The sequence below is a fragment of the Paroedura picta genome, chromosome 14 (assembly GCF_049243985.1).
Source record: "Paroedura picta isolate Pp20150507F chromosome 14, Ppicta_v3.0, whole genome shotgun sequence".
NCBI classification, from domain to species: Eukaryota; Metazoa; Chordata; class Lepidosauria; order Squamata; family Gekkonidae; genus Paroedura; species Paroedura picta.
The window spans coordinates 13,571,071-13,858,097 of NC_135382.1; the positions used below are offsets into that span (position 1 = coordinate 13,571,071).

The window sequence follows — 287,027 nt, forward strand, 5'->3', positions numbered from 1 at the left end:
GTCTGGACAATAAAACGGTCTGAACATCCAAGTTCGGGGGTGGAGGACTGATGGTGCGTGGGCAGGATCCAGCCCCATGCGCGACTTCATCTGACCCCAGCTGGCCCGAACAAATGTTGCTCAGCTTCTGCTTTATAAACGACTACTTGCCGTTCTGTTGGGAACAAAACTTGGAATTGTCAGATGCTTTGATCCCCGTGAATAAGGAGCCAGTGACTTGCACAGCCTTTAATGTCTGGGGGATACTTTTCCTGAAGGCATCAAATTCAGCTTTTGATGCAGCTTGGACTGGATGCAGCTTGGACTGATCCCCTAGCTTTACAGCTTCTCTGCAGATAACAGAGATCAGCTCCCCTGGAGGAAATGGTTGCTTTGCTGGGTGGGCTTCATAGAATTACACTCCACTGAAGTTCCTTCCCATTCCAGATCCCACCCACTCCTGGCTCCACCCTTAGAGGCTCCAGGTATTTCCCTACCCAGAGCTGGCAACCCTGTGAACACCAGAGAGATGACAGGTATGAACTGGCTGGAGATGAAGCTCTGTGGGGTAGAAAGGCATCCTCTGAGAATCTGCTGGACTGATCACTGTTCTGCTAGAATGCCTGTTTACTTCCAATGCTGTTCATTCCTCCACCCAGACCCATCTCAAGTGAAATAAACCTTGTAGAACCGGCCTCTTTGAACCTCTCACAGCTCAGGATAATATGAAGCGTTTACCAGTATTTCATTTCCCATGTAGTCCATGGGAATTGTAGTCCATGAACATCTGGAGGACCACAGGTTGACTACCCCTGACCTAGAGTACAGGGCATCACTGTCCCAGACAGAGTATTCCATCTATAAGAACATAAGAGAAGCTATTTTGGATCAGGCCAATGGCCCATCCAATTGCACTATGGCCCAAACTCAGGGGCCATCAGGAGGTTCAACAGCAGGGTCAGAACTCCAGAAGCCCTCCCACTGTTGCCCCCCCCCCAGCACCAAATATACGACCTCAGACAGAATGTTCCCTCTATACCTTGTGGCTAAGAGCCACCAATGGGCCTCTGTTCCAGACGTTTCTCCCTCTTGAAGCTGTGAATGCTTGTAGCCCCCTCCATTTCCTGCATCAGTGAATTCCACATGTTAAATCCTCTTTGGGTGAAGAAGAACTTCCTTTTATCTGTTCTAAGCTTACTGCTCATTGAGCAAGGCAAGTATAAATAACAAATAAGTCAATAATTTATCATGCAAGACAAAATCAAGACAAAGCTATCATTACTGAGAATAAGCCTAGCGTGACGGTTAGAGTGCTCTGCACCTGGATCTGGAAGTCTTGCGTTTGAATGCCTGATCTGCCATGGAAATTTGCTAGATGACTTTGGACCAATGGCACATTCAGATTAATGTACATCACAGGGTTGTTCTGATGATAAATTAGAGGAGGGGAAGACAATACAAGTGATGTTGGATCCCCGCTAGGGAGAAAGGTTGTGTGCGAACAAAGTAAATCAAAGAAATGTCACCAATATCAATACAAAATAGCAAAACAGGTGATTTTCATTTACAAAATAATTACAAAAGCCTAAATAATCTATGCCTCCTCACATTCATTTTGTAGCAATTGATTATAAATCTCAAAGGATTCTGGAATAGTTGAAATGTTTCTTTAGAGATTCTGTTCTTTCATTGTATTATGAGTAAGTCTCACCATCTTGGCAATCTTCCACATTTTCATTATCTACTTTTCCTCTTAACTAGAAGATTAAGAGCATTCACATTATGGGAGGGGGAGAGCTTCATTTTATTTCTAACTGCTTATACCTCTTTACTGAAGTCATTAAAGAGATGAATGAAACATCCTAAACTTTTTGCTAAAATGGAATTCCTGGGTATGGCCACCTGAAAAGAAAAGCTTGAATTTGAAGATGAAACTTCAGTAGCTAGAACATAGTTGGAGTTCAATGGGGACACCGGAATCAACCCATTCTATAGCTTCAGGTCAACCTGGCTGCCCACCTGAATTGAACTTCTGTAGATAGTGAATGGTCAGTTTGAAATGACTCCTTAAAAAATTAAAAATGTGAAATCAACTGATTTATCCTCAAGGTGTTTTTTTTTTTTTTTAGTCTTTGAGACATCCAGTTCATTCTAAGAGATCCAAGTCTAGTATTTGGTCAGTGGATAATGATTAACTTTTGGTTCTGTCTCAAAGTGTACTTGAAGGGGAATCTCCTTTCACGTGGTAGAATTGTATTGTGTTTTTATTGTTACACACTGTTTTATATTGGGTTTATTGACTATTTCTATGATTGTAAACTTCCATGAGCTGGCTAGTCCGGGAGTGGCGGTATATAAAACTAATAATTAATTAATTAATTAATTAATTAATTAATTAATGACATATGCTTGGGAAAATTCTAAGACCTTTATTCTGTCTTAAAGCTAGGAGAGAAATTAGCCATACATTTAATTATTTTTCTTTCTATTTCCATTAATGTCTCTTTGGAATAGGATATATAGAGGTCAACTAAAATATCACTGTTCACTATTTTAGAATGTGCAATTACCGAATGTATGCAGTAAGCGTCATCAGTCTTGGTGCTGTCTGATTCAGATCCTAATAATGAGACAAATAAGTCATTCAAATAGGAGATTAAGTGATTTCCTTCTGCCTTTTTTACAATCCCTCTTATTTTATTTCTATTTTTTTCTGTTTCTATTGTCCAATAGTCCAATACTTCCTTCCAGTCCTTCTAATTTGTTTCCATTAATGGTTCCTACCGCCTGACTTAATTTTAAATTGAACTGTAAATCATCAACTTTCCTATTTATCTCATTCTATTCCAACTTAATTTCATTAGGTCTGTATCCTGAATTAGTTGTTCTTTAATACCTTCAATATCTTTACATCCATTTTTTATTTAATCTAATATTAATTTCAAATTTAAACTCATCAAATTGTTTATCCATCTTAGGTTCAAAGGCCTTACATTTTTCATTAAGCAAATGCAGTTTGGGCAAAAATATTCCCCATTGGTTGGATCCAGCACAAAGATGACACAAGGATTTTGTAAGGACTACAGAACTCTCCAACTTCCCATCCCTCTCCAGCAGTCATTTTTTTACTCTAGGAAAATCTCTTTCCAGGGGTCCAGGACCTGCATGGAGCCAGAATGTAGCACTGCCAGGAGAGTTGGAGATGGTTACCAGGAAGGGGTGTGACATTGACCACACAGCTATGTGACTGCTGGGGGAAATTAGAAAGTGATGTCACCCTAGAAGCCCCCAGAAACCAAATAATAGAGTTTCTGGGGATTGCTAGCGCTATGCTATGTCACTTGGGGGCCTTCCCTAAGGAGTTACATAGCAATGTAACCAACATTGCTCATAGCAGCAGCAGATTACTGTGGCTATAATGCCTTAGAGGGAAGCCTGACAGCCTGACAGTGGGGAGGGGGTATAGGGTTGCCAATGTCAAGTTGCACCCTAGAGTTTCCTGAAGTTACAACTGATCTCCAGATGACAGAGAGGAAATGGCAGATTTTTCAAGAGACTCTCAAGGCATGACATCTCCATTTAACCACTTCCCTTCCCCAAATTCCACCTTCTCCCTGTACCAGCAGCAGAATTCCAGGAACTTCCTTCACTAGAGTTGGCAACAATTCTACAGGAGGAAATCAGACTTTCACCAGTGGAGCTTTGTTCATGGAAGAGGCTAAAGGAAGCCATTGACTGCACCCTTTTGGTCATCCTCTCCGCAACCTCTCAACATATGTGGCTATTTCACCATACATGTCCTGCAGCTGGGATTGGAAAACACTGCTTGGTGGGAGAGGAGGTGGGAAGCAACACACTCAGTTTGTGGCTCGGGGGTACCTGCTCCTTATCTCTGCCAATATGGGCTAAACACAATCAGGCAAGACCTGTCTCAGGTCTTCCGTTCTGCTAGTAGTCTCACACACCAGAGCAAAACGGCCAAGAGGCAACTGAAAACGTGCCCAGACAAGCTACCAATTAGCAGTGTGTTTTTCTCCGCAATACAACCGATGGGCAAGGGGCCTCAATGCATCCAAAATCAAACCATCAGCCTCCATTAATCAAAGTGCCTCTGTTCTATTATAATTAAATAGCCCTGTTTTTACAAAGCACAAGCCCATCGTTTTCCATCCAGAGGAGAACTTCATCGAACAATATGCAATACATCAGGGGTAGTCAAACTGCGGCCCTCCAGATGTCCATGGACTACAATTCCCAGGAGCCCCCTGCCAGCGAATGCTGGCAGGGGGCTCCTGGGAATTGTAGTCCATGGACATCTGGAGGGCCGCAGTTTGACTACCCCTGCAATACATCAATAGACCCAAAATAAAGAGAAGAAGAAGAAGAGCTGGTTCTTATATGCCGCTTTTCCCTACCCGAAGGAGGCTCAAAGCGGCTTACAGTCACCTTCCCATTCTTCTCAAGTGCCTCTGCAAAAAAAGCTCTGCAAGAGCTGAAGTGCCTCTGCAAAAAAACGTCCCAAAGAGATCCAAGGTAGCAGCAAAATGGTGAATGTATAATTGGATATACGGCAATTTAGGGTGGCAGCAAAGATCCCACACAAGATATAACAAATACTATGCCAGGGTAAGCCTAGTGCTGATGCTGAGGACAGAAATCAATGGCGCAAGGAGCGTCTTAGGAAAGGAGCAGGATTTAGCACACTAAATTCTTTTTCACTGTTGTTCTCCCTTCAGATACCTCCCTAGTATCCACTGGGGGTAGGGCTGCCAACCTCCAAGTTGGACCGGGGTATCCCAAAGAATTACAGCTCAACTTCCCCAGGAGAAAGTGGATGCTTTGGAGGGTGGACTCCATAGCATTACACCCCGCTGTGTTCCCACCGCAAAAAATAGGGATGCCAGCCTCCACTGGGAATAGGGATGCCAGCTTCCAGGTAGGACCTGGGAATCCCTTGCCTTCAGACAGGCAAAATCAGCTCCCCTGGAGAGAACGGATGCTTTAGAGCAGGGGTGAGCAAACTGTGCCCCTCCAGATGTTCATGGGCTACAATTCCCACGAGCCCCTGCCAGCATTCGCTCGTGGGAATTGTAGTCCATGGACTTCTGGAGGGCCACAGTTTGCTCACCCCTGCTTTGGAGGGTGGACTCTCTACAGAAGTCCCTGGCCTCCCCAGGCTCCACTCCCAAATCTCCAAATATTTCCCACCCTGGTTCTGGCAACCCTCCCTACCCCACGTGCCCTGTGAGTGGCCAGGCAGGACCAGAGCAGCGTAGGTGCCTGTGCTCTGGTATTCCTCAAAACTCTCTCGCAGACAATTGGCAATTACTCATCCAGCTCCAAACCATATTTCAGATCCCGCTATGACATCTCCTAGCAGGCCATCATTTATGGGACGCCTCCTGCTCCGACCATCCCAGTAACTACAGCAACTTTCCTCCAGCCACACTTGTGGGCCAGCCCTGACCTCCAGCCCCGTCTCCCGGGCTGCCATTTCTCTTGCGCGCACTGCGAGCGAGCCGTGAGCCTCCCCATCTGGCCGGTAGTACTGAGTGGGCTAAAGTGTGCTTCACACTCCGCTTGCGGCTCTGAAGGAGTCTCGCATTTTTGGGTGCTGCTTGTCAGCGTCATGCCAGCGAGGAGTGGGAGGAGGAGTGTGGATTCCTAACCTCCCCCCCATCGCCCGTTTCATCTCCGAGCACTGGCAGCAGCGGTGGTGCGGCTGGGATCGTGGGCGCTTTGAAACTGCTTTGAACGCATTTCCAATTCCTGCTTATCGCTGCAGCCTGTCGGGAGCTTGTCTCCCTGGCCCTGCTCCCTGTCTCCCTCTGGGCTCTGCCCTCCTTACAGGAGGCTTTCTGCCGGCTTCACTTCTGTGGCTGTTTCTCGAAAATCTTCTTACAGCCATCCTCCTGCCCCCAGCTGTTCCCCCGCCCTTTTCTTGCTGCTGAGATGGCAGAAATATTGCAAGGCCCGAATGCTGCTCTGCTGAGCTGGCCCTCCGTCCGCCTGTCCATTCACCTCCTCACTCACCTGGCTACATTAAGGGAATGGCAACACCTGACAGGTGCTTCTCCTCTGCCCTGGGATCCCAGTGGAGATGCAAAAGGCAGCTAGGCACATCCGGTAACTAGAGCAGCCATAGGCAAGGTCACAGCAGTGAGAAGCAGGCTGGCCAAGCTCAAGACGGGGCCTGGAGTTCTCCTGGAATTATCATGGGAGCTTCGGAGGGAAGACGCTATGGCACAGGTGGCCAAATTGTGGCCAATTGGACAATTATTCATGGGAATTGTAGACTATGGACAGTTTAGCCACCCCTGCTCTGTGGCATCTCATCCCTGGTGGGCAAAAACACATTTGTGAGCCATGAAGCAGCCAAAATGAATGATGACCCAGCTGGTGCCCATCTCTAAAACGTATCTCCCTCTACTGCACCCTCCCTAGTTACTATCAACGAATCTGCACTATGGGAATTTCCCAAGCCAGAAATTGCAACTTTACTAGGTTTGGATACCACTAAAGGTAAAGGTATCCCCTGTGCAAGCACCGAGTCATGTCTGACCCTTGGGGTGGCACCCTCTAGCGTTTTCATGGCAGACTCAATACGGGGTGGCCTTGCTAGTGCCTTCCCCAGTCATTACCATTTACCCCCCAGCAAGCTGAGTACTCATTTTACTGACCTTGGAAGGATGGAAGGCTGAGTCAACCTTGAACCGGCTGCTGGGATCGAACTCCCAGCCTCATGGGCAGAGCTTTCAGACTGCATGTCTGCTGCCTTTCCACTCTGTGCCACAAGAGGCTCATTTGGATACCACCACTCAAGCCTAAAGGTTGGGAAAGGGATGTTGTTCGTTTTGGACTCAGAATATCTCCTGTGTTCACAAATGCATGTAGTTTGAGTCAGATATTTTTCTATTTCCAACTGCCTATTTCTACTGTTTTTTAAAAAATGAAATGTCAGTGGTTATGCCAATAGACAGGCAGACATATGGATGGATGGATGGATGGATGGATGGATGGATGGATGGATGGATGGATGGATGGATGGATGGATGGATGGATGGACAGACAGGTGGATAGATGGATAGATCGGGGGGGGGGAGAGAGAGATGATGGATGTATGGATAGGTGGATAGGTGGATCAGTGGATGGGTGGATAGATGGATGGATGGCTGAATGGGTGGAAAGATGGATGGATGAGAGAGAGAGATGGAGGATGGATATATGGATGGGTGGTTGGGTGGACAGATGGATGAGTGGGTGGATGGGTGGACAGATGGATGGATGGGTGTTTGAGTGGATGCATGGATAAGTAACCTAAGATTTTGTTGCTCTGACCTGAATGGCCCAGGCGATCCCAGAAGTGAAGCAGGGTGGGCCCTTGTCCCTATTTGGATGGGGATCCTCCAAGGAAATCCAGGGTCTCAACCCAGCAAGACGCCTTTGAATGTCTTCTGCCTTGAAAACCCCACCGCGTTGCCATCAATCATCTGTGACTTGACGGCAAAAAAAAAAGGGGGGGGGAGGTTTTCTTACTCACTCTTCTTAACAATCTTTCCCTCTTCTTCTCTGTGTTCCAATATTCCTTTTCATCCTCGAGCGCACATCTCCGAGGGCCCAACTAAGCAGGCCCGGTAGTCCTGTGCAACAATCCATTCCCAACCTGAGAGTAAAGCCAGCCAGGCGAAGCTGGTTTAGAGTGGAGAACCACCTGAGTGCCTTTCCTTCCCACCAGCGCCTCTGCTCCAAGTCCCTCCCCACCCTCCCCACCCGGAAGCCCCTTCCCCTCTGCAGGATTCCAAACATCTGCTCCTCCTTGTAAACATGTGTTGGCAACCTGCACGGCTGCGAGCAGCGGAGGGAAGGGGGATTCGGAGCAGAGGAAAGTCAGCAGGGACAGGATGAAGTGCTGTTCTCTCTGCTGCTTCCTTGTATTCTTTGTTTGCTAAAACTAAAGTTGGCCGTCGGGGTCTCGTTGCACAGTTTGTCATATAACACTTAATGAGACTCTTGACATTTATTTGAGCACGGAATTCTTCCTTCACGCGAGATGCAGACATATTTTCCCGCGTATTATGAGAGGGGCTCTGAAATATGAGCGCTCCGTACAAATTACGAATGGGGTGGCTTTCTGACTTCGGCGTCGTGCATTTTTCTCCTTCCGCGATGCAGGCGGTGGCTGTCGAGGAGGGCCCCTGTCCTTTGGACTCAGAAATAATCGGTAAACGGAGCTGGCCTGACCTATTACAGATGCCCCGGAAGCCCAGGAGAGGTTGGCGTTCATGCATATGTATTTTATTTATTTATTCAGATTTCCTCTCCTGCTTGGTCCCAGGGGCTGAGGGCAGGTGTACAAAACACCCCGTTCTGATTCCCTTCCCAGAACATCCATGTGAGGTCCATTAAGCTGAGCGAATGATTCGCCCAAGGCTAGGCAGAGCATTTCATGGCCAAGGAGGGATTTTGCTCAGCATGTTATGCTAGTGGGGCTTCCACTGGCTGGGGGCTATCACCAGCCACAGAATTAGAAGATACCGTACATTATATATGAATTGCTCACATTTCTAATGTTGCCAATGTAAATAAATGAGTAGGTTTGGCTTTTTATTAGTTACCTAATCTAGGATTGCATTACAAAGGGATGGGGAACGGCGGCAACTCTAAGCAAGGAACATTACTGGAAACTGTATGATTCGGGTAGTTCGGTCTTAAAGCGGCAGGGTACCGGCAGTGGGGTGGGCCTAACAGAGCTAGCCAGAATCCTGTGTTCCCATGGCAGAAATAGGGGTGCCAGCCTCCAGGTGGCACCTGGGGATCTCCTATCACAGTTCCACAGAGCCTGCAAGTCGTAGTTCTTCTGCCAGGCATTTGGTCGAGGCTTGGGTTGGGAGACCCTGGGCATTTTCTTCCCCCCTCTCTTTCTCTCTCCATGTCAGACTATTCAGTGCCTTACATTGGCACAGGGTCTGCCATGGGGGAGGTTGCAGAGTTAGAGAGAAATGTGGTTAATCTCCCCTGCTATCTGATTGGGCACGCTTTAACTAAAACTTTTTAGAGTTTTAGCAATTTTAAATTGCATGTTGTATTTTTGACTTGATAGTAAACTTCCACGAGCCAGCTTGCCTGGGAGCAGAGAGCAAAAAATCCAAACATGCATACATACAATATGGCTCATCCTCACACTCCTGAGATCATTTCTTCTGGGGATTATGGCTGCTTTGGAGGGTAGACGCCAAGGCACAGAACCCCACTGTGGTCCTTCTTCTCCCCAGACTCCAACCACAGCTCTGCAGGTGTTTCTCAGCCTGGGTCTGGCAGCCCTCTCTTCCATCTCCCACTGGTGACCAGAAGACCAGGCAACCCTGAGCAGAAAAAAATGTGGCAACAAAGAATAACCCCAGGAAACAGGGAGGAGTATTTAAAAAAGACAGCACCCACCTGTCTAGGGTTTCCAGGTGCCCCCTGGCCACCAGTGGGGAGTGGGCAGGGTTGCCAGCTCCAGGTTAGGAAACTCCTGGAGGTTTGGGGATGAAGCCTAGAAGACAGGGAACTCAGTGAGGTCCAATGCCCTAGAGCAGGAGTAGTCAACCTGTGGTCCTCCAGATGTTCATGGACTACAATTCCCATGAGCCTTTGCCAGTGAACGCTGGCAGGGGCTCGTGGGAATTGTAGTCCATGAACGTCTGGAGGACCACAGGTTGACTACCCCTGCCTTAGAGTCCACCCTCCAAAGTTTCCATTTATCCAGGGGAGCTGATCTCACTAGAGAGCCAGCTTGGTGTAGCGGTTTGGAGTCCAGATCACGGGAGGGGATGGTACCGCTTTACTCTGCTCTGGTTCAGCCTCCTTTGGAGTCCTGTGTTCAGTTTTGGGCACCCCAGTTGAAGAGGGATGTAGACAAACTGCAGCGTGTACAGAGGAGGGCAATAAAGATGGTGAGGGGTTTGGAGACCAAGACATATGAGCAAAGGTTGGGGGAGCTTGGCCTGTTTAGCCTGGAGAGAAGACGACTGAATTTGATAACCATCTTCAAATATTTAAAAGGCTGACATATAGCAGAGTTGTTCTCTCTTGCCCTGGAGGGACGGACCAGAACCAATGGGATGAAATTAATTCAAAAGAAATTCCGTCTAAACATCCAGAAGAAGTTCCTGACAGTTAGAGCGGTTTCTCAGTGGAACAGGCTTCCTCGGGAGGTGGTGGGTTCTCCATCTTTGGAAATCCTTAAACAGAGGCTGGGTAGCCATCTGATGGAGAGGCTGATTCTGTGCTCAAGGGGGTGGCAGGTCATAGTGGATAAGCGATAGGGTTGTGAGTGTCCTGCATAGTGCAGGGGGTTGGACTAGATGACCAATGATTCTATGATTCAATGATTCTATGATTCTATGGAGATGAGCTGTAATTCTGTGAGATCCCCAGACATCCCTACACCTGTTGCCTCAAAGCCTCCATCCCAGCCCTCTATGGAACCGGCCCATGAATGCGTGGCAGTGCTGCTATGCCTTCCTGATATGCCCACCCCTCAGAACACAAGCATGGAGAAGGCAAGAAGGCACCACCATGCCCTCTGCTCAATTAGCACTGCCAACCTCCAGAATGAATGCCCACAAGAGAACAGTAAGCCTTTAATCTTCACTTTGGATTCTGTGCCCACCTCATGCACCATTCTTTCTACTCTGGTACATTTATTCTGCAGCTACAATTTTTTTTAATGCATTTTTTCCAAATAGGGGTGGAATGTCACTTGGGACATATGCATGTGTATGGGGGGGGGGGGTGTCTAAAGGTTTTTTTTTTAAATGCAATTCCCCAATTGCAGCTGTGCAGTGCAAATGCCTTCCATTTAAATCCCTGTGGTTCATGTTTGGCACATGCATTTTAGTGTTAGTTTGTTAGCGAGTAGGCAAAGGGGGAAAACTCAAAGCTGAGATTGGCGCGACTATTTTTTGTTGTGTTTTTTTTAAACTGTCATGCTTCTGTGAAGCCCCGTTTTCCATATTGTGATGCACCAGGGGATTCTCAGCTGTGTTATCAACCGCTGTGAAAAATGGGAAAGAGTCACCCGATCTCATAATATGGAGCAGGGGTAGTCAAACTGCGGCCCTCCAGATGTCCATGGACTACAATTCCCAGGAGCCCCTGCCAGCTTTCGCCAGCTTTCGCTGGCAGGGGCTCCTGGGAATTGTAGTCCATGGACATCTGGAGGGCCGCAGTTTGACTACCCCTGAGGAGGAACAGGTTGAGTGTACAGAATGCACAGTAGAACCCACCGACCCCGGCATTGCAAGCTGCGATCATCGACAATGTGTGCTTGTGTGTATGAGTGTGTGTGCTTGTGCAAGGTTGGCTGCAACTCCACCACATTTTGCATCGGGCTGCAATTTTAATGTGAGTGGAAGTCCTCTGGTAGAAGCTCTGGAGAGCTTTTCTTGTGCTGCTAAACTGGAAAAAGATCGGGGGAGGGGGTTATTTTTGCTGATGCCCTAGCACAGCTGCGTAGTAATGCCAATTACCGGCCCTTCCTTGTAGATTTGTGTGGTTTTCTCATTGTGATTGTCTGATCTGATCCTGCACCCTGGTTGTGACTTTGGCAGTTTTTAAAAAGCCTGTGTGGTTTGCACTCTTTCTCCCAGTGGAATGATCCCAAGCCATTCTTAAATTTGGCAGTTCACAGAAGTTCCATGTTGCTCAGCAATGTTAGGCTTCCAGATACTGCCAAAATGTCCCCCCCCCCAAAACCTTTGTTCATTAAAGCATTAAATGGGGACAAAATTTCAAAGCTTTAGGCTCCCCTTCCCCGGGTCTAGCGCTTTCTCTTTACATCTCATGTCAATTTCATTCTCTGTTGATGATCCCCCCTCCCTTTTTAATTTTGTTTGCATGAAGCGGTGGAATCTCATCTTGCTCTTTGGCACTGCGGAAGCTGCCTTGTGGCTCCTTTCTGACCCCCCTTTCCATAACATCAGGGGACTGAACCTTGCAGAGCTCCTTTAAAAATTTCCTCCCATTATTTATTTATTTTTAATGTGGTGATCTGAGACTAGTGATACTCATATCGCTGGACTCATGCCACTTGTCAAAAAAAAAAATCAAAAATTATCTGAAGGATCGGCCAGAGTTTCTCAATTGGATATTAGCTGTCGGGCTTTTGCAACGTTTTCTGCAGAGAAAATCTTGCCGCTCTGCCGAGACCTTTCCACTGGATTGGATGCTCTTTAGCCATCTCAGGGTCCTATTCCGGACCACTTCAGTCTGCTCTCCTTGGCCAACATGGACAAGCAGGTGTCCAGCCAACCATGCGTCCTCATGGCTGGTGAAAGCCAGCAGTAAGATTTGAGTCCCTCTCCAGGATATTATCTACTTATTCCTGGAATCAGGGATATTCCCAGAGAGATTAAGAGACCAGTTTTTTGGGGGGAAAGGAAAGAAAAAAAAAAGCAGTGACTGGATCCTTCCAACCCAGCCAGTTACTTCCCGGTTTCACATTTAGTGTATCCCGAGCAAAGTGAATGAACAGGACGGCTGCAGGGATTCTTGGAAGAAATGTTGGAACTTGACCCATTTCAGGCTCGTTTCGGGCTTGGCTGCGGGGGGAGATGGCTCTGGTTGCCCTGACAGACAGCCTCTAGAAAAAAAACTGCATCTCGGTGGGTCAGCACTACTGTTTTTATTAGAGCTGACAGCACCATTCAATTCAATTGATTATGAGCTTCTGACTTACCACCTGGCCGCTACAGGAATACGTGGCACAGCCCTTATGTGGCTGCAACCCTTCCTTCACGGTTGGGGGCAGAGGGCAGCATTGGGGAGAACACCTCCCAGTATCAGGCCCACATGTGTGGGGTTCCTCAGGGAGTAATACCCTCCCTGATGCTGTTTAACATCTACATGCACCCCCTTGCTCCGTTGATCTAGAGCAGTGGTCCCCAACCCCCGGTCCGGGGACCGGTGCCAGTCCGTGGCTCGGTCAGTACCGGGCCGCTGCTCCTCCACGTCCTCCTCCCCAGCTGCTGCTCACCTTTGATGCTGTCCGGCAGCCACCATGGCTGAGGCTCTCCCTCGGCATGGCACTGCGCAGCTGCTGCTGGCAAGAGCCCCCCAGTGGGCGACGGGAAGTCAGGGTCGCCAGCGGGAAAGCAAGTGGAGCAGGGGCTCAGGCGGTGGCAGCAACGTCCCTCGGCAAAAGACTACCCCCCCCGGGCCTCAGTAAAATTTTCAAGCGTTGACCAGTCCCTGGTGATAAAAAGGTTGGGGACCACTGATCTAGAGGTTTGGGCTGGGTTGTCACCAATATGCGGATGCTACCCAGCTATTTATATTAATGGATGACCATCCATTGACACTGTCAGATTGCCTGGCCAGATGCCTGGAGGTCATGGTGGACTGGCTTTAGCAGAGTGGGCTGAAGTTAAATCCAGCCAAGACGGAGGTCCTCTGGCAGAGCTGCCGGGTGGAGAGACAACTGGCATGCCTCCCAGCTCTAGACAGAACCCAACTAACACCGGTGTCTTCTGTCAGGAGTCTGGACATGATTCTGGAAACCTCACGCTCAGTGGAGGCCCAGATTACAAACATTGCTTGCCCGGCATTCTTCTACCTGTACCAGGCAGAACAACTGGTGCCCTACCTCTCCACATCAGACCTAACCAGGGTGATCCCCGCAATTGTCACCTCTAGATTAGACTTCTGCCACTTGCTCTTTGCAGGGCTTCCCTTAAGACTGCTCTGGAAGTGCCAACTGGTTCAAAATGTGGCGGCATGCATCCTTTCGGGGACTCAGTGGGGGGTGCATATGACACCAGTGCTCTCCCAGCTGCATCAGCTCCAGATTACTGAAGACTCCCAGTCCAAAGGAAGTGAGCCTGGCCTTAACCAGGCCCAGGGTCTTTTCAGTCTTGACCCCAGTCTGCTGGAATGCTCTGCCAAGAGAGATCAGGGCCCAACAGGATCCTAACCAGTTCCACATTGCACCCCCCCCCAAAAAAACAACAACTACTGGCCTCACCACTGGAAACTGGGAGAAGAGGTGTCCTTCAAGGAGCTGCCCCCAAAAAAACTAAAGCTCAGAATCTTATATTAGTGGGGGCTAATCTAACTAAAGGCTTTACTGTTATATTATGTGCTTTTATATTTTATGTCTCTTGTGCTATTACCTGCCTTGTCTAGGAAGGGCAGATTATAAGAATAAATATTTATTATTATTTGTTTAAAATGGAACTTATAGACTGGTCAAGGGGAGGATGGGGGGAGTGGGCAAAGGCACCCTTTCCGGGAAGGAAAATTAGCGGGGGAATTCCGAGGGAATCGAACGCTTTTGAATGACCTTCAGTTTGGAAGCGAAACAAAGGGGAAATTGTCACAAAAGCACCTGCAGAAAACCTGGGGGGGGGGAAGGGGGAGGGACAGCAACCAGAAACCAAACTTAATGCTGAAGGGAGCCCAATCAACGCAGAAGCACAAAGAAAATCCGATGGGCATGCACGATGAAAGCGAGGGGGAACACTTGTGCATAATAGGCCTACGAATGATCTCGAGGCTTTGACCAAAGGGCTACGGTGAGCAGTCGCAGCCTACCCCTCTTTCAAATCCATTACCAATGCAGTAAAAGAAATCTTAGGGTTTGCTCTGCTGTGCGTCTGTGTGGAGGGGGGGGGGTTTGCTGGGCCAGAGATAGATTTTGATCCCTACAGCCTTGTCTTCAGTCCAGCTCAATAGACTGGCAAGAACCAATATAGGAAGGGGGGGGGCAACAGCATCACACAATGTTAATGACAACAGCCCAGCAACATTCTCATTGGGTCCTTGCTTCAGCCAGTGCAACAAAGAGGTACGGGGTTTCTGGAGGGGGCGATGGCAGCAGGAAGTGACGTGGGCGCAGGGCTTCAGGATGTCCTCCTCATGTGCAGGGGTAGTCAACCTGTGGTCCTCCAGAAGTTCATGGAGGCTGGCAAGGGCTCGTGGGAATTGTAGTCCATGAACATCTGGAGGACCACAGGTTGACTGTGTGTCCTCTCCCCCATTCGGGGCTGCTTGCATAGCTGTTGTTGGAAAGGGCTATCAGGTCACTAGCTGACTTGCGCTGACCTCGTGGGGCTTTCCAGCTCTGGACTTCCTTGGTGACCCACCCAAGTCCTAGCCAGGCCTGCCCCTGCTTAAGTTCCAAGATCCAGTGAGGTCAGGCCAGGGTCCAGCCAGGGCAGGGCTTGCAAAGTGGCAGCAGCTTTTCCTGCCCCTGAGAGTTGGAATCAGCCCTGTCCCAAATGAAACAGAAGCAAATGAACTCAAGGAAAAAGAAGCAAATGCTTTCCTTTCTTACCCCAGTGTGCTGTGAAAACCATTTTTGCTGCCAATAACAAATTTATAACCAGTTTCAAGTCTGAACCGTTAAAAACCCTTGCAGCAGTGTGGTGATGGTGGGGTATGAAAACCTGTCATCTCACTGCTCGATCAAAGACTCTGAAACCAAAACAGAGGGCCAGCTTGGCAGAGTGGTTAAGAACAGCAGCCTTTCATTTAGAGAACTCGGCTTGATTCCCCACTCTTCCACACGCAGCCAGCTTGGTGACCTTGGGCAGTCACAGTTCTCCCAGAGCTACCTCAGCCCCACTTACCTCAGAGGGTGTCTGCTGTGGGAAGAGGGAGGGAAGGTGATTGTAAGCCGCTTTGAGACACACTAGACCTGCTGGGTGACTTTGGGCCAGTCTCAGTTCTCTCAGAGCTCTCTCAGACCCAGCTACCTCACAGGGTGCCTGTTGTTGGGAGAGGAAGGGAAGGTGATTGTCAGCCTCTCTGTGACTCCTTTGAGTAGTAAAAAGTGGGGTATGGAAAAACAGCTCTTCTTCTTCTTCTTCAAAACAGAAGACCAGACTGGAACAGATCTGCAACAACTTAATATCATCCCCCAGCGATGATGAATGGGACCATATAGATGCTCATCAACCTGCGTGCGATTTGAGATATCATCGTGTGAAAGCCTCCTACTTCAGTGGCAACAGTTATTGTGTTTTTCTTCTTTAGTTCTGAAAGCCACTTTCGGCCCCCTCGGAGAGAAAAGCAGGATAATTCAATATAGCGAAGGATTTAATACTCTTAAGAATCCTCTTATTTGTTTCTAAAAATTATATGCTGTCATTCTGCACCAATATATCTCACAATAAAAATCCATTTAAAAAGCATAAGCATCAATAGGACATTAAAAATATAAGCATTCCAAACCAGGCTTCATCAGCCCTGCTCCTTCCTTCAAAATGGAGTGTATTGATGAAGACACATGACAGTCAACCAGGGGGACAGAAACAGGTGTGGCATCCTTCTCAAATCTGTGAACGAGAGTGCCTGACAAGCCGCCCCAGGAAATATGTTTTGGCAAGCAGAGCACCTGCTTCTGGGCTGATCAGCCTGATCTCCGGAAGGTAGGGGTGCCAGACTCCACGGTGGGGAGGGTGGTCCTCCGGTTTCGCGTGCTCCTCTGTGCCGCTGTCCAGTTGGCCTCTGGGGGGAGTGGAGGTACCCTGACCAAACAGGGACTAAGCCAGAAACAAACATGACGTGCCTTTTTCACTTGGAAGTGATGTAAGCACATTGATGCCATGGGGGAGATGATGCTCTAGTTTTGGCCAAAACTCTATGGTAGAAGCTAATTGCCCACAGACCAGAGCATCACCCCCGATGTGCCTCCATGACTTTTGCCTTCTTCCTTTTCTGTTCCTGGTAAGTTCCCCCCATCCCCCATTGGCTGGTTCAAAGAACTTAGCAATCCTTCCGAAGGGCCCAGGCTAGAAGAGAGATGGGGCTCTCTGTAGTCTCCGGTCACTTCCTCATCACTGCTAACGTGGAAGGCAGTAGTGTGTGTGTGTGTGTGTGGGGGGTGAATTCTGGCAGGGGCTCATGGGAATTGTAGTCCATGGACATCTGGAGGGCTGCAGTTTGACTACCCCTGCCTTAAACCATGCCCCCCCCTGGCTTCATCCTCCAAATCTCCCTGTCCAGAGGTGGCAACCCTAAACTGAGAGATTACAAAACCATGAAATGCAATTTAGAAAATATGACTTCTAATTTCCTTTGGGTGGTAACAAATGAATTGATACTAAGGGAAACAGTCGTCTGGTTCTCAGCCGTGAAAACGTTGATGCATAATTCAACCCACGTAGGTAACATTCTGCGGAGGTTTCCACCACCGTCTCAATTCATTTGTTCTGTTGGAACTTATGACCCCTTGCCGGGCAGCTTTCATGGCTTGTGCAGATGGGGAGGGGTTGCCATAAGACCCCGTGGAGCTTCCTCCCTTCCTGCCCCCTCCACGGGGAGCTGGCCTGGGAAATGCCCTCACTTTCCTGCTTCCCCACCTAGCCCTCTTCTTCAGGGTGTAGGGATGCCAGTCTCTAGGTGGCACCTGGGAATTCCTTGGAGTTACAGCTCATCTCCAGTTCCCCTGGAGGAAACGGCTGCTATCGAACATGGAATCAGGGGCTTTGAACCCCGTCCTCCCCAGGCTCCATCCTGAAATTTCCAAGAGTTTCCCAAGCTGGATCAGAAAACCCTGCCTCCTCATCTCCCATTGGCGCCCTTGGGGGGGGGGGCTGGCAACCCTGTTGCCAACTCCCAGGTACATGCAAACGAAGACCGTCGCTCAAAGAAGGTAGAACAACTAGAATAAATGACCGCTAAAGTGGCTGTTCGATAAAAAAATCTTTAATACAAAGTCTCTTGCATTTGTGTATCATTGAGTCAAGCCAAAAAGGGGTCCCGATATACCTCCCTAAGTGCCAGGAATTGCCCAACCCTAACTATGATTTATGGGGTTGGGTGACAGAAATTCCAGGCTAGGCCCAGGAGTGGAGTGGGGAGTCTGGCACCCAAAGCAGTCAAAGAACAGCTTCCAACTCTGGATTGGGGAAAACCTGGAGACTTTGGGGGCAGAGCCTGCAGAAGGTTTGGAGAGGGGGGGGGATCTCAAGGGGTATAACAAAATACAGTCCACCTTCTAAGTGGCCTATTTCTCCAGGGAAACTGATCTCTGTAGCCTGGAGAGGAGCAGTAATTCCAGGGGATCACCAGGCCCCCCCTGGAGGCTGGCATCCCTATTTAACAGCTTCCTCTCCGGCAAGCCCTGTGCACAGAGGGCTGTGCTCCTAGGGGGAGGCGCACGTCCTTTATTCCTTTCTCAATCTTGTGCTGCGGGCCACTGAAAACAGGGGATACTCTGTTGCGTCGTAGTTATTCCTTTGAGTTTTTCTCTCCTTACTCCAAGAAAGAGCACTTTTCGATGGGGGGGGGGAGCAATCTTCTTTTTTCCAAACTCAAAAATGGCCTCCTGGCCAGCCTGGCAGATGCAGGCTCCCGGCAGTGCCCCAGTCCCCTCCACCCCCCGCCCCCCACTACATTTCTCCCTCGAAATCTTCAAGGCTCTCTTCCTCCCTGATACGCAATCAGCTTTCAATTAGGGAAGCAGGCACGGCGGCGGCGGCTTAATCCAGGGGCTTCATGGCCTCCGTTGCTGTCGACCCATAATCCATTGCCACACACACACCCCACCGCCGCCACCACCCCATTTCTCTCCCCATCCCGCCTGCCTCTTTCACACACACACATCTGAAACGCTTGAAAGCGGAGCATTAATTGGGCCACGGCTGAGCTCAGGGACAAAGCCAGAGCTCAAGAGCGGCTCCTCATTCCGGCTACCCGAGGAGAGAGGTGGAAGAGCCTCTGCTGGTGTCCGTAAGTGGAAATGCCTGGCCTCCGTTTGGAAATTAAATGGGCCTCTTCAGGCATTATATTGTTGGGGCCTCTTGACCAGCTGGAGCCTGAGCCCAGGGACTCCCACCCTCCCTCCCGACCTCCATAGAGAGAACAGGTCAAAAGCACAGCTTAGGCCAGGGGTAGTCAAACTGCGGCCCTCCAGATGTCCATGGACTACAATTCCCAGGAGCCCCTGCCAGCTTTCGCTGGCAGGGGCTCCTGGGAATTGTAGTCCATGGACATCTGTAGGGCCCGCAGTTTGACTACCCCTGGCTTAGGCCAAGGCTTTTTTTCATGTCAAGGCACAGCTGATCTCGTGCAAAGTTGGAAATGGATATCATTCATTCATTCATTCATTCATTCATTCATTCATTCATTCATTCATTCATTCATTCATTCATATTTCTATACCGCCCTCCCCTACGGCTCCGGGCGGTTTACATTAAACGTTGTGGATTGCTTACATGGAATATTATAATAATACTATAAATAACAATCATAACATAACATGGCATAACATGATCATAACATAACATGGAAACCACATCAGTGTTTTAACAGCTGAAAGTCATTTTTAACAGAACAACAATGGCAACATTAATGCAGGTAGGAAGCAGCAGAACCAGATTGGGAGTCCAGGGGCACCTTTATGACTGACAGTTTTCTTTGGTTCTCATCTTGGGGAGTCGGGACCCCTCTGGGGGTCAAATGACCCTTCCACAGAGGTCATGCCAGGGCAAACATCTTGGCTGGGGGGGGGGGTTGCCACACAACAGCCTTGCGGGGTAGATCAAGATAGAGCATTCCTCTGCCTGGAGCAGTGGAAAAGAGCGAGATCGGCATGGTGGGACAAGAGGCAGAACCGAGCTGAGAAACCCTGGGAAAAAAACAGTTGATATACAATCATGAACGATGCATCTTCACGCCATTGGTCAGTTTCGGCTCAATTTCTGTGAAAGAACACTTGCATCATTTTATGGCTTGGGGGTCACCCCAAGGTTGAGGGTCACCACAACACGAGGAACTATATTAAAGAGTTGCGGCATTAGTAAGGCTGAGAACCACTGAAGCTTTCATGTTAGGGATGCCAGCCTCCAGGTGGGACCTGGGGATCCCCTGGAATTACAGCTCATCTCCAGACTAAAGAGATCAGCTCCCCTGGAGAGAAAAGTTGCTTTGGGGAGTGGACTCCATGACATTCTACTCCACTGAAGTCCCTGTCCTCCCCAAGGTCCACCCTCAAATCTCAAGAAATGACCCAGGCTGGATAGGCCAACTGACCCCTCCCACCCTCCACTGTAGCCAGAGAGGAACTGGCCTCAGTTTCCACCCCCAAAGCATCCAGGTATTTCCCAGTCTGGTGCTGGCAACCCTGACCATCACAAAGGAAGAGAGGAAAGGAGACAGATGACTGTCCAGTTCCCCTGGAGAAAAGGGCTGCTTGGGAGGGCTGCCCTGAGGTTTCTTCTTGACCCAAATTCCCCCCCACCCCCAAAGTCTCCAGGTATTTCCCAGCCCAGAGCTGGTAACCCTATTTTGTGTGCATGCACACTTTGTCAGATACAATGAAACAAAATGTTTTCAACCATTACATATTTGGAGGGGGGGGGCGGTGTTAATTGCCCAGAAGGGCTAATTGCATGCATAAGAAACTGGGTGATTATAGCATTTGTATACAGTGCATTTAGATATCATTAGATTCAAATGAGTAGCCGTGTTGGTCTGAAGTAGCCCAAATAAATCAGATTCTAGTAGCACCTTTAAGACAAACAAAGATTTATTTAAGGCGTGAGAAAGCTCACGACCTGAATAAATCTTTGTTGGTCTTAAAGGTGCTACTGGACTCTGATTTTTTATATATATTGTGTTCTAGATTTATTATTCGTGTATTTATTATGGGATTTCGATTCAACCCTATCTTTGGAACTCAGGGTGCATACAAATGCATTTGCCAAGGACCTTCTCTAGTGAGTTGTAAGTAGTCCAAGAACCCCCCCCACACACACACACACACAAACACACATGGACACACAGCAGTGTTTCTACTTTCAAAGATTCTCACACCTACTGTACTCAGAGTCCTGGAGAATGCACCATTGGTGTTCTAGGGATGCCAGCCTCCAGGTGGGACCTGGGGACCAACCCCGTCCCCCATATTACATCTCCAGACTTCAGAGTTCAGTTCCCCTGGAGAAAATGGATGCTAGGAATCCATCATGAAGGGTTGTCAACTCGGTCTTAGCAAATTCCTGGGGATCTGGGGGGGGGGGGCAGAGTCAAGGGAGGGTGGAGTTTGGAAAGGGGAGGGACATTTGCAGGGACGTAATTGCATAGAATCCATCCTCTACAGCAGGGGTAGTCAAACTGCGGCCCTCCAGATGTCCATGGACTACAATTCCCAGGAGCCCCCTGCCAGCGAACGCTGGCAGGGGGCTCCTGGGAATTGTAGTCCATGGACATCTGGAGGGCCGCAGTTTGACTACCCCTGCTCTACAGCTACAATTCCTCCCCGGAGACTGGAGCTATTTAGTCTGGGGAACAGCGGTCATTCCAGGAGGGCACCAGGCCCCACCTGGAGGCTGCCGGTGCTGGTGACTTGCTATCAGACCAGCATCTCAGTCCTAGTATGGCTCCCAGGCATTTGTACCAAGAAGTTGCCTATTGAAAATAATCTGGACCGCCTTAATCAAGGCTTTTTTTGTGTGGCCCTGCAAGGCACTTTTCCCCCAGGCAATGGGGACATGGCTCATATTCCCTCCCCTCCCAGACCACAGACAATGCAGCCCTCTCTGGAAACCGTCCAACGCCTGGCAGGACCATCCACTGATCTCTTGCCCCGCTACTAGGAGCTGTTAGCTGTACCTGTCAATTGGAGAATTCAGTCAGACAGATCCTCTTCCCCTTTCCTATCCAGAGCCCATTCTGCACACGTGGGATAATGCACTTTCAGGGTGCTTTTGCAGCTGGATTTTCCTGTGCAGAACAGAAAAGCCTCCTTCTAAAGTGCATTGAAAGTGCATTATCCAATGTGTGCAGAATGGGCACTAGAAGACTATTCCCCCAGGGAGGAATGTCCTGGTCTTCCACTAAGAGCCGGAATCAGGACATTTCCCTCGCAGAGCCTGCTATTTCTCCGATCACAACAACTCTGCTAGGGATCCCAGCCAGCGTTATTCCCTCCCCTGTCAGTGCCCAGGCAAAACAAGGCGCATAAAAAGGGTCTTTCAAGCCCCATAATTTTGTCGATGGCTCAGCCCTTGGAAACAATAAACGTCTTCTCTGTTTTATCATTCCGTTCAGTTGCACTGTATTATCTTTTCATCATTTTACTTTTCCGTATCTTGGCTAGGACAATAAAGTTTGAGCATCTGTTTCTTCCCCCTTCCGTTCTCTTCTGGAGGTTTATTAAGCCAACAGAACAAAACAAAAAAAAGGGGGGGGGGAATATTAGGTGACTGATTTATTCTACAAAGTCCCTACACGTTTTGCCATGCAGGCTTCATCAGGGGGGACTTGGATCCTGTCTTTTTAAATACTATTTTTAATAACCTTTTAAAAGGTGCCCCTTATGTGTATTAAGTGTAAAATTCTGTATTTGTGGATCCCCCTGAAAAAGCCTGCAGGGCAAAATGCGTTTGCAAAATAAATCAGTGATCTAGGGCCTGGCATCCCCCCCCCCCCCCCACATAAACATACACACACACATTTTGTTCTGTTGGAACATTGCTGCGTCCCAACCTCTTCATCCAAGGAAGCCATAAGGCATAAATTCATCCAAGGAATTGATGGAGCCATAAGCCGGGAGATGAGTCTTCAACCGGTAAAAGTTTGTCTGGGAAATGGGTTCAAGTTTTTGCACATATCATGTGCCCCACTGCCTAGCCTGGAAGATCTCCTTTGGAGGGTTTGGAAGGTTTGGAGGAGGAGGAGGAGTTGGTTCTTATATGCCACTTTTCTCTACCCAAAGAAGTCTCAAAGCAGCTTACAGTCACCTTCCCTTTCCTCTCCCCACAACAGACATCCTGTGAGGTAGGTGAGGCTGAGAGAGCCCTGATATCACTGCCCGGTCAGAACAGCTTTATCAGTGCTGTGGCGAGCCCAAGGTCACCCAGCTGGCTGCATGTGGGCGAGTGCAGAATTTAACCCATCTTGCCAGATTACAAGTCAGCACTAGGGTTGTGTGCGGTGGCATCCAAATCAGCCGTTTTAGTCCGATGCAGCCAGCACCATGCTGCAGAGGGGGGGGGGAGATGCGGGTGACAGTGTGTCAGTCAGCACCTGCATGTGTGTGCCGAGTTACACACTGGTGCCCGCGCCTTTCCTCCTTCCCCCACAGTGCAGCGCTAGCTGTGTCGGCCTGGAACAGCTGATTCGGCCGCCGCCACACACAACCCTACGTCCTGACCACTACACCAAGCTGTGGGTGGTGTGACGGACCTGGCAGCCCTATTTTGTGGGGGATTCATAGGCAGTTGAATAGTGTTATATCATTACAGCATCATGTTGTGGTTAAGAGCAGCGGCGTCTAATCTGGCAAACTGGTTTTGATTCCCTGCTCCTCCTCATGCAGCCAGCTGGGTGACCTTGGGCTAGTCGCAGTCCTATGAGAGCTGTTCTCACAGAGCCATTTCTCTCAGGGTTCTCTCAGCCCCACCTACCTCACAGGGGGAGGAAGGAAAGGAGGGGCTCTCGGACCCTCCACAAATCCACCAATCCCTGAACAAGAGGACGTCTCATGCTCTGTTTTTTGTTTCCTCCAGAGCCCAAATCCAGCTACGGGCCTTTGATGGCCGGGCATGAGAGAAGCCGCGTCCTCTCCAGAGCGGTGATTGCTCACAAGTCTGTAGCGTCGCAGCTGTGCAGAGATGCGGGCGGGGGGGGGGGGAGGCGCATGAGGATTAGAGGCAGTTTGTTCTGGGATTAAGGCATTGTGGGGAAGTTCTGCCGCAGCCGTCGCCCTACTCTGCTTTCCTGATCTCACCAGGATTAATACTTTGTTGCAAAGGATTATGGCGATTATAAATGTTGTGGGCATTTTGTGGGGCTGGAGGACTGAAGCCCTGCAGACAGAGGAGCCCCAGCCCAGCTTTGCTCCACTATGGGGTGCAGCAGCAAGGGGGAGGGAGGCTGAATGTTTGTGCCTTCCAAGGGGAGGCCAGACCCCAGGGCCAGTGGGAGGCCTTTGGCGAGTCTGACCACAGACGGCCGCCACCCCCACCCCCCACCCCCTGTAAGCTTCAGCAGAGCTGTCCAGCCGGCAGGAAAACTCCAAGAGGAATGCAGTAGCAAGGCTGATCACTAAGGTTGCCAACCTCCAGGGGGTGACTGGAGGATTCTGGGGATGACAGCTGATCTCCCATGCCACCACCCCCACCACCCCCAGCTCCACCCGCCCCAGGAATTTCCCAAATCAAGAGTTGGCAGTCCAAGCAAGCAGAACTGATTTAGGAGGTTCTTCGTAAAGGTCATCTGGCAGCCTTAAGGCGAGTTTTCATTTATTTTCCCGGGGAGGGGGGATGTCAGTAGAATCCGTGGGGCATCTTGTCACATTCTGGCGGTGGGGTCCACTCTACATTTCTGAGCATGCCCTCCCAGGGTGGCCGAGTGGGTGACATTTGTGCTGAGGGGAAGGAGGGGGATCTGCTGCTGGGAGAAAGGAAGGCGAGGTGTTCTCTAGAACAGGGGTAATCAACCTGTGGTCCTCCAGATGTTCATGGACTACAATTCCCATGAGCCCCTGTCAGTGTTTGATGGCAGGGGCTCATGGGAATTGTAGTCCATGAACATCTGGAGGACCACAGGTTGACTACCCCTGCTCTAGAGGGAGGAATGGTGGAAAGGTGGGCTGCCCGTGGGATTGAACAAGGGGTGTTGCCATAGATCCTCAGCCCATCAAGGCCAGGCTACCTGCCTTGCACACCGGCTCCGTCCTCCCCGGTGTTCTGAAATCGGGCCGTCCATTTCATTGCCTCTTTTTAGGAGCTGGAGTCTGTTTTGAATGAGAGCAGAGTTAGAGGCCAGTGGCACTGTGGAATTAAAGGTGCCATTGGACTCAAACTTTGTTCTGCTGCTTCAGACCCACACAGCGACACGCTTGACTCTACAGGGGTAGTCAAACTGCGGGCCTCCAGATGTCCATGGACTACAATTCCCATGAGCCCCTGCCAGCATTTGCTGGCAGGGGCTCAGGGGAATTGTAGTCCATGGACATCTGGAGGCCTGCAGTTTGACTACCCCTGTAGCATCATAGAGCTGGACGGGACCTCCAGGGTTATCTGGTCCACCCCCCTGCAGAACACAGGAAACTCACAACCACCTGCCCACCCACAGTGACCCCAATTCCATGCCCAGATGATGACCTACCCCCCTCAAAAAAAAGCCCAGAATCCATGGCCAGCCTGATATCCTGACCCCAAAGTAGCAATCTGCATTTCCCTGGGCGTGCAAGAAAGGGCCACAAGAGCGAAGCACGGACACAGTCCCTTCTGCCCACCCACTCACAATATGCAGGGGGCATCAGAGGATAGGCATAGTGATATCAGGAACTTCCTGGAGCTTTTAAAGTTATCTCCTCCTGTGTCCTGACTGGCTCTATTTTAGACTTCCGGCTCCATTGAGCATATTTCCTGCCTGCTAGCCAACAGAACAGACAGAACTACAACGAAGGGCAGGATGCAAGAACAGGACTCTTAGGTCTCCCTCTCCCTTATTTCTATTCAAACTTGTTCCTCTCCACAATAAAGCTGTTTTATTCTTCGAAGCAGCCTGGTGCTGCACACCTCTTTGCCCGTTTAAACTCTGCCAGCAGCTCGTGCCCCTCCCCCTTCCCCCAGCTGTTGCTTCCCCCCCTCCCCTCTCTTTGCTTCTGCCATCACCCTCGTCTCACAGCCTCCTCGCTGCAGCGTGTGGCTAAACAATGAGGAACAAAAGGATGAATCACAAGAGGTCGCAGGAAGCATGAAAATAGATCTGACTGGGTGCCACACAGTCGTGCTGCTCACGCTGGGGGACGGCCAAGTCCACAGGAGCCGCTGGAAGGGTCGGCTGGGGTGAGGCTGCCGGTTTCCGGATGGGGGCAGGAGATCTCTGGGGATTACGACTGGTCTCCAGGTAACAGAGATCAGCACTCCCGGGCAAGGGGGAACGGGACTGTCTGGCATGATACACCAATGAGATCTCTCTCCTCTCCAGGCCCTGCCCTTCCCAGGAGCCACCCCCAAAACCTCAAGGAATTTCCTGGCCCACAGCTGGCAAGCCTAGCTGGGGTGGGGCTGAACTCCGGGAAGGATTCCAGATGGTGCCGACCCCTTCAAGCCGAAAGGGTTGGAGCACCAGTCCCCTGTGCTCTCTGACAAGGCTCACGCTCGCCTGCTTCTGGTAACAGAAAAGCAGGGTTGCCAACCTCCAGGTGGTGCCTGGAGAACCCCCTGGGATTACAACTGATCTCCAGGGGACCGAGATCCACCCCCCTGCAGAAGACGCTCCTTTAGAAGGTGAACTCTATGCAGTGATTCTCAACCTGGGGGTCTGGACTCCTTTGAGGGTCAAATGATCCTTTCATAGGGGTCGAGGCAGGGCAAGCAGCTTGGCTGGGGTGGGTCGTCATCCACACAACAGCCTTGCAGGGTCGCTGGAGATAGAGCGTTCATCTATCTGGAGCAGTGGGAAAGAGTGAGATCGGCATGGAGGGACAAGAGGCAGAACTGAACTGAGAACAATTTGTAAACAATCATGAACGATGGATCTCCATGCCATTGGTCAGTTTCGGTTTAATTTCTGGGAAAGAACAACTGGGATCATTTTATGGTTGGGGCCACCCCAAGGTTGAGGGTCACCACAACACGAGGAACTGTATTAAAGGCATTAGGAAGGTTGAGAACCACTGGTCTATAGCATTATGCCCTGTTGAAGTCCCTCCTCACCCCAAATTCCACCCTCCTCAGACTCCACCCCACACAAAAAATCTCCAGATATTTCCCAATCTAGAGCTGGCAACTCTATGGAAAAGCCAACCCATTGGGGGCCATCTCACCCCCCCCCTTACACACACACGCCTGAGTCCAAGAAGACCCAGAGCCAGCAAGATCCTTTCTAGGAGGCTCCGAAGCTCAGCATAACTGTCGATTCCCCTTTATTGATGCTTCAGCAACCAGCATACTTATCATAACTCCAGGTTGGGTTATTCTTGGAGATCTGCAGGCAGAGGCAAGGTTTAGGGAGGCAGCCCAGCAAGGTACAACACCACCCTTGAAGCAGCCCGTTGGCAAGCAAGCTTGGTGTGGTGGTTAAGAGCAGTGGCCTCTCATCTGGAGATCCGGGTTTGACTCCCGACTCCTCCTCCCCATGCAGCTGGATGGGCGACCTTGGGCCAGTCACAATTCTTTCAGAACTTTCTCTGCCCCACCTACCTCACAGGGTGTTTGTTGTAGGGAGAGGAAGAAAAGGTGACTGTCAGTGGCCCTGAGACACATGGAGCCAGCTGGGTGACTTTGGGCCAATCACAGTTCTCTGAGAGCTCTCTCAGCCCCACCTGCCTCCCAGGGTGTCTGTTGTGGGGAGAGGAAAGGAAGGTGATTGTCAGCCCCTCTAAGACACATACAGCCAGCTGGGTGACCGTGGGTCAGTCACAGTTCTCTCAGACTCACCTGCTTCCCAGGGTGTGGGTAGAGGAAGGAAAGGGAAGCTGCTTTGAGAATCCTCTGAGTAGTAAAAGGTGGGATACAAAGAACCCTGCTCTTCTCCTTCTCCTTCTCCTTCTCCTTCTCCTTCTCCTTCTCCTTCTCCTTCTCCTTCTCCTTCTCCTTCTCCTTCTCCTTCTCCTTCTCCTTCTCCTTCTCCTTCTCCAGGGGAAATGGCCTCTGAAATCTGGAGATCACTTGTCACTCTGGGAAATCACCAGTCCTCACCTGGAGGTTGGCAACCATAAAATATGCCAAGAAATGCTTCCTTTTGCCTGCAAAATCCACAGGTGAGCCCGAGTCCTCTGCAAGGAGAGCAAGAGAGGGCGACCTCTTTCCTTCCCAGACTCCACACTTTGCACCCGTTTATAAACCCCTGTCATGTCGCCCATTAACATGCTTATGGAGGCAGAATTCTGCACCTGCGCTGCCCCGCTGCTGCACCAGCAGTCGGTACGGAGGGGAGGGCAGGGGAGGGGAGGGGGCGTGTGTCTGCCTGAGAAACAGAAGTCATCATTTCCCACCACAATGCTGCTCATCAGGCGGGAGATGAGACGAGCCACTGAAAAAGAAGTGCTTACCAAAGTCAGTCGCATGATTTGGACTCTGATTGCTGGCTTCTTGCGACTCTCGTTTGGGGACAGGAGCTGAAGGAGACCACGAGACCTTCCTTCTCCTCACAGAGCCTTCTTCATCGGGGGGGGGGGAACTGTCCCCCATTGGGGGGTCCTCTGGATCAAGAGCCCTGGAATTCCATGGGTGCATCAGATCCGTTTCCTTCCAAGGCAAGCTGGGCAATATTCATCATCCAGCACGTGTGCAGTAGAGGCTGGAGATCTGAGGACTGTCTGCCAGCCGGACAAGGGATGTCCAAAGGTGGTTTGCCATTGCGGGCCTCTGTGTCATGGAGGCCTCCCATCCATATCCTGTCTGGTATAGTGGTTAAGAGCATCGGCTTCTAATCTGGAGAACCGGGTTGGATTCCCCACTCCTCCACATGCAGCCAGCAGGGTAACCTTGGAAAAGGCCCAGTTCTTTCAGAGCTTTCTCTCCGCCTCACCCACCTGAGAGGGTCCCTGTTGTGGGGAAGCAAGTGTAAGATCTTCTGAGATGCATGAGCCCTGCTGGGTGACCTTGTGTCAGTCACAGTTCTCTCAGAGCCCTCTCAGCCTCATCTGCCTCACAGGGTGTCTGTTGTGGGGTTGAGGAAGGGAAGGTGATTTCAAGCCACTTTGGAACTCATTTGGGTAGTGAAAAGCAGGCTATAAAAACCAACTCCTCTTTTTCTTCTTTGTGGTCTAGAGCAGGGATAGTCAACCTGTGGTCCTCCAGATGTCCATGGTCTACAATTCCCATGAGCCCCTGCCAGCATTTGCTGGCAGGGGCTCATGGGAATTGAAGTCCATGGACATCTGGAGGACCACAGGTTGACTACCCTTGTTCTAGAATATCCGTAACACTCTCCTGCAGCACCAGCTCCTGAGAATGCTGGAATACCAGCTGAGTCTGTAAAGGGAAGACTAAAAGGAGGGGGGGCAGCTAAGGCATGGGAACCAGCCTCTCTCAGTCTGTTTAAAGGTTTCGTCTATTTTTCCCCCTGAATGAACCCAGATTGGCTTACAAAGAAGGGGGAGAAAAGGAGATCAAATTACAAAATCATTCTTTAAAAAAAACCCTATAAAGAAAACACAAATCTGGGCTGATCCTGGTCCACCAATGTGAATACTATAAGTTCAAGCCAGAGAGTCCCAACCAAGGTGCCCTTGTCACCTACCCTGGGGCCCATGCTTCCGCCTCTGCCTCCACCTGGGCTGCATACCTGTGGGAGAGGAGGGGAAAAGTCAGCCCTGAAGGAATGCAGCTGCTGGTTGCTCCTCACCGTGCCTTTCCCCGGAATGCCTGGCGACATAAACGTGAGCAGGAAAGCCAGATTTGGAACAAGGTGACACCTGCGGGTTTCACTAACTGACCATAGTGGAAATAAACCCTCCTTTATCCAGCTCGGTCGTGGTTAAGAGTGGCAGCTTCTAACCTGGCAAGCCCAATTTGATTCCTCCATCCTCCACATGCAGCCAACTGGGTGACCTTGGGCTCGTCTCCGCCCTGATACTGCAGTTCTGAGTAGTCCTGTCAGGGTTCTCTTGGCCTCACCTACCTCACAAGGTGACTGTTGAGAAGAAGGGAAGGCAATTGTAAGTCCTCTGAGACACATGAATCCTGCTGGGTGACCTTGGGCCAGTCTCAGTTCTCTCAGAGCTCTCACAGCCATAACTGCATCACAAGGTGACTGTTGCAGGGACAGGAAAGGAAGGTGACTGCAAACTGCTTTGGGACTCCTTCAGGCAATGAAATGTGGGGCATAAAAACAGCTTTTCATCTTCTGCTTTCACCTTATGTCTGACTCGCAGGGCTTCCAGTCTCCAGGGAAGGTCCAGAGATGTCCTGAAACTGCAACGTATCTCCAGCCTGCAGAAATCATTTCCCCTGGAGGGAATGTAGCTTTGGAGGGAAAACTCTGTGGCTTCACATCCCAGCAGAGCTGCTGATTTCCCCTGGTAGGCACCATTCCAAGACTCTCCCAAGATGCAGTAGCAGCCCAGTGTCCTACCCAAGCCAGACTAGTGGTTCTCAACCTTCCTACTGCTGTGACCCTTTAATACCGTTCCTCATGTTGCGGTGACCCCCAACCATGAAATTCTGCAAGTGTTCTTTCACAGAAATTAAACTGGAACCAACCAATGGCAAGAAGATTCATTGTTCATGAGTGTATATAAATTGTTTTTTTCCTCAGGGTTTCTCAGTTCAGTTCTGCCTCTGGTCCCACCGTGCCCATCTCGCTCTTTTCCCCTGCTCCAGACAGACGAACGCTCTATCTCCATCTACCCCGCAAGGCTGTTGTGTGGATGGTGCCCCCGTGGCCAAATTGCTTGCCCGGCCACAACCCGTGTGAAAGGGTCGTTTGACCCCCCAAAGGGGTCCCGATCCCCAGGTTGAGAACCACTGGGCTAGACCTAAGCCAACGGATGAGTTTGTTTGCAGATGAAAAGCTGCCATCGGAAGCTGCCAGACTGGGGCTCCGTAGGGGAGATGACCTACTTATCTTCTCCAGGGACTGGAAAGGAGAGGGGAGGTGGGTCATCTGCCCAAGCTAACCAGTTCTTACCCCAGTGGTTTCTCTCTGGTTCATATGGAACCATGTTGAAAATCTGCCCTGTTTTAATTACCAATGCTTCTTCCGGTGTCTGCTTCAAATTTGTTAATTAAAAATAGAATAAAATCAACACACTTTAGAAAAAGAGACTAAAAACAAACACAGCTCTCCCCCCCCCCCCTTAACCCGGGGAAACACAACAAAAAAGTGCATTTGGAGGGCAGCAACAATGGCACAGAACCACATGGCGATACTTAAAATGTTTTGCATGGCTTTTTTTGTAAGGAGAAGGTTGCTTCTTATTAATAAATAGATTATGTATCAGGAAGTGAAGATGGTAAACATGTGGGAGGAGGAGATTTTCCCAAGGTTCTTCTAAAAAGGGGGAAACAATTTTATTGAAGGAGAGCAGCTCTTTATGCCTCACATCCTGTCAGCTGCAGAGAGGCTCCAGGCTGATTTTCCCACCGGTCCAGCCACGGCTTCATTCCTGGGATTCTTCCCTTCAGGGCCGGCACATCTCGCCTGGGCTCACTTGGAGCAGCCAGTTTATCTTGATGGACTCCTGGCCTCTGGCCAGAAAGAAGTCATGGCGGGTGCCAGCTTTTTAACGAGACCTTGCAATTCGGGAGGAATTAGAGATCAAACTTGTGGCAGGGAGGTGATCTTCTCTGTCATCTGCTGGTTGTGACAGAGTTGTCAATCTGCAGATCTCCAGGAATTCTAATGGATCTCCAGGCTACAGAGATCTGTTCTTCTGGAGCAGGGGTAGTCAAACTGCGGCCCTCCAGATGTCCATGGACTACAATTCCCAGGAGCCCCTGCCAGCGAATGCTGGCAGGGGCTCCTGGGAATTGTAGTCCATGGACATCTGGAGGGCCGCAGTTTGACTACCCCTGTTCTAGAGAAAATGGCCACTTTGGAAGGTAGACTGGATCAGACCAGTGACCTCCCTGGTACAGGGGCAAATGCTGCCCCCTCCCAACTGATGCCCTTCCTCCACTGGGGTATTGAGTCTCCATGCATTTCTCTAATTCTCTATGGAAGCCAAGACAATTAGTGGCCAAGAGCACAACATCCTGTGGCAGTGAATTCCACAGGTTACTTTAAATGAAGAGGGGCTTCCTTTTGTCTTTCCTGGATCTACTGCCTCTTAAGGTCACCGGAGAGGTCCCTAGTGTTTGCTTGTGACAGAGGGAGAAAAAGTTTGTCCTCTTCACTTTTTTCCACCTTGTGCATAATTGTATAAATCTAACATGTCAGTGATGGTGTGCATGCAAAGGAAAGCTTATCCCACAGTCATGGGTTTAAACTATGTGGAGAATGATATCGGCTAAATATCAGGAGAAAAAGTTTCCCAGGCGGAGTAGTCCAGCAGTGGAATGGGCTGCCTCAGGAGGTGGTAAGCTCCGCCTCACTGGCAGTCTTTAAGCAGCAGCTGGACAGATCCGTATCCTGAATGCTTTAGGCTGATCCTGCATTGAGCAGGGGGTGGGACTAGATGGCCTGGATGGCCCCTTCCAATTCAGTGATCCCATGGTTCTATGATCCCCAGATTTAAGTTTCGTTGGCCTTAAAGGTGCCACTGGACTCACATTTTGTTCTATTCCTCCCCCCTCAGTTCCCCTTTTTTCCTAAACTGAAATTTTGCGACTCTTCACCCTTTCCTCATAGGAAGGGTGTTCTGACCTCTTAATCCTCTTGGTTGCCCTCTTCTGAACTTTTGTCCAGCCTTAGAATATCTTTTTTAGGGTTACCAGATCCCAGTGGGCCAATTTGTGTTATGGAGCATGGGGGCGGGAGGTGGGGGGGACACACAAGGGCATAATACTGTAGAGCAGGGGTAGTCAACCTGTGGTCCTCCAGATGTTCATGGGCTACAATTCCCATGAGCCCCTGCCGGCAACCCTGAGTTTTACATTGTGGCTTTAGGAAAGCATTCCTTGAAGAGCCACTGCTTGGATTGCAAGATCCACAGAGAGGAAGACTGATGAGGGATTCAGGGAAGAGGAAACAGCAGCATCCGCCCTCCAAAGCAGCCGTTTCCGCCAGGGGGATTTCTCTCTGTCACCTGGAAATCAGTTATAATGCTGGGAGAACTCCAGGCCCTGCCTGGAGGGATGGCAACCATACCCCTGCAGCTCCTTCAGTGGCTCCAGCCCAGCAGAGCTTGTAATGAACACAGGAAGGAGGCAGGCCCTTATGCTGCAGGCTAAATGGATGCAAATTAAATCTGGGGCTGGGCTTTTAAAAGGGAAACATCTTCCTGGTAAAGGAAAAGGCAGCCTCCGAGGGCCTTTCTCTGCCTGCCCAAGTGGCATGCCGAATGGGGCATGAGGAGGTGCGCTCATCTGGTGCCAGGGGCTGTTTTGCCACTCTGCTCAGAGTGACCCCTGCTATCCAGAGCAGGAGAGCATGACCCCCCCCCCCCGCCACCGCACGCACCTTTCTTATTGAAAAGACACCAGCATCTTGGAGGAGATTTCTGCTTAGGTTGAGCAAAGCCCTGTGTTCTGGTTGCACTTAAAAGGCCTTCAGTGTTTTGCACATCCCTTGGCCTGTTTATGTAGAATCCACGGCCTGTGACTCTGTCAACGTTTTGCGGCCTGTTAGCACAACAGAAGGACTCTCTTCTTTGCTTGTGTCTGCTTCAGGGTCAATCGAGCCGCGGACCCAAAACAACGCTCAGAAGAAGAAGAAGAAGAAGAAGAGTTGGTTCTTATATGCCGCTTTTCCCTACCCGAAGGAGGCTCAGAGCGGCTTACAGTCGCCTTCCCATTCCTCTCCCCACAACAGACACCCTGTGGGGTGGGTGAGGCTGAGAGAGCACTGATATCACTGCCCGGTCAGAACAGTTTTATCAGTGCCGTGGCGAGCCCAAGGTCACCCAGCTGGTTGCATGTGGGGGAGCGCAGAATCGAACCTGGCATGCCAGATTACAAGTCTGCACTCCTAACCACTACACCAAACTGGCTCTCTCAGGGAAGGGCAGGCACGGGACCGGCACCCGGAGGGTGGGGGGTGGAACGGGATGGGTCAGGGCTGGTTCTGAAGGTCACTGGAGAGCTGCCAGTCAGGTGGCAAGGGCTGGCACTGGCCTGTAGGGTTGTGCGCAGTGGCGTCCGAATCGGCCGTTCCAGGCCGATTCGGACGCCGCTGCACACAACCCTACGGAAGCTTGGTTTCTCCTTGGTTTCTCTCAACTGAAGAGCTAGAAGCTCAAATATACACCAGAAGGACTCCCTTTCCAAGAAGCCATTCTGTCCTGGGGAACTGATCTCTGCCACGAGGAGGGCATCGCAAGAGACCCCCAGCCACTATCTGGAGGCAAAGACTCGGGGGATTTCCGCATCCTCTAAATGCAGCGTTTAGATACCAGACATATGCAAGCTGAATATTCCGGCCCCTGCACATGACATCGCCCACAGCCTCCATTTTAAAGCACTCCTCTGGGAATCCCAAGGGTAAAAAGAAGGCAGACAAAGGCGAGACAGCAGAATGGTGAGGAGGGCCATGGGCGTTCGATATAATGTCCCATTTTGCCATTCCGCCAGCATGACACTATTTTTACGAAATGTGCAGAAATGCCCAGAGGACTGACTGTGTGACGAAGTATCAGTTTGGCCAATGGCTCCCTTTTAATTTGGAGAATCCATTAACTAACCTTTGAGAGAGAGAGAGAGAGATTCTTGAACAGTTCCACAGGACCTGCAAAACGGAGCTCCTCCACCAGGCATTTGGTTGAGGTCGACCTGAACTACCACTTCCCAAGGGCCCCCCCCCTTGAGCCTCCTTCCTATGGCACCCACCATCATTCCACCCAACCCACTGGGTTATCAGTAGGAGTTACTGCACTGTTTAATTTTTCTACGATTCCATGTTGCTTGTTGTTTCACTTCATTCATTATTGTTAATCTAATTACCTGCATTGTTTCTGTTCTGTTTTATGTGAACCGCCCTGAGCCTTTGGGGAGGGTGGTAAACAAATATAATGAATGAATGAATGAATGAATGAATGAATGAATGAATGAATGAATGAATGAATGAATGAATGAATGAATGAATGAATTCTCCTTCTATCTTCATCTTCTACCTGGAGGCTAGCAATCCAGCCCGTCCATGGTCACAGTCTCCCTGCCTCCCCATACTGAGCCTGCCAAACCAGTTAATCTTGGGAAAGAAGAATTTATAAGCAACCCCTTCTAGGTTCCCCGTCTTCCCCAAAGAAGAGGACACAAAACTTTATTTTCTCCTAAACTCCCTCCTCAAAACCGTTTTTATCTTATTTTTTGAAAATGATTTTGGAACCGAAGCCCTTGGTCACAACAGACAAACACAAACACGGGGATGTGTATCATTTATGTCCCAACAGCTGGCCAGAAGGACGGCGTTCTAGCCAGACCCATAAAATTCTAGCCAAATGGCCATCTGAAATACCAATCCGTCCTAATTGTTAATAAAATGAGTCCCATTAGCTGGGCTGCTAGTAAACAAATGGGCGGGGGAGGCGACATGGGGAGGAAGAAGACGAGCTGGGAGCTGGATTTTTGTACCTCACTTTTTACTACCCAGAGGAGCTCCAGAGGAGGACTCTGGCACAGCATCTTTCCCCCTGTAAGATGCTCCCAAAAAACATTTCCTCTTTCTCTCCTGACAAAGCCTCTACCCTTTTCATGTTTCCTTCTTTTAATTCATTTCCACCAGCCAACCGACCCCTCCTGAGAGCCAAGTTGGTGTAGTGGATAAGAGGGGAGGGGGGCTCTAATCTAGAAAACTAGGTTTGATTCCCTGCTAATCCTCCATATGCAGGCAGCTGGGTGGTCTTGGGCCAGTCACAGTTCTCTCAGAGCTCTCTCATCCCCACCTACCTTACAAGGCGTTTGTTGTAGGGAGAGGAAGGGAAGGAGATTGTGAGCCCCTTTGAAACACATGATGAGGCCTGCTGGGTGCCCTTAGGCAAATCACAGTTCTCTCAGAGCTCCCTTAGTCCCGCCTGACTCACAAGAGGCCTGTTGTGAGGAGAGGAAGGGAAGGAGATTGTGAGCCCCTTAAAGATACATATGACCTATTGGGAGACCTTGAGCCAGTCACAGTTCTCTCAGAACTCTCTCAGTCCCACCTACCTTTGAGGGTCTCTGTTGTGGGAAGAGGAAGGGAAGGTGACTGTAAACTGTTCTGAGATTCCTTTGGGTAGTAAAAACTGGAATACAAAAACAAGCCCTTCTTCCTGATCTTTAGCTTTCCCTCCTCCCCCCCTCCCTGGCAGCTGTATGATGGCTTCCAGCACCAAGCCAGACCCAGCTGCACGGTGGCTGTCATCAGGCTGGATTTTACCATAGAGTTCCTGGTGATTCCTAGAGCTCTCCAGTTTTACAACTTTTCCCTGGAATTGCTGTAGAGACACACCTGACATCTTGCCCCCATGGCCAAGCCCTTGACCCTCCCACTGCCTCCCACTTCACCTGGCAACACTAGTAGACAGCATGCAGCCAGCTGGGTGACCTTGGGCTCCTCACAGTCCTGATAGTTCTGTTCTCACAGAGCAGTCCTGTCAGGGCTCTCTCAGCCTCACCTACCTCAAAGGGTGACTTTGTGGGGAGAGGAAAGAAAGAAGATTGTAAGCTGCTTTGGCACTCCTTCTGGCAGTGAAAAGCAGGGTATAAAAACCAACTCTTCTTTCTTCTAACAGGGCTGTTTTGGCCTCCAATTGCCAATTTGAAGAGAAATCCTCTCTAGCTGTCCTGACTTAGCTTCATTTTGTGCATCGAGGAACGTGCAGTCTATGGCCACATTCCAATTTAGATATCTGAGTTTTGACACTGCATTACAAAGAAGGCCTAAGGCCAGTGTCTAGGTTTGTGAAAGAGGCAAGAGAGGCCCACAGTAGTTCACACCATTTGCCCCTCCATGAGACCAACTCTGAATCCCGAATACGAATGCGGGGAGGGGTTGCGGCTGTGCGGAGGAGCACCTGCTTTCCTCGCAGAAGGTCCCAGGTTCAATGTCTGACATCCCCAGTTAAAGAAGCAACAGATGCTAAGTGATGTGAAAGACCGAGACCCGAGACCCTGGAGAGATGCTGCTAATAACCAGCAGGTTGCCTGTCGAGCTGCAAAGAGTTTGGGTCAGAGCTTCCAGCTTCGGAGATTCGTGACCTCAGCCATCCGGCTTTGGGAAAGAAACCTTAATTGCGTGTTTTCAGTGTTTACTTGACGGCCGGAAAATAAAACGAGGGCAAATCACCGGTGTTGATGTCTGAAATGTATCAGTTGGTGAACTCGAAGAAGAAGAAGAAGAAGAAGAAGAAGAAGAAGAAGAAGAAGAAGAAGAAGAAGAAGATGAAGACGAAGAAGACGAAGAAGAAGAAGAAGAAGAAGAAGAAGAAGAAGAAGAAGAAGAAGAAGAAGAAGAAGAAGAAGAAGAAGAAGAAGAAGTTGAGTTGGTTCTTATATGCCACATCTTATATGGTTTGTGGGATTTATTGGACTGGGGGAAAGCAAAACAAAAAACTACATATTATATGCTACACAACTGTGATTTAGAAAAGGATAAACACAAAGCCGGCTTTTGACAAGACATATCTCGTTCTTTTGTGCCACCTTCATGCTACAGACCACATTCTGCCCTTTTTTCGCAGAGTTTGCATCTCCCCCATAATACGGACTGGTTTTGTTGTGTTGTTCTGTTCTTGCGCGATCCAGTCCCCTTGTTTGAGAAGAGGCTGCTACCTGCTGCAGGCCAATATGCCGAACGGAAGGGAGAACAACACAAAATGGATTCTCCATTGGATTGTGCTCAGCGTTGTTTGCGTGAACTTAATCGGCCGCATTGTTGAGTTGCAAATCGGCCAGGGCCCAGTTTGGAGCTGCAGCGCAGCATCCTCATGGCAAATTTCCCACTCTGACTGATGCTATAGTTTATGGAACAAGTCACCGTGTGCCAGTGCTGCAAGCTCCCCTTCCCCCCTATAGTCCCCGTCAAAAGCATTTGCTGGAGGAGGTGGGGGGGGGTGTGCAAGTGTGGGGCATACAAAAGCTATGGCTGCAAAGGTCTCCACAGGAGTGCTGATTTCCATGGCAAGTGCAAATGTCGACACCCCGTCCTGGAACTGGAAAAAACTTCCAGCAACTGTGAGTCATCTCAGCAAAATGGAGTCTCCGTGTTTAGCGGCAGAATGAAGCCAACGACCTGATGCTGGGGACTAGCAATGGGGGTGGGGTAGAGGGGTGGGGAGAACCCCATCGCTTGCTGAGTAGCTTCAGAAAACAGAGGGACGTCTGGCCCCACAGGAGGAGAAGATCTGGAGAGAAGTTCCAGGGACCAATTTAAATAGTCAAATAGAAACTTCACAATAGGGATGCCAGCCTCCAGGTGGGACCTGGGGATCCCCTGCAATTGCACATCATCTCCAGGCTACAGAGATCAGTTCCCCCCTAGAAAAAATGGATGCTTTGGAGCAGGGGTAGTCCAACTGCGGCCCTCCAGATGTCCATGGACTACAATTCCCATGGACTGCATTCGCTGTCAGGGGCTCCTGGGAATTGTAGTCCATGGACATCTGGAGGGCCGCAGTTTGACTACCCCTGCTTTGGAGGGTGCATTCAGTGCACTCTACCCCCACTGAGATCCTTGTCTGGCCCCACATCTCCAGAAGTTTCCCAACCTGGATCTGCCCACCCTACCTAATGTCAGTGGGTTTGGCAAATACAGACTCAGCAGTTCTTCGAAAACCCAACACCGAACAAACAACTGAGGAAAACCAGGACTTATATACAGTTTGAGGAGCCTGTTATGGGCTCATCGGCCCATAACATGGCCCACGGACTGGTTCTTAAAGTGCAAGAATAAGAGTCTCTAATTGCACTAATCCAAGCATACACAAAGGAACCCATTATATGGTTTCTTTTTCTTTCCTCCGACAAAGGTCAGCCTTTTTGGCAATTAATGATGTGACACGTCACCAAAAAGGTATTTCATCAATTCAGTTACCAGCCCCCCAACCCTTTGGGCTTCGCTTCTCACATGTTTCACTCTCTGGCCCCCTTCAAATATGCCAGCCCCCCCCCCCAAAAAAAAACATACAGCTCCCATTGAGGATGTCCAGCAGCTCCCATCTTCTGGTGAAGACCCAGTCGCCTCCTCTAAGCCATGACATGTGCAAAGCCTGGGCCTGTTTCTGCACAGAAAGAAGCCGTGATCAGTTCCAGAGGGGCATCCACATTGGACGGGTGTAGCCCGGACTACAAAGAGCCTTGTGGCACCGTAAAAACTGACAGCTTTATGGGGGCATAATCTTTCGTGGCCCAAAGTCCACTTAGAGACAAATGTGTCGATGTTGTTGATCTCTAAATAACAGCGTCCCTTGTCCTCCAGCAGCTACCTTCCGGAGCTGCCCTCGCAGGCAATTAGCCTTGGTTTTAGCCATAAAGGTAAGTGCAGGTAAGAGAAGAGGTCACCCAGCAAAGGAGTTCTAGCCTTTGCAAATGATTAGCCAAATAGGGCAGCCCTCCCAGGAACACTCGAACAATTGCAACCGGCCAGTCTTAGAGGAGATAAGAAAATATTATTTACTGTGTGTGTGTGTGTGTGTGTGTGTGTGTGTGTGTGTGTGTGTACAACATTTTTAAGTGGCTCATCTACTTTTAGAGGGAATACAAGGCACTTACACTTTTCAAAACATCTCCGGTGGATGCTAAAGAGCCAGGCAAGCCAACGTGGATGTTCACTTCCGTGATTCTGAAAACAGCTGTTTAAAATGCCCAAATATTGCACAGTCATCATCAAGAGTGCGTTTTTGGTCAAGCTAAGAATTCCACAAGGTTAAAGGAAGTCTTGTCATAACGTTGCTTGATGTTTGTGCTTTCTTCAGGACGTGCATGCATTTTAGTCTTTATTTTTTTTTATTTATTTATTATATTTGCATACCGACCATTCCGAGGCTCAGAGCGGTTCACATGGAATGGAAAAACAGTACATGGAACTTTATAGCTATATAACATATAATTACCTAGCTTTACATAAAATATAAACAGACAATAATTGCAATAACAATGGCAACTGTTCTATCAGAAATAACGTTCTATCAGAAATAACAGTTCGAACAGGTCTGTGGTTCAGAAAAGGTGTATGGATTCCTGGGAGGAAGGTCACAGGGGCCCCGTAGATGTTGCTGATTTTGGTCGGCCTCAACCATATGCCTGGCGGAAGAGCTCCTTTTTGCAGGCCCCGTGGAACTGTTTTAGTTCCGTCAGGGCCCTGATCTCCTCTGGGAGCTCATTCCACCAGCCCTTGAAATCTTCAGGAGTTTCCCAACCTGGAGCTGCCTTCATTACCCGCCCCCATCCCCCCACAGATGCCCAGGGGGGACCAAGCAACCCTACGCATTATTTATTGTTTATTTAGTCAGCAAATTTCTGTACCGCCTCTCCAGACAACCTGCTCAAGATGTCTTACAAAGTGAGACATGATAAAAGCGTAAACTGTGAAAGCCGGATGTTAAAAAGAGAACCCAGACGGAAGCAAAATGCAGCTCTGTAAGAGCCTTGCAAGGCAGTTCTCAGGCTAGAAGCAGAATGCAAAAAATTATCAGAGACAAACACGTCTCTTTGAGGTCTGGGCAAACAGGTGTTTTTGGTGGAACCCTGGAAGACGGCCTTCAGCTAGGCAGAGAGAGAGAGAGAGAGAGAGAAAGAGCTTTGCACACTTACCACTCTACACACACACACACACACACACACTCCTCTCCAAATGGTGCCGCATCCAGGCATGTCATCCTGCATTCCCTCTCCAGGTTTTCAGCTCTTCAAATTCACCCGCTATTGTGAGACGACACCATTATTTCTTTGTGAATCAGCAACCTTGAGCCAATTTTGGAGAGGCCTGGTATCAACACAGGAAGGAAGTAACCTGTTTGAAGGGTCATGGCCAAGGCTGTTGTGTGGACCCCTGCTGATTGTGTAACAAGGAGGTGAGCCACCCCAACTCCTTCCCTCCATCCCTCTCAATAAGGGCAAGTAGCAGGGCTGCCAGTTCTGGGTGGGAAACTGTGACTGGCCCAAGGTCGCCCAGCTGGCTGCATGGAGGAGTGTGGGGGAATCAAGCTCAGTTCTTCAGATGAGAGGCCACTGCTCTTGACCACTTCACCACGTTACCTCTGTGGCTTTGTACCCCACCTCAGGCTCCGCCCCTAAATCTCCAGGATTCCACCAGCCTGGAAATGGAAACCCTTCCCATCGTCCCCCACCAGTGTCCAAGGGGAGGGGGTGGACAGGACATGGCAATACTAACAGCTCCACAGAATGGACCTTCTAAGAGGCGGCAGAAAGAACAGGGGCTCCATAACCATGAAGGCATGTCCAAGCACTTGCTGGCAGCCATAGAGGATTGCCACAGCAGACTGCGCCAGCTTATAAGAACAAAGGCAGAGCTCAGGGCTTCCTTGAGCCGGGACATGCTTGTGAGCTGCAGCAAATTTCGCACGCTCCCTTTGCAGTGGCCGTGGGGCACACGGGCTTCTGTGCCATTTCGGAAGGGTTTTTTCTCTCTTAAGTGTCATACAAGGACTATATGATGGTTGCCAGCCTCCAGGTGCAGCTTGGACCTGGAGGTCGCCTGGATTTACATCTCCAGATTACAGTCATCACTTCTCCTGCAGAACTGAGGTCCCTCCCCTGCCTAAACCCCACCCTCCCCAGCCTCCATCTTCAAATCTCCAGGAGCTTCCCAACCCAGAGTTGGCAGTGCTAAGTGAATGAGACATAGAGGCTGGTGCTCTGGGGACCCTCACAGCTCCTATAACACTATTAGGGAGGTAAGTGTCAGGGAGGAGGAAGAGGGAGGAGCATGGGCAACCCCCTCCCCCCCAACAGCTGACGGACCATCTGCCTTGCTAGATCTTCTCAGTTTTTACGATTTCTAAAGGACTAGTCAGAGGCTGGTAGTTTTATGGTTGTTTTATCATCATTATCATTATCAATAATAATAACAATAATAATAATGTTTATAGCCCGCTGTCTGGTGGACCTCTAGCCTCTGCTTAAAACCCTCCAGAGAAGGAGAGCCCATCACCCACCCTGCTGTTAGGCTGAAATGGTTGCAAACCATGTAATTGGTCCTTTTTGTGTCCTCCTACTACCAAGCAGTGGGAGAGAGGTGGACCCAAAATAGTTGGCTTGATTCAGAGCACTTTTGTTTGGGTCAGGCGTGCCTTTGGAGTTGCCCGGACCCTGAATCAAACCAGAATGTTTAGGTTCATGCCCATCCCTAGTCCTGTCATGACTTCTCTGACTCTCCACGGTCCCCCTCTTAAGTCTGAGGATAGGATATAAAGTCCTTCACTTCCAACAATTCATACATCGGTTACATGGTTCTCTTAACTTGGGCATTTCCGCACATTTGGAAAAAAAGCATTATGCTGGCTGGATCTCAAAGTGTGATAATTTATCATGCTTAACCGACCCTCCACACCTTTCCTCCTTCTTGCTTTTTTCGGCCATCTTCTAGTGGTATTTGCCCTCTATAACTGTGGCTGAAATGGCGTTAGAGGGAGCAACGTGCTTTAAACTTGTAATGCTTCGGCCTGTCAATCACTCTAGGCAACCAATCCCCGTCCTGCATATATTCTCGTCGGTTGAAATCCCAGCAGTGGCCAAAATAATTTTTTTTTAAATTCAACTTAATTGTTGAGACGCATTTTAATATAATAAAAGAGGCATTGTTTTATGGGGTGAAAGTTTTAAAAATCCTGAGCTACTAGTGATAGGCAGATGTCATTTGGAACGTTCCTCCGCACCCCCATGACATCACATGACACACCCAGGGATTTAACCTGGGACCTCCTGTTTGCAAAGCAGAGGTTCTTCCACTGAGCCACGGACCCTTCCCTGCAACCAAAACAGAAGGAAATGTCATTCAGGTTGGTCACCTTCTGAGGCCAATGAACAGGGGTAGGTATAGCCCCAATTCTGTAGAGCTGCTGTCTGTCTGCAGAGCTCTGCCGGTCACACACAGCAACTATGAAATCCAGGGAGGATGGGAAAGAGACACAGGAAAGTTCTGAGCAACCACTGTAGTAAAACCTCTTTGAGGGTCCAGTGAGTTCCTGCAGGATGGGCTGCATCGGAGGAGAATCAAGTGCAATCAGGTTGTGCCCACAAGCTGGGGAAGAAAGATGCCATTTTGTTGGACTCACCCGAGTTACTGCAGCCCTCTATACTTAAATTTCCTTTGGAACAGAGTACCTCTCCTCTCTTGCATAAGTGCTCCCAGTTTGGAACAGAGATCACACAGATTAAAAAATTGGTTCCATGTGGACGTGACCCTTGTAAGATGACAATTTGAAAGTCCATTCGAAAGAGATGGGTTGGGTCAAACAGTGAGCAACTTGGGGAAGCAGAAGTCAACTCTTCTAGAGGGTCCATCACAGAATCTTAACTCGCATTGTAACGAAGGCTGCATTTCCACAAATAAATTAATCCTATTGGCCTCAGGGTTGTTGTTTCTGGAGAAACAGGTTTCATATTACTCTGAAAGTTTGCTGATTGAGAAGTTTTGACAGATGGAACAGAACCATCGGGGTCCTTTTCAGACTTCCTAAGGGGGACTCCCCAAGGCTCTCACAACCTTTCCCCAGGGAGTCTGCTGTTATCAAGGTTGCCAATCTCCAGGTGGCGTTACCTGTCTCCTGAATTTATGATCGCAGAATTAGCAGTTCTAGGAGACTGCTTTGCAGGATGTGGTAATGAGTGGAATGTTCCGCCAACTGATACCAGGGGTGGGGGTGGGGATCTAGCCAGAAATCTTAGTCAGAGACAGATTTCAGAAATTAATAAAAAGATTTGAATTGAAAAACAAAAAAAGGGCTGGAATGATGTTAAGCAGGATTCGGTTTTTGGGTCACCAACGGTTGGAAAAGCTACCATCTGATGTGCAGAAGTCCAAAGGAGAAACAACAAAGAACAAGCCAGCCCATAATCCTGGGTGAATGTGAGGTTCAACACACCACCCTGGACTGAGCCAAGCAGAGTGTTTTTACAGCCAGAAAACACATCCTGGGGCCAAGTTAGAATGATTAGGTTGTAAGACATGACAAAGGAGAGATTACGCTCATGACAAAGAAGCCTTATAGGGCTTGTTTGGGAAGCCTCCAGCCTTGGGGATTGGCATTCCTCAGGTGTTAGCCCCATTTGCATTCCTGCTTGGATGGGTATCTTGGGCACAACAGATTTATCCCAGTGGGAGCTTGATGGTCCACAAAAATCAACCTGAAGGATGACTTTATTGGGGGAAGACTTAAATCAGGGGTAGTCAAACTGCGGCCCTCCCGCTGTCCATGGACTACAATTCCCAGAAGCCCTTGCCAGCGAATGCTGGCAGGGGCTTCTGGGAATTGTAGTCCATGGACATCTGGAGGGCCGCAGTTTGACTACCCCTGACTTAAATGGACTTTGAAGGGTGGAGAGTTATTGAGGAGATGAGCCCCTGCCAGACACTCCTGATTGCTTTGTTCCAGGGTGCGGGAAAGGAACTGATGACCCAGGCTTTTACATCAGCAGTTTCTTTGCTCTGAGATACTCTGATTCCTTGGGGGGGGGGGGGTGACTTGGCTTTCCACCTGAGCAAGCTTGGTCCATTTCTGATGCTCAAAACATGCCTGAACAAGCTCCCTGGCCCAGCCATATTTTGCTAAGGTCCACCATAAATATTAGTACAAGAAAGTTTGCTGACCAAGTGCTCCTGGCACTCAGGGAGGGCCCTAGCAGTGGCAGCTGAAGATCTCCCACTATTACAGTTGATCTCCAGAGGACGAAGATCTGTTCTCCTGAAGAAAATGACTGCTTTGGGGGGTGGACTTGATGGCATTATGCTTTGGTGAGGTCCCAATGCCTCCCGAAGCCCCGCCCTCCCCAGACTCCGCCCCTGACTCTTCAGACCCAAAGACGGAACCCCTGACTGTCATCCACAGCTATGGAAGAGGAGCAAAACGGCATGGTGAAAGTGAAAGGCCCGCTAGCTCTTCATGGTGCCTGGCTGGCCGAGTGATGGCATTCATGCTCCGTTTGGACTGACCGAGCATTGATCTCGTTGGCTAAACAATCTCACATCCCAGCTTCCACACACAAACACACACACACGCACACCCCATATCCCCCCAGCCTTTGATACTGCCACACGCAACCCTGCATTCTAAGCGCTGCTTCAAGATGCAAGAGCAGAGCCAAAGGCTCTGGCGATTGCAGCTTCACAGGTTTGTCTGAAGAACTTCAGATGTACAGAAGAGGCAGCCAGAACCGATCGATGGCCCTCCAAGGGAGGGAGGTCTGCGGGGAGGCCCAGGCGGGTGGGGGCTGGCGGGAGGGTGAGGGATTCTGTCCAGAGGACTGAACAGGCAAGGGCTGGACTCAAACAACAAGGAATGAGTCTGCAAGAAGGAAATCCACAGGGGCAAAAGCGAATCCTTTGGAACAGAGTCCCTCTCCTCTCTTGTCTAAGTGCTCCCAGTTTGGAACAGAGATGACACAATGGTTAAAAAGTCGGTTCTAGATCAAATCCAGCCTGAAACTCCCACTAGAAAAGCCTTTCTGCACTTTGTTTCTGTTGAGAAACCCCTAAAATATTCTTCAGGCTTTGTGAAACTGCAGAAGTGGTGCAATCATGCAGAATATGGTTGGGAAGCAGAGCTGGGGACATGTCCACCTGGGGCCCCTGCCCTTCTCACCCCCTACAGTAACGGGACAGTTTGGGAGGGGGGCATGGTCATGTCACCCGATACATGTTTAACAAATTTAGAACATATCCCACCGATTCAGGTAAACCCTTCCAAGGCCGTCAAGAAAGCCTGCCTGATAAGCTAGAATGACTCAACTGGGGCTCTCATACTTTGGCCACCTTATGAGAAGACGAAGACTCAGTGGAAAGACCCTAAATGTTGAGGCATCAGAAGAAGAGGAAGATCCACCTGAGCTGGACTGACTCCTTCGAGGGAACCACCGCACTCAGTTTGCAAGCCAGAAGCGAGGCTGTTAAGGACGTGACCTTTTGGAGGACATTAATTCACAGGGTTGTCAGAAGTGACTTGATGGTGCGTAACACGAAAACCCGGATCTTGCCCAGCGCACCCAGCAACTAAATGTCCTCCTGGGAAGGGTTGGAGCACCCGGGGCAGCACAGGGAGTGCATGTTCGCAGCCTCAGCATGAAGCTTTGAAAGGTGTGTGCATGAAGCTGCCCATCTCCAGGCACCTGAAGATCCCTCACTGTTGCAGTTGGTCTCCAGGTGACATCAGAGTCCTGACCCTGATCTCGTAGAATGAGTTCCCGGAAGAGCTAAGGGCCCTGGCAGAACTGAGTCAGTTCTGCAGGGCCTGTAAGACGGAGCTCTTCCGCCAGGCGTTTGGCTGGGGCCAACAAACATCAAGACGACTTCAATTAAATACCGTCGTGGCTCCCTCTATATATGGAACCCCCCTCCTTCAGAAAACCAAGGTGCTCTTAAATGAACGAATGTGCCCATTCAGCTGGCACGACTGCTTTAAGATGATGATTTGAAAGTTACTATTGTATGTAATTTTTACTGATTGTATATGTTTTTATGATATGAAGTTGGAAGCTGCCCCGAGCCAGTATGCCAGGAGGGACGGGGTATAAATTGAAAAATAGATAGATGAGAGAGAGATGATAGATGATAGATAGATAGACAGACAGACAGACACAGACAGACAGACAGATAGATATAGACAGACGGACAGACGGACGGACGGACGGACGGACAGACAGACAGATAGATATAGACAGACAGACAGACGGACGGACAGACAGATAGATAGGCAGACACAGACAGACAGACTACTTTGGAAGGGAGATTTTATAGCATCATAACCTTCCCTCCCCAGCTTCCATCTCCCAAATCTCCACCTATTTCCCAACCCAGAGCTGGCCACCCCATGTATGCAAAACACTCGCATTCCTTAGCAAAGCCTCTGCTACACATGACACCCAACTGGGATAAAGTCATGAGGCTCTTTGTTATGGCTCTGGCCGAACTGAACGACCTGTCCATGGGATTTTGCAAGCGCCCTGTGTTTTGTGTAAACTGGAAATCACACCAAGCAAAGAGGCAACATCACGTAACAGCTGCATGCCAGACACCCCCAGGCCAGGCAGGTGCTTGATGATGTGCTAATGCTGGACACACAGCCAGGTGAGTGGGGAACACCTTATTTGGATATCCTCCCTTTGGATGGCCTTCATATTTGCCTCTATGTCATTTATTTGAACTGTGGGCCTGTGTATAGAGCTTTGTAAGACAGCCAGCAGCCCCTCAGTGTTGTCAAGCAGGGCGCTGGCAGGCCCCAGAGAGGTCAAGCAAGCAAGTCCAATTATTCATGGCAAAGGAAGGAACATCTGTATAGCTACCAGGCATGAAACATCAGCCCTGATGGGGATAGCCCAGGCTAGCCTGATCTTATCAGATTCCGGAAGCTAAGGAGGGTCAACTAGGCTTAGAATTCGAATGGGAGACCACCAAGGAAGTCAACGATAGCTACACAGGTGCAGGCAATGGCAAAGCATCTCTTGTCTCAAAAGCTCTACAGCAGGGATTCCCACTCAGGGAAGAAGAAGAAGAAGAAGAAGAAGAGGAGGAGGAGGAGGAGGAGGAGGAGGAGGAGGAGGAGGAGGAGTTGGTTCTTATATGCCGCTTTTCCCTCCCCAAAGGAGTCTCAAAGCGGTTTACAGTCGCCTTCCCTTTCCTCTCCCCACAACAGACACCCTGTGAGGGTGGTGAAGCTGAGAGAGCCCTGATATTACTGAACAAGAAGAAGAGTTGGTTCTTATATGCCGCTTTTCTCTCCCGAAGGAGTCTCAAAGCAGCTTAAAGTCACCTTCCCTCTCCTCTCCCCACAACAGACCACCCTGTGAAGGAGGTGAGGCTGAGAGAGCTCTGATAGGACTGCTCTGCAAGAACAGCTTCTAACAGGACTGTGATGAGCCCAAGGTCACCCAGCTGGCTGCATGTGGAAGAGTAGGGAATCAAACCCAGCTTGCCAGACCAGAGGTTGCCACTCTTAACTAAGACACCAAGATCGAAACCACAAAAGATAAGGTGGGGGAGGGGTGGAGTTCTGCCTGTCAATCCCAGTGGAAGCTCAGCTGATGTTCTTTGCTCCTGAAATTATCTCAGAAGAAAATGCTTCCAAAAAATCTCCCTTTTGGAAGCCACCAATTCCCCCCACGAAAACACAGGAATCTGCTTTGTACTGAACCAGACTTTTGGGCCACCCCGGCCAGGACTGGGATGCCTTTCACATCTCCTATTGCCAGAGCATTTAACTAGAGATGCCCGGGATTGCAATGGAGGCTTTATGAAAACCAAGCAGATGCTGAGCCATAACCGTTCCGTAGCTTGGCGAAGGTGCTCAGAATTTGCCACGGTTTTCCTGGGGAGATAAGAACATAAGAGGAGCCCTGCTGACTCAGCAGGGCATAGAGAAGGGGCAGCCAAACTGTGGCTCTCCAGATATCCATGGACTGCAATGACCTTGAGCCCCTGCCGGCACCTGCGGAGACCTTCCCCCCACGTGGCCTCCTGTGATGACTGCTCTACCAGTTTGTCTGCAGCCTAGATGGCGGCCTGCAAATCTCACCTGTCGCAGCTTCACTCCACCCATTCTGGCCCACAAGCCAAGGCTGCAGCACTGGATTCCTGGAAATATGTATATGAAGGGCTTCAGATACTTTAAAAAAATCACTATATAAATACAAAAGGTGATCCATTCTCCGGTGTGCATGAGCCTCCACAAACATCAAAACATATTGACCGTAAGCGGCACTTGAGCTGTTTAATAGTCTTATTGCCCCTGAAAACTTAACAAAACAGGAGGGTGGGTTGCTGGGCCGTTGCAAGAGAAATAGGTTGTAGGTTCCAGTTAACAATGCAGAAGAAGAACTGCTATTTTTGGACCCTGTTTTCCACTACCCAAAAGAGTCTCAAAGTGGCTCACAACTGCCTACCCTTCCTCTCCCCACAGCAGACACCCTGCGAGGTAGGTGAGGCTGAGAGAGCTCTGAGAGAACCGGGACTCGCCCAAGGTCACCCAGCTGGCTGCATGTGGCAGGGTGGCAACCAAGTCCAGTTCTCACCGCCCTTAACCACTACACCACATTGAACGTATCTGCTCTTTCTGCAGCGCATAAAGGACTTGCCATGCATTGGGTGTGCACCACTAGCCCCTTCCTGGCTTGCATTTTCTTTTTCCCCCTCGGAGTCCATCAGATAAGCTCCAAGCGGAGAGCAGCGCTGCCCTTCAGGATATGTCGCTGCTGGTCTGCCGCATCTCCTTCCCTCTCCTTGCTCCCGCCTTTCAAGCCTCTGGCGATGGCTGTGCTATTGTAGGCACACAATGCTCCGAGAGTGATGCAGATCAGCCCAACAATGCAAAACAGGAAAAGCTGAGCTGGGGAGCCCAGAGAGAAGGACACAGCCGGCTCCTGCCCTCTCATCGGCAGCCACTCTAGCAGAGTCTCATTTGCAAGGTTTCGCTTTGCATGGGAAATTGGGCAGGGAAATCAGACCTTCCCCTGAGTGGGTCATGAAGTGCTCCCCACAAGCTTCCACCAGAGGTGCCAGCTTCAGAACAGTGGCCTTGGGGTGCCCTTTACGTTTATAAAACGATTGAAAGGCATTTATTTATTTTTACTTCATTAATACTCCACTTTCCCCCTACTGAGGACACAGATGGGCTTATCACATTCTCTATTTTATCCTCACAACAACCCTGTGGGGTGGGCTAGGCTGAGAGTATGTGACTGGCCCAGGGACACCCAGCAAGTTCCCAAGGCAGAGTGGGGATTCAAACCTGGGGCTCCCAGATCCGAGTCCAGCACTCTGTTACGTATTTCTCCCACTTCTGCATCATGGGACATGAGGAAGTTACTTGGCCAGCCTGGGGTCTCCTGCCTGTAGACCCCAAACAAGTCCCCACGTCCTCCACTCCCCCACTGTAATTGGCTCTCAGGACCCCTGCCTGGTCTTAGGCTGCCCTAGTCTACACAACCTGCTTGGATTTCCAATCACTCATTCTTACGGGTGCCAGGTACGTTGGAGCTGCTAGCAAGGCATTCCGGGAGTGGGGAAGAGGGTTGTAAATTAACATGATATGCTGACTTAACCCGGAAGTGATGCTGACAAGCCTTTAGGGCAAAAACAATATGGTGCAACTGACTTCTTCCCACATTGTCCCAAAACCAAAGCATCACCGACATGCCTGCATCGCTTCCAGCATGCCATGTATACTTCCTGCTTCTTCTCTCCACATGCCTGGCAAGCCTCCCCTGTTCCTGACAGCCTGGAAACAGGGGAGAGGCTCCAAACCAGGCCCGAAGTAGAGACTGGAAAGCCTACTCGTTCCTTCAGAGTTTCCATGAACTCTCCTGTCTTCTCCAGGGCTGCTGCATTCATGGCCTTGGGTCTTGTTCAGGATAACTTCCCAGTGGGCCGTGCCCTATGAATGACTTCTGACTGAAGCCTTCTGGGAAGGTCTTTGTTAGATCTGCGTAGGTTCAGAGACCAGGGCTTTTTACCCACTCGATTTTTTTACCAGATCGATTAAATCCCTGCCGTCCACACTGAATTCGATTTCCATTTTGATTTTGGCCGCTTAAAATTTTCCCTCTGCAACATGCATGATTGATTCGTGGTGACCCTACCTTTCCCCCACAATACCCTAGAGTAGATATAAGCCTCGATAGTTCAAAAACTGCCATGAGTAAATGTGTAGATGTCTCCTGTGCCTGGTAGCAAAGCAGTCTTCCCTGATTGGCCAGGGCGTCAGTTCAAAAGACTTCCTGGATCCCGGTTACAAGGCTTGCCTTAAAGTGACTGCGCTCCAGAAGCCCTAACTTCTCTCAGCAGAGATTTGCCTCTTGGATTTATTCCCCCTCCTCTGCTGTCTCTAATCTCCCCTTAAAGAAAAGCAACTCCTGCTGCAATTGGCACCCCTCCCCATTCTGAGCTTCCCCCAATCAAATGCAGAACACTTTCTGTTTCAATAGGGGGGGGGGGAATAGAGGAAGACCCGAGTTCAAATCAATCTGAATTCAGCAGGATCCACAATGGAAAAAAACAAGTGCAGAATCAGCCCAGGACACTGGGGGTTCATTTCAGCCCTTTAGTGTGACCCATTGTGATGGAACAAGAACCAAAACTGAACCAAAGAAACCCACAATCATCCCCAACTTATATACAAAAGCCCACTGTAGTTCCTTCTACCAGAGCACGCTATTGGTCATTTCCACCTGAAACTGACCGGATGCAGCAGACAGGATCCAGCCACACATTGGTCAATTACGGGGCAGGCGCACGATCCTGCCTCGGACTTCAGGATCAGTCCTCGGCAGAATTGCCGACACAACTGTCTTCTCATCAGCATTATTACAGACCGTTGTACAAAACACTTTGGCTCTGCCAGAAATGCAATATGGGCCTGGGATTTCTTTGACCAATGCAAACATGGACCTGATGAAGCCACAGATCATTATGTTGGCAGATTCATGTGCAGGTGGCCCTTTGAAAGAAGAACTGATCAGAGACCCAGTGGCCAGAGGACAAAGAGACGGAGATGAGGATATTCAGGAAGGGGCATTAACTCTGCAAGGCACCATGAATATTCATTGAGCTAGTAGACAAGCCGTAGTACAAATGCAAGCAATCCCATCCACTGGAAGCTAAGAGCATGCCTTACACCAGCAAGCATCAACAAAAGCATCACAAAAGAACAGTGATGAGTTAAAAATGGACGTTGTGAGTACTGTGGCAAACAATACAGTCCTGGCAAATGCCCAGTCTCTGGCATTGTGCATTCTGCTGCAGAAGGCGGAATCATTACGTTAGATGTTTGCAAATACTCTGTGCCGGATGAACTTACACACCACTTGAGGCGAGTGAACAGTGATGATCTTTGCAGCAGTTTGGACAGGGATATTTTCTCCATTCGGGGCATCGGAATAAAACACACCCAAACGCAAGCTGGTTCGGAAAGCTTGTCCGAGTAGAGGGAGCCTGGCTCAAGCATTAACTGAATGCCAAAAAGGGAGTGGAGCTACAGAGACTTTCTCAGCATGATGGAAGATGGGCTGGAAAAAGAGTCATCCAAGCAAATTCAAGGGGAAATTGTACGATGGCACCACCAGGGATGGACACAAATCGCATTTTTTTTGTAGTTTGGTTCATAGTTTATGTCTGAAGCACGAACCAAACCGTGAATCCATACAAACCAGGAGGACTGACCCAGTCCGTATGGGTTTGTGAGCCATTTAAAGTTCAAACCCCTGCTTTCTGCTCCCTGCTGCTTTTCACGGGGAGCAGAAAGCTGTGGTTTAAATAGCTCCTGGCCCCTTTAAATCAAAACAGCTGAGAGACTCAGTTGTTTTTCCTGAATAACAGAAAGCAAGGAGGTCCTTAGTCTCATGGTTGGGCATTGAGCCTCTGGCTTGCACCCAGAGTAGGGGACATAGGAACAGCCTCTGCAGCCCAGGCTGAGGATCTCCCCAGGTTTGCTGTGAAAAAAACTGTGCTAGAGTTGGGGGAGGTCCTTGAAGTCCAACCTTCTGCTCAATGCTGGAATACTCAATGACAACAACCCTAATGGATGGCCATCCATGCTTTTATGCTGCTGAACAGTTCTTAACTTCAGGAAGTTTTCCCAAAGATGTGGCTGAAATATCCTTCCTAGTAATTTCCATCCATGAGTTCTTGTCCTGTCCTCTGGAGCAAGGGAGGACAAATGAACTCCAATTTCTACATGCCCTTCTTGAGATCTTGGAAGACAAGCCCAGCTCCTCCAGCCTTTCCTCGTGGGGTTTGCCATTAGTGCTCCTTCCCCATGCACTTTCAAAATGCTTTTGCAGCTGGAAATGCCTGTGCAAAACAGGAGAATCTGCTTCTAAAGAGCATTAGCCAACATGTGCAGAATGAGCCCCGGTTGCTTTCTTCTAATTTTTTAAAGCCTTGCCAATGTGAAGCCCAGAACAGGACACAGTGGTCCAGAAGAGGCCTGACAACTGCAGAAACATCAGAGAGGAGCTATTATTTCCCATGATCTAGATGTGATGCTTCTGTTAACACAGCCCAGGAGCACAGAAATTACTGCTTTGTGTTCTGGATAAAATAGCACTGTTTTAGCAGTTGCACTGCCTTCTGATTGAATTCCAGATCAGGCTTAAAGTATTGGTACTTACCTTTAAGGCTATTCGTGGTCTGAGCCCAGGGTACCTAAGGGTCTCTGCATATGCCCCCCCCCCCGTAAAGTGCCCAGCTCTGCTAGTACCAACCAACTGGTGGTCCCTGGCCCCAAGGAAGGACATCTGGCTTCTATCAGGTTCAGGACATTTTTACTAGGTGGAATGAGCTCTCAGAGGAGAACCAGGCCCTGACAGAGCTGACAAAATTATGCAGGGACTGCAAGATGGAGCTCTTCTGACAAGCTATGTGATCCTATAACATATAATATAATGCCCCCTCTCCTGTAAAACACACATACACACCCCACAACATCATCTCCATCTGGAATTAGACCCATGGGAAGAGACTGCACTAGAAACCACTACAGAATATCCGATGCTGCTGCTAATTATAGATGTGGTTTTAATGGTTTTAAATATGCTATTAATTTTGTGCGTACTAATGTACAGTTTAATGTTGTACACCCCCTGAGCCAGCATGCTAGAAGAGCGGTATATAATTTGAATTATTCATTCATTCATTCATTCATTCATTCATTCATTCATTCATTCATTCATTTATTTATTTATTTATTTATTGTAAGGAGGAGGAGGAGGAGAAGAAGATTCCAGATGGGTAGCCATGCGACCCTGTAGCCACAATATGGAAGTCACGGGCAATTGAAAGACTAATGTTTTCACGCAGAGCCCTTTGTCCGTTTTGCGAGTTAGCACTCACTTCTGCAGTTGTACAAAGAGTTCATCCATTAGGCAGAATTCTTTATACTCACAGCTGCAGACAACATGTAAAGGTGCAAGGACAAGGCAGGCAGGGCAAGTTTAACCCAGTATCAAATGAAAAGAGTAGTCACGAAAACCACTCCCAAATGCAGGTAGGGAGGCTGAGTAGGGTTAAGGAGAAATAGGTCCAGTGTATGGTGAAGCCCGATATGCAGATCCAGTTAGAAAGGGATGGGGATATATATGAATTAACTAAGCTCTGTAAGACATGGGACACACTGATCTATTTGCCTCTATGGTGAGCGGAAAATGACAGATCTTTCTTAAGGCTTGGCAGGTAGTCAGTATTAAACTTCCACGATGTATATTCCTTCAGCAGGTTCTTGTTGGATTCTCTCTTTGAAGCTCTATGGTAGAGTTGCAGGATTTATAGGGTTTCACTATAAGACCGTTAGATCCTTTTCACACGTACCGCTGGCAGGCTGTCTCTCTCTTATTCCCCTTGGCTATTTTGACTCTAAAAGAGTTTATATTTATTCCTGACTAAATTCCTTGGCTGGTCTTGGCTCTGTGTTCCAGGCTGTCAAGATAATTTTGAATCCTGTTTTCTTTGGTGCTGGCGATTCCTCCAAGTTCTGTGTCATCCACAGATCTGATAAACAACTCCTCACTGCCTTTATCCTCGTCATTTCTAAAAACTGTGAACAACATGGGTCTACAGTGCCCTCCACGTCAGACCAAGGCCATTCCTGAGCACTTGTTGGGTAAGGTTGCCCAATGAGTGACAAATCCGTCCATTTAACCCATGTTTTACCACTTTGCCTACAAGGTCATCATGGTCTCTTTCTGTGCGATGAAGTGAGAAAGGAGAGTGGTCCAGGTTCTTCCTAGAAAGCAGGTCCCAGAAGCTGGTGCTGGGGGACTTCTGTCCCTGCTCCCCAAGACTCCTTCTTGTCACCCATGCTGTTTGCCACCCACATGAAACCACCGGGAGAGATTGTTTGGGGTTTTGAGATAAAGTGCTGCTGAGAATACAATGACACCAGCCCAGCTCTATCCCTTCATTCCGCACAACACCGTGGAGGTGGTAGATAAACAAGATCTGCCCTCATTTCATTTTGGTTCATATCACAGAGAAAGTCCAGAAAAGGTTTCCAAATAGCTTCAAATACTGTAGTCTAGGTATCGTAAATACTTATCCTGGCAGCTGCCTTTATTCTCTGGAACTCTTGCCTTTGGATTTACAGCCAGCTCCCTCACGGAAGAACACAGGAGCCAATGAAAAGCTTTTTTAAAAAAGAGAGAGAGCGCGCCAGTGTAGTGTGGTGGTTAAAGCAACCTTTCTCAACTTTTTTACCGATGAAAACCCCCTGAAGCATTCTTCAGACTTTCAGAAACCCTGGAAGTGATGTCAGCAGGCCACACCTCCTTGCCACACCCCAGAAGCCACATGTTGCCAGAAGTGATATAACTCAGACACTCCCACCAGATGTGACATCGTGCTCTATTACTACACACACACAGCCCCCCCACCCTCCCATGAAGATGAGAGTACTTACCTCTCTGGTTTCTAGTCACTACCACGTGCAACAAGCCTAGGTTAGCAAGGATTTGTGTCCCCTTTTAAGTGGCCATTTTGGGAGTGGGTCAACATAAGCATATATGGTCATATCCCCTGAATAATTTTAATCCTTCCTGGGCCATCAAGAAACCCTGAGGAAATCTGGCTTAGAGTGTCAAACTAGAATCTGGGAAACCCATTTGAATTCCCACCTGGCTACGGAAGCTGCTGTGAGGGTTAAAACGGAGGAGAGGAAAGCAAAACCACCTTCTACATATATTTAAACTGAAGTCCTGCTCTGGCAAAAATCTTGATTTATGAACTTCATGATTCTTTTAGTCTTATTGACTGTTTGTGGTTTCCGCACAAGGACAGGATCGTGCGGTTTCCCCTCTGCTGCGGCAGCTAGGTCTCCCAGCTATAGGTTGGAAAACACCTGAATATTTGTGAGGTGGAGCCTGAGGAGAGCATGGTTCAGGGAGGGGTGGAACTTGAATGCCCCAGAGGCCATCTTCTGAAGTGGCCCTTTCCTCCAGGAGAACTGATCTCTGTTGCCAGGAGATTCGATGTAATCCTGGGATCTCCAGCCAACATCTGGAAGTTGGAAGGAGGAGGTATTTTAACATCATGTTTTATCTGGGATGCCTTGTATAATTTCCTCTGTTTTATGCCTGGTACAAACCGTAATAAAATTTCTATCATCTGGAAGTTGGCAACCCTAGCAGGGGCACAGCTGGTACAGTGAGTGTTGGGTTGTCAACTCTGTCTTCTCAAATTCCTGGAGATTTGGGAGATGGGCCTGGGGGTGGAATTTGGGGAGAGAAAGGAGCTCAGTGGGGCCCATGGGCAAACGGTTCTTTGTAGCCTGGAAATCAGTCATAATTGTGGCCAAACACCAGCCCTCATCTGGAAGTTGGTAACTCTGTAATGGACAGAAGGCTTGAAGTGGAGAAGGCTTTGGGGTTCACTATAGGGTTGCCAGCTCTGGGTTGGGAATACCTGGAAACTTCGGGTGTAGGGCCCAGAGCGAGTGGAATTTGAGGCGGTGAGGGTCCTCAGTAGAGTACTATGGAGTCCCCCCTCCTAAGCAGCCATTTTCTCCAGGGGAACCGATCGCTGTCACCTGGAGCTGAGCTATCATTCCAGTGGATCCCCAGGTCCCATCTGGAGGTTGGCATCACTAGTCCAGCATCTGAGGCTGACGATGGCTGTTCGGAGTTCTAGGCCTGGAGCCCTGTCAAGTGACAGAGTCCAATTTGGCTTCCCAGTGAGGTTTAGTGTAGGCCCTAGAATAGCAGTGGCATGAAGCCACTGAAAACCGGACCACATCTCCTCCCCTCTACTGCTAGTTTTCTATCAAATCAACTACAACTCCCAACAGGCTGTGCTTCTGACTCTGCTGTTTATAGCTCCTACTGTGTCGAAGGAGGCTGCCCCTGGTCCAGTGAGACCATGATAAGGGATGCCATGATAAGGGAATAACCTCTGTGTTGCCTCTGGAGTCCAGCTGAGGACTGCTTACAGTGTAATTGACCAATGTGCAGCTCTGCCTGATCTAGTCAGTTTCAACTGAAACTGACCAATAGCGTACCCTGGCAGGAAGATCCATAGATTCACTGTGTAAATACTTTGGGTTTGTTGGGGGGGAGGTGTTGGTTCAGTTTTCACTTCTGTTTTGTACCATGCTGGGCTCCAAATAAAGAGCTCGAATCACTACCGGGGTTCGTGTCCACCTCCGAACCCGTGGATCGATCATTCTCTTCCCAGGAATTGTATGATTTGGGAAGATTCCTTAGGACATTCCTCATTCAAGTGTGGCTCTGGGCATAGGGTAACCCAGTACGGGTTGGAGACTAGGGGGTGGAACTTGAGGAGGCCGAGTGGGGTTCGAAGAGGGGAGGGGCTTCAATGGAGGGGTAGTCAACCTGTGGTCCTCCAGATGTCCATGGACTACAATTTCCATGAGCCCCTGCCAGCGTTTTCTGGCAGGGGCTCATGGGAATTGTAGTCCATGAACATCTGGAGGACCAAAGGTTGACTACCCCTGCTATAGGGGATGCTATCCAAAGCAGCGGGGGGGGGGCTGGTCTCTGCAGTTTGGAGAGCAGCTGTAATGCTGGGGAAACACCAGGCCCCACCTCAAGGGATTTTCTCCAACCTGGAGACTGGCAACCCTTTGGTGAGGCTGGAATACCAATGCAGTCCATGCAGCCCACCCAAACCACTGGCTTCCTGTGCACAGATTTTACCGGCACCCTGAAGGCCTCTCCTAGAGACTCACCTGCTGATTTTCGGAGGTGGGGCTGGAATCAACATCAGTCAGGGTGAGAACTGATCCTTTGCAGATCTTTCTGAGTCCTTTCCAGTTAGCACCAAAGCATGCTGCCCTCTGGCCAGGGCCCTTGGCTCGCGGGAGGGAGGCTCCTCCACTGCAAAATGTTTTCAGCTCCTTCTGTTTGAAGTGTAAATCTGTAGCCACCTCAAAGAGCTCTGGAATGGCTGCTCAGGCAGCACAAAGGGAGAGCCTTCATGCTGAAAGCGTCTAACAAACCTCATCAGATGCTGAGCCTTGCATTTTTAGCTTCTGAAAAGTCCTTACATCAAAACAAGCAAGGCTGCCTGTTGTCTGTGGCACCTAGGGGTGCCAGACTCCAGGTGGGACCTGGGGAATTGCAACTCCTCTCTATAGAATCATAGAATAACAGAGTTGGAAAAGGGACCTCCTGGGTCATCTCACTCACAACCCAGCTCATCCACTGTCACCTGCCACCCCCTTGAAACCTTAATAAAATCAGCTTCTCAATCAGATGGCTATCCAGCCAAAGATAAACATGTCCAAAGATGGAGAGCCCACCACCTCCCAAGGAAGCCTGTTCCACTGAGAAACCGCTCTAACTGTCAGGAACTCCTTCCGGATGTTTAGATGGAGTTTCTTTTGAATTCATTTCATCCCATTCGTTCTGGTCTGTCCCTCTGGTCTGAGGGACAAGCAAGAACAACTCTGCTCCATCCTCTATATGGCAGCCTTTTAAATACTTGAAGATGGTTATCAGATCCCCTCTCAGTCATCTCCTCTCCAGGCCAAACAGACCAAGATCCCCCAACCTTTCTTCATATGTCTTGGTCTCCAAATCCCTCCCCATCTTTGTGGCCCTCCTCTGGACATGCTCCAGTTTGTCTACATCCCTCTTCAACTGGGGTGCCCAAAACTGAACACAGCACTCCAAGTGAGGCCGAACCAGAGCACAGTAAAACGCTACTATCACCTCCTGTGATCTGGACCCGATACTCTATTTGATACAGCCCCAAATCCCATTTGCCTTTTTAGCCACTGAGTCACACTGCTGACTCATGTTCAATGTATGGTCTACTAAGACTATAGTCTTTGAGCTTTCAGAGGTCAGTTTCCTTGGAGAAAAGAGGTGCTTGGAGGGAGGACTGGCTGGCACTGTTCCCCACAGAGGCCCTAATCTTCCCCAGGATCTACCCCCAAAACTCTACGAATTCTCCAGCTGGGAGCTGGCAACTCTACTCCCTTCTCCCATGCTGGGACCCAGGAGGATCTGGCCACCCCAGTCGCACTCGTCCACCATCCAATTGCTGCATTTTGGGGGAAGCAAAGCCACAATGAAGAAGGGAGCCCTTGAGTGGGGCTGGTGGTGGCTGCCACTGGCCACTTGGTGTCTCCCAACTCTGTCTGCTTTCTGATTGGCTGCCCAGGATTCATTGCTACCAGTTTTTAATCCATCCATTTAGTTTGCACACATTGGACATCTACTCCGAAGGGGACCTTTGAGTTGCGGGAGAGGCTGAGCCCTTGGCAGCTTCTAGGGCTCCAGCACCCGAGGGTTTCCTGCCACCTTCCACAGCCCGATGTAACAGCCGAGCTCCAATGAAGGGCTGCCAGGTCCCCCTGGCAGGGTTGCCAGCCCCAGATGGAAAATTCCTGGAGATTGGGGGGTGGAGCCTGGAGAAAGCAGGGTCCTCATTGGGGTACAATGCCATAAAGTCCAACCTACAAAGCAGTCATTTTCTCCAGGGGAACTGATATCTGTCGTTCGGTAGTTCGGAACCAGTTTGGTGCAGTGGTTGTGGACTTCTAATCTGTTGAGCCAGGTTCGATTCTGCACTCCCCCACATGCAGCCAGCAGGGTGACCTTGGGCTCGCCACAATGCTGATAAAGCTGTTCTGACCGGGCAGTGATATCAGGGCTCTTTCAGCCTCACCTCCCTCACAGGATGTCTGTGGTGGGGAGAGGAAAGGGAAGGTGACTGTAAGCCGCTTTGAGCCTCCTTCGGGTAGAGAAAAGTGGGATATAAGAACCAACTTCTTCTTCTTCTTCTTCTTCTTCTTCTTCTTCTGGAGGGAGGCATCCCTATCAGTAAGGCACAATGCCACAGAGTCCCTCCTCCAAAGCTGCTCTTTTCTCTAGTGGAGCTGACCTCTCTTGTCTGGAGAGGAGCTGTAAACCCAGGGGATCCCCAGGCCCCACCTGGAGGCTGGCATCCCTACTCTAGTGGCAGCAATGACTGTGTTTCATTCTGGACTTTTCTCGTCCCAAGAACAAATGAGGTGGTGCAGTTGAGTCAGACTCCTAAACCATCTGCACAGAAATAAACTGATGGTTTATTTCAATTTTTATTATTATTATTTTTACTTTGTTGATATCTCCTCAGTGTGACCGAAAGAGGCTTTCTAGCCTCTTCTGTGGGTTTGGCTTAGGGACTGTGTCTGTCCCAAAGTCACCCAGCAAACTTGGAAGCACAAGGATTTGAACACGGGTCTGTCCGTAGACTACAGTTCCCATGAGCCCCTTTCAGCAGCTGGCTGGGGCTCATGGGAAATGTAATCCATGGACATCTGGAGGACCACAGGTTGACTACCCCTGTTTTAGGAAGTAGAGAAGCCACAGGTGCTTAGCCTGTTCTCCACCATGTGACCTTCAAGCCCATATGTGCAAGTCTGGAGCCTGGACAGCTGCACATGGCCAGGGCATCTCCCAACGGTTGGACTTGTTGAACCCCCTGAGCAGTGCAGCCATGATGCAACATGGAAATGGGATCAGCCAGGCTTCTGTGTAGAGAGTGATTCTCACTGCTCCCGCCTTCCCGCCCCTGGCCTAACATTTAGCTATAAGCTCTTTGCAGCTCGGCTTCTATGCCTGACTATCTCTATAAAATGCCCAGCGCTCTTCAGGGTGTTACAAAATGATAAACCATAATAATAAAAAGTGAGAGGGGAGCTTTCCAGCCACGTGGCTCGCTAGATTCATGTTTATGCACCACAGGATCCCACAGGAGTTCGGTTACGTGCTTTTCTTTGCTTTTAAATACAGGCCCTACTTAGAGCAAGATTTCTTTCCAGGGCCAGGCATTGCTAGAGAATGGAGTCTGGAGCACCACTCAGGGCCAGAAGGGGAAACCAGCAGGTGCTCCCAAGTCCTTTGTTCGGGTTAGGGTGGCCATCTTCAGGAGGAGAATTTTGTTGGAAATGTAGGGGGTGGAGCCTGGAAAGGATAGAGCAGGGGTAGTCAACCTGCGGCCCTCCAGATGTCCATGGACTACAATTCCCAGGAGCCCCTGCCAGCATTCGCTGGCAGGGGCTCCTGGGAACTGTAGTCCATGGACATCTGGAGGGCCGCAGTTTGACTTCCCCTGGGATAGAGTTTGGGGAAGGGAGAGCCCTTGGCAGAATATGATGCCAGAGTCCACCCCGGAAAGCAGCCATCTCCTCCCCGGGAACCGATCTCTGCAGTCGGGGGATTTCCAGGAGCTTTCCAGGCTCCAACTGGAAGCAGGCAACCCTCGAACATGTGGTGATTTAACTTCACAGTGCAGAAGCCATGGCAAGAGGGACCCCATGCAAGTCCTGCACACTGACCATGAGTGTGGTGTAGTGGCCAAGAGCGACTGACTATAATCTGGAGAACTGAATTTGATTTGCCACTCCTCCTCATGCAGCCAGCTGGATGATCTTGGGACAGTCCCAGTTCTCTTAGAGCTCTCTCCGCCTCACCTGCCTTGCAGGGCCTCTGTTGTGTGGAGAGGAAGGGAACATGTTTGTAAACCCCTTTGAGACACATGAGGCCTGCTGGGTGACCTTCGGCCAGTCACAGTTTTCCCAGAGCTCTCAGCCTCGCCCACTTCACAGGGTATCAGTTTCAAGGAGAGGAAGGGTAGTTGATTGTAAGCCTGGTGGGTGACCTTGAGCCTTTTCAGTTCTCTCAGAGCTCTCTCAGCCCCACTTGGTTCACAGAGTCCTGTTGTGAGGAGAGGAAGGGAAGATGTTTGTAAGCTGCTTGGAGACTCCTTAAGGGAGAGTAAAACAGGGTATATTACTCTTTTTGTTCTAGTTGTCTGGCATCCCTGACTGGGCATCCCTGTGTGTTTCCAGAGAAGGAGCCTGCCCCACTCGCTTTTCCAACTTAAGAATTCTCCTTCTCTTTCCGCTCCCGTCCCCTCTCCTATGAAGGGCTGCCGGTGTGTAGGAGCATCTCTGCCCGCTCCCGGAGCCAGGGGTCGCTTGACTCGGCCGGGCTTTCTGCGGGATTCATTTCATCGCGATTAACATCTCCGCTCTTGCCGTGTGTCCGCGGCGATGTTGTAATTGGTGCGGTGTTGCCATGGTGACAGCAGCAGTTTCCTGTTGAAGGCTGGGTCCTGGCTTAGCGTCGATTTCTGCCATTTTTTTGTGTTGTTGTTCAGGAGGCATTTTGTGTCTTTTCGAAACCCGCACCGCCCTACCCTCTTGCCCCTGCCCTGTCCCTGCGGAGGCGTGGGGAGCGCTGTCATATTGTAGGTCTCTCGCCTGATTGTTGACGTCTGTGCGCCAGGCGGAGGGTGGCCGTCAGAGGAGGCGGGAAAGATCCTGCTCAAGGCCAGGGCCACCTCTTCCGGGGACCTTGCAACAGCCACCTCTTGGTTTCTTTGTCTCTAGATCCCCCCCCCCACGAGACTGGCCCTTCTCCAGTCTAGCCCCACATCGGCCTTTGGAGGGAGGCTGGGCGGAGAGATGGACTGGCCCAGCAGAGTGATCTGAACCCAGGTCACGATCCAGTACCGGAACCCAGGTCTCTGCCCACAGGTACTTGGGAATTCTCACGCAATGTGGTGGGGGCAGTCACCCAAAAATGACTCCTGCGAAATGGATGCCACAGGTGGCCGAACCAGCCACAATAATGGCCATACAGGTAGGCTTGCCAGCTCTGGGTTGGGAAATACCTGGAGGTTTGGGGGTGATGCCTCTGCTGCAAATGAAATGCAGGAAATGATAGACTTTGTTCCAGGGATGCAAGCCTCCAAGTGGGACCTGGAGATCCTCTGGAAATATAGTTCATCTCCAGGCAGCAGAGATCAGTTCCCCTGGAGAAAATGGCTGCTTTGGAGGGGAGGGGGCCTCCATAGCATTATACTTCACTCAGGTCCCTCCCTGCCCCAAATCCTGGCCACTCCCTGCTCCATCCCCAAAATCTCCAGGTATCCCCCAACCCAGAATTGGCAGCCCTACTTTGTTCGATCCAGTTGGGCATTTGAGCAGGTTGGGGGGGGGGGGGGAACCAGGGGCGGGCCTATTAATGCCTGCTTCCCTACCCACTTGGGCTTGGCAGAAAGGAACAGGAGAAAATAACTGCCTAACCATAAGATTGCTTCCTCTGGGAAACATCCATTGCCAATACAAACAGACAGTAAATGTCCCTCCTGAGGCTGGAGGTATGGAAGCAGCTGCCCTTGCCCTTCCTTGCCCAGGTGCCAGTGGGCGATGCATCAAGGGGCCCCCCCGGGTCTTTCCATGGGGGAGCTCCAGTTCAGAGTCAACCTCCTGACTGGGCAAAAGCCGAGCCTGGATCAGCCAGTCTCCAAGCCCCATCTTTTGTGCAGGGTTCAAGCTCCTCTGCAGAGAGGAGGCTCACAGCCAGGGCTCAAAGAAGGCAGGCCAGGCAGTGCAATGCACAGCTTTCTCCACGGCCCTGCCTGGGCTGCCTGGTGCCACTTCCTCCTGGCTGCTCCCCAAGAATGCATGAAGGAGCACTCCGTGTATTTAGACCCCTTCTGTATTTGGGTGGCCAACCTCAGCGTGGGGCTTGGATGTCTCCTGTTAGTGCCACCGATCTCCAGACCCCTGGAGAAAACGGCTGCTAGGGAGGGTGGATTGTTTGGCATTGTACACTACCCTCCCCAGGCCCCCACCCCAGGTAGTTCCCCACCCAGAGACAGCAACTGTTAAATTATCTCTAGGTCTTCACTTGCTTGCCTGTGCGGAGAGGGCTGTTCAGGGTGGTCCTTATCAGTATGCCTGATCTCATGCAACTAGGAACGCCAGACCCCAGGTGGGGGTCCCCTGCAATGACAGCTCATCTCTAGAGGAGAGAGATCAGTTCCCCTGGAGATCATGGATGCTTCCCTGGAGGGGAGGGAGGACTGTTTGGCATTGTACCCTACTGAGGTTCTTGTCCTCTCCAGGCTCCATCCCCAAAACCCTGGGGTCTGGCACCCCACCTCCATTAACCACCGGTGACCAGGGAGGACAGAAACCCTAGATGCAACCTTGCCTGAGTCGGGGAAGAGCAACTGGCAGGAAAGCAAGAGGGCCCACAGCAGCCAGGCCTGGGATGAGAAGAGGGACAGGGCCTGGTTGCCCTGCCCCCTCCCATTTTGGAGGACTGTTTCATGGGGTTTCTTAACCAGCCATCATGTTTCCCAGCAGAGGTCCCTGTTGCCTGGACCGGCTTCCATCGGGTAGGCAGCCCAGAAGCGCTCCTGGGTCTGGAATTGCTCTTGGTTAGCCTGGTGGTTTGCATCCATGCAAGTCCCATGTATTTAAGTACAAATGAGCAGGTTTAAGAAAAATTATAGTCTTCGTTTCTTTTCTTTTTTCATTTCTCTAGGCGGGGCTCTGTAAGGCTGCCATTTTCCAGCCTTACATGGTGATTTTCCAGCAACACACAACAAAAAGGGCAGGGAAATACCTTTTAAGGCATCTGAAAGAATGGGGAGGGGGGTGCAGCAGCCCAAAAGCAACATTATTTCAGTCCTTTTTCCTCGTGGCACATTTGCATCAGGGCACTCTGCTGGGTTACAGCAGGCCATGTCTTCTTATGGTTACCAACCTCCAGGAAGTGGCTGGAGATCCCCAGGGATTACAACTGATCTCCAACAGAGATCGGTTCCCCTGGAGAAATGGCCCCTTTGAATGGTCAGACTCTATGGTGTTGTACCCCCTTGAAGTCCCTCCCCTCCCTAAACCCTGGTATGTTCAAGTAGTAAAGGTAAAGGTATCCCCTGTGCAAGCACCGGGTCATGTCTGACCCTTGGGCTGACACTCTCTAGCGTTTTCTTGGCAGACTCAATACGGGGTGGTTTGCCAGTGCCTTCCCCAGTCATTACCTTCCCCAGTCATTACCCAGCAAGCTGGGTACTCATTTTATCGACCTCGGAAGGATGGAAGGCTGAGTTAACCTTGAGCCCACTGCTGGGATTGAACTCCCAGCCTCATGTGCAGAGCTTTCAGACTGCTGCCTTATCATTCTGCGCCACAAGAGGCTCTTCCAGAACACTCAGAACACTGGTTGGGAGCTTGGCAGGTCTGGGGTGGGGGTGACACTGGAGGGCGGGGGAGAAAGTCTGCATCCAGGGCCCCCTTGAAGACCCACCAAGTTGCATTGAAAGCATAGGCTTTCGCGTGCAAGCTTATCCCTGGAATAATTTGGCAGGTCCTAAAAGTGCCCTTTGTGCTTTTGATCCAGAAACAAGCGCAGTTGCTCTGCTGAAACTGGAGAGCCAGTTTGGTGTAGTGGTTAGGAGTGCGGACTTCTAATCTGGCATGCCAGGTTCGATTCTGCGCTCCCCCACATGCAGCCAGCTGGGTGACCTTGGGCTCACCACAGCACTGCTCAAACTGTTCTGACCGAGCAGCGATATCAAGGCTCTCTCAGCCTCACCCACCCCACAGGGTGTCTGTTGTGGGGAGAGGAAAGGGAAGGCGACTGTAAGCCGCTTTGAGACTCCTTCAGGTAGAGAAAAGCGGCACATAAGAACCAACTCAACCCCAGTCCAGCCCCGGGGGGGGGGGCGCCCACAGCCAAGGAGAAAGCGAGAACCCTGCTGGCCGTCGAGTCGCCCGGCCGGGCCGGAGCGCAGTTCCCTTTAGCCAACGCTTTGTCAGGGTCTTTGATGCCGGGGCTGAATCGCCTGCGGAGGAGAACTCCGACGCGCTTTGAGCGCTGCGCTGCGCTGTACTGCGCGGGGATTCCGCGTGTTGGAGAAGCGGCTGCCAGGCGTGCTCAGATGCACCACCCGTGTGCCAAAGGGCACTAGAGCGACCCTCCGGAGGCAAATTGTGAGGGGTGTGTGTGTGTCTCTACGCAGCTCGGGGCGCCCCGCCCGCCGCTGCCTTCCCTTTGCCGCCGCTCTCTATTGATCGGCGGGGGAAAGCTTTTGCCTTCGGAAAACGGCCCCTTTCTCCGGCAGCTTAATCACCGCCGCCTTTATGCCTTTTGTTTACTCCGCTGCGAGTGAAAATACACAGTCGCCTCCTAGGGCGCCATTAAAATGGAGATGGCGAGGAGAACTTGGTATTTCTTTCAGGGACAAACTACTGGGGGAGAGAGAGAGAAGAAGAAAAAGGGCCTCTCCCGCAAATCATGCCCGGCCCTTGAAGCAGCCGTCGCCACCGCCCCAGCGGCAGCATTTTTGGGGGGCGGGTGCAATATAAATAGCTGAACTGGAGCGCTCCACCGTTATGGGAAGGAGCCAATGTGCGCGGGGAGGGGCTCAGCATCCGCTGGGAAATAGGGCACCTGCTTTAGTGATTGCAGGACAGGGGGTGGCCAGCTCTGGGTGGGGAGATTGGGGGAGGGGAGAGGAAAGGGGCCACAGCAGGGTGCCCTGCAGGAATTCCCAAGGAGGTTTCCAAGGATCCCTGAGGTTGCACAAGAGCTCCCCAGGGGTTATGTGGCCTTCCTGGAAGTCTGGATGGCTGCTGACATCACTCGGCATCACTGGGACCCCTTTTCCTGTTGCTCTTGTGGCCTAGTCTCGCTCCACAGTACGGAATCGGTAAATGATCAATCGAATCATCGGCTGGATCCTGCAAGGCCCTTCTGCACCCACCTCTCTGAAGGGGTGTTTCACCACTTCCTGGATTCCTGGGAGCCTGAACCATATGTCAGGAGTTCCTCCAGGGTCAGAAGGTTGAAAGAGGCTGGTGCAGGCCTGTAGGGCCCATCCTCCAGAGCTGCTAGAATTGATCTCTAGTTCAGGGCTCTGTTGTCATTCTGGGGCCATATCAGATCTCCTTCTTTCCACCAATCTGCATTTTGCCAAAAGGTAACCTTTCATCTGAGAAGGAAGGACTCCCTGGAGAAGAGCCTAATGCTGGGAGCGATCGAGGGCAAAAGAAGAAGGGGACGACAGAGAATGAGGTGGCTGGATGGAGTCACTGAAGCAGTAGGTGCAAACTTAAATGGACTCCGGGGAATGGTAGAGGACAGGAAGGCCTGGAGGATCATTGTCCATGGGGTCGCGATGGGTCGGACACGACTTCGCACATAACAACAATAACAAACCTTTCATCTCTCTGGACTCCCAAGTGGGAACTTGGGAGCCCCTGTTATTTCAGCTCATCTCCAGACTACCAATCAGTTCCCCTGTGGAAACTGGCTGCTTTGGAGGAGGGAATCTATGGTCTTTAATCCCACTGAAGTCCCTGTCCACCTCAGGCCCCAACCCCAAATCTCCAAGGGTTTCCCAACCTGGAACTGGCAACCCTATTCACAATGTGGGGTTTCCCCTCAGCTTGTGGAGTCAGGCATTTAGGAACCCCGAATGCCCTCCTTTTCCAAAGTGGGAGAAGGAGCATGGAGGACGTGAGCTTCTGGGTTAGATTACTGCAATGCTCTGTAGGTGGGGCTGCCCTTGAAGAGTATCCGGAGACTGCACAATGCTGCCTGGAGCAGGTCGTAAGGACGGCATTGCTCCAGTCTCGTTCCGTCTGTGCCGGCTTTAAGTTCTTTTCAAAGCGCAGTTCAACAATGCGCAGCTACGCCTGCGCAGAGCACACGTGCAGATTAAAGAGAAGCCGAGCGAGTGCTAACGTGGTCAGCTTTACACATCTACATCAGAGTCCTGCAACTCGGCAAACGGAAAACGTTCACTTAATAAAACAAACACACCCCGCGCTTTATTCTATTTCCAAACAGACCTAAGGGCCTCCGAGTCGCTTGGCAGCCTTGGTATCGGCACCAAAAGGAGAGGTGTGGGCCTCTAAGGAAAACCATTCAAAGCTTTATAAAATTAAAACCAACATCTTAAATCACACAAGGAGGCTAATTAGGGAGCCGCGTGGCTCCCACAGCACCACTCGGATGCCGCACAGAGAAAAGGAGCTCCCTTTTGCTGTATTGACATCACTGAAGCAGAGGGAGAGGGATAGAGAGAGAGAGAGAGAGAGAGAACACTCAAATGGCGGCACATCTGAAGCAGCCTCTGGAGTCAGGCCACCAGGCCTGGACGATGCACTTTGTCTCAAAATGCCTCCCTGGGATATCAGGCTTTTTCTAGCCCTGCTGTTTGGGTTCCTTTTCACCAGGGACTGAAACAATGGTCTCTGCTTCTAGGGCTCCCCATCCAGAACCATGTCCCTCATATTGCAGCGCAAGGTCCAGCCCAAGACTTTTGAGTGAGAAATCCAAAGAGTGCCGACTCCCAACAGCCATGATGGAGCAGCAATCCCCAGCATTTGGGAAGGGGCTGTGGCTCGGGGGCAGAGCATCCGCCTGGCATGCAGAAGATCCCAGGTTCAATCCCTGGCATCCCCAGTTTAAAATGACTAGGCCTCTGCCCGGGACCTCCTCTGCCCGCTGGAGAGCTGTTGCTGGTCTGAGTAGATAATACAGACACTGATTGTATTTTGATGCTGCCACTCTTGGACTGGCCAGCTCGCAGCGGCTACCAAATTTAAATAAAAGGTTAAAATTACAAAAATATTCAACAGTTATAACATTCCTAAAACATAAATTAGGAGCCTCTTGTGGCGCAGAGTGGTAAGGCAGCCGTCTGAAAGCTCTGCACATGAGGCTGGGAGTTCAATCCCAGCAGCCGGCTCAAGGTTGACTCAGCCTTCCATCCTTCCGAGGTCGGTAAAATGAGTACCCAGCTTGCTGGGGGGTAAACGGTAATGACTGGGGAAGGCACTGGCAAACCACCCCGTATTGAGTCTGCCATGAAAACGCTAGAGGGCGTCACCCCAAGGGTCAGACATGACTCGGTGCTTGCACAGGGGATACCTTTACCTTTACCTTAAAACATAAATTGCCTCCCCTTCCTCTTCCCACAACTGCTCCCTTGTGAGGCAGGTATGGCTGAGAGTTCTGAGAGAACTTGGATTGGCCCAAGCAGGCCTCGTGTGTCTAAAAGCACCTCACAATCACCTTCCCTTCCTCTCCCCACAGCAGGCCCCTTGTGAAGCAGGCAGGGTTGAGGGAGTTCTGAAGGAACTGGGACTGGCTCAAGGGCACCTAGCAAGCCTCGTGGGTCTCAAAGAAACTCACAATCACCCTCCCTTCCTCTCCCCACAACAGGACACCCTGTGAGGCAGGTGGGACTGAGGAAGTTCTGAAAGAACTGGGTATGGCCCAAGGTCAGCGCCGGTGCTCCAGATTAGAATCCACAGCTCTTCAACACCATGCCGCACGGATAAGGAGAAATTCATAGAGTGTCAGAGATGCTGTTGTCCCCACACCTGACCTGCAGGTGGTCATGGACCTGGTAAGCCTAAGGACAGCCATTTTGCAACACTTTCCTTTCTCAAAATTCCTGAAGTGGCAGAGGATCAACAGGTTTGAGGACCCCTGACCTAAAGCAGATACTGGCATTGGTGATATTTCTAACCAACAGAAGTCCTTGTTTTTTGTTTTTGCTTTGTTTTTACAATAAAGGCTCATGATACATGAGAACCAGTTTCGTGTAGTGGTTAAGAGTGGCTGATTCTAATCTGGCGAGCCGGGTTGGATTCCCTACTCCTCCTCCACATACAGCCAGTTGGGTGGCCTTGGGCCCATCACAGGCCTGATAGTGCAGTTCTGTCCGAGTAGTGCTGCCAGGGCTCTCTCAGCCTTCCCTACCTCACAGAGTGCCTGTTGTGGGAAAAGGAAAGGCAACTATACACTGCTTTGAGACTCCTTCGGGTAGAGAAAAGCACCATATAAGAACCAACTCTTCTTCTCCTACAATGAGAAACAGTGGCAAATGGGACATGCCAGGAAGATAGTCCCGCAAGATCAAGGATTTGCTGTTAATAGACCAGGCGTTTCAAATCATGAGCGTTGGCTCCACCCTAGTTCTCTCCCCCACAGATCTTAGGATGGGATGGGGATTTGAAGGGCAGCACCTCACTATATTGCACTGAGAACCCTCCCCTCACTAAACTCTGCCCTCCTCAGGCTTCACCTCCAAATCACCTGGAATTTTCCAAGCTGAGAACTACTCAGCCACGAGATTATTTTGATACTGCATTGCGATGGATTCAGAATGGCACCCCTTGCAAGATTTCATGAATGCTGAAGTGACAGCAGGAAAGTGTTCCCCACAACAAGTCAAGGGAGATGTGCCACAGGGGCCCAATTCTGGTGGGAACCAGAGTGGGGGAGAAGAGTCTCCTGCCCTCCTCCCACACCATTTTCCTTACCCAAAATAGCCCGGGGGGGGGGCAGGAATAAGGAAAACTGTGGGGAGATAAAGCTAGATTGGCGGATGGGAGAGAAGGAAGCAGGACAGGTGAGAGGCTACAGGAGCTTCCAGCGAAGGGACAAATGAAATGCCTCCTGCAAGTCTTTTTGGGTTCCTCAGTTGTATCAGGGATTCCCAACAAGGGTGCTGAGGAACCATGGGATTTTGCAAGAGCTCCCCAGGGGTTATATCTCATAATTTTGATGGCCATTGAAATCACTAGATGCCACTGGAGTTCCCTTCCCCTGTTGCTCTACAGGCCTAGTCTCTTTCTCCACAGTGGAAATAGTGAATGATCAATTGATTGATTGGCTGGCTCCTACATCGTTCTTCCACACCTACTTCTCTGAAGAGCCTTGTCACTCGAAGCCTGAAAAGTATTTCAGGGGTTCCTGCATGGTAAAAATGTTGACAAAGGCTGGGATATCTATGTTTGTGTGCTGCCTTCAGTAAATGAATATTTTCTTGGGAGTCCCCTTTGAAGGCTTGGTTGCATCCTATCCGGTGATCCCTGAGCTGCTCGGGGACAGCTCCCAGGCTTGGAAGACCAGTGCTGTCCTGGAATCATGGGCATTTTGAAAGAAAGAGCCAGTCAGCAATCTCACCAGCCCGAGCTTGCGGGCAAGAGAATTCAGGCAGCCAAGCAAAGCGTAGGTGGAGTGCATTCTGGGAGTGCAGCTGGGGGGCTTTGGATGTCACTTAGCATCCAGTCTGTAGACAAGACAGGGAAACATTCAGCCGGGGGCGGAATCGCAGCCGGGTAATCTACCAGTAACTCGGGGTCTGTTTGGTCCTGTAGCCAGTAGGAAAGACTGGCCCTTACGCAGAGGCGATGCTTGAGGCCCGATTTTGAGTAATGGGCAGGCGTCACTGCTTTCAAGTTAACATATGAGGAGCGACAGATTGCTGGGCATTTGCAAAAGACTGCCTTCGAAGGACAGGGGCACCGAAAAATTGCTTCCTGGAGCGAGCTGTGAGTTTTGCTGCAAGGCGTGAGTGTTTTAGGGAGCCGTCCTAAGCATGTGTGATGGAATGCCTTCATTGCTATTTTTAAAAGACACAAGATTTTTTCCCTTGGGGATGGGAAGAGAAAGGAGGGGGTAGCTAAGCCCATGTTCACCTTCCTTTTCACATGTTAATTGACCTGGCCAGGAAGCAGGTACCTGGAGTGGAGAGAACTTCTTATTCCCAGAATTCCTAGGTGAGGACTTTGATCTTTCGCCTGCTGATCATTGAGGAAGGAATCTGCTCTTGGGAGAAGAGGTGAGCAGCCATCTGGGACATGTGGCTCAGGGTAGGCTGATAATGCAACCTGTTAAGCAAAGCTGCCTACCCTGTATTAACATCAAATAGGGTATCTTTCAGCAGACGGACAGAAAGGTTGCATTTCATCCAGTTTCTTTTGTGTCTTTTCCATAACTCTTTGCGGTGCTAAAAATCTGCTTTTAAAAAACTTATTCTTTTAATAAATTGTTTATAAATTGGAAGTGGGCCATGGTTCTCCGATCCACGTAGAGCTCCCCCGTCTTGGAAACGTTAGCCCAGTGCAAAGGGGAAACTCTGGGGCCAGGAGAGGGAGCCTGGCAAACACCTTCACTAGAGGGGTTGAACCCTTGCAATAACTCCTACCACAGTGCCCACGTGCTGGGCTGTGAGAGACTACAGAGGCGAGGTCTCACCCATGTGAAAGGGGCCACTGGGGGTCCTGACTCTCCCAGCTGCAACCCTGTATTTTAATCTGGTGGTGGCAGCGGTTACCCAGAGAGTTCCTTTTGCCATCCGCTTGGAGTTGGCAACCAGACAGAACAGGGGGCGGGCAAGGATGGAACTGGGCCTGCACAGCAAAGATGGGCTGGCTCCGTCACAGCATATCTCCTCAGTTGCCAGACCCATGTTATTATTCAGGAGGGCTTCCTCCCAGGTAAATGCAAGAAGTATTGCAGCTTCAGGGTTGGCCACCCATTGGCCAAAAGGAGTTAGGTTGGCTGCCCGTGCCATAGACGGACTGTGTGGTCCTGGTACCCCATTTTGTCTTCTTGCCTGGAGGGTAGTCAAGCCCTTATGATCCTGGGTGAGCCCCCTCTTCTGTCACATCTTCTGGTGGTCTCAGATCAGGGACCCTTTGTCCCAACTGCCTATGGGCTCCCTCCCCAGTTCCTCCTCAGCCCACTTCTTTATTTCATTTAATTTTGGTACAGTGATTCCTTATAGCAGGGGTGGGAAACTGTGGCTCACCAGATGTCCATGGACTACAATTCCCATGAGCCCCTGCATTCTGGCAGGGACTCATGGTGATTGTAGTCCATGGACATCTGGCCACTCCTGCCTTATAGTGTTACCCTAACATTGCCAGCTCTGGGATTGGGCATTCCTCGAGATATGGGGGGTGGAGCCTGAGGAGGACAGCATTTGGGGCAGAGAAGGCCCTCCATGGGACATAAGGCCATAGAGTCCACCTATCAAAGAAGCTATTTTCTCCAAGGGAACTGATCTTGGTGCGCAGGAGACCAGCTGTGCTTCCCAGAGATCTCCAGCCACCACCTGATGACCTGCAGCCCTACTGCCCTTCCATAACCCATTGCACCTCCATGTGTTCCCAAGGTGTAGTTTAGGCACGCCTTTCCTTTTGGCCACTGTCCAGCGAGCAGCTCTTGTGCCTGGGCCTGTTCCATAGACACCTCCTCTGGACTGGTGCCTCCCGAGTTTTCTTGGGCCCTTCTGCCCCCAGCAGGTATGTCCATCTGGGAGCCTTCCCCCAAATCCTCTGGGCTGTCCCAGACCTTTTCCCTGGGTGCCTTAAGAGCATCCAAGAGTGCCGTAGGCTCTTCCCCCATGCTGTCATCTTTCTTGGGCCTCTTGGCCATCCCCAGTCCTCTACCCATGGCTGCACGCTCTGCCCAAACCTCTGGCATCTCCTGTGCTTCCTTCTCCTGGCCCTGACCTCCTGACAGTCTCCAGAGCCCTCTCCCAGCTGCCCTGGCTCCTGGCTCCATGAAAGCTGTACCCTGACTCTGGCAGTGGCCTGCCACTTCTGGCTGTTTCTACTTCCAGCTAGGCTGTTTGAAGCAGTCTGCTGCCGATAGGACCCTGCTGGTCCATCTGGACAGCCTCAGGTCTTCTAGGGGATAACCGGAACCTTGGATTGAATTATGGGCTTTGTATATCACTAAGAGCCTCTTGTGGCGCAGGGTTGTAAAGCAGCTGACATGCTGTCTGAAGCTCTGACCATGAGGCTGGGGGTTTGATCCCAGCAGTCAGATCAAGGTTGACACAGCCTTCCACCCTTCCAAGGTTGGTAAAATGAGTACCCAGCTTGCTGGGGGGTAAAACAGTAATGACTGGGGAAAGGAATGGCAAACCACCCTGTACTGCCAAGAAAATGCTAGAGGGCGTCACCCCAAGGGTCAGACATGACTCTTGCACAGGGGATACCTTTACCTTTATATCACTAAAAATGTTCAAAACACATATAGGATATACTGAACAGAAAGTAGAGTACTCAAGGCTGGGTGAAAATGGGGGGGGGGAATGTTGGTTCTGAGGAGGAGGAGGAGGAGAAGAAGGTTAATTTTTATACTCTGCTTTTCACTGCCTGAAGGAACCTCAAAGCAGCTTACAATCTCCTTCCCTTCTTTCCCCACAACAGACACCATGGGAGATAGGGGAGTCTGAAAGAGCCCTGATCTTACTGCTTTATAAGAACAGCACTATCAGGACAGTGACTTGCCCGAGGTCACCCAGCTGGCTGCATGTGGATGAAGAGTGGGGGATCAAACCCGGCTAGCCAGATTAGAAGCTGCTGCTCTTACCTTCTACATCACTAAAGCAAGTGCTAGATTTGAATCTCTGCACAGCCACAGCCACAACATTCTGCATGTGCCTGAGCTGGCAAATCTCTTTTTTTTTTTCAAACTCACTCTTCCCAGTGAGGGCGAGATGGTGGGGAAGACCACTCCCCATCCTCGCGGCCCTGTACTCCTCGGAGCACAAGCAAGAGACGACGTGTGAGATATTCATGCTCTCTTCTTTATTTTCCACCTTGTACTGTAGGATTCTGGGACACATGAAAACAGAAAGCTTAGTTTCACATAAGCCAGGAGGCAAATACAAAGAATCCTCCCGTTCGACAAACCTAACGATTCTGCTGCTTGTCTTGTTGCATTTGAATGTTAGAATTTCGATCGGCTCTGGAGGGCGGCTGTAATAAAAGCAGGGTATCTTACCGAGACAAGAAGCTTATTCGGGCATGGAGCTGTGCCTTGTTCTGTCATTCTGTCCTCCACCCATTCCTTTATTTTATTTTATTTTTCTTACAACTGGCAGCCATGGATGAAACTGAAGTTTTCCCCGCCAAGGTAAAAAGCAGTTGGACAAGACTCATTTTCAGTGGAAAGACAGCACGAGCAGGAAAGGGTGAAAATAACCCTCACCTCCATGACAACTTAATTAGGGTTACCAACCTCCAGGTGGCAGCTGGAGATCTCATAAGTGGATTCATGATGGATCAGGCCAATGGCCCATCCCATCCAACACTCTGTCACACAGTGGCCAAAACCCAGATGTCATCAGGAGGTCCACGTGCAGGGCCAGAACTTCAGAAGACCTCCCACTATGCCCCCCCTCAAGTACCTAGAGTAGAGATCATCACCGCCCCAGATGTAAGAACATAAGAGAAGCCATGTTGGATAAGGCCAATGGCCCTTCCAGTCTGACACTCTACAGCGAATGCTGGCAGGGGCTCCTGGGAATTGTAGTCCATGGACATCTGGAGGGCCGCAGTTTGACTACCCCTGCTCTACGTCATGCAGTGGCCAAAACTGAGGTGCCATCAGGAGGTCCACCAGTAGGGCCACGACTCCAAAAGCGCTCCCCCTGTGACAACCCAAGCAGTGAGAACACAGAGCATCACTGCCCAAGACATAACGTTCCATCTCTATTTTGTGACTAACAGCCACTAAGGGCATTCGGCTCTCCTGGGACTACAACTGATATCTGGGTGACCTGGACAGAGACCTGGAGAAAATGGCCACTTTGGAAGGTGGACTCTATGTTGTTGTTGTTGTTGTTGTTGTTGTTGTTGTTGTTGTTGGGTGCAAAGTCATGTCCATCCCATTGGGACCCCACGGACAATGATCCTCCAGGCCTTCCTGTCCTCTCCCATTCCCCAGAGTCCATTTAAGTTCGCACCGACTGCTTCAGTGACTCCATCCAGCCACCTCATTCTCTATGGGGGGGGGTATACCCCCATTAAAGTCCTTCCCTTCCATAAACCCCGCCCTCCCCAGGCTACAAAATCTCCAGGTATTTCCCAACAGAGCTGATAACCCTGCTCCCAGTTGGAAGCGGCAGCCCCAGCAGCCAAACCCCAAACATGATGGGTAAAAGAGTCAGGGAATGGCCTGAAAGAGGCTGTTGGATCCATGGGTCAAGGAACACGGAGGCGCTGGAATCTTGCATCTCTTTCTTGATACAAGAGAGTACCAAGACTTCACTGAACACCCCCACCCCACCCCACCCCAGCCAACCCCACAATATACCCACATTGAACAATAGATCTATCGACAGCTGCAGGTGTTTGGCAGTGCAACAGTTTGAACTGATTGGATCCATCTAGGATCCTGCTGTGAGCCCACCAGTCATGTTATGGCTATCAGATACAAATCTAGTGACTCCTGCAGGGAAGCCAGACAGCCATGAGCCAATCGGTGGCTCCAGATCTCCATCCTGCCTCAGACCTCAAGCTCGGTCCTCGGCAGGGCTGTGAACACAACAGAGGCTGCAGGAGAGCCTCCCCCCACTCAAAGAGCCTTTGACTGAATTATAACAATTCTGAAAAGAGACGCTGGTGAAGGACGAAGGGGGGGGGGAAATGGGCAGTATCTGCTGCTGAGCAAGAACACCAGAGCAAAAGCCATGGAGTATTGTGGGTGCAGAGCTGGGATGGCTGTCCAGGTTAGGGATGCCAACATCCGGGTGGGACCTGGAGATACTCTAGAATTACAGTTTATCCCCAGACTGCAGAGATCAGTTCCCCTGGAGAAAAGGGCTGCTTTGGAGGGGGGACTCAGTGGCCTTGGACCCCACTGAGGTTCAGGGATGCCAGCCTCCAGGTGGGGCCTGGGGATCCCCTGGAATTTTAGCTCATCTCCAAACTGCAGAAATCAGTCCCCCAGGAAAAAAAGGCTGCTTTGAGGGGGGGGGCTCTGTGGCATTGTCCCTGTCACCCACAGCCTCCATCCCCAGATCTCCCCAGGAGTGGAGCTGGCCACCTTACCCCCCACTCCCTCGCAGCGCCCCGGGGGAATCTGTCAGTCCTAGCTGAAACGTGCAGTGATGAAGGATTGCTAGATCTGACATCTCCTGCAGATTCGAGAAGGTTTCATTCCGGGAGAAGAGGAAAGCTGCCTCCAAAGCTGCCCTTTTTCTCTAGGGGGATTTATCTCTGCAGAGATCAGCCGTAATTCTGGGCGCTCTCTGAGGCCCACCTGGAGGTTGGCATCCCTGCACTGTATCTGCTAGCCATGATGCTGACTCCCATGAGCTGGAGCTTCCCTCTGGACAGGGCCTACAGAGACAGGATGCATAAACTCCCCGGGTGGGGTTTGAAACGTGACTTTTCAGGGCCGCCACTTGTGTTTGTGTGTGTGTGGTGGTTGTGAGGACAATGGGGAGGTGCCGACGTTTCTATAAAGATGCATCCAAAGGAAGCCAGGGGGCCAAGGACTCACTCCTCCATTCCCACCCGAAGACAAACTTGACTGCAGATAGGTCAAGATGGGGAGTTCTATTAGTCTGTCTGCCGCCCTGGAAGACAGCAAGAGTCTGGCAGCGCCTGAAAGATTAGCAACGTTTGTGGCAGGAGAGGAGCTGGAATGGGAGTCCATCAGTCCTTCTTCCCCAAGGTTGACAGATTTCCATTCTGTATGGCTGAACGTGGTGCCTTCCTTGGAGACAGGTCAAGATGGTCTCTGTGTAGCAGTTAGTCTGTCTGTAGCAGTGGAAAAGAGGAAGACTCCAGCAGCACCCAAATAGACTAACAAAAAAAAATGGGGGGGGGGGGAAGCTTTTATGAGTCACGGCTTCAAGGGCCAGCTTGGTGTAGTGGTTAGGAGTGTGGACTTCTAATCTGTTGAGCCGGGTTTGATTCTGCGCTCCTCCCCCACATGCAGCCAGCTGGGTGACCTTGGGCTCACCACAGCACTGATAAAACTGTTCTGATCAAGCAGTGATATCAGGGCTGTCTCAGCCTCACCCACCTCACAGGGTGTCTCTTGTGGGGAGAGGAGAGGGAAGGTGACTTTAAGCCACTTTGAGACTCCTTCGGGTAGAGAAAAGCGGCATATAAGACCCAACTTCTTCATATCACAAAGGCTCCTCTCCAGCAACAATTTCTGTTAATCTTTGAGTTGCTACTGGACTCTTGCTCTTTTCTTTTGGCTGCCGAGTCCTTAGGGATGGCTTTCCTGTGAGCAGTGAGGGGAGGAAGCAAACACAAGTGGGCCCTCTAATCATGGCCTGCCTGCCTTTCTCTGGCTGCTTCTCGGGTGGCCACTGTAGGAAGAGATGCTGGAAGGCACAGGGATGGGTGGGGTGGGGGGGGAGGCCTGGATTGGCCCTGAGCAGGCTTGGAACTAGATTGACTGGACAGGCCGGGGTCTCCCCTAAGAGTCCCCAAGGAGACTGCTGGGGGATCTATGTATTAGCTGTGAATTAATGTCCTGCCGAGACTGGAACCTGGATCATGCCAGGATTAAAGAAGCATTACCCCTTTGTTCAAGCTGATGTTTGGGGGGATAATCTGGAAGCTTTAGCTAATACATTATTACAGAAACTTCTTCAATCACAGTGGCAGACAGTAAGCAGATTTGGATATTACTGTACAAGCCTGCAGTACGGGGAATGCTTCTGGCTGTGTTTCATGTGCTGGGTTGGCATCTGGATGTCAAACGCACACAAAGAGGCCTGCCAGCGTGTCTGCACAGGGACATTCCCCCAAGGAAGCAAGGCTGAAAAAGAGGGCTGCCAGCTCTGGGTTGCGAAAGATCTGGAAATGTGGGGAGGGAGTTGAAGCCTGGGAGGGAAGAGACCTCAACAGGGGGTTGATGACATATGATGTCCTCTGCAAAGCAGTCATTTTCTCCAAGGGAACTGGTCTCTGGAGTCTGGAGATCAATTGTAATAGTGGGAGAGCTCCAGGTCCAACCTGGAGGTTGGCATCCAGGCCATTAAGCCTATGGTGTGGCCAGAGGGACATCATCCAGGAAAGTCTTACAATTCAGCTGCGGCAACAGTTGTAGCATTTAGGTGTATGCTTAGCCCTGATTAAAGTGCCCGATGAATTTTCTCCACCATCTGTCCCAGGCAACGTGTCCGATCAGTCTGGAGCAGGGGTAGTCAAACTGCGGCCCTCCAGAGGTCCATGGACTACAATTCCCAGGAGCCCCTGCCAGCATTCGCTGGCAGGGGGCTCCTGGGAATTGTAGTCCATGGACCTCTGGAGGGCCGCAGTTTGACTACCCCTGGTCTGGAGAATCTACCTAGCCAAAGTTCACAGGTTGAAGAAGGACGGTTTCTAACGCCTTGCAGGTCTTCCCTTCTGTTGGGCAGTGCAAGTACCCAAATATCTCTCCGAAATGTTCCTTCCAAATAGTTCAGTTTGCATTGTGTTAAAAAGTCAAGCACACCGGCAGGGCGAAAATCTGGGCTGCGTTGCTAAAATTAAGAAACTTCAAGGCTTCCGTTCTAAGCGGGAGGCGATCCACTTGGCAAGTTCCCCTTGTGAGAGCAGGAGTAGGGAGCAAAAGGGCGACGCCTGGATGGTTCAAACCTCATTTTCTGGGCGGTGGGGGAGGCCTAACCTGAAAAGGAGAGCAGCTCAGTCATTGGCAAGCTGGATGGGAGGGCAGAGTTTCATTGGAGGGCACAAAGGAAGGTTCTCCTGCAGTCACAGCCTACGTATTTTTCTATTTATTTATTGCATGGCCTGTGTGTAGGGTACCCTTGAGATTCGAGGGTGGTTTGGCAGCCAGGCAAGGGACCTTTGGAGGTCATAGACCCCTAAAGTTTGGAAGGGGCCCTACAAGCCATCCAGCCCACCCCCCTGCTCAAGGCAGGATCAGCCTAAAGCATCCAGGATTCACCATTTCCTGCCTCTGCGTCATGATTCCTAGTGTCCTCAGAGCGATTACTGCTCAGATCCTTGCAGGGGTGAGGGGGTCTCCCATCCAAATACTATCCAGGATTGGCCCTGGTTAGCTTCCGAGATCTGGCAGGATTGCCTGTGTTTTCCCGGTCAGCCTTACTCCCTGCGTGCCTGAATGAAAGAGCAGAGTGGCTAGGTGGCAGGGTTGACAGTTACCCACTGGGGCAGGAGATCTTCCACCCCGCTATACTCTAGGGCAGGGGTAGTCAAACTGCGGCCCTCCAGATGTCCATGGACTACAATTCCCAGGAGCCCCTGCCAGCATTCGCTGGCAGGGGCTCCTGGGAATTGTAGTCCATGGACGTCTGGAGGGCCGCAGTTTGACTACCCCTGCTCTAGGGTCTGGGGGACCCACACTGAATCCACACCCCACCTTGGAAACCTGCTTTGGGCCCCTCCCCTCCCCTGAGCCAAATCCACCTGACAAAGCTTTTGGGAATCTAAGCTATAATGGCCGGGAGCAGGAAGCATAAAGCCTTGGGAGGAAGCAGAGGGGAGGGGGGGGGTCTGCTGTGTGTGGATAAAGACAGACCAGCTATACGACTCTTGTGGTTTTGCTCGCTGACCCCCGCTTCTAACCTCTGGAAATCCTTTTCAGCAAAGACACTTTGGCTTGGAGAGGCTGCAGCGTGAAAGGGGTGGGGGGTGGGGGGGGCGAAGGGGGAGCAAGCATGTGTTTGTTTCTTTTCTTTGAGCATTTCCTCCCTGGTTTTCTCCCACCGCAGCTGGGGACTCAAAGCGTATGTGTGCGTGTGTGTCCTTTAATCCTTGTAAATGCATACCTGCGCCTGCCTCGTGCTGGGAGAGGGGAGGCTGCTGGCGAGAGCTGCTTCCCAGGAGAGAATGGTCAGCAAGAGAAGCTCTTCAAAATTACAGTCTCTCTCTCCCTCCCCCCCCCCCCCTGCATGCGGTTTTGTTTGGGAAAACAAACCCTGGTGGGGCTCTGTGAGATGCCTTTGTGGGCAGCAGCTGGTTTGAGTTTGCCCCTCTTGGGTTGCGTTTCCTTCCAGAGCACCCAAATGAGTTCCAGGTTGACAGCACCCACCCCCTGCTGAGATATCAGGGCAGGCCACAGCAGCAGGGCCTTGGTGAATATGGGGAGGGGGGCAGAAGAATCCCATTCTCCTTCCTGGCCACTGGTGGATAGAGGGGGGTAGATACGGGATATTTGAGGGAGGAGCCTGGGGAGAACAGAGACCTCAGTGGAGTACAAGGCCACAGAACTGGCCTCTGTCGTCTGGGGAGGAGCTGTTATTCCAGGGGATCACCAGGTCCCACCTGGAGGTTGGCACCCCTGCTGCACGGGCATAGGTGTATTCAGAAATCACTTCCTTTACGTGTGTGTGTGGGGGGGGGGGAGTGGGTGGCTTGACCGATATAGCCTGGAAGTGGCTCCTATACAGACATCACCTAAGCTGACTGGCATGCAGGGCCTCAAGGCATGCTCCAGATAGCCTGGAATCGCTCGCTTCTGAAATGCAAAGGGATGCAGAGGAAGCCCAGAGGCTGATGCAAAGATGGCATTTGCAAATATTCAGAATGCCCAAGTGCTGCCATTGATCTTCAGAAATCGGGACTCAAAGTGAAGGGAAAGGGAAACAATAACAACATCCTTTCCGCCTCTTCTTTGTGAATTCTTCCCCCCATCCATAAAGGTGCTCCAGTTAATGTCATTCACCTTTATTCTTCATTGCAACGACAGAGATTAGCATTCCCACACAAAACAAAATGCAATTGAAACCCAGAGGGGACAAGCGGGGGGGGGGGGGGGAGAGAAGTCGTGTGCTTTAAAAGGATATGGAGGAATAGTTCTCAATTAAAAAAAAATGGTCCATACACATATTATGTAGTAAAATGTTATGAAGATAGGGTGGGCAGGTTATTGTTAGATGCTGAATATCACTCTTGGGCCAAAAAATCAGATCAGAAGAGAGAGGGTTCCCCCCACGCACCTACACCCACCACTTTTCACTACCCGAAGGAGTTCCAAATTGCCTTACAAACACCTTTCCCTTCCTTTTCCCAGAACACACTCTCTGAGGTAGGTGGGGCTGAGAGAGCTCTGAGAGATCTGTGACTGGCCCAAGGTCACCCAGCTGGCTGCCTGGAAAAGAAAAGTTGGTAATCGAACCTGGTTCTCCAGATTAGAGGTGACTTCTCTTAACCACCACACCACGCTGGCTCTAGTTACTTTCCAACACAAGTCAACACTCTGGATTTTACCTTTAAAGGCCTTTATAAGTTGCCATCCTCCAGTTGGGGGCAGGAGATCTCATAGAATTACAACGGATATCCACAGAGATCGTGTAATGCTTTATTCACCTAAAACACTTAATTCCACTTGTGGAGAAAATGGCTGCTTTAGAACGTGGACTGCATGGTGCTATACCCTCTCCTCCCTAACCACCCCCCCCTTCCAACCTCCATTCCCAAATCTCCAGCTTTTTCCATACCTGGCAATCCTCAGCCTTTAAATGGTTGGGGAATAGGTGACCGGAGGGACTCGCCCTTCCTTCTGCCTACTCTTGGGGCAGTAAAGCAGGTGATATTCAGTAGCTCATTTTACTAGTATGCTGTTCCCAGTAAATGTGAATTCTATTTTTTTTTCTAAAGAGGAAATGGATTTTTAGAAACAACAATTTACTTGTTAAATTTTGGGTTTGTAAAATCCACTGTGCACTCTAGATTTAGCCTGTGGGGTTTTTAAAAAGAGGGAGATAAGCGTAAATTTATGTGTACATTTTCACGTTTCCTAGGACAAACTAGAGCAGGGCTCCCCCAACCGGAGGCCCACAGGCCACATGTGGCCCTCAATCTCTTTCTGTGGGGCCCTTGACTCAGATATCAATGCTTTAGCTAACAGAAAACAGCCACAAAAATTACCCTCGCTAGGTAAGCATGTGTAGCTAAATAAAAAGACCCCACGTTAAAATATTGTTCCAAAATGGATTGCATTAAAGTTAGCATTTCTTCATTTACCTTTGAATGTTTACTTTTATTCTAAATAATGAGGTGAATAATTTAGTTACCTTTTGGTTTAAGATGTGGCCCCCATGTGCCAAAAGGTTAGAGTCCCCTGAACTAGAGCAGTGGTAGTCAACCTGTGGTCCTCCAGATGTCCATGGACTACAATTCCCATGAGCCCCTGCCAGCATTTGCTGGCAGGGGCTCATGGGAATTGTAGTCCATGGACATCTGGAGGACCACAAGTTGACTACCCCTGAACTAGAGTATAGGGCTGTCTTTGAAATACAATGTCTTGTGCTGTTTGTCAAGTAGGACTGGATGTGAATAGCAGTCAAGGGCCTATATATGGCCCAATTTTGGAAATGTAAATAGTTTTACTGTACAGTAGGCTTGATGGATTTGTTGTAGAAAAGAGCCAGTAAAACGAAACGAAATGGAAAGGCTTGTGAAATGAGGGTTACTTCAAGCTCTAAATAAATGTTATAGACTTATTTTGCAAAAAAAGGGGGGTGGGGGAACAGACAGCCTGAGTCAAGGTGACCCACAGTTTGGAATCTGTCTCAGGTTCCAAAATGGCTTGGGCTGCCTCTGCTTAGAGCAGGGATTCCAGGCCAAGGGTCCGTGGACGCCTGGGGGTCCGCAGGTGCTTTGGAGGGGGTCCTCAGCCTTTCCCCTCCTGCTTTAATGGACTTGCCACAAGCTAGGGAACTGGCCTCTTCCATTACTCCCCCTTCTGAGCATGAGTTCTCTTGTGGTTTCTGTACCTGGGAGAGAGAGGAGTCTGCATGCCAACTCCTGGCTTAAACCACCTCCTCACCCCGCCCCCCCTTCCTCAAACCTGCCTGTTAACAGGGGTGGTGATGTCACATCTGGTGGCACATCACTTCCGGGGGCATGGCAGGGAGGTGTGGCCAGCTGACATCACTTCTGGGGCTCGTTGAAGGCTGGAAAATTATTTTAGGGGCTCCTCCCTGGTCAGAAGGTTGGAAAAGTCTGGCTTAGAGGGATGGGGGAAAGGCATGTAAACAAATAGTTTAAAGAAACAAATCCACATGGAGGCGTGGGGCACAGTGATGCAAAGCCAGGAGGCATGTCTGCGAGACCCGGTTGCCAGTTTTGGGTTAGGAAATACCTGGAGGATTTGGGGGTGGAGCCTGGGGAGGGGCCTCCGCAGGGTATAATGCCGTAGAGTCCATCCTTCAAAGCAGCCATTTTCTCCACAGGAACTGAGCTCCGAGGACCAGTTATAAATACTAGAAAACCTCTGGACCATACCTGGAAAAGAGCAATGCTTCTTTATTTACCGTATGATATGTGAAGTTTTAAATCCTTGGGTTCAGAGGCAGACATGGACACCGGGAGTGACTTGATCTCTTTATTAAGACCCCAGCATAGTACAAGTAGAGCGGAGAACTGAACCAAAGTCCACCAAAACACTTCAATGTATATACACAAGCCCCACAAAAGGTCTTCCTGCCAATGCATGCTATTGGTCAGTTTCATGTTAAACTGACCGGATCCAGCAATGGGATCTAGCTTGGTGTGGTGATTAGGAGTGCGGATTTCTAATCTGGCAAGGCGGGTTTGATTCTCGGTTCCCCCACATGCAGCCAGCTGGGTGACCTTGGGCTCACCACGACACTGATAAAGCTGTTCTGAACAAGCAGTAATATCAGGGCTCTCTCAGCCTCCTCTCCCTCACAGGGTGTCTGTTGTGGGGAGAGGAAAGGGAAGGTGATTGTAAACCGCTTTGAGACACCCTTGGGTAGAAAGAAGCAGCACTTAAGAACCAACTCTTCTTCTTCTTCTTCTTCTTCTTCTTCTTCTTCTTCTCCACGTGCATTGGTCAGTTCTGTGCTGGCTGGAATCTTAGCTTGGTCCTAGGCAGGGTGACAGACACAACGTGCAGTATAGCCAGTAGATTTGAGGCTCAACTGGCAGCCAGGCCAGAGCCATCTGAAGGTGGCTTGCCATTGTCTGCCTCCCCTAGTGCTCCTCAGAAGAACTATCACCCGAATCCTTGGAGATCTCCCATCCAAATACTAGCCAGGGTCGGACCTGCTTAGCATTTGAGATTTGCCGGGTTCGGCCTTGCCTGGGCTATCCAGGGCAGAGTTGGGGATACTTGCGTGAGAAGAATCGAGGCTTCCCCAGGGTAACAAGTTTTGCTTCATAAAATCCATTGGAGTTCTTTAACCTTCATCTCAAATGCCACTCTTGGGCAGGACCTGCCTTCTCCTTTTTAATTGTTCCCTTTTCATTGTCCTGGGTGGCAGGCACTCCGTGCTACCCTCCAGTGTTGTGCTTGTGGATCTGCTGAGGACCGAGCTTGAGGTCTGAGGCAGGATCCAAGCAGGCATGTCACTGACCCATGTACCTCTAGAGCCCGTCTGCTGGATCCCATCGGTTTAAACTTGTAAACAACCCATCGTGTGTGCTGGTGGGAAGAAGCATCACCTGCATTCTGCATATAAGTTGGGGTTTTCTGGAGATCTAGCCGTCTTCTTGTTGGGATGACTAGCAATTTGTCCCAAGCTGAGATCATAATCAAGAGAGTTGTTCATACACCCAGTGTCCTGGCTTCCTCTGAACCCCCGGATCTCCCACCCAGGGTTCCTGGCTCCTGCTTGGGAAATGCCTTGAGATTTCTGTGAGGGGGGGGACAGGGCATGAGGAGGGGAAGGGACTTCAGTGGAGGGGAAGAGACTTCCAAAGTGACCATCTCCTCCAGGGGAACTGAGCTCTGTTGTAATAACAGGTGATCTCCAGTCACCATCTGGAGGTTGGCAAGGCCATCTTCCCTCAGCCAGTCTTGCTCCCTTTCTTAGGGATGCCAGCCTCCAGGTGGGACCTGGGAATCCCCTGGAATTATAGCTCATCTCCAAGTGATGGAGACCATTTCCCCTGGAGAAATTGCCTGCTTTGGAGGGTGGACTCCATAACATTATACTCTATTGAGGTCCCTGCCCCACCTAAATCCCACCCACTCCCAGGTCCACCCCCAAAGCCTCCTGGGATTTCCCAAGTCAGAAACGACATTCCTGCCCTTTCTGCCTGCAGTAATTCGGAACATCCATGGAGCCTCCTGGCTGCTTTAACGCTGAAAATAAATTCTGGATCTCTCCCCCCCCCCCAAAGATAAAAGCTCAAGGCATGTGTGGAATGCAGTATACAATGAGAGGGATAGCCGGCTACAAGAAAAAATAAATCCCAAACAGCACCAGCTTGCCTTCCCGGGGAGATATACGGCTCCATAAAATGATTCCACCTAGATGTTCCATTTCCCCCAAGAGTCTGTTTTAGCCCGAACGTCTGCAGCGGCCGTGCGGCTAAGACCTGTCTTCAGAGAGGGTCAATGCATTTTTATTTATTTGTTTGCTTTCTTTCTCCTGTCGTTCAGCCGGTGCGTGCTGCTCGTGGCTCAGAGCAGCCACTAGCACTGAAATCAAACAGGTCTCCCTGCTTTTATCAGATAACGGAGCCTGCACAACAATAGCGATGCTGTGGGGTGATAGCAGCAGAGAGCAGATTAGTGGCAGCCGCTGGGCTTTTGGAGAGGCTACGGTTTTCTGGGGTGCAGCTGGAAACCGGGATGGGGTTAGGGGAGGACTCTGCTGTTGCTAAGCAGCTCGTTGCCCTTGTCCAGGCAAACGTTCCTGTTCGGGTTTTAGAGCGATCCCCCTACGAAGGAAACATGCCACAACCTGGCTGGGGGGAAATTGCCCCTTTGTGAATATTTTTACTGGGCTGTGTCTGGGCGATCTCTGCCGGTTTCCCATGGCATTGGGGTCTATGCTGAACATGTAGGAAATAAGGGTGAAAACAGCAGGTTACAATACTCATGATTACCCTACAGCAGGCTTTCTCAGCCAGGGTTTCGTGAAACCTTGGGAATCCTTGAAGGCCCTGAAAGGGTTTCCTGGATGTGTGGGAGTTAGTTAATCATTAATATTTTTTATTATTGTACATTTATTGGGTGATATCAGCAAATGCTGGCAGGGGATCATGGGTATTGTAGTCCATGGGCATCTGGAGGACCACAGGTTGACTACCCCTGATCTAGACCAACCCCCTGCAGAATGCAGGAAAATCACAACTCACAGCTAGTTTAAGCAGCTGGTGCTTCATGCCTCTGCATATTGAAATTCTGCCAATATATAGAGACTTCCAAAAACATAACTTCAGTTTAATTCCTTGTCCCCTGCCTTTCTTCCCAATGGGGACCCAAAGCAGTTCACACTGTCCTCCTCGTCACTCTCTTATCCACAAACCAGCCTGTTAACTGATGAGATATGACTGGCTCAAGGTCACCCAACCAACTTCCATGGCATGAGTTCAGTTTCAACCCAGGTCTCCCAGATTACCTAGTCTGACACTCTTAACCACTACTACACCACACTGGCTGTCACTTTGGGAACAGCCGCCATCTTGGAAAATGGCAGATTTCCCTGCTTCCCTAATTGTACCTGTTTTTCAGAAAGTAACCTACCTTTGAAACATGAAAAACCAGTTTCGATAACAATGTTGATTCTATTGCTCTATAGAGGCCATAGGTTGTGGTACAGTGGAGACAGACATATGAGTAAACATCAGTCTAATCATTAACCATCATGGAGTCCCTACTAAGAGTTCTTTATGGGGGGTGGGGAATAGCCTGGAGATGGCAAAACAGTCATCGTTAAAAGAGGATTAGAAACTCTCTGGATACTCGGTCAGTGGGGTTAAGAGCAGGAGCCTCTAATCTGGAGAAGCAGGTTTGATTCCCCACTTCTCCTTGGGCCACTCACATTTCTCTTAGAGCTCCCTCAGCCCCACCTATCTCACAGGGTGTCTGCTGTGGGGAGAGGAAGGGAAGGCGATGGGAAGCCACTTTGAGACACATGAGTCCTGCGGGTGACCTTGTGCCAGCCACAGTTCTCCCCTTGCTCTCAGCCCCACCTACTTTACAAGGTTCCTGTTATGGGAATATGATTGTAAGCTACTTTGAGACTCCTTCAGATAGTAAAAAGTGGGGTACAATTTTTTCCCCCTTCAGTCTGGAACAGGTGGCATTTCAAAACAGCTGGAAAGAAAAGGAAGCGCTGGAGTTTGTATCAGGCACCATCAAGAAAACTCCTGGTGTGTGACAAAACCTTCAAACTGGACCCCAAAGCATCAGGGATACGAATGGAGAGGTTTGGCCTTGAAGAAGGATGGGTTTTGCCAGTGGCCCATGACTGCTGCAGCCTCACCCCTCACGCCAACCTCACGGTGACTGGAGCACTCTTGAGAGGCAGGCTTCAGAAGGAAGCCCTGTTGCTCTGCAGAGGGATTCGAGATGAGCCACACCTTGGAAGCCAGTAAGGTTTAGGGATGAGCTTTCGGGAGTGGAAATTCCCTTTGTCAGAGGTAGGCAGTCTGCTTTGATTCTCTTTGGCCCCCAAACACTTGTAGGTCTTTCAGGGCTGACTGAACTTCAATCTAACTCCTTGTGGTAGGTGCTGAGAACTGGGCTGGTGGGTGGGGATGCGCTATCCACTTCCTGATGGGCCTGCAGGATAGACTTGGCTGGGGTTGAAGGGAATTCAGCCCCGGCCAAGTCTCCAAGCGGGAGATTTCAGCGTTCCGCAGGGCCTGCAAAACAAAACTCTTCTGCCAGGTCTATGGTTGAGGCTGGGCTAGCGAGGGAGGTCGGTGGTGCCCCCCCTGCTGTGGTGTGTCTTATCTTGACCCTTTTGAGGCAGGGGTGGGGGGAGGGAAGGCTGAGCAGGTAATTTTGCCTTGTTGTTACTCTTTTCTATTGTGTTTTTATTATCCATTTTAATGGGTTATTATTGGGGTTTTTAGTGGACATCTGTAATCCACCATGAGCCAATTCGGGAGTGGCGGGCAATAAACTGAATAATAATAATCATTATTATAATTATAATTTAGGATCATCCTTCCAATGTGTTCTTGGGCCTCCTGCTTCATCTTCATTTGCCCTAGCCCAGAATCAACGGAAAGAGTAGGTTTTATACCCCGCTTTTCACTACCCAAAGGAGTCTCAGAGGGGCCGACAATCGCCTTCCCTTCCTGTCTCCCCAACAGGCACCCTGTGAGGTAGATGAGGGCGAGAGAGCTCTAAGAGAACTCTTCATGGGAAGAGGAGTGGGGAATCAAACCCAGTTCCCCAGATTAGAATCTGCCATTCTTTTGGCACCGTGCCAAGCTGGCTCATGGGTCTCCTCCTGAGTTCCATGAGCTACACAAGCACTTTGTAAAGAACACAGAACGGCAGCATCCAGTCTGTGCACCGATGATCCTTATTTATGGACTGGGCCCAGCCCAGTCCCCGTACTTGGTGCAACTGGCAACAAGCACCTTTCCATGGGGCGGTTTGTGTACCCTCAAGGATTTCACCTCCTGACCCTTTTCATGGATGCAAACAGGGTCTGCCAAGGAGACCGGAGGAGGCCCGGGAAAGAGCGTCTTCTCCAGGCAGTGTGGTGCATACAGTAAAAGGCCATTTCTACACCAGAGAGCTCTGTGCCCACTTCATTATCCCACTTGCTCTTGTTTAATGCCGCTGCTCGAAACCTCTCTCTCGAGTGCGAACAGCTCCAATCTGGTTCAAGAGCTGAAGAGTTCCTACGATTGTGCCGCTTCTTCACGCTGAAGCAATCCACGCTGGCGCTGCAGCCGACGAGTGCTCGCCGGCGAATTTCTGCTTGACCAGAAAGCGCAAGACGCTGCTTCGAGCAGGGCGGTGAAGTTTACTGGATGCGATGCGCACATGTGTCTCTGCACAGCAAGGAGCACCAAGGAGATCGGGAACGGTGCTTGTGCCGCATCGGGCTGGCTGCTTCAATCACCCTTTTCAGCACAGGTGTATCGTGGCGCTTCCTTCAGGGATCAATGAATTGGCATGGCAGGGATGCGCCACTGTCAGGAGGTCAGCTGTGTTCCGGTCTCGGCTTCTGCACTGCTACTGGTGCAAAATATCAATGAGAATGGGGAAGACTGTGATCAGTTCCTCCTCCAATTATGCTACACCTGTGTGGGTGACAGTAGGGTTGCCAGCCTCCAGGTGAGTCCTGGAGATCTCCCAGAATTACAGTTGATCCCAAGGCAATAGAGCAGGGGTAGTCAACCTGTGGTCCTCCAGATGTTCATGGACTACAATTCCCATGAGCCCCTGCCAGCAAATGCAGAGGGCAATACCCATAGAATCCTGCTTTGGAGGGTAGAGGGCAATTCCCATAGAATCCTGCTTTGGAGGGTAGAGGGCAATTCCCATAGAATCCTGCTTTGGAGGGTAGAGGGCAATACCCATAGAATCCTGCTTTGGAGGGTAGAGGGCAATTCCCATAGAATCCTGCTTTGGAAGGTAGACTCCATGGCAGAGGTGACCAAATTGTGGCTCTCTAGGTGCCCGTGGACTACAATGACCATGAGCCCCTGCCATGTTGTTGTCATTTTAGTCCACAGAGAGTTGCCTTTGTTCTGCACATGTTGGATAATGAACTTTTAATGCACTTTAGAAGCAGATTTTCTTGTTCCGCACAGGAAACCCCAGCTGCAAAAGCACATTGAAAAGGCATTATCCAACGTGTGCGGAATGAGCCCTGGAGAACTATAGTTAGACCATCCCTTCTCTATGGCATTATTCCCAGGTGAGGACCCTCCCCAGGCTCCACCCCTAAATTCTCCATGCATTTCCCAGCCAGAGGTGGCAACCCTTGGAGAAAGCCTCCAAGGCTAGGGAGCTTTCCAGCGGAGTTGCATCTTTGAATCGGAAGCGGCATGGAGGGGATTGGAGCGTCCTGCCATTTGTGGGACGACTCTGACACCCTGATGACTCTGCCCTGCTGTCACTCTGTGGTCCATTTCATGGATCATCCTCACTCATGCTTCTCTGGCATTGCTCTGCATGAGTGGCCGGTGGTGCTGTATGCTTCAACCATACTCTCCCAGTGTCAATGTGAGGGCCGCCTTCAGCAAAAACGTTCCAGAAAGGAAAGAGAAACGATATGAAATTAAGCAAGGGGTGGAGAGTCTGCCAAGAGAGCTTTTTCTCACTCTCCCCCAAATTACTAATGCTCGAAGGCATCGCATGAAGCTGATGGAGGAGCAAAAGGGAATACGGCCCTACGCAGAGCGTGGTCCAAATGTGGAATTCACTGCCATAAGAATAAACAGCTTTGCAAGGGGATTAGAGAGAGTCATGGAAGATCAGTCTGTGGCTACCAGCCATAGTGACTGACTGAGGGGGAACCTCCACATTCAGAAGCAGTCAACCTCTGAATCTCACAGATAGGGGGCAACATCAGGGGAAGGCCTCAGCCCCTCTCCCCTGTTGTTGGCCATTGTGTGAGGCAGGAGGCTGGACTAGATGAACTCTTGGTCTTATCCTGCATGGCTCTTCCCACATTCTTAAATGAATTCCCTCCCAAGTGCCACCTGATGGAGAAAAGAAAGAGGTGAGCTTGGTCCTGGGCAGCCCAGTCAGATTTTCATCCTCATTGCCTGGTTGCTTAGAGTGAAAACAAACCTTCTTGTTCCCTCCAGGAACAAACTGTGCTGGCTGCACCTTTGCTGGTCCTCTTCAGAAACCCTTTGGCTCCGGAGCAAATTCAGGGACCCCTGGAAGCGAAGGTTGCCAGTGCCACACCCCAGGCTCCCAAGCGTGTGCTGTCACCTTTGCCTGCCTACTTTCCCTTTCCAATACCTCTGGGAGCTGACCTGCACCTCTGCCTCAGGTCTGGTTCGGTAGCCATCTGAGGCTGCGAGCCCCAGCTCCTCCTTCAGGTCCCTTCCCTTCCCCTTCTTTGCAGCCTTTCCCAACCCACTTGTCTGCCTCACCTCTCTCCTGACACCTGCCTTTTTAGCCCTGGGGCTCCAGCCCAGCAGGATCCTTCCCTTTCTGAACCTTCTTTCTCTCTCTCTAGAGGCTCCAGGTTAGGAAGCACCTGGAGAGGTGGAGCCTAAGGAGGGCGTAGTTTGCAGAAGGGAGGGACATCAGCGGGGTGCACTACCTGAGAATCCACCTTCCAAAGCAGCTGTGTTCTGCAGGTGGAACCTAATCTATCCCCCGGAGACCAATTGTAATCCCAGATCTCTGTCTGTCACTGAGGTTGGAACTGTAATTGTGAGCCCTTCCTTGCCTTGCCCTGCCTCATCTGGGTTTGCGCAGAGCCTTCCCTCACATCCCCCCATTCCCCCCATGAATGCCCTCTCCTTTCCTGCTGTGCTCAGCTGTTGCCTGATGAGAGGGAAACAGTCCTGCATCTCCCCTCCTTCTGCTAGGCTGCTCTGGGGCTTGGAGGCTACCTAACCAGGCAGGCTTTGGCATGGTTCCCCACACTTTGGGAACACTTCAAAAAGTGGGGGCAATCCCCTTGCCCAAACAGCCGCTTTTGCAGCGATACTTGCCCCCAGCACCTCCCCTGTGCACCCATCCACACACACTCAGTGAGACCCGGAAGAATGTCCCCATGTGCTACCATCACTCTTTGGAGGGGGTGATGGTGTAACACTGGGTTTTGGGCCAAACTCTATGGTAGAATTTCCTTCAAACCAAAGAGTTCTGTCCAAAAATCAGAGTGTCACCCACCCCACCCACCCACTCACACAACCCCAGAGTGCAGATACCACTTCCAGGTGAAATTAGCATGTCTTGACATTCTTGCAGGTTCAGGAGAGTTGGGGAGAGTTCAGGGGGGCAAGTTACATGCTGAAAGCACAGGACCCCCACCCAAACCAGTAGGCCTGGCAGCCTCTGATCAGTCACACCGTTCCAGAACTGCCCAGCGCCAAAATACCTTTTGCATCAGGTTGCCATGTGCAACCTGACCAGTGAGCGTGCAAGGGATGCTTTGCTCATGAGCAGCTTTTGTGCTAGACGTGCCTGCAGCTACCACCCACCTGTGCATACAAACATCCTCAAAGAGAATGTGAACCACCCAAGAGCCGACTGTTGACTCATCCAGCATAGTGAAAGAACCGTGGGCAACCTTGCATGCACCAATCAAAGGCTTCTGTGAGCACCAAGAGAACTGGGTGGCTTTTTGTACAGCGAGGCAGAGAATGCACAGGGCGGGAAGAGGTATGCCTTTGGTCCGATGGTAGTACAATAACAAATTGGTGCTCCACTTTCAAGATTGGGTTGTATTATTTTGCTATTCACTGAAGGCCCTTGAAAGAGAAACCAGTATTTTGACAACAATAATGCTCAATTTGTTTCCCAAGTAAAAGTAGTTACAAGGTCCGATGAAATTAACATTTGACCCAGACATTTATAATAAAGACACGGTAATGGCAGGGCATGTGCATTCGATAGCCATAATAAACATATTGGAAGAAAGTATGCGAGGTTTTGAAGTCCTCTCCAGAATAGTTCTCCACAATCTTCTGAATATTTTGAGCACAACATGCCTTGTTTGGCTCATTAGTTTCGGAGATACGGCTGCTTTTAAGCTAAACAGTGAGAAATCTACAATTTTCAAAAAAGAGCAGATTTCCCCCACAGTTTTGCCGTATGTTTAGCACATCAATCAAATAGTTTGCTATTTTCAGTTTCATGTACTGCATGTGTAGGTTGGGCCTAACATTTTGCTTATTTATTTATTTCATGTACAGGTAGTCCTTCCTTTCGGCTCAGGGTATCTCATGACGTTTAAAGTATCCTACATATATAGTCAAGATAAATAATGTAAAGTTTCAATACATTAACAGTTGCATTAATTTAAAATAAATGGTGCCTGTTCTATCAAAAACATCTCCTATGTCTATTATTATTATTTTTAAAAATTCTATACCATCCTTCCACACATGGGCTTGGGGCAGTTCACAGTATAAAACCACATGCACAGTCAAGTGCACTAATAATAAAAATATAATAAAATGCAGCTCTAAAAAACATTATAAATAATAATAAAAAAACCCAACAGTATCTAATCTGGAAGATCAGGTTTGATTCTCCACTCCTCCTCCACGTGTAGCCAGTTGGGTGACCTTGGGCTAGTCTCAGTTCTCTCAGGGTTCTCCGAGCCTCACCTACCTCACAGGGTGTCTAATGTAGGGGGAGGAAGCATAGGTAATTGTAAGCCCCCTTGAGACACATGAGGTCTCTGGGTGCCCTTGGCCCAGTCACAGTTCTCTCAGGGTTCTCTGAGCCTTATCTACCTCACAGGGTGTCTGATGTGAAGGGAGGAAGGATAAGCAATTGTAAGTCCCTTTGAGACACCTGAGGCCTGCTGGGTGACCTTGGGCCAGTCACGGTTCTCTCAGGGTTCTCCGAGCCTCACCTACCTCACAGGGTATCTGTTGTGAGGAGAAGGAAGACAACTGTAAACCCCTCTGAGACTGCTTCCGGTCATGAAAAGCAGGGTATAAAAACCAACGCCGTCTTCTTCTTTGCCATAGCTTCCTTGCTATTGACTGGCATAGTGGCATTTCCGAGGATGCACCTATCAATTTCTGCCTTCCCTGGATCCTCCCATGAGTTCATCTCTGGGTTAAACAGACCTCTGAGTAATAAACCGGACTGCAAGACAGAGAGTGGAGAATAATTTCCGCCGCGCTCTCCTGGTTGGCTGAGGACACGGGAAAGGGTGTCAGCGATGCGTCTGAGACCCTGTCTCATTAAGTCCCGCTCAGAAAATTAATTCTATTGGCTTGGATGTGCTGCTGTCAGTTGGACAGAAAGCTGGCTTGAAACCCCTTGAATAAAAGGTAATGAGAAGTGTCAGCATTTCAAGACGCGGGGCGGTGTCTGTTTGCGAAGCGCTGTGATCTTATTTAACCACCTTTCCCTAATGATCTTGCAGAGAGAGTAAATAGTGCATTTAATGAGATTCAAAGGCACTAAATTAGAGAAGGGCCTGGCCACAGTGCCACAACAGGAAGAGAGCGGGCGGGAGCCTCCCTTCCCCCCAACCCCCCCCCCACCGGACTGTGGCCCTTCCTTTCAATGCAAATAAGCCTCCCACCCGCCATTGGAAAAGCAGGAAAGGGAAGAAGAGGAGGAAGAGGAGGAGGAGGAGAATATTAGTAATAAAGGCTCCTCCGTTGTGGTTAAGAAGCAGAGCGCGGTTTTTTGTCCCTTGCTTTTCACTACCTGAAGGAAGCGCGGAGCAGCATACAATTGCCTTCCCTTCCTCTACCTACAACCCTGTGTGGTAGGTGGGGGCTGACTGAGCTCTAAGAGAACTGCTCTGCAGAAACAGCTCTGGGAGAACGGTGTCACCCAGCTGGCTGAATGTGGAGGAACGGGGAATCAAGCCCAGTTCTCCAGATTAGAGGCTGCCGCTTTTAGCCAGTATACCATGCTGGCTCTCAAGAAGCCCTTCTGCTTGGTGCTGGGATGAAACCCACGGCCTCCGTGCAGGCTAAAAAGTGTTTGAGGGGAGCCCAGTTCTTGCCTGCCATGCACAAATCAGCCCTGAGGCTTCCTTCCAGTGGAAGCAGGCAGCAGCAGACTGCATCCAGGGACTGGCCTAAGGGGCCCAAAGGCAGTTTCGATTCTGCAGCGCGACTTGCCCGGCTAGTGGCTCTCAGCAGGGCAGCCAATCTCCAGGTGGATCTCCAGATGGCCAAGATTGGCTCCTCTTGAGAAAATGGCTGCTTTGAAAGCGGACCCTGTGACACTGCCCCCCCCCAGTTGGGGCCCCTCCCCTTCCCAAGCCCCGCCCTCCCCAGCCTCCATATCCCCAGTCTCTAGGTATCTCTCAACCCCATGCTCTGGCTTTGCAGCCCAGGCCCCTCCATTCCGATTTCATGGAGCCGAAGGCTGCCTGGTCTGTCTTGCCCACTGATGGGTTGCCAGCAGCCAATCAGGAAGCATCTGGAGATTTGGAGGTAGACCCCAGTGGGGTGCAATGTCCTAGAGCCCACCCTCCAAAGCGTCCTTTGTGTCCAGGAGAATTCATTCTGCTGTAATTCCAGGGACCCCCCCCCTCCCCCCAAGGTCCTGTCCTCCCCCTCTTTGCTGGTACTGCCAAAGTACGTTTCACTCAAGCTTTAGCCCTGCTAGTCCCAGGCCTCTGGAGATCAGGCATGAGGGAGAGGGGGAGAGGGGAGCTTGCCTGCACAGGCCCTGGGGCTGTGTTATGATGGGTCTCGCCCCTCAACTGGGAGGGAATCTCGCCAGGGGAGCAGCAAGCCAATTCCTTAATGGTGCACCACGTCTGGAGAGAGGCTGGCTGAACAGGGGTGGGGAAACTTGCAGAGCGGCTGACGGAAATAGAAGCAGATCAGCCTCACGCGGAACCAGATCATCCAGTACTCAACTGAAAACCTCCTTTGGCTATTGTCTATCAACCCAGAGTTGCATCTCTCTCTCTCTCTCACTCTCTGTGTCAGTGGTGAGAGTCTCTGCACTGGAAAATAGTTCAGCGAAAACCAGCCCAGTTTTAGCTCCAAAGCGATGGCTGCCAATTAGAGTTACGAAAGCGAAGCGACTGGCTCCCATCCAGCACGCTGCCTGGCTAAGGCCCTGAAGGGGACGCGCAACGAACACATGGTGCTGCCTTATGCTGAATCAGACCTTTCGTCCATCAAGGTCGGCATCGTCTGCTCGTACTGGCAGAAGCTCTCCGAGGTTTCAAGCAGTGGTCCTTCATATCACCTCCTGCTTGGCTTGTTTATCTGGGGGTGGCGGGGATTGAACCTGGGACCTTTGGCACACCAGGCGGATGCTCTACCGCTGAGCCAGGGACCATCCCGAGGATCTGGAACAGGGGTGGTCAAACTGCGGCCCTCCAGATGTCCATGGACTACAATTCCCACGAGCCCCTGCCAGCGAACGCTGGCAGGGGCTCATGGGAATTGTAGTCCATGGACATCTGGAGGGCCGCAATTTGATCATCCCTGATCTGGAAGCTTGGCGATTCTCACTCATCACAAGAGGGGGGAGCCGAGTCCATTCCCATCCCCATGAATCCTTGACGACCACTCCAACAGAACGGAGAGGGCCCATTTTCCTGAACCAGAAGGGCATGAGCCAGACTCCAGTTTTGGGGGCAAAATCAGTGCCAAAATCCATGGTTTCAGCTTGGGAACAGTTACACTTCTTGCCTTCCAGCTGCAAACCCTCCATGCACATGCTAAGGTTATGCAGTCAGAGGTCTACCAATTAAGATCCAATCTGAACTACACTTATTTCTAAATATAGTCAATGCTATAGTTTGACTGTAGTTAGGAAACCTTCTGAACTGAGAGCCAGACTGTCTGGTTCCATTTCCCCAGGCGGTGAGGACGGTAAGAAATTCGGCACAAACGTTCCTGACAGGGACGTTATCCAACCGGAGCAATGTGCTGATCTTTACACTGCTTTATTCCGATTGGCATTTCTGTGCATGACCTTTCCATTTTCTGCTAATCATACCCTATCATGAAGTGATCAGTGATGCTCAGGGATCACATTGGCACTGTACCAAATGAGCTACCTTTCTGTATGTTTTTTTAGAAGCAGCACCACTATATGTGGGGGGGGGGGGAGAACTGACATGCATAGAGATGTTTCCTCATATCTGAAGTGGTGCATGTTTTAAAAAACATATCAGGAGCATGCAAAGGAAGGGAGCAAATGTTCACCAACCCTGTCTCACCTTGCTTGCTCCACACCACGGTTTGAAGCATGTTTTTGCCCTGCCAGGCTCTGATGCAGGAAATCAGCTGAAAGAAATGGACCTCAGTCCAAGAAATGGACCTCTTGTAAGGTATTTGGCTGAAGGCTTGCTTAGATGTTAATGGTCACATGTTCTTTAGCTGGGGTGCCACACTCTTCCCTCTCCTGAAAGCCAGCACGGTGGTTAAGAGCAGCATACTCTGATCTTGAGGACTGGGTTTCATTCCCCTCTCAACCACATGAACTCTGTTGGGGCAGACACAGTTCTCTCAGAACTCACTCAACTCCACCTACTTCGCAAGACAGCTCTTGTGGGGAGAGGAAGGGAAGGCATGGAATTGGGGTCATTGTGGGTGGGCAGGTAGTTGTGAATTCCCTGCATTCTGCAGGGGGTTGGACTAGAGGACCCTGGAGGTCCCTTCCAACTTCATGATTCTATGAGAGGAAGGGAAAGTGATTATAAGCCATTTTGAGACTCCTTAAGGTAAAGTGGGGCATAAAAACATCCTCCTCCTCTTCTGTCTCCCTTGTAACTAACACCCTCTAATGCAGGGGTAGTCAACCTGTGGTCCTCCAGATGTCCATGGACTGCAATTCCCATGAGCCCCTGCCAGCTGGCAGGGGCTCATGGGAATTGCAGTCCATGGACATCTGGAGGACCACAGGTTGACTACCCCTGCTCTAATTAATTCAGGTGGGTAGCTGCGACAGTCTGAACCAGAACATAGTTTCAGTCCAGGATCACCTTTAATCTTATATCCATGGGTTTGAAGGAAGCCACGACCCCCTGGGGGTTCAATCAGTTCTTTATTAGGATCTCAGCATGGTAGTACAAGAGGCAAAAGTGAACCGAGAAATCTTTCAAGAGCCCCAACATATACACACGAACAATGGATCTTCCCGCCAGTGTGCCATTGGTCAGTTTTGGTTCAAAGTGACTGGATCCTAGCAGCGCATTGGTCAATTACAAGGCCTGCTCCGATCCTACCTTGGACTGTAGGATCCTTTACCGATCCACATACATAACGCTTAAGACCAACTCAGTTTCATTTGAGGGATAAGCCTTCATGTGCGCAAGCACTTCTTCAGATGCAGATTCTTCTTATGCCCTCAAGCTTTCTTCTGCCCTCTGATAAAATTCGGTCCTGTTTGAGAACCCATGGCATATGCTCAAGAGGGAGCAAGCAAATAACTGGGAATTTGGGAGACTCCTGCTCCAAAGAGATAGTGGCCTTTTCACACCCACTCCGATCTTTTTGTCATGTCAAAGAGCTTCCCCTTCAAGGCAAACACCGCTGTAAGCCAAGTTGTTAAGGGAAGGGAACCTGTTTGATGCCTGGGGGTGGGGGTGGGTGGGGAGAGAAAAATGCCTCTGGTGTCTGTTACAGCAGGGGTAGTCAGCCTAGGGTCCAAATGCTGGCAGGGGCTCATAGGAATCATAGTCCATGGACCTCTGGAGGACCACAGGTTGACTACCCCTGTGTTACAGGATCCAGGAGCCCAGAGCACTCCTGAACCCAGATCTCCAAAGGGCTAGAGTGGGACTTGAGCTCAACAGCCTGCATAGCCCAGACAAACCCGATCCTGTCAGACATCGGAAGCTATGCAGGGTCAGCCCTGGCTTGCCCTTGGAAGATCAACCTGCAAAGGAACACAGGAAGGTGACACAGGGGCAGGCAATAACAAACCACCTCCAAATGCCCCTTGCCTGGCAGCCAGACAATCTGAGGATCTGCTCACTACATGCTTTAGGATGCTTAGGGCTGATCTTGCATTGAGCAGGGGGTTGGACTAGATGGCCTGTGTGGCCCCTTCCAACTCTATGATTCTATGATTTTACATGACACCTGTGCCATGCAATAAATAAAAGAATCTTTGGCCAACCTCCCAAAACCAAAACTTGAAAGAGGTGAATGAGCCAGCATCAAAATCACCTGGGTGGGTGGGTTTGAGCACATTTCTTTTTGGGCCTTGTTTCTCATGGCTGTGGGGAGCTGACCCTCCCAAGAAGCAGTCACCCTGACCTCTGAGGAGATGATGTGGCCGCATCTACCGTGGCCTCCCCAGGAGACTTACTAGCCAGTTATTATCAGGAAAGAGACCAGAAGCCCCAGCGCTGGGGGAGGGGCTTAATTTTGTGGGTGCTGGGAAGACATGGTCCCCCCCCCACCCGGGTAGCCTCCCCTTCCCCCCCCTCGCTGCAGAGCCTGCCTCCAACTGGCATTTGCCGTGGCCGACACAAGCTGCCTGAGTTTTCTTATTTTTGTTATTTTTTGAGAGGATATTTTAGCGCCGAATGCATTCCCTCCTGTTGCCATGGCAGCCGTGACAGGGGTTATATACCGTGAGAAAAATACCAAAATTAATGAGTGAGTGAAAGTGCAGCAGAGAGAAAAACAAGGTTAAAAAAAAAAGTTAAAACAGTAATAAAAACAGCCTCTCAGTAATTTGGCAACACTCATCCTGCAGGCGAGAGGAGCAGAGGGAGACCTCTCCGGGAAGGGACGCCTGCCAGGGTCTCCATCGAAAACCCCGGGGGTCGCAGGAGCAGGCCTGATCCAGGCATCACGACTTCCTGGTTGGACTCTAGATCGGCGGTAATCAAACTGCGGCCCTCCAGATGTCCATGGACTACAATTCCCAGAAGCCCCTGCCAGCATTCGCTGGCAGGGGCTTCTGGGAATTGTGGTCCATGGACATCTGGAGGGCCGCAGTTTGACTACCCCTGCTCTAGATGTTGAATGAGGCTTTGGGACCAGCTCCCCCCCCCACCACCATCCCTACAAACCCATCCATCCTGAACATCAGCAAACGGGCTGGTAATTTGAAGGCCGCAACCTGGACTCCGGGTGAATGAAATCCTTTGCAGCTGCATCTAGCTGCCACCCGGAAAAGGAGAAGGAGCCAGCTTCTCTTTCTTGTGGCCTGCCAGATCCTGAACCACCACCAAATCTGGCATTAGAAATACCTGGAGATTTGAGGGCGGTGAGCTGGGAGTTTTAGGAAGGGAACATTCCTCGGTAGGGTATACTGCCAAACAGTCCCCCTTCCAAAGCATCTATTTTCTCCAGGAAAAGTGGGATTCATATATATATATATATTTAAAATAAAACTATTAGCCGAATCTGGAAATTAGTTATAATTCCATATATCCACACAACCCCCCCCCCCCCCGGGAGGATGGCAACCCTGGAGGCCTCCCCCTAAAATGGTGGTGAGGCCTTCTTCCCTTGTGTGAGTTTACGCTGCTACCCCCTCTGCCAGCGGCCATCTTGGACTCAGCTTGGGGTTGCAAAGAGAAGCCCAGCTGCACCCCATGGGACTTCTGTCCCCCCAACCCCTACACACACCTCTGGGCCCATCTCCCGGCTTCCTTTCGGAGGCAGAGCTGTACCGCAGGGGGAAGGGAGAAGATGGCTACCAGCCTTTCATGTTGCTCATTTCCTCGTGTTTGTTTTTGAGCGCCTTTTGTTTTTAATTGTAGGAAGGAGCGAATTGTCAGAACATCTGTGCTATTAGCGTTAGCTGCCCAAATCCACGCCGCTCGCTTGCTCTCCCCTGCGGAGCCCAGAGCTGACGAGGGAGAGAACAGAGGAGCCTTTGAACAGTTCGCAGCAGAAGGCAGCCAGGTTTAGAGCATTGGTGCGGGGGGGGGGAGTATTTATTCTCATGTAAGGTTCATTTGCTCGCCGTGTTTCCCTTTCGTCTTCTTTCGTGGAGATTTATCGGGGTGCTCTACCCGAGCAGGCTTTGTTCTCCCAGCAAGGCCGTGTGAGGTGGCGGAGCCGGATTGGACCAGGGGATACTGTTCTATGGAAGGCCCCCTGGGCCCTGCTGTCAAAGGCCATGTGGTCCCTCAGGCATCCAAGACCTGCGGAGAGGGTGACTCCTGCCCCTACGTTCGCTCCCTTCCCTCTGATGCAGGCCGACCTTCTCCATTGCATCCAGAGGCAGCTGAGAGGGAGGAGGGGAGCTGTGGGGGCAGATCAGGGGCACTCTAGATGGGCAGGAGCAGGGGTAGTGAAACTGCTGCCCTCCAGATGTCCATGGACTACAATTCCCATGAGCCCCTGCCAGCGAAGGCTACCATTTCCTCTAGGGGAACTGAGCTCGGTTGCCTGGCGATCTACTGTAATTCCAGGGGCTCTCCAGGCACCGCCTGGGGGTTGGCAAGGCTTCTTCCTGAGTGGCCAAAAGGCCACTCTGACAAGCTGCCGTACCCTGGAAGGTAAAGCATGTGCTCCGCCAGTCATCCTCTCTCCAAACAAACCAAAGGTAGAGCGGGAAGAGTGCCACACAGCTGGCCCTTTGTCTGCTCTGACCGCCAGCCCAACCCTTTCCCAGCCGACGGGAAGGTGTGGCCAGGTGCCTGGCCGCTTGAGGCAAAAGGCAACCTGCAGAGCAAACACCGGAGATAAGTCAAGGAGGGCTGGGCTCGGCAGGCCCTGCTGCGTCACCCTCACTTGCAGCTGCTATGGGAAATGTGTCAGGGGTCTAGCCGTTGCCACCTCCTTGGGACCCTGCCCAAAGGCAGTGAAAAGTCAAATCCAGAGGAAGCCAGTGCCAAATCAGGAGACCGATTTCCCACCCATCGCCAGCAAGTCCTCTCTGCTGGATCACCAACAGGCATATTTCAGATTTTTTTCCCTTTTTTTGGGGGGAGGGGTGATGTTAGAGGCACTGAACCCCAAGGCAAGGCCCAAAGGGAAAGCACCAAGGCAACGGAGCAAAGGGTTGGGCCAGGCTCCGCCCGGAGCAGCCGCGGTTCTGCCTCCGGCAAAAGCGAGGAGGCCTTTGGAGTTCGGCGCCGGCCGCCTCCTCTCTCTGGCACCGGGCCAGCCGCTGCACGGGAAGCCGCAGCCGCCTCTAGATGGAGCACCGGGTGCTGCGCGCCGTAACAGGTGGAAGGAGGGTCGGCCACGGCTTCTCGGGCTGCGGGGAGAGGAGAGGCAGCGCCGCGGGGATCTTCCTCGCCGTGGCCTCCGGCCCAGACCCGTCCCCGGAGTCCTGCCGCGGCCCCTTCGTTCCCACCCACCGTGCTGCCCCTCGGGAGGAAAGGCGGCCTGCTCGCTCCCGGCGCCCCTGGAGGCAACTGCTGCCCGGCAATCCAGCCAGCCCGGCAAGTCAGCTCCGTGAGCCCCCGGAGCTTGGGCAAGGGCCCGAAGCCGGCTCGCTGATCACGGGATCGGGGAACGGGCGATCCCCAAGCCGCTTTGGCAGGTGTCCAGATCCCCCCCCCCCCATCCACCCCGGGCGCCGCTTTGGCAGGTGGCTCCCCGTCCCCAGCCCCGTTGTAGCCTCCCCAGGGGAGCGCTGGCCGGCTGGCAGTGCCCGCAGGCCGGCTGCTGCTGCAGCGCGAGGGCGAAGGGCCAGGCCTGGCCGGGGGAGGGCCCGGGCGGGGGCAGGCGGCTGGCAGGCGAAGGTCAGGGCCAAGTCCCCGCCGACGAGAGGGCGCAAGGCAGCCGGCGGGCGGGCGGGCGCGGGGAGCGGGGTTCGCTCGCCCCTAGCGGCGGCGGCTTCGTCAGGCGGCCGGGGTGCCCGCAGCGCCAAGCGTGCGCCGAGCGGGGAGAAGCGGGGCCCCGCCTGCCGCTGGGTGCGAGCGCGCGACCTCGTGGCTGCCGCGCTGGCCACGGCAGGAGAGCGGCAGCGTCGGCCGGCAAAGTGAGTGGCCGCCGGGCCAGGCCGGGCAGCGAGGCCGGGAGGGCCGGCGGGCGGGCTCCCTTCGCCTCCGCACGGCCACGGCGGGCCGCCCTCTCCTCCTGGGCATTGCGGGCCCCGCGGCGGCGGCGGCGGCAGCGGCATCCTCGTCCTCCTCCTTCGTCGCCCAGCCGGCTTTCGGGCCGAGGCGGCTGGAGAGCGCCAGAGAGCCAGCCCGGCCGGGCGCCTGAGCTCCAGCGGGCTGGCCGCTCGGGCTGGGCGCAGGATCTGATAAGGCGCCGGAGCTCCACCTCTCCTCCGGCAGGCGGGCGGGGCGGGCGCGGGGGAGGGGGGCATCCCTGGGCTGCGCTGCCTCGGCACAGCCTTCGCCTCACACACGCCGAGAGACGAGCTCCGGCTCGGACACAGCGCGCTCTGCCGCCCGCCCGCCCGCCAGCCAGCCAGCCCCGGCGCCCTCCTGCTCGCCGCAGCCGCAGCCGCCCGCCCGGCCGGGGGAAGCTGGTCCCGGCGCTGCTGGAGAAGATGCCCGCCGAGGAGCGGCGCGCGGGGAGCCGGTCCCGGCCGCCTCCGAGCTGGCCCCCATTCAGTAAGCAGGCGGCGGCGGCGGCGGCGGCGGCGGGGAGGCTGGAGGTCGGGGGCGCCGCTCGGCCGCCGAGCGCGTCGGAATGCCGGCCGGGAGGGAGGCGAGACGAGGCGGACCGGGAGTGCGGGGGGGGGGGGGGTGGCGAGGAGGGCTGACCGGGAAGCCGCCTTCGGTCCCGCCTGCAGCTCGGCTCCGCTCCGGCCGGCCGGGTTGTTCGGCTCGCCTCCAGCTGCTCTTCTCTCCCCCCCCCCCCGCATCTCGGAGTCGCCGCTGCGTTTGGCCAGACCCCCATTTCCCTGCCGGGGGGATATAGAGGATAACCGGCCGCTCCGGGAGTCACTTGGGGGGTGCCCTGCGAGGGTCGCTTGCCGACAGACCCCGCTTGATGGGCTCTTGCCCCCCCCTCCTCCCCCTCTGTGTCTCCATCCTCCCGATCATCGCAGCCCCCGTGCGCGCACCCGCGCTCCGGTGTGCATCCCCCCAGCCCCGGTAAGAAATGCACGGCAGGTGGTCGCCACTTGTTGGGCGCTGGGGCGGGAAGGAGCTCCGCACCGCTGGGGCAACCCGCGCCCTCCATCCCGCTGCTACCCTGGGGAGCCCTCTTTCTCGGGGTGGGGGTGGGGGGTGGGGGGGAGAGGGTGGGCGTCGGCTTGGGGACCCCCGCGGGCAGCTGTGGCCGTGCCGCGCAACTGTACATCCTTAGGGGGGAGACGAGCAGGATTTGGCGAGTGCAAGTGCGCGGGGCTGGACGGGGGGGGGGGGAGAGAGCAGAAGAGTCGCGCGAGCCTCGCCGGCGACGCGCGCGCGAGAGTGCGCGCGCCCCGTGCGCGCGCGGCTGGGGCTTTTAGCGTGAAGCGGAGCGCCGGCGAGCGAGGAGCGCGAGAGCGCCGTCCCTTCCCGGAGGCTGCCGGACGGGGTGGCCGGGCGCGAGCTGCATGCCTCCCCCCGCCGCGATCTGCTGGCCGGCATCGCTCTTGTGCGCTGGGGCTGTGCGCGCGGGGAGAGGCGGCGGTGCTCCCTCTGTAGCCCCTTTGGATGCCGCGGCGCCTCTCCTGGGGATGTGCTGCGAGCAAGTGCGGTGAGGCCACCGAAGGCAGCCCAGGGGGAGCCTCCGTCGTCTCCCGGCGGGTCTGGTGTCGGGGAGCCGCGCTGTAGAAATGGGCCCGGGTAAGTCTGGGGGCCTGTGCAGAGGAGCATGGCGGAGGGGGAAAGGGACATGGCTGGGGCGATGTGGCCAAGGGGGGCTGGCGCGGGCTGGCCATGAACTTTGCATGTCCAAGTGTCTCTGAGGGAACATGTTGGCGTAGAGCTTTGGCAAGAACTCTTGTTTGAGATGTGTCTCTCCGGAAGAAGCGTGTGCACAGCATGAGCTTTGGATGTGTGGGAGAAGGGCAGGGAGGCGGGCGAGGTGTGGGCAGGTCGGTTGCCCTGGGATAACCCTGCCAGAGAGGGCGTGCTGCAAGTGCACAATAGAATGGATGGTGCCCAAGCCTACCTGTGGGGAAAAGACCCTGGACGCCCTACCCAGGAGTGGAAGATGTGTCATATCTGCATTAGGAGAGTGAGCAGACGGAGGGATGGAGGGAAGGAAGGCCGGTGCTGGGTCTGAACTCTGCCCATTTGCCAGGCTTGGGTGGGGTGGGAATGTTTTTTTTTTTTTTTTGTCGAGTTCCTTTTGCAACCAACGATTCTGCAATCTGGACGAAGAGGCAGCTCCGCCAGGTCTGCTTTCCCCCCAGTCCATTTGTGGTCGCTGTAAGTTCCCAGCCTTTTAGCAGATCTGCTTCACAGCCGGCACTTTCTCCTTTCCCCAGAGCTAGCGCCGTGCATTTCGTGCTGAGAGAGCATTGCTAAGCGGTCCTCCTCATCGCGCTCAGGTCCTTTCGGCCGGGGCTTATGCCTAGTAAAGTGTTCTCAGGATTGCACTGTAAGAAGCCTTTATATAACCTCTGGTGTGTCTGAACAACAAACCAAGCCCTCCTTCCAGCGCATTTGCGGTTAAGAGGAGAGAGTGGATCCATTCTGTCTTCCCGCTCCCCTGTCACTGTGCTAACTGGGGAGTTGCTCTGTGAAGGGCTGGTAGGCGCCCCGCCATCAGATCCCGCCCCCACCCCCTTCTCGTTTCGGTGTCTTTATGCTCCTGACCAGGGGTAGTCAAACTGCGGCCCTCCAGATGTCCATGGACTACAATTCCCAGGAGCCCCTGCCAGCGAATGCTGGCAGGGGCTCCTGGGAATTGTAGTCCATGGACATCTGGGGGGCCGCAGTTTGACTACCTCTGCTCCTGACTGTATATTTTGCTAGCCAGAGAGCTTGTTCGCCTCAGATGTTTCCAGGGGATTGTGCATGATGCTTTCAATCGATGCACTGTTCTAGATTTCTAGCACCTTCTGTGCTTTGGCAGGGGGAATTGGAAGTCGAAAGCCATCGCTGGCTGTTGGTGCTCCCAGAATAGGCAGCTCCGGAGAAATCCGTGCTGTTGCCCGTTGACATCGCAAGGCAGATCTATCACATGTGCCATTCGGAATTATGTGCGGTGTGTGGCTGGCACACCCCTGCAGGCAGAATGGCTTGTGGCGATAATCAAAAATCGGAGCTGGGAGACCTGAACCATTTTGCATGCTTTTGTGTGCGCTAATGTGTTTCGATTGATCGGAGCACAGTCCCTTAAAACCAGTTTTGAGAGGAGGGAGAAAAGGGATTTAAGCTTCTGCAGGCCCTCAAAGACTCTGCAGGCAGGCTCTCGGGAAAGGTCTGTCTTCACACAAACCACAACTGGGCCTACAGGGCAAAGAGACCGCGTAGATGCAACGCTGCTTTCATAGCATTACAGAAGCAGGGGTTGGCATGGGGCCCCACGCTAGATGGCTAACCTGACGCTCTTGAGGTTGGCCTGTTCTCTTCCCCTGGATGAAACATGGCCGTAGTGCGGTCCTCAGCATGGAGGTTTGCATTGTACAGGCGTATTTCTGGACCTCGATAGGGTTACTGCAGAGGCTTGGCCACGAAAAGGACACGCGTGCATCAACAGCACAGCAATAATAATAATAATAAATACATTCATAATAACACACTTTATTTTTATAGCCTGCCCTTTCCGGTTGACTGGGTGGGCCACAACAAAATGAGACAGTCAAATGATATAATCACATGGTTAAAACAGCATATATAAATTTAAATAAGTTGTTTTTAAAAACGACTCTTTAAAACCTTACTGAGGATGATTAAATTATGTCAGGCAGGCAAGTATTTTGTGAGTGGGGGATTTTAGGCAGGGAGGTCAGCGATGTTAAATTCCACATGGCTAGGGAACTCGTATGCATGCTCTTAAGGTGAGAACTGGTGTGAATTTCCTGGATGGGTGCTTCGCTGGTGTGTCTCACAGATCGGGTGCCGTCCATAACCCTATGATTGCATGGTGGATACATCCTCTGAAGCCCGAATTTGTTTCCTTGTCACTGAACTGCCAGACACCAAGAGATGGAAAAGCTGGCTGCCTATTGCGTATTGGCTGTCACAATGTAGAAGCCTGACTCATTTTCCTAAGGATCTGATTGGGCTTATCTTTTGGATGTATCAAGGCTAGGCTGGTTGGTGTAAATTTCCTAGAAAAGAGCAGGGTTGCATTGGCTCACCCTGTCCCTGTTAGGGCTGATTCAAGATGTGGCAGAAAGTTCAGATGGTGACACTGCCTTAGTCGTCACGCCGGGCCACGATCCACCATGCGTGGAGTTCTCCTTCCACCTTGGGAAGCTGCCACCTTAGGCCACTGTTCCACTCCCTCTTGACTCGTGGCCCCCTGTGGCTACACGATGCAGTGAATATCCTGTGGCACACATGGCAACAATATGGCGTTTTCTGATAAGGAACCTTCCCGAGTGGGTGGCTGCTTGCCATCGTATTGATACAGTTGATAGGCTCGGAGCTGGCTATGGCATGCATTCCTTCTACTACTGAGCTAGCTGTTGGGAAGTTCTGTTTTCTGTATTTTGAACTGCCGGTAAGCTGAACTGTGCCCTTAACAGAGGGTTCTTGTTTTCCAACTGGCCTAGTTTTGAAGTATCAGATGCTAATTCCAAAGTATTTCTGCGTGCTGCTCAAATGTTGCGTTGGATAACATCTGCGGAGAGATTCCTTCCCTATCACCGATTCACAAATCCCTTCTCCATGCCTTCTCCTTTGCTGTGCACTCCCCTCTCATCGTCCACTGTAGTCTGGAAAACTGGCTTCCCTGAGTTCTTACCCCGTCCGGAAGAATAGCCTTCGCAGTCAGGGTGGATTGATGTAAACCAGGGGTAGTCAAACTGCGGCCCTCCAGATGTCCATGGACTACAATTCCCAGAAGCCCCTGCCAGCATTCGCTGGCAGGGGCTCCTGGGAATTGTAGTCCATGGACATCTGGAGGGCCGCAATTTGACTACCCCTGATGTAAACCAAGGCAATTCTGATCCTTGATCATTGATCTGCTGTGCCGTCCACTAACAAGATGCCATAACAATTAAAACGGCAGGCTAAAACTTGCAGCTTTATACAACCTAGGAGTCTTAATCAGGAGTCTCATCCAGACCTTTGGGGAAACCAGTCAGCAACAGACCATCCATTGCAGAGTTATATATTGAGACATATTTCTGATCGGCTGTCTCTACAGCCTGCATATATTCGAGGAAACATGCGAGATGGCTTGTGGCAGAAATCCTATGAATGCATATTCGGAAGTCTAAGGACACCGATGCGCCCAGTGTGTGCTGGCTTAAAAGAATCGAGAACATTTCAGAAGCAAGGCCCAGTAGGCACCTGGCAAGGAATAAATATCCCGGGTGCTCGATCCGTTCAGTCACAGAGTTGCTTGAAAACAAGATCGTTGAGAATGGCATTCGACCAATGTAGCTTTTATTTACTGGCAGTCCTAATTGGAATTTTAATTTAATGCCATTTTCACAGTCGCTGCGTTTATATTGCTGGCCACCTTGAATTGCACCAAGTAGAAAGGCAGCTAATGGACGTTTCACAGAACTTACTAAAGAAAAAATATATATTTGCCACAAGCCTGAGACGAGGTGAGGTGTAAATGTTTTAAGCAAAGAAAATAGCCACCCCAAATTTGAGAAGGGTTCCAACGGGTTTGCTCAGGGCCAATAAAAGGCATTCCCCATATGGGCCCCAGGAACAATCTGTGTGTGTGGGGGGGGGATGATATTACATCTGCTTCTTCATCCTCGGGGCAAGTTGGAAGGCTGAAGAGGTGGGCATGGTGAGCCTGGAGAGGGGATTTTGTGGAGATTCTGTGGTGCGGAATAGGAAACGTGGAAGGTCCAGTGCTCCTCGCCTGTGATGTGCAGTTGTGCGTGTCCCTTGTTAAAGGCTCCTGTGGTGCTACTGTGCACGGCAGAAGCTGTGTGACTCATCTCAAGGGATGACAAATGGAACAGAGGAACAGGCTGAGCTCGGATTTGGGGGGCGGGGGGTGAAAACCGGAAGAGATCCTTTTGGGTGTGGAAGTTCTGTCCTGCCCAGTGTGGCTTTTTTTGCTCTGTTTGCAGATGTAGGAAATCACAAGCCACTCTCAGACTGTGCCGTTATTTGCCAAGTGGTCTTTGTTTATTGGGGGGGGGTGCTCAGAGAACATGAATGCAAGTCACGTGGGCAGCTTCCCTGATGCTTGCGGGGCATTCGTTCTGCGTCCTCTTCCACAGTTGCCCCTGGGCAGCTCTTGTCCTCTAGGAGAGAGGGAAATGCTGGGGGGATTGGATTAAGCAGAACAAGCCCTGATCAGGGTGCCTGAGGCAGAACAGGGAAATAGCATCCCCTCTCCCACTCATTAATTCACATAGGCACAATCCATCAGGAGGCTCCCTGTCCACGGAGCTGTAGCAGATAGAGACTGTGGTAGTTACAATTGGGCCAGCTTGAAGCAGTAAAGAGCAGCGGCATTTAATCTTGAGAGCCGGGTTTGATCCCCCAATCCTCCATGTGCAGCCAGCTGGGTGACCTTGGGCTCGTCACAGTCCGGTTAGAGCTGTCCTCACAGAGCTCTCAGCCTCGTCTACCTCACAGGTTGTCTGTTGTGGGGAGAACAAAATTTGAGACCAATGGCGCCTTTAAGACCAACAAAGATTTTTTCGAGGTGTGACCGTTCATGTGCATGCACACTTCCTCAGACAATGGAACAGGGATCATGAGAGTACAGATACAAGGAGAAAGTAAATAGGAAGGAAATTAATAAACAGCATCGTAAGTCCAAATCTCCAGTATGATCAGTCTTTTCTAGAACAGCCAGTCAGTCCTACGAATTCAATTGTTGCTTACAAAAACATTGGGGCAATAAAAATGTAAAGTTAGTATTACGGGGAGAGGAAGGGAAGGCAATTGTAAGCCGCTTTGAGGGGAGTGGGGATGGGAAGGGCATCACTTGTTGCTCCAGGAAGTGAGCGCATGGGAGGGTTGTGGGCCGGGTGGTGGCCCTGGTTGAAATGTAAACAGGATGGTGCCTGGATGTCCTTAGAAGAAAGGATGCACTTTGTTTAGAGGCCGTGGGGGAAGGTGTGGAGGGCGCCAGGGCTGCTGGGGCGGAGGCACAAATCCTTGGGCAGCAGACAGCGAAGGTGTGTCGGAATGCGGCCAACTCCTGATCTGGTTTGACATTGCAGCGAGGTTGTTTGTGTACAGCACTTGAGAATTTGGGAAGTGCTTGTACTTAAGGAAGATTGCAGCCCGCAGTAAACCGTTCTCTAAAAGAGGTGTGTGCTTTTTTGTTTCTGTTTTTGCTGTCTGGTCTAACCAGTTAAATAACCATGCTGCACACAGGACAGCTCCCTCTTGGCATGAAATAAGTATTTAGCAAGACGAGAGTGACAAACAATTGCGACGAATGAACGCATGGATTAATCAGAGGTGTGCCGGTTTTAATTGGCTATTACACAGGTTCGTTTTGAGGGGTCTGAGCAGCAGGTAAAGATGGGATGGGTTTTTGGTAGTGCTTTCTGGCTTCAGGATGATGACATCATCATCATTTAGATTTATAGGCCACCTTCCTCCTAGAACTCAAAGCGGGTCGCATAAAAAGATATCCCCTAAAAACCCCAACCCCTAAAAACCCGTTAAGTGAAATCACAACGAATCAAAATGGCCAGACCCGCCTACCTCCCCACAGTCATCAGCAAAGAGGTCTGCTCGATAGTATAGCAGGAGCCCATTAACAAGAGGAGGGGTCATTAACATGATGACAAATGAAAGGGGAAGCATTTAGACCGGCGGTCCCTGACCCCCGGTCTGGGGACTGGTACCAGTCCGTGGATCAGTCAGTACCGGGCCGCAGCTCCTCCTCGTTGTCCTCCCCGGCTGCTGCCTCAGAGGCTGCCCTGCCACTCTGCCGTTGGCTCACCTTTGGTGCTCTCCAGCGGCCGCCATGGCTGGGGCTCCCCCTCAGTGTGGCACTGTGCAACTGCTGCTGGCAGCGCCCCCCAGTGGGTGGCGGGAAGTCAGGGGTGCCGGCGGGAAAGCAAGTGGAGCAGGGGCTCAGGTGGCGGCGATGTCCCTTGGCAAAAGACTACCCCCCCCCCCCCCAGTCCTCAGTAAAATTGTCAAGCATTGACCGGTCCCTGGTGATAAAAAGGTTGGGGACCACTCATTTAGACTATACCAGGGTTTCCCAACCACGGTATTGTGATGCTTTATGGTACCACAGAAGCCCCTCGATGGTACCACATTTGGGGGGGGTTTCAAAATGGTGGCTGCAGAGAGTCCTCCCACCCTGTGCCTGCTGTTTCCAACTCTGAGCAAAAAGAAAACATTTAAAAATGTTTTTTAATTCTACCCTATTTGGGCAGGTTGACCCACCCCCTCCCAAACTGGCCAATGATGGGCTTAGAGGGGTGGGGAGGGAGAGGCTCTGGCCAATTCAACCTCCCACTTCTGGTGGGTGTGGAGGGAGGTGTGGCCAGCTGACATCACTTCCTGGTTCCCGGAAGCCTGAAAATGAACTCAGCAGTATCTCCATGGTCAAAAGGTTGAAAAAAGCTGGCCTATACTCTTGAGCAGGGGTAGTCAAACTGCGGCCCTCCAGATGTCTATGGACTACAATTCCCAGGAGCCCCTGCCAGCATTTTCTGGCAGGGCCTCCTGGGAATTGTAGTCCATGGACATCTGGAGGGCCGCAGTTTGACTACCCCTGCTCTTGAGAGTCATATCTGGACGCTATCTGACAGTTTTTAAATAGGATAGATTCTGGTGCGTAGTCATGCTGGTCTGAAGCAACAGAACAAAGTTTGAATCCAGCGGCACTTTTAAAACCAACAAAGTTTAATTCTAGGCATCAGCTTGCATGGGCATCAGCACTTTGTCAGATACTTGAATCTGAAGGTTCTGTCCACCAATCTCCACTCTTGACATATTTATTTCCTTTACTGTGTTTCCCCTTCGGAGCTGAACCCAAGCAAATGATAGCCTTACACACTTTTGTCATCCCCGTATGGTCCTTAAATGGTTAAACTTCCTCATGCTGTGTATTAATTTATTGCTCCCCTTCTTCCTATATGTGTGGACTGGAAATCCCCATTGTATTGTTTTCAAAGAAGTTTAATTCTGGGTTTCTCAACTTTTTTACATTGAGAAATCCCTGAAACATTCTTCAGGCTTCAAGAAACTCCAGAAATGGTGCGATCATGCAGAATATGGTTGGAAGTAGAGCTGTGGACATGCCCACCCGGGGCCCCTCCCCTTCCCACCCCCTCCAGGCCCATTATTGGCCATTTGGGGAGAGGGGAAAAAAATGGGTTGATGTGGCCATATCACCCAATAAATGTTTAGCACGTTACATACATACATACATACATACATACATACATACATACATACATACATAATTAACTTACCCATTTGGGAAACCCTTCCAGTACTGTCAAGAAACCCCAGGTTTCATGAAACTCTGGTTGTGAAAGCCTGGTATAAGCTTTTGTGTGCTTGCACACTTCTTTAGATGCAATCTGAAAAAGTGTGCATGCTTATGAAAGCTTATGTACCTTGAATAAAACTTGGTCTTAAAGGTACCACTGAAATCAATCTTTGTTCTGCTGCTTGAAACCAAATAATGACGCACCTGAATCTTTGATTGTGAGTCGAAGGTTCTCTACAAAAGGGTACCTCTTTATTTTTATTTATGTACATTATTTGTAGTTCGCCTTTCTCCCAGGGACTCGAAGTGGATCCTGCAGCGTGAACCAGGACACCCCCCTGAAGTGGGACATTCTATGACCAGTGCATTAGGAATTTGGGTCTAGAAACACCTAAGGGCCCTGCTGGAGTTACAAGCTTTCCGCAGGGCCTGTAAGATGGAACTCTTCTGCCAGGCATATGGTTGAGGCCGGTCTGTGGCCCTGGAGTTACCATCAGGGGATCCCCTAGAACAGGGGTAGTCAACTTGTGGTTCTCCAGATGTTCATGGACTACAATTTCCAAACGCTGGCGGGGGCTCATGGGAATTGTATTCCATGAACTTCTGGAGGACCACAGGTTGACTACCCCTGCCCTAGAACAGTGGTTCTCAGCCTGGGGTTTGGGACCCCTTTGGGGGTCGAATGACCCTTTCACAGGGGTCGCGCCAAGTAGCTTGGCGGGGGGGGGGTGCCATCTACACAACAGCCTTGCGTGGTAGAACGAGAGAGTGTTTGTCTGTCTGGAGCAGCAGAAAAGAGCGAGATCGGCATGGTGGAACAAGAGGCAGAACTGAACTGAGAAACCTAAGGAAATACCAATATATATGCCATCATGAACAATGGATCTTCACGCCATTGGTCAGTTTTGGTTTAATTTCTGTGAAAGAACACTTGCATAATGTTATGGTTCATGGTCACCACAACTTGTGGAACTGTATTAAAGGGTCGCGGCATTAGGAAGGTTGAGAACCACTGCCCTAGAACCAATGAGATTAGGACCCTCGCCCCTAATGAAAGAGCTCCGGACTGTAAGCTGAACAGGGGAGGAGATGGGGAGGTAATTTTAATGAACTGCCATCTTTTATGTGTGGGGATTTTAAGGTTTGTTGTTTTATTGTTTTATTGTAAACTGCTGTGAATGGCAGTAAGTAAGTAAGTAAGTAAGTAAGTAAGTAAGTAAGTAAGTAAGTAAGTAAGTAAGTAAGTAAGTAAGTAAATAAATAAATAAATAAATGGAATTGAAGCGTAAGCATTCGTATTCATTCATTAAGCCAGACTTTCTCAACATTTTTATCATTGAGAAACCCCTGAAACATTCTTCAGGCATCGAGAAACCCCAGTAGTGGTGCAATCGTGCAGAATAGGGTTGGGAAGCAGAGCTGTGAACACGCCCACCCAGGGCCCCTCCCCTTCCCACCCCCTTCAGGCCTATCATTGGCCATTTGGGGAGGTGGGGTGGGTGGGCCAAAATGACCATATATAGTCATATCACCTGATAAATATTTAACTGATTTTTAAAATATTTTTAAAATTAACTAACTCCCACCCATTGGGAAAATCTTTCCAGGGCTGTCAAGAAAGCCCAGGGTTTCAAGAAACCCTGGTTGAGGAAGCCTGCATTAAGCGGTACAGCATTTACATAAATAGAATCCTACTCACAGGAGAGCTAAAGACAGCAGTAGAGACCACAATCCTTACAGGAGAACCACTTTGGTGTCGTGGTTAAGAGTGGCAGCTTCTAATCTGGTGAGCCAGTTTTGATTCCCCACTCCTCCCCCACATGCAGCCACCTGGGTGACCTTGGGCTCACCACAACACTGATAAAGCTGTTCTGACCGAACAATAATATCAGGGCTCTCTCAGCCTTACCTCCCTCACAGGGTTTCTGTTGTGGAGAGAGGAAAGGGAAGGCAATTGTAAGCCCCCTTGAGACTTCTTCGGGTAGAGAAAAGCGGTATATAAGAACCAGCTCTTCTTCTTCAGTAATATCAGGGCTCTCTCAGCCTCACCTCCCTCACAGGGTGTCTGTTGTGGGGAGAGGAAAGGGAAGGCGAATGTCAGCCGCTTTGAGACTCCTTCGAATAGAGAAAAGCGGCATATAAGAACCAACTCTTCTTCTTGATAATTTACTCAAGGAAGTGTGTAAATAGTTATGTTTTGAAAGGTTGTGAATGAACAACTCTGCTTAATGTTCCAATGTTACGAAGCCGTGCCAGGCCAGGCCAGTAGCCTGTCTCTAGCAGTCGCCAATATTGCGTGGTGTTTGAGCACGCTCTAAAGTTATTAGCATGTGTTTTGGAAGCTGGTGGCACTGGGGTTCGAGACTGCTGGGAGGGAGTCTCCACCTCGCCAGGGAGCTGCCGATTTCCCCAGTGCTCAGCTATTCGTCAAGGTGCTGTGCTGTGAAGGCACCAGCAGCGGAGGGCAATATCTGCTGAGCCAGGCCGGGTAATTTGCACTCCCCAGCAATCCAGTGTCAAAATTACTTGGTCCACAAAGAGGTGTGGTGTGCTCATTTAGCAGAGAGCATTCCATTTGACTGAACTGTCAATTCACAGCTCTTGATACTCTCCCACAACTTCCTCTGTAAAATGGAGCAAGGAACTGTGCCAGGGGAGACGGCTGCTGTGACATTCCCATACTAGAAAAGGGGGGGGGGAAGTAAAGCACTGGAGAGGAATCGAGAATAATGGCATTTGGTCTGCAGCCGCCAGCTGCATGACCGCTCATGCGCAGCGACGCCAAGAGTTCTGTGCAGCGCCTCCGTTTGTGAGGCTTGCCCTGGAAGCGAACGCCCTGGGCTAAGCTGTGCTTCAGTTACAGCAGCACTCCCAGGTTCGGTTGCATTAACAAGCCTGGGGGATCCTGGGGTTGGCACACTGCTCTCCCCCCCCCCTTCCACTTCCCTTTTCAGTAATTAAAGACGGTTGCTTTGGGGGAGCAACTGCAGGTTGTCGCTGCTTCAGACTCACAGTCTGGTTTAGAATCCTGGTTGGGAGTGAAGAGGACAAGCCATAGTTGGTGATTCTGGCGTGGTTGGTCCCCAAAGTGGTTGGCCTTAATTATTGGGCAGTTTGTCGGGTGGGGGAGTGTGCCTGCACAGTCCCTCATCCCACGGACTGTTCAGTAATTAAAGTTGGGGACCAGCCACACCAGAATCTCAAACTATGGTTGGTTCTCTTCACTCCCAATTCCCATCTTGTTCAGGTAATGACAGGCCATGGCTAATTGTCGTCACCTGAACTGCACTAAATGGAAGATCTACCTGGGAGAAGAGACCAAAATTGACTAGTGTCTGAAATAGAAAAACCAAATGATTTCTCACCTCGGCCCGTTCCTATCTGCTGGCCTATCAGCTGCTCCCTTCATGAGCGACAGAAGGAAGGAAGGAAGGGCGGGTGGGTGAGTGAGTGATATCACCAGGAATCTGGGGCAGACCAGGGTTGCCAGCTCTAAGTTGAGAAATTCATGGAGATGTTGTTAGTGGGGCCTGAGGAGGGCAGCGTCTGGGGAGGGAGGGACTTTGGTGGGGTGTGATGCAATACGGTCCAACTTCCAAAGCAGCAATTTTCTCCAGGTGGGCAGATCTCTGTCACCTGGAGATCAGATGTAATCCCAAGAGCTCTCTAGTCCCCACTTGGAGGTTGACAAAACTTGACTCTGGGATGGGGTGGGTGGGTCACATAGGCCCTTTCTGAATGGGTAGGAAGGATTGCCGCAAGTGTTTGGATTTAGATCTAGCCCTACCCCACCCCTCTTGGCCGCTGTCACTTTCCCTGTCACCTTCCGGAGTCCCTGAGCACTGTGTGAAAACTCTGCCTCCATTTTAAAGAGCAAAACTTGCTCCTGTGGGAATTAGTGGGACCTGGTTTTGGAAGCTTGCAGGCTGCCTCTCTCCCTTCAGGTGGCTAAAGCATCTAATCCAAACCATGCAACAAATGGAAATGCACGATAAAAAAAACAGTGATGGTAGGAAAGAATAGAAATTAGAGGCAACTGCTGAAAACAGACTTCCAATATTTTGCCCATGTGCCAACCACCTTCCCTGCTGGGTTGAACCACCCACCACTCAGCCACAGTGCCACATTCCCCCTTTCTGTCCCACCTGGGCCTTTGAGGAATTAATTGGCTACTACAGATCCTCATGTAGCATTGCTAAGACCAGCATCATGAGAGTTATGTGGTCTACATCAGTGGTCCCCAACCTTTTTATCACCGGGGATCGGTCAACGCTTGACAATTTTACTGAGGCCCGGGGGGGAGGGTAGTCTTTTGCCGAGGGACGTTGCCACCGCCTGAGCCCCTGCTCCACCTGCATTCCCGTCGGCGCCCCTGACTTCCTGCCACCTGCTGGGGGGCGCTGCCAGCAACAGCTGTGCAGCGCAACGCCGAGGGGGAGCCCCAGCCATGGCGATTGCTGGAGAGCACCAAAGGTGAGCTGGTGGCAGAATGGCAGGGCAGCCCCCGAGGCAGCAGCCAGGGAGGAGGACGAGGAGGAGCCGCGGTCTGGTACCAACTGATCCACGAACCGGTCCCGGTCTACGGACCGGGGGTTGGGTACCACTGGTCTACATGAAGGACTGTTGTGGTATTGTGTAAGGCAGCCCATTTCAACTTTTTGGACTGTGGAGGTACGGCTGAAATATTTTTGAGGCTTTGCGGTACCACGGAAGTGCTCTCATCTGACCACGCCCTCTGCCATGCCCCCATACAGAAATAAAATTATAAAATGAAAAATGCAAATAAGCATAAAGACCAGCCCCCCTCTCCTCTCCTCTCCCCACCAGACTTTGCCTGCAGTGCCCCATTAGTTTGGGGCCAGTGAAGCAGCAACATCTACCGGACCCTCCCTATCGAAACGATGCCCCCTGACCACGCCCTAGCTCCCCAAGACCAGAAGATAACTTAATACTGCTGATGTAGCTATTCTATTTTTAAACACCAGGTGTTATACTAAAAGTTAAATGCATCCATCTGGGGGGCTCCTGAGGTACACTGCTGTACTCCGGGACATTGGTTGGGAGACCCTAGTGTAGGGGTTGTTGGAAGTGTAAGAGAAGGCAGTGCATAGTATTGACAGGAGTGTCTGTGTGGAATACAGTGTTTGATAGGGATGCCATGTCCCAGGTGGGACCTGGAGATCCAATGAAATTACAGCCTGCCTCCTAGATATGGCATCCTTACCCCCCTAATCCCCTGCCATGGCCCGGGGGGACAGAGAACTGGACTCCATGGCTCCACGTTGCCATTGGCCTCTCCAGACTCTGCCTTTTCCTGGCTCCGCCCCAGATCTTCCGAAATCCCGCCAGCCAGCATTGGCAACCCTAGGGACAGCGAAGGAACATGCTGCCAGGCTTAGGCTTCTCATTTCCTGAACACTTTGTACGAGAAGCCAGCTGGATCTGGCTGAAGCAGGTGTGAAGCATGCGGTGATAAGTACAGTGGGAGATGTGTGAGTTGGGTGGGGGCCGAGCAGAATTGCCTTCCCTGGCCTAGCAGGCCAGCTGCAAGGGTGAAGTCAATGGCAGCTGGGCAGGTAGGGAAGAACAATTTACAGATGTTTCTCAATGTGGATTTGGGAAACCCTACGTCCTGCCAATGACCTGGTAAGGCCTGGCAACTCTAGTGTATGGTAAGGAAGTGGGCGTGCTTTTTGGGGTGTTCTGGGTTAGGCATTTAACTGTGGAGCAAAGCCCCCATCACTTTGTGCTTGGATTAGTGATCCTGTGGCCTCTGTCCCCGAGAAGGAACTGCCTGTTGCCGGCATGTCCTTTGCAAGCAGACTCCTCCCTCCGTGCCTCCCTGCCTGGGGTTACAGGCCTCCCTGTGATGACTAAGGTGCAGAGCAGCAGTAGGTGAGGCTTGGTTCGGTGACAGGCAGGCGGGGCCAGGCTGGTATCGGGGCTGGGGTGATTACTCAGGCACGCCGAGGCTGAGAACAGTTCACTTGTTCCCAGGAGGCAGCGAGGCACATGCAAGCGCCTGCCTGCTCTGCGGAAGACCGCAGCTGTAGCCCTGAGCCTCCGACTTGCTGCCGCGCGGGAAGATTAGGGCAGGCGGCGAGCCGTGTTCTCCGTAACACCCTGCCTGTCTCTGCTTTCTTTCAGCCCCGCCACGGTTCGGCATGCAGCAGCTGGCTTCCTGCCTGGGCCTGTGGCTCTTCCTCCAGCTCCCCTACCTGGGCTCCGGGACACGGGTGGTCTACAAAGTGCAAGAAGAGCAGCCGCCGAACACCCTCATCGGCAGCCTGGCAGCAGACTACGGCTTCCCAGACATGGGGCACCTGTACAAACTGGAGGTGGGGGCCCCCTACCTGCGCGTGGACGGCAAGACCGGCGACATCTACACCACCGAGACCTCCATCGACCGGGAGAGCCTGCGTGAGTGCCAGCAGCTCTTTCCGGGGGACCCCTGCTTCCTAGAGTTCGAAGTCTCCATCACAGACCTGATGAGCAACAGCCCACGCCTGCTGGAGGGGCAGATCGAGGTGCTGGATATCAACGACAACACCCCCAACTTTGCCTCTCCCGTCATCACACTGGCCATTCCCGAAAACACCAACATTGGGGCGCTCTTCCCCATCCCGCTGGCCATGGACCGCGACACGGGGGCCAACGGCGTGGCTTCCTACGAGCTGATGCCCGGCTCGGACGCCCAGAAGCTGTTTGGCTTGCAGGTGGCCGAGGACCAGGATGAGAAGCAGCCGCAGCTGATCGTCATGGGCAACCTGGACCGGGAGCAGTCTGAGTCCTACGACCTCACCATCAAAGTGCAGGACGGGGGCAGCCCCCCTCGGGCGAGCAGCGCCCTGCTGCGCATCACCATTCTGGACATGAATGACAACGCACCCAAGTTTGAGAAGCCCTTGTACGAGGCGGAGCTTTCGGAAAACAGCCCCATCGGCCACTCTGTGCTGCAGGTGAGCTACTGTCCTGGGGGGAGAGGCGAAGGGCTGTGCGTCTCTTGGCCCGGCTCTCTGGACACCTTCCGCAGCTTGCAGTGTGGGAAAGGGGGTGGATTTCTCAAGTACTGCTTGAGCAGGAGATTGGCCCTGGTGCCAGGGGGTTTGGTCCCCTCTCAGATGTGGTGGCACCTCCCACAAATAAATCTCATTGAAAGTGGGCAAGAGGGGGCATCTGGAATGAGTGGCAGTCTTAGAACGGGTGTGGCCAGGGCAGTCTGGGCCATCCTGGACACTGAGACTCATGCAATACAGCCTTAGTAAGACTGCAGCAGCCGTGGGTAGATCTCAGGTCAACCCCTACCATAAACAAGTCCCTTCACATAGAAGCCAAGGGCTTTTATAGCTATTGATTCATTAAAAATATGCCTTCTAGAGTCTCAGCCGATAGGCTCTGGGGCAGCCTGCATGAACTAAAACCTTAATTTAAAATGGTAATAAATAATCAACAATTAACAGCCAACTAATAGTAGTCCATAAAGGACCTTTCATATTACCCAGGGCAAAACGGGCAGCGCTCCTGGCTGCCCATCTCTGCCTGAAGCTCGAACAACCAGTGCGGTGTAGTGGTTAAGCGTGTCAGACGAGAGTTGGGAGACCCTGTTTGTGCCACGGAAACTCACTAGATGAATTTGGGCCAGTCGTCCTCTCTCGGCCTACCCTGCCCCACAGGGCTGTTGTGAGGTCAAAAAGGAGAGGAGAAGGGGTGAGCAGCTTTGGGTCACCTTTGGTGAGGAAAGTGGAATAGAAATGAAGTCAATCAATGGACTGGAGCTGGCGAGGCGAGGCGCCTGGCTAGAGGCTGGGCTGAAGCCTCCCCTCGGAGCAGTGGTGGGCCAGGAAGGGGAGGGGGTGCCAGGGGCTGAGTGGTTTTGTGGCTGGAATCTTGTCCAGTGCTGATCACAGCCCTCCGGAAACGATTCGGTCTGTCCTCTGGTCTGCCCCCTTCCCTGGGGAAATTCGGCGACCTGAGCCCTTCTTGCTAGCAGGGGGGGAAGAACCTCTCTCATGGGGTAAGGGTGGTTTATCTGCCGAAGACTGTTCCCTTAGGTAGCCCTGTGGTCGTGGCGTATTTTTGCTGTAGCTTTTAAATAATCTAGTGCAATTGCAGCTGATAAGGCAGCAGCTCAGACCCTGTGTGTGTGTGTGTCCCCATTGGTCATGGCTTGCTGTTGTTGGTGGAGTGGGGAAGAAAAGGACTTTCCCACCTCTGGGTGAGTGGGGATGGGGGGGGTGAATTCTGCAACCGGTCCTTGACAGCCATCCCTCCTGGCTGGCAGGATGGCAAGTGAGAGGGGCAAGCCGGCTGAGAAGAACATCCCCCTCCCCAAACCCTGCCCTCTCTACCCTCCAAATCTGCAGGGGTTTTGCAACCCAGAATGGGCAGGCCTGAAATGGGGCCTTGCATGTGGCCACAACAAATTGCCTCCGTCACCCTTTGCAGCAGCTTGGTCAGGATTGTTCCTCCTGGGCTGCCGTCACTCCCTGCTTGCAGCTCTGTTCTACCGTCTGGGCCCACCCCCCCCCCCTTCTCCCTGATTCCTTCCCCACCCTGCCCATCCAGAATGCACAGTTTGCACCGGACTGAAGCAGTCAGACCTTGGCCCGTCTTGGCGGGTGGCTATTTTGAGATGGTCCTTTGGGAAGTGGAAAGGGGGTCCCCTGGAAGATTCAAGTTAATGTCTGATCCCTCTGTGACATGGACGCTACAGTCATGGGGGCTTTGATTTCAGCCACAGGCCCTCATCGGTTGGAGGGAAAGTTGATTTTTTAGGCATCACCTGGTCCCCAGTGATGTGGGGCCCTTGGCGGGGAATCCAACTCCCCTCCTCTAAGTCCCCCTTGATGACTTTGTGCCAGCTGTAGAGAAGCCATGATGGTGGTGGCCCAGGGGTTCAGGAGGACAGGGCTGCAGAGGAGCAGAGCTGGGGGAGAGCTGCTGTTGGCAGAAGAGGGGAAGACTCAAAAATTCTGGGGAAAGGTAAAGGTATCCCCTGTGCAAGCACTGAGTCATGTCTGACCCTTGGGGTGACGCCCTCTAGCGTTTTCATGGCAGACTCAATACGGGGTGGTTTGCCAGTGCCTTCCCCAGTCATTACCATTTACCCCCCAGCAAGCAAGCTGGGTACTCATTTTACTGACCTCGGAAGGATGGAAGGCTGAGTCAACCTTGAGCCGGCTGCTGGGATTGAACTCCTAGCCTCATAGGCAGAACTTCAGACTGCATGTCTGCTGCCTTACCACTCTGCGCCACAAGAGGTACCGGCTGGATATTAGGGATTTTTTTAACAGATAGAGTGGTTTAGCAGTTGCATTGGCTGCCCGGGGTGGTGGTGAGCTCCAATCACTGGATTCTCCAAGTCTCCAAGACGTCTCCAAGCAGCGGCTGAATGAAAACTTGTCAGAGATGCTTGAGGCTGATCCTGCATTAAGCAGGGGACTGGCCTAGGTGGACATTCTATCCCCTTCCAACTCCATGATCCTATGACCCAGTTTCTGGGCAGTCCCTTTTGAGGAGCAGATCGTCATGTGCCCATGTTGCTAAAGTCTGTCCTGCCTCCCTGGTCTCCGGGTTGCCTCTTTCCGTGCCACTGTCCCAGCCCCCTCTCCCATTCCTGTCTCTCGGCATCTGACCCTCAAATGAACTGGGGATTTCCACTGCTGTTTCCCTCCCTGGCCAGGCTGTGGCATCCCCAAAGCGGCCAAGGCGGGGATCTTGGGATTTCCAAGCGCTCCCTACGGCAGCCCCGGCTGGAGAGCCACACAGCAACATGCTTCTGGTGTGTGACCTGAGCCTCGACACCCAGCCCGGGAGAAAAGCTTCCCTGCCCCGCCTTGGGCACATCCCATTTCCTTCCTGTTGCTTTGAGCCAGGAACCGGTTGGCTGGGTTTTGGGACAGCCTTTCTTGGCGAATGCCTAGCATACCAGAGTGGAAGACGGGGCCTCTCAGCGGGACCGGCCAAGCCAGTTCCATCAGAGTCTCATGGAACGCAGAGCGGGCCTCTCGGGCATCGCCCGGCCTTTGGGCCGAGAGCGAGAGGAAGTCTGGAGCCTGACGGACTTTTGCAAGGAGCTCCTGTGGCGTAGGCCTGGGGAGGGAGACATGAGTGAGACAATGGGGTGTGGGCTTCAAGTCAATGGGGTTACCGTGTTGGGTGTGGGCGTGTGGTTGGCCTAGTAAGATGCTGGTGATTTTGCGACACGGGGGTAGGATTCTTATTACGGAGAGAGCCATTGTGGAATAGAGTATCCAAGTAGGATCTGGGAGTGGCAGGTTCAAATCTCCATTCTGCCCTAGAAATTGGAAGAAGAGTAGGCTGTTATACTCTGATTTTCTCTGCCCTCAGGAGTCTCACAGGGGCTTAGGATTGGCTTTCCTTTCCACACAACAGGTTCCTAGTGAGGCGGGTGGGGCTGAGAAAGCTCTGAGATGAAAGAGATTGGCTCAAGGTCACCCAGCAGACTTCAGATGTCTCAAAGCAGCTTACAATTGCCTTGCTTTCCTCTCCCCACAATAGGTCCCTTGTGCGGCAGGTGGGGCTGAGAAAGCTCTGAGAGAACTGTGACTGGCCCCCAGGTCACCCAGCAGCCTCATGTGTCTCAGAGGGGCTTACAGTTGCTCTCCCAAGGAGTTCTAGGAGAACTGTGACCCAACAGGCTTCATAAGGAGGAGGGGGGGGATTAAAATGAGCTATCCAGATTGGAGTCTGCTGGTCTTAACCTCTACATCACACTAACTCTAGGTAGCTGGCTGGGTGACCTTCCTTGCAGGTTTGTTGTGAGAAGAGGGATAAAAAGACAATGAGGTAAGCCATTTCCCCCCCACTGGGGCAAAAGACAAGGTATAAATAAAATAAACAAACAAATAAATAATAAGAATAACGATTTTACAAGTGTATTCTGCCATTCCTGAAAAGATAATCCTATGGATTATCTTGTTTTCCCTTCATAGAAATCATCCTCCTTTGAGGAAAACTAAAGAAGTTTGAGTATTTTTACTTTGGCAGGGGGAAGGATTCACGGAGCATGTTACAAAAGTAAAGATAAGTAACAACCCATCTTTAAGCACATTAGAACGGAGCTTAGGGTCACCCAATCAAATTTCTTGGCAATAAATTCAAAACAAACTATTAAAGAACATACTTCTTCATGCAATGAATAAAGTTATTTTTTTTTTTAACTCAATCCATCAAATATGTTTATTGGCATAATTCAGTTAAAATGCTAAGTATGAATAAATATAGCACGAATATTATGAACAGTCCACTGTTTGCCTACCGCTGCCATTTTATTTCATGAGTTTCTCTGCCACCTCTTCAGGGAACCTGTCAAATTCTCACAAAATAAAACCTGATAACTACATAACACTCCGGGCAATTTTTGACTAAAGCCCAGCCTTAGAGAGATGGAGACTGTAAAATAACATGTTCTGACTGTGGGGTTCCCTGGAGCTGGCTTAGAGGGATTAGACCAGGGGTAGTCAAACTGCGGCCCTCCAGATGTCCATGGACTACAATTCCCAGGAGCCCCCTGCCAGCATTCGCTGTCCATGGACTACAATTCCCAGGAGCCCCCTGCCAGCATTCGCTGGCAGGGGGCTCCTGGGAATTGTAGTCCATGGACATCTGAAGAAGAAGAAGAAGAAGAAGAAGAAGAAGAAGAAGAAGAAGAAGAAGAAGAAGAGTTGGTTCTTATATGCCGCTTTTCCCTACCCGAAGGAGGCTCAAAGCGGCTTACAGTCGCCTTCCCATTCCTCCCCCCACAACAGACACCCTGTGGGGTGGGTGAGGCTGAGAGAGCACTGATATCACTGCCCGGTCAGAACAGTTTTATCAGTGCCGTGGCGAGCCCAAGGTCACCCAGCTGGTTGCATGTGGGGGAGCGCAGAATCGAACCTGGCATGCCAGATTACAAGTCCGCACTCCTAACCACTACACCAAACTGGCTCTCTGGAGGGCCGCAGTTTGACTACCCCTGGATTAGGCAAATGTAATGGATTGAATGGCCATGGGGCTTAAACAGAACCTCGAGGTTGAGAAGCAGCAAACCACTCCCTCCATGCCAGTCCCTGTTGGGTACACAAAGAAAAACTGTGGTCCTGATGCCCTGTCTTTATGCTTCTTGGAAACATCTGGATGCTCGCCATTGCAAGTTAGTCCAGGCGAGAAGGGATCTGAACTGGTGAGAGCCTGATACTCTCTGCACTACAACGTGTAGGCTCATTCAGTTCCTATAAGAAAATGGTCTCTTCTTTTGTTGGTGGTGGACCACATCCAAGGAGAAGGTAACTGGCATCTGTATAGGAGGGTTATATAGAGTAGCGATCCCCAACCTGTGGGTCGCGGAACACATGTGGTCCATCGACTAATTAGAGGTGGGCCCTGAAGGACGCCTTCTCCCCCCCCCCCCCCCGGCCCTTTACTTCATCCCCCCCGGCCCTTTACAACACACTTTGGGTGTCATTGTCTCCCATCACTCCCAGATGGGACTATCTCGTTGCAGAGAAACAAGCTCAGGGTTCCCATTGATTTGTCATTGTCATGAGTTAACATTTCCATGAAAATAAAATGTCCCTTATGTTCATTGTTGTGGCGTGTCTGTATCTTATTTTGAAGGGATGTTTAAACATTACCATAGCGATCAGAGAGCGTTAGGGCAGTGGTTGAGAGTAGAGGAGTAAACTACCCCCCCACCGGGCCTCAGTAAAAGGCGTTGAGTGGTCCCCGGTGAGTGGTCCCCGGTGATAAAAAGGTTGGGGACCACTGATATAGAGGACTGACCTGAAGTAACAGTAGCCCACTCCATTCCACTGCATGTGGCCACAGCAGGCTGATACTCCCGCAGTGGATGTGGTTGGGCCATCATGCAAGAGCATACTGCAGTTATGCAAAGAGCATTACTCCCAGGAATAACATAGTCACCTTCTCATTCTCTCATTGCAGGTCAAGGCCAACGACTCTGACCAGGGGGCCAACGCTGAGATTGACTATTCCTTCCACCAGGCCTCAGATGTGGTTCGCCGGCTGCTCCGGCTTGATAGAGCCTCAGGCCTGATCACAGTTCAGGGCCCTGTCGACCGTGAGGACGTCAATGTGCTCAGGTTCTCAGTGATGGCCAAGGATAAGGGGGCCAACCCCAAAACGGCCCGTGCCCAGGTCGTGATCAGCATCAGGGACATGAACGACAATGCGCCATCCATTGAAATCCGTGGCATTGGCTTGGTCACCCACCAGGATGGGATGGCCAATATATCAGAAGACGTGCCGGTGGAGACCCCGGTGGCTCTCGTGCAGGTCTCTGATCGGGACGAGGGCGAGAACGCCGTGGTGACTTGCGTGGTGGCAGGCGATGTCCCCTTCCAGTTGCGACAAGCCAGTGACACTGGGAGTGACAGCAAAAAGAAGTACTTCTTGCAGACCACCACTCCACTTGACTATGAGGCGGTGAAGGAGTACACCATTGAGATTGTGGCCGTAGATTCAGGCAATCCACCCCTGTCCAGCACCAACTCCCTCAAAGTTCAGGTTGTCGACGTCAACGACAACGACCCTGTCTTCAGTCAAAGCTCCATAGAGGTGGCGTTCCCCGAAAACAACGCCCCAGACGATTTGGTCGTGGAAGTGAGCGCTACCGATGCAGACAGCGGGTCCAATGCTCACTTGGTGTACTCCCTCGACAAAGAGACTGTGCCCCAGGGCATTTTCTCCATCGATCCCGAGTCGGGGGAGATCCGGGTGAAGACCGTGCTGGATCGGGAACAGCAAGAGCGCTACGAATTCCTGGTGGTGGCTGCGGATAAGGGCAGCCCGAGCCGCAAAGGCACCGCCTCAGTCGCCATCAATGTCATGGACCGCAATGACAACGACCCCAAATTCATGCTCAGCGGCTACAACTTCTCCGTCACAGAAAACATGCCCCCCTTGAGCCCGGTGGGCATGGTGACCGTCATTGATGCCGACAAAGGGGAGAATGCCCGCATTCACCTCTCGGTGGAGCAGGACAATGGCGACTTTGTCATCCAGAACGGGACTGGGACTATCCTCTCCAGCATCTCCTTTGACCGCGAGCGGCAGAGCACGTACACCTTCAGGCTCAAAGCCGTGGACGGCGGGGACCCTCCCAGATCGGCCTACGTCGGGGTGACCATCAACGTGTTGGATGAGAACGACAATGCCCCCGTGATCATTTCTCCCTCCAACGCCTCCTACAAGCACATTCTGCCTCACACCAGTCCCGGGCAGCAGGTCATGAGCGTCGGGGCAGAAGACATAGACTCCGGGGTCAATGCGGAGCTGCAGTACAGCATCACGGGTGGAAACCCCTTCGAGCTCTTCAAGATTTCGCCCCACAGCGGAAACATCACCCTGGAGAAGGAGATTCTCCGCAAGCACCACGGGCTTCACCGGCTGGTGGTGCGCGTCAACGACAAGGGCAAGCCCTCCCACCATGGTACGGCCCTGGTCCACTTCTACGTGAATGAGACGCTGGCCAACCGCACCCTGCTGGAGACGCTGGTGGGGCACAGCTTGGACACGCCCCTGGACATCGACATCGCCGGCGACCCGGAGTACGAGCGCAGCAAGCAGCGCAGCAACATCCTCTTTGGCGTCATCGCGGGCATCGTCACGGTCACCCTGGTCATCGTGCTTGTTGTGCTGGTGCGCTATTGCCGCCAGAAGGAGGCCAAGAGCGGCTACCAAGCTGGCAAGAAGGAGACGAAGGACCTGTACGCGCCCAAGCAAGGAAGCAAAGGCAACAAAGCCAAGAGCAAGGTCAAGAAGAGCAAATCCCCCAAGCCACCCAAACCCGCGGAGGACGAGGAAGAGACGGGCCTGCAGAAGTCCCTCAAGTTCAACCTCATGAATGACTCGGTCAGTGACAGCCCCCGCATCCACCTGCCCCTGAACTACCCTCCGGGCAGCCCGGACCTGGGCCGGCACTACCGCTCCAACTCCCCCCTGCCTTCCATCCAGCTCCAGCCCCAGTCGCCCTCCGCCTCCAAGAAGCACCAGGTTGTGCAGGACTTGCCCGCCACCAACACCTTTGTGGGCACCGGCGACAGCAACTCCACGGGCTCCGAGCAGTACTCAGACTACAGCTACCGCACCAACCCCCAGAAATACTCCAACAAGCAGGTAGGAGAGCTCGTGCTGCACCCCGCCGCCACCCCCTCCCGCCACACCAGGGCCATATGGACGGAGGTGTGGGAGTGACCTGGACGCGGCCCGCTCTGCATGAAAGGACCTGGGCCTCTTGGCACGATGTCCGGGTGCGAGTCGCACCAGAGGACTGCTCGAGAAAGAGGCGGCCGGCCGGGCCAATGAGCAACTGTGGGGCGGGGGGCGGGGAGAGGACTTCCTGGCTGCAGGAAAGCCAAGCGGCCTCCGGGAAGCAGAACCCTGGCGCTTTTCCAGGGATGGGTGCAGCCTCTCGCCATGGCTGCTATTCTGGAGCCGTTGGCGGTAGAGCATGTTTCATGCCGGTCCTTTGCGGCCCGTCTTCGTTGCAATGAAAAGGGCTCGGAAGCTGCGTTGCAGGGTCTTGGAATCCGTGTCCTGAGCTCCGAGCACTCTCCCAGGAGATACCCGGGCAATAGGGGGAAAGGGTTGTCCCCGTCCCACTGCAACAGCCTGACATCACCAGCCAGTGCCTTGGGGGTGGGGTGCATGGGGAGAAGTGGCAGGACACGCGTGTGCATCACTGAGGTTTCTGCCTTGGAGGCTGTGCCAGTGCAGGGGGGGGGTCTCTGCTGCCTTGGGTGGGCAACTGCTGCCAGGGCTTTCTGTGCATGCCGAGAGTTGCTGTTGCGGAATGTCGGAGACGATGCGTCGAGCACGTGCATGGCGGAGCTCACTGCTGGAGGTGTGCAGCCTTTCCTTTCCCTCCCCCTCCCCTTTGTGGCGGGTGGAAGGGACCATTCCTGCTCAAAGGGGCTCTGAACTGGCTTGCGCATTTGGAAGCATGCAGGGAACACCGGCCAGCCATGGGGCTTCTGAAGGCTTGGCAGAGGCGTGAGCGTGAGCGCTTTGGGTCGGTCTGTCCGGCAGGGAGGGGGAAGGGATGTGGCACCAGATCCAGAGTTGTCGGGCGGGCGAGGGGGCTGGCTCCCCTTTGTTTTGTATCATTTCTTCTCCTGACTCAAGTGTGATTCCCACCCTGTTCAGGGAAAAGGTGTCTGCTGGTTGACCCCAATAAACATTTCCACTGCTGGTCAGCATGTCGTTGTTGTGTGAATGACTGGCCGTTGGGTCGCAGCCTGCGGTGATGGTGGGGGAACGAGAAGGGGAGGGGGAGGGTCTACAGAAACGATCCTTCAGTCAAGCAGGTGAGAAGCAGGTGAGGAGGGAAGGGATTCCGTTTTGCTCCCATCAGGCTCGGGAAGTCCCCCTCGGTTGTGTATGCATTGGGGGGGGGGCTCCTCTGATGCCCTCCTCTTCAGCGAAAGTCGAGGAGACTTAGGAGAAGAAAAGACAACAGAGATGGAGGACAGGAGAGGTTTACAGGAAGATGAAGAACGCGAAAGGAACAGAATGAGAGTTTTCTTCCTCCTCTTATTAGACCCGAGAGTTACGCAAGACATTTAGTTCTGAATGGGCTGAAGAAATTACATGCACGGTTTGCACAACTAATGCTTCAAAGTCCACCATCCCTGACAGCCCTCGGCATGGCCAAATTGACATTTTCTAGCCCTATGGCAGGGTGGTTAAACTGTGGATGTCCATAGACTGGCAGTGGATGATGGGAATTGTAGTACATGGATGTCTGGAGAGCCACAGTTTGGCCACCCCTGTGGCCTAATGGGATGCCCTTCAGATTCTGTGGAATTGTCTAAAGAGACCATGAGAAAGGGGTTGGGTTTGTCCTTAATCGATCCAGTCTGGCACGAAAGTCAGGATTTGCCTGTACATTAAGCTGCTTTACAATTGGTTTAAGTCACCTTTCTGACTCTTCCCCAAAGGAGAAGCATTGTCCCCACCTCCAGTGATCTTCACCTGTTGTGTAGAATCACTTCCCTGAGATGTAAATATAGAGCGATTCAATTTCATTTGAAATTAAGCTTGATTTAGAAATTTAAACGAATCCCATGTTAAAACAATATCAGAACCGTATCAGCATCAAGAAACGGGTCGTGTATCGCTACAGATCACCCAGGGCTAGAGTCCAGTTGATGTTATTTGAATTCACAGTCCCCAACCGAAAACTTTGCACCGGCTTCCCAGAACCCCTGGTTACGGAAGAGGGTCATGTCCCCGAGTACAGAGCTCCAGCAGATCAAAAAGGTGGACCGGAGCCCCTGGAGAAGGGTCTCCCAAAGGGTTATCAGGCTGGACTTTGCTGTTGTTTTGCAACTCATAAAACGGCTTCGTTTGATCAGCGTGCTCACTCCCATTCAGGGCACAACATTTAGCAGGCGTGTCTGGAGAAAATAAAATGCAAGTTGGTCATTAACTCTCTGCAAACAAGACTTTCCATTGAGTGACCTTCGTCGCTCCGGCTGCTCTCACGAACAGTGAAATGGGGCTTGCGGGGAGCTCTCTGTGGGAAGGCAGCTCTGCCCGATGGCTGCATTTCCCATGGGCGTAACTGGGGTCAGATTTAACATGCAGCCACAGTGCGGTTTGCTTGCTCCCAGGCCCGGATGTTCAGCAGTGAGTGACACATGGTGCTCACCCCATGGGAAGTACAGACAGAGCCCCTCCTTTGCCAGGCACGAGACTGGAGCCAGCAAGTCCTTGGCTCATGTTTTGCCTGGGCCGTGAACTTTGTGGTGGGCTCAAGACCCTTAACAGCAGCCATGAGCTTGAGTAAAAAGGGGAAGGGGGAGAGAAAGGGCTGCTTAACTCTTTCCCTCCCTCAGAAATGCACCTGGCAGACCTGACTGACCCCCCCCCATCCTCTCTAGAGTGACCCCACCCTCCCACGGCTTATTTTAAAAAGGACCAGGGGCAAGTTCCTCATAGCTGGACTAGCGTGCCCTCAGCTGTCACCTGCCATTTGCAGCCTTTAGCAGTCGTTTTTCAACATTTTGAGGGTTTTTTTTAATAACCTTTTTTTTGTAAAAAGAAAAAAAGAAGAAGAAGAAGAAGCACCTTTTCTAGCTTTTGGGAAATGAGGAGCGTCTTTGTATTCACTTTCAACTCATCGGAGCCACAGGCTATTTGCGCTTTCCCCGTTTTATTGTGTCACCCTAGCCCTGCGTGCCGTTTTAAGTGCCAGCAGTATGGGTCGTCACAGGCCACCCGTTGTGGTTCCCTGATAAACACGAGTGGCAGCCATCTTGTGCATTCCGGGCCCTGTGCTAAGAGGCAGCTGGGGGGGGGGGAGATCCCAGTGAGAGGGGCTGGGAAAGGGCTGTTTCTTTTCCTGAGGCTCTCACCCTGTCCTCTCCCAAAGTGACCTCCTGCTCCACAGCAGTGATGCAATGCTCTGCCACCCGCAGAAGAGGCTGTTCTTTCAGGATCCGGCAAAGACATCCCTTAGCAGATGACGCTTCGACCTGAAAAGTAAGAGTTGCTCCAGGATGCATCTAGCACTAATAAATCACCCCCAAGCAGCTCCAGGAAACAGTGGCTCCTACGGGTGGGCGGGAAGCATAACCAAAGCAGGAGGTATGTTGGTTTCTTCCAGTGCAGCTGACTTCTGGCGGCCCCAGCAGGGGGCTTTCAAGGCCTGTGAGCGGCAGAGGGGGTTGGCCATGACTTTCCTCTGCAGAGCCTTCCTCGGTGGTCTCCCTTCCAAACACCAACCCTGTTTAGCTTCCAGGTCTGACCAAGATCACACTCCGTTTCACGTCCCCAGAGGGAGGTGTCGAAAATGCCCTTTTGCCGGGAGCGATTTGTGGGAGACTGAACATATGGGCACAGAGCAGGCATTTCCTGTGGCTTGTGAACTATCTGCTGCTAGAAGCAGGTGTGTAAGGCCATTTCCATTATTGACAAAATTCACCCAATAGAATTGGAGCCAGCATTTGTACATTCTGTATGAGGATCTGGGAGAACCGTGTTCAAATACTTAACACTGACACTGGATGAATTTTGGCCAGTTGTACATACACTCAGTCTAACCTACCTCACAGGGTTGTTGTGAGGATGAAGCAAAAAAGGGAGAGCCATGACTTCCTTGGAGCAGAGTTTTGTGTGTATAGCAGCCTTTCTCAACTTTCTTGCCATTGAGAAGCCCCTGAAACATTCTTCAGGCTTCAAGAAACCCCAGAAGTGGTGTGAATGGGTAGAATACGGCAGCCCCCCCATTCCCATTCCTTCCAACCTGTCATTGGCCTTTTTGGGTGGGAGGGGGCAGGTTGACAGGACCGTATATGGTGCCATATAGGATGGAGCAGAGTTGTTCTCTCTTGCCCCAGAGAGACAGACTAGATCCAATGGGATGGAATTAATTCAAAGGAAATTCTATTGAAATCTCCGGAAGAAGTTCCTGACAGAGCGGCTTCTCAGTGAAACAGGCTTCCTCGGGAGGTGGTGGGTTCTCCATCCTTGGAAATTTTTAAACAGAGGCTGGATAGCCATCTGACGGAGAGGCTGATTCTGTGAAGGCTCAAGGGGGTGGCAGGTTACAGTGGATGAGTGATAGGGTTGTGAGTGTCCTGCATAATCCAGGGCGTTGGACTAGATCAGGGGTAGTCAACCTGTGGTCCTCCAGATGTCCATGGACTACAATTCCCATGAGCCCCTGCCAGCAAAGGTTGACTACCCCTGGACTAGATGACCCATGAGGTCCCTTCCAGTTCTGTGATTCTATGATTCTATGATCATATCACCCGATAAATCTTTAACGTATTTTTAAAATATATTAAAATTAATTAACTCCCACGCATTCGGGAAACCCTTCCAAAGTCATCAAGAAACCCTGGTTGAAAAACCCTGGCGTATCGTGCTAAATAGATAGAACTATCTCAGTCTCAAATTCCAACATGACCTCGAATTGCAGATCTCTGCCTGGGAAACAGAGACACGCATCAGGAACCTGCCCTGTCCTGGGAAGAGGCCCTACATGTGACGGCCCTGCGTTTGGAAGGGTGATTATCCTAATAACACTGATTCAAAACACACCCCTGGCCCTGATTACAGCTCTTGCTTAATGGCAGTCAGGACATTTCCCTTGCTCTGATGAGGATGCACTGCTGTGTTTGTTCTCTGCCGGGAGAGCTAGTTAATTACCGCTTTGCTGGAAGACCTGATTGAAAAATTGCACCCACCATTTTGTTCGCTGGTGACTGCAGTGGACATCACATGCTTTGAGATCCACCCTTTCCAGCAGGTGGACGCATCACAGAACATCCGATGATCTCCAGTGATGACCGGTGTGTGCTTGGATGTGGAGAACCTGCCCATTCCCTAGCAGTACCTTCGCAGTCATTGACCTTTCCACGTTTTCATTTCTCACTTTTCGCGGGAAGTAGATAGCTCTTCGAGAAGCAGTGGTCACTTACCTGTCCTGGATCCCAGGGCGGCTTTGTGCCCTAAGGGAGCGGGCCGAGTCAACTCTCATCTTGGCCACAAGGTAGGCAGCCTCAAAGCCTGGGCTCGCAACCTGAAATCGGCCAAGCATGTTCTTAGGACTGCAGCACGATCTTTTGAATGGTGCATGCAGATCTGCCCAGCAGTTATTCTGATCCCCCCTTGTGGACTCCTGTGCCAGCAAAGGTGGAGGTGGCACACAAATTAGTGGAGGTTGAGCGCTTTGGGGCGAAATGGTACACTTGAGATTAAGGCAGCAAAAGCCTCTTTTCTTATTTTTTGGAGACCCATTATGATTCCACCTTCTTTTGAAAGATGGGTCAGACAAAAGGAATTTGGTGCTCCAGCGTATTAAATTAAGGTGCTATATTTCCAAGCTCCCAACATGCATGCATTTCCTGGAATCCAGCAAACTACTGGTCAATACCCAGAGAGTGTTCTGCAGACATCGAACTACAGCAGCTTGGGTTGGAAAGTAGATCACGAAGGCTTCTTGATGCAATGGTATCTGGTGTCCTATTTTGACCTTGAAAAGACTTCAGCACCTTCTATGTGTTGGGAATCCCTAAAGGCTGGCATAATTTTGGAATGGGAAGCAATGTTCCTGAACATCTAGAAAACGAATCCTTTGGAAGAAACATAACTTCCCTTAGATATGCCAAGTGGGAAATGGCTCTGGCTCAGCCCAAAACTGAACATAGGGGTCCACACTCACCAATATCTTCCAGAGCATATCTCTTACGGAGTTCCGAGATTCTTCGACACACACATTTGAACTTTCTCTTATTTGTTTTTCCAACATTTTTAACATACTCAAATCTCCGGATTTGCATCATATAGACCAGGGGTAGTCAAACTGCGGCCCTCCAGATGTCCATGGACTACAATTCCCAGGAGCCCCCTGCCAGCGTTTGCTGGCAGGGGGCTCCTGGGAATTGTAGTCCATGGACATCTGGAGGGCCGCAGTTTGACTACCCCTGATATAGACCAACCACTGGACAAAAACCATTCTGCATGCTCGGTTTTGGAGACCGCTGGCTGGGCGAACGGTTTTTAAAAGGCTTCGGAGTGGAAAGATAGAGACGCTTTCATTTGGCTGCAGGCGGCTGCATCAACTGTGCTTCGGGTTGCCCCATTAAAGGGAGTGAACAGGTTGCATAAGGGAAGGCATTCTTTGCCTGATCTTCTGTGTGTGGGAGGAGTGGAGAAGCGCCGGCAAGCCACCACAGGTAGCGTGCCGTCATTCATGCCCTCGTGATTCCCAGGCTTGACTGCGCTCCTGTGTGTTTATGTAGGGCACACTGACAGTTCAAACACTTCCGCGGGTTCTGTAGGTTGCAGCCCACCTTCTGACGGGCAGGGCTTTTTAGGAATACCGAGTGTTCCATTGTCTTCCCTGGCTCCTGCCTCTAGTGGTGACGCATAAACAGGGTTATACATATCTGATTGTTAAGAAATACAAATAAACTTACCATTTTGTACTCAGCTGTTTCATCATCTGCACTCAGAAAAGCTGCATATTCCTGGGTGGAATAAATAGCCCTATTGTACACTGGGAAATACATCCCAGTTCAAACCTCCATCTTTCTTTTAAGATATAATATTCTGCACCCACTTTTTAAAATTCATGACCGTTGGTAACCCTGAAACTGGACACATTTTCTTTGGCTTTACACGCCACCCAGAAACTTTAGGGCCCAGCTTTATTTTTTTCACCCTTCAGAGTTTTAGATTTTAATGACTATCAGTATCTCTATGTGATCCGCTCTGTAGATACCTAAATCTGGTGACTGGGGCCATGAAGAGACAAGGCAAATCTTTCTACAAACCTGAGAAAAGCCCCACATTTTCAGAAGTACCTGTCGCTTTAAGAAACAAATGCCTTCAATGGCCACTGCTGGGCAACTGCAACAGTATTGCTGAGGGCATTTCTGCACCCATTAAATATAGTGAAATGCTTACCTTAGTAGTTGTTCTATTCCAGCCCCTCAATATGACATTGCCAACATCCAGCATCTGGGCAGTAACCAGCCGGCTACATCCTCTATTTTAAAGCGGGGAATCGCATAAAATGGATTCCCCAACCTATTTAGCATGAGCTACAGGAGAGCAACCAGCAGGAAACCAGCAGAGGAAAGGTATGGAGGCTCAAACGTGCTAAAGGCACCTGCTTTGTCCCACCCTCACACCCACCTCCCTTGTTCCCGGGGACGGGTATGACTTTTTAAAAAGGTCTAACTTCCTGGAGCAATGAATAGGCAGACAAGCATGCAGGCGATGACAGAAATATCCCCCCCCAGTTGTTACACAAAGCATGCCTCTCTAAAGCCCCCCCCCCCAAATCAGGAATGAGTAAAGTATCAAGACTCATGATTCCATAAGGGGTGGCATTTAAAAAGCATTATGCATTTTTTTAAAAATGGCATTTAAAAAGCGATATGATTAGATGCATAGACGTTTCAACGGAGAACTATGAATTTTTTTTTTAAACTAGTGGACATCACGGAACCTTTAATATAAGGAGAAAAGGGATTGGCTGGCTAGCTTGATTGACAGGCAGAAGAGGGTCGCATGTGAAATACGTTGGGTGGAAAGGAGTCAAAGAGGAGGGAGAGGTGAGGATAGGAAGGATGCCCAGAGGACGGAAAGAGGGAATGATGTGGAGAGAAGGAGATGTGGCCTTTGAAAGTCTTGCAAGTTCCCTGTCAGCAGCTACGCCCGGCTCAGTCAGCACCAGGCAATGTGGCTAGAGTTTTCTCCAGGAGTTGTTGCTGGGGGCTTGCTGCTGGGTAGGAAGGAGAGAAGGACAGAAAAGGGGGGAGAGGCTATGGAGGGGGCCAAGAAAGGGAATGAGGAAGTAGTGGAAAGGATGGGAAAATGAAATACCTTTGCAAGTCCTTCCAGGTCCCCAGCATGTCCTTTCCAAACACAAAATGTGCTCTTCAACTATTCACGGTTGCTGGCAATTTTTTAAAACCTATAACAAAATGAGGTATAAATGAGGTAACCCTGGTTGTCATCACAACAGAAAGCTAACCTATATCCCTCCTCTAAATACGCTTTGGTCTTCTACTGAGGTTCACCCAAAAGGCGCTACAAAAATGACAGGTGAATAGACTGGGTGCTACAATGAAATTTCTAGGCACCATGGAACCATGGCATCTGGGATTTGTCAAGCCCAGTGATAACCCTTGGAACTTGTCCAGTCTAACATCTGGCACGTGTACAACTTGCTTTTCCCAGTCATGTGAGGTGATACAGGCAGTGAAGCTGAAAGCTTCATTTGGAATTCTGACATTGCATGGGGGAATGCAGCCACAAAATGGAAGCCCCCGGGGGCCACAGCTTAAATTCAGTCACACGGTGTAGCTTAGGAGTTCCCATAGTGAGTGGTCTGCCCCTCCTGGGGGCAGAGGTTGGATCCAGGGAGGCAGTGAGGGGGCAGTAGGAGGCAACAGTCTGACTCTTCCTGCTGCGGCTAAGAAAAAGGGTGCCATTAAGGCAGGGGTAGCAAATGCTGGGAGGGGCTCATGGGAATTGTAGTCCATGGACATCTGGAGGTCTGCAGTTTGACTACCCCTAAATTAAGGATTCCTTGTTTGAAGCAAACTCTGGTTTGTACAAGGTACAAAAGGCAAGTACCCAGGCGAACTGGAGTTCATTTATTCCTTGCAAGCCCAGATTCTATGTGGAGAGCCAGCTGGGGTGCAGGGCAGGAATCAAATTGGCTACAGCTGGAAATGTGTTTCCTATTAAAGCAAATGGAAGCAAAACCCGAATGCAATAACTAAATCCATACTTTTAATACCGGCCATAAAGAACACGAATCAAGTTATTTCAGAACAATAATGAACTCCTATGGGGCGGGGAGGGATTAATGCATGTCTTTTCTCTTACCTTGCTTAGTTTATTCTGCTTTTGTTTGTCATGGGCAAACCTGACCTGGATAGGCCAGGCTAGCCCAATCCCGTCATATCTCGGAAGCTAAGCAGGGTCAGCCCCACAGAATATCAGGGTCATCATGATATGGGGACAGCCAATGGCAAACCACCTTCAAACATCCCTTGCCCAGCTGCCAGACAATCTTAGGATCTCCTGGCTGTATGACACACACGCCATACGATAAATCTAAATATAATAGTAATGAGGAGTTCCAAGGATGTGAACAGAAGGTGTAGAAATGGTACCCACAACAGCTAGTGTTTTTCCCAGCCAGTTCCCTGACTGCTGTCTAGAGCCTTGCTCTTTCCCCTAGAACAGTGTTCCCCAACCTTTTTATCACTGGGGACCACTCAACGCCAGGGACCACTCACCAGGGACCACTCAACGCCTTTTACTGAGGCCCGGTGTGTGTGTGTGTGTGGGGGGGGTAGTTTACTCCTCTACTCTCAACCACTGCCCTAACGTTCTCTGGTCGCTATGGTAATGTTTAAACATCCCTTCAAAATAATATACAGACACGCCACAACAATGAACATAAGGAACATTTTATTTTCATGGAAATTTTAACTCATGACAATGACAAATCAATGGGAACCCTGAGCTTGTTTCTCTGCAACGAGATAGTCCCATCTGGGAGTGATGGGAGACAATGACCCAAAGTGTGTTGTAAAGGGCCGAGGGGGGGGGGAGAAGGCGTCCTTCGGGGCCCACCTCCAATTAGTCGACGGACCACATGTGGTCCGTGGCCCACAGGTTGGGGATCGCTACCCTAGAACAGTGGTCCCCAACCTGTGGGCGTGCGGGTGCGGCCCGATGCGCGGGCGCGGCCCGATGGCGCGGCCCGATGCGTGGGCGCGGCCCGCGGGCACGGCCCGCGAGTGTGGCCCGATGCGTGGGCGCGGCCCGCGGGCACGGCCCGTTGCGTGGGCGCGGCCCGATGCGCGGGCGCGGCCGATGCATGGGCGTGGGCCGCATGGGCCGCGGGCCGTGCCCCGATGCCCTGCCGGTCCTTTCTGAGGTTGAGGACCACTGCCCTAGAAGACAAGGGAGATTCGGAACCTGGGCTGAATATGCACGGAGTTTTTATTCCAATCCCTGGTCGATTCAATCCCTGTCGTCTACACTGAATGCGATTTCCGTTTTGATTTTGTCTGATTTAAATTTTCCCTCTGCAACAAGCATGATTGATCTGGAGTGACCCTACCTTTCCCCCGCAGTATTCTGTATTGGATATAAACCTTGATATTTGATAAATCAGCATGAGTAAGCATGCAGCTGTCTGCTTGCCCCAAAATAACTTGCTGCTGAGCCTCCAACACTGTAGAAAAGCCCTGATTGGCCAGGGTGTCAGTTCAAAGGCTTCCTTGTTCCCTAGTTGCAAGGCTTCCTTTAAGGGGAAGCCCTAACTTCTCTCAGCAGAAGCTCCAGAAGCCCTTACTTCTCTCAGCAGAGATTTTATTTTTGGATTTGTTCCTCCTCTGCTGTCTCCAATCCTCCCCCCCTCCTATTCAAGAAAATAAAGAGGCTCCTGCTGCACTTGGCTCCCCCTCCCCCTTCTGAGCTTCCCTAATCACGTGCAGAACACTTTCTGTTTCAAGGGTGGGGGGGGGGAATAGAGGAAGACCTGAGTTCAAATCGATCTGAATTCAGCAGGATTCACGGCGGAATAAACAAAGTAAGTGCAGAATCAGCCCTAGTCTGTGCGTTTCCCGAGCTCCCCTGGAGCCGCAACACACAGCAGGTCCTACCCATAAATTTGACAGAGGCCTGGTGTGCATCAGTGCCAAGAGAGCATCCCCCACCTTGCGGTTTCACTGCAATCCTTCTTATCGACAGAGAGGGCTCTTCCAGGGAAGCCATCTCTGCACTGTCAGGACTGCAGTAGCACCTGGCTGTCTCCCAGGTTGGAGAGGCTCTTTCTTGGAGGCTTCCCAAAGCTAAAGCATACATGTTTTCTGGTAAGATAGCTACATTTAAAAGGCTGGGCTTTGGTGGCCAGATACAGCTAGAATCACAGCTCTATTCCAAGCCCTCAGAATGGAAGGGACTTTCAGTACAAATGCAGAAATTGCTAGAATCTGCATGGCAACACATTACACCTTTTGCTGGGTTGGTTAGATTAGAAGCTTGTGGTTTTGGAAGGCAGGGTAAGTAGCAGAGGGGCAAAGGGGATGGGAAGGTATAATTCATGTCGAATTGAGGTGGTTTTTTATGAAGAAGAAAGGAGCCTGGGGTTCAGCCCTGCATCTCAAGACTCACATCTCCAATCCGCCCTCCAGCAGCCCTTTCGCTGGAGTTGCTTTCAGGTGACACAGAAGCACAAAAGCCTTAGCATTTTTGCTGCTATGTGAAAACAATGGAATCACGGGTGTGGCCTGGAGCTTGAAGGAGTTGCCAGTTCTGGCCTGGATCAAGTTCAAGGTTTTGGTTTTAACCATTAAGGCCATCTGTGGCTTGGGCCCAGCCTGAGGGACCACTTGTGTCCTCATGCCCCCCGCAGGGCTCCTGACCTCAGAGATATACACCTGGCTTCAACCTGGGCCAGGGCTTTTTCGTCCCTGGCCCCAACCTGGTGGAATGAGCTCTGAGGAGAGCTGAGAGCCCTAACGGAACGATCAGCATTCCACAGGGACTGTAAAACGGAGCTCTTCCTCCAGGTCTTTGGTTGAGGCCAGGTTCTTAAGATCACTGGGCCCCACTCAGTCTATGCTATATCATTAAGCAGACCCCATGATGGTTGTCTGTGGAGGGGAGGAGGGAACTTCACTATCTTGATGTTTTATTGGGATGCTGGTTTTAGGGGATGGGTTATATATTGGGGGTACGACTTTTCTGTGACCCGCCATGAGCTTTGGAAGAAGGCGGGCGGGCGGGCGGGCGGGCGGGCGGGCGAAAGAAAGAAAGAAAGAAAGAAAGAAAGAAAGAAAGAAAGAAAGAAAGAAAGAAAGAAAGAAAGACTTTAATCCCATGAGAGCCAGTGATGTATAGGAGTCAGGGAGTCATACTAGGATCTGGAAAACCCAGGTTCGAATTCCCACTCTGCCATAAAAGGTTGTCTGGGTGATCTTGAGTCAGTCATACATTGGAGGCATAACTTACCATACAGGGTTATTGTGAAGATAAAACAGAGGAGATAACATAGTAAGCTGTTCTGGGTCGCCATTAGGGAGAAAGTGGGGTTTGAGATAAATAAGTTCTAGATGATCCAAAACCCCAGGCTGGGGAAGTGGACTTATCTTGCTTTTGGATACTTTGGCCATCCATGTGACCCATGGTAAAGTGCAAAGATGACAAAGTGGTCACCTCTGTTCAGTGTCCATCCCGGGGGTTAAAGTGTATATGTTAGGCCATCTTATTTACATACTAGTTTCAAAGCCCGTTCCTAAGAACGAGCCTTGAAAGGGTCCACTCCCCTGGCCCCTGGCCAGGCAGCTTAAGGTGGCTTTGGGCTGCAGCTCACAGCTGGATCAAGTGGGGGGAGGGCTGGCCCAGGACAGAGCTCCTTAGCAGGCAGTCAGCATGCCGGGAGGCCCTCATAAGCAGGCCCTGCTTAGCAGTTAGTAGGCCAAGAGGCCCGCATTAGCAGGCCCTGCTTAGCAGGCCAAGAGGGCCTGGTTAGCAGACCCTCCACCAGACTCTTTGCCCAGGGCCCTCTCCAATTACCTGCTGCTGGCTCCAAACACTAAGGTGCTTCTGAGAGCAAAGAGGCTAGAGTCCAGGGACAGAGGACAGGAGCTGCAGGGGCACCCTGATTGGCCCTATTCCAACTTGGACAGCCGGACACGTTCCACCACACAGACTGTTTCACAAATATATAGAGGAACCATGGATAAGGATAGAGGAACCATGGATAAGGATGTATGTTAAATGCATATTTTAAAATGTATATGTTAGGCCATCTTATTTATTTTATTTAGTTTTGCGAATGGGTGGGAGTTAATTAATTTAAAAAATATTTTTAAATGTGTTAAACTTTTATTAGGTGGTATGACCACATATGGTCATGTCTGCCTCCCTCCCCAAATGGCCAATGACGGCGCCGGAGGAGGTGGGAAGGGGAGGGGCCCTGGGTGGGCGTGTCCACAGCTCTGCTTCCCAACCATATTCTGCACTATCATGCCACTTCTGGGGTTTCTTGAAGCCAAAAGACTGTTTCAGGGGCATCTGAAGGGTCAAAAAATTCAGAAAGGCTGCTGTAGTCCAACATCCTGTCTCGGGCAGTTTCTCTAGAGGTCCAACAGCAGGGCACAGAGGCTGAGATCTTCCCCAGATGTTAGCTTCTGGCCCTGGGATTCAGAGGTTGACTACCTCCGAATGTGGACGTTCCCTTAGTCACCATGACTACGTGCCACTGATAGACCCATCCTCCATAGAATGGTTAAGGGACCAAGGCCCAGCTGAGGGAGATCCCTGGCTGAATCCTATAAACCAATTCAAGTAACCTTAAAGAAGCCAATCTCAGTCAGTAATATCCACCATGCGGAGGCCTCCTTTACAGGACTGGTATAAGGACTGCCCTCAAGGTCATGTATATGAAGGGATATGACCTCCCTGCACAAATGCAAAGTGTCACAATAATAATGGCCGGCCCTTTCTTCCAAACCCAGATTTGTGTCCTTCTTTCCTGGTGGTTTTTGGTTTTGAAGATTGCATCTTCTCTTGACCCACTGGCTCCATCTTGTGGTGGGTTGCTGGCTGTAGTGTGGGAATGGGGCCTCGGCTGTCCCCTGAGCTCACAACGGCTTTGACTTTTTAGAGCAGAGTGCCCCAGTGCTGTGGGGATGTTGTGGGGCAGTGCTTGGCCTAGCTTTAACTTCAAGGGCAACAAGCTTGCTTGAAACTGATCTTGGCCTTCTGTCTCTTCCTTGCATGGAGACAGGGCCAGGCAGGTCTCTATAGATCATCCTGTGCTCTTGCAATGGGGCAGGTGGATGAGTTGTTCCTGCTGGATAGTGCCCCACCCCCAATAGGGGGGAAAGGCAAGAACATAAGAGAAGCCATATTGGATCAGGCCATTGGCTCATCGCATCCAACACAGTCTCAAAACCCAGGTGCTGTCAGATCCACCAGTGGGACCAGAACTCCATAATCCGTCCCATTGTTACCCCACACACACACACAAACACCAACTTTACAGAGCATCGCTGTCCCATCCAGAGTGTCCCATCTATGAGAACATAGATGTATCAGGCCAATGGCCAATGGCCCATCCGTCCAACACTCTGTGTCACAGAGTGGCCAAAACCTAGATCAGGCGTAGTCAAACTGTGGCCCTCCAGATGTCCATGGGCTACAGTTCCCATGAGCCCCTGCCAGCAAATGCTGGCAGGGGCTCATGGGAATTGTAGTCCATGGACATCTGGAGGGCCGCAGTTTGACCACCCCTGACGTAGATGATATCAGGAGGCCTATCAGTTGGGCCACAATTCCAGAAGCCCTTCCGCTGTTGTCCCTCAAGCACCAAAATACTGAAAATTAATGCCCCAGGTAAAGGCTTCCATCTTTACCTTGTGGCTAATAGCCACAGATGGATCTCTGCTCCAGATATTTCCCTAGTCCCATCCTGTAGTTGTCTATGTTTGTAGTCACCACCAGTTGCTGCGGTAGTGAATCCTACACGTTAAGTACTAGGTGCCTCCCTCTCTCAGCCCCCCTTAACAACAGCCATAATCATTGCCCACTTCAACTCCCCTTTCGGTATTTCTGCTTGTGGCTGAATATTTCTCCCAGTGCTTAGCCTGAACAGGGTTTTCAGGATCTCAGTTTGCAATCCTCGTTTTAGGATCAGGGCCCTCCCCCTCAGACCTTTGCCAACACCAACCAGTCACCTGCCTGCTTGGGTGGATGAGTGATCTGATAGCCAGTAGGAACCCAAAGCAGCTGATATTGTTTATTTATTTTATTTTATTAATTTTTGGATTTTTATTCCCACCACTCCCAAAAACGGCTTGTGGTGGGTTACAATAGTCCATCATTGAAACCCCCCCCCAATAAAACCCCATTAAAATATCAAAACTGGACATAAAATTACAAGAAAACATGATGGTATAAATCACTCATAACAACTACCCATCCTCCCCCATAACACCCGTGGAGGAAGTGGCAGGAAGGAGCCGTAACCCCACGGCATGGATCAGGGGTAGTCAAACTGTGGTCCTCCAGATCTTCATGGACTACAATTCCCATGAGCCCTGCCAGGAAATGCTGTCAGGAGCTCATGGGAATTGTAGTCCATTGACATCTGGAGGACCATAGGTTGACTACCCCTGCCATAGATGGCCCTGGCGTACTGCTGCTTAGCACCAAGGGGAGCCCCAATCTGATCTTCCTCTCAGCCCTGGCCTCTACCATAAACCTGGTGGAAGAGCCCCATTCTGGAGGTCCTATGGAACTTGGAAAGCTCCCACAGGGTCCACAGCTCCTCCGGGAGCTCATTCCACCAATTTATCCTTGCAACAACCCAGTGAGTTAGGTCAGACTGATCCAGAGTGTGATCCAGAGTGTGATTGGCCCACAGTCACCCAGCATGTTTCCACGACAGAGAAGAGAGAGAGAACCTGGATGCCCCATATTCTAGTCTGACACTCTGACTGGTGTGCTACATGGTCTCAGATCTCCAGGCCCTAACTGGGAGCTGGCAGCCCTAAGGGCTTTATATTTCTTATGACACTTGCTATGACCCAATGATGGATTTGTTGTTTTGTTTCCAGTTTTAGTTTGGCACTCACATTGCAAACCCTCCTTAACTTAGGGCCCACAGTGTTGAAGAACCATCTCTCCCTGCCTGGTGTCATGGGGGCAGCTTCCTAGTAAGGCTTGGTGCCAGCATACACACACACACACACACACACACACACACACACACACACACACACCCATACATTCTGCTGCAACCTGGTGTTCTGGATGACTCTGGCCAGGCCTGATTCAGATATAGGCATGCATTTAAGAAGCCCTATGCATCTAGTTGGCTTTTCTACACCAGATCATTAAACTTCTAGCCAGAAGTATACCTCAGTAACACTATAGATTCATTCTGGGTACAGTACACAAGGAACTACTGCTGGTTATTACTTAAAGCATACATGCTGCATTCTTAACATAGACTAATTCCACAAAGCATTATACCATCAATCCATTCATCCAACTTATGTAGATAATTAAAAGAGAGCAATAACATGAGTGAGTCCATGAAAGTTCCTTCCCCCAAAGGTTAGCAGGTCACAAGCAAGGAGCCCCTTCTGAGAAGCTCCCAATCATTGTAAATTCCCATATTTAAATCATCTAACAATAGCCAGCAGTCACATTTGATAAGGGCATGCATTCCTGACTGTCACATTATCTTATAACTTCCAACAGCATGCTTAAAATGTCTTCTTATATGCTAGCCCATTCTTACTGCTTTACTTTAAAATAATAATGACAGGTTTCTCATATCTTCTGGCCTTCAATCAATATGCCCAATCCTTGAACCATATGGATGTTCTTGTGATTCTCAGATGCTTGTGTACATGGGCCTGAACAGATGACTACTGATAATGGGTTAGACCAGTGGTCCCCAACCACCGGTCTGTGGCCTCGGCAGCGGCGAGAAGCTCGCCAGGCTGCGAGCAAATAGGCCGCCAAAGTGGCTGATTAGCTTGCGGCCCAGCAAGCTTCTTGCTGCGGGAGGGGGGGAGAGGGAAGCGTGGCCCCCGGCACACCACTGGCACAAACGTGCATGCGCGGACCTGCTGCGCATGTGTGTTTGTGCCCGGTGGGGGCGCAAACGCGTATGGCAGTTTCGCACATGCACGTTTGCGCTCTCGGTGGAGTTGCAAACATGCATGGATGTCAGGTCCATGCATGCGCATCTTCATAGGGCTGCCACGCATGTGCGGGCCCCTGGGTTGCCCCCTCCTCCCACCCCTTGGCAGCAGGCCGCAACGATAATAAGGTTGCGGACTGCTGGGTTAGACCATATAATTCTTACTACTCTGTCTTCTTACTGCCCTTAAGGGCTATTCTGTTTTGGTTCTCCAGACTTCCTTCTGGGCATGATTCCCTGAGGGGCAAGGTTTGTTCTGATTATGTGTACCACAACAGCTTCTGTGACCTTTTTTGGTCAAGTCTGGCAAGTTTAAATTTCCAACCATATCCATGACTCGGGGTTCAGTCTTTCTCAGTGGGTGCCTCATACTTGTGGAACAATCTCCCAAAAGAGGTTGTGGGTAGGGTTGAGCGCTTGGGATCGGTTTGGCAGTCTTGGCGATCACTGAAGCCCGAGGGAGCCAGCACCATGCCACGGAGAGGAGGGGTGGTGGCAGTGGCACCGGCTGCCCCTGGCTTTGGTGATGGCCGAGGTGTCCGAACCGAGCCGAAGCACTCAACCCTAATTGTGGAGGCTCCTGTTCTCGTGGCTTTCCTTCACAGCTTCAAAAGAAGGTTGTTCTGGACACCTTTGGTGGCACCAGGAGCCTAGGCAAAAGGGGAAGAGCCTGCTAGTATGGTACAAGGTGTTTTACAGATGGGCATCTACATATTATATGGCTTTTACCCACTTTGGATCCTGAGGTGTTTGGAAGAAAGCCAGGTATATAGATAGTTTAAGTAAGGAAAGAGGAAAGAATAGCCAATGGTCCAGCAAGTCCAGCATCCCATTTCATACAGTCATCAGCTGGCTGTCCTGGAGAGCCTGCCAGAGATGCCTGTCAGCCAGGTTTAAACCTCTTGTCGTTGCCCCCCGGGGTTGGTATTCAAAGGCTTCCTGCCTCTGAACATGGAAGTTCCACTTAGCCATGGAGACTGATAGCCGTTAACGGAACTGTCCTCCATGAACATCTGCAGGTAAACTTCTTTGACAATGACGCCAAAGAGGATGTTGCCATGCTGCTTCCTGCGTTTGTACGCCATGTCGGCAGCGATGTCGATGTCCAGGGGCGTGTCCAAGCTGTGCTCCACCAGGGTCTCCAGCAGGGTGTGGTTGGCCAGCGTCTCATTGATGTAGAAGTGGACCAGGGCCGTGCCATGGTGGGAGGGCTTGCCTTTGTCACTGACGCGCACCACCAGCCGGTGAAGCCCGTGGTGCTTGCGGAGAATCTCCTTCTCCAGGGCGATGTTTCCACTATGGGGTGAAATATTGAAGAGCTCGAAGGGGTTTCCACCCGTGATGCTGTACTGCAGCTCCGCATTGACCCCGGAGTCTATGTCTTCTGCCCCGACGCTCATGACCTGCTGCCCGGGACTGGTGTGAGGCAGAATGTGCTTGTAGGAGGCATTGGAGGGAGAAATGATCACGGGGGCATTGTCATTCACATCCTTGATGCTGATCATGACCTGCGCATGGGCTGTTTTGGGGTTGTCCCCCCTATCCTTTGCGATCACTGAGAACTTGAGCATATTGATGTCCTCATGGTCGACAAGACCCTGAACAGTGATCACACCTGAGGCTCTATCAAGCTGGAGCAGCCGGCGAAGCACACTTGAGGCATGGTGGAAATAATAGTTAATCTCAGCGTTGGCCCCCTGGTCGGAGTCATTGGCTTTGACCTGCAAGGAGAGAAAGAAAAGGTGACTTACGTTACTCCTGAGAGTAATGCTCTTTGCGTAACTGCTGTATCGTCTTGCATGATGGCCCAACCACATCCACTGTGGGAGTGTCAGCCTGCTCTGACCACAGGCAACGGAATGGAGTGGGCTTCTGTTACTTCAGTTCAGTCCTCTGTATAACCCCTCCTATACACATAGCCAGTTTCCTTCACTTCTCCTGGATGTGGTCCACCACCAACAAAAAAAGAGACCATTTTCTTATAGGAACTGAATGAGCCTACACGTTGTAGTGCAGAGAATATCAGGCTCTCTCACCAGTTCACTTCCCTTCTCACCTGGACTAACTTGCAACAGTGAGCATCCAGATGTTTCCAAGAAGCATAGAGGCAGGGCATCAGGACCACAATCTTTCTTTGTGTAAAGCGCCCAAAATAAAAAAAAAATGACTGGCATGGAGAGAGGTTAGCTGCTTCTCAACCTGGATGTTCTATTTTGCCCCCATGGCCATTCATCCCCATGCATTTGTCTATTCCCTCTTTAAAATGGCTGAAGCCAGCTCCAGGGAGCCCCACAGTCGGAATGCGTTCTGTTACAGTCTCAGTCTCTCTGATACTGGCTTTAGTTCAATATTGCGTGGTGTTTTATGTTGTTAATCAGGTTTTATTTTGTGAGAATTGGGCAGGTTCCCTGAAGAGGTGGCACAGTACCTAGCTAAATAAACTTGATGCATTGCGTGGAGAAATATGTTCTTTATTTGTCTGTTTTGAATTTACTGCCAAGAAAGGCTGTTCCAAAAGCCAGTGAACAGGTCCCTGAGTCAAAGCAATAGGAAGGAAGTGGGATGTGCCCAGGGCAGGGCAGGGAAGCTTTTCTCCTGGGCTGGGTGTCGAGGCTCAGGTCATACACCAGAAGCACGTTGCTGTGCGGTTCTCCAGCCTGGGCTGCCGTAGGGAGCGCTTGGGAAACCCAGGATCTCCACCTTGTCTGCTTTGGGGAGGGAAGCAACAGTGGAAATCCCCAGTTCACTTGAGGGGTCAGATCCCTGCCCCTGGGGAATTGCAGTTTCTGAGGAATTGGAGAGGGGGCTGGGAACAGCAGCCATGGAAAGAGGCAACCCAGAGACCAGAGGGGCAGGACAGACTTTAGCAACATGGGCGCATGACAATCTGTTTAGAAACTGGGTCATAGAATCATGGAGTTGGATGGGGCCAGAAAGTCAACCAAGGGCAGTCCCCTGCTCAATGCAAGACCATCATGAAGCATATCTGACAAGTATTCCTCCAGACGCTGTTTGAAGACCACCAGTGTGGGGAGCTCACCATCTCCCTAGGCAGTTCATTCCACTGATAAATCACTCAGACTGTAAAAATGGCTCTATTGCATTGATGTTTCCCTCAATGGGCAAGATGGACCTCAGTTTCAGTCTGCCCTGGTCACACACATTCTAGAATCTCCCCTCATGCCCACTTGCTGTGAGATTTATTTGTGGGAGGTGCCACCACGTCTGAGAGGGGACCAAACCCCCTGGCACCAGGGCCGATCTCCTGCTCAAGCAGTATCTGAGAAGACCACCCCTTATTCCCCCTTTGCAAGCTGCTGAAGGTGTTCAGCAAGCCAGGCCAAACGATGTGCCACCCTTTGACCCTCCCATCAAGGCAGCAGCTCACCTGCAGCACGGAGTGGCCGATGGGGCTGTTCTCCAGGAGCTCCGCCTCATACAAAGACTTCTCAAATTTGGGTGCGTTGTCATTCATGTCCAGAATGGTGATGTGCAGCAGGGCAGTGCTTGCCCGAGGGGGGCTGCCCCCATCCTGCACTTTGATGGTGAGGTCATAGGACTCAGACTGCTCTCGGTCCAGGTTGCCCATGACAATTAGCTGTGGCAGCTTCTCATCCTGGTCCTCGGCCACCCGCAAGCTAAACAGCTTCTGGGCGTCCGAGCCGGGCATCAGCTCGTAGGAAGCCACACCGTTGTCCCCCATGTCGCGGTCCATGGCCAGCGGGATGGGGAAGACCATTCCGATTTTGGTGTTTTCGGGGATGGCCAGTGCGATAACAGGAGAGGCGAAATTGGGGGTGTTGTCGTTGATATCCAGCACCTCGATCTGCCCCTCCAGCAGGCGTGGCCTATTGCTCATCAGGTCCGTGATGGAGATTTCGAACTCTAGGAAGCAGGGCTCCCCAGGAAAGAGCCACTGGCACTTACGCAGGCTCTCCCGGTCGATGGAGGTCTCGGTGGTGTAGATGTCGCCGGTCTTGCCGTCCACGCGCAGGTAGGGGGCCCCCACCTCCAGTTTGTACAGGTGCCCCATGTCTGGGAAGCCGTAGTCTGCTGCCAGGCTGCCGATGAGGGTGTTCGGCGGCTGCTCTTCTTGCACTTTGTAGACCACCCGTGTCCCGGAGCCCAGGTAGGGGAGCTGGAGGAAGAGCCACAGGCCCAGGCAGGAAGCCAGCTGCTGCATGCCGAACCGTGGCGGGGCTGAAAGAAAGCAGAGACAGGCAGGGTGTTACGGAGAAAACGGCTCGCCGCCTGCCCTAATCTTCCCGCGCGGCAGCAAGTCGGAGGCTCAGGGCTACAGCTGCGGTCTTCCGCAGAGCAGGCAGGCGCTTGCATGTGCCTTGCTCCTCCTGGGAACAGGTGAACTGTTCTCAGCCTCGGCGTGCCTGAGTAATCACCCCAGCCCCGATACCAGCCTGGCCCCGCCTGCCTGTCACCGAACCAAGCCTCACCTACTGCTGCTCTGCACCTTAGTCTGCAACTCCAGGCAGGGAGTCAAGGAGGGAGGAGTTTGCCGGCAAAGGACGTGCTGGCAACAGGAAGTTCCTTCTCGGGGACAGAGACACCTGACTACTATTTATTTATTTATCTATCATTATTACAGTTACACCAGGAAGCATCTCAAACATATATATAGCCAAGTAGGTACAATGGTTATGCAAACAGATTGGGCTGTCCCCTAAATACTGATATCTAAGTTTTCAATCCACTAAATCATAACTGGGGAGAGTACAAGGAGCCCTGTCGTATCTCGCTGGAATACAGGATGCACACACTCCTATGAGAGATGGAAAATAGCTTGGTAGGCTGCACCACAATCCTATTCAGCACCTGGTATTTTGTCCCGTTTTAACCACAGGTCTGCATCACTGCCAAAGTCATAGAATCATAGAATAATACAGTTGGAAGGGGCCATACAGGCCATCTAGTCCAACCCCCTGCTCAACGCAGGATCAGCCCTAAGCATCCTAAAGCATCCAAGAAAAGTGTGTATCCAGCCTTTGCTTGAAGACTGCCAGTGAGGGGGAGCTCACCACCTCCTTAGGCAGCCTATTCCACTGCTGAACTACTCTGACTGTGAAAATTTTTTTCCTGATATCTAGCCTATATCGTTGTACTTGAAGTTTAAACCCATTACTGCGTGTCCTCTCCTCTGCAGCCAGCAGAAACAGCATCCTGCCCTCCTCCAAGTGACAACCTTTCAAATACTTAAAGAGGGCTATCATGTCCCCTCTCAACCTCCTTTTCTCCAGGCTGAACATTCCCAAGTCCCTCAACCTATCTTCTTGGGGTTTGGTCCCTTGTTGTGAGGATAAAGTCCGTTTATCCTCTATTAGTCGTCTTCCATATTTTACGCAGCAGGTCAGATCCTGCAGACTTCTCGTTGACGCTTATCAGGTTATGTGTATCATGTGGAAATGATGCCATGCAGGTTTTCAACCTTTCGTCCTCAAGACTGGAATGTTTGTGATTGCTGGATTTGTGCAGATCGTATTGTTAGGCGATGGGACTTCAGTCTGGATAGACCCACATCAGCCAGATTTGGGGAATGGGCAGCTCTCTGTTGCCAGTAATGTTCTTACGTTCACGAAGAAGAGCACCTTGCCGTCAGAGATGCTGGGGAGCAAGGGGGCACAATGTAGGTAGCCAGTAGTTTGGAGTGGGTTTACTACATCCACTGATAGCTCTCGTTGTTGTAGTGAGTTGGACATCAAGTTTGTGGACGTGGGGCCTGTTGAACCATACTGAAGTACCATATTCCACAGGACTATTATTTATTTATTTATTTATTTATTTATTTATTTATTTATTTATTTATTTATTTATTCGATTTTTTATCTCGCCACTTCCAGGCAAGCTGGCTTGTGGTGGTTCAAACATAGTAAAAACAAACCCATAAAATACAACATAAAAACATGTAAGAACAGCATAGATGGCAATCACAACAATCTCCCATTAGGCCCTTATTCAGTTCATCTATTCCCAGCTATGCCAACCAGATGTAAATCTGGGGGCGATGATAGGGCCACCCTCCCAGGGGGCTCCAGATTGTACAAGGATGGGGAATGATGCTCTCTACTGCCCTCAGACATCTGCCTCACCAGATTAGCAAGAAGGATCCCCCCCTAAGGTTAGCTTGACATCTATAGCTGGCAAAATTTAACAACACATCCTCAAACAGTTGGTCCTTGAGCAGCTAGTGCAGATGGCTGTAATAACTAAGAGGCAGGGCTTTCTCAAGAACAAGAATGGAAAACCTACCCAGGGAATTGCTAATTGCCATTGTGCATTTCATCCAGGCCAGGCTGGACTGTTGTTTTATATGTGTATTTTTGCCACTACATAGGTACGATGCCGATTATAGTTCAAGGCCATGTCCCAGGTAATGCCAAGATACTGAAGCATGTGGTTGTGTTGACAAGATTGCTATTGAGATGGAAACAGGTTCATTCTGTTTCTTTCTGTCCTTGGGATGAACTGCCATTTATGGTAGAGTCAGCCAAAATTTGGAGGCCCCCAGTCAGTGTTTCTTAAGTCCTTTCATTCGATTTGCCCACTAATTCAAGCCCAAAGGGATGGGGGGCCTTGCTTAGGGATAAATACCTACCACACTGGTTCCAAAGGAAGCACTTCCTTACCACACACCAGGATTGCTAGATCTTACCTGGCCTTTGGTGGTGGTAGGGTTTCCAGATCTGGGTGGGAGAAACTCTGGAGATTTAGGGAAGAAACCTGTGGAGGGCAGGATCCTCAGTGGGGCATGATGCCATAGAGCCCATCTTCCATAGCTTCCATTTTCTGTTCTCCGTAGTCTGGAGATGAGCTGCAGTTGCAGGGGATAACCAGGTCCCACCTGGAGGCTGGCATCCCTGCCACTGTACTTCACACAAACTCCTGTCAATACTCCACACTGTTCTCTCTCTTTCACCTCCCCCACACAACCCATACATCCTAACAATACCACAACTGTCCTTTGTGCTGTGTGGACTACATAACTCATATTATGTTGGCCTTAGGAACCCAGGTAGCCAATTAATTCTTCAAAGGAACAGAAATGGGAGTGTGGCACTGTGGCTGATAAGTCAGTGATTCAACACATGGACACCTAGGCCAGTCTGGGCAAAATATTGGGAGTCTGCTTTTAACAGCTGTTTCTAATTTCTATTATGTTCCATCATCACTGTTTTTTTATCATGCATTTTGGTTTGTTACATGGTTAGAATTTGATGCTTTAGCCACTTGAAAGTAGAGAGGCAACCTGCAAGCTTCCAAAACCAGGTCCCACTATTGTTGCTGTTGTTGTTGTTATATTAGATTTATTTCCTGCCACTCCTGAATTGGCTTGTGATGAGTTACATATCATAAAATTCCCCCTAAAACCCCCAGTTAAAACATAATCCCCAACATGGTGGAAAACCCCTCCCCCCTGCTATTAGAGGGGGAGAAGGAGGTAAGATGGATGCTCATACCTGGAGGGGGGGCGTGGATCTACCTCGCTGACCCCAACCACAACCATAAACCTCATGGAAGAACTCCATTTTACAGGCCCTGCAGAGCACCTTAAGCACTAATTCCCACAGGAGCAAGTTGTATTCTTTAAACTGGAGGCACAGTTTGCACACAGTGCCCAGGGAATCCAGAAGGTGATGGGGAAAGTGACCATAGATCTAAAGAGAGCCACTCACGGCAATCCTCCCTATACCTTCAGAAAGACCCTACCCCCTGCCCCAGAATCTTGTTCTGCCTAGGATTCCCCACCTCCAGCCACCAGTGATCATCGCCCGTTGTGTAGAATCTCTTCTCTGAAGTTCACCCAAACTTTGGCATGCCAGCTCCGTGGAGAGAGCAGGGCCCTTGCTTCCCGAACGAATGTTGGTATGCTTCCCTAGCTGGCCACACCCAGTGGCAAAATCAAAGTCCAGTCTGAGTCGTTAGAAATCAAAGCAAGCAGAGTTAAGGGTGAGGTAAAGAGTAGTCGAGGGAAAGCCAAGGTCAGAGTCCAGATAAGCATATATTCAACAAAGCCAGTCCAATTACCAGGTGCGTAGTCAAAAGCCATTTGCCAGGAGTCAGGGAAACCGATGGGAGTCAGAAGTTCGCTGACCAAGGAATCCAAGCCGGACAGGAGGGTTTCTGCATAGATTGTATCCACGCTGAAGAGCTGCTGCTGTCTTACCTAAAAGCAGCTCAGCTAATTGGCTGCACCTGGGGGAGGACTCACTCATCCTCCCCAGGAGCTATCCCAGCTGGGCCCCATCTACTTTGACAGCGTGCCTGCAGTCTCTGGCTCCTTCAGCATTCAGCAAACACCATCCTTCTGCTTCGTCTGCATCGTTCAGGTGAGCTGTCAGGTCTGGAATGCATCTGCGGCTGCACCAAAGATGCCTCTTGGGAAGAGCCTGGCTGACTTGTGCTGCTTTCCCCTGCTGCACATTCAAAGGCCCCTCTCTCTTCTGCCAGATCTGGCTCAGCTGCAGGCCCTGGTTACTGTGGCAACTCCTGGGAGACTGGAGGTGGCAGCAGGGGCATGGCAGTCTGGGCCTCGGTAGAAGAGTGGTGATCTCCAATGATGGCTCATTGGGCTTTGCTTAGAATAAGAGCCACCTATCATTATTTATTTAATTTATATACTGCCCTCTCAGCAAGCCGGCTCAGGATACTGTAAGTTATTTAAATACACAGTGATACAATTTAAATCCATTTGATTGAAATTAAGCTTGATTTAGAAATTAAAAACGAAGCCCATATTATAACAATATCAGAACCGTATCAGCATCAAGAAATGTGTCAGGTATCATTACAGATTTCGTGGATCTAGAGGGCCAATTGATATCATTAGAATTCACGGTCCCCAACCAAAAACTTTGCACCAGCTTCCCAGAACCCCTGGTTGCGGAAGAGTGTCATGTCCCCAAGAACAGAGCTCCAGCAGATCAAAAAGATGGACCGGAGCCCCTGGAGACGGGTCTCCCAAAGGGTTATTGGGCTGGACTTTGCTGTTGTTTTGCAACTCATAAAACGGCTTTGTTTGATCAGCGTGCTCACTCCCATTCAGGGCACAACATTTAGCAGGCGTGTCTGGAGAAAATAAAATGCAAGTTGGTCATTAACTCTCTGCAAACAAGACTTTCCATTGAGTGACCTCCGTCGCTCTGGCTGCTCTCACGAACAGTGAAATGGGGCTTGCGGGGAGCTCTCTGTGGGAAGGCAGCTCTGCCCGATGGCTGCATTTCCCATGGGCGTAACATGCAGCCACAGTGTGGTTTGCTTGCTCCCAGGCCCAGATGTTCAGCAGTGAGTGACACATGGTGCTCACCCCATGGGAAGTACAGACAGAGCCCCTCCTTTGCCAGGCACGAGACTGGAACCAGCGAGTCCTTGGCTCATGTTTTGCCTGGGCCGTGAACTTCATGGTGGGCTCAAGACCCTTAACAGCTGCCATGCGAGGTCACAAGCTTGAGTAAAGGGAAGAGAGGAAGGGCTGCTTAACGCTTTCCCTCTCTGCTTCCCCCCCCCCTTCAGAAATGCACCCGGCAGACCTGGGTTGAATGAATCCCTACTGCCTGCTCTAGAATGGCAATGGCAGCCATCTTGTGCATTCCAGGCCCTGTGCTAAGTGGCAGCTGGGAGGGGGAGATCCCAGTGAGACGGGCTGGGAGAGGGCCTGAGGCTCTCATGCTGTCCTCTCCTGAAGTGACCTCCTGCTCCACAGCACTGATGCAATGCTCTGTCACCCGTAGAAGAGGCTGTTCTTTCAGGACCCAGCAAAGACATCCCTTAAAAGATGACGCTCAGACCTGAAAAGCAGGAGTTGTTTCAGGATGCATAAATCACCCCCAAACAGCTCCAGGGAAGTAGAACATGCTGCCGAGCAGGGTGGGTGGGTGGGGAGGGAAGCAAAAGCAAAAGCAAAAGGATGTAATCGTGAAGTTGCAACTGACTTATGGTGACACCATCAAGGAGCATTCAAATTATGTGAGAAGCAGAGGTAGTTGGCCATCGCCTTCCTCTGCTGAATCTTCCTTGGTGTCTTTCCATCGAAGTACCACCCACCCTGCTTAGCTTCTGATATCTGACAAAATCTTATACCGTTTCCCATTCCCAAAGCGGGGTATAGAAGATATCTTCTTCCCAGGAGTGATCTATGGGATACTGAAGACCGGGACACTGAAGAGGCATTTCCTAAGGGCACTTCTGAGCATAAGATCACTTTGGGCCCTGCAAATGTGAGGGGAGTGAAGAAGGTGGAGGGAGGAGAAGCAGCAGCTGGTATCTTGGGGTACTTTGTAGAGGCTGGAGAGGCAGTTGGAGGAGAGATATGGAGAAGGTGACCAGTGAATTGGGAGCCAGGTTTGGGAATGCTTGTTAGAATATAAGAAGAGCCCCACTGGATTAGTGGTCCATTCTGTCCAGCACCTTGGTCTAGTCTGCACTTTGCTTTTTATCCTCTCCAAGCCCATATAAACACCTCCCCTCTGCACTGTATTCGATTTACATTTTTTATTTTACACGCTTTAAATTTTCACTCTGCAACATCCATGATTGATCTGCAGAGACCCTACCTTTCCCTCGCGATATCCAGGAGTGGATATAAGTAGCTATATTTGAAGAGCCAGCTTTTAAAGCCCTCAGTATATGTTTAGATGCTCTGTGTTTTACGAATTAACTTCCTGCCTGTGCCTGCAATGCTGACATAGCATAGCAGTCTTTCCTGATTGGTCAGGGCATCATTCAAAGACTTCCTGGTTCCCGGTTGCAAGACTTCTCTCCCAAGGCTTTTTTTTTGCCCTCATTTTGGGGTCTTTAGAAGTTCACACTTCTCTTAGCAGAGTTGGATTTATTTCCCATCCTCATTCTCTGTGAAACTGCTGTCTCCAACCCTCTTCCCCCGTCATTCAAGAAAAGAAAGAACCTCCTGCTGTATTTGGCTCCCCTCCCCACTCTGAGCTTCCCCAATCAAGTGCAGAACACTTTCTGTTTCAATTGGGGGGGGGGGATAGGAAGGAGGAAGACCTGGGTCCAAATCAATTTGAATTCAGCAGGATTGACATCAGAAAAAACAAAGTTAGGGCAGACTCAGCCCTGGTCTTACACAGTGGCCAACCAGTTCCTCTGGAGGGCCAACAGTGGGGCCAACAGCATTGCAACTGTTGGCTTTAATGATGGCTTAGCATTTATTATGGCTCACTTTCATAGGGGTTTGAAGTATATTTGTAAACCCTGGAAAAGTGGGAAACCTGGTTAGTGTTTGAGCAAATAAAATGTATCAGCGATTGTCAAAATTTCTGACCCCCATGGGTTCCCATAGCTACTGTGCACAAGAAAAAGAATCTTTGTAAAAAAAAAAAAAAGAATTTTATTTAAATAACATTCAGAAATAGTTTTATCTCTAGGCAACACGCCTCTTTAAAATCATACAGCAAAGAAAACAAGAAGATCTAGCTTAACTAACACATTTAAAACCTGTATTAGATGGCACAATCTTAAAGTCCCAAAGGATGTACCTCCATGTTACTGTCTATTGCAATGTAAGCATTTCATAATCCAGGCTTTTAGACCATCAGAATCCAAGCTAGCCTTCTTTTCCAGGCTCTCATCCCAGTTATAGTCTTTTGGCCGCATCAAGTGAGAATGGCAGTTCAGTCAGGATGTGTTCTGGCTGGAACCCTCTAGAAAATCACCACATCACTCCTGACTTCCCTCCTCCCAACTTGTGGGCTGCAGGTTCCCATGAAGACCCAATTATCCCTTTCCTAACTCTGGCCTTGAAGAGGATGAGGGCCATGTAGGCAGAGAAGTCCAATTAGTAACACCGCAAGATGGAAGGAGCCGTATACACATTAACCCTTGGGAAGAGTGAAGACTGCTTTGCCTCACAGTCATGGTTAAGGCTGAAAAAGGCATTCATTTATTTTATAATCTGTTTTTTAATCCACCCCAAGCCCGTAACAAGAAATGATAAAAATTCAATAAGCAAATTCAAAACATAATAATAAATCCAATAAATATTTGAAACAAGCAGAAAGTAACCAAGTTTATAACTTAGGCTGGTCTTGAATTCAGGATCCCAGGGCACCAGAATAGGGGGTGAAGGGAAGTAGAGCATGTTCTCTAGCCAAGCTAGATCTAGATCTGTAGCATTCTGTGTGGCAAAGAGGTTTTATGCTTTCACTGAATGGAAGAAGCAAATCATCACCAGGTGCTGGTGGGTTGCTGGTCATCTACACTTGTCAGCATGTGGCTTCGAGCCGTTGGCTTCTTGCGCATTTCAAGAAGTTCTGACTGCGGAAGAGTAGAAGTGCTCCTGACCTTTTTCTTGCTGATTAGAGGGCTCATAAAACTTCTTCATAACTACGGTGGGGTGCGAGAGCTCAGTAGTGGGCCAATGGCGCAACCGAAGCATAAGGTTAGGGCCGTTGGAAATATCACATCTTGAGTCCATATAAAACTGAGTGATTCCTGCCCTTAATGATCAGCGTGGTAGACTCAAATCTACACGGCAGCATGAAGTGACGCTAAAAACAGATGGCTTTTTCTGCCGGTCCCTGAGCAATCGTTAGGTGCCACATGTGATGAAAAGCCAAAGTGGAAGGTTCTCTGTACTATGAAATGGAAAGTTTTATTCCAAAATAGAACCAGATTTATTTGGGAAAGTTGATCGTTATATCCTGTATGCATCATACAAGTTGACTTGAAAAGGCAGAACATCCCTTGTTCGTCATAGTTCATTGAGCAGTGCACAACCATATTGCATGATTTCATTCATTCATTCATTCATTCATTCATTCATTCATTCATTCGATTTATAACCCATCACTCTCACAACCAGCTCGCAGTGGGTAACAACAATAATCCAACAATAAAACCCCATTAAACCCCATTAAAACCCCATTCGACAATATTACAACCCCAAACAGACTAGTGTCCTGGATAGCTCCAGCCTAGCCTGATCTTGTCAGATTTCAAGAGACCTCCAAGGAATACCCATTCCATGATACGGAGGCAGGCAATGGCAAACTACCTCAGAATGTCTCTTGTCTTGACAACCCTACTGGGTTGCCATAGGTTGGCTATGACTTGAAAGCAAAAACAAAAGATTGGCCCTGGGGAGGATCCCTGAAAACTCAACCACCGTGAACCTTCTTCAGAGCTTTCTGAGATTTTAGCCAGTGCTGGCCATTTATGCATTCAGCCCTATATATCCTCTCCAGCATATGTGGCATGTGCAGCGTTCATAGTGCTTCAGATTCTTAATCTTGGCATAATCTATACCACACCCCACACCCCTGAGTATTTTTATCCCCACACTACCAAAGGAAGAGAGTTGAGTGAATGCAGTTCACCTATGGCCATGTGGTATGGCTCAGTCTGATAGTTCCTGGACTCCTTTACTTCACTGTGCCACTTCCTACAATACCTACTGTGAGGTATTGTTGCAAAAGAAAATGCAGAGAATCTGAGACTCTGAACGTCCCCAGCGTGGTGCCTGGGTTTGCCATGGTGTCTGCTGGCCCCTTTTCTGATGCCCACCAAGTGTTTTAGTAAGTGAATAGTGTCAGATGGGCCTCCTGCGCTGTAGGGCTTCTGATTGGCTACCATTGATCCTTGATTTTGGCTTGGTCAGTCAAGTCTTTTCCCTTGTCTTCTGCACTTTGTCTCTCTCTCTCTCTCTCTCTCTCTCTCTGTGTGTGTGTGTGAGAGAGAGAGAGAGAGAGAGAGATTCCACCTCCCATGACAGCCTCCCACCTATGTCAGAATTCAAAAGTTTGCCCCCCCTTGCTCTGAATTATGCACTTCTTTACCAGTTATGCCCTTTCTTGCATTCTTACAGGATTATGACATTACAGTCCTGCAGCTAGGGGTTTTTTTTGCGGGGGGAGAGATCATGATGATTACGGTATAAAATTTCCCTGTTTCTTGCTTCCAACCCAGTACTAGCTGCTTGGGTTGAGCTGAGTATGTATATCTCTCTTCTGCCTCTGGCTATTTTTCAGGAGTCTTCAGCCGACCCTTAATTTTCTACCTCATCTTCTGGCCTGAAGGCAAGACTAGATGATGCACATCGGGCCATGATTTTTTTTTAAATAAGCATTTCTGTTTCCTTCCCTCACACGCAGCCACTCTGGTTTCAAGGGTGAGGCAGCTGGAATCATTGTCAGGAGATCTTTTCTCACTAAAAATCAATGCCTCAAAAAAGACAAAAATCCATAGCTTTTCCCCACCAGGGGTGAAAACGGCTGGGGGATGGAAGTACTTTTCAGTGGGCAAACCACAAAAATAAAAAGCCATGAAAGGCTCCTTTCTTCTGGTCCCTCAAAGGATTTGCAGCCCTAGAATCTATGGATGATTTTTTAAAATGCCTGTAGAAAGTCAGGATGTCTTTGGTTGCTATATCATGCTATGAAGTTCTAAGCTGTCTCCTCTCCTCTCCTCTCCTCTCCTCTCCTCTCCTCTCCTCTCCTCTCCTCTCCTCTCCTCTCCTCTCCTCTCCTCTCCTCTCCTCTCCTCTCCTCTCCTCTCCTCATGCATACTACCTAGTTTAGCTTTTCCATTGCAATAAAGACTTAAAGCTACTAGGCTGTTGGCAGCAAATGAGTAAACTTGTGCCTTTTTCAATTCTCCATCTAGGAAAGACAGACCAAAACCAAAGCTGCCTTGTCCAGAGTGGTTCCTGATGCAACTAGACATGTGCACAGGAAAAAAAAAAGTTAGTTTCTTTTCGAATTCCACCTGAATTGATTTGGCCGAATTCAGCACACCCGAACCACCAATCACTGGTGTGGCTTCAGCCGAATCCGAAAAGTGCTGCTTTCCCAGCCAGCATAAAGTCAGGTCTCTATATCCGCCTGGGAAGGCTGGGGGAGGCATTTAAAGGGTGTGTCAAGCAGCTGATCATGACAGATCAGCTTTTGGTGCTGCTCTCTCTCCCAGACCCTTCCTAGGTTGCAGCGAGCATCTGAGAAGGGTGCAGGAGGGAGGAAGAGGAGTTTAAAGTGCCTGAATCATGGCTGAATCGCCTAATCATGATTTGGATACTACTGTTCCAGCCCGTTTAAAGTACAAGAATATGCGATTTGGCTCAGATATGTCCAAAAAGCTCCTGAATCAGCATTGATCAGGATACTTTTCAGCTTATCCAAACCAAATTGCCCATCCCTAGTTGTAACCCAATACCAGATCCATTTTCCCCATTGTTTTGTCTCCCTCTTGACACCCCTTCCCATTCTCTCTAGCCTTTCAAGCCCCTTAGCAGGAGGTGCCTGGAATATTCCAGTCTGTTCTGTATCTGGGATGACAAGACACTAAGAAAGCCACCTGCTGTGTTTGTCCTTGGATGTGCCATGAATGCTTTGGCGGATCAGTTATTATTTCTAAACACCCGCAGAGCGTACGGCCCAGTCCGACATAGCGCCTGCCTAAATGAGTTTAAGATCTGGGTTTTGACAGATTGGGTTTCTAAATCCTACTGCTCTGGTAGTTGCTGTGAATTGCCTCGAACTGAATTGGAAGACGTAGGGTATGGCCCCACAATGGAAAAGAAAAGCCTTGAGAGGGTTGTACTTCCGAGAGGGGACCAGGGTGGGAGAAAGGGCAGTACTCAGAGGTCAACCTGAGCAGAGCCGAGGAAGTCACAGGCAGGGAGAGCTCCAACAAGGCTTTGTTTCGATAACGCTTAGCATTTGTTCAAAGACAAAGAATGCTTTCACGGATACAGTAGGAACAAATTGGAAAACAGATTGAATTCAAGCTCTTGGTGTCAGGGAGGAACCAAGGAGGAATGTAAACATATTCTTAGCACAGAGCTGAACTTGAGGTTGTCAGCTAGGCTTGCCAGCTCTGGATTGGGAGGCACCTGGAGGTTGGGAGGGTGGAGCCTGGGGAGGGGAGGGCCTCAGCAGGGTACAAGGCCACGGAGTCCACCCTCCAAAGCAGCCATTTTCTCCAGGGGAACTGACCTCTGTCACCTGAAGATCATCTGTAATATTGGGAGGTCTCCAGCTACCACCTGGAGACTGGCAACCCCATTTGCCTCCCTGCCACCAAAATGTCCAGCTGCCCATTTCCACATGTTTAGCATCTATTAAAGGGACAGGGCGTTTTTCACCAGGCCTGTTGTCAACCCTTTGAACCCTTAAACTTTGGGTTCAGGATCAGCAGAACTGCTTGAGTCTGTGATTCAGATATGAACTTTAAAAAAATGTTTTGCTGATCAATTCAGACAGTTTGGACTGAGTATCACACTCTTCGCTTGCAACGAAACTCTGCACAGGTTTGAAATGGGGATGGTCTCCAACATCAAGCTAGGCCGTTTATTTTATCAGCTACTTTGTTACTTTGCTTGAGACCTTCCTGTGTTTCCCTCCTCTGTCCTCTAATAAGAGGAGGTTTTCCTCTCAGGATAGACTAATATTTTGAGTGCTTGCATGATTTTCTTGGTAACATTGCTTGCAGTTTTCCAGTGCATAAATTCATTATCGAACTATATACAATATCATCATAATCCCACAGTGGCTACTTTCCCTTAGTTTGGACACACATTACGGAAGCCTTTTCCAACTTTTTTACCATTGAGAAACCCCTGAAACATTTTTCAGGCTTTGAGAACCCCCAGAAGTGGCTCAATTGTGCAGAACAGGGGTAGTCAAACTGTGGCCCTCCAGATGTCAATGGACTACAATTCCCAGGAGCCCCTGCCAGCGAATGCTGGCAGGGGCTCCTGGGAATTGTAGTCCATGGACATCTGGAGGGCCGCAGTTTGACTACCCCTGGTGCAGAATATGGTTGGGAAGCAGAGCTGTGGACACGCCCATCGGGGCCCCTCCCCTTCCCACCCTGTCCAAGCCCCATTGGCCATATATAGTCATATCAACCCCCCCCCCCCACACACACACATTAAATTAATTTATGCCCACACATTCAGGAAACCCTTCCAGGGCCATCACGAAACCCTGGTTGAGAAAGCCTGAATTAGGGTTACCAAACTTTGAAAAGCAAGGAAGAAGACATATTTCTTGACTGATTACTTCAAACAAGGGATCACAGTGACAAATCTTAGTTTAAACACCCTTACTATTTAAGCTGTGATAAATACTACTACAAATATGCCTAACCTTCCAACCCCCAAAGAGGGAATTTTCATCAGGAGTTTTAAAAGAGCCCCACCAATAAAAGAGGACACATTCTTTAAAAAGAGGACATCTGGTAACCCTAATTAACATTAGTTTGCCTGTATGCTTATCATTAATTTAAAAAAATAACCCATAGCTTCTGCATCATGAACCTGCTGTGAGCCTTTACAAAAGAGAGTCAAAAAATCTGCTTTTAAACAGTAGCCAGAGGTGTAAATTAATCTGCCTTGAGTAGGTCTCTGGAGAGGCAGCATGCATATTTTCTGAACAAATAAATAAGCTTTAGACTTAGACACCCTTGGGCAAAATAAAATGATTGTTTTATTAATCAGCTTAAAACAGCTGATTTTACGCCACCTTTCAAGCTGAGTTCCTTTTCCTCCGCCTCTCGAAGCCTTTCTTTCTTTTTAAATATCATCTCCCCAACGCCCATCTCCTTAGGGCTCTGTCTGTTCTTTCAGGAAGCCCCACTAACTTAGCGTAAAGAACTTAGCGTCTTAGGCTGGCAGCAAGGAGGAACTCTAGTGCCAAGGAAGCACAGAACGCTTCTCCCCTCAGCTCAAAACCCTGGTGGCTTGGCTGCTACCTGACCCCTGGGGGGATAACCATTCTGGGCTCTGTCTGCCAATCTCTCTTCCTCCACCAGCACCACCTCCTTGTTCTGATGGCTGAATAGGGAAATAAGTGAAAATGAAACTGAGGCTCCCTTCCTTGAATCTCTTGTCTGATGGTTGAACCTCTTAATTAGAAAGAAATTCCATGATTTATGCCTAGATTCGGCTGGTCCACTGGTCTGGGTTGGGAGGGGTCTCCTGCTTTCTGGATGCACTTTGCCCCCCCCCCCAACTCCTCCCAAACTTGCCTTAACCCTGAAGTATGCCACATTTTAACCCGACATGCTGACATCTATCTGGAAAGGACATTGTGCATCAGGGTCATCGGGTGAGGGTGACGCTCTATGGTTTGAAGCAAATTCTACCATAGAGTTTTGCCCTCAAACCAGAGTGTCATCCCGATGTGCCAATGTCTAGGGACCGTTGTTTTCCTGAATGCAACGAGCTTGGCCCCTAGTTATTTTATTATTTAGAGAACAGCCTTGGGAGGTTGAAGGCTACAAATAGCTTATTTTGCTTCAGAGCATATGTTTAGGGAAAGCAGTGGAATCACTAGACAGGATGGGGAGGGGGGAGAAGGTGGCTGAAGGTACTGCCCAACAGGTGTGGAGGTGAGGACTTGTCTCCCCTGCCCCTTGGATTCCCGGCCTTTTTATTGCAGTCAGCTGATAAGAGCAATGCTGCCGACCCAGTGAGCATTCCAGCAATGCAAGGGAGCTTGGGACAACCCCTGTGGATTTGGTATGGACGAGGAAATGGAGGCCTGCAGCTGACAAAGTGGGGTTAAGGGACATACAATATATGTTTGGCAGACTGACGCTAGCCTTTAAGACAGAGCTGTTCTGCCAGGCCTGTGTTTGAGTCCTAGAGTACAGTAAGATCAGTACGCTTGCCTCCCTGCCTACAGCCAGATAATTTCCATCTGAGAAATACATGCTCTCATATAGCCTATCTCTTCTCTTTTACAATGAGGATGTCCCATCCAACAAAGTAGGTTTTAAAAAAAAATCATTTTAGAGCAGGCTTTCTCAACCAGAGTTCTGTGAAGCCCGGAGGTTTTTTGATGGCCCTGTAAGGGTTTCCTGAATGGGTGGGAGTTAATTAATTATATATGTTTTATGCATGGTTCTCTGTTATAATGTAAACCACCCTGAGCCTCCGGGGAGGGTGGTATAGAAGTATGATAAATAAAATAAAATAAAATATATACTAGGGTTTAAGGCCCGCTGTTAGCCCAATACAGCGGGCGCTAGCGGGCCGGTGGCTGGTTGCGGGAGGGCCCCCCCGCCCCCCTGGCCTGGGCACCTCCCTCCCCGCTCCCGGTTGTGGGGCTCCCGCCCTGAAGCCTTTCCCCCACCCCCCTCCCGTCGGAGTCCCTGGCTTCGGGCCGGGCAAAGGAGCAGGTCCGCCACATCTCTGACTCAGCTGGCCTGTTCTTTTGGCCACGCCGAAGCCTCCACCACCCGCCCCAACCCTCCCCCTCCCGAGCAGGGCTGGTGCATCTGGGATGGGCCAAGGGACCAATCGGGAGCCCTGGACTGACATTCGGCTCCTGATTGACCCCTTCACGGTTCCCGATTGGGCCCCTTCAAGTTTTTATCCCGGACTCACCCCATCCCTTTCTCCTCCCAGATAGGCCTTACACTTTTATTCTTACTGCTCCCACGGAGCAGTTTACAGATATTGTTAAACATTTATTGGGTGAGATGGCCATATAGCCATGTTGACCCACCTCCCCCTTCCAAAATGGCCGATGATGGCTGATGATGTGCCTGGAGGGGGTGGGAAGGGGAGGGGCCCTTGGTGGGCATTACAGCTCTATTTCCCAACCATATTCTGCATGATTGTGCCACTTCTGGAGTTTCTTGAAGCTTGAAGAATGTTTCAGGAGGTTCTCAAGAATAAAAAATTGAGAAAGGTTCTTTTACAGAAATTGTTTCAGTTAAAGTTTAATATTTGGGTATTTTTAATTTAATTTTATTTTGGTAAAATTTCAAAATGTCCGTATTCTGGTATGCCGTGACTTTCCCTGAGCCCTTTAGGGAATGGCAGGATAGAAATATGATATTATATTAAATTTAAATTTAATTATGCAACAAACTGTGTTTTAACTATATCACAGTTAGTTGGAGGGGATTTTAACACAGTCAGTGTAGTACAAGCTGCAGCAGTATGCATTCTAATGGACAGAGCAAGTGGGTAAACTACCGTGCCCCATTTTCGGAGGTCTAAGGAAGCTTGTGGATCTACTCAACCACTACCGTCATCTTTTGGGGGCCTCCAGCTTCTGAGATTGGTGTGGGCAATCTGAGAGAGGCAAAACAGAACAGAATTTTCATGGATCCTTAAATGATAACCAACAGTTATTCCAGTAAAAGCTTTTGTGAGTCAAGGTTCACTTCTTCAGGTCCAATGGAAATACAGAAAATAAATTTCCTCATTATGACACAACCAATTATAGACGTGGGGGAGGAAAGAGGAGGAAGTTGAGTAAAGAGAGGCCTGTTATCGTAAATCAGTCGTGATTCAGTGTCTTGGAATTTAACTGCTTGGGTGATAAGAACAGGTGACAAGAGAGGTCAGAGGTTCTCTGACTCACAAAAGTGCAATAAAAGAGGGTGAATAGCAATCTAATTAAGGAAGATGCAGTTTAAAGCTTGAGAAAATTGACGGGAGGAGAGGAGAGGAGGCTTTCTGTGAAACTTGCTGCCCCCAGACTCTTAATCTATCCCCTTCCATCACTGTATTCTGCCATCAGGTGAATACTTTTGGTTTTGTTTGGTGTTCCACTGATGACCTCTCCCTCCTGCCCAATGTTTTAATTGCCGTTTTTATGATGTGTTTTATAGTGTTCTGCTCTTAGCTGGTTGGGCCAGCTGGGATATCAATTTTATGAAAAAATAAACTATGCATTTCTTCCATTTTATGTACTTAGCTCTAGCTTAATGACTGATCACTTGATTCTGTGCAGGTTTGAAATTTGTGTCAGGGCTTTCCTCTTTGCTGTAGCTTCCAGTACACTCAGCTATGTTTCTGTTGACTTATTAGGAGTTGTGATCTCATTGGGGAACACATCTTAAGTACAAGCTTTTCATAGGACTGCTTTGAGCTTGGAGGGGGGGGAAAGTTTGACCTTTTGAGGTCTCATTGTGGAGTATTTGGCAGCTGGAAACTCTGCTGGATGGACGGACGGATGGACAGACAGACAGATAGATGCAGTTGAATGAAAGCCATCAAGAAATTGTATACTATATCTCCTCCAGTTTTAAAAATAGGTCAACAGATTCCACTTTTTAGAAATGTTAATGGGCTTGCTTTAAACATCTGGTATCATAGTATAACCCTTTACTTATGCTAGTTAATTTTTTATGCTTCAGTCCCCTAATTCCTCAATTAGTTATTGTTCATCCTGATTAATTGTACTTTTGTTTATCTGTCCCCCATGAGAGGTGGGAACCTCTGGAGTTCTGTGTCCTTCCGTCTATGCATCATTCATGATGTTCCAGACCCTTTCACCTGAAATTTATGCCAGGATCCACACCAACCTGTCTCTGTCCCAGCTCTTCTGCCCTCCCTGCTCTGCAATTTCTCTGATAAATGTGTACAAAATGATTTCCTTCCAATATGCAGCTGGCAAAGTGAGCTCTGACTCACTTCAGGTCGAGCTGGAATAAATGTTGTTTGACATTAAAGTGTCACTTCTGTTTTATTGTGTTACAATAGACTAACATGGCTACCCCTCTGGAATTATTAAGAGATTAAGGGTCCAGCGTTAGCAGTGTATTCGTTAGAGATCAGTGCAAAGCAGATGAGGTTGCCGTGAGTCGGTTGTGATGTGATAGCACATTTTGTACTGGTCATGGACTGTAGCAACAATAAACTGAACTGAACCATTGGCACGTTCTTCTTCTAAAAGGAATCAAGTTGGGTTATAATGTTAAAAAAAAAAAAACACTACCAGGATTTTTTTTAAAAAACATTGCAGATAGTCAGGGAGCTGATGCATTTTGCACTGACTGAAGTTCCATGATTGTCCTCAAGGACAATCTGGTGGAGAACATGTTGCAATAATGTAGCCTCAAAGCTACTGCAATAATGTAGCCTCAAAGCATAGATCAGCAGGGCCAGGTTGTCCAAGTCAAAGTGGGGGCCCAAATACGGATAGTAAGGTGAGCTTCAGCCATTGCATTACTCTGTCTCACGATTAGAACTGCAGCACCTAACACAGCCTTTTTCAACTTTTTTTTACCATTGAGAAAACCCTGAAACGTTCTTCAGGCTTCAATAAACCCCAGAAGTGGCATGATTGTGCAGAATATAGTTGGGAAGCATCGCTGTGTACAAGTTCACCAGAGGCCCCTCCCCTTCCCACCTCCTCCAGGTCCATCATTGGCTGTTTTGGGAGGGGTGGGCAGGTAAACATGACCATACATGGTCATATGGTCCTGGAAGAGCTGCGGGCCCTCGGAGAGCTTTCTGCTTTCTGAAGGGCCTGCAAAACAGAGCTCTTCCACCAGGTTTATGGTTGGGGCCAGTGCTAGAGCCACTGTTACGGGTCCCCTCCCAATTGGAGCAATTACATCTGTTCCAAACATCTGCCCCCCCCTTGTTGCCTCTGAAGCTATGTAATAGATATGATTTTTCGCCATCTTGAAATTGATTTTTGTAATGTTGGGGGTTTTAATGGGGATTTTATTTGTTCTTATTGTGTGCTGAATTTTGAATGTTTATATAACCGGTTGCAGCAAATCAAATACATTTTTAATTTTTTTTTATTTATTTGATTTCTATACCATAAGGCTCAGGGTGGTTTACATAGAACATGGGGAATACATGGAACGAATTAGTACATAACATAAACAAATAAATATCACCCGATAAACATTTAACGAATTTTAAAAAATTATTAAAAATTAATTAACTTCCAACCAATCGGGAAACCCTTCCAGGGGCGTCAGGAAACCCCAAGGTTTCACAAAACTGGTAGAGAAAGCCTGACTCGCAGCCTTTCCAACCTCTTAAGGCAGTCGGCCAAAGATAACTGCACCCTATACAAGACGAGGAGTGCTGTCTCTTCCAGAATCACAGCCTTGCCAGCCAGCATCATCTCCACCTTGCCTGGACTCAGCTTCAACTTGTTCTTCCTCAGCCTCCTGACCAGGGAAGACAGGCACTGGCATAGAATAGAGACAACAACCTAGGGTGGCCTAGACAAATGCTATATGTCATCAGCTAATTGGCGACATCCTGTTCCAAAAATGTAGACAGTTCCTCCCCCTCTACTCTTAAGCTTTTATATACATACTAAAAAGCTTTGGCAATAGTACAAGAACTGCATTTCAGTCTGCCAGAATGATCCCATCTTGCAGATTCAAACGCCCACCTACCACCCTGTACATAGTCAGCAAAGAAAAAAAAATTGAAGCCACTCCAGTACGCTTTTCGTCTTGCTTCATGCTCCTTCTCTGAATGCTTCAGTAATATTCAGTGGTCAAGCATTTGGCAAGCTGCCAAAAGTTACATACTGACAATAGAAGAGAGGCATAAAATGAGGATACACAAACGGAGATCATCCATCAGGGCAGCCAATGCTGTCTCTCTGCATTAACTAGGTCTGAAGCCAGATTGAAAAGGATCACAGGTAGATGTGTCATCCTGGAAGTACTGAAGTGTCACCACTCAGTGGATCGCCTGATGATCTGAAGGCTGCAAATATTGGCGGTTCACATCACATGCTCAGAGCCTGCATACAAAGCGTTGTGCGGTTGGGAAGGCTGCAGGTTCCATCCTCACCACACATTCACTGCACCCATCTTCACAGAACTTGATGGATTGCACATTCCCTTTCTGCAGTCATCTCCGACCTGTGTTACCCACAGTTAAGGGACGCATGAGCACTGATGTTGAAGGCTGCCCAGGTTTCCTGCTTAACCAGAGCTTGAAAGCAAGAAGTAATTTCTAGCAAAGCCCAATTAGCCATACATGCAGTTAGCACTGGTTTCTCATGTATTCATTAAATTTACCGTCATAGTGTTTGTTTTAAATTAAAAGAAAGTATAGAGCCACTTGTGGCGCAGAGTGGTAAGGCAGCAGACATGCAGTCTGAAAGCTCTGCCCATGAGGCTGGGAGTTCAATCCCAGCAGCCGGCTCAAGGTTGACTCAGCCTTCCCTCCTTCCGAGGTCGGTAAAATGAGTACCCAGCTTGCTGGGGGGTAAACAGTAATGACTGGGGAAGGCACTGGCAAACCACCCCGTATTGAGTCTGCCATGAAAACGCTAGAGGGCGTCACCCCAAGGGTCAGACATGACCCGGTGCTTGCACAGGGGATACCTTTACCTTTATAAACTCATCTTTCTCCTAGGAGACTCTGGGAACCAAGTGAGGGTCAATGAAGGTGCATGGACAGTTCTTATAATTATGTGAATTTCTCCCAGTTTTGAGAAGTAACATAACAGCTGCAGTGGCCAAGTGTTTTTGGAAAACTTGGGGGGGGGGATTCCTTGTCCTTGCTGTCATGTAAGACAACAGTCTGAAAATGATATTCTGAGAGTTGTTCACTTCTTCCACCCCTGACAGATTCTCTGGCTCTTTAACATGTGCATGCTGAGACAGATGACATTTTCTTTAGTAGCCTCTCCATAATAAATTTTTGCCATTTTGCCTTGAGCAAAAAAATTGAAAATTCCAGACAAAAGGAACTGTGTGGCTAATTTTTTTTGCTAAATAACTCAGTCTGGATGAAGTTTCCAGCACTATCTTTAAAATGTTTGCCCCTATATCGCAAACCCTGAAGTTTCATCCTTCTGCAAAGAGAAGATTTCATTTAAGCGTCTCCCAGTCTAGCGTCTTTAGACTTCTGCATATATATGTCAAATGCTGAGGAACGAAATAACACTTGCCAGAAAAATTCATCCCTGCAATAATTTACATGACAGGAGCCATAATGCTGTGGAAGAACCACAGGGTCCCGCAAATGGTCCCTAGCTGAAAAGATTGTAAGTACCTGCAAAAGAGAGACAGTTTCTTGAGAACAGAAGAGAGGCACTGCTGTCTATAGGAGTAGGATAGCACTGGGCTAAATGGACCAAGGGACGTGTGTGTGTGTGTGTGAAAAGCTCCATCAAGTCACAGCTGACTTATGGTGACCCCAGCAAGGGGTTTTCAAGGCCAGTGGGAAGCAGAGATGGTTTGTCATTGCCTGTTTCTGCAGATGCTTCCTTGGTTTTCCTCCTTCCAAATACTGACACTACTTAGCTTCCAGGATCCGGGCCCCTTCTGCACACATAGGATAATGCACTTTCAATGTGCTTTGGCAGCTGAATTTCCTATGCGGAACACGAAAATCTACTTCTAAAGTGCATTGAAAGTGCACTATCTATTGTGTGCAGAATAGGCCCTGGGCTATACCACGCTGCTTTCCCTCTCTAAAGATCACAATGGCTTCACAATATTTTTAGAATGAACTGGTGTTTTGATTTGGCCTTCACTTTAACCATTTATTATAAACCTGCTGCCTTCTCTTGCTGATCGTGATATTGGGTGTAGGGAGGAGAGGGAAGTAAGCAAGTAAGTAAAGTTCTACATTCCCAGGTTTCTGCAGAGTGGCAGCAGTCTAATAGAAAGTTGCTAGAAAAATACGCTTTCCCATTATTTGCAGAGATACTTAGCATATCATTTTCCTTTTCTACTGTATATTACACAATAAAGTCACACATTATATGGAGACCTTTTAAAACATTTCATTGAGCATTTGTGTAGAGATTGTTCTCCCTTCTGAGTCAAAACTAGCTAATCTCCATCTTCCTGAGCCCATGTAAGGAAATCTACCACAAGAAGTACAGGCTCTGTTTCACCTGGTCTGTGGGATAGGACACACAAACACACAAATGTCAGACTATGTCTGAATAAAGCTTTTCATACCTTAGGAAGTCAAAGAAGGATCAATAAACACTCAGTGGAGATGATCACATTGAGTACTTATTGATCCCTCTTTGACTTCCTAAGGTATGGAAAGTTTTATTCTGATACAGTCTGACATTAAAAAATGAAATCATGCTTCTGTTATGGCAAACTGAATTGACAAGTTGATTGATAATTATATTAACTTCTGCCCATCAGGATTTCTTTGTAAAATAATAGGCTGGTTCATAATGTTACAGAAAACAAAGGGTAGAAAGGAATCTGTCTTGATCTTGCAGTTGTTAGTTCATGCCAAAAAGGTACTAGATAGGGTAGAGTGGGAACTCTTCTTTTATTTTTTTAAAATATAAATTCTAGTTTGGGGAGTCATTTGTTGCTTGTCAGTTTGTCAATACGACAGTGAAACTTCCTCTAGTTCACAAATAAAAAGGATGTTTAGAGGAATCTGACAGGGGTAGTCTTTATCTCCGATACAATTTGTCATATTTATGGAGATCATTGCAATTTTTTTCAAGAAGAATGACAGTAGTGTGAATGCCAGAGTTCCAATACAAAAATTCTCGCTATGTAGATATTATTTTGTCAGTTGCAGAACCAGAACTTTCAATGTTTTTTGTAGTACCATATGTACTTGGAAAGATTAGTTAAAAAAAATATATTTTTTGGCTTTCTAAAAAAAAAGGGGGGGGGAATCATCTTCCACTCAGGTATATCAACCTGCTGAGTGGTGCTATGTAGAAATGATGTGAAATTCATGAATGAGGACACTATTGAAGAAAGCTTATTAACTCATTCATACACGAGGGACATTGAAAACAACACAGTATCTGGCAAATACTGCATTTTAGGCTGTTTTCAGTTAGAAAGGGAGAGAGGAGATTGGTGGTATAACAAATTTGTGGGAAAGTGTTACTTCATAGCCTACAGAAAGCATTGTTAAGGGGGGAAGTAGTTTAATGGTACGTAACCTTTCTAAAACCATTGATTTAAGTGGATTTATAAGGATGTAATTCTGTTTAGGATAGCACTGTGAGTTGGTGAACCATTATCTCAGCCTTTGTCTAGTGGCTTGGCTGTTAGGGGTAGGAACACAGTCTCTTGACCTTTTTAAACATCTGAAACAGAACAACCTAAAACTACTTGTCAAGGGGTGCACCGCAAAGAGGTGTAAAAAGTGAAAGCAATCCCATAGTCTATATTGTTTATTGTATATTTATTACTATTCAATAAAAACATTGCCTCTACTGCTATAGTTTTTTTGGATGGAATAGTTTAAATTCATGGTCATCATGTATAACTTTTTTTAAAGGGTGATTATCTTATATTCACAGTCATTTTCCTTTCAAGTAATGACAGTAGATTGAATATAAATGTCCTCTGTGATCTTGAGGTGTAAACTGCATGAATCAAATCAATTTTTATTCAAAACCATGGAAAAATAACTCAGCTACTTACACTTAGGGAAATGGAAAATTACATCCTTTATCAATACCTAGGTATACTTTTGCATATAACGGTAATTTATTTTCTTTTTTATTAATTAAAAATAGACATAAAGCTAATATAAACCATATAATGGTAATTCAAGAATTTCCCCCTTTTCAGTATGAAACAAGTATTTAATTGTAAGATACATAACAAAAATATTGTGGATTATAAATGCTATATTTCAGTAATTATAGCCATTTACTGTGGACTGATCATCTAATTACCTTACCTTCTTGCCCTTGTTAAAGGGTGATTTGGTATTTTCATTTAAAAAATAATTATTTCATTAAAATAATTCTAGGTTATACTTTTTCTAGTGAACCTTATTAGTTCCTCTGATAGAAAATAAAACAGAACAAGAAAGATAGGCTAGAATAGATATACAAATGCATAATTGCCAACTTGTTCTCAGGCTAAAGATTGTTTACTGACTAATCGATTTTTAACTAATGAATTGGCTCTTTGAGAACTTTCAATTTAATAAATGAAAGCTATCACTCATCTTTTGGAAGGAAATACCATTTTAATACTTTCATTTTTGTTCTCCTACAAAAGTGCACAAGAATCAGACTAGCTTCAAAGGATAAGCAAGTATTTCCTTAATTTTTTTTTGCTCTGCTAATTAAATTGCCCTAACCAATGAATCAATTGAAACTTTAGCTGATTAATCTTGTAGCTAATCCTGAAAAATGAATTTGAATCTACAGTCTATACTCACTATGTACCTCTTCTTAAAAGAAGGGCAGAAGTAGAAGGATGAAAGAAAGAAAAAAAAACTTTTTCCACTCCTGGTCACTAGTCCTATTGCATATGTAAAAGATATTTTGCGTTTGCTGGTTAAGATAAGGAAGGATTTACTTAACAGATAAATTTGAAGATTTGTTTAACCCTAATTATGTTCTACTTTTAAAATTATATAACAATAGACCTTTAAAACTGCTCATCATTAAAGATATCCTGGATGGGGGTAACTGCAGCTGTTAACATTAATATTTTACCAAGGTTGAGTTTTTATGTTAGATCATATCATGCTCCCATATCTCACTTTCAGTGTTTTTTTAAGATAAGAAATTTTAATTTGCTGTCTTGAGTTTCTAGCCAGATTTTTTGCTGCAGCATTATATTGAACAATGGCGCCTATGTATGAGCAAGGTGTCAGTATTCCACATATGATTTCAAGATTTTTCTAGATTACAGATTCCAATCCGTATGTTCCATTTGCTGCAGTATTCACTTTGCCACCCACACTTGATGGATGCACAGATGACACTCGTTGATTCAAACTGTACCAATGAATAATTACAATGTGCTTTATTCATTTATTTATTATTTATGTATCTATCGAGGATCGTCTTGTGGTGGGTTACAAAGATAAAAGATTTTAAAAACCTACAGAATTTTAAACATTTTAAACCCAAACATACTCTTGTGGCGGAAAAAATAACAACAAGACAAGCCTCGTCTCCCCCCCCCCCTCAGGGCAAAAAGAACTCCTGCGATGCCAACCATTTCAATGCAAAGTATTCTTCAGTAAGGAAGGGCCCTTAGATCTTCCATGCCCCGCCCTCAACCAAAGACCTGGCGGAAGAACTTCATCTTACGAGCCCTGTGGAACTATGAAAATTCCTACATGGCCCTCAGTTCTTCTGGGATCTCATTCCACCAGGTCAGGGCCAGGACCTAACAGGTCTGCCATGTTTCCTTCCTTGGGTGACTTAATCAAGGCATATCTGCAGCTAGGCACACCAGTGGCTGGCAAATTCTCCTTTTTTGTTATTTCCTGTTTATGCCAAACACTGTGGGGAATCCTTGTTCGGATCTCTTTCCTTTCTAGCCTCTGTGTCGCCACACTTCTTTCTCCAGATTCCTGGGCACAAAAATACAAACAACAGATGCTCTGTCACATTTGCCTCCATGTTTATTCCTTCCCCCCTAAGGTTCTCAGGAGGACCACAGCACATGTGATCCTGATCACCTCCTTCTGCCTGGGGGTGCCTGGTGAGGCCATGGCTCAGTTAGTAGAACACCAGCTTTGCATGGAGAAGATCCTGGGTTCAATCCCTGGCATTTCCAGTTTAAAAGGGGGTTAGTAGTAAGTGATGGGAAAATGCCATTCTGAGACATTGGGCACTCACTCACTGCCAATCAAAGTGGACAATCTTGAGAGACCAAAGGTCTGACTCGGTAGGCAGCAGCTTCATGTGTTCATGTGGCCCTTAGGCTTTTCAGACATTGTCACTGTGGTGTGTTTCTTCATCTGGATTGGCTGCTGGAGGGCTGAGTAGATAAAATGTGCATCAAAGGACAACTTAGGTCTAGGAAGTGAAATGGTGATTGAGATGGCTCTCTCTGTAGCCCTGGGTTGATGGTCCAACTGGATAGAAATGTACTTGTGATGGGGGAAACAGAATTATGCTTGCTGGTCCCACAAAGAGACTATAGCTTCCACAAGTGGTCTCTATTTTCTCATGAGGTAAGAGCCTGTGCACTTTGAGGTATGCCTGGTGAGGCTCCTGTGCAGAAGTTACTCAGCACATGGTGATCAGGGCCAGCAGGACATACTCCCACCCATCCCCAATGTCCATTTCTGCCAGATTTAATTGCTTTCACAGGGCTGGGTGTAACAGCTGCCTTTGTGATTATAATTCTGCCATTATGAAGCCTGAATAGTCTCCTCTTCATAAAATCCAGGCCTATCAGTGTGACTCATGGAATTGAGATCTCCCTAATGTGTGGGAGAGCCTTGCCAAATTCCAGAACATTCTGATGAAAAACAACTGAGTTTAGTTTACTGTTTTGCACCGGCAAACATCAGTCCCAAGGCTCTAAGAAATTTATTTGCACCCCCTCAACATTTACCTCAAATTTCTTTATTCTTTTATGATCATATAAAAAAGCAAGAATATTGCCGTGCTCTACCTTTTGCTGTGTTTTAACATTTGTGGTATTAACATTTGTTGTTGTTGTTGTTGTTGTTAATGATGATAATGATAATGATAATGATGATAATAATAATAATAATAATAATAATAATAATAATAATAATAATAATAATAATAATAATAATAATAATAGGATTTATTTCCCGCCTCTTCCTTTAGGCTCAAGGCAGGTCACAATAGTCTCAATACCATTAAAATCCCCATTAAAAGACATTAAAAATACTAGCATGGCGGCAAAAAGAAAGAATCCCATTCCTCTCCCTCCTCCACTATCAATACGAGTGATGTGCCACTGTGTTGCTCTGTGTGTGTGTGTGTGTATGAGAGAGAGAGAGAGAGAGGAACCATTTCACAGAGTTGGAAGGGACCTCCAGGGTCATGTGGTCCAACCCCCTGCAGAATGCAAGAAACTCTCAACTACTGTGGCTTAGGGCCATCCTGCTTACTGATAAGGTTGTCAGGAAACATTTGGGTGTGGATCCGGGAGTAGGTGGGGTTTGGGGAGGCGAGGGACCTCAATGGAGTAGAAGGCTATGGAGTCTGCTCTCCAAAGCAGCCATTTTGTCCGGGGAAACTGATCTCTGTTGCCTGGAGATAAGCTGTAATTCCAGTGGATTCCAAGGTCCCCCCTGGAGGTTGGCATCCCTAACTGCAGGATATAATGCAATGGAGCCCACCCTCCAAAGCTGCCATTTTCCCCAGGGGAACTGTTGCCTGGAGATGAGCTATAATTCCAGGAGATCCCCAGGTTCTACCTGGGGACTGGCATCCCTGCTTACAGAACTGCATCTTCCAGTGATATTCCCACACAACACCATCTGCAGTCTTCAGAGTGTCACCTTAGCATGCACTCCTTAGGACTGTAAAAATGGTGTGTTGCTGTTTTTAATTATTTTTGTGTGTTTTTAATTTACATTTTAATTTGTTAGCCTTCTTGGTGGCCCTTGTGCGGGCAGAAAGGCAGGAATTTAAACACGGTAAAGTAAATAAGTATGGGTGTCTTATATTTATGTGCATTTTCAAATCTGTCATCTGCACATTTGAACGTTGCATTTTTATCAGTGGTTTCTAAAAGCACTTTAAAACGTTTTCATGTTGCTTTTTAAGCATATCAGGACCAAGATGCTTTCTGTCCTTGCCACACTGGCTTTCTTCTTGTAAGATTCTTTTAAGCATAGAAGAGCATTTTAAACGGTGATGCTCCTTGTTCTGTGGTGTTGCATTCTTATATGCCGAGGCTGAGGAGATAAGCCAGGATATAAATATAATAAATATTTTAAATAAAATCACTGACCATGAGCTACAGTCGCTGGCTTAGTTCACTGTCTCTAGTCATAAGGCCATTAGATTAGCCATCTCTGCTAACGAAGTTACATTCTGGGGGATTCTTAAGCCAGTCTCTCACCTTTTCCCCCTATCAGGGTTGCCAACTGAGATGGGAAATTCCTGGAGATTTCAGGGTAGAACCTGGGTAGGTTGGGGTTTGGGGAATAATTATCTATCTATCTATCTATCTATCTATCTATCTATCTATCTATCTATCTATCTATCTATCTATCTATCTATCTATCTATCTATCTATCTATCTATCTATCTATCTATCTATCTATCTATCTATCTATCTATCTATCTACCATAATGCCACAGAATTCATCACCCAAAGCAGCTATTAGCTTCAGGGAAATTGATCTCTGGAGATCAGCTATAATTCTGGGAGGATTCCAGAGCCTGTCCTGTCTTCACATGGATTTTTATTTATTTTATACTTATAATTGAATTTGTTGACCACTATTCCCAGCCAGCTGGCTTGAGGCATTTAACATCAAGATGAAATCATAACATGAGAGCCAGCTTGGTGTAGTGGTTAGGAGTGTGGACTTCTAATCTGGCAAGCCGGGTTTGATTTGGCACTCCCCCACATGCAGCCAGCTGAGTGACCTTGGGCTTGCCACAGAACTGATGAAGCTATTCTGACCAAGCAGTCATATCAGGACACTCTCAGCCTCACCTCCCTCACAAGGTGTCTGTGGTGGGAAGAGGAAAAGGAAGGCTATTGTAAGCTGCTTTGAGACTCCTAAAAGCGGCATATAAGAACCACCTTTTGTTGTTGTTGTTGCTGTTGTTGTTGTTGTTGCTGTTGTTGTTGTTGTTGTTGTTGTTGTTGTTGTTCTTCTTCTTCTTCTTCTTCTTCTTCTTCTTCTTCTTCTTCTTCTTCTAAAATAATCCCAGTACAACCCTGATCCACTCCACTCTCCCCTCTCCCATCCTGCAGCTCATTGGACAGCACCCACCATGCCACCCACTATATGGAGGGTGTTCAGAGGAGGGACCCAGTCAATATTCCACCACCCAACCTCAACCCAAAGCCTGGTGGAAGAGCTCCGTTTTACAGGCCCTACAGAACTGCAAGAGCTCTGACAGAGCCCTTTGCTCTTCTGGGAGCTCATTCTACCAGGTCGGGAGCTAATTCTACCAGAACTGAAAAGGCCCAGGCCCATGTCGAGGCCAGGCGTACCTCTCTTGGGCCGGGAACTGCCAGCCTGTTTAAACTTCCCATCTCTCACCCCAGGACAATGGGCTTATAGCAGTGATCTACCATGTGCATTCACAAATTATTGGGCAAACACCAGAGATGAAAATAAGGGGAAGGAGATGAAAAGCAAGATGCCCTACCTTACAGGGTTTATGAGAAGATTATGAGCTAATATCAGACACCTACATGTGACTACCATCTTCCTGGAGGCATGGGGTCCGGCAGGCGGGGTTTTGTTGGGGGTAGGTACAGTTCTTGGCTGCTATAATGGATTATTGCAATTTTTTTAAGTAATGTTTTATTGTACTGTATTGTTTTAGCATGGTAAACCACCACAAGTCAGCGGGTCCACAAGTGGTGGTAAATAAATCAAATTAATTAAAAATAATGATAAATGTGGACAGCTTTCCACACCTTAAACTGCAATGTATATTTTAAATATGTAAAGCTGCAGTGAAGTTGCATTTTGCCTCTTCCTCCCCTCATAGAAGTCATCAGTAATTTAATTAATTTCATTAAAAAAAAGGGGGGGATTTTTCTTAAAAAGAGGGTAAGATATGTCCAAAGCCTTTCAGGGTCCAAAAAATGTAGATATTGTAAATTAAGTCTCCATCTGAGCCATGTAAGTGATTAATTTGTTTTACTGCCCTGCATATTACATTTATTGCCAGCCAAGAGTGCATCAGTAGCAGCCTTTCTTAACTTTTTTTACCGTTGAGAAACCCCTAAAACAATCTCCAGGCTTCAAGAAACCCAAAAAGTGGCACGATGGTGCAGAATATGGTTGGGAAGCATAGCTGTGGACATGCCCACCCAGGGACCCTCCCCTTCCCATCCTCTCCAGGACCACCATTGGCCATTCAGAGCTCTTTTTAGAGCGATCTTGATGTAGGGATGCTAGTCCCCAGGTGGGATCTGTGGAGGAACTGTAGCTCACCTCCAGTGATATCAGGGCTCTCTCAGCCTCACCCACCCCTTCAGGTAGAGAAAAGCGGCATATAAGAACCAACTTCTTCTTCTTCTTCTTCTTCTTCTTCTTCTTCTTCTTCTTCTTCTTCTTCTTCTTCTTCTTCTTCTTCTTCTTCTTCTTCTTCAGAGATCTTCTAAAGAGAAAATGGCTGCTTTGGAGGGTGGACTCCATCACATTACACTCAACTGAGGTCCTTCCCTGCCCCAAATCCCACCCACTCCCGGCTCTTCCCCTAAAGTCTCCAGGTATTTCCCAGCTCAGAGCCGGCGACATGATAGGGCCACGTCAAGTGCTGTTTTCTAAAAACAACAAATCTCCCTCAAAAGCCCTCTGGTCAGGCAGTTGGGATTCATCAACAAGGAGGGCTCAGGCAGAGCAAGGAAAATTGCCATGTGGATGCTGCGTGGTCACTTCGAATGCCTCGGCATTTACAGCGGCAATAAGGCTATGCAAGGGATTGCCACTGTATGCGAAGCAGCGATGTCCACCCTGCAGCCAGACGTCCCCATCATTTTCAGCTCTTGTTCTTTCCCTCTGCAGCTGGGGCTGGGCAGTGTGGGGTTGGAGAAGCGTGTAGAGGTAGAGAGACCCCCAGTCATAAGTTATTGCTCTGCCTGGCCCATTTTCTTGGAAGTAAGCGAGTATCCGGAAGGGAGACCACCAGGGAAGTCCAGGCTGGCTACACAGAGACAGGCAACAGCAAACCACCCCTGTTCTTCCCTGGCCTCGAAACGCCTGCAGGGCTGTCGTAAGTCGGCTGTGATTTGGTGGCGCTTCCCACGAACCCGTCTGGCAGGTGCAGGATAAGGCAGATTCGCAGAGGCTGTAGCGAGGGACGCAACCCGGGGCTGCTTTTTGCCATTACGAGGCAAAGCAGCAGTCGGCAAGAGCAAATAGGAAATGGGAACATTTATAAGTAAATATGCACAGGCCTGACCTTTGCAGCAGAATGTTTAAAATGGTTTAATTAAATGTTTAGCATTTACAAGCAGAGCAAGTCCGCAAGCCAAGTGTTAACATTTGCTTGAACATCTGTACTCTGCCTTTCAGCTGAAACGGTGGCTTTGCTGATTTTACTTTTGATTAAACGCGGAGATGATTGCTTCCCGTAGCTCAAGATGCACTTTGCAAGAGGCTGGTGGTCCGAATGGAGTTTAGCCTGTAAAATCCTAGCTAGCTTATGACCACCTCAGTATTGTCCCAAACGGTGGGAGAAGAGGTTGGGAGCAGAAGACCAAAGGGCACGGTGGCACCGGGAGACGGCTTTAAGGAAACGTATTCTGAAAGACTCTATAAACCAGGGGTAGTCAAACTGCGGCCCTCCGAATGCTGGCAGGGGCTCATGGGAATTGTAGTCCATGGGCATCTGGAGGCCACAGTTTGACTACCCCTGCTATAAACCATGTATATAAACCATGTACTACAATTCCCATGAGCTCCTGCCAGAATTCGCTGGCAGGGGTTCGTGGGAATTGTAATCCATGGGCATCTGGAGGCCACAGTTTGACTACCCCTGCTATAAACCATGTATATAAACCATGTACTACAATTCACATGAGCTATAAACCATGTACTACAATTCCCATGAGCCCCTGCCAGAATTCGCTGGCAGGGGCTCATGGGAATTGTAGTCCATGGGCATCTGGAGGCCACAGTTTGACTACCCCTGCTATAAACCATGTATATAAACCATGTACTACAATTCCCATGAGCTATAAACCATGTACTACAATTCCCATGAGCCCCTGCCAGCATTCGCTGGCAGGGGCTCATGGGAATTGTAGTCCATGGGCATCTGGAAGCCACAGTTTGACTACCCCTGCTATAAACCATGTATGTGGTTTACACAGTGTTGACGTTTGCTTCCAGTGTCCATATTTTTTGATGCACAAATTTTATAAGCCCCCTAAACCAGTGGTCCCCAACCTTTTTATCACCGGGGACCGGTCAATGCTTGAAAATTTTACTGAGGCCCGGGGGGAGGATAGTCTTTTGCCAAGTGACTTCGCCGCCACCTGAGCCCCTGCTCCACTCGCTTTCCTGCCGGTGCCCCTGACTTCCTGCTACCTGCTGGGGGGTGCTGCCAGCCATGGCGGGAGCCCCAGCCATGGCAGCTGCTGGAGAACACCAAAGGTGAGCCAGCGGCAGAGTGGCAGGGCAACCCCCAAGGCAGTAGCCGGGGAGGAGGACAAGGAGGAGCTGCAGCCCAGTATTGACTGATCTACAGACCAGAACTGGTCTCCGGACCGGGGGTTGGGGACCACTGGCCTAAACTACACATTTCTTGCCTCCGGAATATCAAGTACTGAGTTGCTGGCAGCATCTTAAGAACATACTGGTGTGTTTTCTTTGGGTTGGGCCGTAGGGTTTGTTTTGGGAACTCTCTGAAGCGTTGTCGCTGCGAGGTGAGATGGAGTTTGGGAACGCTTTGAGCCGAGAAACGGCCTCATTTACGAGGAGATGCTGCAGTGGAGAAAGCGACGGCGGGGGTTATGAATGTTCTGGCGGAGACGGGAGGGGAGGTCAGATGCTTCCGAGAGATAATGAGAAGTGTGGGCTTTGGCCGGGGGACAGGCCGTGTGGTACAACAGGGTCTCTTTGAACTTTCACGGTCCGAGGGAGTTCTCTGAGATTAAAAAGAGGCAAGTGCTAGCTATGAAGTGGATGCTCCATAGGAAATGGTAGGTGCCTCTGGTTTTATGAGGAGGATTCTGAGATAAATCAGTTTTTTTTGGGGGGGAGGGGTGTTTTTTGACATAAATAATCTTCCTGCATCTGATAGACACATTCCCCTGTCCAGTTACTGGGGCACCCTGAACCAACACTCATTCTATTTCCTTATCTCAGTGATAAAATATCCAAGCCCAGTTGAGATGGAGTCAAGACCTTGTCATTCTGAGCCTAAATGTGCCGTATAAAATGCTGATTGTCATGCAGGCTGAAGCCCCAAAGAGGGCTATCGGGAGGAGCCGTTGTGTGTTTAATGGGAAGGGCTAATTGTTGTGATCAGCGATGGCGCTTACTGCTGACCCCGGCTCCTTCAGGGGGCACAGATTTTGGCTGCTCTTAATAGCCAGCCATTATTTGCCTCAGGCACGCGCAGGGGAAGGAGGGAGGAGGGATCGTCCTCTCCTCCGATGTGGGGCTGTGACAACATCTGGAGAGCTATCATAGAGCAAGTCAGAGATCAGCGCCAAAGTATTTCACAGTATTTCACTTCGGGGTGGCAGGTGGAAATTGTGTGTATTGGAATTTGCACAGTGCCTAGTAAGCACACTTTTATACCACCTGGAGCAGTGTGGGGAGGTCATATATATGTTAATGGGGTGACTCACAAGGACATTTGCATCTTTAAGCTAAATGATCTCTGAAGACTGGGTTACACACACTCATCTCCCCAATGCCTTTTGGATGAGATTTCGTCATTGGCCGCGTGGTTTTCAATGTTTCTTGGCCAGATTTATGCTTAAAAAGACCTGAGGTGAACACAGAAAGTTGTGCTTGCAGTCTGATCATGGTGATGTTTTGTCTTCTGCAAGGGGAGAGATGTAGCCAGGAGAAACTATTCTATGCATCTGTATCGGCCCGCATGTAAACGCTCTGGCATGTGGAGAAGAGAAACTTTCTACTAAGTTTTTGAGGCAGATCTGGATATCTTGGAGGCAAAATACCGCACACACGGTTATGTGGCATTCATAACAAAAGTTATTCTTCACTCCTCCCTTTTATCCTTGCAACAGCCCTGTGAGGTAGGTGAGACTGCAGTAGCAGAGTTAGGATTCAAACCTGGGTCTTCCAGACGCTAGTCTAATACTCTTAACCCCTATTTCAGATTGGTCCTGACAGGTTTGATGGGTCTTTTACTGTAGATATGAAACAGTGCACATTTACTGATGAGTAACCTCATTAATCGTCAGGTAAATTCACTGACCCTTCTTGCTGCTGCAGTGTCTTCCACGTGCGGTTTGCAAATTGTCTTATGTATGCAAATTCTACCTGAGCACATCCCCATGGGACACACGATGTACAACATGTTGCACAATGATGGCAGGGGCTCATGGTAATTGTAGTCCACGGCCATCTGGGGAGCCACAGTTTGGCCACCCCTGGTGTACAGTGTGTGCATTATTTGATATATTTACAGCCAGCTTAGTGTAGTGGTTAGGAGCACAGACGTCTAATCTGGCAATACACACAACTAATCTGGCAAGGTCCTCCCCCACATGCAGCCAGCTGGGTGACCTTGGTATTGCCACATCACTGATAAAGCTGTTCTGACAGAGCAGTGATCTCAGGGCTCTCTCAGCCTCACCCACCTCACAGGGTGTCTGTTGTGGGGAGAGGAAAGGGAAGGCGACTGTAAGCCGCTTTGAGACTCATTCGGGTACAGAAAAGTGGCATATAAGAACCAACTTCTTCTTTTCTGCCTGCCCCTCTGATGCAGCCAAGTCGAATGGCCAGAGATGGAGCCAGTTCTGGGAGGGGACTTGACAAACGGGTTTTTGAAAACATCTCCATCATATCACTACATTGATTGTAGAGCTGGCTGTGATTCCCTTGGGAGTTGCCCATGGCTTTCGTGATGGCAAACCTGGGTTTGCTGCCTTATCGTGTTCAAAATGGCCATAGATGCCCAGTTCCTGGTTTCCCCTGCGTCCCCACCTTTCCCAAAACAATGGTGAGAAAAAAGCCTGGTAAGGAAGCAAGTTTCAGCAAGCATTTCCCAGACTCGGAGGCTATGCAGCCATCTGCTACTGCTAAAATAGCCCCCTTTCCTGTATCCTGGATTTTTATATATTTATCATATGGCATGTATGTCATGCCAGGAGATCCTAAGATTGTCAGGCAGGCACTAGACATTTGGAGGTAATTTGCCATTGCCTGATCTCACATCACAACCCTGGTACTCCTTGGAGGTCACCTGTCCAAGTGCTAGCAGGTGCCAAGACTGCTTAGTTTCCTAGATCTGATAAGATTGGGCTTCTTTGAGCCATAGCTCAGGACCGGTCTGTCGTCTCCTGATCAGAGAAAGGTACATGGATCCACCAGCAACATAATTCTTGGGCAAGACCAGAAGTGTGAATCCTGAGCTCATTTCGCACATGTAGAATAATGCAAATTCAGTGTGCTTTTGCAGCTGGACCCATCCCACACACTAGGTCTGGGTGCTTTGGCATCCGAAGTGGCCATTTCTGCCCGAAGTAGCCAGCGGGCTGCTTCGGGCAGGAACGGCCACTTCGGATGCCAAAACACCCAACCCTACCGCACACATAGGATAATGCACTTTCAGTGTGCTTTGGCAGTTGTGCAGAACAGGAAAATCTACTTCTAAAGTGCACTGGAAGTCCATTAAACAATGTGTGCAGAATGAACCTTCTTCCTTTTCGTTTAAAGATTAATGTCAACTATCAGTTGACTACACCAGTGGTTGTACTTTGTGGGCTATTATGTTTTCTTAACCAATCATCATTTGCTATTTGAATACAGTGGATTTTGAATATCCCAGCCTGAAAAAGTGCTTCACTGTTCCGCTTTCGATATTCGGCAGTGCCACAGATGTTTGCAGCTTCCACGTTCAATACCTGTTGGTGACGCCGTCCCCCTGTCCTGTTTCTTGCGCAGTTACCTCATCGTCGAGTGACGTTCTCCGCAGCCAATCAGGCTCAGGACCTGCAGGACCCATCCCAACACAGTTACTACGACAGCGGCCTCGAGGAGTCGGAAACACCGAGCAGCAAATCCTCATCGGGGCCCCGCATCGGACCCCTGGCCCTGCCCGAGGACCACTATGAGCGCACCACGCCCGACGGCAGCATTGGGGAGATGGAGCACCCCGAGAACGGTAAGAGACTCGCTTCGCTAACTGAGCTCCTCCGTGTGAGCGCATGGAGGGCTCATTGGGCACCTTCCAGATCGGAGAATAGGAACAGGGAGTGGTGGGAGGCAAGCAGTGGAGGAAGTTGTGGCTGAGGGGAAGAAAGGAGAAGGACAAGGTGCAGAGAGGGGAGGCAGAAGGGCAGGTCCCTCACGGTCCACGTTCACATTTGAGTTCCCAGGAGCAACAGCTGGTTGTCCATTTCCGTAGATTCATTTAGCCCCGCACTAAGCTCTGTCTGCCTAAAAAGAACACGAGAGTCGGAGTGTGCACCACCTGCCAGACCTTTCGGATCGGGACCCCTTTGACCAACACGCACCGTCAGCCACATGCACATTGATCACGTCGCAGTGCAAAAAGGAAGTCTCCCACAGTTGCATCAAGATTCCTTTTTGCGCCAAATTAATCAATGCCTGTAGGTGCGGCTGGCATGCAGCGGTAACCCGTGAAAAGCAAAGAAGGTGCAGTTTGAAAAAAAATGTAACGGTCTGCATTGGCACCTCGGCATGAAAAAAAGCCGAAATCAAACACGGAAGGATAGGGAATCGCTGATGCATCGGGATAGCCCCAGAACAACAATCTGGACAGGAAATTAGGCAAGGAGAAGAAATATTCAAATAGTAACTCACGCTCCTGATTGGAGGGTTCCCCAGCGCTGGCTAGTTGACCGCTCAGGAGCTGTATGCAAGCTGGGGGTTGGCAGTTGCCTGGCTGCCTGGAAATATGCCCACTCTCTCTCTCTGAATATCTACCAAGCAGAATAGAGGAGGAAGTCAGCAGGCCAATCTCTGGGAAAATGCAGGGCTCTAATTGATGCTGAAGGCCTCTGCACACCAGCTGAAGGTAGAAACGGGGCCTTGGCAAGAAAGGAAGAGAGGGGAGAGGAGTATGGTGCTGTGGGGAAAGAGCCTGGGCAGCCGGCAGCCCCATAGATTTCTACTCCCCAGCCAGAAAACAGGAAAGGGGATAGGCCTAATAGCCAAGGGGCTGCATTACCACGAAGCCTGTGTGATGTTTTTCCCAGGCTCTGCTTCCCTCATTCCCCTTTCCCCTCAACCAGTATTTCCCTCCAAGATGCTGACACACCTTCCTCTGCCCACTGACCTCCCCCAGCCTCTTCCTTTTTAGCTTGCCCCCACCCCCGCCCCAGTTTCCGCACACACCTCCCATGTCGCTTTCGAGCACACGGCCCAGTCTGTTCCTGTATCCTGTGTGAGTCTTTTCCCTGACCAAAATGACATTTTACTTCCTCTACAGAACGAATTTGGACATTGTATTAATGTTTCCTTGAGCCTTCAGACAGTTTATGAGCATGCTAAGACATCACAGCCGCCCAGCCAGCAAGAGGGGATTGAAGACAGGCAGTTCTATGAGATGGGTTTCCAAAGGCCATGCTCTGAAATAGTTACACAAGAGCAACTCTGCCTAGTCAAGGTATTATGGTCTAAGATGTTTATCAGTGCAACAAAAAGACCCATTCCAGCCGTGTTGTTATCATTCGCTAGGGAAGCCCACGCCTTTCCTGTTGACCTTGAAGCCACCTTTTATTCTGATTAGCATGCCTCAAGAATCAGGACATCCTGAAGAGTGAGGTTTCAGAGCACCTACGCAAAGCACAATTGGGTGATCAGTTGGAGTGGTAGCAGTCTGGACTGGACTGCATTTGTCTGGAGGGTCATTTTTATGGCCTTGGACCGTATAATGACTGCTTCAGGTAGGGACAGAGTTTTTTGACTTTGATTTATACTTTAGATTTTTACCCAACCCTCCCCGCCTAAAGGCGGGCTCAGGGTGGCTTACAAGAATTAAAGCCCTAGTTGAAACACAAATAGATAACAATGAAAACATTGGACCCATTCCCAGCCAGAATGGGAAGCATTTCAAGAGGCGAAGCACCTGGAATCATTCACGAGAGTCGAAGAGCCAGGGAGAAAGCCTACCAGGCAATGTTGAAAGTGTTTATTCCGAATCTCATCCCGTCGTTTTTAAAAAATAAAAGCTCTGCATGTCATAAGCAAACACATCAGAGAAAAAGGTTTTAACAGGATCCTATCCCAGTGTGTATGCTGTCTCCATGCAGGCTAAGAAGCTGGCAAAATGCATCCACTGCCTGCTGCTTTACACCGAACAATCCATTAGCCTGTTCGGTATGATGGTTGCATTTAGGCAGCACCTGAAGCCGCAGTCTTTAAACCATGATATGATTAACAAAGCATGTTGCTTTAAAGAGCACATGTAGTTCCAGGATACTATTAGGCCTGTGTTTACTACAATGGAAGTCTTTTCTGTGACATGCTGCACTTTTGGCCAACTTCATCCTGTTATTGTTAGAAAACGTTGCTAAGGCTACCATTATCCTTGCTATAATCACAATCCAGGCTGGACTACTGCAAGGTATTTTGTATGGGGCTGCCTCTCAAGACAATCTGGAAATGTCAGCTGGTTCATAACACATCAGCAAGATGTGACTGTTCTCCCCAATTTCCTTTTGATAATGCTCAAGAGAAGAGTTGTGGTTCAGTGGTAGAACATCTGCTCAACATGCAGAAAGTCCTAGTTTTAATCCCCGGGGTCTCCAGTTTAAAAGATTTGATAAGAATTTAGGTGAAAGGATTTGCATGAGGCACGGGAAAACCGCTGCCAGTCAGAGAAGACAGCATTGACCTTGATAGATCAGTAGGCTGCATGCAGCTTGATGGACTGTGGCTCAGGGGTAGAATATCTGTTTAGCATGCTGAAGGTCCCAGGTTCAATCCCTGGCATCTGCAGTTGAAAAGAGCAGGCTCTAGATAACTTTTGGTAGTCAGACAATTCTGACCTCAATACATCGCTGTCTTTTTCAGTTTAAGGCAGCTCTATATCTGTTCCTGTGTGTATTGTGCATTGCGCCCTTCAAGCTTTAAGCACTGGTATGTCATATCTGGCCTCTATTTTATATCATTGCTGCTGATTATTTTGGTGCCGATTAATTTCAATTTCATTGCTATTTTTTTTTGATGTTTTCTTTTTAATTTTCTCTTTATTGCTTCTGTTGTTCTGAAGCTGCCCAGAGATGCACTCTTGATTTTGCTGTTTCAGTGTGTGCACTGTTTATTTTACTGCTGCTATTTTGATATATGATTATTCTGTGCTGGCATTTTAGAGGTTGTTTATGTATTGTTCCAATTGGCTGTAAGCTGCATTGAGCGCCTTTGGTGGAGACAGTGGGGTAGACAAATAAACAAAAGAATCTCTGCCTCTCCTGACTCTGCTGAAATGGAAAAGGAGAGTTATGTCAGCAGAGTGAGAACCTGTCCTTCTAGACCCCGAGATCAGGGATCCCCGAGCAGAATTCCCCAGGAACCTTCTGTGAGAGCTCCCCAGCCTTTCCCCTGTATTCCGCCTTAATGGACTTGGGCACAAGCTATTACCAGAACTGCCATGAATGAAGAAGAATGTTGTTTTTATAACCCACTTTTCACTGCCAAAAAGAGTCTCAAAGCGGCTGACATTCGCCTTCCCTTTCCTCTCCCCACAACAGACACCCTGTGAGGGAGGTGAGGCTGAGAGAGCCCTGAGATTACTGCTCGATCAGAACAGCTGAATGCTAGGAACCTGCCGCTTCCATTGACGTAGGGGTGACATTCTTGCATGGTTATAACACCTGAGTTAGGGGACAGAGCATGGACGCTTATTCCTACTTCCTTTGTCTTCCCCCCTCAGTCCTCCTCAGGTAGGGCATCATTTCCAGTCCAGTTCTGGGGCTCCCTTTAGCCTGAAAAATATTAAAAAGGCTGCCCCAGCCTTAAGTTCTTCCGATCTGATATTTTAAAAAAAAAATTCTAGGTACTGTGAAATTGTCTGATTAATTTTATTAATTCAGATTAATTTGGATAATTCTAAGCAGCCTAGCTTAGCCTGGCCTTGTTAAAGGTTGGGAGCTTAATCATGGTAGGCTTGCCAGCTCTGGGTTGAGAAATACCTGGAGATTCTGTGGGTGGAGCCTAAGAAGAGTGGAATGTGGGAAGGGGAGGGACTTGAATGACATATAATGCCATAGAGTCTACAATTCAAATTGCCCGCTTTCTCCGGGTGAACTGATTTCTCTCTACAGTTGTAATCCCAGGAGATCCCCAGCCACTCCCTGGAGGGTGGCAACCCCATAGGAGTCAATATTTAAATAGGAAACTTACAAAGAAGACTGATGTTATCTACGGGCAGAGGCATGGATTGTAAAATGTCTTTAATTTAATTAATTTAAAATGTGTTTTAATATTATTTATAACTGTATTTTACTGTTGATGTTACTTGCCCTGAGCCTCATAGGAAGGAAAGAGGCTGGGGCCCAAAAGACAAAAGATTATTACTATTACTAATAAAAAGGTAAAGGTAAATGTCTGACCCTTGGGGTGACGCCCTCTAGCGTTTTCATGGCAGACTCAATACGGGGTGGTTTGCCAGTACCTTCCCCAGTCATTACCGTTTACCCCCAAGCAAGCTGGGTACTCATTTTACCGACCTCGGAAGGATGGAAGGCTGAGTCAACCTTGAGCCGGCTGCTGGGATCGAACTCCCAGCCTCACGGGCAAAGCTTTCAGACTGCATGTCTGCTGCCTTACCACTCTGTGCTACAAGAGGCTCTTGACTATTACTATTACTATTATTACTATTACTATTACGCAGTGGTAGGCAATGGCCAAGCACCTCTCGCCCTCTCTTGTCTGGAAAACCCCAAGGATGAGTTGGTTGTGACTCAGCAGCTCTCCTCTTCCTTCTCCTCTAGCACAGGAAACACAGAAATAAGAATGCTAGAAAATTGCCATGCACATTGGGACTGACTTTAGCAATATAGAAAATCACAGACTCCTAAGAAAGGTTGTCTTAGCAAGTCTCACTGTGCCTGTTCCTTTGTACTAGACTCAGATTTGTGTGCATGATGCCTCATGCTTCCTATTTAGGGCCACATTCATTCTGGGAATGCATGAGCATAAGAGAGAAACCTTCCACGTACTTTTGTCCTAAAGGAGCTGTACTCGGGGGTAGTCAACCTGTGGTCCTCCAGATGTCCACGGACTACAATTCCCATGAGCCCCTGCCAGCATTTGCTGGCAGGGGCTCATGGGAATTGTAGTCCGTGGACATCTGGAGGACCACAGGTTGACTACCCCTGCTCTAGATCCTAACATTATTCTGGTCCTAACAGTATTTCAAAGGGGTCTTTAAAACAAAAGGGGCAAAGTTCTAACACAGACTGGGGAATGGAAACAGGGACTGGCATTTAGTAGAATGACCAGAGATCACTTATTGAGGAGGGATGGAAATAAGTCAAGTGACATTTCATCAAGGAATATTGAAATGCATTGTAGCACGAAACCTTAGTTTTAAGTCAAGCAATAATCCAAAACATGAAGAGAGGAGGAGAACGTGGACAAAAGCTAGTGGTGGGGAGCAGACTAGCTGGATCCTCAGGCTAGCTGGACTCTCAGAATATGCAGTCTGGATCCAACACCAGGCATGTCTGTAATGGAGGAGTCTAGCAATAGCAGACACAATAACATAAACTAAAGAACTGGACTTCTCTGGTCTTGGAGGGAGTAAGAGAGATGTCAGATGAAGGTTCAGGGGAAAACCTGTATTGTTTGAGGCAGAAGGGGGAGATATTCCCAAGTCCTTGGAAAATTCTCAAGAAATAGGCTTTGGGGTGAAGATAGTTTGCAGAGAGGAGCTCAGAAAGCTCCTGTGTAAGAAAAGCAGGAAGGAGACAGTCTAGCCACAAGAGAAGTGTCTGCTTTGGCAGCAAAAAGTTACAAGCTGATATACCCAAGGGTCCCCTTGTTAGCAAGTCGACAGAATACTGTGCCCCAAAGCATCTTGATTGGATCGAAATGCTGAGACTAGCAGCTGTCAAGGCAGCTATGCCTGATTGGGCCCATCTCTCTCTGGGATTTCCACTGAGCCAGGCATCGGCTTTCCTGAGCTGGCCATTGACCCTTCGCAGACAAAGTTCAGCTACGTCAGGTGGCCTGCTCCTGCCCGATCTTTCTCCCTGCTCACCTGGTTTGTTCTCCAGGTCAACTCACAAATGAGACAGAGCCAGACCTTTGGCTAAACAGTCACAGGTAGAGTCTTAGGCTCACCAGTGGTGGGCTGACAGGTCATCACTGTACATTTTATGAATTTATTTTTCCAACTTGATCATGATTTTGCATTAAAAAAAAAACTTCAGGCAGAGTTCAGGTTAATAAGTCATTCCGTTGGTGCAAAATGTCGTGGTACAATTTTTGATGGGCATTAATGACTCGGAGCATATTTCTCAATTCTTAAGAGATTCACACTGCTGCCAGGCTCAATTCAAGGGCTAGTAAAGGTTTCCGTATCCTAAGACCGGAGTGCTTGCTTGCACTCAGCATTGTACACCAATGCCGTTTTTTCATGCCCTCCACCTTTGGAAATCATTTTGATTTTCTGTAATGGCACCTATCTTGGAGATTTACTGTTGAAGACTCATATCTAACCATGCACTTTACTAATTATTCATAGAATCATAGAGTTGAATGGAGACATACAGGCCATGTAGTCCATCCCCCCCTGGCTCAATGCAGGATCAGCCTAAAGCATCCAGGATAACCATCTGTCCAACTGCTGCTTAAGATTGCTAGTGAGGGGGAGCTCACCAACTCCCTAGGCAGCTGATTCCACTGCTGAACTACTCTGACAGTGGGGAAAAAAAACCTGATAAAAATGCACAGGATTCACTTTTAGGGAGCCAGCCAGCCTGATCAGGTCTACTCAGAAGTAAGTCTCATTTAATCCAGACACCTTATTGCTCAGGAAGTTTAATTGGGATGGCAGCCTTAGTATATTTTCTGAGCCCAATCTAGCTAGACTTTTTGATTTCCCGGACCCCACCCCAAAATTCCAAGGCCACTGGTCAAGTGCAAATTCCACAAATGTGGTGCTCATCAGCAATGCTAGACCACCATCTTTCATCTTACCATAGCCCTTCAATAAACCCCAAAATACAGGAAAGCACATGTTTTCTCTGTCAACAAGATGCTGGCTAGAGAGATAACAGAAGAGGAATAAAAGGCTGTGGCATCTACCATCACCCCAAAAGGCAGAGTGCCAGCAACTGTTAGTGACAAGAACAGCCGGTGGAATTTATTCAAGCAATTAGTTAGCCAAATGTTTTGGAAGCCCTTCAACCCACTTGGATCTATGATGGATGCTTCTTGTAGTCAATCCTCCTCAGCCCCAAAACTCCTGCTTCTCCTTCTGGACTCTGAACAAATCCTTGTGGTTTCAGCTTCATGCATCAGCCAATCAGAGCCCATGGAATTCCACTGGATAGGAATGATTTAGCTTCTATCCCACCACTCCCGTAAACCAGCTTGTCGTGGGTAACAATCCAGAATAAAACCCTGTTAAAACCCAGTATAAAACCCCTTACAAATGACATCATAATCCAAAAACCAGTCGACAACAAATGACTCTCCCAATCCCCTCGTTCACTCAGATGGGTAACACGTCCAGGAGGATAAAAAGGAGCTGCCTAGATCTCATTCGCTCAAAAGCGCCCTGGCCTCAACCAAAGACCTGGTGGAAGAGCTCCATCTTGCAGGCCCTGCACAACTTTGACATCTCTGTCCGGGCCCTCAACTATTCCAGGAGTTCCTTCCACCAGGTTGGGGCCAGGACTGAAAAGGCCCTGGCCTGGATCAAGGACAAAACGAACATCATTCAGGCCAGAGACCACCAGTAAATTAGCTCCTGCAGAGCAAAGCGCCCTGCGGGGGGCATAAGCAGGCAAGCCGTCCCTCAGATAGGTGGGGTGCTGACCGCAGATGGTCTTAAATATAAGTACCAAAACTTTGAACCTGACTTGGGCCACAACTGGCAACCAATGCAACTGCCTCAGCACGGGCTGGGGCTCTTGGGAATTGTAGTCCATGGCCATCTGGAGGGCCATAATTTGACTACCCCTGATGTAGGCAATCCAAGATGTCCCTGTGAGGACCCTAGCAGCTGCGATCTGCACCAGTTGCAATATCCTGGTCAAGGACAAGGGCAGGCCCACATAGAGCGAGTTACAGAAGTCCAATATGGAGGTGACCATTGCATAGATCACTGTGGCCAAGTGTGCCGAGGACAGGTAGAGCGCTAGTAGCTTTGCTAGTAGCAGGTTACTCCTGCGACCTTCGCTATGACCACAGATAAGGAGGAATCCAGAATCACCCCCAAGTTCCTTGCCAAAGGCACAATGTTGAGTTGCACCTCAACCAAGGTGGGTAGGCACGCTTCCTTGTCTGTCCCCTTCCTGCCCAGCCACAGGACCTCCGTCTTGGAGGGGTTGAGTTTCAGGCGTTTAAACCAGAATGCTAGGAATCATTTTCAGATTTTCCCAAAATAGTGTCCATTCCTCAAATTTAGTTGTGCCTGCTGATGCCCCTCGCTGAACCCCTAGCCAAAAAGGATCAAGTACTGGTGCCTTTGCTTGAGGGCAGCATTTCAAACCCACATTTGCTAAGGGACAGGAGAGGGGATTTAGAGGGGAGACATCTGGGCTATATTGTGTGTGTAGTCTTTTTTATTTGTTTGTTTATTATATTTAGATTTCTCTACTACCCTTCCATAAGGCTCTGGGCAATTTACATTAAAATGTTGTAGAATGGTTACGTAGAATATTATAACAATGCAATAAATAACAATCATAACATAACATGGCATAACATAATCATAACATGACATGACAACCAGAACAGTATTTTAACAGAACAATAACAATGACAATCATTGGGCAGGTCAGATTGTTCAGTCATGGAAGGTCATCTGGTGTGGGGGAGGTGGACGATGACCAGCAGATGTTTTGAGTCAGTTGGCCTTGCACAAATGCCTGGTGGAGGCCCTGCAGAATTGTGGAAGTTCAAGCAGGGACCTGATCTCTTCCAGGATCTGGTTCCACCAGGTGGGGGCCAGGACTGAGAAGGCTCTGGCCCTTGTTGAGGTCCGACGTGCTTCTCTGGGGCCAGGGATCTGCAGCCAGTTGGATGTGGCAGAGTGTAAGGCTCTTTGGGGGGTATAGATAGGGAGGCGGTCTCTCAAATACACTGGTCCAGTCAAGGTACGGCCTTGAAGGTGATTCCCAAAACCTTAATCCGGAATTCAACTTGGAGCCAGCCGAGTTGTTGGAGTGCCGGCCAGATGTGGGATCTGTCCCCAGCAAATACTTGCTGCCTAAGCCACTGGCCCTTCTTCAAGCAACACACAAAGAAGAAAACAGCAAAAATTTAGTTTGTGAGTTCATAAATACATACAATAACACAATCATATGTAAATCCCAAATTCTAAGTTCTGTTTATTGTCCATTCCTTGGAAGCCAATGGGGAAGTTCTCTATCATGCATGCTGAACAGGATCCCACTATAGCTAAGCCTGTTTCATATCTTTCTTCAGCAGCATTAAACAAACGTCAGGATATTTGCTGACAATGGCACCTGGCTCATCATGGCTTGTGTCTCACCTTTATGCTGAGCAACTCCAGGAGGTATTTTTCTGGTACCAACTCATCCTCATGAAACAGGTTTTATTATGCCGGAATCCCGTTCAGAATGCATTATAGAGAATTTCTCCTTTGGCTTCCAAGGACTGGATAATAAACAAGACTTAGAATTTTGGACTTTTATATTACTGTGTTATTGTATGTATCTATGAGCACAGGAACTATTTTTTTTTATTTTTTTGCTGTAAGCCAGTGGCCTTCCCATGCTTTATTTCTCTTCCTGGAGCTTAGCCGAGGAACAGGAAGATCCAAAATAGTCATAGGAAGAAGGCATATGAAGGGAGGGGAGGGGTTAAACACCTGTCTTGTACGTGCAGATTCTCTCATGCAAATACCACTGCCCCCCAGCATTGTAAAGCAATTGTAGACTAGACTGCTGTGTTTGCATAGTCACCTGTAGCTCCCCCCTAGGGCTACCTACATATCTCCAGGCATAAAACAGTGTTTCACTTTCCATCTTGCTTTGTGCTTCAGCTCGTAGTTTTTCCTTCTGCTATTATAGCAATTTAGTTTCCTTGGGAGCCTCCTGCACAAGAACCATCCAAGTCCCACGTTACGTGAGCCAGCCCTCTCTTATCTGTGTCATTATGATATGGTCTCATAATTCTCACGAAACTCCCAGGCATGTAAAACGATGACTGTGTGGCCCTTATCTTCCAAGTGTTTCTCAGTTCCTGCCTCTTAACCATATTACAACCAATTTACCAGCACATTCCTGAAAGCAGCTCAGCTCTTTCACTCGTAATGTATCCGGAATTTTGGGACAGGAGCTTTTATGGCAGGTGATGAACTGAAAAATGCAAACGGAGCTGGAATAAATAGGGTATGTTTAAAGGGACAAATATAACAAAATGGTTTCAGCTCCTGTAAAACGCCCTGGGGCTTCAGCAGCTCCTGAAACTATATGGGAAGGGCGGGTGCTTTGGTAACGGAGCAAATCATGGCTGGTGAGCTATGTGCTGAATCTGAGAACTGTCCTTGGAAATCCTCATGCTTGTGTGCTGCCCACAACTTTCATGGGAAGTTCCCCAGTGGAAGACTTCCTGGTTTGAAAACAAGGCACAAACCCAGTTTGACATTTCACCTGATTTGGTTAGCACACGAAATTGTGGGTTGTTATAAATGAAAAGGTCTTCAACCTACATGCCATATAGGGGGTTGCCTAAGTAACATGTTGACACCACCCGGAAATGACATAAGCGCATCAGATATGTTGGGGGCGGGAGGGGTGACATTCTGGCTTTGGGGCAAAACTCTATGGTAGAATTTGCATACAGTTTTGCCCCAAACCAGATTGTCACACACACACACACACACACACACACACACACACACAAACCTGCGAACATCATTACCCATAAAAATTTCCGTCAGCACATTGTGTTAAAATGTAGTGTTCTTCTGGTTTGTTGTGGGGTTGGGGGGTACAAGGTGCATTTGAAAAGTAGGGGACATTTACCCCATCCTCTTGTGGCGCAGAGTGGTAAGGCAGCAGACATGCAGTCTGAAGCTCTGCTCATGAGGCTGGGAGTTCGATCCCAGCAGCCGGCTCAAGGTTGACTCAGCCTTCCATCCTTCCGAGGTCGGTAAAATGAGTACCCAGCTTCCTGCTGGGGGGTAAACGGTAATGACTGGGGAAGGCACTGGCAAACCACCCCGTATTGAGTCTGCCATGAAAACGCTGGAGGGCGTCACCCCAAGGGTCAGACATGACCCGGTGCTTGCACAGGGGATACCTTTACCTTTTAATGCCATACAAGAAGGGCACACTTGGAAGAGGACTTGAGAGGATTGCGTGTCCTGCTTTATGCTATTTCCTGCCTTACCCCATTGACTTAAACTTAGTTAATATGAATAATAAAGAATCTAACTGAGTGTGGCAAAGAAATTTATCTGTTCCGTGGGCTGGTTGTTCTAATGGCTGATATTCCACAGTGTTAGTACTGTTGTTTGAAGTTTCAGCCAGGAGTTCTTGGTGTGCCTTCATGAGATTATAAGATTACGTAGCCCTCTCCTTGAAGAACCTATTCCTCCCAGACCAAATATTTTCAGAGGTAGATGTTTCCCTCTGCCTTGTCCTTCAGCTTGGGTTTCCATCCTGTTTGGCATTCTCAACGCTCTCTCCAAGGTTTCAAAAGGGGAGGGAGAGGAAACCAAAGCCACAGGGGCTTGCATGAGGCGCTCTTAGTAATGTATGTCTAAAGAAACTTTCTGAACTTGTTTGATGCTATTAACAATCCAGTTTGTGCTGCTCATCCTTGAAATTCACTTTAGAGGCCCAAGGATGAAAGTAATCTAAATTTCTTTTATCTCAGAAGGCTAAGATACAAAATACCACGTCACCATCCTGTAACAGCCCAAAAGTGCTTACCTTCACCCCAGGACATGCCATACGAACTGACCAAGCTCTCTTCAGGTCCTCTTATTTCCATGGTTCTTCATACTGTTTTTAGGACCTGGCCCCTACCTGGTGGAATGAGCTCCCGGAGGAGCTGCGGGCCCTGCGGGAGCTTTCGGCATTCCGCAGGGCCTGCAAAACGGAGCTCTTCCGCCAGGTCTATGGTTGAGGCTGACATAACGAGAAAGATCTGTTGGCCCTCCTCCAGGTTGGTGGCTTGGTTTCATCTGCCCCCTCTTCCCACCTCCCGTTTGAGCTACTGGGAGAAGGGTTACGTTTTTTATATTTTTTCTGCCATTCTTCTCTTTTACATTGTTCGTATGGAATTGTGATGTTTTTTTGTCTGGGGTTTTAATGGGGTTTTTAATGAGGTTTTTAATGAGGTTTTATTCAACAACAACAACAACAACAACAACAATAATAATAATAGTGTTTAGGCCCAACAAAACTCTGACTCTGACTGTGATGGAGCTGAAGCGGAAAACACTTCAGATTCCTCACTCAGTCACAAAGAGCCAGTCTCCCTCTGCTTAACATAAGGTAGAGTGGGAGACCAGATGGAGTATCAGGCAGGGGTACGTCAATGACGGTATGACATCTCTTTTTCTAGGAAAACCTGAGATGAATGTCACGCATCTTTCGAGTGTTTGTAGTTTTCCTAGAGGGGATCGATATCACTTTTGGGCTTTCCCTGGAAATAGTCAGACCGTCAGCCCAACAGTCATTTTTTAAAAAATTCTGTCCTGTCTCCATCCCAGCTTGGGGAATCACCTGCTCAAGTTTTGGCAGTCCTAGCCTAGCCAGTTCCATGGTGCTGTTATAAGGACAAAATAGGGTAAACCATGTCTGCTGCCATGTACTCAACACGTCCCTCAAATTCTCTTTTTGCGCTCAACGCGTCCCTCAAATTCCCTTTTTGCTTTCTCTGTCCACCTCCATTTATTTTTATTTATTTATTCTTCTATTCCTAGACCGCCACTCTCAACGATAGCCGTCTCGTGGCGGTTTACAGAATATAAAACCAAGGCTTTTAAAAAGAAAGCCTTCTTGCATCTTACCGTTTCCTTGACCTAACCATCCTGTTTATTTTAATAGTACCTTTCCTCATCTGCGGTATGCATTTTATTTAGGCTTCAGAGAGCCTCCAGGCATCCTGTTGAGATTGGATGCCCTGTACTTTCATCTTTGTTTTGACTAATTTCCTCATTCTTGCAACATGTAATCATGTTAGACTTTCAGGACAACTTTCCATTAATCTAAACGTCCAGCTTAAAAGCATTCTGCTCGCTAGCTTGGATCCTAAGTGGCATGAGCGTAAGTTCATTCATTTACAAAATGTATAGCCTGCCTGCCTGCCCGCCCCCATTAGGTCCGCAAAGCCCCAAACAGATTTCTAAAAATGCATAATAAGAGTGCATATTAAAAATCATAACAATGACGATTTTCCTAGAAGAATAGTTTTTTACGCCCCACTTTTCACTACCTGGAGGAGTCTCAGAATGGCTTACGATCGCCTTCTCTTTCCCTCCCCACAATAGATACCCTGTGAGGTAGGCGGGGCTGAGAGAGCTCTGAAAGAACGGTGACTGACCCACGGTCACCCAGCATGCATCATGTGCAGGAGGAGTGGGGAATCAAACCTGGTTCTCCAGATTAGAGTCCGTCTTTCTTAACCATTACACCACACTGGCTCTCAAGGCAAACCCCTGTCCTACCCATGCTCCCCCAAATTGTGCTTCTATATGTCAGTGAGCCTGAAGGAACAGTGCAAAGAACATCAGGAATCTGTGACAGGAGAGACAAAGCAGGAGAAATCTCCCTCACTTCTTCTGCAGATGGAAAAGCTGTTCCATTGGGGGTGCTGCCTGTCAGTTTCCAAGCCAGTCTTGGAAAGTCTTGTTTCTTTCCTGAATGTAAACTCACCCAGTCAACATGAAGGGTCTATTTATTCATTTATTTCTCCCCAATGGCTACCTACAGCAGCTTACAATGTTCTCCTCACCTCCATTCTATCATCTCCTCAACCCTGAGAGCTGGGTTAGATGGAGGGCATGTGAGTGGCCCCCCGTCACCCAGCAAGCTCCATGGCAAAGTTGAGATTCAAGCCCGGGTCTCTCAGATAACAACCCCAAACTAGCTCCCCCCCCCACAAAAAAAAACAGCCATCTTTGTAGCAATCCCCAGGACTCGCCTCTGTACTTATGAAGAAGAACGTTCCAATGTGCTCGAAGTGATATTGGCACACTGGGCGTTGTCCGGAGGTGACGCTCTGGGTTATGGGCAAAACTCTATGGTTAGGGGCCATTTTTTTTACCATTGAGATTTCCCAAAAGCCAGAGCGTCATCCTGACATCTCAGACATGCCAGTGTCACTTCTGGGTGATGTCAGTATGCCAGATGCACTTGTGGGTGTGGGTAAGGGGGAGCACCCAGAGACCACCCCCACCAACAGCATCCCGGTGCCTAGCAGCCCTAGATACAAAGGTCACCAGGCCACCTAGTGCGCATAGCAACAGAGCTTGCCAGCTGGGTAGTATCAAAGCCGCATCCTTTTTTCCAAGCGCTGGGCAAAGGAGAGGAAAGGGTGTCTTCAAAGCGTGATGCTCAGTTTGGGAGTGGATTAAACATATGCTAAATTAGTTCTCAGGCCTCAAGGTTTTTAAAATTCTAATTCTGAAGACCCTGTGTGTTCTGTTTTTCATTTGCCGCCCGGTAACGTTGCCCTCTGGGGTTTGTTGGGGTTCATGGTGAGCTTTTTGGTCATCCCTGAGTTTGCTGGGAGGCCCACCCATTGTCACAAGCCCGTTTTATTTATTATTTCAAGGCGTTGCTCTGTTGCGCAGTGAAAAACTTGGTTTTTAGAAATGCAAATATAAACTGCTTTTTTTGCCCCAAGAAAAAATGTAGTCCTTCCAGTTGAGTGAATTTGCTCTAGTTTCAGTGATACCGTCAATAACGTGGTTTCAGTTTAGACTACAGCTAGATGTAGCTTTCCCTTTTCTTCTGTTGAATGGCAGTCTGTTATTTAACATCTTAACATGCCTCACTGCATAGTTTTGACTGCTTTGTTTCACATGGGAAATTTTGTGCCGTTGTAATCCAGGCGCTCATTCCTCTTTGAGTAACCTTTGCTATCCATTCTCTTTATCATACGGCTCTTTCCGAGAGTGCACTGTCAGACACCGTAGGGTTGCCAACTGCCTGCAGGAAAACAATCTCCTGTCCATTAATATGTCCAGTCTCCTGTCCATTTCCCCCCTCCAGGCAGTTGGCAGTCTCAGTCCTGACTCCCCACCAACGTTAAAGGCTACTAAAGGTTCTGCACCCAGAGATTAGATGGTAGTTAATTATTTTTAATATATATTTTTTAAATTGTTAAGCGTCTATTGGACTAGCTGGCTGGTCCTGGAGTGGCGGTATAAAAATCCAATAATTAATTAAATTAATTAATTGATATCAGGCGATGTGACCATATATGTTCATGCCAACCTGTCCCCACCTCCCAAAATGGCTAAACATGAGCCTGGAGGGATGGGAAGGTTAGGAGCCTCAGGTGGGCGTGTCCACAGCTCTGCTTCCCAACCATTTTCTGCACCATCTCGCCACTTCTGGGGTTTCTCAAAGCCTGAGGGCTGTTTCAGGGTCATCTCAATGGTAAAAAAGTTGAGAAAGGTTGCTCTAAGATAGCGATTCTCATCCTGGGAGTCGCGACCCCTATGGGGGTCAATCGACCCTTTTCCCAGGGGTCGCCGAGGCCACCATCACCTCACTGCTGGTGGCAGCGGTGGCGGCCTTGGCGACCCAAAGAGAGTCGTGGCATTAGGAAGGTTGAGAACCACTGCTCTAAGAGAACTGTAAATAGTCACCCAGTTGGCTGCATGCAGGGGAGTGGGGGATCAAACCTGGCTCTCCAGATTAGACTCTGCCACTCTTAACCATCACACTATGCTGATTCTCCAGGCCACTCGCATGTATTCTGATCGGGGAAGCAGTTCATGCCTAAGGCAACCTTGGTAACAACCTCCTGAAGGAGGAAGCCGAATGTCCTGCTGAGTGCCCAGCCTCCAAGCCACCAAGAAGTAATCTCCCCATGTGTACCTACTGGCTCCTCCCACCAAGAGGAGGAAGATGTAGAAGGCCGTTCATCCGCTCCCCTCATCCTCCAAGGCCTCTCGCTCCATGCTGGAGAGAAAGACCCACAAGGGTTGAATCTTGTTCTAGTATCCAGAAGCCTGCAAGAGGGATGAACGGCAGATACCGTGTTTCCCTGAAAATAAGACATACCCATAAATTAAGCCATAGCAGGATTTCTAAGCGTTTGCACAATATACGGTGACTGCCATTTTATTCAGCGCTGTGGGTCTCTCTCCCGTAGCACCAACCAGCAACTGTGTGTGGTAGGGTTGTGGCCGCTTCGGCCTGCACTAACGCCCGAGGCGACCAGGGGAGAGAAGGGGTGGTGTCAGCACCAACATGCCAGCTGGCACCTGCATGCGGGCACAGAGCTCTGCACTTTTGTGTGGGCTTCGGCTGGTGCGCTGCCAGCATCAGCACCCCTGTGCGCAGCGGTTTTGGCCGCCCCAGTCTCTCTCTCCCCACACAAACACCTTTGTTGATGGCACCGGCTAAATACCAATAAGACACCCCCTGAAAATAAGCCATAGTGTGTCTTCTTGAGGAAAAATAAATATAAGACCATGTCTTATTTTCGGGGGTAGTCTTCCAGCCCTAAGGACGCAGTACTAGAGCTCAGAGTTCTCAAACCATTGGCCTTCCTCACGAGGTCTTCTTCAGACCATCAAAGCTTTCTTGCTGCCCAAGCTGGCCACCTTTTCTCCCCAGGGCTAAGAGAAGGTGTTGTAGAGATCCAGGATTTTGTTTCAGGCACCACAATAAATCTCCCCCCCCCCCAAAAAAAACCATACACACACACAAACCATCACATTATTCAGTTTCATCTCAATAAACTAAAAATGGAGGGTCCTCCTTTACAGCTTCAGCCTAAAGTACTGAGGCGCTTCAGTGAGTCGGTGGGAGGCAGAAACCTACAGGGGAGACGGAGTGCCACCAAATTGTGCTTTCATTATACCTGGATGTGTATTATTCTGCGACAAATGATTGGAAATGCTTGCCCTCCTTTCTCTCTTATGGCTTCATAATATGTTGTTTGGTGCCAAATATACTGGGATGGAAACTGGATTCCTTGCATGCCCCCACTCCTACCTTCAGGAAGGAGTCCTATTAGGAGGCTCTTTCCAAGAAAGGTGGGTCCAGTGCATGGCAAATGAAATGGAACCTGGTTTTGCAGTCAGAAAGAAACCAAGCTGAAGGACAGCTCAAAGTCTTCCTTAGGAAGAGAGCCGGAGCCTGGGAGCCAAAGGGCGGCTCCAGGACGGGCCAGGCTATCCACAGCCAGGGAAGGGAGTCAAAGCAGGAAGGGACAGGTTTGTGGGAGGGAGCAGAGAGGCCAAGATGGAGGTCAGCTTGCAGCCTTCACCATCATTCTGAACTTCCACATGTGCCTACACCTCGTCTCGCCTCTCCAGGGGAAAGCAGGGCTTGTGGGCTGCACAGCCTTTCAGTGATTCGGTTGCTATGGGAGAAATGAGCCGGCAGCCTCAGCGTGGCTGAGGAGAGCTTAGGAATATCTCCCTGGCAACAGTGTGACTGGAGTGCCTGCGGAGGCTTTCCACCCGTTGGATCGCAGACCCACCAGACTTATCTTAAAGCCTCCTCTCCCCCCGTCGCCATTTAAAAATGAAAAACGGGGGTTAAAATCTGCCCCATGAGGACTGTATCCAGACCCAGTTTCCCGTGTCTCTTTTCCCACTCATGTTGCCCCCGGGAACCAGCAGAAAGGCTGCCATGCAAGGCAGATGAATTTGACCACCTGGCTGACTCTGGCCCACAGCTTCTTTTCCTCTTCCTCCTCTCAGCTTGTAGCACCAAAGCTGACACCGTGATGGCTGGGATTTCCATGTGGAGGGTGGGTCCTTGGTGATGCAAAACCAGGGGCAGTGTGCTCCCACCACTCTGAATGCCCACAGGCCACCCAAATTAATGTGAGGACAAGCAGGAAGAATGCATGCATGCTTGCATGCATGCATAGATGCATGCCTACAAGCAAAGTGTAAGCTTTGTGTGTAGCCACACACACACACACATGTGGTGGCTAGTATAATTTCCCCCTTTCTTTGTGTTTTATTCAATAGGCCCAGGAGACTCTTTGGGGTTTTCATGAGGGGTCTGTGTTCAAATCTACCAAAGCTAAAAATATACCTGGAAAATAGCTTATCAGTGTTTTGGGGTATATTTTAGAATCCCAAAGATATCCCGAGTTTTGGGAGGGGGAGACTGAAAAGAATCAGTGGTAAAAGGAAACCCGGCCGACAAAGAACACCGTGGTTAGATGCGATCAAAATGGACACCGGCCAGAACATTAACCAACTAAAAGTAACATTGCAAGATCAAAAATCGCGGTGACAGTAGAGCCATAGGATCGCCAAGAGTCAGACTCGACTGAATAGCTAACATCTTCATCAAGTTAGATCAAAAACACATCAGAGAGGCTGGAGCAGATTGCTTGTCCGGTTTCTGTTGCAGTCAAAAAATGAGGGTGAGGGAGAACCTGAAAGGCTGTCTTCTGCACCCCCCCCCCCCAGCTGGCTGGAGAAGAGGTGTGAAGTGAGGTGTAGGGGGTCAAGGACAGAGAGATGGAAGGAGTGTAAAAATGACAAGGAAAGAGCAGAAAAGGAGGGAGCATGAATGGATGAAGGGGGACCCACAGAGAAGAGGAGGTTTGGGCGCAGACCAACAAGCAGAATCAAGAACCACAGCAACAGGTACCAAGTTGGGCAGTACCTGGTGCAGGGTGTCCTGGCTATATGCAAACACCCCTTCTCTGTATCTCTCACCTTAGGATCTGGCAACCCTCTTGACCAGGGATTCCCAACCAGAGTTCCAGGAAACCTTGGCCTTAGAATCATAGAATCATAGAGTTCTAAGGAATCTCCAGGGTCATCTAGTCCAACCCCCTGCAGAATGCAGGAAACTCACAACTACTTGCCCACCCACAGTGACCCCAATTCCATGCCCAGTATTTTTTAGAATGCCCATCACATTCACTCAGCCAATATGTTTTCTTACTACCCCTGTGTACAAATATCTTAGTGCATTAGGGCAAATATTCTGGTATTAGTTACAGTACTGTAAATATCAGCAGCTACATGCATTCTGTGATTCTGCATAAGTGCAGAAACTACACAGAACGTGGCTGTTGACCCTTCAGAAGTTCACCATTGACTTTTTTTTTAAGCAGCAAGTGTCCAGCCTTATGCTTGTGCTATCAGGAAAGAATGGTGAGCAAGCATCAAAAGCCAGAGGAATTGCTAAATAAGGTGTTTAGTTGATCTGTGGCGGAGCTTCAGTGCCCCGTGTAGCTTTTCTTTCTCTCCAGAACTAGTGAATGCAGAATGAATTATGCAAAACACTCTGTAAGCCTGCCTAAACGTATACCCTACGGCAGAACTGAGCATTGATTGAGACAGAGCGTTGATAACCTTTGTGCAGGGTTTTTATGTTTCCCTAATACTAGAGAGCGACAGGGTTTGCCTTGGTGCAGGCATCATGTGAATGAAGAATTCATGTTCTTGGGCAAAAGGGGAATGCAGACTTAGGTTGAGCTAGATTCACTAAGGCTTAGCACAAGGCCAGGTCCTGGAGCTTTGAAAAGTCCCTGCCAAAGACACAATAAAATCAGAGTCCAGTAGCACCTTTAAGACCAACAAAGATTTATTCAGGACATGACATTCGAGTGCAAGCACTCTGATTTTATTGTGCTACTTCAGACAAACACTGCTACACATTTGAATCTGCCAAAGACAGTACCTGTGACATTGACATAAAGGGCTGGGGAGGTGGGGAGGTCTCCAAGCTCCAAAGGCCTTGACACCCTTTGAAGTTCTGTGAAGGATATGGCCTGGAGGGATGAAGGGGTGCCTGGAGCTGCCATGTACCTTCCAAACCTGCTTCCAGTTTCAGAGTCTACTTTCCACACTCTTGGGGTTTCCTCTGGGCTGGACTTCTGCTTCCTCCTAGTATCAATTGTGTCCCCATTGATCTTATCAGAAATTGCATCTAGTAATGCCACCCCGTGTGTTGTAATTCCTTAGAACACTTGGGGGGGGGGGGTGTCTTGGAAGTCACTTCCTGTTTTAAAACAAGAGATATCATTATAAAACTTTAGGAATTTCCACAATGTCTGTGGCTGTACCACAGAGACCTTGAAACATCTGAAGCATTGTACTGTTTCCCCTCCCTTTCCCCCTGGCCACTGCATTGAGGGAGGGTAGGGAAAGAGAGCGACACCAGGAAGTCTCTGACTGTTACTGGGCAGGGGGCAATTCTGCTTGCACAGCTGTGGTGAGACTTGCCTATCCTCAGACCCCTATCTTACCCAAATAGGCGGCCTTCTAATTAGTTGGGGAAATTAGCTTAAGGGAGACAAGGTGAGAAAGGGTAACAGATGCTCCACCTATGTATATGGGGATTGTTCCCTCAAGAGAACTTTCCAAATAAATCAGGCTAGGTTTACCAGAAAGAAAAATAAAAGGGCAATACACACATATAGACACGCTGATAATGCATGCAAGGCTAGCTAAGAGGAAATCAGGGAGAAGAGGGAGATAGATGGTCCTTGATGACCCTTGGATTACTTGACAAGAAAACTAGCAGATTTGGAGAATATTGTTAAGTATCTTTTGATGGAATTAGGTGATAGGTTCTTGGGAACCCTATGGTCCTAAATTATGCGTCTCCCTGAGGGTAAAGAAGAGGTCATTGGTGGATCAGCTGTTCCTTCCCACACATTCTAAACTATATTTTCCAGACTTGTCCTGGCTAACATCCAACTTAATGTCATTTTGGGCCAGGCGGTGTATTGCTTATGATATTTGAATTATATTAGAGGAAAGGTGTTATGGTTTTCTGTCTATAAACTGCCCTGCAATGAGAGGCACTGCTAACACCTACAGCTTATACTATCTGGGTATAAAGTCATAACAAAATTAAATGAAACGTATTCAGTTTGATTTAAACACACCACATAGACATTGGGAAACCCGTGGATTAGTCGACTGAAGGCCTTCTTGGGCAACCTTCTTTCTTCTAAGAAAAATCAGCAAATTGCCATCCATGAGGACTTGTTATAAAACTGTCACAAGGTGCTATTGAAAGATGGAATACTCTTAATATAGTGTAGATTGGGGCAATCTCACTCATGAAGTACGTAATATTTTTTTAAGTTACAGCTTTTATTTCAGAACCTATCAGTAATTTATTAGAGTCGATCGGCTGGAATGGTGGCAGCCAATGATGGGTATCTGAAGGAGTGAGCCGTGACCCACACAATCTCATGGCCCGTCTTTAAAATGCTACTGGACTCCTAGCTCTTTTCTACTTCTGCAACCAACGATGAAAATGCTGTTCTAATGGGGAAGTCAACAAGAACTCAGATGAAGGTCCAAGACGATAGATGAAATGTGGGATGGCCTTGCAGGCACTTTCCACCGTTATTGTACAGCAACACAAATATAGCCTTGAATTAAGCAAAGGGATGGAATAACCTGGATGGTTTGTGAACAGCCACAAATTAACATATCTCAGAAATCTGCCCCCTCCCAGCTTAAAGGACAGGATAATCCAGCATTTAAATAACATCTGAGTGAGATCTGGTTGGAAACTCTGGGATGGAAAGAAGAGATGCTCTGAAGGGACCCCATGGGAATAATTTCATAGAGATCAAAATAAATAAATCTTGGAAATAGTTGGGGCCTCTCTCAGTTAATGAGATTAAAACATCTAATAGATATAGATAGAACTGTGTTATATAAAGGTTTAGGAACTTAGAAGGAATAATCCATTTCCTTCCACCCGCCGTCCCCCGTATTTCCAACTGAGTACAAAAGAAGCTAAAAGGAACCTGCCTCTGGAAAGCGGAGCCATTTGGGGGTGGGAGGGGGGGCAACAGCGCTGAGGTCAAAGAGAAAGATGCTTTCTGAGCTACCGTATTTGCCGGCGTGTAAGACGACCCCCCAACATTTCCACTCAAAATATAGAGTTTGTTACATTACATTATGGTACTATGGGCCACTATGGGCAGCTCTGTCTATCCCAACTGAAGTGCACCCGACGTATAGGACGACCCCCCCCCCCCCACTTGGAGGCATGTTTTTCAGGGGGGGGAAGTAGTCTTATACGCCAGCAAATACTGTATATAAAATCCAAAGTAATATTATGAATAAAACAATAATTATGATTTAAACTGAATCAGGATTTGCACAGCTATAAAATATATTGATATACAATATAGATGGGCGGAAATTTCCGTGTGTTACTTTAACTAAATGTTTCACCTCATTTCGTGGCAATTAAAAGTACCTACCTTACTGTACAATCAAATTATTGGTGTTATAGCCATGTAACGGGAGTTAATATATTCAGAAGTTAGACTCTCAGGTACTAAATAAGACAAGTGGGGAACCCAAGTATTTGTGGGGAGATCTTTTCTCCCTCTCGCTCTCTCCCAAACACATTCCACTTTCCCTTCCCTGAATGCCCCCATAGCCTATCCCCCTTTCCTGTTTCCTTTACGTATCTATCATCCAACCTACTTTTATCTGTCTTCCTTTCTTCATGTTAGGCCTGCCTGAAGGAGTCTCAAAGCAGCTTATAATTGCCTTCACTTCCTCTCCCCATAACAGACACCCTGTGAGGTAGGCAAGGCTGAGAGAGCTCTGAGAGAAACTGCTCTGTGAGAACAGCTCTAACTATGACCAGCACAAGGTCACCCAGTTGGCTGCATGTGGAGGAGGAATGGTGAATCAAACCCAGTTCACCAGATCAGGAGTCGCCGCTCTTAACAACTCCACCAAGCTGGCTCAGCTTGCCCTCCTTCCCTGGAAAAATTATGGCCCAGTTGAATGGTGCCAGATGCCATGCTCAGTTGGGCAGTGGGGAACCCACATGAATATGTGAAGGGACATTTCACTTTCCTTTGTATTTCCCCTTCCTACACAGTTCTTTCCCTTCCCTAAGTTTCATCCCTCCCCACGCCATCTTCAGTTATATTTGCTATTTATTTACTTCCATTATACCCTACCTTTCTCCACAAAGCCACTTACATTATTCTCCTCTCCTCTGCTTTATCCTCCACTTTAACCCTGTGGGATATCTTATAATGAGAGATCACTCAGTGAGCACCATGGGTGGGTAGAGAGTCTGACGCATTAACTACTATACTACACTGACTTTCATTTTTGGGGGGTGGGGTGTTGGACAGTGACAAGGAGCACGACCTGGGTGAGTCAGGCAAGTCAGGTGGTAGTAAGTCACCTGATGATTGCTGGCAGTGTGGGGCACGCCACTGCCTGCAGCCCTCCAGTTCCAGAGCTCCTACACTGCCCAAGCCACACCTGGTGCACCCTTGGTCTGCAGGCCACCCCAGCACAGGAATTCTTTGGGCAGCCTGTCCTGCTGGACCTCTTCCTCCTTTGGGTTTTGCACTACTGTTTTCCCAGACCCAGAGATGCCCTGCTGGGGGTTGCCACACAGGTGAGGATGGTGGGTATACCTTTCCTGAGTGGACTACAGGGATGAAGGGACCAGGTGGGCAGTGGTACATCACCAGTCAAATTGGGGCTGGGCATGGAAGGGTAGCATCAGCAACGGGTCCTACCCTGCCCTACCCCCTCCTGCTGTCCTGGTGGACAACAACATTGAGCCCCCCCCCCACCATCTCAAGCAGAGGCAAGGGAGGAGCCTGTGCGGGAACCTCAGAACAGCTCGGGACAGCAGAGAACCCACCCCAAGACTGTCACTGCCCACAACAATGGGGCCCACAGCAATAGGACTGGAGGGCAGCGAACAGTGGGACCCCCATCAAGTGACCCTCCCACATCACTAAGCCTTGCCCATCCCTGTCCGAACTCTGCATCTCCAAGCCCCGCCCACTCACCTGCCCCTGTTGCCATCTAGGCTAGGCATGCCACTGGAGCCCACGGCAGCATCCACGGCTCATTCCTTCAGGATTGTCCTCACAACAGCCCTGCCAGGGAGATTAGACTGAGTGAGGCCAACTGACCCAGGGTGCCATAGTGACCTTCCCACCTGGGGCTCTGAACCTGGCTCGCCCCCACCAAAGCCCAACCACTAATCATGAGACCACACCATCCCCATAGGATAGAGGTATATGTCCCTATTTTCATTATTCTGGCATTGTAAGCTGAAGATTTTGATAACATTGCCAATGGAATTAAAATAAAATGAAGCCCTGGACAAATTCCTTTCCCCAACGCAAAAGAAGGAAAGGCTGCATAGTCCTGAGCTCCCTTGCACCTCTCTAGGGACTTCCATACATAGGTAGATGCTTTTCTCCCCCACAGTTGCTGGCCCCCATCCAACCTAGCCCATTTTTAGGGGCCGTCAGTCTTCCCTTTGTGACGCATTTCTCAGAGGTAAGTAACCTTGGACAGATCTCCCTGGTTCAAAACCTTCCTTTCAGAAAGCTGTGCAGCAGAAATTCCTCCTCCCCCCCCCCACACACACACACTTCAGAAAGCATCAGTGTGCTCCTAGGGGCATTTCATGTGCCTCCCAGAGTTCCTCAGTTGCACAGAAGAGATGTGCAAGAAATTAGTAGTAAGCAGAGGATCCATAATCTCAAGAAAGGCCCTTTTCTTCTTCCTTGTCTTTTTGTCCACGGAGTTCCTAGCCCAGCCTTTCTCAACCTTTTGACCACCTTTTGAGAAACCCCTGAAACATTCTTCAGGCTTCGAGAAACCCCAGAAGCGGCGCAATTGTGCCGAATAGTTTTCGGATGCAGAGCTGTGGACACACCCACCTAGGGCTCCGCCCCCTCCTACTCCATCCAGGCCCATCATTCGCCATTTCGGGATGGGATGTCAACAAGGCTGTGGTCATATCACCTGATAAAACAAAATTAACAAATATAACCCATTTAAAAATATATAAAAAATAAATTAACTCCCACCTGTTGGGAAACCCTTCCAGGGCCGTTGAGAAACCCCAGGGCTACACAAAGCCCTGGTCAAGAAAGCCTCCTCTGGCCCTTATAACCGTAAAGTCGTGAGCATTACCGGTGAAACTGTAAAAACCAGAAAGACAGATGAGCTGGCTTACCCGCAGGCAGAGGACAGGGATTCAGGGGCCTGGAAGCTCTTTGCCCATCCTGTTAATGAGCAGCAGCCGGATGAGTCATTCCAAAGAAGCAAATTAATCAATATTAGCCCTTCCTGGCCGGATGCCAAACAGCTCAGCTGAGATCTGAACCAGAGGCTTCCTAACTGGTAGCTTGTCTTCACCACTGTCCTGGGCCACCCCAAGCCTCCTCCGGGAGCAAACCCAGTACAGAGGGAGGGGCAGAAATTTTGGAGAGTGGCTGGGGTGGGGGGCTACATATGGCAGCTCTAGGTTGGGAAATATCTGGAGATTTTGGGGGTGGAGCCAAGGGTGGCTGGGATTGGGGGCAGGGTTGGGGCTAAGTGGAGTATAGTCCACCTTCCAAAGCAGCCCTTGTCTCCACACTTGCAGATCGGGAGCGCCCAGAAACAAAAAGCAAAGAGTAGAATCCATTGACAGAGGAAGTGATGGCATCTACAAGCACAGACAGCTTCAAGGGGAGATTGGGTGAACAAATGAAGCAGTGTTCATAGGTTCATAGAGTTGGAAGGGGCCTCCAGGGTAATCTAGTCCACTCACCTGTACAATGCAGGAACTCACAACTACCTGTCCACCCACAGTGACCCCAGTTTCATGCCCAAATGATCCCCCCAGACACACCAGAAATCTCCAGAAACCAGCTGGCCTGGAGGGAATTCACCTACCATCCTACAGTGGCAATCAGCAATTCCCTGGGTATGCAAGGAAGGGCCCCAAGAGACAAACACTGGCACATCCCTTCCTGCCCACCCACTCACAAACTGCCTAAGTTCATAAAATCAGCATTCTGTCTGGTGGCTATCTAGCCTATACTTAAAAATTTCCAAAGATTCAGAACCCACCACCTCTCAAGGCAGCCTTTTCCACTGAGGAACCACTCTAACTGTCCGGAACTACTTCCAGATGTTTAGCCGAAATTTCTTTTGAATTAATTTCAACCCATTGGTTCTGGTCCATCCCTCTGGGGCAAGAGAGAACATATCTCCTATATGACAGCCCTTTCAAGTATTTGAGGTCCAATGGTGGTTATTAGCCATGTATAGATGGAACACTGTGATGCTCTGTATTCTTGGCGCTGGAAGGGACAACCCGGGGAGGTCTTCTGAGGCTCTGACCCCACTGGTGGACCTCCTGATGGCAACTGGGTTTGGGCCACTGTTTGACACAGAGTGCTGCTTTGGATGGGCCATTGGCCTGATCCAACGTGGTTTCTATTATGTTCTTACACCGATTCATATCAGCACTAGGATGTGCTTCACATGGTAAATCTCCTGCACATCAAGCTGTGTTGCCTTGGGAGAATCTTTTGTAGATCTTAACAGAACTTATTCAGACCCAAAGGCCTTCACACCACCTGCAGTGACTCTTTCAACTCCATGCCTCTTTGTTGCAGTTGAACGTGCATCACAGATCTTGAATACACACACAACTATATATGTGCCCATGCATACCCAAACATGTGTACAAGTCCACATAAATTTTACCTGCCCTCCTAACCTAGCAGATTGACAGCTTGCCCAACTCCCTACCAGATTTCAAAAACTTTCTAAGAGGAGAGACTTACACACTGTAGCAACCACATAAAGGACCATTTGTAAGCCAAGTATCTGCCATGAAGATTTGTCTGTTATTACAGTGTGTAGTAGTGATGTAGTGGAGGCTGGTATTAATATCCCTAACTTGAAGGATGGTTCAGAAGGGGTGAGAGAGACTGACTTGTTTCCCCCATGCCCCTGGAGATTATAGGAGAGGCAAGATTTGAACTCAGCTCTTCCTCTTTCGTAGCTCAAGCTGAACCACTATTTTCATCCAGTTTTTGTGTAAGGAAAGCCCATTTTCCACAGTCTTTGGAATGGCTGGGTGAGGAGGAGAAACCTTGCCAGTGAGTAAGAGGAAAGGAAGACTTTAAAGCCAGAAGCCCCTGCCCACCTGCCCTCGAGAGGAGGAGGAGCCGGCATCGCTGGGGATAACCAACTGGGGGCCCGGGGTGCAGGGGAGAGCCTGTGTCCTTGCTGTGCAACCTTGTGGTGCCCAGGACCTTTGGGATGGCTGGGTGGGTAGGGACAGCCGGTGGGGGGACATGGGTGGGCGGAACCCCGAGGGAGCTGGGGGTGGGGGGCTGCATGCTGAGTGACCCTCTCCTCCTTTTTCTGCTCCTCATTAGTGTCCCCTGAGCGGAGCAGACTGTGAGGGGTCCCTGCACTCAGGTATGTGCCCGTGGCTTCCCAGGGGATGGCAGGGGGGTGGCGAGGGAGGAACTGCTGGAGGCAGAGCCCCCATTGGGCACCATGGAGGTGCTACCCGGCAGGAGCCGGGGCGTGGGGGGCACAGGTGTTCAAGCATTGCTGGAGACACCAGGAGCAAGTGAGGAGGAGGAGGGCTAATGTGAAGGGCTTGTGCACGTGTGTGCCCATAGGGGGCGGGCGCTCCTCCTGCTGAGCCTCATCCGAACGCTTTCCTTGCTGCATGAATTGAGAGCATGGGGATTTGCCAGAGACGATGCTGTGATGGAAATTGGGAAGCGGCTGAAGGGGTGCGTGTAGGGGGGGGGGTCTTCCAAGCCCCTCCGCTGATCTTCCCCGCCGTCTCCGTTCCCTGCATTGGCCCCTGGGCATTCAGTCATCCTGTGTCTCCAGCACCGGGTCTGCAAGAGGCCCAGGCAGTGGCTGAGCGGAGGACTGGCCATGCCAGGCCCAAAGAGGGCAGGAGGGCAGAGTGTTCCTCCTGCTCAGCTGTGCATTTCAAAAGGGTCAGCCTAACCGCACACATCCCCTTGGGAGCAAGACTCCAGGGACGCTCATGAGCTTTGTCGTCAGAGACCATGTCTGTGGTGCTAGAGCCTTGGATGTGGCAGACACCTCTGGGTGGGGAGGGAATGAGGAGAAGGAGCACAGGGAGGGGAGGGGACAGGTGCCTGTTTCAGCAACGGAGGAAAGCTTTTGATGTGCCCCAAGTCCTGTCCGGTGTTGGAACATGCCTCGAAACCGTGTACTGCACACAGCTTCACTTGCTTGGTGACACAAGGGCTGTTTTGCAGAAGATGTGCGCTTACGGTCTTTTGCTCCTTGTGTTTCCCTCCGGGTGGAACCTTCCTGGGGAGGATGCTGCCTTTCCTCAGTTTGCATGTTGCCATCTTTAGCATCAGGGAAGAAGTTTCTCTTCTACAAGTGACACCCCCCCCCTATTGCCATGAAAAATGGTTGTGCAAGAAGTAGGGACCCCTCTTCAGAATTGTTCGTGATTGAGAGGGTCATGTTCAATTTTTGCCTGCTTGCTCCCTAGAATCATAGAATCATAGAGTTGGAAGGGACCTCCTGGGTCATCTAGTCCAACCCCCTGCACTACGCAGGGCACTCACATCCCAATCGCTCATCCGTGTTTTAAAGCCCAGCACAATGTGTGTTAGACAGACCCTAGAAAGACTACCCTGGGAGTATGTGTAGACCACACTTTACAAAAAGGTGGTGGTGGGGAACCCAAAACTTCCCATCTGTGTGTTTTGTACCATGTAAAATGAATCCTATATTTTGCTAAATTCTTCGCCGCATGATAGGAGGGAGCAGGGAAGGGTTGGGATATAGAAGCTGCAGTTCTGTAGGTTGGAAATCTTTGGGTCAAAAGATCTTGGGAGAACCTGCATTAGGGTCGCCAGGTCCCCCCTGTCCACTGGCAGGGGGTGAAGGGGAGGGTTCTCTAATCTACGCTGAGGAGCTCCTGGAGATTTCGGAATACAGCCTAGGTGGGAAAGGGACCTCAGTTGGGTACAATATATATATTCTAGCTCAGCCTTTCTCAGCTTTTTTACCATTGAGAAACCCTTGAAACATTCTTCAGGCTTCAAAAAACCCAGACGTGGCACGATTGTGCAGAATGTGGTTGGGAAGCATAGCTGTAGACCAGGGGTAGTCAAACTGCAGCCCTCCAGATGTCCATGGACTACAGTTCCCAGGAGCCCCCTGCCAGCGAATGCTGGCAGGGGGCTCCTGGGAATTGTAGTCCATGGACATCTGGAGGGCCGCAGTTTGACTACCCCTCCTGTAGACACACCAACCTTTCCCATCCCCTCCAGGCCCATCATCAGCCATTGGGGTTGGGGGAGAAAGCTAGTCAGCATGATCATATATGATCATATCATCCGATAAACATTTATATATTAAAACATATTAAAATTTGGCAAACTCCTACTTATTCAGGAAACCCTTCCAGGGCTGTCAAGAAAGCTTGGGGTTTCATGAACCCCTCGTTGAGAAAACCTGCTCTAATGTCTCATGCCTTACAGCCCACCCTCTACAGCAGGGGTAGTCAACCTGGGGTCCTCCAGATGTTCATAAACTACAATTCCCATGAGTCCCTGCCAGCAAACGCTGCCAGGGGCTCATGGGAAATGTAGTTTATGAACATCTGGAGGACCACAGGTTGACTACCCCTGCTCTACAGCCCACCCTCCAAAGCAGTCATTTTCTCGGGGGGAGTGATCTCTGTAGCTGGAGATGAGCTGTAATTTCCAGGGGAGCCCCATTTCCCCCCTGGAGGCTGGCATCCCTAGTTTGGATTGTATCTCCACTCCCTTTGGTACAGGATGGCTACAGGAGGACCAATGCAGAGTAGAACCCTGAGAGAATGGGGAGTTTAACTCTTCCACTTCCACACACGTCCTGTTTTCTTGAACTCACCTGGTCCCATGTTTGTGCCAGGGAGGGAACTGCAGTTCCTAGGAAGGCATCCTGTGGGCTTGCCCCATTCAAGGAAGCCTCCACTTGAAGGGGCCTTTCACCATCTTGCCCTTCACTGCAGCCCCAGCCCAAACTGAGTCCTTCTGCTAATGCAACAGCAGAGATCTGGTTGCAGCTCTTCTGGCATCTAGTCTAGGTTGTTCCTAAGTCAGCTGTTCTTCTGGCTTTTGGTGGTGTTTTCCCATGAATTTTGTCATCTGCTTTCAGGCTTCTCATTATAACCCATTATCAACCAATGAAACTGCGTGCTGTTTTTGTGAACCTTTAATGTAACGGTGTTCTTCCGTTGTTCTTCTGCTGTTTTTCTTTTCCTTCACTCGAGTATACCCCTAACCTGAATCTTCTTCAAAGGACCACCCTCTTGCAAGTCATCAAGTCTTTCCCCTTGCAGCAGGAATGTCTTGCCGAGGTCCCTGAAAATCCAGATTTGCCCCCCTGCCAACTGAAGTACAAAATAAAGTTTGAGTCTTTTAAGACCCGTGAAGTTTTATTCTGGGCATGAGCTTTCCTATTTGAAGAGGTGTGCCCACATAGCTTATTCTGCACACAATAGATAATGCACTTTCAATGCACTTTAGAAGTCGATTTTCCTGTTCTGCACAGGAAAATTCAGCTGCCAAAGCACATTGAAAGTGCGGAATGGGCCCCAGAATAAAATTTTCTTAGTCTTAAAGGTGCCCCTGGACTCCAACTTTGTTTGCTACTTCAGAACAACACGGCTACACACCTGAATGTATCCTCGTGTACAAGGAAAAGGACACCGCCCCTTCCGGGGGGAGGGGGGACCCACAGCAAAACCCACTGACTCATCTTCAGCACTTCAAATGTGAGTTTTGTGAGCTAGGGGAGGCAGAGTCTGCAGGCCTGGGTTGCCGGGTTTATTCATTGTTATTTATTATTGCATTTCTCGACCATCGCTCTCGGTCCAGCCGGCCGAGGGACTTAGCCAAAGGAAGCAGGCCTCCCATGCACACCGATACCGAGCTTGACAGAAGCAGCTGAGAATCACAGTGCATCACAGGGAGGTTTCATTGGGTAGCCACTAGGGTTGCACGCTGTCATGCCCCCACATGCACTCTGGCGCGCTTCGGTCACACCAAAGCCCGAGGAAGCCAGCACTGCGGAGGGGAGGGGTGGCATCGGTGCGCCAGCCAGCACCCACCTGCAGGCACAGAGCTCTGCGTCTGTGTGTGGTTGGCGGCTGGTGCGCTGGCGCCTCCTCTCCGCACTGCGGCGACCAGAGCGTGCTGGAGGGTCCTATCCTAGTAGCCACCTCTCTGCTTCCTTCTCATGTACTCCCAGCTGGCACCACTCACCCAGGTTCAGGCTTGGAATCCGCCCCAGCAGTTGTCTTGATCTGTAGCCTTGTGTATTGTATGCCGGAGGGTTGAGTCCTCAGCGCATGAGGTTAGGGTTAAAGGGCTGCAGGAAGGCACCCAAGGAGCCAGAATGCACTGGTGGCAGAAGCTGCAGAGTCACACATTGTAATGTGTAGGGCTGTCAACCTCCAGGGGGTACCTGGAGATCCTCCATTATTACAAGTATCTATTGATCAGTTCCCCTGGAGAAAATGAGTGCTTTGAAGGGTGCACATTACACCTTGAAAGCCAACTTGGTGTAGTGGTTAGCGACTTCTAATCTGGTGAGCCAGTTTTGACTCCCCACTCCTCCACATGCAGCCAGCTGGGTGACCTTGGACTCCTCACAGCCCTGCTAGTGCTGTTGTGACTGAGCAGCCCTGTCAGAAGCTCTCTCAGCCTCACCTACCTCACAGGGTGTCTGTTGTGGGGAGAGGAAAGGAAGGAGATTGTAGACTCCTTTGAGACACAGGATGCCTGCTGGGTGACCTTCGGCCAGGCACAGTTCTCCCAGAGCTCTCTCAGCCCCACCTTTATCACAGGGTATCTGTTGTGGAGAGAGGGAACAATGGTGATTGTAAACCACTTTGAGATTCCTTCTGGTAGTGAAAAGGCAGGCGATAAAAACCAGCTCTTCTTCTTCTAATGAGGTTTACGGGGGGGCTAGCCACACCCCTTCCCAAGAGGGTTCTTCCAGCCTTTCTGCGGGGAAAAGTAACTAAGACATGGAGAAGAGGGTACTAACTTTACTCCGGAGAGGTGGCTGAGAAGTCTTCTGTTTTGAGCCAAGTGCCTCCAGGCTCTTACACACACATCCCATCCCTGCTCAGAGCACTTAGGTTCTCCCAACTGGGTCTTCGCATCTTGGAGTTTTTTTCCAGGAGGTGGCTGCCTTATCCAGGAGATGTCTTGGCGTTCCTTCGGTGAATTGTCAAGAATTGGCACTGGGTCTGTTCTACATATTCAGGAGAATGGGGTAGTCAAGTCCTACCCTGGCTGAGAATTAGGGGGCAGGAGTGCAAGGTCTAGGTTAGGAAACCCCTGGAGATTTGGGTCTGGATCCTAGGGAGAACAGGGACCTCAGTGGGGTACAAGGCCACCGTGTCCACCCTCAAAAGCTTTCATTTTCTCCCAGGGGACTGATCTCTGCAGATGAGGTGTAAGTCCGGGGGGTTCCCCAGGCTCTACGTGGAGGCTGGCATCTGTACTGGAGAACAGATGTCAGGTGGCCCAGGGCATCAGCATTGCCAGTGGGGGGGGGCCTCTTTCCAGGAGTGGGAAGGAATGGCACAACATGCTGTTTTCACCCGGAAGTGGCGTCAGGGGGGCAGTGGCCTGGCTTTGGGGCAAAACTCTATGGTAGGATTTGCTTCTAACCAGAGTTTTGCCCAAAAATCTGAGTATCACACCCCCATGTTGTGGCTTTTTTTTGGTCCGGGGGGAGTTTGAGAGGGAGGTAGGGACCCCCCACCTAGGCTAGGGTACCTGCCAACCCTAAGTAGATGCCAGAAGTGGTGGAGGGGAGTGTAGCCCTTTAGATTGCAGAAGGAGGTGGCATCATCTGTCAGTGGCCCCCTTCCCCAAAAAGCCAAGGATTTTAAAAGGGTCACATGGGGTGGGGGGGAGGTTCCCACCCAGTTCCCTGGAGGTGTGCTGTTTCTTTACCTGTAGGGCCAAGTGTGAGAGAAGAACATTAAAAATGCACTCCCCATCCATTCTGTCACCTGCCTTATTCGGTTGAATGCAGGATTGCTGCTGCTGTTGTTTTTTTGTTTTGTTTTTTGCTTCGCAGCATGGATCCCCCTAGCCCAGGAATCCCCAGCCCCTTTCCGACCCCTTTTCTGGTGCCCGGCAAGAGCTTATAGAAAGCAGGAGGGCCTAGATGAGGCATCTGCCCAGCAGTGCAGATTAAAAGACAGAGCTTCTATTGGAAATGCTGAAGAGTTCCTGTTGAGATTAATCTAAAGCCTTGGCTCCATGACATTTGGTGATTGGCTCCACCTCCTGCGGCAGCCATTTTGTGACCGTGTCTGGCACCCCGTGTCAGAATTCCAAAGGCACCCGCAGGTTTCAAAAGGCTGGGGACCCCTGCCTAGCCCCTGAGGACCAGTATCTCTCGTGCCTCTTTTCCTTCCCTGTCTTGGCATTCCTCCTTTGGGGAAGGCAGCCTGGCCATCCTACAGAGAGGAGACAGAGGAAGGGAGCCTGTCAGGGTGTGTTTTCCCAGCATGCTTTGCTTTGAGCCTCCCCTCTCCCCCCAAGCTTAGCCTACTTGCTGTTGATGCTGCAGACCAGGGGTAGTCAAACTGCGGCCCTCCAGACGTCCATGGACTACAATTCCCATGAGCCCCTGCCAGCGAATGCTGGCAGGGGCTCATGGGAATTGTAGTCCACGGACGTCTGGAGGGCCGTAGTTTGACTACCTCTGCTGCAGACGATGCCGGCGTGCCTTAACCGTTCTCCTTTCCCTCCCTCCCTCTTCTCTTCTGTCATTGCACAGATCTCCGGCCTTTGCCCGACGTAGCCATGACGGGGACCTGCACCCGGGAATGCACGGAGTTTGGCCACTCTGACACCTGCTGGATGCCTGGCCAGTCTTCTCCGAGCCGGAGGCCCAAGAACGCCCTCAAACTCTCCACGTTTGTGCCTTATCAAGACAGAGGGAGTCAAGAGCAAGTTGGGAACGGCAGCCCGAGACTCTCAGAAGAGCGCAGCACCAAAATGGCTAACCTCCGCCTGCTCCCCACGTACAGTGCCTTCTCCAACAGTAGCCATGAGCCCTGCAAGGACTCCCCCCTGGAGGAAATCCCTCTCACCCAGACCTCAGACTTCCAGGCAGCCACCACACCATCTTCCCAAACCGCCAAGCGGGAGATCTACCTGTGAGACTGGGGAGTGGGACCGGGGGGAGTGGGACGAGAACGGTGCCTGCAAAACTCACTGCTGAGGCCAGTGTCCGGAGGACGTTGGAAGGAGGAGGAACTTTTCAAACTGTGATGCTTTATCGTCTGTGTAGGCAGCTCTGAGCCTGCAGGGTGGGCACGCCTTGCCCTGACGCTGGGCACAGGGACACCCTTGGCGACACGTTGGCTCCCGGGACAAGAGGACTGAGACCAGCCCGAAAGACCAGGCTCTGGAGGCGGGGAGAGGGGGCCCGAGCGCGGAGGGCTCGGCCGGTGGCTTCAGGGCAGGGGGTGGGGGGAAGGGCTTAGTTACCAAAGGTCCGTGCAGACTGGGTGGAGTCCGTCGGGCGCAGGGCTGGGGGGCGGGTCACCCGGCCCCGGCGCGGGGTAAGGGGGGGGGAGGCTGCCTCTGTCGTTACTGTAGACTCCTGTAAATATGAACCTTAGGAATGACATTTGCGTCCTGCCTGATGAAAACTTTTAACCGTCCTTGGAAACAAACAAAAGACATTGCAACCAACCAACCAACCCAACCCCACAGGGAGCAATTCCAGTTTGAATGGTTCGCCACACAGAAGAGCACATGGGAGCCCGTGCTTCCCGCCAGCCCCCCACCCCGCCCCCTCGCCTTCCGCAGTGTAAATAGAGACGGAGTACCGGCTGATGGGGAGGGGGGGAGAAGCCTTGGCCTGTCATCAGGGCTTGGGTTGTTGGGGGAGTGGGGAGGCATAGTTAGGGGCATTAGAGAGCTTCAAACCCAAATCTCTTTCTGAACTTCAGCCACTCTTCTTCCCCGGGTGCGGAGGGGGAGGAGCCCTGGAGCGGGGAGCAGGCTGCAGCTGGCCCTCCTGAGTCTCTGCCCCATGGACATGGGAACTGGGTCGGGGGGGGGGGGAGAGAGATGGAAGAGACTGCGGTTCTCCAGGAGGGACAGCTCCCTGCTCCCCAATCGCCCCTGGGCAGGGAATTCCCAGGGAGGGGTGGGGGGGGGGTCTCTGGGCCCCAGCGCCATGATTCTGGCCTTTGATTTGTCTGCCTGTAAGCCGCCATTGCCTTTGTGACATGGAGCTTTGACTCAGGGTTGCACTGGGGGCCCCAGGCCGCTGTCTACTGGAGTAACCCCCCCTGCCCCCCCTGCCTTTCAACCCCAGGGCCAGCCTCAAGGGCTCCAGGAACTCTCTTCCACTATCGGAGGTTTAGCCACAGAGTACCAAAATGCAGGAGCTGCCTTTGGGTCTTGGCGGTTCCAGCAGGGCCCCCCAAGAACACCCAAGGCGGAGTGCCCCTGGGCAAGGGAGGACTCTGACTCCTTGGGCCAGTCTCACGAGCTGGTTCTGGCATCGCTCTTATCTGTCCTGGTGCCCGTGGTCTTGGGGGGCCCTGCCCGGATGCCTGCCCTCCCTGCCCGCTGGTGCCTCCTCCTGATCCCTGTGACATTGGGGAACACAGAGTTCTCTCCCCCCACAGCGTCCACTGGTACCTTCTCCAGCCCGGGGGCTCTACTGTCTACCCGCCTGGCCAGCTGCTGCCCCCTTCCTTCGGGCGCCTGCATCCCCTGGCTCTGGTTCTTCCGACGCCCCTCGGGCCTGCTCCCCTTCCTCCGTCTTGCCATGGGTCATGGGAGTCTTCTCTCTGGCCTCTTGACTTCCCTTCCGGTGTCTCTGTTCCGCTTTCTCTGTTGCATGGGTCTGGAGAAGAGGGGAGGGGTGTAGCTAGCTGTCTCAACAGGTATGCTCCTTGCTTGCCTCTTGCAATACAATTGTGTCAGTCTGTGTTTGGAGTCTGGAGTCTTTGCTGGTAGACGAAACGGGAGGGGTGGGGAGTGCGAGAGCGACAGAGAGCCGTCCAAGAACAGCTCGGCTCGTCCCCAAGCAAAGGCGGAAGACTGAAGCAGCAGTTGGAAGCTCCATGACCCTCCAGGCCAGGGGTAGTCAAACTGTGGCCCTCCAGATGTCCATGGACTACAATTCCCAGAAGCCCCTACGGACTGCCGTAGGAAACATCTGGAGGGCCACAGTTTGACTACCTCTGCTCCAGGCGCTTGGGATCCCAAGGTCCCTGCTGCTGCTGCTGCTGCACTGGAGGGGAGCTGCAGTGCCACCCTCTCGCCATCCGCTGGGGTGGCGCTGGAGTGCAGCAGAGAGCAGGCCAACAGGTGCCACAGCAGCAGAGGAGACTGAGGCCCTGGGGTCCTGTGCCAGAGTTCCGGGGGGCTCCCCTTGGTGCCTTGCAGCGAGCATGAAAGCCAAGGGGCTTTCCTGGCCTGGCCTGCCCTGCATACCCACCGTGGCTTGTTGGTGGCAATCCCCAAGGACAAGCAGGAGCCCAGGAGGAGTCGTCTTGGGGTGGCTGGCTGGGGGCAGGCGATCGGAGCGCTTGGGCTATCACGGACTGCCGTAGGAAACATGCCACTGCGGCACCCCACGCCATCCACGGTCCAATCTCGATGCTTGGAAGTGCCACTGTGAGGCGGGGAAGGGGCGGGACCTCTGACCGGCTGCTTCTCAGTGGCTACTTCTCAGCTGTGGGAGGTGGGGGTGGGGACAGGACTCTGGCCCCCAGGCAGAGGCACAGCTGTTAGTGTGTCCTAGAACAGCCCTATCAACCAGCAGACCACTGGGGAGAGGACTGCCAGCCAGGAGGCAGACCTAGTCCTGCCCCTTCACAGTGGGCTCTGTGAGGAGGGGGGGGCCTTGGCCATAACCCCCCTCAAAGCCAGGCACACGCAGATCAGGTTGCCAACTCTGGCTTGGGAAATCCCTGGGGATTTGGGGGCGGGTGGGGTTGGGGAAGGGAGGGGAATGCGATGGCACAGAGTCCCCCCCCCCCAAAGCTGCCATTTGCTCCAGGGGAGCAGTCCTTTGCGGTCTGGAATTCTGGGAGAACTCCAGACCCCACCTGGAGGATGGCAACCTCCCAGGCAGCAGCCCAGGGACGGGAGCCATGCCTTTTCCTCCGCTAGCTAGGCCAAGGCCTATGGAGCTGGAGGCTGCGGGGTGTGGGTGCATGGCCGGGCGAGTCAAGCCACAGGGTACTGGTTACCAGCTGCTACCCCAGGAAGGAGAGGAAATCTTCCGTCTCTCTGGAAGCAGAAGCAAGGGGGCTGGAAGGGGGAAGGGGCCACACTGCGGGCTTCCCCAGAAGAGGGGTGCTTCATGATCTTGACACCTCCATAAACGGGAAAATAGGAGTGTGAGCCACTGCAGCAAGGTGCGTGGAGCAGCTGGCAAGGGTGCCGCCCTGATTTTGCCATGGAATGGGTCGAGTGGGGGGGGGAGGTGTTCTTCAAAGGCCAAGATACCACCCAGAGCAGCTTGTTTTGCACAATTCAAAGCCAGAAGGAGGGATCCTACATGCACAGGGGGGTGGGGGTGGGGCGAGGGAGGGGGTGCTCGAAGGGTCCCAGCCTAGAGAAGCACATGGAAGGGCACCTGAGCGCTGCACTAGGACAAGCCAGGGGTAAAACCAAAGGTGGGCAGCCGGGCACAGGCCAGCTGCGTGTGGGGACAGAGCCAAGCGACCCCTTTGTAGCTCTTCGTGTTGGTTCTATTTATACAAGATTTTCAGTTTCCTTGCTTGTGATGCCTTGTTTTTTGTACAGTTTTATGTACATGCAGGTGTAGCTTTTTCTAAAAAAGAAAAAAGGAAAAAAAGGAGAAATCCTATGGCAGAGTACAAAAGTACCCAACTATTTTTCAGATGGTGACCTAAGTCTAGGCGCTGCCACCTCTCTCTCTCCCTCTCTCTCTCTCTCTCTCTCTCTCCCTCTCTCTGTCTCTCTCTCTCTCTCTCTCTCTCTCTCTCGCTAAGGTTGTATTGCTCTCCATGTGATGATGCGTTTCCCTGACACTAGGGGAGGCTTTGGGCCCTGGGCTGGGGGGGGTGGGGAGGGATGGGGCCGGCCCTTCCCAGGGGCCCACGAGCACAACTGATTCCCTCGTGATCCTTTCCGTTTGGAGCCGTGAGCATGAAGCCTCGTGAGCCCTGTTCTGTTCTCTTCCCTTCTGTTTGTTTGCTGAGCTGTCGGATGATGAATTTCCACTGTAATTAACCCTCCCAAAGCTTTACAATAAAAGTGTGAAAATCTTCTGGCCCGAAATGGCTTCTTGGCCCTGCAGTTTGGCAAACTGGGGGGGGGGGGGCTGGCTGGGTGCGCTGGAAAGGGGGGAAGAGGGGGGGAGTATGCTTTCAGCCCCCAGGAATGCAGGGAGAGAATGTCCCTCTCTTTCGCGTGGAGGGTTTATCAGAGGGGTTTAGTAAATATGGAATATTTATTATTGTAAGCCGCCATGAGTCCCTGGAGACTGGTGGGATATAAATCCAACAAATAAATAAATAGTCCAGGCTGATCAGATCTCAGACATTAAGCAGGGTCAGCCCAGGTTGGTATTTGGATGGGAGACCACTAAGGGGGTTGCAGAGGCAGGCAATGGCAAACCACCTCCAAAGTCCAGGGTTGCTAAGCAGAGGCAGGCAATGGCAAACCACCTCCAAAGTCCAGGGTTGCTAAGCAGAGGCAGGCAATGGCAAACCACCTCCAAAGTCCAGGGTTGCTAAGCAGAGGCAGGCAAACCACCTCCAAAATCCAGGGTTGCTAAGCAGAGGCAGGCAAACCACCTCCAAAATCCAGGGTTGCTAAGCAGAGGCAGGCAATGGCAAACCACCTCCAAAGTCCAGGGTTGCTAAGCAGAGGCAAGCAATGGCAAACCACCTCCAAAGTCCAGGGTTGCTAAGCAGAGGCAGGCAATGGCAAACCACCTCCAAAGTCCAGGGTTGCTAAGCAGAGGCAGGCAATGGCAAACCACCTCCAAAATCCAGGGTTGCTAAGCAGAGGCAGGCAAACCACCTCCAAAATCCAGGGTTGCTAAGCAGAGGCAGGCAATGGCAAACCACCTCCAAAGTCCAGGGTTGCTAAGCAGAGGCAGGCAATGGCAAACCACCTCCAAAGTCCAGGGTTGCTAAGCAGAGGCAGGCAAACCACCTCCAAAATCCAGGGTTGCTAAGCAGAGGCAAGCAATGGCAAACCACCTCCAAAGTCCAGGGTTGCTAAGCAGAGGCAGGCAATGGCAAACCACCTCCAAAGTCCAGGGTTGCTAAGCAGAGGCAGGCAAACCACCTCCAAAGTCCAGGGTTGCTAAGCAGAGGCAAGCAATGGCAAACCACCTCCAAAGTCCAGGGTTGCTAAGCAGAGGCAAGCAATGGCAAACCACCTCCAAAGTCCAGGGTTGCTAAGCAGAGGCAGGCAATGGCAAACCACCTCCAAAATCCAGGGTTGCTAAGCAGAGGCAGGCAAACCACCTCCAAAATCCAGGGTTGCTAAGCAGAGGCAGGCAATGGCAAACCACCTCCAAAGTCCAGGGTTGCTAAGCAGAGGCAAGCAATGGCAAACCACCTCCAAAGTCCAGGGTTGCTAAGCAGAGGCAGGCAATGGCAAACCACCTCCAAAGTCCAGGGTTGCTAAGCAGAGGCAGGCAATGGCAAACCACCTCCAAATGTCTCTTGCCTTGAAAACCCTGCTGGGGTGTCGTACATCATCTGTGGCCACTTTCCACCACCAAATGTTATGTTAAGAGTCTATATGGGGGAGAGGGACAAAAAGGAATTAAATATGATAAGTACTATTGTCAGTTGTAAAAGCAAGCAATTATGCAGCACTTTTGAGTTTTCTGGTTGGTATTTGTTTTATTTATTTGTAGACCACTTTATTTATATGCCCAAGCAGCTCACATCATTCTCCTCTCCTGCATTTTATGTTGCCAACACCCCCGTGAGGGAGGTTAGGCTGAGAATGTGCAACTGGTCCAAGATCTCTCAGCTGGCTTCCATGACACCAGAGGGGATTTCTGGTGTCTCCCCGATCCTTGTCCGAAACTCTAACCACCTGGCCACATTCATACCAGGGGTCTGCAAATGTGCTTCAGCTGCCTCCATGAACTCCTTCAGCCCACAGAAGGGAATGGGCCTCCCTAAGCTTGGAGAAGAGGGTGGGGATCCCACCGTCACATTGTGCCTCGGAAGGCCTTGAATACCCAAGATGTAACCCAGGGGCAGTCAACCTGTGGTCCTCCAGATGTTCATGGACTACAATTCCCATGAGCCCCTGCCAGCGAATGCTGGCAGGGGCTCATGGGAATTGTAGTTCATGAACAACTGGAGGACCACCACCGTTTCTCAACTTTTTTTTTGGCCACAACCCTTTCAGGAGGTCTGCAGGAGGCTGGGCTCTCACACAATGAGCTCAGCTAAAAAAGGCCTAAGAGTGAGATAACTATAGATATACCTTCCATTATATATACGTGAGACTGATTCGTTTCCCCCCCCCCCTTGAATGCATTAATTCAAGCACAAACAAAAGAAATGGATTTACATGGTATCTTTTTCTTTCCCTATAGCAATTAATGATATCATACATGACCAAAACGGTATTGCAGGGGTTTCAGTTATCAGGCCCCCCCAGTAAATCTTCAAATGGGTCGAGGACCCCCAGGGACCCTGTTGAGAATGGCTGGTGTAGATTTCCTGTGATATTGCATACTGCACTCAAGTTTAAACGTATGTTCTTGGACAGAAACGCTGCAGATTCTAATGGAACTAATTTCCAGGTGATCATAGCTGGAACCCAGCCTAATTCAGAGCCTATCTGTGCCATGCCTTCTGAGGATGTCAGGAGGGATTGCTTTGATGGCATACAGGAACTGATGGGAACATTTGAAATGAGGGTGTCGTGGCTATCCCAGAGAGATTCCAGGGGATTGGAATTCGCAACCTGGAGCCCAAGAAAGGCAGGCTAGAGGTAGGAACCCAGGCAAGGAGGCGTGAGTGTCTGAGGATGGTGCAGTGGGGAAAACCTGGGGCGAATCTGCACTGGGATTTTTTTATCCCTGGTGACCCCAAATTAAAGAATCATAGAATCTTAGAGTTGGAAGGGACCTTGTGGGTCATCTAGTCCAACCCCCTGCACTATGGAGGACACTCACATCCCAATTACACATCTACTGTAATCTGCCACCCCTTTGCCTTCACAGAATTTGCCTCTCAATCAGATGGCTATCTAGCCTCTGTTTAAAAATTTCCAAAGATGGAGAACCCACCACCTCCCGAGGAAGCCTGTTCCACTGAGAAACCTCTCTAACTGTCAGAAACTTCTTCAGGATGTTTAGATGGAATTTCTTTTGAATTCATTTCATCCCATTCGTTCTGGTCTGTCCCTCTGGGGCAAAAGAGAACAATTCTGCTCCATCCTCCATATGGCAGCCTTTTAAATACTTGAAGATGGTTATCAGATCCCTTCTGGTTATCAGAAAGTCATCTACATGTTATTCGATTTCCATTATGATATTTAGTGCTTTAAATTTTCCTTCTGCCACATCTATGATTGATCTGCGGTGACACTACCTTTCCCCCACAATATCCAGGAGCGGATATAACTCACTACATTTGAGGAAACAACTCCAAGAGCCCCAGTATTAAGTACAGATCTTTGCTTTTACCAGATTAACTTCCTGCCCTGTGCCTCCAATGCTGATGTAGCAAAGCAGTCTGTAGCTGATTGGTCAGGGCGTCAGTTCAAAGACTGCCTGGTTTCCAGTTGCCATTCCCTCGCAAGACTTATTTTTGCCCTCATTTTGGGACCTGTTTTAAAGTGACTGTGCTCCCAAAGCCCATACTTCTCTCAGCAGAGATTTGTCTCTTGGATTTACTTTCTCCTCCCCGTTCTCTGTGAGGCTGCTGCCTCCTCTCCCCCACTGCTCCTGCAGGAAAAGAAAGATACAAAAGCAGCCTCATGCTCCTCATGCTCCACTTGCCCCTCCCCTGCCTTGCTCTGGCTGTGGACTCAGGAGTCAGAAGGCAGGGAGTAAAGCATTCTCCAGCCTTGTGCTCTTTCAATACCACCTGGAGCTTCAACCCCCCCCCCCCCCCGGTCATCAAGCAGGAAGGAACCTGAAAATGGGGACAAAGCAAATTCAGAAGGGCAACGTGTTTAAAATCAGGGGAAAGGAAAGCTGTAGATACAGCTTCAAATCAGCCAGAATTCAGCAAGATTTACAGTGGGGGAAAAATGTGAGTACAGAAAGGGTCCTGGAGGGACCCTTGACCAAGAAGCTAAGGAGCATGCTCCGTGCTCAGGAGTGTTGAGAGGCAGGGACACGGTGCTGTTTGGGGCTGTCCCCCAGGTGCAAAAGTGCCGCCATCTAATTTGGAAGTGGAGTGCTGCCTTGGAACCTTTTCTAGCCCCTTCTGACCCCCATCTTGGACTACTTTGTCACGCCACTGATTCATTGCTGGGGGTTTTCCCCTCCCTTTCGCACGTGGCATCTGGAACAGGATGGAAGTGGACTCTGGTGTGCTGAAAGCTGGGGGTGCTCCAAAGAGGAGATGCGTGACTCATGCTTGGGGAGGCGAAGAAAGGACCAGAATAGCTGCCGGCTGAGGTGCGAAGAGAACGGTTTCTGTGCTAAAGGCTGAGAGGTGTTGGAAAACTCAAGGGGAGACAAATTCCCAAAGGGAGAGGAGGGTTTGCTCCTTAAAAATGTACTTAGTGTGGATTAGAAATGGTATTCTTGCGCATAACCTCACAGCAGCCCTGTAGGAGTCATGGATCTTGTTTCCATTTTGCAGAAGTTAAATTCAAGCTGAGAGTGACTCAGCCAAAGGACCTGCGTCCAGATGCCATGGATCAAAGTCGCTTTCTAAAGCGGTATTTTTGGCCCACCTCTTGCCAAAGTCCCAGCACAAAGCCCGTTGCTGATTCGGCCCTAGCAATTATTTTATTCTTCTGAAATCCTCTCCCCTCTGGACCACAAGAAGCTTCAAGTAGGAACGTTAGTGACACATCAAACCCAACACCAACTGAATTCTTTATCAGGAATTCATGCAGAATCCCAGTGATTGTTTACCATAATAATAATAATAAACGTGACCATTTTCTGCAGGCAAACTGAGCTCTGTTGGCTGGAGATGAGCTGCAACCCCAGGAGATCTCCAGCTACCACCTGGAGGTTAGGAATACACAGAGAAAGCAACCTGTCAGTCATTGCAGAACAAAAAAGCAAAGGAGCTGACAGACCAGCCATGATGAAATATAAAGGAGAAGAATAGTCTTTAATTCAGATTCAGTACATAAAGCCAAAGCGTGGAGTAGTGAGAAGACACCTTTTCACAGTTTCCTCAGTGGCTCAGTAAAAATAATGACAAGTTTTATGCCCAGCCTTGATGCTGATTTGCAAGAGGACTCAAGCCATCAGACTGCCCTTGAACCAGAATAATACTAACGAGCAGGGAATGGCTAACAAGAAGAAAATCCTCAGTGGAGCTTAGCCTACGAAGCTCGTGGACCACCAGTACCTGGTGCCCCATCGAAGATTTTCTGCTTGCAAGTAATTCTCTCCTTCCTCTGAGAGTCTAAAAGGTATTTATTTATTTATTGCGATAACTCTACCCCTCCTTTGTGGCTCAAGGTGGCTTTGATCTGATTGCATTTGCTTTGTAGTCTGCGATAACCTCAGCAGACAGCAGCTGACAGCTCCTTGAAGCCCCTCTGTCTCGGTTTTACAGCCCACCAATTGGGGACAATAGGAGGGGAACTGCCCTGGGCCTGTGGCTTTGAACAAAGGGAGGGGGGTTCCCAACCTGGGGGTGGGGAGGACGGACCAGGTGCGAGTCCATCTTCACAGGAAGTGTTCTCATTTTGATCTTTTGGTCATGATGTGTTTTCTCAATCAAGGGATACTAATAGGGGGTCCTTGTGCTCAAAACCGTTGGGAATCGCTGGCTTGGGATCGAGGCAGAATGTGGAGGGCGTTCCTAAGCGCAGAGTTGAAAGAAAAGTTGATTTCCTTCATTTCCTTCATCTGTTGCCCCTCTTTTTGGCTCAGAATTGAAGTGGGTTAGCAAAAGAGGTAGACCCAAAAAACCCAGACAGCAAAGATATTCGGCAAACAATGCCTTGCGACTCGGATTTCAGAAATGAAAAAAAGAAAAGGGAAAAAAACCCCAAATGAACTCAAGTTTGAGACCAAAGACACCTTTAAGACCAACAAAGTTTTATTCAAGGTTTTAAATGTCTTTATTGTGCTGCATGATGATTCACTGCTCACCCTCTCCCTATATGTTCGGACTAATAATATATACATATTAATAATAATAATAATAATAATAATAATAATAATAATAATAATAATAATAATAATAATAATAATAATAATAATAATAATAATAGAACAAGAGGAGAATCAATTTCTGGTGTTGAATTCTGGTATTGGAGGAGGCTTCTGCGGATTCCATGGACAGCAAAATTCACAAACAAGGAAATACTACAGCACATAAAGCCTGATCTATCACTGGAACACAAAATCACAAAACTCCGGCTCACCTAATTTGCCCATATCATGTGATCCAACTCAATGGAGAAAGGCCACACATGGTCTGGGCCCAGTATACCTGAGGGATCGCCTCTTGGCCTACACCCCTCAAAGAGCCTTGTGCCCCATCACCTCCAACCTCCTGGTGGTCCCTGGCCCCAAGGAAGCCTCCTTGACCTCAACCAGGGCCAGAGCTTTCTCTATCCTAGCCCCGAACTGGTGGAACGAACTCCCAGAGGAGATCAGGATACCGACATAACTCGGCCTGCAAAAGGAAGCTTCTCCGCCAGGCAAATGGTTGAGGTCGAGCTGAACTACCGCTTCCCATTGGCCCCCGAGACTCCCTCCTACTACAACAATTACAGCAGAGATGCCCAGACCACTGGGCCTTCAGTACAAGTTGATCCAGCATTCTCCTAAGTGTTCTACCATTTTACAATGCTGTTTATTGTTTATTTAAACTGAGTTACCTGTATCGTTCCTATTCCATGTGAACTAGCCTGAGACTTTGGGGAGAGGGGTAAACAAACAAACAAACAAATAAATAATGCTAGGATTGGCCGGTGACAAAAGGAAACCAGGCTAACAAAGGACGCAGTGGTTAGATACAATCAAAATGGACACTGGCAAGAACATTACACTACTAAAAGAAGTGGTGCAAGATCATAAATCGTGGCGAAAGGATCTCCAAGAGTCGGACTTGACTGAATGGCTAACATCATCACATCTTTAACATTTAGCTGCTGTAATATTTGAGCAGAGGCCTCCTGGGTGGAGCTGGTCCAGCCTCTGCTTCCGGTCCATGGACCAATCAGGATGCGCACAGTGAAGCCCCGCTCGCACCTAACCCAACAAACCTGGCACTCTAGCGCACTCACTGCCAGTCTGCCCCTGACCGCGGCCGGGAAAGGAGGCCGATGGGGCTGCTCCTTGCCGGGAACGGGGAGGTGGAGGGAGAACTGAAGTCCCCTCCAGCACTTCCTGCTGCTCACCTGGAAATGACTGCCAAAGCCTCGGCAAGCCTTTTCAGGTCAGTGGAGGGAGGAGCAGAGTCCCCACCACCACTCCACCATTCACATCAAAATCACAAGATCACATCAAAATCACAAGATGTCCTAGTCCCATTGGATACGGCACTGGTCAGACCACACCTGGAGTACTGTGTGCAGTTCTGGAGGCCTCACTTCAAGAAGGACGTAGGTAAAATTGAAAGGGTACAGAGGAGAGCGACGAAGATGATCTGGGGCCAAGGGCCCAAACCCTATGAAGATAGATTGAGGGACTTGGGAATGTTCAGCCTGGAGAAAAGGAGGTTGAGAGGGGACATGATAGCCCTCTTTAAGTATTTGAAAGGTTGTCACTTGGAGGAGGGCAGGATGCTGTTTCTGTTGGCTGCAGAGGAAAGGGCACACAGTAATAGGTTTAAACTACAAGTACAACGATATAGGCTAGATATCAGGAAAAAAATTTTCACAGTCAGAGTAGTTCAGCAGTGGAATAGGCTGCCTAAGGAGGTGGTGAGCTCCCCCTCACTGGCAGTCTTCAAGCAAAGGTTGGATGCACACTTTTCTTGGATGCTTTAGGATGCCTAGGGCTGATCCTGCGTTGAGCAGGGGGTTGGACTAGATGGCCTGAATGGTCCCTTCCAACTCTATGATTCTATTATTCTATTATTCTATTATTCACTCCCCACCACAACCCTGAAAACACCCACTGAGGCCTGCAAAGCCCTCACCCAACACGGAGAAGCGTGTTGTCCCTGCCGGCACTCCCCATCATGGCCCAGAAAAGGGAAGCGAGGTTGGTGGGGCTGCCCGGGGGGGGGGGGGGAGAATGTTCCTCCCTGCCCCAAAAAGCTTTCTTTCTCCCCCGCCCCCTGGCCTGCCCAGCATGGGGGGGAGTGTGGCCCTAGCATCTATTGTATTTTGCAATACAACAGGCTTTTTAGCTAGTCATTAATAATTCCCATTCCACTGCATTTGGGGACGTTCGTGCGCGCACAAATGCTTAGACCCAGAATTAAACTTGATTGCTCTTCAAGGTGCCTCTGGACTCAAGCTTTGTCCTGCTGCTTCAGACCAACGCGCCAGCCCACTTGAAAGCCAAAAGCAGCCGTCAAAGGCACAGAGGGCCCATAATGCAGCAAGCGGATGCAGAGGCAGAAGGCCACGCGGTAAAAGGAAGGCAATCCCTGCAACAATCACCGCAAGAGACAACAATCGCGCTCCCTTCTCGCTGCAAGCTCCCCAGCGATTCCATTCTGCCACTGCTCTCCTTGCTTCATCAAAAGGCCCCCCTGAACCGTTCTGTTTTGCAGATTCTTCAGAAGGAGAGATGTTGGGGGGGGGAGCCTTCCTGACCTCCCCCAGCAGGCCGTTCCGCAAGGCGGGAGCCGGAGCAAAGAATGGGCATGAACAGGCAGCCGCTGCTCTTATCCATCTGCAGAGTGGCGCCTTCGGAAGGCTTCGCTCTGATAAGTATTGCGGAGACAACACAAGGGCTACCTGTTCGAGAATAGCAGGGAGGTTACAGGTTAGCCTTGAGACGATTCATGTGACGCTAATGCATTCCTTTTTCAAAAAGGCAAGGACGGCGGAAGATTAATAAAACTTCACTTCCAGGGAAGAGCGGCGTCCCGCTTTTCATTCTTGCACCGTGGAAGTGGTAAGGGAGAGCCCCTGCCTGAACGCCCAGCGCCAGGAGAACTTTCCTCCCAGTCCCCACTAGGGTTGCCAGCTCCAGGTGGGGAAATACCAGGAGATTTGGGGTATGGAGCCAGGGGAGGGGGGGAGGGACCTCAACAGGGTGCAATGCCGTAGAGTCCACCCTCCAAAGCAGCCATGTCCTCCAGCTGAACGGATCTTTGTCTTCTGGAGAACAAGTGTCACTGTGGGAGCTCTCCAGGTCCCACCTGGAGGCTGGCAACCCTAGCCCGTATGCTGATATCCCTGTACCCTCAGTTTCCCTGTTTGGCTGTCAGTCTTCATCTTCTTCCCCTGCAGACTGCGGGGCAGAGCGAAGCATGAACAAAATGAGGCTTTTACATTCTTTCTGTTTCGGTGAATGTTCTTGCATCATTCGTCATAAGCAAAAACTGCACGGCATGCCCTGCTCGACTCAAAGGAAGGCCACCAAAAGAGTCTTGGCAGGTGTCCTCCCCTTTCCTTGTACAGTCCAAGCCAGCTTTTCTCAACTCTTTTACTGTTGAGAAACCCCAAAAGTGGTGTGACCATGCAGAATACGGTTGGGAAGTACTGCGGTGGACACACCCACCCAGGGACCCTCCCCTTCCCACCCCCTCCAGGCCCATCCCTTACTAAGGGGACCACCTGACAAGCTTACCTGATACACCAACATGTGTCCTTATTGTTCCTTGACACATGGGCAAGATAGGGTCCCGAACTAAAGCTTTAGGCTTGTGTGGCCTCCTGACGGAAAGCTGAAAGATATGTTGCTTCTTCCTCGTGTCCTAAGTACTTGTAAGCTCTTGGGAGTAGGTCCCCTCTGGACCCGGTCCTGACTCCTAGCCTTCCTGCTTCCAAAAGGAAGAAAATGCAAAGGAGTCTTTTGTCTCTTTAAGTGTGACATTCTAGCAACTTGTAAGATGGAAGACCTTTTGTCCTGCTCTGGCCAGAGCCATTTGCCTAATGGAGCCTTGGAGTGCTCTATGCTTGGGGGGGGGGGGGTAGCAGCTCTTCCCCCCCCCCCCGCACACACACCTATCTTCTTGATCAGGTATGAACTTGTAGCTGGAGCCCAACTCAAGGGCTGTAGTCCTGATCGATGACTTACCAGGGTGGAGGGCGTTTCTCCACACTCTGCATTGGAGGAAGCTTCCAAATAGATGGCTTCCAACACACATGGTGTGGGCATAATCCCCCCAGGAAATGCTTCATGGACCCCTTCCACTCCTCCCATTCATTTCAGTGGATCTTCAGCAGTGACCCTTCCAAAGGAATAGCTTCCTGGGTCCACAGGCCATTTCCTGACCATTGACCATATCAAGGCATCCAGTTAGACACAGAGACATCCGGGGAAGAGTTCAGAGGGCCAGCCTCCTTCAGAGAAATTCTGGACAGCCTCCAGCCGTGGGGAGCTTAGGAGCCTATGTGAATGATCCCTGCACAAAAGGACCAGAGTATCCGAGGTTTTCCGACCCGTTTTCTGTGACGTCATACCATTTAGCATGGAATGGTGTGCAATGAATGGAGAGTACAAGGGAAAGCACGGCCTGTGAAGATGCCCAGAAGACGAGGGAGGTCGTCGGTCAGCGAGTGGAGAATGTGCCTGAGATTTTCCTGTGGGGATGTTTCAGCGTACGCTAATTGCTGTTTTCTGGCCATCCGTCCTCCTGCTGCAGTGATAAATGAACTCTCCACGTACGAAGCACCAGAACAGACCCGCACTTTCTTCAGAAGCAGAAGCCAAGTCCTGAAAGGCCCTGGGAAGAGTTCTGGTCCTTCTGGGAAAAGGAAATAGCACTTTGATTTCGAGCGTGATGGGGAAGGAACAAAAAAGTGCGCACAGCAAGAAGTCCTGCCCTTGGAGAGAGGGAGATGCAAACTCTTATGCAAGGCTGCCAAATCCCCTCCAGGATCAAAGCACACGTTCCCCATGCTTGTTTCAAATTTCCCTCGGTAGCCCAAAGCGGATTTAGAAGCTATAGCTCAGCCATTTGGTAAAATATGGGGATTCTGCTAATATTAAGTGTCTTGTGTTGTGACAGTAAAACCTTGGAGAGATCTCTGCTTGACTGGCTGAGTTCGGACAACGATAAAAAAAGGTAAAGGTATCCCCTGTGCAAGCACCGAGTCATGTCTGACCCTTGGGGTGACGCCCTCCAGCGTTTTCATGGCAGACTCAATACGGGGTGGCTTGCCAGTGCCTTCCCCAGTCATTACCGTTTACCCCCCAGCAAGCTGGGTACTCATTTTACCGACCTCGGAAGGATGGAAGGCTGAGTCAACCTTGAGCCGGCTGCTGGGATTGAACTCCCAGCCTCATGGGCAAAGCTTTCAGATGGCTGCCTTACCATTCTGCGCCACAAGAGACTCACTTTGGACAACGATACAGAGTGCATAAACAGTCCAACTTTCCTGAATGAAGGTTGGTTTTTCTACCCCACTTTTCACTACCCAAAGGAGTCTCAAAGTGTTTTACAATCGCCTTCTCTTCCTCTCTCCACAACAGACAACCTGCAGAGTAGGTGGGGCTGAGAGAGCTCTGAGAGAAACTTCTCTGTGATAACAGAATTATCAGGACTGTGAGTAATCCAAGGTCACCCAGCTGGTTGAATATGGAGGAGCAAGAAATCAAACACAGCTCTCCAGATTGGAATCCACTGTTCCTAACCAAGCCTACTTTTTTGGACTTCTTCAGGGCTGTTGCTTTCCACATTCTACATGGGAAGGTGTGTATCTGCTTACAGCCGCTTTATCAGCGGCCTGCACAATAAAGCCTATCAGAAGGCTTGCATCAATTTCAAGTAATGAATACATAATCTAAACAAAATGAACAAGTAACCAGTGAAAGCATGAACGCTAAAGCCCACCTACAAGAAAAGCGGCCATCAAGCAAGGGAGGCATCTTAAAATGTTCACAAAAGGAAGGTTAATGAAGAAGTGTGGGAAGAAAATAAATTGAAGCTCAGACAGAATGATGAAGTGGAGACAGGAAGAAGTAGGGGGGGCTCAGAGATTTGGGTGGCAGTTCTTGGTGTAGTGGTTAGGGGTGCGGACTTCTAATCTGACGAGCCAGGTTTGATTCTGCGCTCCCCCACATGCAGCCAGCTGGGTGACTAAACTGTTCTGACTGAGCAGGAATATCAGGGCTCTCTCAGCCTCACCTCCCTCACAGGGTGTCTATTGTGGGGAGAGGAAAGGGAAGGTGATTGTAAGCCACTTTGAGACTCCTTTGGATAGAGAAAAGCAGCATATAAGAACCAACTCTACTTCTTCTTCAGTAATCTCAGGGCTCTCTCAGCCTCGCCTACCTCACAGGGTGTCTGTTGTGGGGAGAGGAAAGGGAAGGCGATTGGAAGCCGCTTTGAGACTCCTTTGGGTAGAGAAAAGCGGCATATAAGAACCGACTCTTCTTCTGCTTCAGTAATATCAGGGCTCTCTCTGCCCCACCTCCCTCACAGGGTTTCTGTTGAGGGGAGAGGAAAGTGAAGGCAATTGGAAGCCGCTTTGAGACTCCATCGGGTAGAGAAAAGTGGCATATAAGAACCGACTCTTCTTCTGCTTCAGTAATATCAGGGCTCTCTCAGCCTCACCTCCCTCACAGGGTTTCTGTTGAGGGGAGAGGAAAGGGAAAGCGACTGGAAGCCCCGTTGAGACTCCATCGGGTAGAGAAAAGCAGCATATAAGAACCAACTCTTCTTCCTCTTCCAAGGAGCAATAGGGGTCATGACACGGAGGCAGGCAATGGCAAACCACAGCCCTTGCCTGGCTGCCAGACAATCCTCGTGTCTCCTGGCTGCAATACACACATATGATAAATCATCATCATCATCATCACAGAGGTTGAAAGGTGCTGCCAGCCTTGCAGTGTGCTCGCGGAGGCCGTTCAAGTGTGAAAGCAAACAGAGGACCTGTCATCTTTGCAAAGCAGAGCTGGGCCGAGTGTCTGTTTGCAGGCCCCTCCGATTCCATCCCGCCTACCCTGTCAGATTGTCTGGTGAGGCAATAAAGAAGATGATGGCAATTGAGTCCATGCGCCTCCCCACCCCCTCCAACTCTTGCACAGAATCTCCGTCCTCCTAATGTGTAGATTGCTTCGGAGGCTGGAGGGAGGCCAAACCACCAAGTAAGGCTCAGCATCTGAGAGTCTGGCGATAATGCATCGGTGATTGCCTGTGAGGATCCAACTCTGTGATTTCCAGCTTTCTCCAAAGATAAAAGGACGTAATCTTTATTCTGCACTCACCGGTGCTTTCCCTCCACCAGACAGCCCCAAATTACTGGCCATTCATTAGTCCTGTTTCGTAGGGCTGCAGCTATAATGAAGTCTTCACAGGAGGACGGGTCGGCAGGGTGCAAAGAGGTAGTTTGGAGGGAACAGGCATGAATGCTGAGACTCCCCGAACCAGCTTGGGTAATAACAACGATTAGAATTTCTCTGGACTTCAGAGCACTTCTCCTGCTTCAACTTGTGTGGAAGTTTGTTCTCCCCACATTACAGAAACAACCACTATCCTCGGGAGTGTCTGGCAGAGCTGAAATTTGAACCAGGGATCTCCTGAGGCTAGGGGCACCATTCTCCGTGAAGTGCACCATTCCAGGTTTCCTAATCCGAGTGAGTGTTTGAGTGTGATCTTGGGGGACTTGTGGGCTGTAAGCTAAGTATGAACAGACAGTGTGATGCGATGGTAAAGAAGACAAATGCATGTTAAAAGAGATGGAAAACCATATCAGCTGGTTGCTTTTTCTTCTCAAATTTTCTGTAAATGCTTTATATAATAATAAACAAAATTATTAAAAAAAAAAAAAGAAGAAGACAAATGCAGTCTTGGGCTGTGTCAACAGGGGCATCGCATCAAAATCGCAAGATGTCATAGTCCTGGACCTATTCTGCACACAATAGATAATGCACTTTCAATGCACTTTGGAAGAAGATTTTCCTGTTCCACACAGGAAAATCCAGCTGCCAAAGCACATTGAAAATGCCTTATACTATGTCTGCGGAATGGGCCCAGGTATAAATCGCATTGGTCAGACCCCATATGGAGTGCTGTGTACAACTCTTGAGGCCTCGCCTCAAAAAGGATGGGGACAGAATGGAGAGGGTGCACAGGAGAGGCTGAAAGAGCCTTGATATCACTGCTCGGTCTTAACAGTTTTTTCAGTGCTGTGTTGAGCCCAAGGTCACCCAGCTGGCTGCACGTGGGGGACTGCAGGATCGAACCTGGCAAACCAGATTAGAAATCCGCACTCCTAATGACACCACCAATCTGGCTCTCAGTGGAATTGGCTGCCTCAGAGAGTGTTGATCTCCCCTTCACTGGTGGTCTTCAAGCAGTGGCTGGACAGATACTTATCCTAGATGCTTTAGGCTGACCCTGCATTGATGAGGGATTGGACTAGGTGGCCTGTGTGGTCCCTTCCAACTCTATGGTTCTATCATTCTAACCATCAGAGACTCTTTGGGCCTAGAAGGAGCAAACACAAAACGCATGGTTTCCCAGCCATGCAAGTTCACGGGAAGTTCCAGAAAGGAGCCTTGACCCATAGACCATTTCTCTCTTTTCAAAACATCCCCTGCCAAGCGTCTTCATGCCAGGTCTATCCTTAAGCAGCTGCAGTCTTTGCCAGTAGGAACAGGGTCCTCCGTGATTCACTCCTGCCTCCCTGCTTAAGAAACCTCTGGCTGGCTGTCCCTTGATTGCCTGGCAAGCACCACTGCTCCCCTTGGCTGCTGGTGAAGCTCCTGTGCCTCCCTTCCCCAGCAGGGTTTCCACACCTCCTGAGCTGCGTGAGGACCTTGGCACTGCATAAATAAGAAAATCCCGGGCTTAAAGTGGCGGCGGCATCCCCGTGGCCGACGTCGTGTTTCGTTCAGCCTGAAGGCATGGCAGGGCACAGGTTGCAGCTCTGACTTTGCTCTCCTTGCCCCTGCCTTCATGGTAGACCGCCCATCTATTCTCACTCCCTCCGAGTGGGAAGGGGGAGGGGAGGGAGACTTCTATCCGGGGAAGGGCACTGTTGTTTCCGCAGGGTGTAAAAAATGATGAGAAATGTCAGGTCTGACGTGGGGAACCTCAACTGCCCATCGCTATCTCTTACCATCCTGTCTGATTTGCATGTACCTTTGTGGTTGGGGGGAGGAAGCCTTAGCTTCTTTCCTTGCCCCCCCACCCCCCAGATGTAGGAAGATGGAGGGTCTAAAATATGTGGGTTCATGGACCACATCACACTGGAATTGTCGTAGCTCTCCTTAATTGTGAACATGCATGATACAAAACCACCAAGACTTCACTTGCCAAAAAAATACCCCTAAGATCCAGGGCGGATAGCCATTGGCGCAGACCCCTTGACTGATTCAAACTGATTGGCTGTCACAGTGGCTGCGACAGTTAGAGTCCAGGAAGATCCGACCCTACCTCGGACCATGTGCTCCGTTCTCCCTAGGATTGCCAGTGTGCCTACATATACAACGGAGGGGAAAAGATTACATCTCTACTTGGCCTCTGCTCCTCAGGCCTGGGGGGAATGATGCTTTGCTCCTAGCCTGATCCACAGCCTCCGAGCCTGAAAGGTGCACCCATGTTTGTACAGAATCAGAATGTCTTTCTAAAGCCTGAGACAGTGCAATGATTAGCGGGAAGCAAAGCTGCTATGGGAGAATCCTGTTTGGCTGGGACATCTGCAAACTGTTCTGGTTAGATGACCACCCTTTCAGGCACATACCTATGGAGTGATTCTAGCCTCACCCTGTCTCTCCCTGCCCAGAGAACTGAAAACAACCTCATTGTCAGTTTCCAAATGGTTCCTGTGCTTGTCAAACTTCAGGAATCATGGCTGTCTCTGCAAAAATTGAGCGAGTTTCCTATTTGGCTTCTATAGCTATCAGACATCCCAACTCCACCACTGTGGAATTATGGGTGTGCAGAATATCCACACTGTACACACACACCCTCTGCCAGCAACTCCAACCCCTGGTGCTTGGCTACTGACTGTCAATACTTTGATTGTCTACATTTCCCTTCCCTCCCTCCCTCCCTTCACCACAGCTGGATAATCCCAGCTGCAGCCACTGAAGTGCTTGGGATCTTTAATCACGCTGGGATGTAGGCCTGTGATTCTCCCATCTGTTTGTTCTGAACCAGAGGGAAGCCTAGCTCGCTGTGCGCTCTCAGGCTGGGCATCGTGCATGCAAATCTAATGAGATCTGCGCAAGAGAGGGACAGAGATGGAGTACAGGAGGCTGTTTGCGATGGGGGGAGGCACACACCGTCCTCTGTCTGTCTGTTCTTCCGTGTGGTCAGAAAGCTGTCCAACTGCCTCGTTTGGCCCTCTCGGGAAGAGGTGTGAAGTATCATTAATTAATGGCCCATGATTAAGTGAAATAGCAACAAATCTGCCCAAGGACACTGCCAGCTGGCAACCTCTGTGGTGAGTCCCTTTGTGGACCACGTCCATGGAAAAGGCTGCCAGGAAACATGAAGAGAAGGCCCATGAAGCTCAGTCCTCAAATCTTCCTTGTTAAAGGGGCAGTGCTGGCAAGCCCTTTGTGTTTCTTCACTGCACCCCACACGGTCTGTGGGAAGGATGCCACCTGCCCTGTCACCCCAGGAATTCCCTGGAACCAGGGCTGTGGCTTGCTACACAGGAAGGCTTTGGCCCTGGCACACCCAGTGTACTACCCCCTGCCTCAAGCACAGAATTGGCTATTGCAGCCTTTTTCAACCTTTTGATGGTGGAGTCACCCCCTGAAATATTCTTCAGGATTCGACTAACCCCAGAAATTATGCCAGCTGGCCACACTTCTCTGCCATGCCCCCAAAAGTCATAGGGTTACAGTGTGCATGGCTTCACTAATAAAGTGCTTGTTAAATAAGCAGTTAGTTTCATTTTTGTGTGTGCACTACCTTGCCTGAGCGAAACAAGGAAGCACTCATCTCAGCGGTCATAAAAACCCACTATGCAAAGCAGCAGTTCTCCTCAGGGGAAACGATCTGTGTGATCTGGAGGTCACCTGTAACTTTGGGAGATCTCCAGGCACTACCGGGTGGTTGGCAGTTCTAGCAAGACCTGAGAATATATTTTCCCAGGGTCAGAAATGGCTGTCAGGGCAAAGAGAAACCTGGGAAGAAAGAAATCCTTGTGCAGGCTGTGCACAATCCTTGCAGTGGACCCAGGTGTAATAGCTCTCAGCTAGGGATGCCAGGCTCCAGATGGGATCTGGGGATACACTGAAATTACCGCTCATCATCAAACTAGAGAAGTCAGATTCCCCTGGAGAAAATGGCTGCTTTGGAAGGTAGACTCTTTGGCATATGCTGCTTTTCTCGACCCAAAGGAGTCTCAAAGCAGCTTCCAATCACCTTCCCTTTCCTCTCCCCACAACAGACACCCTGTGAGGTGGGTGAGACTGAGAGAGCCCTGATATTCCTGCTCGGTCAGAACAGTTTTATCAGTGCTGTGGCGAGCCCAAGGTCACCCAGCTTGTTGCATGTGGGGGAGTGCAGAATCAAACCCGGCATGCCAGATTAGAAGTCTGCACTCCTAACTCTTTGGCATATGCATATGCTGCTTTTCTCTACCCAAAGGAGTCTCAAAGCAGCTTCCAATCGCCTTCCCTTTCCTCTCCCCACAACAGACACCCTGAGAGAGCCCTGATATTACTGAAGAAGAAGAGTTGGTTCTTATATGCCGCTTTTCTCTACCCAAAGGATTCTCAAAGCGGCTGACATTCCCCTTCCCTTCCTCTCCCTACAACAGACACCCTGTGAGGGAGGTGAGGCTGAGAGAGCCCTGAGATCACTGCTCGGTCAGAACAGTTTTATCAGTGCCCTGGCGAGCCCAAGGTCACCCAGCTGGCTGCATGTTGGGGAGTGCAGAATCGAACTCGGCATGCCATATTAGAAGTCCGCACTCCTAACCACTACACCAAACTGGTCTCCCATCGAGAGCAGATCCCACTTAGCTTCTGAGATCTCATGAGACTGGACTAGCCTGGGCCATTCAGGTCATATTTGTGGGGGACGACACCTCAAAATATGCAATAACACTAAAACAACAATTAAAACATTGTTCAGGAAGGAGGACTCCCTGAAGGAATGCCAAACAAAACACAACAAAAGCCTCCAGTCAGAAAGATAAGTCAAGCTGGTCTCCCTCGCCCTCACCCAGCCTGACTTTGGCGTGACAAGATCTGGATTGAGCTCTCCCCTGATGGCAGGTGAGCTTCCTTGACACTGATGACAATTCACTGAGAGAGAAACCTGCTGAACGGAGCTATTTGGAGTGTTCCTCCTGCCCCAGACGAGGGTCTTGTTTCTTAACTGTAAGCTGATTGTACAAATGGGTTTGAACTCTGAAGCCGTTCTGGTGCTGACCTCAGACTCCTGGATTCCCAACCTGATGAAAGGGAAAGACAATATTCAAGCTGCTACTCCCTCCAGAAAGTGGCCCCTTCTTTCACAGTTCAGAGCAATTTTGTGTTGTCTTCATCGGACCTAGATGGGAGAGCTGGCCATATGCTAAAAAAAGAAACAGCCAGGCAGGAGGCATGCTCTTGAACCTTTCTGAGGCTGGGGGCACATTTGGAATTCAGACATGGCAACAAGGCCCTTCAATCTGTGGGTATGAATCTACTGGTGGTCCTGGAATGTCCTGGGACATTCGCCTGGCCTCGACTAGGGCCGGGGCCTTTTTGGCCTTGGCCCCAGCCCGGTGGAATGAGCTCCCGGAAGAGCTAAGGGCCCTGACGGAGCTGTCAAGGTTCCACAGGGCCTGTAAGACAGAGTGCTTCCACCAGGCATTTGGTTGAGGCTGGGGGAATGGCCGGAGTGACTAACTGGAGTCCCGCCCAATGATGTGCACAATACATCCGGTGCAATAAGTTAGAGGCTGGAGGAGTTAAGCAAAGTAGGTGCTGGAAGATTCTAACTGCCGATTGATTGATTGGTTGGTTGGTTGGAGAGTAACGGAGGGCTTTGTTTTGTGTTTTTTGGCCACCATCTGTGGATTTCTTGCTTTGATAATTCTATTTTTAGGGATTGTATTTTAATGTTTTATGGGTTTTTATGGGCAATAAAATCAGTGTCCAGTAGCACCTTTAAGACAAACAAAGATTTATTCAAGGTGTGAGCTTTCGAGTGCTTGCACTCGAAAGCTCACACTTTGAATAAATCTTTGTTGGTTTTAAAGGCGCCACTGGACCCTGATTTTGTTTTATTATTAGCCACAAGTTATAGGTGGAACACTCTTGTCTGGGGCAGTGATGCTCTGTCTTCTTGCTGCTTGGGGGGGCCAGCGGGAGGGCTTCTGGAGTTCTAGCCCTGCTAGGGGGCCTTCTGATGGCCCCTGGATTTTGACCACAGAGTGACAGAGTGTCATATTGAATGGGCCACTGGCCTTATCCAACATGACTTTTCTTACATTCTCTTATGTTCTTACGTTCTTTAAAACACCATCAATTATTGCACAGATGTCAGGCTACCAAATATGGCCTTCAAAGGATTTTACAAAAGCCCATTAAACGTTTGCTTTTAATTGATCCCCACCCCTGCCTCTTGATTCCAGCCACTGCTCCACCCCATGGTCCCTTTAAGACCAACAAGTACCCCAAGATCATGTTCACACATGTACACACACAATGCTACCCAGAAGTGCATCTCCCACCCCGTATTCATGCTTCCCATTTTTGTGACCCAGATGTAAAACTCTATGCCAAAATGGCCCTGTAATACATGATATAATAATACTGAATTTAACACAGGTATGGGTAAAATTACATAATGGATACTCTATTTAAGACCAGAGTCTTAAAATATCAGTTACACAGAAAGCAGTTAAAAGTTTATTCTGTCCTTGAGAGAACTCCTTGTAAAAATACCAACAACAAAGATAAGAATTCTTTCTTTTTTTTTGGCAAGACATGTAGGCAGTTTTGGGAGACTTAAGCTGAGTGATAAAATAGTTTTGCCTGTTCTGCTCCATCGGCTTTGGCCTTGGTGGTGGTGGTTGTTTTTTAAATACCGATTCAGACCAGCCCTGGTTGGATTGCTGCCCCATCCTCTGCCTACCTGCAGGCTCTCACAAACTACACACCCAGAGGGACAGGATCCTTCCCTTCCCTGCATTAATGGCTAAGCACTCTCTGCATTAAACCTTGATGCCTTGGGCCTAATTTAATTGGCCCGGCTTTTCCAGGCGCTGCTGCTTAGTCTGCCTCTCTCAACTGGATTAAAAAGGCCATTAGCGGCCAGGACTTTCTCCCTCAGAATGGACTGAAGATGCTGTAATCAAGTCACCTCTTCACCTGCTTTGTCAGGCACCGGACAGGACCACCTGAGCTCCTTAGCCCATTTCCTAGAGGGAGGCTTCCAATCCCAGTCACTTGGGGTGCCTGACCGGTCTCCGCCACACATGGCAACACTGGTGATTTGTACAAGAGGAGTTGAATTGCACTTTCAAGGATGCTGTCTGCTATCTGAGCTGATGACCACAAAGAGATGAAGTGGGTCCAGAGGCAAATGTGCCTCCCTCTCCCCACTAGGAGAGCCAGCTAATCTGGAGAACTGGCCTTGATTCACCATTCCTCCTCCCTGTGAAGCCTGCTTGAGCTCTCCTGTAGGAGAGTAGTAGGCACATGAGACCTTGCGCCAGTCACAGTTCTTCCAGAGCTCTCTCAGTCCCCGTGACCTCACAGGGTGTCTGTTGTAGGGAGAGGAAGGGTAGGTGGTTGTAAGCCCCTGTGAGACTGCTTTGGGTAGTAACAAGCAGGCTACAAAACACCTTCTCTTCTTCTAGGGTTGCCAGGTCCAGGTTGGGAAACCCCTGGAGATTTGGGGTAGAGTCTGGAGAAAACAGGGACCTCAAGTGGGGTTGATTGCATAGAATTCACCTGCCAGAGCAGTCATTTTCTCCAGAGGGACTGATCTCTGTAGTCGGGAGATGAGCACTAATTCCAAGGGATTCCCAGGTCCCACCTGGAGGCTGTCACCCCAGGTTCAGAAGACAGCAGTCCAGGGAAGGTGTCATGAGGATTACGATAAAAGGCTTCGTGTTGCTAATTCCTGTCAAGCCATTTATTCCGGGAGCAGCTAGGAGAGGTATGACTAGTCTTAGCTACAAAAAAGCAGCAGCAGGTGTGTTTGGGAATCACCTCCTGGGTGGAGTTGACCTGTTGCCTCCTTAAGAGGGTCTTGAGCTCACCAGACCTGTCCCAGGGAAATCGCAGACCAAATTCTACTTCCGCATTCCTTATGGCACACCCTGCTTTAGGCCTTGGACAGTGGTCATTGGATGTCTTTTGCTGTCTGATTAATTTTGTTTGAAAAAGTCCATAATCCCGCCTTGAGTTTCAGCGAAAAAGACAGGCGCTAAATAAAGTTAAGCCTTCCAGCAGATGGCTTTGTCAAATTGCTTGAATGACTGCTGTGAACCATACCAGTTCCAGTCCTTTTGCTTCACCTTTGGACAAGGCGTGGGGCACGAACTGGTTTGTCACGAATGTTGACTGGTTCGGATTTGCGATGCCCTAGTTGAGCTATGATTTCGGCACGTATGCTGCCTCCTCCATAACTCAATACCAAGTCATCCCATTGAACCTTCAATAAAGGAATCGGGCACTTTCCCCTCCGGTACAGTTGCCTGCTCTGGATGGGGAAATATCTGGAGATCTGAGGGGTGGTGCCTGAGGAGGGTGGGGTTTGCAAAAGGGAGGGACCTCAGCAGAGTATGTCACAGACAGCCCACCTTCCGAAGCCGTGATTTCCTCCTGGTGAACTCATCTCTGTGGCCTCAGTTGTAATTTCAAGAGAACTCCTGGCCCCACCTGCAAGTTAAGATGACAAAGTAGAAATACGCATGGGAGGATAGGTCCAAGTCTCTGCCGGAGGTTTTTTGGTTGTGTGCAATTATAACGACACAACTGAGAAAGTCTGATGATGAAACTAGATGTTACCTACGATACTAGTCTTCATTGGTGTTGTTGTTTTAATATGAATTTTTTTTATTTCTGGATATTGATAGAATGCAGAAAAGGAAAGAGCATTTTGAAAATACATTGGATGATTCTCAGCATTGTCCTGTTACAAATGTCCATGTCTATTACATCAAATTAGTCCCTGTAATATAGTAAGTGGAGAGTAAGCTTCTATTTATCAACAAATTCTAAAAAGAAAATTCCGGTGATCATGAAATCCCTCCAACGGCCTTCTGTTTACCAAGCTAGTCTGTTTAGCCACAGTAACCAACTCCCTGATCTTATCTAACCATACATTCACACCAGGCAATTCTTCTTATTTCCATCTTGCTGCTGCTACAGGCCTGGAAGCAACAGTTACACAAAAGAAAAATTATCTAGCATCTTCTGGCAAATGGAGAGTCTTGGCTGTTTGTGATGATGATGATTAAAGATTCTGAAGATCAAAGATTCTTCAGTTGGAATATACAGATTCTTCTGAAACAAACAGGATTTATTGAGCCACACGGTTGTCTTTTTTCTGTTCACTTCTCCTGGAAGTTGGCAAGCTGAGTGCAGGCAGGCTGCAGATGCATGACTGGAATCCCAGAGAACGGTGAGAGACCTTCAGGCCCCCTCTGGAGGTTGGCAACCCTACCTTGATAGGCTGATGGTTTGAGCCAGGACATGGCAGCTGCTTTTCCACACAGCACAGACCTTTTTGGTGCCCCTCTAACTCTGCCCCCTCAGGCTATCATCTAGGATTACCTGGTGGTCCGGCAAGGCTGAATACAACAAGCAAACAATTAGCGTCCCAAGCCCTTAATGAGATTCATGCATCACCCACGAGCAAGTTCCCTGCTTCGAGAGTGCAGGTGCTCCGTTTCATTTCGAGGGAGTTCAAGCAGGATCACTTCCCCAGGCCCGTCTGCAAATTCATCCCAAAATTGATTACGACATTTCCCATCAACCTTTCCAAATGCCTTTCTATTTCTCTGCATTCCCAGCCCTCATTTTTTTAAAAGCAAGTCTCTCTAGCACTTGTCTTTGCAGAGTTAGAACTTTTATCTTTTTGTCCTGTTTGCTGTCCATTCATGGCTGACTTGTGCCAATCTTGTAGGGCAGCCTTTCTCTCAACTTTTTGACCGTTGAGAAACCCCTGAAACGTTCACCAGGTTTCAAGAAACCCCAGACGTGGTGCGATCGTGCAGAATATGGTTGGGAAGCACAGCTGCCTATACCCCTCCCCAGGGCCACTCCCCTCCCCACCCCACCCCACCAGGCCCATCACTGGCAATTTTGGGAGTGGGTGGATCAACATGACCATGTATGGTCATAAAGATATCCCCTGTGCAAGCACCGGGACATGTCTGACCCTTGGGGTGACGCCCTCTACCGTTTTCATGGCAGACTCAATACGGGGTGGTTTGCCAGTGCCTTCCCCAGTCATTACCGTTTACCCCCCAGTAAGCTGGGTACTCATTTTACCGACCTCGGAAGGATGGAAGGCTGAGTCAACCTTGAGCCAGCTGCTGGGATCAAACTCCCTTCCTCATGGTCAGAGCTTCGGACAGCATGCCGGCTGCCTTACCACCCTGCGCCACAAGAGGCTCCTTGTATGGTCATATCACTCGATAAATATTTAACATATATATAAAACAAATTAATTAACGCCCACCCATTCAGGAAACCGTTCAAGGGCCGTCAAGAAACCGAGGAAGCCTACTGGATGTTTTTCCTGGCAAGAGGTGTTCAGAGATGGTTTCCCACTGCCTGCCCCTCCATAGTGACCCTGGGCTGACCCTACTGAGCTTCCGAGATTCACTGATCTGAGGCTAGCCTGGGCCATCCAGGTCACGGCAGACTTACAACTAGAGACTGACCTTTTGAAAAACGCTGAACACCCAGAGATCTTGGCAGATAGATCACTCCTGCAGACATCCACAGGAGCAATTACTGCTTGGGGTTTTATGCCATTAAAGGTCATCTATATCTCTATATCTACTGTTGTAGGCTTTTTTAAAAGCCCCAGTAACATGAAAGGGACAAAGTTGGGTATAGTGCCATCAAGTCCACCTTCCCAAAGCAGCTATCTTCTCCAGGTGAACTGATCCCTGTGGCCTGGAGATCAATTGTAATCCCAGGTGATCTCCAGCTACCACCTGGGGGGGGAACTCTCTGCATGGGGTGCTTGTCTTTTACTCACCTGCAGAGGCAAAAGCCTTCCTGCCTGGACATTTGGCGACCATCAAGCGATCTACATGCCTGCCTGAACTTGCTGTGGGGTGATGATGCTCTCCTGTCTAACTTCCTTCACCCTGCCTGCTTCCCCCTCCCTCGCTGGGGGAACAAAGCAATCAAGGACACATTTCCTGACTTCTGGCCAGAGAGCACTACCGGGTGTCCTGAGGGAGAAGGGCCAGCAGCAGAGCCTCGGCTAGAAGTCTTGCATTGAAGGTAGTGGAATAACGTTAAGTTTCACCAGGAAAAATCTGCAGGCCCCTTTCCTTTCCTGGCTGAAATGATGCCGAGGGAGGGGCCCTGTCGCCCTGAGCGGGGATGGTGGTGCTTCACAGGGTGTTCTGGCTCTCCCTCGTTGCTAAGGAACAGCCTCTTCTCCTCAGGATCTCCGGTCAGCCAATGGCAAAGTGCCCCAGTGATGTCATGGCGCTACTCGGCTGTGTTTCTGTGAGAGTGTTGCTGCTCTCAGCTTGTCGGAAAAGGGATGCAGAATCAGAGCGTTCTCTCTCTCTCTCTCTCTCTCTCTCTCTCTCTCTCTCTCTCTCTCTCTCTTGCACACACGCACACACACACACACACTCATGCTAATTCTCGGCATCCACGTTCCTCGGATGTTTTGCTTTCTAAGAACCGAGAGCTGGCTGCTTCCTTGCATGCCAAGCGAAAGGTTCTGAATGTGCTCTGTCATGCGCTTCCCACAGCCAACTGTAGTGTGGCACCATCAGCTGCCAATTTGAAAAGACGGGCTGAGCCATTCAAGGGGAGCGTTTTCTTGCCCGAGGAGAGGGATGCGGTGCTCACGAGGCCGGCCCGGGCTTTTGGAAGCTCACCGTTCACTGGAAAGAGGAGGTGGCCGAGGACATCAAGAGCCGGTGTGGCTGGACATGCGAAGACAGGAGAATTTAAAGACATTCAAACGTTTAAAAAAGGAGGAGTGGAAATTCAGTGGTTAGAGTTGAACCAACTTCTTTCAAGATTCGACTCAGAATTTAACCGGCGAGTGGAGATGGGCAATCTGCTCCCGGATTATGAGGAAATGTTCATTCAAGCCAAATCATACTTACAAGGCCAAATCTAGATTCAAATGGGTAGCCGTGTTGGTCTGAAGTAGCACAATAACATCAGAGTCCAGTAGCATCTTTAAAACAAACAATTTATTCAGCGTGTGAGCTTTTGAGTGCTTTCTCGTGCCCTGAATAAATCTTTGTTGGTCTTAAAGTTGGTACTGGACTCTGATTTTAAGGTCAAATATATAAATTGTTACTAAGATATGAAACTGAATCAGAACTGGTCAAGATCTGTATGATTAAATGGATGCAGAATATTGGTACTAACGTTACATGGGAAACATGGGACCGTGTCTGGGTTAAAGTGCCTAAACTAACAAACAGTCAAATATTAAGAGGAAATTGGTATAAGACATTTTACAGATGTATGTAACACCTAAATTGCAAAGATGGCAAAGGGCTATAAGAATATGTGTTGGAATTGTCATGAAAAAGTGGGGTCCTTTTTCCATATGTGGTAGACATGCCGGAAAGTGAACAAATTTTGGGCAAGAGTATGTACTGTTTTAGAAGAAATGTTTAATATTAAGTTCCCTAGGAGAGCTGAATATATGCTATTAAGTTTGTGTCCAGATCTACTTCCCTCTCATGCCAGAAATTTCTTCTTTTATGCTACGACGGCGGCAAGATTAGTCTTGGCTAAGAACTGGAAATCTCCAGAGATACTAACAATTGAACTATGACTAGACAAACTTGCTGACTTAGCAAAAATCGTGAAATTAACATCCATAGTCAACAAAAAGCCAGCCAAAGAAGTACAGGAGCAGAGGAGCTTCTATCTGGATTACCTCAACAAATGAGGCTCCAAGCAGGATACAGGGATTGTGGGAGAACAAGGGAGGGGGATATATTGTAATCTATACCTATTTCTTTCTTTTCTGTATATACTTCTATAAAACAATAAAGTTTTATAATAATAGCCAGTGTTGCTTAGTGGCTTGGATGCTAGAGTTGGCTCTGTGTTCAGATTCTCACGCCATCATGAAACTCACTGGGAAGTCTCAGGACCGTCATTCTCGTCCCAGCCTACCTTGCAGGATCACTCAGAAACTAGAATAGAGCAGTGGAGAACTGGGAATGCAGTCCTGAGTCCCTGGGGGCAAAGGTGGGATAAAAATGTGACCCCAATAAACCTGGGCCCATCTTGTTATTTCTGCCTATTCCTCCTCTCCTCTGTTTTCTTCTCACAACCACCCTATGAGGTAGGCTATGCCAAGAGTGGGTGACTGCACCAGTAGGGATTTGAACCTGGGACATCTCAGATCCACTGAAAATTCTCACGAGCACCAAGGAAGTAGGAAGGCATGAGTTGGGGGTGTGAGGAAACGCCTCCCTCCTTTCTCAGGACCCTAATGTGGCTGCTGTAAAGGTAAAGGTAAAGGTATCCCCTGTGCAAGCACCGGGTCATGTCTGACCCTTGGGGTGACGCCCTCCAGCGTTTTCATGGCAGACTCAATACGGGGTGGTTTGCCAGTGCCTTCCCCAGTCATTACCGTTTACCCCCCAGCAAACTGGGTCCTCATTTTACCGACCTCGGAAGGATGGAAGGCTGAGTCAACCTTGAGCCGGCTGCTGGGATCGAACTCCCAGCCTCATAGGCAGAGCTTCAAACAGCATTTCTGCTGCCTTACCACTCTGCGCCACAAGGCTGCTGTGGCAGGGCCTAAATTAGTGCCTCCTGACAAAGGGGTCCTCAGCAAGGTGCCCAGAGAACCACTTAGGCTTGCCAACCTCCAGATGGTACAACCAGGAATACAGTGGCCCAGCCAGCTGCTAAGCATCCAGCAGAAAGCACACAGGCAATCAACATAAACAGTCATGTGCATTATAGCTTTACTGGGCCTTTGTCACTGAGGTAGGTTTTGTTGAAAACAGCTAAAGAATCCAGAGATAGAATCATAGAATCACAGAGTTGAAAGGTGTCAGATGGTTCGGTTGTGACAATTCAGGCTGATTGCCTTTTGCACAACTTCCACGCAGTGACCTCCAGGTGACAGAGGTCAGTTCCCCTGGAGAAAAGGGCTGTTTTGGAAGGTGGACTCCGTGGCGCTGGACCCCTCCCCAAACCCTGCCTTCTTCAGACATCAACAGCCAAATTCCCATGTATTTCCCGAGTTCTAGGGATGCCAATCCCCACGTGGGACCTGGGGATCCTCCGGTTTTACAGCTCCTCTCCAGGCGACGGAGATCCCTTCCCCTGCTGGAGAAAACGGCAGCTTTGAAAGGTGATCTCCATCGCCTTCTTCTCCGCCGACGCCCCTCCTCCCCTAAATCCCGCCCGCTCCCGGCTCCTGCCCCAAAGTCTCCAGGTATTCCCCCGCCGGAGCTGGCAACCGCGGAGCCGTCATCCCGGAATGCCGCGCCTGCTCCCGGGTCCCTCGCAGGCCTGGCGGAGGAAGAGCGATTCTGCGGGGCGCCTCCTCCGGCTGGACGTCTTTCGCCGGCCCCAGCGCCATCTGCCGCCGAGCCGCGCCGGAGGCGGAGGCGGGCGCCGGGGGAGCGCAGCCCAGCCCTGCCGGGAACAATCGGGCGACTGTTCCGCCGGTTCCTCGGAAACCGAGTCGCCGCCGGCCCTTGCGCCCACCCTGCCGGGGGATCGAACCCCGCGCCGACGCCTCCGTGGGCCACCGCCCTGCCTACTGCTTTGGGCTCACTTGGAGGGCGGGGGGGGGGGGGGGCAGGAGGCGACCGCCGGGCATGTTCTGGGATTGCAGGGGGGGGGGGTAGCAAGAGGGGACGTTTTCATGTATTCATTTAAAAGATCCGGCCCCACCCCCAAACAAACAAAAAATGAGGCTCTGGTTTGGGACATTCCTGGGTTGGGATTTGGGAGTGGGTTTAGAGGGTTTGGGGAAAGGGGGGGTCCTCAGCGGGGTATAATGCCACCGATTTCTCCCACTCCCCCACCCCAGGCAGCCATTTTCTCTGGGGGAACTTGTCTCTGAATACCAGCCTCCAGGTGGGACCTGGGGATTCCCTGGAATTACAGCTCATCTCCAGACCAGAGAGGTCATTTCTTGAGCTGGAGAACTCGGGGGGGGGGGGGGGCTTGCATTTGCACAGAGGCCAGCTTCAGTGTGTCTACATGATCCTTTGACATCCTGTTCAGTCTCCAGCCAGAGAAAGGGCAACAAGGGAGCATGTTGAAGGTCGGGGGTCCCGGCAGGTGAGCCTTCCATAAGGATCAGCCTGCCAGTGGCCATCTCCCCACCTCCCGTGGCTTTTCTTTCTCTGCAGTGTGATTCGGCATGCTGATTGACAGGAAAGCTTCCATACAAGCGGAAATGTCTCGGAAAGCATGCGTCACCGGCCAGCGTTTGTGTCCAGCGGCACCTTGAAGACCAACAACGATATCTGAGGAAGTGTGCCTGTGGCACACCAAAGCTCAGGCCTTGAATAAAGCTTTGTTGGTCTTAAGGTGCCCCTGGGCTCAGCCTCTGTTCTGCTGCTTCAGGCCCACCCGGGGACCCACCAGAATCTTAAGGAAACACAAACACGCCCATAGACCGCATTCAAATGAGGGCTGCAAATGTCCCTGGAAAGGTGGCCTCTACATTTTCTAATCATGTATCTAATTTCTTCATTTATCTAATTCCAGATTGCACCATGGAGGTTATGATCAATACTTCCATGAAATGGTGTTAGGGAGGGACAGATCAGGAGATTTCGCTAGAAGCCTGAAGGAAATTCCCGGTTTGCAGAAAAATCTGTAACATTTAAAAAACAAACATGGGTGGGGGATTAAAATTTCCCCAAATAATGGGGGAGCATCTGTAGCTTTAAGTAAAGAACTTCCATTAAATTCTCTGTACACAGTGAGGTGTGTGTGTGGGGGGGATGGGGGTTCCTAGCCAACGGTGCTTTCCAAACTTTGGTTTCAGTGAAGCAAAGCTGAAGGGGGGGGGGGGGGGGTTGAGCAGGTGTGGCCTTGGAGGCAAAGAGCCCTGAAAAAAATCCCATCCAGGTAGGTCAACTCCTGGGGATTTGGGGATGGAGCCTGGGGAGGCCAAGGACCTCAGTGGGGTACAGCAGTGGTCCCCAACCTTTCTGAGGCTGGGGACCGGCAGGGCATCGGGCCGCGCCCGCAAGGCCGCGCGGCCCGGCCCTGATTCCCTCTCCCCGCCCTCCCGCAGTAAGAAGCTTCCCGGGCCGCAAGCTTGCGGCCTGGGAAATTTTTTACTGCGGGGGGGGGGGGGGGGCGAGGAGAGGGAGCCGCGGCCCAGCGCCATGGCCTTCGCGGCCCGGCAGCGGGCCATAGCCCGCAGGTTGGGGACCACTGGGGTACAGGGCAAGCATCTGAAGAAACCTTTTCCTCCAGGAGAGCTGAGCTCTATAGTCTGGATCCCCAGGTCCCACCTGGAGGATGGCATCATTAATTCCTAGGCCTAATGGTAACCGTTGCCAGCTGTGTGTTGGGATATACCTGGAGACTTTTAGGGGTGGAACTGGGAGTGGGCAGGATTTAGGGCAGGGAGGGATCTCAGTGGAGTATCATGTCTTAAGAGTCTGCCCTCCAAAGCCTCCATTTTCTCCAGGGGAACGGATCTCGTCCGTCCGGAGATCAGGCACAACAGTGGGGGGGATCCCCATGCACCACCTGGAGGTTGGCAGCCCTGTGAGCCACACAATTCAGCCGGCTGGCCTGGTAGCAATGGCTGGCACACAACTGGGCCCACTGGGGGCAGACATGGCAGAACTGGGCAAGATCCTTCCCCAGAGAGGCTTCCAGGGAGCCAGGAAAAGGGGAAGCTGAAGACACAGGGGCAGATGAAGGCGGGTTCATCCACTCACCCACCCACCCACCCATCCATCCATCCATCCATCCATCCATCCATCCATCCATCCATCCATCCATCCATCCATTTATGTTGATGTTTATAGGCTGCCTCAATTGAGCCAGTCATCTCGGGGCGGCTCACAACAATAGGCCCATACAGTATATATCAAAACCACATTATAAATACATTAATAATCAATTAAAATGGAATACAATCAGTAGAAGCCAGCAGCACCTTGGGTTGGACTAGATGACCCATGAGGTCCCTTCGAACTCTATGATTCTATGATTCTATGACTGCCAGGTAAGGGAAAGAGGAACTGGTGGTCCTCAGGTGCTCCATCCACCTACAGAAGAAAATGAAATCCCACCACAAGTCCTGGTAGATCCCCCCCCCCCTCTTTATGATTAGATTTCTATTCCACCCCCCTTGGCATTTCTGGCTCAGGGTGGTTCACAGCATTTAAAATACACCACAGCTGCATTTAAAATAATATCGTATCGTTAAAGCAGTTAAAAACTATAACATTTGCAACTCTAATAGCTCCACTCAGCAAGCCCTGCTAAAATTTCGAGCACGATGCCTTTGTTGGCAATTAGACTATGTGTAGAAGGGTCCTCTATCAGATAGCAGCCATTTAATTTGGATTAGGTTATCCAAGAGGACACATTTGGCTCCAGTTTTGATTCCTGGGAGCAAACTTCTGACACAAAGAGAAGTCCAGCATCTCTCGCGATGACTCAGATGCCTCCTTGCCAGGACGCTGGCAGAAGCGGCAGTCTCCGGAACCCCCTCCCCTGTTGGCGTGATAATGGAATTGTTACATGACAGAAGGCAGGCAGCACAAAAGGCGTCTTACCAGGCACTGGAGAAGGCTGAAAAGACAACGAGGTTCTGCATTTCGATTTTGATCTGAACAACAGAAAGGAGCCGATAGAGCTTTTGAAGGTAGAAGGCACCTTGGAAAGACCAATTATGAAAGGAGAGAATTTGAAATCCTAAGAAAGGAGGAAAGAGGTAATGGCAAACATTAGTTTTAGTCAATCGAATGTTTGGTGGGGTTTTAATGAGCAGAGTGCTGTGGGAAGAGCAGCCCGTTGAATGGATGAATGACAGGCTGAAAGAAGCTGGTCTTTGAAAAAGAAAAGGGGGATAAAAGGGAGCACTTTCCTTGCACCTAAAGGCCGGGCTGGTGGCGGCAATTCTGTGCATGTAATGCGGGACTGACATAATCGGAAAGAGGGCTAAATAAGAACCAGCATCGAAACTAAAATGATGTATGGTAAGGGGGAAAAAAACCAGATTGGAACATGATTCTTTCCTCATTTAAAAGATGGATTTTGTAGGCATTAAAGCAGAGTCAGGTTTATTTATGTAAGTTACCGTCAAATGGGCCAGAGGGCTTGGACAACACTCTCATGCCACCCTAGATAGCCAAGGCCACCCTGAACTTGGTAGATCCCAGAACTTGTACATGGTCAGCACTGCTTAGGAATTTGGATGGAAGGCCTCCAAAAGAATACCAGAGGTCATGACGCGGAGCTAGGCACGGATGTGACACAGGGCCTTGAAAGCCCCCTGGGGTCACCACAGGTGGGCTGTGATTTAATGGCCAAAAAGAAAAGGAACACCAAAATCAGTATCAGCTAGCAAAAAAATCTGGAGGGGGCGATGAGGGAAGCCTCAGAACCCATCACTGGCCAAATGCAGAGATCTCTCAGATCCCCCTCAACAAAAAGCATGTGAGACAATGTTTTACTTGCGCTGGATTCACAATGCACATTCTGGCCAGATAGGCTATTTCTTGGAATCTACCCAACAACACACAGTCAGGAAGGGCCTTTAACCTGCCCATGAGAAAAACCTTCCAATATTTAGTAACGGTCAATCAATAAAAATAGGATAGAAGAATAGAAAGAGGCACAATGCCAAAAAAAGCATAGAACATACTCTATGAGCAGCAGCAAGGGCTCACCCTTGGGCGGATCTAGAGCAGGGATTCCCAATCAGGGATCCGCAGGCCCCTGGGGCTCCATGGGAGCTCCAGAAGGGGTCTGCAGCTTTCCCCCTCCTGCCTTAATGGACTCGGCCATAAGCTAGGGATCTGGCAGCTTCCATTGCTCCCCCCTCCCCTTCCAAGCATCAGTGAGTCCTCCTGTGGTTTCTGCACCTGGGAGGGGGCGGAGCCTGCATGCCTAGTCCCGCCTTAAACTGCCTGCTGTCTCTCCCCCGCAGTTCTTCTCGAGTCTGCTTGTTAATGCAATTGGTGATGTCACTTCTGGGGGCATGCCAGGGAGGCGTGGCCTGCTGGCATCATTTCCGGGGCTTGGACTAGCCACAACCTTGTTAGAGCTGTTCTCAAAGGGCAGTTCTGTCAGAGCCCTCTCAGCCTCACCTACCTCCCAGTGTGTCTGCTGTGGGGAGAAAAAGGGAAGGTGATCGTGAGCCACTTTGTAAGACTCCTTCGGGTAGTGAAAAGCAGGGTATTAAAAAACAACCTTTTTTCTTCTTCCATTGCCAATTCATACCTTTTGGTGAGAAATTCTACAGGATAGTTTCCCCCCGCAGGACAGAGAACTATATATTTTTTTGTTTGTTTTATTTCAAAAACAGCAAGTTGCATGCTTAAAATGACCCAATGGTTCTCATGTAAAATAGCCCAGGGGTAGTCAACCTGTGGTCCTCCAGATGTTCATGGACTACAATTCCCATGAGCCCCTGCCAGCAAACGCTGGCAGGGGCTCATGGGAATTGTAGTCCATGAACATCTGGAGGACCACAGGTTGACTACCCCTGAAATAGTTGACTGTAACAGAACTTATCTCAAGTGGCGGGCAACTGGCAAACGACATGAGTGACATGCATAATATGTGTGGAATTCTTCGATTACGATGGCTCTAACCTGATCTCAGCAGAAGAGTTCTGAACGACTGCCAGAGAAAACAAGAACTGTTGGAGAGTCGCCCAGCAACGCTTCCCACAACAGCTGTAGGGATGCCCAGCACTGTCGTTTGCCCAATTTGTATTTCAACCTCACTGTTGAATTATTGTGGGTTTTATTTCTCTGATTATCGCCATCGTGAAATTTTACTTTACAAGCGATCCGTGCTTCTCGCACGGGGCACCCAGCCCTGTCCCTTTGCTTTGGGCGAGGGACAGGAAGGAGGAGAGTCGGGGACAATTTACACCGCCGTTTTAGGATCGGAACAAAACTTTACTGCCTGCACGGAGGAATCGTAGAAGAGCTGCCATCGCACTGTGTGGGGGAGAGAGAGCACATGCGCCACATTGCAAGGAAGGGGAAACGCTGCGAGGAACACTCTCAAGGCAGCTGTGCAGTGAGCAAAGGCAGCCAGGAGAAAGGGAAGCTTCTCTTCCAAGCATCAGGAAGAGAGCATCAGGAAGAGAGCATCCTTTCTCAGGGGCCTCAGAGTCAAAATCCTGGCCTGTGGCATGCTTAATGATGCCAGCCTACAGGAGATCTCTTGCTTTTACAACTGATCTCTAGATCAGTGGTCCCCAACCTTTTTATCACCGGGGACCACTCAACGCCGGGGACCAGTCACCGGGGACCACTCAACGCCTTTTACTGAGGCCCAGTGGGGGGGGGTAGTTTACTCCTCTACTCTCAACCACTGCCCTAGCGCTCTCTGATCGCTATGGTAATGTTTAAACATCCCTTCAAAATAAGATACAGACACGCCACAACAATGAAGTGTGTTGTAAAGGGCTGGGGGGGGGGATGAAGTAAAGGGCTGGGGGGGGAGAAGGCGTCCTTCGTGGCCCACCTCCAATTAGTCGAAGGACCACATGTGGTCCGCAGCCCACAGGTTGGGGATCGCTACTCTAGATCAGTGGTCCCCAACCTTTCCGAGGCTGGGGACCGGCAGGGCATCGGGCCGCGCCCCCGCGGACCGCGCCCGTGCGGGCCACGCCCGCGGATCGGGCCGCGCCCGCGGGCCGCGCCCATGCCGCGCCCGTGGGCCGCGCCCATGCCGCGCCCGCGGATCGGGCCGCACCCATGCCGCGCCCGCGGATCGGGCCGCACCCGAGCCGCGCCCACGGGCCGCGCCCACGGGCCGCGCCCGCGGATTGGGCCGAGCGGGCGTGGCCCGCACAGGCGCGGCCCGGCCCTGATTCCCTCTCCCCGCCTCCCGCAGTAAGAAGCTTCCCAGGCCGCAAGCTTGCGGCCTGGGAAGTTTTTTACTGCGGGGGCGGGGCGGGGCGGGGAGAGGGAGCTGCGGCCCGGTGCCATGGCCTTTGCGGCCCGGCACCGGGCCGCGGCCCGCAGGTTGGGGACCACTGCTCTAGATGACAGAGAGATCAGTTCCCTGGAGAAAATGGAAGCTTCAGAGGGTGGATTCTGGGGTACTCTGCCCCACTGGAGGTCCTCCCCTCCTTCGACCCTGCCCTCTGCAGGCTTCGCCCTTGAAGCCTCCCAGGATTTCCCAGTCCAGAGATGGCAACCCCAAGCATCCCGAATCAATTTAAATTGTATTGACGTTCTCTATACTGCACCTTTCTCAGTGAGGCTCAAGGCAGATTGCAGAGTGTAAGGCAGCACAATCAACAGGATGGGGCAGGGGTAGTCAAACTGCGGCCCTCCAGATGTCCATGGACTACAATTCCCAGGAGCCCCCTGCCAGCGAATGCTGGCAGGGGACTCCTGGGAATTGTAGTCCATGGACATCTGGAGGGCCGCAGTTTGACTACCCCTGGGATGGGGCTTCCAATGCACAATGAAAAAGGACTTGGATTGCGGAAGTCTGAGCTGAAGCTAGACAGAAGTCTTTAAATAAAAACATGTGAAACAATTCAGGAATTATGTAGTAAGAACAAACTTAACAACAGCAGGTAGTGAGTACAATATACAATAATACAGCACCGACCCTAATGACCTATGTAAAATAATTAATAATTAAGTTTTGCATTGTTTGCAAAAAGCCAGGAGAGTGGGAGCTTTCCATTTTTTACAATAAATTTTATTTATTTCAATAATATCACCGAAAATTTCAGAGAGTTACAGAACCAGAAAACGGACAGTTTACAATGCTTTCAGATATTCATCCCAATGGCTTTGAAATTCTTCAGGAGGTCTCTGATTTACTGTGTTTGTTAATTTGGCCATCATAGCTGGTTCTCTAAGCTTCTCACGAGAGTGGGACCTTTCCTGACCTCCTCGGGCAAGCTGCTCCACCAGGTGTGCTACCTAAAATAGACCTGTCTCCTGAATTGATGGGGGAATTAGCAATTCTAGGAGACTTTGCTTTGCTAGAGTGGTAACAAGCGAGATTCTCTTCCTATGTGTATGGAAAGAGAATCCTGACAGAAATCTCAGACAGAGGCAGACTTTAGAAATTAACAAAAACAAGCACACAGAAGAAACTAAAGGGGTGAGATGGTTGCAATATAGGATTAAGCTTTTGGGTCAGCAAAGATTTTGATAGCTACTGTCCAAGACATTTAAAAGTTCAATGGAGAGCTCCATGTAGACAAGTAGTAAAGAATGAGCCAGCATGCAGTGAGTGTTGGGTCCAAACAACACCACATGGACTAGGTCTGGTACCTAAGGCCAGGATTGGACCTTCAGTCCCCAAAACAAAGTATTTGAACTAATTATTGGTAGAAAATAAAGACATTGAGTTTGCTAATGTCTACAGCAAGTCTGGGACAAAGAAACCTTGATAGAGTTAAGGAGAAATCTCTGAGTGATTTTGCAAAAGGGGAATTTCTCAGGCTTTTGCTTTCTGAATAAAAGGGTGTTTGGGTATGGAGGAGCCAACTAGTTAATGGGATCTTGATGACCCAGCAATTAAGGATTGGGGAAACAGCTGGAAAGATGATTTCAACTGGAGGAGACATTTGGGAAACAATACTTTCCGGTGATGAGGGTCATTGAGAGGATTAGCCAACTGCTGGATGCCAGTGATTCCTTTGTCCATGTTGCCTTAGGGTGAGAAAACGGTCAATGGCTCAGCTCTTCATTTGTGCAATTAATTGCATCACTCCTGTGATAGCCAGGGAATCTTCTTGCAGGAGGTGGACAACTCACACAGAGCTAGCACTGGCCTATTCCTCCTTGGCAATCTCCTTGGCTCACTTGCTTGGAATGTACCAGAAATATTAATGAAAGGATGCATTCCCCACAGGCAAAGAGAAAGGGCCCTGGGGCCCTAACTGGTGGGGGACACAACAGAGAAGGCACAGGTTGTTGTTATTGCCCATTTGCAGGGTTGGCACCAGCAGGAAGCCCCTCTCCAGTGAGCAAAGATGTCATGGCAGAACATAGGGAAAGGGGTATATATGCATATATGCATATATGAGGTCCCACAGCCATGAAGTGCTTTGTATGTGACAGCCAATCACTTAAACTCAGCCTGGGAAGTGATGAGCAGCCTACGGAATGTCTGCATAATGGGAGTGATGTGCATTCTGTTTGTTTCAGCTGCATCGTTTTTTATCTCCAACAGCAATGCTGGATCCAATATTATCCCTAAAATCTTGACCAAGTCAACGAGGGTCTGCAGAACCCCATGGAAAGTGGGAGGCACAGTGTCTTTCTGACCCAGCATCATTAATGCCTTGCCTGGGCTGAGTTTGTCCATACTGAACCACCGCAGTCAGGTTGTGCCTTAAAACGTCTGCAACAGCAGCTGTAGCTGCAGGGGACTGGATGTCATCAGCATATTGATGCTATTCCATTCCAGAGCTAGGAATGATTTCGCCGAAAGGCTTTACATAGAGGTTGAATAATAGGGGGGTAAGACTACCCCTTATGGAAGCCCTCCAGTAAAGCTTCCCCACGGAAGGTAGCCGATCTCCCCTGGCAATCTGTTGAGTCACCTCGGTCTGAATGATTTAAACTAGATCTAGGTGTAAACTGCACGGAGCTTTTATTCCAACCCCAGATCGGTTCAGTCCCTGCCCTCTACACAGAATTCAATTTCAGTTTGGATTTTGGGTGATTTTAATTTTCCTTCTGCAGCAAGAAGGATTGATCCGGAGTGACCCTACCTTTATTGTGCAATATCTTGGAGTGCTGAAAATCCTGAATAAAGAAAGCTCCATGGTAGAGAACTTCTGATAGGCTACACCTGGTCATGTGACACGCTTGCCTTAAAGGAGAAGCCCCTAACTTCTCTCAACTTCTGTCGGTCCTGGATTTTTCCTCCCTCCTCTGCCTTTTTCGATCCTCTCCCCCACCCCTCCAAGAAAAGAAAGAGGCTCCCTGCTTGGCTTCTCCCCCCCCTTCAAGAAAAGAAAGAAAGAGCCCCCCCCATCTTCTGAGCCTCCCTAACCACATGCAGAAGACTTTCCTGTTTCAATGGGGAGGGGGGGAAGAGGAAGACCCGAGTTCAAAGCAATCTGAATTCAACAGGATTGACAATGGAATAAAGAAAGTAAGTGCAGACTCTGCCCTAGGTCCATCTCCTGATACCTGCTTCTGCTGCCAAGTGTTTCCACAGGAGGACACGGTCTGCTACAGGGAATAGTAGACCACTGACACCTTTCCTGGTGCCCTCTGACGTTTCCTCTATTTATTGAGGATAGATCTATTTCTCAGCATGTTTGTGTGAGACTCTCACGCCAGTCACTGGATGGTATTGTCTCTGGGAAGAAGGGGACTTTGGAAAGGTTTATTAAACTGTTCCACTGGAAGGTTTAGAAATAAGTTAATAGATCTTGTTATAGGCTGTTACTTCATATAAGGCGTATAAATCACACTGTATGCTTGTTTCACTAAGAATCAGCGGCCTGCTCTGTCAGAGACTTGGGCTCTCCTTCAGCCCATGAGTAGCCTGTATTACCTGTGAGTGCTGGGGCAGCCGCGGTTCCCATTTTTTAATGAGAGGCATGACTTTGTTTGGCCATGAGCTGGGATGGCCAAATTGTGTCTCTCCAGAGGACCATGGACTACAATTCCCAGGAGCCCTTGGGCTCCTGGGAATTGTAGTCCTTGGTCCTCTGGAGAGACACAGTTTGGCCATCCCTGGCCCAGAGACACAGTTTGGCCATCCCTGGCCCAGAGGATCTCTTAGCCTCTCTCTTCCACCAGACTTCCTCCTCAGACCTCTCTCCCATGCCAAGTCTTTCTCTCTGCCTTCCCAACTCTCACTCACTGTTACTGCCCTTTTGATAGTCTCCATCTTAGAACCTTCTAAGGCCACTCCCCCTTCTCCTTCAGGATTGACCCTCCTTCTAGAGATTCTTAGGTCCTAATTAGCTCCCTTGGGGCTCCTATCTGTATGGGTCCATCACAATCACCAGCTGCATTTAGAAAGTGTCTGGGGCCAGCTCATCTTCTGACTGGCCACTGGAGATGGGACAGAGACTGCTAGATAAGTGCTCTTTTCCTAGTTCAGCATGTCCGCTTGTGTGTGTACAGGAAAAATATTTTACAAATCCCATCTACCTCTGAAAGCCGATAGGCTGTTTGACCAGAATAAGGCAGTAATATAACAGAAAGTTCTAAGATTAGGAAATATTTTCAAATGCGTCCATCCTGTTAAGCAGTGCTCCTATCTGAAGTGCTGAAGAGCTGCAACCATAACTAATTCCAGAAGATTTCCAGGTTCCACCTGGATGCTGGCAACCCTAATCATTATGATTTTGACAACATGGCATTTATTTGCTTTCAGGCTCGGATAAAGGTATTGTTTTTTTTTAACTTTAAACCTGAAATCTGAAAGCTACATATATTACCAGCTGCTTCTCAGAGTAGGAACACATGTTGTGTCCATTATCTCCCTCCTGTTTGAGGTGCCCTCCTATGGATCTCTGATGGTCCTGCCCCTTCCCAGTCATTAGACAGTCATTAAGGAACAGCTTGTGCAGAGCGGGTGAGCAGAGGGCCATCTTGGTTCATTTTCAGGTGTGTTGGAAGGCCAGCCTGGCTCGGAGAGCTTCCAGCAAAGGGATCGACAATCTAGTCTGATTAGAACTTTCTGCAGTCTTGCAGTTCTAGCATATTGCTTAAGAGATCGGTTGGTGATTTATGGATTTTAATTGTTTGCCTGTTGTGTCGTGTACTGCAGTTGGCTCCTTTGAATCTTTGGAGAAAGATGGGATATAAATATTTAAATGAATAAAGCCTTTGTAACAGCATAAGGGAAATGAACAGGTCTTTGGGTAGCAGCTTTAGTAACACAAAAAGATGAGAGACTTTAGAATGTCCAGCCTGGCGGATAGGAGATTGAGAGATTGCTCTCTTGAAGTCTTGGAAAGGTTGTCACTTAGAGGAGGGCAGGGAGTGGTTCCCTTTGGCAGCAAAGGAGAGGACCCAAAGACCTGTTCAAAGACCTGTTCAGAGGAGAGGTGATATCTGCAAGATCGCACCACTTCTCAGAGCCTGGAGAATGTTTCCGGGGTTTCTCAATGGTCATATATAGGCTTAAGCGCTTCGGCTGTTTTGGCTGCCATTCCAGCCCGAAGCAGCTAGCGCTGCGGGGGGGGGGCCAGCATTGGTGCGCCAGTAAGCGCATGCATGCAAGCACAGATCTCTGTGCCAGCATGTGCTGGGTTGCGCACTGCCCCTTCTCCCTGCGCTGCAGCGCTAGCTATTTGGGGCTGGGATGGCCGCCGATGTAGCCGAAATGCGCCAAAGCGCTCAAGCCTAGTCAGAAAGTTGAGAAAGGCTGCTTCAGGCTGATCCTGAATTGAGCAGCAGGTTGGACTAGTTGGCTTCTTTCCCCTTTCCTACTCTATGATTCTAACATTTGCAAGCATTGGTTGGCTGGCTGATTTCCGCACAGCGTTCCCCTACCTCCAGCTCTGGGAGGGATTCTTGGACCACACCCCCATCCAGAAATTCTCCTGTCAACTAACAAGGGGCTACAATAAAGTTCTCCTGAAGCTCCTTTCTGTTGGGTGGGGCTTGAACTGGAGAACTCCCCAGAATTCTGATTGGCCACTCCCCCCCCCTCGGCTGCCATTTTAGGCGCCAAAAATAAACAAAAAAAACCCCAGAAGCAGCCACGAGGCTGAAGCAGCCATGAGGCTGCTAACGGCTGCTAAATTGGGCCAAATCTCATCCATTCGGCCATTTAAAAATGGCAGACGGTTTTGGACCATTTTAGGCTCGGAAACGTCCGAATGGGCCCCGATTCGGCCATTTCCGAGCCTGAAATACACATCCCTAGTTGGCATCCTGAAAAGGTAGCCTTTTTACCATTCTATTTTATGCGAGGCTATTGCTTAAAAAAAACCGATGTCTCATATCACAATAAATTGGTTCTGCAGCCTTTTGACTCATGGTCACACAAGTCTAATACTAGACCCACTCTTCTGAAAGACTTTCGCACCGTACAATAACCCTCCCATTTTAACAGCTAATGAGTTCTCCTGGCACACAATTAAAGAGTGCCAGACGTTGGGTGAAATTGGACTTACCTGGTTTTCAAACACCACAAAGGACGTATCCTGCTGATGCTATTAGAAGACTGAGTAAAAGGGGGGGGGGGGTTGATCCACACTGGAAGGCACAGGGGGGGGGGTCTGGTTTTCAAGGAAATATCTATCTTTGTACTCCGAGTCTTGTGTTAAGGAAGGCTCCGCTTCTAGCAGACATGTCCTTAACTTGCGTTTGCTTTCCGGGGACAAAAAAATTATTATTCATTCAATGCTTCTGCTGAACAAGGACTGCACATAGTCTGCCTATGCCCCCCTCCCCACCAAGAGCACCTTACTCTTCGAACACCAACATATTGGTTGTCCCCAGTTTGGGGAAAGTTTTCCTAACCTCAGCTGGGGCCAGGGCCAGGGCCTTTTCAGTCCTGGCCCCTACCTGGTGGAATGAGCTCCCAGAACAGTTTAGGGCCTTGACAGAGCTGATTTCAGTTTTTGCAGGGCCTGCAAGATCCACCAGGCATTTTTTGAAGCCAGGTTAAAAAACTTTAACTTCATCCAGGCCCGTCCTTTGAGCAAAGAAACCCCGCTGCTATGCTAGGAGGCAGCATCATGGGACCAGCGGCAGAGTATGTTTTATTATAGTTACCATCTCTGTAATTGCTGCCATTGGGTTGTTATTAAGCTGTTTTAATTTTTATGACGGTTTTACTATCTGTTTTAAGCTTGTAAGCTGCCAGGAGCAGCAAGGTAAAAGGCGGAAGTATGAATAAAATAAAGAAGTAAAAGACGGATGCCTCCGCTAACCAAGATATCAGTGGCATGTGACCGGATTGCCACGTGTCTTTACATTTCTTTACAAGTGGTCAGCAGTTCTAATCCAGACCTTGCTGTTGGATCACGGAGGTAATGAGTCCCTTGTTGGTGTTCTGGTCTAGATAATGCGGTTTTGTAGTTTTTATTATTAGTCAAGGGGAAAGAATACTAAAGACATTGGATAATATGTTCACAAATCTTCAGAGTTTTGGCTGTGTTTATTATTTCATTCATTGAATTTGCCTGTTTCCTGCCTTTCCCCCCAGTGAGGACCCAAAGTGGCTTACATCATTCTCCATTTTATCCTCACAACGACCCTGTGAGGTAGGCCAGGTGGAGAGAATGTGTCCGGCCCAAGTTTGGGGATTCAAACTCAGTTCTCCCAGATAATTGTCCGACACTCTTGTCCACTATAACAGAAGCAGCCAAATTGTGGCTCTCCAGATGTCCATGGACTACAGTTCATGGGAAATGTAGTCCATGGACATCTGGAGAGCCATAGTTTGGCCACGTCTGCAGTATGTCACACTGGCTGTCTCCTTGCTCCAAAGTAACGTGGCCTGAATTTCTGCCAAGTCATTCCTGCACAACAGCTCTCAGTTTCTCTCTGCAGCAAGCCGCTGTTCACAACTAGCAGCACTTGTCTTAGGGTTAAGCCATTTGTGAAGCATTCTGCAGTGGAGCCTATCGAGGGGATCTTAAACACTTTCTGCTACGTAATGCAAGGCCAAAGTTCAGCTCCTGGCATTATGAACATCCTTAGCAACATCCATCTCTTCCATCTTGTCCTTAGCACTTGCCCTGCAACAGCAGGAACACTGGCAAACAGTGACCCACTGTTAGGGAAGTATAGATGGCATGGTTTGCCTCTCTTCCCTTCCAGGCTTTCTCTTGTGCTATCTGCTCCTTCATGCTCCTAGCTAGATGGAGAGTTTCTGTCTTTGTGCTGTTGCTCCTGGAGTGTCATTCAGATACCTCTCGTTTATTCGACGTTGAACACCCCATTATTGAGAAAGCAATGCTGTCATCTCTTCTGTCTTCCAGCTCCCTTTTGTTTCCAGGGCATGCAAACTCCCAGCTCTTCAGGCAATAGTCGTGTCATCGACATAATGAAACGGGATTGCTTCAGGTAAATCAGGAGAGACAGCAGACAAAAATGAATGGATCTTTCTTTCTTTCTTTCTTTCTTTCTTTCTTTCTTTCTTTCTTTCTTTCTTTCTTTCTTTCTTTCTTTCTTTCTTTCTTTCTTTCTTTCTTTCTTTCTTTCTTTCTTTCTTTCTTTGCCTCTGCTTTCCCTGTGGAAAATGTGGGGCTGAAGCCACTCATCTGAGAAAGGGTCTCTGAAGAACTGGGTCAAATTGAGAGGACAAGAGCTGAAGTTCTAGGCTCTGTAGCCAGAGGATTGGAGAGGGGTAAATGCTATCCCTGGTTTCTTTTTTAAAAGGGTCCAGAAGGGGCACAAGTAGGGATGCCAGCCTCCTGGTGGGTGCAGACAAGAAGAAAACACCTGTGTGGCCCAATATAACCTATATGTTACCGAAGAATTCTTTTCTATTGAAGTAATAAAGTTTTGTGATTCAACTGGAAGTCAATATTAAGCTGAGAAGGAAGAAAATATTTTGTCTTCAATATCTTTACTACTTCAGAGTAAGCATCAAACACAACTATGACTAACATCTAGGGATGCCAGGCCCCAGGTGGGACCTGGGGATATCCCGGAATGACAGCTCATCTCCGGGTGACAGAGATCAGTTCCCCTGGAGGAAATGGCCACTTAGAAGAGGGACTGTATGACATTATACCCCTCTGAAGTCCCCCCCTCCCCTCCGTAGGCTCCACCCTCAATGTCTCCAGGTTTTCCCTAACCCAGAGCCGGCAACCCTAGAGCCAAGGAATTATTGACCAGTTACCCTGACATGTGTTCCAGATGAATCAGTAGAAACTCTTGTTTAAAGAAAGAACTCTTAAGCATGATAGAGTTGCACTGCACAGAATGGTTTGACAAACTTCCATGCTTATTTTGTACACCTTAACATGTCATGTGAATACTTACCTTTTGCTTCAGTTCTTTCTGCTAGTTCCAGACTTCTCAAATCCTGACGCAGGGCTTACCGAATGTCCCATTTCATTGATTGCGCTGATTCACTTTGTCTAACCTACCTTGAGTCTGAAAGGCGGACTACTGATATTATTATTATTTGTTTGTTTATTTTATTAATATTCTGCCACTCATGACAAGCCGCTTCGTGGTAGGTTACATAATACAACCCCACATAAAAATACAATCCCCATTAAAACAGGACCCATTAAAACCATTCTCTGTCCAATTTCTGGTGGTAACTAACACCCTCTTCCCCAGCCTGTGCGGCTACCACTTGGTATGCCAGGGGATTTTTTTAAGCCACCAGCCAGATGATCTAAAATATGGTAGCAGTATCTTCCCAGGGGACTGTCCGATCTTCCGTGCCTGACCTCAACTGTACACCTGGCAGAACAGCTTCGTCTTGCAGGCCCTGGGAATGCAGAAGGCTCCCGCTTTCTGTCAATCAATCAACACACTAAGGCACAAAGTCTGCTGAGAGAAAAGCAGCGTGGCTTCTGCCAAGGGAAGTCCAGCCTCACCAACCTTCTGGGTTCCTTTGAACAGTTTAACCAATATGTTAATCCACTTCTCAATCCAAAAGTGCTGGCATTGGGTCAGGGCAATACTCTAGCACTTGGCCCCAAATTAATTTTGGGTTGACTCCTAGACCATAGGGCCAGTGCAATGCTGGTGCTTCCAGGTTGTGCCAGATGTGAGACCATCACTGTTGGAGTGAGCAATTCGGCATGTCTGGACATTGGGGGGGGGTGGCACTATATCACTCTAAGGGTGTCTAGGCATTACCTCCTTGAATGGGTTGCCTTAACCAGGGAGCTGCCCTCTGATCCATCCTCTCTCTCTATGTCCTCTCACTGACTTCACATGACCTTCCATGAAGACAAGTTACTCTGCAAATCAATCCTGTACGGACAATGCCCTCATTCTTCCACATATGTGATGCTGGACAAGCTGGCCATGTGTGAGAGGAAACATACTCTTTAGACTAGATTTCTCTCTCTCTCTCTCTCTCTCTCTCTCTCTCTCTCTCTCTCTCTTTGATTTTTATAGCGCCCTTCCATATGGCTCTGGGCGCTTTACACAGAACGTCATAGGTTGGTTACTTAGAATATCATAACATTTACTGATGGTGGATTTCAAACCTCCTTTTTCTGTATTACCTTCCATTATTGTAAACTGCCATCATTCATAAGTATGTCTGAAATTTTGGTCTAAACGACTATAAAATAAAGATTGATTGAATGTAAGTTTACCTTCCTTTGCAATATACTTTATTTACAGCTCACAGTATGAGGCTTCTATGCCTGGGCAAACTCTACTATAATAACCAAATCTCCTAATAATCGCAGGAGGATGAAGACCCCTGTCCTCTCTGTTTGCCCAGCCTATTTCAATCAGGTAAGAGGCAGTGGCCAAAATGTCTTTACACCCCAGCTCTTGAGGAGACTAGCAGGCAAGGAAGACTGAATCTAGAAGCATTGAAGCAGTTTCTACCATAGAGTCTTTGCCCAAAATACCAGAACATCACCTGGACATTGCTGGTGTGATGACATCACTTATTTTGTGACACCGGCTAGAGGATGGGCCTTTATTTTTTCCAGATAAGTCCTGCCCCCGATCAGCTGACTAGTTGCTGGGGGAAGTGATTGTCAGCATGGCTCCCCCCTCCGCCAAAGGGTCTATTTAGGAATTTCCCCAATCTCTTTGGAGTTTATCATAGAGACTGGGGAGGGGGGGATTCCTAGAGCACTGCAGATGCTGTGAGGTCACTTTCAGGTTCCTTCCTGGAGGTCACGGCCTTTGTACTAACACCACCACACTCCCCCCCCCCTTGTAGTTCCAGTGCTGGTGATGGAGTGTGGCAGCATGCCAGTCGAGGGAATTTAAAACTGAAATTTTATTTGCTCTTTTTCTATATTCAGTTTTATGGTTTGGGCTTCTATGGTTTTTGTATTGATCGTGTGTGTTTATTATATTGTATATACTTTCTGATATTTATTGTTGTGATTATTGTTCTTTTGTTTTCATTTCCTTTTTGATTTTTATAATAATGTTAATGGCTCATGGCTGCAACATCCAATAAATGAACTGAAAACCAGGAGCCTGGTCAGCCAAGTTTAGCCAGAGGGGCCTTGCGTTGTGTAGACAAAAACCACAAAGCTGTTCTGCTGGTTGACTGTGCGTTCAGGCCCTGAGCATCTGGGAATCCTGCTGTCCACGTGCCCACAGATGCCACAAAGGGATGCACTGGGGCCCAGATTAGTCTTAAGAGAAAGGGGCACAGATCATCTTTTAATAAGCTGTTTAATATGCACTTAATATCCTGTTCTGTAAGACCTTATGCACGAAACTGTATATTTCAGAGGGGGCAGAAATTCTATACATGCCCAGAAATGCTGTACTCTTCAAAAAAGTTCCATCGGGCCCTAAAGTCTATTTTTCTGATGGGCCCCTGAAGAGGACGGTGTTCTGCGTTTAGGGGCCCGGTCCTATGAGAACAGACGGCAGCTGTCCTTCTTTCCTGCACTCGGAATCCTGCAACGGGGAAAAGCGGGACAGTCTAGGAAAGATACAGCCAAATCATCTCCCCTCCACTCCCCAAAAAGCAGCAGCTTTTGAAGCACACCATCGCTTGCTCGGAGTGCCCGGGGTTCGTGCCCTCCTGTCCGTCCAAGACCTGCAAACAGCAAGAAGTGCATTTGTGACCTCCGGGGTGGGGTGAGGGGTGGGATTACTGCAGCTCATTAGGTCTGGGAAGGGAGCCAAGGCAGCTGAGAAAGCGTTGAGAGCTACCAAGCCGAGCAGCTTGCCTAGTTAGCAGCGCCCAATATGATAACGTGTCACTCGTTATATCCTCGTTTGTGGGATCCCAGTATTAGCATATTTAAAGCATCTGGGGGTGGGGGGAATGGGGTCTGGAATCCTGCCCCCTCCCCACATGCACACACAACTCCCCAGGTAGTCACCCACTGAGGTTTAACGTGAATATAATGACCATTATAGAACTGTGCAGCATGGAGGGATGCTGGTGAGGCTCAGCAGAGCACCTCTCAGCACAATTCTGAGCAGGAAATAAACGCCAGGAGTAAATTACTACAAACAGCAAAGGCCGTTACAATTGCAGGCTGGCCCGGTTTAAGCTGGCTTGCTGGGTAGGGTGGTAAGGTATCTCCTGTGCAAGCACCGAGTCATGTCTGACCTTTGGGGTGACGCCCTCTGGCGTTTTCATGGCAGACTCAATATGGGGTGGTTTGCCATTTCCTTCCCCAATCATTACTGTTTACCCCCAGCAAGCTGGGCACTCATTTTACTGACCTCGGAAGGATGGATGGCTGAGTCGACCTTGAGCAGGCTGCTGGGATTGAACTCCCAGCCTCATGGGCAGAGCTTCAGACAGCATGTCGGATGCCTTACCACTCTGCACCACAAGAGGCTTATACATTCCCAGGGTCTGTAGCACCAGTTTAAGGATTCACGGGGCCTTAACAGAGCACAACCGGTGCTATTACTAGTATTGTACAAGGAACTATGGGGCACCCTTCATCCTCTTTGTTTCTCAAACCTTGAATGCTCAATGCCCTAATAATGACCTTCACAGCTCTTCTCAGTTCTAAAGAGAGCATGCATATCATCCTGTTTTCATTCTTACGGCCCACAAGCCGCATAACTATGAAGACCCCCTCTAACCATTGCAATGTGAAGGCTGCCTAATCGCACAGCACTGCAGGGCCCCTGGAAATGCGGGACCCATGGCACGGACTACAAGTGCTATTAGGATCAACCACTGGAGCATTTCGAGGTGGAGAGGAAATAATTTTTTTAAGAGTTATGCAAAAAAGAAAAAAAAGATGAAAACACACAGAGAGAAAATTTCCTAACTAAAAAAAGCAAAACAAAATCTATGCATACGCAGAATCCAAAATCGTGCCACACAAGCCAAGCTCCCCTCCTCTCCCCTCCCCCCACATGGTATTGCCTGGAACCCTTCGCATAATCTTCTGATGCTTTTATGATGAGACTGTTTTGCCTGCAAACGGCCGTCAGATTCCACATTAGGAGGCCTGTAAATCAGGGACAGAAGCCTCTCCAAACCGGGGCTGATGACAAGCTTTTATCACAATCTGGATCTGTTTGCTCTGCTAGGAAAATTATGGCTCTCCTTTAGTATCACCTTCCCATTACTCATGTCCCCGGGAGAGGCAGTTGCTAAATGAGACGGCTTTGGGGGCTTCCCCTTCCCTCCCTTTCCGGCGTCTGTCCGTCGGCTGGTTGGGCTAACATAGCTCTGCCTGTTCAGCAGATTGGAGGCAGACTGATTCCTTGGTGGGTGGGGGAAGCTCGGGGCCTTTTTGACCAATGGGAAGCAAGGGTGTGGGCAGTGACGTCTGATGATGATGATGATGATGATGTTATCTGTTCAATCGAGTCCGACCCTTGGTGATTCTATAGGAAAGTCTTCCCCACACGTCTCTTGTCAATGACCACTTCTTTCAGTTGGTCCATGGTCATCCCTGTGTCGGCTTTGATCGTGTTGAGCCAGCGGATTCTTTGGCGACCACGTTTCCTTTTGCCACTGACCATGCCGAGCATTAATGATTTTTCTAGCGAGTTTGATCGCATGGTATGTCCAAAGTAAGTGAGCTTTAGCAGTAATATCTTCCCTTCTAATGACATAGTTGGTTTGCTCCTCTCTAAAACCATCTTGTTGGTAACGTTGGCTGCCCATGGTATTCGCAGCATTCGTCTCCAACACCATAATTCGAAAGCATCTATTCTCCTCCTGTCTTCGTTCTCCAGGGTCCAGCTTTCGCATCCACGGGTTGTTATGGGGAACAAGCTCCCGAGGGAGATCAGGGCCCTGTGGGAACTTAATTGTTTCTGCAGGGCCTGCAAGAAAAAATTCGGGCAGACATTACTTCTTCGGAAAACATACCTTTTGTCTCTTTGGTTTTATAACTTTGTATCTGATTGATTGATTTTTCCCCACTTGTGTGCTGCCCTTCCCCAGAGGGCTCAGAGCACCTCACAACGGTCACAAACAACGTGAAATCACAAAAAATCAATAAAATCATTACTTAAAAAAGGCTAACATTAAAAGCAAATAAAGTTTCAGATGAGCCACCTCATTCCCTTTGGAGAGAGAGGGGATCATCAAGTCCATTCATATCGTTGGTGGGAGATGGTAGCTTGTAAATCAAGCCCTTTAAGTAGGGAGGCCAGACTTTTGATATCATTTTCCTGGCTTCCAGCGTCAGCCTGACAGAAATGCTCTGTGCTACAGGCCCTGCGGAACTGCCCTGACCTCACTAGGGAGAGCGTTCCGCCAGGCCGCCTTTATTTGCATTCATTGTTTATAGCTGTTAGTTCAATTTGAATCAGGACAGATAATTTTCTGAATGATCAGTTTAATGTAATGTATTTAAACGTTATTTCAATTTAGAGTGTAAGGATGATATGTGAAGGGAAATCACTCCATTTTTTGTTATATGTATCTGCATCTTTCTTTCTTTCTTTCTTTCTTTCGTGGTTCAATGCAATACATTTTACTGACTGGTTGTCTTAACGCAAAGTGTTGGCTTTTTAAAAACTTTGCTGTAGACTAGTAATCCCCAACCTGTGGGCTGCGGACCGCATGTGGTCCGTGACTAATTGGAGGTGGGCCGAGAAGGATGCCTTCCCACCCACCCCCCGGCCCTTTACTTCATCCACAATCCGGCAGGCCCATATGGGACTATCTCGTTGCAGAGAAACAAGCTCAGGGGTCCCATTGATTTGTCATTGTCATGAGTTAAAATATCCATGAAAATAAAATGTTCCTTATGTTCATTGTTGTGGCGTGTCTGTATCTTATTTTGAAGGGATGTTTAAACATTACCATAGCGATCAGAGAGCGTTAGGGCAGCGGTTGAGAGTAGAGGAGTAAACTACCCCCCCCCACCGCGCCTCAGTAAAATTGTCTAGCGTTGAGTGGTCCCCGGTGATAAAAAAGCTGGGGACCACTGCTGTAGACCATCAGAACTCCTTGCAATCAAGATTTTATTTTTAAAAAAGACTGGCAAAGAAGCATTTATTATAGCATGAGAAAAGGGGAGCCACATCGGCCACCCTGTGTGAATCTGCCAGTCAAATCGGCCAGTGAGCCTGCCTGGGGAGTGGAGGGTCTCTAGAGAGGGGAACACTGAGAGAAAGAAACAAATGCTCTTTTCTGAATCTGTGGCAATGAGGTGGATATGCAGAATTTTAAAACAAATCCAGGATTGGGTTGTTTTAAAAGGTTGTTTCATATCAGTTTCACCTTTTCTCTTTCCAAGTGGAGTACTCTAGACCAGGGCCCATTCTGCACATGTTGGATAATGCACTTTCAACCTGTTCCTGTGCAGAACAGGGAAATCTACTTCTAAAGTGCATTGAAAGTGCATTTCTCCAACATGTGCAGAATGGGCCCAGGTCTCACTGGGTGGGTGTTTTAAAATCCTGGGATAGAACTGTCCCATGTTTGCCATCAAGTCATAGCCAACTTATGGTGACCCTGTAGGGCAGTGGTTCTCAACCTGAGGGTTGGGACCCCTTGGGGGGTCACTCAACCCTTTGGGGGGGGTCACTAAACCAGTTCTGCTGAGATTAGGCAAGCCTTATCTATTTATTTAAATTTAATCAAACTTATTGCCCTCATCCTGGTCAATGGGGGAAAATACAAATAAAGAACTTGGGTTTAAACAGGTTTGCAACTCAGAATAGTTGTTGGGTCACCATAAATTTCATTTCCAGGTCAGCAGTGGTCTGCCTCCTCTAAGGAGGGCTATTATGCTGGTGCCTGGAACAAAAACTAGTTTGTATGGAGCTGACTTTTGTGGCCCCTCAAACATGGTGCCTCCATCTTGCGCCTGGGACATAAAACAATAGCCATGCTTCACCAAGCTTCCAAACGAAATTTCATTTATTTGTAATTAGAAATAAATATTTCACAATATATCTTTACATATTGCTTTTGTGATTAATCACTATGCTTTAATTATGTTCAATTTGTAACGATGAAAATACATCCTGCATATCAGATATTAACATCACGATTCATAACAGTGGCAAAATTACAGTTATGAAGTAGCAACAAAAATATATTTTTTCATTGTTACTGGTAGATGTTCATACGCATAATAAAATGTATTTAAAAAATTAGTTTTATGGTTGGGGGTCCCCACAACATGAGGAACTGTATTAAGGGGTTGCAGCATTAGGAAGGTTGGGAACCACTGCTATTTGGTGTAGTGGTCAGGAGGCCAGTTTGGTGTAGTGGTTAGGACTTCTAAACTGGCGAGCCGGGTTCAATTCTGCGCCCCCCCACATGCAGCCAGCTGGGTGACCTTGGGCTCCCCACAGCACTGATAAAATTGTTCTGACCAAGCAGTGATAACAGGACTCTCTCAGCCTCACCCACCCCACAGGGTGTCTGTTGTGGGGAGAGGAATGGGAAGGCGACTGTAAGCCGCTTTGAGCCTCCGTCGGGTAGGGAAAAGCGGCATATAAGAACCAACTCTTCTTCTTCTTCTTCTTCTTCTTCTTCTTCTTCTTCTTCTTCTTCTTCTTCTTCTTCTTCTTCTTCTTCTTCTTCTTCTTCTAGGGCAAGACTCGAGTGGCTGAACGGGCTCTCTAAATGCCCATGGGCTACAATTACCATGAGCCCCAGACTGATCACCTCTGTCTTGTACAACGGCACACAAACACAAGTGCAAGAAAGCAAAAGAGTCTGGGAATTCTATTTTCCCCATGGGTTGCTTTAAGATTTTCTTCCCATTTTGGCTCAGTTTCAGCACAACGCTTCCCTTCCCACTGCAGAGCATCACCTTTCAATATAAATGAAAGCCCTTTGATGGGGGCTTCATTTTAGCAGTCGAAATCCCATCTCATCTCGCTGGGCGATTTTCCCCCCACGGTTTGGGAGCTGTGTTTCAGCATGACACCTTTCCATGCAATTCTCTCTCTCTCTCTCTCTCTCTCTCTCTCTCTCTCTCTCTCTCTCTAGCAGTGGCTAACTGAAGCATTTACAGCAAGTATTTGCAAAAGTCCATTCCTTCGTCCCTTGATGGGCAGTTGGAAGTTGTGTGCCAGTGAGCTGACCACGCAAGTAGAGCCCTTCCCATATAACCCAAAATTCTGGCATGTATTCCTGAGGCTTGCATAAGTGACCTGGTTTTTCACCATCAAATCACATATCACAGACAGGTCCACTTCCCGTACCCGCAAATGCCAGTGCGTTGTATAGCATAAAACTCAGCCGGTCAAGCACAACGGGAGGTCTCTGCCACAAGGAACTTACAGTCTAAATGTAGACTTGGTGTAGTGTTAGGAGTGCAGGCTTCTAATTTGGCGAGCCAGGTTTGATTCCCTGCTCCTCCACGTGCAACCAGCTGGGTGACCTTGGGCTCACCACAGCACTGATAGTTGTTCGGACCAGGCAGTAATATCAGGGCTCTCTCAGCCTCACGTCCCTCACAGGGTGTCTGTTGTGGGGAGAGGAAAGGGAAGGCGAATGTAAGCTGCTTTGAGACTCCTTTGTGTAAGGAAAAGTAGCGTATAAGAACCAATTCTTCTTCTTCAGTAATATCAGGGCTCTCTCAGCCTTACCTCCCTCACAGGGTGTCTGTTGTGGGGAGAGAAAGGGAAGGCAATTGGAAGCCGCTTTGACACTCCTTCCGGTGCAGAAAAGCGGCATATAAGAACCGACTCTTCTTCAGTAATCTCAGGGCTCTCTCAGCCTCCCCTCCCTCACAGGGTGTCTGTTGTGGGGAGAGGAAAAGGAAGGTGATTGTAAGCTGCTTTGAGACTCCTTCGGGTAGAGAAAAGTGGCATATAAGAACCAGCTCTTCTTCTTCTTCTAGACAGCCAGTTGAGGAAGGAGAGAGAAAGCTAGAAGGGAAAGCCGGCTGACGAAGCCCCTCTCCCCCCTTTCCCTTTTTAATGACACTGGGAGTGAGACCCGTTTCGGCTGTAAGGGCTCCTCCACCCCCAGTCCGGCATCTTTCTCTGAAATTGTACTCTGCTAGGGCCCCACAGATCTGTAACCTGGCTCTGGTTCTACAGGCCCCCCAAAGCCTTAAGGCACTCTTTGAGTTGGTCTGCAATTGGCTCCCCCTGCATAGTGGCCCTGCTAGTTCTTGTTGGTTTCCCATCCAAGAACTAACTAAGGCAGACCCCGCATAGCTTCCGTGCTCCGGCCATCCAGAGCAGGGCAGGAAGATAGTCCTCTCCTCCTATGCCTAGGCTGGAGAAGAATGCCTTCATCTGTCCACCCAGACTCCTCACTTCGTGCAGGGAAGGGGAAAGCCATTGAAAACCTCTTTGACTCAATGCAGCTTTTAAAGGACAGCAGCACAGAAAGCACAAATCTAGTCCAGGGTTAGTCAACCTGTGGTCCTCCAGATGTCCATGGACTACATTTCCCATGAACTGTAGTCCATGGACATCTGGAGAGCCACAATTTGGCTGCTTCTGTTATAGTGGACAAGAGTGTCGGACAATTATCTGGGAGAACTGAGTTTGAATCCCCAAACTTGCGTTTGCTGGCAGGGGCTCATGGGAATTGTAGTCCATGGACATCTGGAGGACCACAGGTTGACTGTGTCCTTGAAGGAACTAAATTTGGAGCTTTCGCTTCACCTGCCTTCCAGGAAGCAACGGAGAGGCAGTGTTTGATTTTTATTTTATTTTATTTGCTCTTTTCTTTTTTCCTTTGCACCGGTCATGCAGCCAGGCAAATTCCCCGAGCGTGAGTTTGCCGAAAACTTAGTGTGACTCATGGAGAAACTTGAAAGTAATCTTGAAGCACAAGGAGAACCCCCTTTTCTCCCTTTCCGAAGCCCAGTCTCCACATTTTTTCCTAACCGCTCCTGTTTACCCAGGTGGTGACTCCTCCCTATAGGAATTACACCTGGAGATCAAGCAAGTCATATGGCTGGTAGCCAAAAATAAGTTCTGGTGCCACAGCCAACCAGCTCATGGTGTGAGTAGCTCTTCTAGGCCCCCGGCTGGGGTGATGGATCTTCCACCCTGGCCATCCCATTTCCTTCCACATGAAGCAGGGGGTTGGACTTGATTGCCTATATGGCCTACTTATAACTCTATGGTTCTATGATTCCATTATTTAACCAGCTTTTAATCCATAAGACAACCTGTCCTCTTATCCTTCTAGGCTTACTCAGGAGTCTTTGGTGAGTTACCTTGCCCAAAGCCTTTTGAAAGCCAAGATATATAATGTCTACTGGGTCACTGTTGCCTAAATGTGTATTCACTTTCTCAAAGAATTCCAGAAGGTGGCCGGGCAGGTGAGACGGGTGGCTGAACAGGGGGGTGGCCCTGCCAGCTCCCGAAGGGGCATTGTTGAGGTCCTAAGCGAGCTGCCAGGTTCATAGGGCGGCAGATTGCCCTGGATACAAAGCGTAGCGTCCGCATTCTTAATTCTGCTGGGAAACCGACATACATCCTCTACAGATCATACAGGTGAAAAGGTGTTCCTTTGGCACCTCCCTGTTCCTTTGGCACCTCCCCTGCACTGCAGGTGCATTCGGACAGTGTTCCTAAGTTATAGTCTTGCATGGGGCTTTTTATCCACTGCTAGCTTGAATAAATCCCTGCCGTCTAAACTGAATTCGATTTCCACTTTAATTTGGGGTGTTTTAAATTTTCTGTCTGCAACATGCATGATAGATCCGGAGTGATTCTACCTTTCCCCTGCGATATCCAGAAGTGGATATAACCCGTGATAATTCAAAAAATCGACATCAGTAAATGTGCAGATCTCTGCTTTTTGCGAATTAACTTCCTGCCTTTTGCCTCCAATGCTGTAGCAAAGCAATCTTCCCTGATTGGCCAGGGTGTCACACTTCCTAGTAACTGGCTGCAAGGCTTGTCTTAAAGTGAATGTACTCCAGAAGCCTTAACTTCTCTCAGTGGAGATTTGCCTCTTGGATTTATTCCCCCTCCTCTGCTGTCTGCAACCCTATCCCCACCCCGCCCCCCGCCTCAGTCAAGAAAAGAAAGAGACTCCTGTTTTGCTTGGTTCCCCTCCTCACTCAGAGCTTTGCCAATTGAGTGCAGAGCACTTTCTGTTTCAAATGGGGGGGGTGGATAGAGGAAGACCCGAGTTCAAATCGATCTGAATTCAGCAGGATCCACAACGGAAAAAACAAAGTAAGTGCAGAATCACCCCCGGTTTGAAGGAGTGCTGCAGCAAGGCAGGTTCTTCCCAAAAAGCGGCACACCTGGCAGACCAGCCCAAACAATATTGCCAAATCTAGGTTGGGAAACTCCTGGAGATTGGGGGGTGGGGCCCGGGGAGGACAGGGACCTCAGTGGGTTACAAGAGCAGAGAGTTTCCCCTCCAGAGCATCCCTTTTCTCTGTAGCCTGCAGATAACTTGTCATTCCAGAGGATCACCCAGTCCCACTGGAATGCTGCCATCCTTAAACCTAAATGAGTAAAAGGCATTTTGAGCCACAGATTCCGTTCTGATGCTGGACCTTGGTGGGAGCAGCCCCCCCCCACACACACACACTCCCTTTGAGAGTCCCCTCCCTCTCCGCCAGCAGCAGCTTGGCCTTGCAGGAGGGAGCTTGGGGCTCCTCGCCCTCCTCCTGCCTGAATCATCCCCAGGACGGCCACGTCAGCCCCACCCTGGTTTTTTCTGCATATGTAATCCCATTAGAGGGCTTGAAAAGCTTTTTTGCACCCAACACCGTGTACACTAATCCTTTAATCTGCGGCAGATTCCCTTTTCCGTTTTGTGGCTGTGCAACCGCTCCATCAAAGCACACTTTGGGTTTTGCTGTTCTGTGCAAAACAGCCGCTTTTCTCTGCTCCTTCTTTCCATACAGAGTTTAACCCCCCCCCCCCACGTAGTGATACTCTCTGTCCTGCCAGGGTTCGTCCGGTCCTAACAAATGGCATTGCACCAATTTTGCATTTGGTGTTTGTTTACTAATGGTTTCTTGCAATTTCCACACACGTACGTATCCCTCCTTCACTCTGTCAGGTTCCCCCACCCACCAGCAGAGGTTGCCAACCTCCAGGGGGGGTGTAATTGCGACTCTGAAGCTACAGTAAATAATGCTTCCAAAACTGCAAAAATAGTCATTTACGAAGTATCGCAGACAATCATAATAACCGAAATATTATAAATGAGTGCATAACAAATCAACAATTCAAGTGTGATACAAGAAAGTCAGGCAACAGTTCAACAGGTTAGCTCCAACTGAAGTCCAAACGAAGATCTGGTAGCCCCCCCCCCCATTTTGCTGGGTGGCTTCTACAGTAGACCTAACAGAAGTAATAATATTAACAAGTTCCTCAAGGGAATAAGTAACACAATGACTTAGAAGAATTCTCCCCCCACCCCCCCAAAAAAAGAACTAATCTCTTACATCACTGGTGCTTTCCAAGGTGCACAGCCTCTTCTATGATCAGTGGAGAACAGTTTGAATGGATCGGGCCCAGACCCTTAAGGTTGCCAGCTCTGGATTGGGAAATACCTGGAGAATTTGGGGGTAGAGCCAGGGGTGGGCAGGATTTGAGGGCAGGGAGGGACCTCAGTGGAGTAGAATGCTTTGGAGTCCCCCCTCCAAAGCAGCCATTTTCTCCAGGGGAACTGATCTCTGCCACCTGGAGATGAGCTAGAATTCCCACCTGGAGACTGGCCTCCCTCTGTAGCCTTCTCTGCCCGCAGAGGCAGTGACAGCCCCTAGCACAGATGAATTCAGAAGGAGCTTAGATGGATTTCCAGGGAAGAGGCCCCTCAGTGGCTAAACAGAACCTCCACATTCAAAGGGAGTGTACCTCTGCATACCAATTGCTGGAAGTTTGCAGCAGGCAGCGGCTTGTTAGTGGCCTGCCAAGGCCTCTGGTTGGCCTCGGTGGGAAACAGGGTGCTGGACTGGCCTTTGCTCTGACCCTGCAGGAGTTCTTATACTGTTAATACTCCTCAGAAAGACCCGGCACAGAAACCTCTCGGAATAGCAATGTGCTCTTTAGAGGAATCCGCGGCACGCTACAGCAAACAGAACACGTTGGGCAAAGAGTAAATAATTCAAAGACACTGGAGCTGGGAACGTTTTGAAAGGGGATGCTTACAGCTTCGCTGAGATGAAATTTGCTTTTCATCTCCAGGAATGGAAGAGAAGGAGTGTAACATGCCATTTTTTTTTTAAAGGGATCCAGGGGAGATCCAAGAGGTCGCTGAGCTTCTGAGAGCTGACAACACTGGGTTCGGCCCAAACCACCTTCTAAAGCAGGAGTAGTCAAACTGCGGCCCTCCAGATGCCCATGGACTACAATTCCCATGAGCCCCTGCCAGCAAATGCTGGCAGGGGCTCATGGGAATTGTAGTCCATGGACATCTGGAGGGCTGCAGTTTGACTACCCCTGTGCACCATGCTTGCAACTTCCACTCCACAGGTAGGCCTAGAGAGCCAGCATGGTGTCCTGATTACAACTGGCTGCCTCTAACCTGGAGAGCTGAGTTTGATTCCCCACTCCTCCTCCACATGCTGGGTGACCTCGGACTAGTCGCAGTCCTGTTAAGAGCTGTTCTTACCGAGCAGTTCTGTCTTTCCTCTCTCAGCCCCACCTACCTCCTAGGGTGCCTGTTGTGGGGAGAGGAGGGGAAGGCAATTGTAAGCCCCTTTGTGTAGAGACAAGTGGGGCATAAAAACCAATTATTCTTCTTGTTGTTGTTTAGCATCAGGGTATTGGGATAGGATCTGAGAGACCCAGGTTCAAATCCCCACTCTTCCAGGAGAGCTTGCTGGGTGCCCTTGGGGTCTAATCACACTCTCTTAGCCTGACCTGCCTCACAGGGTGGTTGTCCCAATAAAAGGAAGGAGACGAAAATGAAACAATCTGCTTTGGGTTTCTGTTGGGGAGACAGGCAGGGTAGAAATGAAATAAATAACTTTAAAAAATGCAAGAAAAGATGCAGGAAAAACTTGGCTGAGTCAGGCTAAATGTCCCAGATTGGGAAATACCCAGAGGGGCTAGGGGTGGAGTTTGAGGAAGGGGACTGGTGGTTCGGGGAGGGACTTCAGTGGGGCGTAATGCCAGAGAGTCCTCGTTCCAAAGCAGCCATTTTCTTTGTGTGAACTGATCTCTGCCACCGGGAGGTCGGTTGTAATCCCAGTTGATCTCCATCTACCACTTGAGAGACATGACGGCGATAGAGCCCCGCCCTTTCCTTGTCAGTTTAGCCTCCAGCTTTTATAGTTACCCCATACCATTGCTGGAATAAGCAAGAACTGCAGTGTACATAATTGAGTGAACCATAAAGGTTGTCCTGCAGGGGGCATCAGAGGAGATGCATATTTAGCATACGAAGGATAGAAACTTCCTGATGTTTTTCAAATTATCTCCTGCAGTGTCCTGATTGGCTCAGCAGACGACTTCCTGCTTTCTGAGCACACTTCCTCCCTGCTTGCCTCCAGAACAGCAGCTAAACAACAGAAGAATGGCTACAGGCAACAGTTAAAACGGTAGGTCTCTCTCTCTCTCTCTCTCTCTCTCTCTCTCTCTCTCTCTCTCTCTCTCTCTCTCTCTCTCTGTATATATTATATATATACACACACATCAGTGTTTCTCTTCTGAATAAAAACTATTTTGTTCTTTAAGCAGCCTGGTGTTTTGCTCTCTCTCCATATTCAAACTCTGCCAACCATCAAAACACGGAGGCTTCTGTGTACCTTCCTGATGGCTTTCATAGAATCACAGACTTGGGAGGGGCCATACAGACCATCTAGTCCAATCTGCTGTTCGATTCGATCAGCCTGAAGCAGCCAGGATACATATCTGTCCAGCCACTGCTTGAAGACCACCAGTGAGGGGGAGCTCCCCATCTCCTTGTGCAGCCCCTTCCACTGCTGAACTCCTTGGACTGTGAAAACATTTTTCCTGATATCTAGCCGATATCATTCTCCAGATGGTTTAAACACATCCCTTTGGGTCCTCTCCTCTGTTGCCAACAGGAACCTGTCCCTGCCTTCCTTCTTTCAGATCCTTCAAGAGAGCCATCCTGTCCCCTCTCAACCTTCTCTCCTCCAGGCTGCACATTCTCAAGTCCCTCAGCCTTTCCTCACAAGGCTTGGTCCCCAGGCCCCAGATCACTCTTGTCGCTCTCCTCTGCACCCTCTCAATTTTGTCCCTGTCCTTTTTGAAGTGAGGCCTCTAGAACTGCACACTGGACTCCAGGTGGGGGATACAGTGGGACTATGACATCTTGCAACTTTTCATCCACAGCAATTGTCCTCCAGGGATCTGCGTGGTCCTCTTTCAAAGCCAGCTCAGCCAGGGGCCTCGACTGGATCAGAAATGAATTCTACACGCTGTAGAGAAATGTCTTGTGGCTGAGTGGAGAATACTACCCACCGGTTCCCTTGGATGTCCCCGCACTGTAGTTTTATGGAAAAGCGCCAAAGCAAAAGTCCTCTCCGTCCACTTTCTCTAACCCATCAGTCCTCCACCTGAATTTGGTGATAAAAGTAGGTCTCCGATGAATTTCCATCTGTAAAAGTAGAGGGAAGGGGGTGGAATGCAAGCTTTGTGTTTCTTTCCCTGGCGCCTTGAGATACAGAGTGTGTGTGGGCAGCAGTTTCTGTTGTGGCTCCAGACATTTAAAAGTCTTTTGTGCATGTTGAGTAACAAAGGAAAGCGTCCTGGTTTTGTCGAACAGAGACGTCGTTGCCAAGGCTCCTCTGCTCCAGGGACTCGACAAGCCGGAGGAAGAAGAATGCTGTATGTATTTTGTCCCGCTGAATGCAGCCGCTTGCTTCCTGCATTTCACTCTCCAAAAGCAAGAGAAGTGGGAGGATGCTCGCTCCTCAGGACAGTAATGTTTCCACTGCCGAGGGGCTGCAATGAGTGGCCCATCCGGAGGCTTCTACTTAGGGTGGCCGGCTCTGGGTTGGGAAATGCTTGGAGACTCTGGGGGCGGAGCCAGGAGTGGGTGGAATTTAGGGTGGGAAGAACCTCCGTGGAGTAGAATGCTATGGAGTCCCCACTCCAAAGCAGCCATTTTCTCCTGGGGAATGGGTCTCTGTAGTCTGAAGATGAGTTTTAATTTGGAGGGTGGAGGAGAATCTCCAGGTCCCACCTGGAGGCTGGCCTCCTAGGAGGCTGCATATTTCTTTGCAGTATTGAAGTCCACCCAGCGTGCTGCCAAAGGACACCACTGTGACATACTGAAGTGGAGGCATAAATTAACTCGCAGGGGTTTTCAATCTGTCCACTGACTTGGGCAAATAATTGTGACACATCAGATTAAAGTGTGAAACTGTGCATGTCACATATTAACAGGGTGTGTGCCTGAAAACGGAAGATGAATTTCTGCCAAGTATACAAATGCCTACATCAGAGGTGTCTGCCAGCAAGTTTCCCGGTGCATGCCAAGGGGATTCAGAAAGTAGGCAGGACCAGAGGGGCTTTTGTCCAGCAAAGCTTCTGATTGGCTGTTGGAGATTTGATTGGCTGTGTAGAGTTCTAAACAATTGGTTTGGCAGCAGCTGCCCCTGCAGCACAACGATCTTTATTGTTTGACTGAAGGTCAGTGCAGCAGCCATTTTGGGGGTGGCTCCACCTCTTCTGGTAGCCACTTTGAGTCGCAATTTAGAAGGTTTTAGTTGCAGTTTAGAAGGTTCTCCCAAGTATCAGATTGCACAGCCAGCCTCTTTCTCACGGGACTTCTGTAGTGAATTGTGAAGGCTGTTGCACCTCTTAAGAACACAAGGGCATAAGGGAAGCCTTGTTGGGTCAGACCAATGGTCCATCCAGTCCAGCAGTCTGTGTCACACAGTGGTCGAAATGGAGAAGGCATCAGGAGATCATCCAGAATCCCTCCCACTGTTGCCCCCCAAGCACCAAGAATACAGAGCATTATTGCTCCAGTCAAAATATTCCATCTATATCTTGTGGGAAGTAGTCACTGATGGACCTGTCCTTCTTATGTTTAGCCAGTCCCCTCTTAAGAACATAAGAGAAGCCAGATTGAATCAGGCCAATGGCCCATCCAGTCCAACACTCTATGTCACACAATGGTTGAAGACCAGGTGCCATCAGAAGGTCCACCAGTGGGGCCAGAATTCCAGAAGCCCTCCCACTGTTGCCCCCCAGACACCAAGAATACAGAGCATCACTGCCTCAGACAGAGTATTTTGTCTATATTTTGCGGCTAATAGCCACTGGTGGACCTCTTCTCCAGATGTTCACCCAATCCACTCTTGAAGCTATGTTTGTAGCCACCACCACTTCCTGTAGTGGTGAATTCCACCTCTTCTATGATATTAAGCTTCCAAGAAATTTATATGGCATCTTCTCTGTCAGTGTTGATCCGTCTTACCCTGTTTTGCAGTATTCGATGATGATCTGTTCTTCAGTCATTTTCTTTGTGCAAGAATTGACAGTAGGACTTCTACTTCCCGCCATGACTTGGCCATTATGCATCGTGCCATGGAGCACCACAGTTGAACAATTCAGCAGCACTTCCATCCCCATCGCAATTCAGTTCAGTGCAACAGGATCCCAAAATATCCTCCTGCTCCTTAGAAAATCATTGTAGGATTTCATTGTGTCCTCATTAGACCCCTCGGGTCGAGAGTTCTAATTGCTGCTACTTAATTCACATCACACACACACACACACAAAATACATTTCCCCCAATTGACTAAGCCTTGCAAAGAAAAGAAAAGGGTTTTCGAAATACATATTTTTTTCCCTTTCGCCCTGCTAGTCGTCATGCACAATATTAAGCTTTGACATACAGTGCCCTTTTAAACCATTATTACATTATTGTAATGAGCTTGGAATTTATGAATGGCTCTGTCCTATATGCTTGGCCTCTGGTCACTGGGGCTCTGTCTGGCTCAAAATGACAAAAGGAATTGTAATGCTTTTCAGTAGTCGGGTGCAAAATTGTTTTATGCGAGGGCCCATCACGGCTGCAGAGGCTGAGTTTTCTAGCTCATGGGAGGGGGAAATTAATGTTTGGGTGGGAGAGGCAAAGGAAAATAAAGGCAAGGACAAGGACCAATGCCACAGAGTCCACCCTCCAGAGCAGGGGTAGTCAAACTGCGTCCCTCCAGATGTCCATGGACTGCAATTCCCAGGAGCCCCTGCCAGCGAACGCTGGCAGGGACTCCTGGGAATTGTAGTCCATGGACATCTGGAGGGACGCAGTTTGACTACCCCTGCTCCAGAGCATACATTTCCTCTGGGAGAACTCATCTCTGTAGACTGAACTGTAATTTCAGGGCATTCCCCAGGCTCTACCTGGAGGCTGGCATTCCTAAGGATGGGGCATGAAGACCCAGTTTTGAGGGTTCTAGGAAATGAAGTCTGCACAGTGAAGGTGGGACCTGGAGGTTACCTGCTATTACAATTGATCCAGAAACCAAGCTCCCCAAGAGAAAACGGCTGCTTTGGAGGGTGGACTCCATGGCATAATACACCACTGAGGTCATTCCCCATGTGAAACCTCCATGGGCCTCACCCCAAAATCCCTAGGTCCTTCCCAATCAAGAGCGGGCAACAGTGTGATATGTGTCCATTGACCTGGGATGTCGAGCCAGTCCGGAGAAGGCCTTCTGTCCCTCCTTCTCTCCGTCAATCAGGTTGAAATCTTCAAACAAGATATTTTAGAAGAGAAAAAAAATCCTCAGCTAGCCTTGCGCCCAGAAGTCCTCATGCGGTAACCCTTTGTTTCAAGACTCACAAAGTGCTGGATCACAGTATGGCCTTGTAGCTTCTCATGGCTGTGGTGCACAGCTGGTCAGCCTCTGGAAAGAACTGGAGACAAATGGTATTAGATCTATGGGTTGGAAACCAGGACACTGGGAGTTCTTTCCAGCTCTTGATTGTGACTCCAGCATAATGGTGCAAGAGGCAAAAACTGAACCAAAGACGCCCACAACCAAATCCAACTTATACACCAAAGCCACACAATACAAAAGCCACATACCAGAGCACGCTATTAGTCAGTTTCATTTTAAATTGACTGGATCGAGCAGACAGGATCAAGCCACTCATTGCTCAATTACAGTACAAGCTTAGGATCCTGCCTCGGACCTCAAGCTTGGTCCTCGGCCCAACTACAGACACAACAGTGATGTGCTTGTGTCACCTGCAAATGATGTAGGCATGTCGGTGAGGTCAGGAATGGGGGTGGAGGTGGAGAGAGACACTCTGGATTTGGGGCAAAACTCTATGGTAGAAGGCTAATTTGACCATGGAGGTTTTGTCCACAAACCAGAGCGTTGCCCCTGACATGCCTATGACACATCCAGATAACATCAATGTATGATGTTGATGTCCAGAGTCTTCACTTCCTGCGCCCGGTAAATTCACTCCCATCCCCCACCGGCTGTGCACCACAGCCATGACTGACCTGGCAATCCCAGTGGGAAGCCAATCTGACCACGACACATCCGTCACCCCATGAATCAGCAGGGCTGCTTTGGCCTGCCCAAGTCATGAGCTTTACCCATGTCTAAGTCATGGGTGAAAAAAGCAGAGACATCACCCTGCCCAAAAAAGTGTGTCTAGTCAAGGCTATGGTTGCAATGTATGGCTGTGAAAATTGGACCATAAGGAAGGCTGAGCGTCAAAGAATTGAGGCTTTTGAACTTTGGTGCTGGAGAAGACTCTTGTGAGTCCCTAGAGGAGATCAGCTCTGACTGCTCCTGAGAAGGCCCGATCCTGAAGATGAAACTCAAATACTTTGGCCACCTCATGAGAAGGAAGGACTCCCTGGAGAAGAGCCTAATGCTGGGAGCGATCGAGGGCAAAAGAAGAAGGGGATGACAGAGAATGAGGTGGCTGGATGGAGTCACTGAAGCAGTCGGTGTGAGCTTAAATGGACTCCAGGGAATGGTGGAGGACAGGAAGGTCTGGAGGATAATTGTCCATGGGGTCCCGATGGGTTGGACAAAACTTCGCAACTAACAACAAGAACAAAGTCATCGTGCTGGAAGAGAAACTGCAATGGGTGTTGTTAAATCTGTGGGTTCAGAGACCAGGACATTGGGAGTTCGTTTCACTTCTCCATTGTGGCCCCAGATATTTAAGCCGCTCCTGTGGAGTGGTCTAAATAAAAGGGTAAGGGGTAAAGGGGAGGAGAAATGGGCGGGCTCTGTCCGAGATAAAAACTCGGAGGGTCCAATCAGGAGCTGCAAAGCGGCTCCTGGTTGGCCCCTCTGAGTGTCATTCCAGGGCCAAGTAGGGTCTTCTTCCCCATTGCCTACTTGGCCCATCCTCAGATCGGCCACCTGGGGAGTCGCCGTGGGAAGAAGACCCTTCTCCACAGGTGAGCCGCCCTACGGGGGCCGCGGCAAAGAAGCAGGGCCACCGCATCAAAGATGTGGTGGCCCAGCTCCTTTCCCGCTGGCCACGCAGCGGTCGAGCCACCACCCATGGGGAAGGTGGAGACGTGCCGGGCCTGCTCCTTTCCCCGGGACAAAGCTGCAGCTTTGGGGAGGGTCCTTCCCGGATGTACAAGAGGCTCTTGGTGGGGCCGGGGGTGGGGAGCCTGAGTGCGGGAGCCCTCCCACCCCCACCCACCTGCCTGCTAGCGCCCGCTGTATTGAGCCTACAGCGAGCCTTTAATCTAGTCTAGTTATAAAGAGGCAAAAATGCCTGCTGTAGAGTGCATGAGGGTGTCTCAGCCGAATTAAAGCGCATCATGGTGGCGGGGAGCTGTGCCAGGGAGTGACGGCATTCGTCTTGCGATGCCGTGAAGTCCCTGGGCCCAGGGCAGGAGCTGCTGTGCTGAGCCACTCCCCGGAGTCTGGGGGAAAGGAAGGAAAAGCCTTCCCTTCACCCTGGGCCATTGTGCCACGGAAAGGCAGGCGAGATGTTTATCAGGCTGGCCAAGGAGGACTCCATCCTGTCCCTCCACACCTGTTTCCTGCGCGGATGAGGCCCAGCGGATGGCAGTGACTGAGAAGGCCCCCCCACCCCCTGTTCATGCACCCTCAAGGAAGAGGCGAGGAGGGAAGACGGAGCAAAGTCAAAGTCCAGATGCAGCTGCCGGCTGCTCTCTGTCCCTGTCCGAGGAGGCATTTGTGCTTCGGAGTCAAGCTAAATGGAAGTTTGTGCGGTGCCCCTTGGCCATCTCATCCCCCTTTTCACAGAATCATAGAATCACAGAATCATAGAGCTGGAAGGGCCCATGCAGGCCATCTAGTCCAACCCCCTGCTCAACGCAGGATCAGCCCAAAGCATCCTAAAGCATCCAAGAAAAGTGTGCATCCAACCTTTGCTTGAAGACTGCCAGTGAGGGGGAGCTCACCACCTCCTTAGGCAGCCTATTCCACTGCTGAACTACTCTGACTGTGAAACATTTTTTTCCTGATATCTAGCCTATATCGTTGTACTTGTAGTTTAAACCCATTACTGCGCGTCCTTCCCTCTGCAGCCAAGGGCAACGGCAGCCAACGGAATCAGCCCCCTGCCTCTTTGTGCAGGGTTGGGGAGGACCTGGAGAGAGAAGGAGCTGGGAGCAAGAGGTTCTGTCAAGCCAGGGGAGAAGAAAAGAGGAAGGAATAGCCCCGGGCAGTCGGTCTTCCCCTTTCTAGACCTTGTCGCCAAGAACAGAGGCTGAAGGGACATTTGTTAGGGTCTCTGCACGTGGCCTCATTACTGCATTTTGTAGGCCGGTTACTACGGAGTCGCTGCTTCGTTGGGAGACCGTTGTTGCGGAGCCCCAGTGAAAAGGGCCGTAACAGAGAGGCCGTTGTGGGCAGGGGAGCTGTGCCTGGCGGTCTTTCCTCACCCACCACCCTTTCCCTGCTTCCAATTAGGAAGCAATCAGAGTCCTGAGGCTCAGGAATGGCCAACCTCTGTAGAGTGGCCTGCTTTGCTTTCACCTTTCATCCTTCCCTTTTGAGCTAATTTGCTCCAAATGCCACTTAAAAATAAGAACTTGGGAAGTGTGGGGTTTCTTTTTGTGTGTGGCTGCTAGGTACAAAACGCCGGGCACGTCGAGACAAACGTCATGACATCTGATTTCTCCGTTGGAAGCTCCCCCCAATGTGCTCATTGCCCTGGGCCTGGCGTTTTAGAACAGGTCCGATTCTCCCGTCAGAATCAGCTGATTGCTGCCATGATTTGTTGCACGTATG

General features: G+C 49.7%; 2 protein-coding genes and 1 long non-coding RNA gene across 7 annotated transcripts; 1 reads left to right on the forward strand and 2 right to left on the reverse strand.

The window, feature by feature from the left end:
- The first annotated feature begins 102,012 nt into the window (after positions 1-102,012).
- Positions 102,013-221,630, forward strand: PCDH1 (protocadherin 1). Of its 5 annotated transcripts, none has more exons than XR_013226468.1 (6): positions 102,224-102,789; positions 117,824-118,635; positions 124,622-126,814; positions 183,124-183,343; positions 184,634-184,810; positions 217,139-217,288. XR_013226468.1 is itself a non-coding variant. In XM_077309575.1 (6 exons), exons 1-5 carry the CDS (start codon positions 102,726-102,728, stop codon positions 210,735-210,737), a joined length of 3,315 nt encoding a protein of 1,104 aa, XP_077165690.1. In that variant the 5' UTR covers positions 102,224-102,725; the 3' UTR covers positions 210,738-210,754; positions 217,139-217,276. The 5 variants fall into 5 exon arrangements, 4 of the variants coding, with proteins under 4 accessions (XP_077165689.1, XP_077165690.1, XP_077165687.1 ...); XM_077309575.1 differs by lacking the exon at positions 184,634-184,810 and adding an exon at positions 210,712-210,754 and having other exon boundaries at positions 217,139-217,276; XM_077309574.1 differs by lacking the exons at positions 102,224-102,789; positions 184,634-184,810 and adding an exon at positions 102,013-102,206 and having other exon boundaries at positions 217,139-221,630.
- Positions 141,967-148,369, reverse strand: LOC143823710 (protocadherin-1-like). The gene is made up of 2 exons (XM_077310265.1): positions 147,292-148,369; positions 141,967-145,624 (listed from the first exon to the last, which is right to left on the reverse strand). The coding sequence occupies exons 1-2, from the start codon at positions 148,084-148,086 to the stop codon at positions 144,797-144,799; spliced, it is 1,623 nt and encodes a 540-aa protein (XP_077166380.1). The 5' UTR covers positions 148,087-148,369; the 3' UTR covers positions 141,967-144,796.
- Positions 204,737-208,295, reverse strand: LOC143823744 (uncharacterized). Its single transcript, XR_013226570.1, has 3 exons — positions 208,210-208,295; positions 207,325-207,414; positions 204,737-204,906 (listed from the first exon to the last, which is right to left on the reverse strand). It is a non-coding gene; the product is annotated as an uncharacterized LOC143823744 (long non-coding RNA).
- Positions 221,631-287,027: the final 65,397 nt, after the last annotated feature.

Excerpts from the sequence above, each read along its gene's own strand:
- PCDH1 (XM_077309572.1), top strand. The coding sequence starts at position 102,726 with ATGCCCGCCGAGGAGCGGCGCGCGGGGAGCCGGTCCCGGCCGCCTCCG. Across the intron at positions 102,790-117,823 it reads TCCGAGCTGGCCCCCATTCA|CCCCGCCACGGTTCGGCATG; the intron begins GTAAGCAGGCGG and ends GCTTTCTTTCAG. Across the intron at positions 183,344-217,138 it reads GATGGAGCACCCCGAGAACG|ATCTCCGGCCTTTGCCCGAC; the intron begins GTAAGAGACTCG and ends GTCATTGCACAG.
- LOC143823710 (XM_077310265.1), bottom strand. The coding sequence starts at position 148,086 with ATGCAGCAGCTGGCTTCCTGCCTGGGCCTGTGGCTCTTCCTCCAGCTC. Across the intron at positions 145,625-147,291 it reads TCGGCCACTCCGTGCTGCAG|GTCAAAGCCAATGACTCCGA; the intron begins GTGAGCTGCTGC and ends CTCTCCTTGCAG.